Source organism: Rattus norvegicus, chromosome 7 (assembly GCF_021556685.1).
Source record: "Rattus norvegicus strain SHRSP/BbbUtx chromosome 7, alternate assembly SHRSP_T2T, whole genome shotgun sequence".
Taxonomy (NCBI): domain Eukaryota; kingdom Metazoa; phylum Chordata; class Mammalia; order Rodentia; family Muridae; genus Rattus; species Rattus norvegicus.
This window is the reverse complement of record NC_141540.1, coordinates 139684853-139952500: the sequence shown is the minus strand read 5'-3', so window position 1 is coordinate 139952500 and position 267648 is coordinate 139684853. Positions and strand designations below refer to the sequence as shown.

General features: G+C 47.8%; 9 protein-coding genes, 3 long non-coding RNA genes and 2 pseudogenes across 41 annotated transcripts in view; 7 read left to right on the top strand and 7 right to left on the bottom strand.

The window, feature by feature from the left end:
• Spats2 (spermatogenesis associated, serine-rich 2) overlaps positions 1–41406 on the bottom strand; it is a 73500-nt gene extending 32094 nt beyond the window's left edge. The window contains exons 1-7 of one of the 4 annotated variants that reach the window (XM_087556828.1): positions 41075–41406; positions 27694–27794; positions 26838–27032; positions 18438–18734; positions 7941–8020; positions 3911–4019; positions 2924–2973 (exon numbers count right to left, since the gene is read on the bottom strand). In XM_087556828.1, the coding sequence (XP_087412954.1) occupies positions 2924–2973; positions 3911–4019; positions 7941–8020; positions 18438–18462 (264 nt within the window). In that variant the 5' untranslated portion in view covers positions 18463–18734; positions 26838–27032; positions 27694–27794; positions 41075–41406. 4 annotated transcript variants of the gene reach the window in all.
• Positions 41407–58338: 16932 nt separating this feature from the next.
• On the bottom strand, positions 58339–63310 carry Dnajc22 (DnaJ heat shock protein family (Hsp40) member C22). 2 transcript variants are annotated; one of them, XM_087558327.1, is made up of 3 exons: positions 63132–63310; positions 60974–61914; positions 58339–58680 (listed from the first exon to the last, which is right to left on the bottom strand). In XM_087558327.1, exons 2-3 carry the CDS (start codon positions 61811–61813, stop codon positions 58495–58497), a joined length of 1026 nt encoding a protein of 341 aa, XP_087414453.1. In that variant the 5' UTR covers positions 61814–61914; positions 63132–63310; the 3' UTR covers positions 58339–58494. The 2 variants fall into 2 exon arrangements, with proteins under 2 accessions (XP_087414453.1, NP_001014226.1); NM_001014204.1 differs by having other exon boundaries at positions 63151–63215.
• Positions 63311–74421: 11111 nt separating this feature from the next.
• C1ql4 (complement C1q like 4) lies at positions 74422–77495 on the top strand. Its single transcript, NM_001271242.2, is given in 2 exon segments — positions 74422–75047; positions 77243–77495. Coding segments are annotated over 2 exon segments (717 nt in total). The 5' UTR covers positions 74422–74510; the 3' UTR covers positions 77423–77495.
• Positions 77496–78735: 1240 nt separating this feature from the next.
• On the bottom strand, positions 78736–86549 carry Troap (trophinin associated protein). 10 transcript variants are annotated; one of them, XM_087556825.1, is made up of 15 exons: positions 86432–86549; positions 86038–86186; positions 85744–85930; positions 84434–84594; positions 84212–84349; positions 83952–84034; positions 83539–83615; positions 83184–83248; positions 82984–83099; positions 80991–81074; positions 80777–80836; positions 80183–80317; positions 79451–80039; positions 79055–79248; positions 78736–78919 (listed from the first exon to the last, which is right to left on the bottom strand). In XM_087556825.1, exons 8-15 carry the CDS (start codon positions 83233–83235, stop codon positions 78872–78874), a joined length of 1278 nt encoding a protein of 425 aa, XP_087412951.1. In that variant the 5' UTR covers positions 83236–83248; positions 83539–83615; positions 83952–84034; positions 84212–84349; positions 84434–84594; positions 85744–85930; positions 86038–86186; positions 86432–86549; the 3' UTR covers positions 78736–78871.
• A 12405-nt stretch (positions 86550–98954) lies between these two features.
• On the bottom strand, positions 98955–102732 carry Prph (peripherin). 4 transcript variants are annotated; one of them, NM_012633.3, is made up of 9 exons: positions 102146–102728; positions 101740–101800; positions 101462–101557; positions 100998–101165; positions 100776–100901; positions 100472–100692; positions 100334–100383; positions 100076–100155; positions 98955–99323 (listed from the first exon to the last, which is right to left on the bottom strand). In NM_012633.3, exons 1-9 carry the CDS (start codon positions 102697–102699, stop codon positions 99255–99257), a joined length of 1425 nt encoding a protein of 474 aa, NP_036765.3. In that variant the 5' UTR covers positions 102700–102728; the 3' UTR covers positions 98955–99254. The 4 variants fall into 4 exon arrangements, with proteins under 4 accessions (NP_036765.3, XP_087411874.1, XP_087411871.1 ...); XM_087555748.1 differs by having other exon boundaries at positions 98958–99320; positions 102146–102732; XM_087555745.1 differs by having other exon boundaries at positions 98958–99323; positions 100776–101165; positions 102146–102732.
• Positions 102733–104411: 1679 nt separating this feature from the next.
• LOC102546594 (uncharacterized) lies at positions 104412–119102 on the top strand. The gene is made up of 3 exons (XR_015626008.1): positions 104412–105034; positions 112166–112284; positions 118702–119102. It is a non-coding gene; the product is annotated as an uncharacterized LOC102546594 (long non-coding RNA).
• A 2761-nt stretch (positions 119103–121863) lies between these two features.
• Tuba1c (tubulin, alpha 1C) lies at positions 121864–241969 on the bottom strand. Of its 2 annotated transcripts, none has more exons than XM_087556820.1 (4): positions 241179–241969; positions 125538–125806; positions 125258–125406; positions 121864–122942 (listed from the first exon to the last, which is right to left on the bottom strand). In XM_087556820.1, the coding sequence occupies exons 2-4, from the start codon at positions 125656–125658 to the stop codon at positions 121968–121970; spliced, it is 1245 nt and encodes a 414-aa protein (XP_087412946.1). In that variant the 5' UTR covers positions 125659–125806; positions 241179–241969; the 3' UTR covers positions 121864–121967. The 2 variants fall into 2 exon arrangements, with proteins under 2 accessions (XP_087412946.1, NP_001011995.1); NM_001011995.1 differs by lacking the exon at positions 241179–241969 and adding an exon at positions 129383–129467 and having other exon boundaries at positions 125538–125760.
• On the top strand, positions 171562–179098 carry LOC120093830 (uncharacterized). Of its 4 annotated transcripts, XR_015626015.1 has the most exons (4): positions 172407–172495; positions 172691–172834; positions 173626–173784; positions 177652–179098. It is a non-coding gene; the product is annotated as an uncharacterized LOC120093830 (long non-coding RNA). The 4 variants fall into 4 exon arrangements; XR_015626014.1 differs by lacking the exons at positions 172407–172495; positions 173626–173784 and adding an exon at positions 171562–171619; XR_015626016.1 differs by lacking the exons at positions 172407–172495; positions 177652–179098 and adding an exon at positions 171562–171619 and having other exon boundaries at positions 173626–175790.
• Positions 201927–202405, top strand: Rpl23a-ps8 (ribosomal protein L23a, pseudogene 8; annotated as a pseudogene).
• On the top strand, positions 209720–213386 carry Tuba1a (tubulin, alpha 1A). The gene is made up of 4 exons (NM_022298.1): positions 209720–209788; positions 211543–211765; positions 211897–212045; positions 212211–213386. The coding sequence occupies exons 1-4, from the start codon at positions 209786–209788 to the stop codon at positions 213189–213191; spliced, it is 1356 nt and encodes a 451-aa protein (NP_071634.1). The 5' UTR covers positions 209720–209785; the 3' UTR covers positions 213192–213386.
• Positions 232363–235344, top strand: Tuba1b (tubulin, alpha 1B). The gene is given in 4 exon segments (NM_001044270.3): positions 232363–232464; positions 233531–233753; positions 233885–234033; positions 234199–235344. Coding segments are annotated over 4 exon segments (1356 nt in total). The 5' UTR covers positions 232363–232461; the 3' UTR covers positions 235180–235344.
• Rpl13-ps3 (ribosomal protein L13, pseudogene 3) lies at positions 241321–241969 on the bottom strand (annotated as a pseudogene). Its single transcript, XR_015626006.1, has one exon. The product of XR_015626006.1 is annotated as a ribosomal protein L13, pseudogene 3 (transcript).
• A 2379-nt stretch (positions 241970–244348) lies between these two features.
• On the bottom strand, positions 244349–249936 carry LOC148004977 (uncharacterized). The gene is made up of 2 exons (XR_015626007.1): positions 249531–249936; positions 244349–245347 (listed from the first exon to the last, which is right to left on the bottom strand). It is a non-coding gene; the product is annotated as an uncharacterized LOC148004977 (long non-coding RNA).
• On the top strand, positions 249534–264774 carry Lmbr1l (limb development membrane protein 1-like). Of its 9 annotated transcripts, none has more exons than NM_001395729.1 (17): positions 249534–249740; positions 252623–252707; positions 253948–253981; positions 254953–255092; positions 255233–255336; positions 255883–256009; positions 258055–258123; positions 258254–258318; positions 258670–258742; positions 258826–258909; positions 258989–259065; positions 259633–259710; positions 259983–260056; positions 261491–261581; positions 261806–261872; positions 262960–263121; positions 264188–264774. In NM_001395729.1, the coding sequence occupies exons 1-17, from the start codon at positions 249669–249671 to the stop codon at positions 264253–264255; spliced, it is 1470 nt and encodes a 489-aa protein (NP_001382658.1). In that variant the 5' UTR covers positions 249534–249668; the 3' UTR covers positions 264256–264774. The 9 variants fall into 9 exon arrangements, with proteins under 9 accessions (NP_001382658.1, XP_087412938.1, XP_087412945.1 ...); XM_087556812.1 differs by having other exon boundaries at positions 262948–263121; XM_087556819.1 differs by lacking the exon at positions 252623–252707.
• Positions 264775–267648: the final 2874 nt, after the last annotated feature.

The window sequence follows — 267648 nt, the reverse complement described above, 5'->3', positions numbered from 1 at the left end:
CTGTTATGCGGAATGTGCAAAAAGAGAATATATGTTCCTAATCATTTAATGTGAATGAAGTATCTTAGAAGCCGCATAAGACGGTCCTGAGAGCTGGGGTGTAGGTCAGTGGCAGAGCACTCGCCTGCGTGCACCAGGCCCCACGTTTACTCTCCAATGCGGAAACAGGCAAGCAAGCAAGAGAATGAATTAGTAATGAATTAGTAAGACTCTGGGGGAGAAACGGGCACCAAGGGCAGGAGAAAGAGATGGGATAAAGTTGTTTCGTGGTGGGTTGGGGATTTAGCTCAGTGGTAGAGCGCAAGGCCCTGGGTTTGGTCCTCAGCTCCGGGGTGGGGGTGGGGGGGTGGGGGATGGTGGGAGTTGTTTCGTGGTATTCACACTTACACCTTAGACATCTGAAAGTCCTTGTTTTAACAACGGATAGCTACACTGGCAAACACTAACTCTAAAGCTGGGAGATAAGAGAGATCCATCCTCCTGGCCTCCAAGCCCTCCATGCCTGTCGAGCAGGGTGACTCCTCAACTTGGCATCGACTTTCCCCCATGTGCACAGACCAAGTCCCAACACTCTCAGGCCACAACCACTTCTCACTGAACCAATCCCAACAGTCAGCTACCACAGATTTTCATACTGCACAGTACCAAACCAAATCCATTTGTCTTTCTCCAGATCTTAAGAAATTTATATACTATCTCACACACATACTTGTTCAACCACAAACATATCATGAGTTGTTAACAGTTTATATTCTGAGGTCAATAAATTATGACACTGGTGTTCACTGGTGTTTTCTTGACTACGCAAAGCTATGCTTGCTGGGCGCAAGAAGGTGAAACATGGAAGGCAGGGAAACCTCGAGAGAGCTGGAAGTGTCATAGGCCTCTGGGAAATTCTCCAAGGTCAATAAAGCCAACTTGTGCCAAGACAGCCAGGCTACAGAGAAACCCTGGCTTGAAAATCCAAAAGATGGTTGGGTGGGGGAAAAGGGATAACATTTGAAATGTAAATTTAAAAAAATCCAATAAAAAATTTAAAATTAAAAAAATAAATAAAAATCCAAAGGATGATAATGATGGTGTTGTTGATGATGATGATGACGATGACAATGACGAAGAAGAGGAGGAGGAGGAGGAAGAGGAAGAAGAGGGGGGAGGGGGAGGAAGCAGCAGCCAAGCCTGGATTGGTCAAGAAATCATTTCAGGGCTGGCAGGACCTCTCATGGTTAAAAGTCCTTGGCACACAAGCCTGACAACCTGAATTCAATCCCTGGAATCCATGTGGAAGGAGAGAACCAACTCCCAAAAGCTGTCGTGCATCATGGCACGTACACCCCACACAAACACAACAGTGAAATTTAAAGGAAAGCATTTCAGAAAGCAACACTAACCTAGTGCAGGAAGGACACTCCTGACCCAAGCTGGTACTTAGTCAAAAAGCCGTACCCAAGCATTTCTTAAAGGAACCACATCTGGGGTGGAGACGTGGAAAGAATCTGAACCCAGCTAGTAACCTGTGAGGGAGGCATCTGGATCTAAATGGATATAGGTGAGGGATTAACAGCTAATATGCTAGGCGCTGTAATGAGAATGCATATGTAGTAATATTACTTTTCTTCTGTTGTCTTTCCCCTATGTAGCCAGCCCACAATGGCCTTGAACTCCTGACCCTCCGATGCCCCGGATCACAGGTGTGGAGCACTACATCTGTATCTTTCTACTTTCTAGAGGAGCAAACTAAACAATACCCACAGCTCACAAGACCAGGCAAAGTCGAACAGGACAGAAGACCAGCTCTGACCAACAGAAGCCCACTCGCCCTCCACTCTCTAACGCATACCAGCTGCCTCTGGAAGGCACACAGCCTGGGCTGTGGAAGATGGGCAGCACCCACAGCTGCCAGTCAAAGCTGGCACCCAGGAAGCACACTCAGGTGAAAAGAGAGGACAGAGCAGAGCTGTGCTCCAACCACTGGGAGCTCACCACATGCAAACCAACCATGAGTACACACAGAGAGACAGAGGCGGTTTAAGAAGGAAACGCTGCCATTTGTTTGGCTTTAAGTGAAGTGAGAGGTCACTAGTAGCGGGGACTCTGTAGCAAGGTGACCTGGCCTGCAATCTAAACTGTTTTAGCTAATCTAGGAAACAAGTCCTGCTGAGAACCAGCCCCTCCCTGGAGAAGCCGGGCTCTCTCCGACATGCTCACTTGTGTCAACTCTTGTCTAGAGCACCGCAGCGACGGCACCAGCAAACTGTGCTCTGCTCTCAAGCCCAGGGAGCTCACTGTGTGATACTCTGAGATCTCACTGTCCAGACTGGCACTGTTGAGATGGAAATCAGAAGACATGGAAACACTGTCTTTCAAGTACCACAGGATGCACAGGTGAGAAGGCCGTGGCATGTCAGCCCACTATCAACAGGGCGGATCTGGCTGACCTGGGGAGCTAGGCAGGCGTCCCACTCCGCCCTCACTGCTGTGAGTGTCCCTATGCTCCCCTGCTGGAGCTCCAACAAGCGCTTTAATATTATCAAATATTCTTTAAAGCCCTTTTTCTTTTCAAAATCTATGTGGAGTGCTCTGCCCTCATGTATGTATGTGCACTACACATGAACCTAATACCTGTCCTCATGATATATGTATGTGCATCACACATACATGCACCTAATGCATGTCCTCATGATGTATGTATGTGCATCACACATACATGCACCTAATGCCTGTGGAGGTCAAATAGGTCCAGACTACTTAGAACTGGATTTGCCGATGGCAAGGAAGCTGGCATGTGGGTGCTGGGGACTGCACCCAGGTCCTCTGCAAGAGCAGTATGCTAATCTTACCTGTTAAGACATCTTGCCTAAAGTCTAATTTTAAAAATAAAAATCAATATAAATATCACATTCTAACACGTAATTCATTTTACCTTTTTTTTGCCAGTTACTATCCATTCTTTGAGCACTTCACTGGCACTTCCTGAAAGAGAAATCAGATGAAGATTTTCTCCTCTGCCACTCAAGGTCAAGGAGTCAGTGCATTAAATCACTGCTACACATTGGACGGAGGCAGTCAGTCCTTCTGCTGTACTGGCCTGCTAAGATCTCCTGGTCACTCAAGATTCTTTATCCATACGTCCTAGTCTGACTATAAAGACGACTAGTCGGGGCTGGGGATTTAGCTCAGTGGTAGAGCGCTTACCTAGGAAGCGCAAGGCCCTGGGTTCGGTCCCCAGCTCCGAAAAAAAAGAACCAAAAAAAAAAAAAAAGACGACTAGTCTTTACCCAAGCACACCATCTTGACTGTGGTGTTTGGGAAAAGCTGCACCCTACACTAGACTCAAACCCTCAAATTATGAAGAAAACATGACTACAGAAAAAAAAAAAGTATAGTATTTGGACCTGTTCATCCTAGACTTGCAAATTCAGGAAAATTCATCAAGGAGCCCTGACCACTCTGTTCAAAGACAAAACAGTTTCAAGTAAAGTTTTTTCAAACAAGCTCTATGGAAAGAATTTTAAGAAACACTGATTAACGAATCTTAGGAGTTGGACAGGGCTGTCCTTTTTCTACCTAGCATATAGAAAACATAAGGAAACCCGTGCATCTGAGTCCCCTGCCCCTGGAGTCTGGAAATAAGTGCTGAGTCTGGAACTGGTCATGTGATCCTGGGCCGCTGGCTTAAATTACTTTATCTAATTCCATTCAAATCCACCCATAGTCCACCGGCGGCATGGTTTCTTTGTCTGGGGAGGGGAAAACATATCTAATAATAAAGGAACTTTCTTAGCTTGTCTCTTCCAGTTTCTCTATAGCTTGGGAATGTGTCCTATATTAACAAAAGGACGGTATGTGGATCTGTCATGGGACTGCACTGCGGCTCAGGTCCCAAAGTCTAAACTTGAGGTGACGTTACCTTCCATGAACGCTTGCACTGTTTTGTCCACACAGTTATCAAAGTGCTGCAGAACCAGGATGATCTCATTATTGCTCTTATTGGGAACTATTGCACGCACCGCATTTATCTGCAAAAGATGACATGAGCAGGTCACCAGGCAGCAGAAGTGCATGGGGCGAATAACAGTGTCAGTGCAGGTCAGCAGTGTGACCACTGCTTAATGTCAGGAAGAACACACGAAACCGTCACACCAGGAATAGTAAGTAGGAAAACAGTAACACCACATGAAAGCTCAATTTTGATTCAAAAACACAGAACATTTATAGAAATAGAAGGGACCAACCGAGAGGCGGGTCAGTGAATAAAAGCATTTACAATAGTGTGGAAAACCTGAAGTCTCCAAGCTGCCCTCTGACCTCCACACAAGCTACCAGGTGCACATCTGTAGTCTCTTGGTTTCTGTCTCTGTCTGTCTGTCTGTCTGTCTGTCTGTCTGTCTGTCTCTCTCTCTCTCTCTCTCTCACACACACACACACACACACACACACACACACACACAATTTTTATTTTTATATTTTTAAAGTGAGAAAGTGCTGGGTATGGCTGCACAATCTGTTAATCCCAGCATGGGAGGCAGAGGCAGGGAGATCTCTGTGAATTTGAGGCCAGCCTGGTCTACAGTGCAAATTCCAGGATAGCCAGGGCTACAGAGAAATCCAGTCTCCAAAAAAAAAAAAAAAAAAAAAGAAAAAAAAAAGAAAAAAAAGAAAGAAAGAAAGAATAAGGAAAGGGGGAGCTGGAGAGATGGCTCAGTGGTTAAGAGCACTGACTGCTCTTCCAGAGGTCCTGAGTTCAAATCCCAGCAACCACATGGTGGCTCACAACCATCTGTAATGGGATCTGATGCCCTCTTGGCGTGTCTGAAAACAGTTACAGTGTACTCATATAAATAAAATAAATTAAAAAAAAAGAATAAAGAAAGGAAGGAAGGAAAAGAAAAGAAAGAAAAGTTTAATTAGGTACCAGCTTTTAATCTTAGCATCAGTGGTTTGCCACTATGCTATAGGGAAAGTAGAAATTTAATGAACCATTAACCATAACAGCTCAGATTTTTGAAAATGGCTGTGGTATGAATGTGTGAATGTGGTATATATGAATACATGTGTGTAGGTAGCACCCATGCACACTGCAGAAGCCAGAGGACACAGACTCTTTTACTCTGTAAGTCTCCACTTTATTTCCTTGACACGGGGTCTCTCACTGAACCTAGCATGAGGCTGGCAGCCAAAAGGCTCCAGTGATCTCCTGCCCCTGCCTGTCACATTGCTGGGGACATAGGTATGTCAGGTCTGTCTGTCTGTCTGTCTGTCTGTCTGTCTGTCTGTCTGTGTGGGTTCTGTGGGTGTGAGGGCAAGTCTTCATGTGTGTACAGCAAATGCCCTTACCTACTGAGCTCTTTCTCCAGCCCAGCAGCTGAGATTCCCACACAGCACTGTTTAAGTCTGTCTGTCTGTTATTCAGCTGTGTGAAAACTCTACAGAGGTAACTTAGAGAATTGTTATAAGCTGTTTTAGGTGCATAAGACATAAGAGACAACTGGTGATAACCCAGCTTAATAAAACAAAACTCAAACGAAGCCCAAATTCATTTTTTTTTTTTTTTTTTTTTTTTTTTGGAGCTGAGGACCGAACCCAGGGCCTTCTGCTTGCTAGGTAAATGCTCTACCACTGCGCTAAATCCCCAACCCCCAAATTCATTTTTTTAAAAGAATTATTTATGTATATGAGTACACTGTCACTTTTTTCAGACACACCAGGAGAGGGCATCGGACCCCATTACAGATGGTTGTGAGCCACCATGTGGTTGCTGGAATTTGAACTCAGGGAACTAGCAGTCAGTGCTTTTAACCACTGAGCCATCTCTCCACAATGAACACTCATTATATCGCATTTCCCTCTCCAGAAATCTCTACTCAGAATTTGATTCAATTTCAATATATTTGCATTTTCATGATGTATATCTGCATAGGCAATCTATTTTATATTATATAAATATCATTATTCATCATGCAAGCTTATTTTCAATTTTGTCAGAGCATTTCTTCATATTGATTTGTACATGTTATTCACGTAGTTAACATGTATCTGTTCCTCATATAGTTAACATACACTGTACACAGCACTCCTACTGTACCATACACTAATTCACTCACTCTCCTGTTGGCAGACATTAGATGTTGGTTTGCTTGTTTTGTTTTTGCAGTGCTTGAGGTAAAACCCAGGGTGTCTCGTTCACGCAAAGCAAGCGCTCACTATGGAGCACCAATCCTAGACCACTAGTTTATGTTTGTGTGTGGCTGAGTCCTCAGTGCCTAGAACAACGTAACATCAGGTGCTCTGTGTAACTGTCAGAATTCTGAATAGCACAGAGCCTATAACCAGTGCTTACTGATCATTTCCAACTGCTCTAGGAAACGGACACATCCAACTGGCTTATGTTTGGTTTGGGTCTCACTATGTAGCTTTGGATGGCCTAGAACTTGCTTTTCAAACTCATAGATGTTGCCTGCCTCTGCCTCCTGAGTGCTGTGATTAAAGGCATATGCCACCATGCCTGGCAGATAGGCAATTTTGTCAAACATATTTTTTGAAATGAAAAATACAGTTTATAGGAGTTGGAGAGATGGCTTAGTGGTTAAGAGCACTGGTTGCTCTTCAAGAGGACCCAGTGCCCACATGGCGTCTAACATCAGCCTGCAACTCTAGTTCAAGGGATCTGACCTCTGCAGACACAGCAAGCACATGCTGCACAGACATACATGCATGCAAAACAACCATCCACATAGTTTACAACCACTGAATGTTCACATGTATGTGTGTATGCAGGTACATGTGAGCACACGTGTGGAGGCCAGAGGATTTAACCTCAGGTGTCCATCATTTTTGAGACAGGTTCTCTGACTGCCCTGGGCTGGCTGGGCTGGGCTGGGCTGGCCAGCAAACTTGTGTGCACCACAGTGCTAGGATTACCAACATGCACTGCTACACCCAGCTTTCTGTTTCCATGACGTTCTCTTCGGCCTTGACTATGTCAGGCACACACCTGTCCATGCAGGCAAACACTCATATACATAAAATAATAAAAAGTTAGGGGTTGGGGATTTAGCTCAGTGGTAGAGCGCTTGCCTAGGAAGCGCAAGGTCCTGGGTTCGGTCCCCAGCTCCGAAAAAAAAGAACCAAAAAAAATAATAATAATAATAATAATAAGTTAAAGAACTGAGATCTCTCCAACCCCAAATATCTTATTATTATGTATCTATTTTATAGCTAGCAATTTCAATGTGCACTTTTTTTTAAATAAACTCGTTTGTCCTAATCACTTGTTTTCATGGATTTTTCTGTGTAGATAACTGTATTTTCTTCCTTTTCAATTTTATCTGTCTTACTGTACAATGTATAATTAATTATTTCTTAAGGAAGTGCTAGGAGAGGTTTTGGTAGGAAATGGTAGATCTAAAGACCCAGAGCTGCAGAGGCTTATTGCCACTAGGATGTCACGGTGCAGTGACATTCTGTTTGTTCCTAGGAGTCCATTTTCTTCTTTCTCCCTAAACCCCTTTCTTTCGAGTCAGGTCTCACAATGAGGCCCTGGTTGGTCTAGAACTTGCTGTGTAGACCAGATTGCTGGTTTCAGAGATCCACCAGCCTCGGCCTCCAAGCACATGAGAGGCGCATGCCACTATGCCCACCAGATTTCATTTTCAGAATGCATTTGTGGGGCTGGAGAGATGGCTCAGCGGTTAAGAGCGCCCGACCGCTCTTCCAGAGGTCATGAGTTCAATTCCCAGCAACCACATGGTGGCTCACAACCATCTGTAAAGAGATCTGATGCCCTCTTCTGGTGTATCTGAAGACAGCTACAGTGTACTTATATATAATAAATAAATAAATCTAAAAAAAAAAAAAAAAAAGAATGCATTTGTGATAGTCACTGCTTATATTAATACATTTTCCTATAATGTTCAAATATCCTTAGTAATTAGTCTTACCTTCTCCTTCATGTTCTCAAAGGTTCCTCCCTGGGCCAGTACCGTATTGGACTGCAAATCAAAAATGAATCCTGATGAATCTGAAAGAATATAAAAGAAAAATATATTCAACCCTGATATAACCCATGTGTTCTATTCATCCCAGACTAACTACTTTTTCCCTCATAATTACTAACGATTTAGAAACTACTCGGATATTTCTACTACATAGATAATTCATATATATTTTGAGTTAGTCATAAAATAAAACATTCTTTAAATTTTTATTTATTTTTATCAGGTGTGGAGGTGCACGCCTTTAATCCCAGCACTTAGGAGGCAGAGACAGCTATGTCTCTGTTTGAGGCCAGCCTGGTCTATATGGGGAGCTCCAGGATAGTAGAGCTATACAGTGAGACTTGTCTCCAATAGAGAAGTATTTTTACTGTGTAAGTGTTTGCTGCATGTATGTGTGTGCACCCTGTGTGTCTGGTACCTGCAGAGGACATAAGGGCATTGAAGGCCCTAGAACTGTGGTGGTGGATGGTTGTCTCCACCATGTAGGGACTGGAACCAAACCTAGGTTCTTTGCAAGGGCAGCAAGTGCTCTCAACAGTTTATATTTTAAAGTGTGTTTTGAGGAAACTAGCAATATGCCAAGCATATTAAGAGGCCCTTGGTCGGGGCTGGGGATTTAGCTCAGTGGTAGAGCGCTTACCTAGGAAGCGCAAGGCCCTGGGTTCGGTCCCCAGCTCCGAAAAAAAGAACCAAAAAAAAAAAAAAAAAAAAAAAAAAAAAAGAGGCCCTTGGTCCTGTGAAGGCTCAGTGCCCCAGTGTAGGGGATGCTAGGGCAGTGAGGCAGGAGTGGTGGGTGGGTGGAGGAGCACGCTCAAAGAAGCAGGGGAGGGGGATGGGATAGGGGGTTTGCGAAGGGGAAACTGGGAAGGGGGTAGCATCTGAAATGTAAATAATAAAATATCCAATTTAAAAAAAGGAAAAAGAATAAATATATTTATACTATGCATGAAGCCAGATAAAATTTTAAAAAAGAATATTCTATAATCCTTCATCTCTTTCTTAGTTATCCGACCTTAATTTATAAGCCCCCTAAATGTCGTACGCAAGTAACTGATTGCGAGAGGTGTGGGGGCATCTCTCCTAACAGTTCACGAAAACAGAAGGAATCTGTCTCCTAGGCTACCATGTATGAACCTCATGAATGCACTCATCAACTGATGCTCCCGGGGTGGAGGTGATGAAGCAATGTATCCAAGTCTACTACCAACACCACACCCGAGTCTGCTACCAACACCACATCCAAGTCTACGACCAACACCACACCCAAGTCTACTACCAACACCACATCCAAGTCTACTACCAACACCACATCTAAGTCTACTACCAACACCACACCCAAGTCTATTACTAACACCACACCCAAGTCTGCTACCAACACCACATCCAAGTCTACTACCAACACCACACCCAAGTCTATTACTAACACCACACCCAAGTCTACTACCAACACCACACCCAAGTCTACTACCAACACCACATCTAAGTCTACTACCAACACCACATCTAAGTCTACTACCAACACCACACCCAAGTCTATTACTAACACCACACCCAAGTCTGCTACCAACACCACATCCAAGTCTGCTACCAACACCACATCTAAGTCTACTACCAACACCACATCTAAGTCTACTACCAACACCACACCCAAGTCTATTACTAACACCACACCCAAGTCTGCTACCAACACCACATCCAAGTCTACTACCAACACCACATCTAAGTCTACTACCAACACCACACCCAAGTCTACTACCAACACCACATCTAAGTCTACTACCAACACCACATCTAAGTCTACTACCAACACCACACCCAAGTCTATTACTAACACCACACCCAAGTCTGCTACCAACACCACATCCAAGTCTGCTACCAACACCACATCTAAGTCTACTACCAACACCACATCTAAGTCTACTACCAACACCACACCCAAGTCTATTACTAACACCACACCCAAGTCTGCTACCAACACCACATCCAAGTCTACTACCAACACCACATCTAAGTCTACTACCAACATTACACCCAAGTCTACTACCAACACCACACCCAAGTCTGCTACCAACACCACACCCAAGTCTGCTACCAACACCACACCCAAGTCTGCTACCAACACCACACCCAAGTCTACTACCAACATTACACCCAAGTCTACTACCAACACCACACCCAAGTCTGCTACCAACATCACACCCAAGTCTGCTACCAACATCACACCCAAGTCTGCTACCAACATCACACCCAAGTCTGCTACAACACCACACCCAAGTCTACTACCAACACCACACCCAAGTCTGCTACCAACACCACACCCAAGTCTACTACCAACATTACACCCAAGTCTACTACCAACACCACACCCAAGTCTGCTACCAACATCACACCCAAGTCTACTACCAACACCACACCCAAGTCTACTACCAACATTACACCCAAGTCTACTACCAACACCACACCCAAGTCTACCACCAACACAGTATCCAAGTTTGTACTCAGCAAATGAAACTCAATCAGTAAGGTAAACAAAACCAAACCTCCAACGAGTTATTCTTTTTTCAAGTTTGTTCCTAGACTGTGACTGTACAATCAGTAATAACCACAGTACATGTGTGTGTCTGCACGAGACGCAGCCACTGACTTGCACCTGGCAGGCACGAGCTCTGCACTAAGTGACATCCACAGCTACCCCTCTACCTCAGCACTGAATGCTTCAAGTCTACGACAAGCCGTCCTGGGAAAAAGGCTAGTGTGCTTCTCGGATTCTGCTGTGCACGTGTACCTTCTGAGAAATCTTATGCCAAAATGTAGGCTGGGCCTCAACAGTCTAGACTAAGGCCTAAGATCCCTCTCAGACAGTTTCAGCATCACTGATTCCTGAAACCCACTTGGGAGTAGTTTGGGAATTAAAACACAGCAAAGCAAGTGATAGGGGAAATTCTGACAAAGGGAGTATAAAAAATATTGAATATGATAGTATATTCCAAATTCTTTTCTATGATTACAAACATAAGTATTTTAGTTAAAGTTTCATTTAGAGCTATAATTCTACCTTCATTCCAAATACCTCCTAGTTGCTAAGGAAGGTCCAAGGTCTATGTTCTGGTCAGATCTGAGTACAAGTGTGAAAGAGAACATGACTAGAGCCTGTCGTTCTTAAGAGAAATCATGTTTGCCAATAAACTGTGAGTCCATTTAGATAAAAAAAAAACCAAAAAAAACAAAAAAACCTGTTTGTACAAAAAAATTGGGCATTACACAAACCCAGTGTGTGTAAGCCTCAGTCTTCCAGATGACGACACAACATGGTTAATTCTCAATTACCCTTATCAAGTGAAAGAGAAGCAGCAGAAAGAGGAAGACCGCACATGGCCAAGGCACCGAGACACCTCCTCACTCGCTGCAGACCAGTCCAATGATGTGGTCTGACAGCTGTAGTGTGCTCCCCTGCACCGGAAGGCCTATCAGTGACCAAAGGGTGACACCCAAAACACCAATCAAGAGCTCATTATTAGAGACACAAACCACCAATCTCTTAGAACAGAGGGACACGCTTAGAGCAAATTATCCAAGTATGGCCTATTTTAGAAGAGGATTCTTACTAGCCTGTTAATTGTCCTCCTAACAACACACCAGCAAACAAAAAACTACAGAGGGGGTTGGGGATTTAGCTCAGTGGTAGAGCGCTTACCTAGGAAGCGCAAGGCCCTGGGTTCGGTCCCCAGCTCCGAAAAAAAGAACCAAAAAAAAAACCAAAAAAACAAAAAAACAAAAAAAAACAAAAACCATGAGGGTTCAAATGGCAGTTCTGCACTCAAATCCCACATCATTTGAGTTTATCCAGCAAGCCAGTTAACAAAAACCAAGTACATAAAGTGAAGTGGGTGGCGCACGTTTGTAATGGCAGAACGAGATGGGTAAGGAAAGGAAAGGGGCGGTGGGGGGGGGGGGGGAGCAGAAGGGACGATGATGGACAACAGCGAGGTGGTTTACATAAGGGTCTGTTTTTGAAGGTCCTGGTACACCACCAGGTCTCGGCTCATAATGAAATACCCGTCCATACCCACAAGGCCTAAAGAGTCAGGGGACTAGGGAGCTAGCTCAATGCTAGTGGAAGCCATAACAGTATGCTGGATCCCCTTCGACTACAGTTATGGATGGTTGTGAGCGGCCATGTGGGTGTGGCAACTGAACTGGGTACTCTGAAAAGCAGCCAATCCTTTTAACCACTGAGCCAGCGCTGCAATCCCAGAACCCATTTTCACAAAGCCAGCCGTGTTTGTGTTTGTATCCCAGCCTGGGGAAGCAGAGACAGTGAGGTCCCTGGGGCTTGCTGGTCAACCCGCTTAGACTAGTCTGTCAGTGAGGTCCAGGCCAATGAAGACCCTGTCTCAAAACCCAAAGTGGATGGCTCCTGAGGAATGATACCCAAGCCTGGACTCTGGGTCCACAAGGCATCTGTACCCCCACACAAAATCTAAGCTGGAATTCGTTTTCTGTTTAGCTGTGGTAAGAGCCTGCTTGTTGTTGTTGTTTAAGGCATGGTCCCTACCTCTACCTCTCCAGTGCTGGGCTTTACAGAGCATGCCTGGGCTCAAGATGGGTTCAAGTGCTCCTGTTTGCACTATAAGCACCTCCCACCTGAAGATCAAGAACCACCCCTGTTCTTAACCCTGAGCCGTCTCTCCGGCCACCACCCCTTTTGTAATGAACCAATAAATTTCATTAGAGTTGGTCACAGGAGCATGGAAAGCTAGCCATGACTTCACCACAAAAGAAATCATCTCCTGTCCTCACCAACTATTAACTGCATATATCCTCGGGGAGGGATGGGGGTCCCAGGAGTCCCTCCCTCTTCTACGACAGCACAGCAGGCTCAATCTTGGGTACAGTTTGTGGAAGTTATCACAGCTGTCATGAGGTCAAAAATGTAGCGGGCGGGCTGCACCCAGAAGTCCACACTGCTTCTGTCCTTCCCTCAAGACATGCCTTGGGCTTTGGAGGAAGTGATATAAATACCCCACTTACTCCTGAACATTCAACAGTCCCAGTCCTAAGTCTTCAGAGATACATTTTTAAAGAAAGAAACTGTGTTACATTTTTCTTAGGCAAGATTCAAACAAGATGCAGCCTCCTCTAAATTCAACCTTCTTTGGTAAAAGCCACCCATGCCTGCCTGAGCTTTCCTACTATCACCCACTCCCCACTGTCAGGAATTAGCTTGAAATTCTTACACTTATTTCAGTTAGCACACACTTAAGACCATCAGAAAACAGTGTCACAAATTATTACTGACATCTTTATAAACACCAAATGTGTTGGGTTTCGTTTTTGCTTTTTGATACAGTGCTTGTCCTAGAACTCTGTAGACCTGGCTGTTCTCTAACTCAGAGATCTGACTGCCTCTGCCTCCAAGTGCTGGAATTAAAGGTGTGTACCACCTCCCCATCAGCCAACCCCCCCCCCTGCTATAAACACTAAGTTTTAATTATTGCTTTGTGGGCTTCAACAACCAGAGGGTCAGGAAATGGTGTCTGGCTTATCACCTCAGCACCTGGAGGGCTGAGGCAGGAAGAGAGAAGAGGGAGGGAGAGGGGAGGAGAGGAGAGGGGAAGAAGAGAAAGAAGGAGGGGAAAGAGAAAGAGAAAAGGAGGAGAAAAGAGAAGGGGAGGAGAGAGGAAGAGAGGAAAGAAATCAGGCAAAGTTGTTTTAGGCCTAATGATGGCACAAGGCAAAAGAAACCCCAGAAAACAAGCCCTGGCGAAGAGCTGGGGCAACCGGAGCCTGGGAGCTTGGCTGCTGTAATATGAGGGACAATTCTACTGTAACCAAATGGTGGTCCCATTAAAGATTAATCAGAATTACCCTACAATTCAGGATATACGACAGAAGAATTGAAAACAGATCAATACAAATACACTATCTTAATACGTAAGCAGCTAAGTGCTAGCCGATTACACTGCACAACTGAAAACATGCACAGCCCAGGTGGGGGGCACAGCTTTACCCCAGCACTCAGGAGGCAGAGGTGGGTGGATCTGGGAGTTCGAGGCCAGTTTTGGTCCACACAGTAAGTCCTACCCAGCCCAGCCAGGGTTACAAAGTGAGGCCCTGTCTCAAAATATATAACAAAAAAAGTAAATATCACCATCATCATCATCATCATCATCATCATCAGCAGCAGCAGCAGCAGCAGCAGCAGCAGCATCACCATCACCATCAGCACCACCATCACCATCAGCACCACCACCACCACCACCACCACCAACACCACCATCATCATTATAATCAACCATGCAATAGACTTCTGGAATAGAGACTATGAAAACCGCCACAGCTTGGGCCCTGCTGTGAGAAGTCCAAAGGTGACCTGAATGCACAGAGGTTCTGTGAAGCGCTGAAGGGACTCGTATTAACAGATTTCTCTTCATCAGAAGCCATGCCCACTCTCCACTCTAGACTGCTTAGCAAGCTTAAGTGTGCAGAAGATTTGACGCAGCTGTGGAGTTCGTCTAGAGTTTCTCAGGGAGCTACTAAATTTGTATCTTTTATTTAGACTTATTACACCATTTCCCACCATATAAATGATGACAAAGTATTTCCTTTGATGAAGTAAGTTGAAAACTGGCATTATAACCTGAGACTCCCTCCTCATACGCCTCTGTGCTGGGTATCAAACCCAAGGCTTCCTGCATGCTAGGCAGAAGTTCTGCCTGAGTAAAGCTCCTAGTCTGGGGCTTAATTATTCACTGACGAAAAAACTGAGAAAATCAGTTATAGTACCATCCCTGTCCTAAGTGACACGCTGAGCCCAGTGCAGCCCAGGGAGTCGGCGTGTCGTGCTGTACCGCTCACCTAACGCCATCTACTTCAGAGTCCCACTACTCCAACAGTGCGCGGCATGTCAGCTCTCTTAGGTTCTCGTCATAACTCATTGGCATGCCTTACGCAGACGGAAACGAGATGAGGAACAATACGACTTACATTTACCATGGCCAAAGAGAGGCAAGAAAAGGTAAAGACCCAATTAGATGGAGGGAGAGTTAGAGGGAAGAAGTCTGGAGGCCCAGAAAACCTGGAAGGGTGATTATCAGACTATCAGTAGCCATCTTTCTTCCTTTATTCAACTCTCTTTTGAAAATGAAAAAGCAAGCCAGGCGTGGTGGTGCACTCCTTTAATCCCTGCACTCGGGAGGCAGAGGCAGGGGATCTCTGTGAGTTGGAGACCAGCCTGGTCTACAGAGCGAGTTCCAAGGCTGCATAGAGAATTGAAAGGTAAACTCAGGAGCCCACACAATGAATCAGCAGGCGACGGTCTCACTGCCAGACCTGGCGATCTGAGTTGGAGCCCTGGGGTTCACATGGCAGAAGGAGAGAATGGACTCCTCCAAGTTTTCCTCTGAGCTCCACACGGAAGCCACATCACTCACACACAAAACTGTGTCATGCGTGATCTACAGATAAATGCACACAGAAAATAAATAAGAAAACAAAGATAAAATTTCTTTTAAAAGTAAAGTGAAAAGAAGTGTCTGAACAAATGTAAACTCTTAGAGAAGAGGTTCTGGATGAATTGGACACACCTAGCATTTCAGACAGTGTCCCTCTCTGGTCTGAGCTTGCAACTAGACTAGGCTGGCTGGCAGGTGAATACCAGAAATCAGCCTCTGTTTCCAGCACTGGATTACAAGATAGAAAGGAAGAAAAGAAAAGGGGACAAAAGAAGGGAGGTGAGGAGAGAGAGGAGGATAGGAAGGAGGGAAGAAAGGAGGTTCAGGTAGAAGGGAAAAAGGGAGGGAAGGGGAGGGATGGAGGGAGGGAACATGCATGGATGAGGGGCAAAGCAGAGAGGTGACCTACATGGTAGGTCATAAAAGATGGGTCAGCAAGTTGCCAGAAAGAAATACAGCTACTAAGTAAGGTTATATCTTATCTCTTTCCTTATCAATGAGCCTCAGACCTGCCATTTTCATACCAATTATAAAATTATACATGGAGCCATCTCTTCACATGAACTATTGGAATCTGTAGGAGCTCAGATTCTGCTGCAAATGTAAGCGCACAGTACAAGCACCAAGTGGTGCAGTGCCCAGCTTTAGTCCCACTAACTCATGGGGCAAAGGCAGGCAGAGCTACAATGTAGAAAGAGCTTGTCTCAAGAAAGCAAGAAAGTAAGAAAGCAAGAAGAAAGAAGGAAGGAAGGAAGGGAGGCAGCCAACTAGCTACTGTCACAGAACTGATAACTAATGCTTAGGCATTCTCAAGCTTTAGAACTGAAGATATCACCAATTTTAGTATCAAAGTGATAATCTTCTATTCTACTAATAGTACTTAATAATGAAGAAAAGGGGGTTGGGGATTTAGCTCAGTGGTAGAGCACTTGCCGAGGAAGCGCAAGGCCCTGGGTTCGGTCCCCAGCTCCGAAAAAAAGAACCAAAAAATAAATAAATAAATGAAGAAAAGGACTATTGTATTAAGAAAAAAATGGCATTTAGAAAAACAAAGACAATCAGTTGAGGAGATAGCACACTCCATACATAATGCTCCTGCTACACAAGGATGAGACCCTGGTTAATGTCTAAAACCAAAGCCGGGCTTGGCGGCATGTGCCTATAATTCTAGCACTGGTGGTAAGAGGCAGGCTGACTACTGGAAGCTTGCTGGCCAGCCAGCCTAGCCTAATTGGCAAGGCCCAGGCTACAGAGAGGCCTTGTTTCAAAAATCACGTGGACAGGACTTAAGGAGGAACAAACCTGAGGTTGTCCTCAGTCTTGTGTGCTTGTACGCATGCATGTGTGCACACCAAACAAAACCACAAACCCTCAAATGTTCAAATAATGGAGAATCATGTTTGGAAGGGAACAAATCAGAGTCGGGAAGTTTGGATGACAAACACCACGTGGTAGGATTTCTAGCTCGCTCTGAACACCACCACTGCAGTATGCTCCAGCAGCCTTCCTAAAGCAAACACACTGAAAAGACACCATCAGTGTGAAAGAGAGAGCAAGGAGGGGTAGATAAAAGGGCCTGGGAGGGGGAAGTAATGTAATTATATTATATTTTTTAAGTCTCCACTGGCTGCTCTTACAGAAGAGCAGGTTTGGTTCCTGACACCCACACGGAGCCTCACAACCACTGGCAACTCCAGTTCCTGGGGCTCTGACAGGTTCTTCTGGCCCCTGTGGACACCTGCGCATACACTCTGCAAGCATATGTATGCATTTGCGCACACACACACATACCCACACACCTACCTACACACACACACACACACACACACAAAGGCGCCTCCTGTCAGATCAATCACTGACTCCCGAGTGGTGCGTTCACTTTTCACTTTTGTTACTGTAGTTCTCAGTTGCAGGAGGAAGCACACGTTTGACTCTCCAAGCATAACTGGAGATCAATCGTGTTGTAGACTAAAAGCAAATGTTGTAAAATCTTCTCCAGTTTATGTCACTCCACTTGAACATTCTTAGTAATCTAACTATTCCTTACAGCTTAAGTTTTCTTTATGAAAATCTGTCATATGACGAAACATATGATGGCTTTGAAAACGTAAGTGGCTTTGCCATACTGTTTTCTTATGAGGTTTCTGAACTGTCAAATAGCAATTAGAAGCATATTTAATATTTGATGACCTCAGTCCATGGAGTTGTGTTTTGAACTATAGAATGCTATACTGAAAATTAAAATGAACAAGAGAAGAAAGTCAAGACACCTATGGCCACTCCTAAAATGAGCACAGAGCGGCCCTGTGTGGTGGCTCTCCTGGCCACTCCAGTGTACTGGAGAAGGGTCCTGTGCAGCCTGTTTTGTTCCCTCAGCATAACCTCTCTTCATACTTCCTGCCTGTGCCTTCCATTTTGCTGGGGTGGCAAGCCTGGAAGGCTGAAGGAGGAAATGAGCCTGGAAGCGCCTGCTTGCACCGTTTCCTTCCCCTGGGAACAGGAAACACCAGGCAGGAAGTGTCTCCCACCATACTTCCCTGGGGTATATACCCACTCTACAAAAGGTACCAGCAGCTCATGCCTCGCCCTCTGACAAATTTATTACAGCTGGACAGATCTGTCTCGAGTAGAAACTCCTAAGGAGATCAATCCCCAGACTTACACTCAGGACTAAACCTAATACAGTACTTGCAAAGTCTTCCAGGACGTTAATAAACGAACAGTTTCAAACCACAGACTTACTTACCTGAGGATCAGCACTCCACCGCTAGCTACACTTTGATCAAATCCACACCAGTGCCAGGAGGGCCCGAAGCCCTGAGCTTTATTTCCCATCCCCATGCTCTGGGCTCACTTACTTTCACAATGCACAAGACTAAAACCCAGGGCCCTGTGCATGCTGGGCAAGCATCCACCACTAAGCTACACACATCCCCAGACGGCAACAGTTATTCTTTTAACAATTTATGCACATATGTGATCTTACCTTTCTGGCTTTGTTTCCTAGACATTGCAGTTTCCTCACGATCAAATTTTAAAAAAGGAAAACAAAAAAGAGGAAGAAAAAAAAAAAACCCAAAACAGAAGAAATATCTTCGTCCAAGTTCTGGGAATCCTGCTGATTTAAAAGTGGCAATAGAAGTCTATAGTTGGGAGTAATAAATACAAAATCCTGGTTGTTTAAAATTCTGTTCACTAGCTGTCAGTTTCCTTTCCTTCTCTGGTATCAACTTGTTGTCAGGATGTATCATTGCAGTCAGTCATGTCTTTCCCCAGGGAGATTCTAAAAGCAAAAATACAAACACATTTACTATTATAGTAACAAGTATTATTCATGGGATCTGAAATTCTACGAAACTAGTTTCAGTTAATAAAAAGCACTATCAGGCTGGAGAGATGACTCAGCGGTTAAGAGCACTGACTGCTCTTCCAGAGGTCCTGAGTTCAATTCCCAGCAACCACATGGTGGCTCACAGCCATCTGTAATGGGATCTGATGCCCTCTTCTGGTGTGTCTGAGGACAGCTACAGTGCACTCACATACATAAAATAAAAATCTCTTAGAATCTGATGTTAGTTGAACATGACCCTTTTCTTCTCTTTGGGACTGACATCTCTGGCACTAGCTCACCGGCATGGCACGGTGCTGTAAGCATAGAGCCAATCCCTCGCCGAAGCATCTTTTTGCAGCAAATGGAGATTATTACAGGAAACCACAGTGACCAAAATGCAGAGAACTGCTCACCTGTGGCGCCCGACCCAAGCTGAGAACACTGAGAAAGATGGGGGAGGACTGCAGGAGACAGAGGACCAGAAGACTGTGTCTAGATATGACAAGGGAGCTACACCCATGGCACTCAACTATAAATACAGCTGTCCAAATAAGACCTGACAGTGACAACACCAGCTGGCAGGCCGTGGATGAGGGGATTCCCTCCAGGCCTCATCCTTAGATGGGGAGACACAGGCAGTAAGTGCTGAGAGGGAGAATTAGTCTCCCCAGGGATGAGTCTCCAAGTGGCTACCCAATGCCAAGGCTCAGCCCAGAAACCCACACAGAGAAACAACACCCAAGGGACTAAGCAGATGGCACGTATATATTTACTGCATACATACATACATACATACATACATACATACATACATACATACATACATATATGTAAAAATAATTAAGGGAAAAGAGGCCATGACTTTGAGACAGGAGGAAGCCGGCAGAACATGGAAGAGGTAAGACAGAGGGAAAAAATGATATATTTTAATATATTTTAAAAGTACATTTTCATTTTTATTTTGAGATATATTTATGCTGGGTAGTAGTGGTGCACACCTTTAATCCCAGCATTCGGGAGACAGAGGCAGATGGATCTGAGTTCAAGGCCAGCCTAGTCTACAAATCAAGTTCCAGGACAGCCAGGGTTACACAGAGAAACCCTGTCTCCAAAGGGAGGTGGGGGGATTGATTTTTACTTCTTCAAATTTCTTCAAATTTACCAGAAATAACTATGAAGAAATACAATCAAGGGAATGAAGAGGTGGCTCAGCGGTTGAGAGCACTGGCTGCTCCTCTAGAGGACCCAAGTTCAATCCCCAGCACCTACATGACGGCTCACAACCATCTGTACAGCTAGTTCCAGGGATATGTATGTGCATGCAGGCAAAACACCCAAACATAAAACTGAAATGAAAAATACAGTTGGGGCTGGAGAGATGGCTCAGCGGTTAAGAGCACTGACTGTTCTTCCAGAGGTCCTGAGTTCAATCCCCAGCAACCACATGGTGGCTCACAACCTTCTGTGATGAGATATGGTGCCCTCTTCTGGTGTGTCTGAAGACAGCTACAGTGTACTCATATACATAAAATAAATCTTAAAAAAAAAAAAGAAAAATACAGTTATAGCCCAGTGTCTGTCAAGAGTGCTCAAAATATACTGTTTTGACATGCCTGTTAACAAGAGAAAACCTTGGAAGTAACTCCTGTGAACTTCATTCATTCATTCATTCATTCATTCATTCATTCAATATGCATGGGTGATTAGCTGCATGTATGACTGTTCACCACTCGCATACAGTACCCTGAAAAGGGTGTCAGACCTCCTGGGTCTAGGGTTACAGAGGACTGTGAGCCTTCTTTGGGGTGGTGGGAACTGAACTTTGATCCTCTGGAAGATTAGTCGGTGCTGTTAACCGAGCCACTGGCCCAGCATCACCTGAGAACTTCTTTGTTGCATCATATAAAACAAGCACATGCGACCCACTATCTGTGGGAACCCTGGACTATATATATTCTTTAAAAAAGCTTTGCGCCCTTCGTACACAAATGACAATCATGCTGCAGTGTCAAAGGTCAGAGGCCCGTGAGTCCTCTCTCACCTTAGTGTCTGTAATGACTGGTATCCTTGGTAACAGCAGGACTCAGTCTAAAGTTACTGTCATTGTTGACACAAATAACAAGACAAGGAGATCAGACAGAAATTAAAGGTGAAACCTGAAAATAGAACCAGCGAACCTTGGAGTGTTCCACAGATTCAAGATAGAGTCACAGTGGGTCCAAACTTCCCACACATCCCTGGCTGATCCCTAACCTGCACACAGGTGCAAAAAGTCATGAGACTCTGTCATGAAAGACACACACACACACACACACACACACACACACACACACACACACCCCTACAGGCAGGGGGTGGAAGCACAATCCTTACCCAATCATTAATTGGTCACTAAGCTAGGAGACACATATTGGTGTCTTTCTAGTAAACCAAACTTAAGGTTTTTTTAATTTTTTTTTTAAAGATTTATTTGTTTATTATATATAAGTACACTGTAGCTGTCTTCAGATACACCAGAAGAGGGCATCAGATCTCTTTACAGATGGTTGTGAGCCACCATGTGGTTGCTGGGAATTGAACTCAGGACCTCTGGAAGAGCAGTCGGGTGCTCTTAACCGCTGAGCCATCTCTCCAGCCCAGGTTTTTTTAATTTAAAAATAACAAACTAAGTGTGGTGGCTCATGCCTTTAATCCTCGTAGGCAGATCTTTGTGAGCTTGAGGCCAGCCTGGCCTACATAGCAAGTTCCAGAACAGCCAGAACTATGAAGAACAGCAGCAGTGGAGTGGATCAACCAGAGCCTAATGTACTACAGAGAACAGAGCTGGAGAAGTGATCCAAGCCCATTGAAGGTGCCCAGAAGATCATGTGTGGATCCCAGACATAGAACAAGAAGCTGTAACACTGAAGTTGCCTTGAAGGCCCCAGGATGTTAGCGATACCAGAGCTGTGGGCTGTCTGCTGAGGAAAGCTGCTAACAGGGAGTGAAAGTAGCCCAAGAGAATAAATTTTTTTTTTCCTGGTGAATGCCAGATTTGCCAATAGCAGTCAAAAAGAATGAAAGGAGTTGGGGATCTGAAGAGCGCTTTGCCATCAGACATGGAGTTTGTAGCTTGCCCAGCTGGCCTTTGGTCTTGCTCTGGCCCAGTATTTCCTCAGCATGACATTTTGGAATGGTAGTGTACACCCTGTGATGGTGGAGGTGTGTGATCTGTTTTTGACAGTAACTGACTGGATGAGTCTCAGAAGAGACTTTTAACACTGTTGAGACTGTAACAGACTATGGGGCATTTGAAGTTGTAATAAACATATTTTGCTATGACTAGGTATTACTGCCATAGACTCATGTGTTTAAAACAGGTCTATGGGAGTCAGGGAGTGGAATGTGGTGGTTTGAATATGCTTGGTCCAGGGAGTGGACTATTAGGAGGGGTGGCCTTGTTGGAGGAAGAGTGTCACTGAGGAGGTGGGCTTTGAGACCTTCTTCCTAGCTGTCCTCGGACACTAGCTGCCTATAGGACAGTCTTCTGCTTCCCCTCAGGACAAGATGTACAACTCTCAGCTCCTCTTCCAGTACCACACTGGCCTGGACCTTGTCATGCTTCCCACCTTGATAATAATGGACTGAACCTCTGTACCTGGAGGCCCCAATCCAGTGCTGGCTTTTACCTCTGCCACGGCATCGCTGCACAGCAACAGACACCCTAACTAAGTCTTGCAGAAGACTCAGGTTCAATTCCCAGCACCCATATGGTTGCTCACTATGGGTCTGCACCTCAAGTTCCAAGGGATCAATGCCTTCTTCTAGCCTCCACAGGCACCTGGCCTGCAAGTGGTTACCAGACATACATGCAGGTAAAACACCCATAAACAAGAAATTTTTTAAATTCTTAATGTACGGATTGCAATTACATGAAGCATAACTTCTGCAAGAAAATTAAAACTACTTCCGACAAAAACTAACTGGCTCCAACAGAATGGAAAAGGCATAGAAGAAGAGAAAGCAGGAGGGCAAGGCAACACAGACCTACGGAAAAGTAATTGCTTTCCCCATCATGTGAGAACTTCCAAACAGACATTTGAAAGTGCTAGCTTTCATCTGCTAAGTCACTCAAACACCCTGAATTATTTAGCAGCAGTTTAATTAACCTTTCTTCACTTCTTCCTAGACAGTTAAATGTTTGTTTTAGCAAATACCAATATATCTATATGATCATAATCTAGTAAGGCATCTTAGGGAATAAGATATATATTCTGTTGATGATTCTTTACATAGCAAATAATATAGGTATTTGAAAATATTTTTAAGATTTATTTTTATTATCTGTATAAATATTTTGAAAGCATTTCTTTAATTTATTTTATTTATATGAGTAGACTGTGGTTGTCAGACACACCAGAAGAGGGCATCAGATCCCATTACAGATGGTTGTGAGCCACCATGTGGTTGCTGGGAATTGAACTCAGGTCCTCTGGAAGGGCAGTCAGTGCTCCTAACCACTGAGCCATCTCTCCAGCCCCACGGAAGGCATGTTAAATGCACCACATGCAGAGTCCAGAAGAGAGTAACCAGACCCCCTGGAACTGGTGTTCTAGAAGAGTGAGAAATGCCCAGGTCCTTACAGGAGCATAGCAGCAAATGCTCTCAGCCCCTAAGCCATCTCTCCAGCTCCTACCCAAGACTATTCCACGCACAGAACTATTTGAAGAGATTTTGCATCACTCATCAAAAGGAAGGAAAGGTTGGGGGATGCCTACAGTCTCAGCACTTGGAGGCTGAGGCAAGAAGACTGCTGGGAGTGCAAGGCTAGCCTGAGAGTCATAGCAAAGGCTCATTTCAAAAAAACCAAAACCATCTACTTAACCCACAGTGTGCTTGGGGGTTTGTCTGTTTTTCTTTTGTTATTATTTTTGAGGCAGGTTGCCACTATGCCACTGGATGACCTGGATCTCAGAGGCTGGCCTGCTTCTGTCTCCTCAGGGCTGAGATTAAAGGCGTGCACCACTGCAACCACACAATGTGGCTGATGTAAATATTTGTCTGGGCTTTGGGACTGATAGCAAAGAAAAGTCCTCTAATCCAAAGGGAGAAGGGATCTCTCCTGCTCACAGGGCAAATATTTAGATCCTACTTTTTAAAAAAAATGTGTTTGCTTTGGTTCTGTCTTGTCCACGACGGCCTGGAACTTCCTGCCTGCTGTGTGCAGTGCTTCGTCACGGGAGCACAGCTATGCTAGCTGTCCGCGCACTTTCCACTTGGCGAGCACTGCTTCCACAGTGACACCCACCACCTAGCAAACCCACCTTTGCTTTGTTCTATTTTAATAAAACTACTTCAGACCTGTCAGCAACTGCTGAGCATGGCAGTACGCACCTGTACTGAGTACCTAGACGCCAACCTGAGCTTCACAGTGAGTCCTTATCTCTGTCTGTCTTACACACACACACACACACACACACACACACACACACACACACACACGCACGCACACACACGGGGGTCAGGGGAGGCCTGGGGCTGCAGAGACAGGTGGCTCAGCAGTAAGAGCATTTGTTGCTCTCGCAGAGCACCCAGGTCTGGATCTCAGCACCCACCCACATGGTGACTCACAACCAATTTCAATGCCAGTTCCAGGGATCCAACACCTTTTTCTGATCTCCCTGGGAACCAGGCACACACAAGGTATACACATATACATGCAGGCAAAACACTTGTCCGTATAAGATAAATTTAAATAAAAATTAAAAGGCTGGAATGTAGCTCAGTGGTAGAGTCCTTCCCAGAGAACACATGAGCCTAAGTTTGATCTCCATCACTGAAGAAAAAAAAAAAAAATCAAAAACAGCCAGGGGCCCATGGTGGTACAGGCCAATAATCTTCACACCTAGGAGACAGAGGCAGAGGCCTGGAGGGTCAGCACTAGCCACAGCTATATTACTCTTAAAAAAAACTGAAGACTGGTATGAGTCAGGATGGTGGAGCATGCCTACAACACCAGCACTCAGGTGACAGAACGATTATGAATTCAACTGACCCTGCCTCAGGAAAACCACTCCTGGGGCTGCGGAGATGGCCAACAGTTGAGAGCAGGTCGCTCCAGGTTCAGTTCCCAGCACCCAGAGGTTCACAACCATCCCTAACTCCAATCCAAAGGACCTGAACCTCGTGTGGCCTCTTCAGGTACTAGGCACAGACTTACATGTAGGCAAAATATTCATACACATTAAAGAAAATTATTTCAAAAATTTAAAAACTGCCCCAAATTACATTCAACCTAAGTCGTCAAGAGAGACACATCCAGATGGTAATACGTACCTAAAAGGCAGCTCTCAGGAGGCTCAAGGAGAGAGAACTCCAGCTTGAAACCAGCTTAGGAGCAGGTCTTCTGTAAGAGCCGCCAGTGCTCTTAGTCACTGAGCCCTATCTCCAGCCCTAGTTATGGATGTGTGTGTGTGTGGTGTGCATGGCCACAGAGGCCAGAAAAAGGAACTGAATCCCTGGGGCTGGAGTCCCAGGCGGCTGTGAGCTACCTGACTTGAGCGCTGGGAACCAAACTCATGTCCTCTGGAAGAAAGTAGTTAAGTGCTCTTAGCTTGTAAGCCATCTTTCCAGCACCCTTTTTAATAACTAAACATATCTGAAAATCAGACACAGCTGACAGTTTTTTATTGTTATGTATATATTCCAAGTTCCTGGGCCTCTACTAATCTGGAAAAAGAGAAAGTAAACAGGAAAGGCAATACACAAAATTTACTACATGCTTCAGAAGGAGGGCATTAGACCCTCAGGCCTCTGCCTGACTCTGGGTGGCAGTCTAAGAGCTGGGGTTAAAGGCGTATGCTGCCACCTCCCCCAGGCTGGCACTAGACTCCTGAGACAGCCTTGTGTTTACAGACAGCTCCCGTGCATCTTAGAGTACACAGCAAAGACCTCAGCACCAGTCTCTATCCCGGAAAGGCTAGATAGGGGGTGCCATGACTCCAGACTTATGCATTGTTGTGGGTCATACCAGAGCCTCTAGAAAGCTCTGTAAGCACCCTACCAACTGAGCCACTCCCAACCTTGAAACAGCTTGCAGTGTTTTTTAACTTGTTTTTTATTTTGTGTGTAAGGGTGATTTGCTGGTTTGTGTGTCTGCAGTGTTCCTAGTGCCCACAAAAGGCAGAGGAGCTTTGAATCTGCAGTGGTTTGAATGAGAATGGCCCAGGCTGAAGATCTGAACACTTCCTCCCTACTTGGTATTGGACTGGGAGGTGTGGCTCTGTCGGAGGAGGTGTGGCTCTGTTGGAGGAGGTGTGGCTTTGTTGGAGGAGGTGTGGCTCTGTTGGAGGAGGTGTGGCTCTGTCGGAGGAGGTGTGGCTCTGTTGGAGGAGGTGTGGCTTTGTTGGAGGAGGTGTGGCTCTGTTGGAGGAGGTGTGGCTCTGTTGGAGGAGGTGTGGCTCTGTTGGAGGAGGTGTGGCTTTGTTGGAGGAGGTGTGGCTCTGTCAGAGGAGGTGTGGCTCTGTTGGAGGAGGTGTGTTGCCTGTGGTGGACTTTGAGGTTTCAAAACCCCACACCAGGCCCAGTCTCTCTCTCCTGTGCCTGTGGATCAGATGTAAGCTCTCAGCTACTGCTCCACACCAATCCTGCCTGCCTGCTGCCATGCTTCCTGCCATGACAGACATGGACTGACCCTCCGGAACTGTCAACTGCATTCTTTTACAAGTTGCCTTGGCCATGGAGTCTCTACACATAATACAACAGTAACTACGACAGGATCCCCTGAAATTGGAGTTATGGCTGGTTATGAGCTGCTAAGTGGTTGCTGGGCTCTGAACCACTGTTCTCTGGAAGAGCGGCCTGTGCTGTTAACTGTTGAGTCACCTCTCCAGCCCCACTGAAACAACTTGTAAACTCTCCAGTTGAGATTTTGGTAGCCTGCAGGCTATGTGAATTCAAACTGGAAACCAGTTCATATTCCCCAAAAAAGGCTTTCCTTTCTGTGGCTTCACCAGGCCTTGGCTGAGACACTAGTCGCCCTGTACAGCTCTGAATGGTGGATTCACTCTGGTTTACCTTGTTTCCTTCCTTTTTCTGGACTCAGGATCTTGCTAGGAGCCTACAGTGGCCTGGAATTCACAATGGTTTAGCCTGAGCCTGCTGCGTGCTCGGATTACAGGCTTGTACCGGCATGCCTGGCTTCATGTACAGTCGTATGCTTCCTCAGCTGTCTCAGTGGTCCTTCGACAGACAGACAGAGTCTGTGCCTTTCTAGTAGTACACAGACAGAAGGGCATCTTATTACAGATGATGAAAGAAATAACAAGTCGAAGTTGCTCATCAGAGAAGTGGGGCTACAAGAGTGTGGCACCGCCCGGGACCCCAGCTGGGAGGATGAGGCGGCAGCACTGCCTCACGTTTGAGTCCAGCCTGAGCCTCAGAGCAAGAACCAGGGCAGCCAGGGCTGTACAGCAAGACTCTGCCTCAAAAGAACAAAACAAGTCAGGGGTTGGGTGTAAGAAGGCTCAAGGGTAGCACTTGCTACCAAGCCCTGAAAACTTAGGTTTCATCCCTGGACTCCACATGGCAGAAAGTGGGACAAGTCTTGAAAGTTACCCTCTGATTTCTGCACGCAATGTGTGTGTGTGTGTGTGTATAAAATAATATGGTATATAATATATACTATATTATGTATGAATACACAACCTGTAATAAAATAAAGATAAATAAAAATACCTACATACATAAAATAAAATTCATTCAATCCAATGATATTCCAGACACAAGTCACAGAAATGGTAGAGACCTGGTGAAGGACAAAAGAGCTCAGGAGAAACCCGGGTAACAGAGAAAGAGACAGAGAGACAGACAGACAGACAGACAGACAAGAGCATCAAACAGCATCTGAATACACACAGTCCAAACAACTTACCCCAAGAAAATACTCGGGTTTGGATTTGTGCTCAGCTCTCTGTATATTCTGCTTAAAACAACCAACCCTCTCTAAATCACAGCAGGACGAAATGAGCAGCCCTGTCAGGAAACAGTCATCAGGTCAAGGTGGCAGTGATGCACTCCCCTGCTCGACCACTCAGCTGGCTGAGGCAGGAGTGAGGCCACACTGGACTACACAGTAAGACCGTGTTGAACAAACAAAGGAAAGCCCTCCGCGCAGAGTAAAAGTCTAAGTTAACACTAACTGTGACCTCCTATCCTCTGTCTTCTCTGAGCAGCTAATAAGCCACATTACAGTAGATGGTGGCCATCCAGCGCTGGCTGACTGCACGGCTCAGCTAGGAGACTCCCTGCCTCCCACCTCCCCCAGCATCAAATAGGGATGGGAAAAGCAATACACCTCTAGTGCCATTAAATGGAAAGAGTGGGCTTCCCCAACGAGCTCCCAAAGACACTCTGTGGCATTTACAAGCAACTGTCTCATACCGGGACAGATGCAGGAAAAACTGTCTAAGCCTCAGCTATAACCAGATGATGACTAGATGATCTCCCCGAGATACTCGGGGAGAGCTAAACACTTCGAGCACTGTACTGTAAGTTCACTGTGAATGTCGAATGTATGCAAAGCATCTTTAATGTTTATTCTTCCTTTGCAAATGGTCCTGTGACTGACAGCTGCTAGACCCATCCCTTGTCCCCACCAGACCTCACTGAAGAACCAACCAAACAGCTAGACAGGCCGCTCTCCTAACACCTCAGCTCTGAATGGCCTGTGGCTGCCTTTGAGGAATCTGCGTAGCAGCCACAGCTGCCTGCTTCTTCTACAGGCCCCTCTCAGCCGCAGGGGCTTCTAACAGCCAGTGCTGGACATCTGCTAGCCTCACAGGTCTCAGGGGACCTAAATGACCCTGCGGCTACTTTCACCCAGGCTACAAAAGAAGCAACTCCCTTGGTAGCCAGCAGGAGACCTGGGACTGGTGCAAATTCAGCTTTTCTTTTGTGAGCTGTGCCATGACTGGTGGAAATAAGCCCTTTCGGAATGAGGGACTGCAGTGTGATTGGTACAGAGTTCTTCACGTACATGAAGGTCTTCCGCAGTAGATGCAAACACCCTTGCCCCCTTCCCCCCATCCACGCCCTTCCTGGTTCTACACTTTTCCAGCCTGTTCTGGTGTTGCTCCCAACATCACCTTTGGCCCAGTAACAGGCTGGTCTCAGCTGCTGGTGGTGCTATAATCACAGCACTCTAGAGGCTGAGGCAAGAGGATTGACCCAAAACCTGGAAAATAGAGGCAGCACCAACGGGAGGAAATGCTGATGAGGCTGGGACCCACTGGATTGAAAGGTGGAACACAGGGTCCTGCCTGGAGTGATCACCCGAGTAAAGTCGGTCAGCTCGGACATGTGCTTCAAGCTGGGACAGAACCGGCAGAGCAAGAAACACCAAGCACTCAAGAAAAAACAGCGCTTGAGTAACTGACTCTCCCAGACAGCTTACCTCTCACACCCTACCTGTGGCTGGTGAAATCTAAGAAAAGGGAGGCGATCACAGGAGAGATGGAGACAGAGAGAGGAAGAGGAACTCCTAACTGATAATGTTTCTCAAGATTACTGTTTCAAACTGATAAATAACAATTTTTATTAATTAATTAATTATCTTTTATGTTTATGTTTATGTGTTGTGGCTTCATGAACCCAACACGCATGCAAGATCCTGCAGAGCAGACCTGGAGTTACAGATGGGGTCGCCACGTGGGTGCTGGGACCAAACTGCTGTAACCGCTGAGCATCTCTGCTCCCCATCTCAAGCAGGTCAGGCCGGCCTTAAATTCAGTGCTGGCCTAGAAGTTCTCTACCAGTACCCTGAGTTCCGGAACCACAGGCACCACGGTGCCCAGTCCTCCCTAGCCTATTTTTGTCCTTTATCACCAGTTGAGCAGACTGCTTTCCTCCCCAACTTGCTTCTTGGTCATGATGTTTGTGCAGGAAGAGAAACCCTGACTAAGACACTAGGTATGAAGACTGTAAAACTGGCCACTGCCAGGAGCTGAGGATCCTGATATCCTGGACCCAAGAGCCCTAAGACTGTCACTTAGGGCCAAGAGAGGCTTATTCAAAGCCATCTGCTGTTTCCTGCTGAGGTGGGCTTCCCCATACTGTTGCTGGAAGCCGAGGTTTGTGACTAGCTGCCACCGAATGGTGGTTGAAGCCCAGAACGACACACAACACACCGCAACAAGCCGGCCTATGACTGTATGGTAATGTCTTCTAAAGCTTAGAGCAACAGGCCCCAGTTTCAGGACTTAGAGCTACAGGCCTCTGGATCCACCAGATCAGCCTCTAAACTGGTACTCAAGTAAGCGCTGGTCTTTCCTACCCACAATTCTTAGCTGGGGAGAACTTTAGGACCCCAGACAGCTGACTGGTCAGAATGGCCCCAAGGATGACTGAGACACTGAGGATTCTGGCATTAACTAAAGGCAAATATCAATGCTGACAGTTAACCTCTAACTGACAGTAAACGTAGATCCTTGTAGCCTCACCTCCTTCGGGAAGAGTAAGCAGTATTTTCTGCAATGCAAGTCGCAGATGGCAAATGTGATGTTAACTGTGGTATCGGCTAACGTTCACTGAGTGCGAGCCACGCACACTCACAGGGCTAAGTGTTTGTAGCCACTGAGGTTCAACAGTCACAGGGAACCTAAAACAGGGGATCATATGTCTAAGGCTAGACCAGGCCAGCCTTGGTTAGATAAAGACCCTGTCTCAAAACTAACTGATGGATTTAATTAATTCTAAAAATGCCCAAAAGACTTCAAATTCATTCCTCTAGAGAAAATATAAAAAGGTACAACATAAAGTACTCAACTATGGGCTGAAAAATTCGACGTCTGGGTGCTGAGTGCTGAAGAGAACTTACTGCTCTTCCAGAGGACCCTGGTTCAATTCCCAGCACCCACATGGGGACCCAAAACTGTGGGTAACTCCAGCTCTAGGGGATACGGTGCCCTCTTCTGTTCTCCACAGACTGCTGCACACACAGGAGACACAAACTCATGCAAGTGCACATGCACACACATAGACACATACATGTGTGCATGTATACATACACATATATACATTTTTTTCTTTTTTTTTTTAAAGATTTATTTATTTTATGTATATGAGTAAACTGTAGCTGACTTCAGACACACCAGAAGAAGACATCAGATCCCATTACAGATGGTTGTGAGCCACCATGTGGTTGCTGGGAATTGAACTCAGGACCACTGGAAGAGCAGTCAGTGCTCTTAACCGCTGAGCCATCTCTCCAGCCCATACATTTTTTTTCTTAAGATACTCAACACCATTAGTCACTGAAGTATAAATCAGGACCACAACAAGAAGGGCTGGGGAGGGGCTGGGGATTTAGCTCAGTGGTAGAGCGCTTACCTAGGAAGCGCAAGGCCCTGGGTTCGGACCCCAGCTCCGAAAAAAAGAACCAAAAAAAAAAAAAAGCAAAGAAGGGCTGGGGAGGCAGCTCAGTGGTTAAAAGCACTGGTTGCTCTTGCAAAAGACCCAGATTTGGGTCCCTGAACCTACATGGCAGCTCACGATTGTTCATAATTTGAGTTCTGGGGGATGCAATGCCCTCTTTTGTCCTCTGTGGGCACCAGGCACACACATGACACACACAGGCCAAACACCCATATACATAACTTAACTGGAGCTGGAGGCAGAGTTTGGTAGAGTCCTTGGCTAATATACATGAAGCTGTGAGTTCGATCCCAAATGTGACATAAACTGGATGTGGTGCACATCTATAGTCCCAGCACTTGGGTGAAGTCAGGAGGATCAGAAATCCTGTCATCTCCAACTGGAGCCCAGACTAAATAACTGAGCCCAGCTAGAGCTACATGAGGCCCTGTCTCAAAATCAAAACAAAACAAAAATACCCAACAAAACCCACATAACAACCTCACACCTAAGATGTCTACAATAACAAACAAGTCCTGGGAGAGATGGAGAGTTAGGAAGGACATGGAGAAACTCAGACCAGCATGTATGCTAGCGCCAGGTAAAGTGCTGCCTCTCTGGGAACCCCCATGGTAGCGCCCCAAACCTTACTATAGAATCCCTCCTCAACCCATCGGTTCCACTCAAGTGCAGATCCAAAAGGACCAAGAACAGGCCCTCAGATAACACAAGTCACCAGTGTTCCCGGCGACACCCTCTGCTTAAAACAATCTCTCACTATGGAGCCGGGGCAGGCCAGCTAGAGCTTACTAGGTAGACCAGGCTGGTCTCGAGAACTCAGAGATCAGTCTGCCTCCCCCTCTGCATGCTGGGATTAAATGAATCCAGGCCCATGCACAGCGGCACTTGTCATGATAGCCAGAGATAGAAAGGACCAACGACCAAAAGAGAAACAGAACGTGCCATCCATACTTCAAAAAATAGGATTTGCCCACAAAAACGAGTACGATTCTGCCAGAAATACTGTGACTGTAATCAGTTCTGGCTCAGTTGCACCATCATCCGGTGGATCTTCATTTCGGGTTTCAGACTGGTGGTTACCTTCCACAAAGGCAGGAGGACCAGAAGTATGAATGCCCTTGGTTACATACGGACGTTCTGCCTCAGGAGAAGAAAAAAAGGAAAATCTGATGATACTGTGTATGAAAATGCCATGGTGAAACCCATTACACTGTGTACTCAGTAGAAGTCAGGTAGGATGTAACACCGAGGCTGAACAGACAGCTCACAAGTTAGATTACTGTTGCTCTTGCAGAGGCCCCGGTTCAGCTCCCAGCACTCACACGGCAGCTCACGACCTGAAGCCGGGTTAGGTTCCCAGCACCCACGTGGAGGCCCACAACCATCTGCAACTGGGTTCCAGGGATGGCACCCTCTTCTGTCCCTCAAGAGTACCAAGCATTCAGATGGTACGCGTATATGAATGAGGGCAAAACCCTACACACATGAAATAAAAATGAAATTTTAAGGGGCTGGAGAGCTGGCTCAGCAGTTACGAGCTCTTGTTGCTCTTGTAAAGAACCTGGGTTCAGTTCCTGCAGAAGCAGGTGGAGCTCTGTGAGTTCAAAGCCTCAGAGCAAGTTCCCAGCCAACCAGGACTAATAGTGAGATCCTGTCAAAAAAATTAAACTTAGTCAATTAACTAAAATGTAAATATAATAGAGCCCCCCATGACCAGATCCTTACATTGAGGGGTTTGTTCAGAACATGCAGGTGGGCTTACAAAGCAACTTACTGTCACCACACAGAATCAGCAGAAAAGCCACTTGTGTGACACACTAATGCATACTTAAATCTAACAGTAGGCCTGCAAGAACCAGCTGTGTGCTAACCACATCGACAAGCTATAATCACAGACCAAGTGGGTAATTCAAGGAGAAACAGTGCTCTGGGGTTAAGAGTAGGCTTAAAACAGCAGCAAGCCAATTACTACTCAACAGAACTATGCAGTCAACATAGAAGACACTGCAGGCTTTACAAACTGATGTTTTCACTACTAACCACACCAAAGGAACTGATATCAGCAGTGTTTTCATATTCTTACACACACACACACACACACACACACACACACACACACACGCGCGCGCGTGCACACACACACACACACACACGCGCACACACACACACACACACGCGCACACACACACGCGCACACACACACACATTATTTAACTAGATTATATAATGGTTTTATCCTGATTCTCCTCCTCAGTCCCAACACTCTTTAGCCTGACTAAAGGATGCACGCACATATATACACTCCACTGCCAACAATCATGTTATCCTTCTAGTTGAATGTTTTAAAAAACTCCATATTACCAGAATTCCAATGTTAATTTAGGGTCTGGGCCAGTAAAAAAAAGCCCTCCCACAACTGGTGACAATCCCCCAAAACTCCTATCTACTTGTACCTAGCCACAGACTCATCACAGGACACTGGCTAAGCTAGGCTAAGCTTCATCTTCACTCTGAGAATGTCTTAAAGGTTTGGGGCTTCCACAGAACGTGAACAGCAACGAAGTGCACTTCAAAACCCACTTCTACTAGCCGCCCGCCATGCTGCGCGTGAACACTTGGCAGTAAATCCTGGCCTCTGGTGAAGCCTCACCGCTGTTCAGCAAACTAAGAACCTCAAATGTGTAAGGGCTCAGGGTCAATTCAACTATCCAACAGTTGACCTGAGCTTCACAGAGAGACCCCTCCACAGTTGAGTGTGGCCTCACTAAGTTTCCACAAAGCTCCAGGCAAACAGCATATGAACCCAGAGTCACTGTGAGACCCAACAACCATAGGCAAGACGTAGGCATAAGTAACCTCCTTGGGACATTTAGAAAGAATAAAACGGGAGCAGAGACCGTCCTAAGGGACGGTTCGGTAGAGCTATTGCAGCCTCTAGGTTTGGTATTATGTGACAAGTCAGACCCATGAAGAGAGAGAACTGGAATCAAATGACTTCAGTTTAACAAACTTCTGTTCTATTCAAGCATTCCAGCGAGCTATCACAAATATTTGAAGTAGCTAGGTGTGGTGGCATACATCTGTAATCCCAAGACACCGAGGCATAAGGATTGTCTGGACTGGCTCAAGTTTCCAGGCCAGTCTTGATTACATAGGGAATTTGAGACCAGCCCAGCCTAAACAACAAGACCCTGTCTAAAATCAAAAGCTAAACAAACAACAACAAAAATCAAGCACATGTCTGGCAGTTAGATCATTTTCAATGAATGAACTAAATATAAAAGATCAACAGTGACCGGCAACTGATACAGGTAAAACCTCTATAAATGAAGAAAGGTGCACCCAGGCAAGTGTACTGAAAACTTTCTATACTACTGACACTTTTTTATAGCTACAACACTCTGAAGACAGCATTCACATTTGCATAAGTGGATGAAAAGATCTGTACATGATAAATAGTTCCTTCTCCGTTAGAAAAACTGACCAAGGGCTGGAGAGGTGGCTCAGCAGTTAAGAACACTGACTGCTCTTCCAGAGGACCGGAGTTCAAATCCCAGCAACCACATGGTGGCTCACAACCATCTGTAATGGGGTCCAATGCCCTCTTCTGGTGTATCTAAAGACAGCTACAATGTACTTATACATAATAAATAAATAAATAAATCTTTAAAAGAAAAACTGACCAAAACATTTCCTTTGAAATTATTTCTACTGCAAGGTTAGTGAGCAAGCACCACCCCTTATACGTGAGTTGAGTGCTGTCTTCAGCCAAGCAGGTAACAAAATTAACATTTTGAAGTAACTAAACCTTCTCAAAACATTGTATGTTGAGATCCAGGCATGTGGCACATATCTGGAAGGGAAAGCTAAGAGGGCTCTCTTGAGTTCAAGGCCAACCTGAAAGGCTGACATGGGGACGCACCCCTTTATCCCAGGCAGGCAGATCTCTGTGAGTTCCAGGCCAGCCTGGTCTACATACTGAGCTCCAGGTCAGCCTGGTCTACATACTGAGTTCCAGGCCAGCCAGGGCTTCACAGAGAGACCCTGTTACACCTGTTACAGAACAAACCAAGCAAACACAAAGTCAACCTGGACTACATTTTAAATTCCATTCCACTTTGGGATAGAGAGAGAAAGAGAGGGAGAGAGGGAGAGAGGGAGAGAGGGAGAGAGGGAGAGAGGGAGAGAGAGAGAGAGAGGGAGAGAGAGAGAGAGAGAGAGAGAGAGATCATCTAAGGTGTACCTTAAGCCTGAGGCCTATCTGGCTACAACCACCTGATCTCAAAGGAAAAACACCTTGCTGGGTCATACAGTGACTCTTCACTGTTATAGCTGGATTTTGTGAAGCAGCCCACTGCTGTAGACCAGGCTGCCCTGGAACGAAGTCCCTGGAGTTTTCAGCTGCCTGCACAAGCCACAGCACCTTGCTTGAGCCAGTAATAGCACTAAAAACTGAAAGGACTCTAGATATTATTCATAATAGCCCAAAGGCATCAAGCAACCTAGATGCCCTCTGAGGATGCAGAAACAAATTAACAGTGTTACAGGATGCTCTAGTGAACACCTGGGCTCAGCTACTCAGAGGGTGAGACGGGAGGCTTATTGGAACCCAGGAATTCAATGGCTTAGTGCGTATGGCCGTAAATTCAACCCCCAGTGCACTCAAGCATGAACATACACAGACACACACAGAAAGACAGACAGACACCGAGAAAAATACAGGATCCCATTATCTACAGAATACAGAGAATACTTCCACTCACAGGGGCAGGAGGGAAACAGTAGAATCAGGGTTGACAGGCTCCCAGAGACGGAGAATGAGTTGATGATGTTTAGTACACAGTGACCATTTTCCTTTTGGAAGAAAAAAGTTCAGGTAGATGACAGTGTCCAGCCATGAGAGTATCTAATGCATTTACATTTAAAATGATCAAGATGTCCTCTAACTTGATTCTGGTTCAATAAATTAGTAAAAGTTCTCGATTTGTTTATTTGTTTGAGAGACAGTTTCCTTGTGTAGACCTGACTGAACTGGATTTATATTTTACAACAGTAATAAATAAATAAATACATACACACACACAGACATACATATAGACAGACAACCAAGAAAAAATGCTTAACCTTTTGTGGCAAAAATATATCCAAAAAACCAAAAAAGGTAAGGTGACAGGCCAGGCATGCCTTGCTGACTGGAGCACAGACAAGTTACCCAGGAAGTCAGGCCCTCAGTACACAGGGAAGGGAAGGGCGTCCTCCCCAGGCTGAACACAGGCTCTTAGCAGCTAAGATAGCTGAGCCCTACCCTACAGGGTTGGTCGGGTGATGAAGGGGCTCCTCCTTCCCTGAGACAAAACAAAACTACCCTCGGGCCTTTCCTACCAGCTTCCAGTGAAAGCAGCAAGACCGATCTAAGCATTTGTATATTCTAAGCAAAGTGCTCCAAAAGAATGTTATTTTGTCATTCCCAGCTTTAATACCGTGGGTCTACAATGGGAAACCACAGGTAGCAATTTTAAAAAACAGTACATATCCAGGGACTAAGCCACTACCTAAAGACTATACATGGACTGACCCTGGACTCTGACCCCATAGGTAGCAATGAATATCCTAGTAAGAGCACCAGTGGAAGGGGAAGCCCTGGGTCCTGCTAAGACTGAACCCCCAGTGAACTAGTCTATGGGGGGAGGGCGGCAATGGGGGGAGGGTTGGGAGGGGAACACCCATAAGGAAGGGGAGGGGGGAGGGGGATGTTTGCCCGGAAACCGGGAAAGGGAATAACACTCGAAATGTATATAAGAAATACTCAAGTTAATAAAAAAAAAAAAAAAATAGTACATAGAAATTTCTTCCGATACCAATATTGGGTGACTGTTCGGCACCTGGAACAAATAAAACCTCAACAAAAGAAAATGCCCTCCCTCCGATCCCTCCCCTCCCCTCCCCTCCCCTCCCCTCCCCTCCCCTCCCCTCCCCTCCCCTCCCCTCCCCTCCTGTTATTCACTAGCATCTGTAGCCTGATGGGCCTCTAAGGATCATGCCGGTGTTTTTGGCCAGTAACCTACAGCTCCTCCCTCAGGCCCCAGCTGTTTCTCTGTTCTACCCATTCTGGGTTTCTTGTCTATATTTAGATATAATGCCAGTATCAACCATGGGATCAACAGGTGCTTGGAGAGTGCCCTTGAGCACTGAGCAGTTTTCGATTGTTTTCCCAAGTTAATTGGTTCTGGGCCTGCAACTGGCTGCCTTGACTCCTCTAGGTATGAATACTTCTTCAACTTGACTAAACAGAAAATCGCGATCGCGAGACGAATCTCAGTGAGATGTTTTAGCACTACTACCAGAACCCTGGAAGTCTTTAAAAACCACAGGAGCAGCAAACTTTTTAAGAGTCTACAGATGGGGTTACTCTACAAACCAACCGGAGCAAAAGCACCATTTGCTGTCAAGACAGATGTGCGCATCCTACAATCACAACACCTGGAAGGCTAAGGCAAAAAGACTAAGGAAAGCCCGGGCCGTATTACAATTACAAGACCATCTCTCTCCAGCAGGACAGAGGACGGGAGGGGAGGCGAGTCGAGGAAGGAAAGAATTACTGTTATCGTAACAGACTCAGGTTTCAACCAGTTCATAATGCTTTACAGCAGTATGACTTAGCAGTTAGGAGCTCTTCCAGGGGAGTTTGGTTCCCACATCAGGGAGCTCATGGTCGCCTGTAACTCCAGCATACACACCGCATACACACAGACACACAGACAGACAGACAGACACACACACACACACACACACACACACACACACACACGATCTGTTCTGAGAAGGGTGGATATGGCACTTCACTCCTCCAATGCCCACAGTCGGGAGGCTGAGGTAGGATGAGAGCCTGTGCTACGGGGTGAAACCTATAAAACCTGTGTCAGAAGAGTAAGAGAGGACCAGAGGACCTGGTCTGCAGGCACTCGTTCATCCAAATCTCAGGAGCCAGAGGTGGATGGCTCTCTGTGAGTCTAAGACCGGTCTCGTCTAACAGAGATCCCAGTCAGCAGGGGCTATGGTGAGACTGCCTCAAAAGAAAAGGAGAAAACACAAGAGAAGAGGGACACGTGTCTCAGTCAGTTGGCCGGGTACACGGAGCCCCAGGTTCCATGCTGCATGAACGGGGCATGGCTACCATGTCTATAATCCCCTATAATCCTGGCCTGCAGGAGGTAGGAGCAGGAGGACTGAAAAAACTAAAGAAGCCAGGCAAACAGAGATAGGTCTGGATCCCCTCCCCTCACTCACTCTGTGACCGTAGCAAATTATTTAATCTCTAAACGTATTGTTCTTTTTTTTTAAAGTTTTTCTAAACAAGATTTCTCTGTGTAGTCCTGGCTGTACTGAAACTCACTCTGTAGACCAGGCTGGCCTCAAACTCAGAGATCTGCCTCTGCCTCCTGAGTGCTGAGATTAAAGACCTGTGCCACTGCTGCCTGGCTTTTTTTTTTTTTTTTTGTTTAATCTCTAAACTTATAAAGTGACATATTAAATGTGATGACTAATGAAATGAGATTATGCATGAAAAAGCAATCTTAGCTCTTTGCCCACTAAAAGGTCTCTCTCCTGGCTTTGAGCTGGAGGTAAGGGGTGAGATGGGCCTCCAGCAGTGCCAAGTCCAGAATGATCTCAAACTGTGTATGCAAAGATGGACGCCCTGGAGCTACTTCACAGTCAGGCCTCCACTTCCCAAGGGCCGAAACCCCTCTCTGGCACCAGTGTAATCTGGAGGCTCACTTGACTCTTGTACAGGAAAAGCCCCATTCATCCAGGCATGGCTGCCTCATTTGCCTGTAACCCAGGACGCAGGAGGCTGAGACAGAATTAATTATGAATTATGGGCCGGCTTGGGCTACAGAGTGATAAGTGTCTCTAAAATATTTTCTTAAATTTAAATACAATCTAATGACTTGGCAAATGGCTCTAGTGGTTAAGAGTGTGTACTGATCGTGCAGAGGATCAGAGTTCTATTCCCAGTACCGCCCCCTCCCCCATGAGGGTCAAAACTGACCGATCTCCAGTTGCAGAGAATCCCGCCCCCTCTTCTGGGGGCACTGCACTGGAATGCACAAACACACTGACACACCCATCACTTAAAATAATAAGAATTTTTTCAATTTTTAAATTTTTTCATTGATCTTTACTTTTTTATTTATTTATTTTTGTTTGTTATTCGAGATAGGATTTCTCTACATAGCCCTGGCTGTCCCAAAACTCACTCTGTAAACCAGGATGGCCTCGAACGCCCAGAGACCTGCCTGCTTCTGCCTCCTGGGTGCCGAGATTAAGGCATGCACCCCCACCAACGGTATATTTTAGATCATGATTTTTGGATATGTATAAGGTAGCCCAATGCTGCCTGCTACCAGAAACACAGCTGAAAAATATAAACCGATGACTGCCCAGAAATTTTAGTTTAGATGAGTCAGCAAAACTTCATGTCTCACAGATGAAAAGCGCAAGCACACATCTATGGATGTATAATGATAATTATAGCTTCAAAATCAGTGATCTCCTAGTGAGTGCTGGATCAAATCTGCTCTGGAAATCAAAGCTGCAAGAAAATACAAGTCCAGCAAAGTGGCTCACACCTGTAATCCCAGCAGCTGGGAGTCTGAGGCAAACTGGCCACTCCAAGGCAACTGGAGTTACACAATAGGTCACAAGCCAGCCTAGGTTACAGATAAAGACTGAGGACCCCCTCCCAATGGGGGAGGTCTGGAGGGGGATACAAAGTCCATAACCCAGAAATACTTTTTCACAGTATTCCCAAGCCATCTTAACTCAAAATGCAAGAATACTGAGGCAGCTTGCCCATCAGGAATCAGCATCACTGAACAATTTCCAAAAACAAACAAAAAACCCCCAAATCTCTTCCCCAAGCACAAAACCAGAATTAGATGGTCTATGAACATTTTTCAGCGGGAACATTTCTCAGTGGGAAACGAAAATTCTTACAAAGGACAGACAACTTAAATTTTTTTTTAAATCACAGTTATTCATAACTTTTCAGCCCAAACACCTTGAACTCCGCAGTATCGCTGACCTCACTCATGGTAAAGTACTTGCTGGTAATGTGTTCTCTCTCGCTTCAATAAATACGGAGAAATTATGTACAGTAGTCTGCTGAAATATTACAGTTTTGCCTTACAATAAAATGAACTATAAATAATAATAATAATAATAATAAAATTATTGGGAGACTGGCTTGCATGCCTTAGCAAGGGGCCAAGACTAACCCACTTTAAAAAAAAAAAATCCACTCATCTTGGATGAATTAGGAGACGAAGACCCCTCTTGTTCATCTATCCTAGGCTCTGTTTTAATTCAAGAACAAACTCGTATTTCTTTACCTCTCTTTGCCTTTCTTAGTCTCGTTTTCCTCTCAAATTCCGAAATTGTCCTTCTACCCTTTAAGTCCGATGATGGCACTTGCGTCCTAAGCACAGCTGACACCATGCAGAAGACTTTACACATGCCCATCTCGCCGTACCTCACATTTCAAATGACCCATTATTTCATTCTTTTCGATCCCGCACGTAGTTTCTTAAATCTAGGACCGCACACACGCTCACACCAGAGTCCCCCTCACTCCATTGTTTCTCCGGCCTATCCTCTGGAAACTCCCCAACTCGGACCCGTGTGCCTCGCTCGCCCCATTAACCCCAGAAACCCGCGGCCCTCTCCACACTGCAGGTCCCAAAGGGCTCCCGGTCCCCCTCCTCTCGGTACCCCAACCCCCAACAACTGCCCCTTCCCTCTTTTCCCTTCCTCGAGCCCTCCCTCCACCTCCGGCCCCTCTCGCCCCCGCCACCCACCTCACCCAACACCCCCATCCTCACCTAGCCCGGGCTCCCTGCAGCCGCCGCGTCCCCCAGTTCCGGGCTCTGCGTTCCGGACGCTCCCCGGTCTGGGATGAGGAAAGAAGAGCCTCCGCCTCCTCCTCGCCCTCGTCCTCGGGAGCCGCCGCCGTCGCTACCGCGCTCCTCCCCCAGCTCGCCCAAGGCCCGACGCCGCCCCGCCCCCACCGCCGCCTTCCCCGCTTCCCTCGTCCGCCCGGCGGCGGACAGAGACTCGCAGGCGCGGCTGGGGCCGGAGTGCCCGCGGATCCACAGCGACCCTCGCCCGCCCGCACTCGCGCCGCTCGCCCCCCTCGCCCCGCCTCGGAGCCCGCGCGTGCGCGCGCGCGCGTGCGCCCCCGCCAGCCGGAGCGCAGGGCGCGTACTCGCGCCGGCGCGACCCCGACGCGACGCGCGCGGGAGACCCGAGCCGAGGGGGCGCGCGGCCCGGTTACCGCTCCTCTCCGGCGCCGTCCCTTCGCGCCCGATTCGCGCGCCTGAGGTGCGGGAGACGGGAAATTACTGAGGGGTTGAAGGAGCGGGTCAGGGGCCAAACGGGAAGGAACGGCGAGATGAGCGGGGCGCGTACTCGCGTCCGCGTGCGGGAAAGGCGACCTGAAGCGGCCCGGCTGGGAGTGGGCGCCAGCGTGCCCCTAAGTGAAGAGCCGAGCGGGAACTGACGGAAAGAGCCGAAACTCTCCGGAGGTGGCCGAAGATCCCCAATGAGAACCTAGAGCTTTTTGCTCCAGGTCTGCAGTCACTTACGTCCTCTCTAGCCAGGAACAATTCAGCCACTAACTCCCTTTAACTTTGCCCACTTCCGGACCACCTTCTGCTCCTAAAGGTCATTTCAGAGCCAGCGAGCCACACAGCCTGGTGAGAGGTCAGGAGAGAGATTGTGGGGCGAATGACCTCACACTTTCTGCATCCCTCTACGTGGCTGTGACCAGTAACTCCTGTTGTCGAATCTTTCTGTTAAATACCTATCTTCGTAATCAGTACTCTAATCTTTTTATTAAATACCTATCTTAGTAATCATTACTCGAAATCTCCAGTCTCTCCAGGGGCCAGAATCATCTCTAGTATTGATGTATCTTTTGAGTTAGTGTCTTACGGGTTGGCTGGTCAGGAGAGAGGTTAGAAAGGGCATGTCCAACCCACATTCAAGCTGAGGAACTTCCTTTAAACATGAGACCTGTTTGGGCGATTATTTTCAAAATCTGAATAGTGAACTTTGTGGAAGACAATCATGTCACGATATCAAAAGGTTGGATACTCCTGGTAGAGGCTGAGATTTAAACTAAATCACCACTGAACAGTTTAGCCGTCTCATTCCCTTTCTTTGAGGCCAAACAAAGGAGCTTTGGACTGAACTACCTCTAGTGTGTGCTTTTAGATGGGCGCTACAGGCAGGGGCACAGTTCATCCATACGTTATCACTCCAGTCCTAGATCTCATAATTGACCGTGGTACAGTATGTGTCTGCCAAGTCATGTATCTTCATCGGATCCTTGTTCTTTTTGCTTTGCACTGTTTTTATTTCTGTTTGTTGTGAGAAGATCTGGCCATGAATGATATAGCTCTCTGCTGGCCTCCCACTCTGGATCCTCTTGTCTCAGCCTCTTGATCACTTAGGAGGGGCGGGGGAGGGTTGCTGAAGGGGATGGGGCGGAGGAGGAAAAATAGTTTATAGAACACATCTTACCCAATTTGTGAGCATTATTCAGATGTCACTGACAAGGGGAGTGCGGTTGTCCCCACCTGTAATCGTAGCAGTTGGCATGTGGAAGCAGGAGTCCCAGGTAATATTGGGCTACACAGAGCTCCAGGCCAGAATCATTGGAAGGCTATAGTTGCAGCTAGTGGCAAAGCACTTTGCCTAAAGATGTGCAAGTTCCCAGGTTAAGTCCCCACCACACATCTGAGGGTTTCCTCTAGTCTCTACATGTGTGGAACTCCCACACCCCTGCGCGTGTACACACACACTCACAAATCACTATAATACTGTATTTAGTATATCTTCATAGAAAAATTCTGAGAAGTTGAGAAGAATGCTCAGTCCCTTGGGTGACAGCAGAAAAAGTCTCCTCACAAGATTTACTTTTTAAAACTCTGCCCTCTAGGATCTGGAGAGATGGCTCAGTAGTTAGGAGCACTGGCTGCTCTTCCAGAGGACCCTGGTCCAATTCCCAACACCCACATGGCAATCACACCTATCTGTGACTCTAGTTTTAGAGCTTCTGACTCCTTCACACAGACACACATGCAGACAAAACACCAATGCACATAAAAAAAAAAATAAATCATTAAAAAAAAAACAACCATCTAGCAGGGTGTGGTTGTGCACACCTTCAGCCCTAGCATTGGGAGGCAGAGGCAGGAGGATCTCTATGAGTTTAAAGTCACTTTGGTCTATATAGTGAGTTCCAGTCCAGCCAAGGTTACCCTGTCTCAAAAAAACAAAAACAAAAATAAAGCTAGCATCAAGGTCTCGGGCTATATAGCTCAGTGGCGGAACACTTGCCAAGTAGAAAGCTAGAGGATCAGGAGTTCCTGGGCGGCCTGAGCAACATCAGAAGACTCTGACTGGAATACACAGGGCTGGGGACATAGTCCAGTGAGAGCACTTGCCTAGCCCTGAGTTTGATCCCCGGCACTGAAAAGAGAAAACTTTTAACTTTCCAGTGGTGCTGACTGAAGCTGGAAACCATAACAGGCGCAAAAGGGGGCAGAGAAGAGCCAAAACCCTGTGGTTCTCCTTTGCCTGTGCTTCTTATCTCTGTGTGTGCGTATGTGTGTGCCCACGCATTTGTGTGTGACTCAACGTCTATGCATGTGCATATGGAGGCCAGAGGAAAGTGATTCACTCTTCCTCCTCCTCTTCCTTTTCTTCCTTCTCGCCTTCCTCTTTCTCCTTTTCTCCCTCCTCCCTCCTCCTCTTCCTTCTCTTCTTCCTCTTTCTCCTTTTCTCTGTCCTCCTCCCCTGCCCCTCCTCCTCCTTCAGTGTGTATGGGTGTTCTGCCTGTGTGTATGTCTGTGCACCCACCTCTCTGGTATATGATGTCCATGGAGGCTAAGAGATGGTGTCAGACAGATTCCCTGTAACTGGAGTTACAGACAATTGTGAGCTGCCGTGTGGGTGCTGGGAATTGAACCTGGGTCCTCTAGAAGAGCAGCCAGTGTTCTTAACTACTGAGCCATTTCTCGACCTAAGTTTTTTTTTTTTAAAGTCAGTCTTTCAGTGGCTTGGAACGCACTAAGTAAGCTAGACTGAATGGCCAGTGAGCAGGAGAGACCCAGTGGTCTCCACCTCCCCAGCACTGGAAGTATAAGGCGGACCACAACGCCCAGCCTTTTATTATGGTCTAGGGATCAAACTCGTCTTCTTGCTTGCATGGCAAGAGCTTTACCAAGTGAGACATTTCTACAGTCCGCCACTTCTACTCAAAACATTACAGCAGCAGTCCAAACCAAGTCTCAAAAAATTAGCTCCGTGGAATATTCAGGGGATACTATCTAAGAAAACTATTTCACAAGCAGATGATCTTAGAAAACATGGAGCTTTCATCAGAGTATTTAATAATTCAGTAATATGCCTTGTTCACATTGAGGGAAACAGACTATTTTTTAAAGGTTTATTTATTATATATGAGCATACTATAGCTGTTTTCAGACACACCAGAAGAGGGCATCGGACCCCATTACAAATGGTTGTGAGCCACCATGTGGTTGCTGGGATTTGAACTCAGGACCTCTGGAAGAGCAGCTGGTGCTCTCAACAGCTGAGCCATCCCCCCAGCCCAGAAACAGACTATTATAGACTCTGCAGCTTTCTCCAAAGAAGAAACCCCTTCCTAAGAGGTTTCTGAGGGTTTCAGCTTTTTCACAACATTTTTGGGAGGGGAGGTGGTCTTTTTTTTGTTTTGGGTTTTTTTTTTTTTTTTTCAGAGCTGGGGACGGAACCCAGGGCCTTACCCTTGCTAGGCAAGCGCTCTACCACTGAGCTAAACTGGTCTGGAACTCATAGACGGCCACCTCCCTCTCCCAAGTGCTGAGATGAAAGCATTTATCACGACAGCCAGCTCCAACATTTTAAAAATATTTTTTAATGTGTGTATGTGTTCTTGCATGCATGCACATGTATGCAGTACCCACACAGACCAGAAAAGGGTGTTGGAGCCCTTGGAACTGGAATTATAGCGTTTGTGGGCCACCATGTGGGTACTGGGAATTGAACCCAGGTCCTCTGGATTAACTCATGATATCCTATTTAAGGGGCTCAATCAGCTCAGTGTTCACCACATTACAGAACAAAACTGAGATCCAAGCCAGGCACGCTGGAGCACAGCTGTAATTCCAACACTTGGGAGGCTGAGGCAGGATGATTTCAAGTTCAAGGGTAACATGGCCAATGTAGCAAAGAGCCTATATCAAAAACTAAAAAGTAGGGCTGGACAGATGGCTCAGTGGTTAAGAGAACTGACTGGTCTTCCAGAGGTCCTGAGTTCAAATCCCAGCAACCACATGGTGGCTCACAACCATCTGTAATGAGATCTGATGCCCTCTTCTGGTGTGTCTGAAGACAGCAACAGTGTACTCATATAAACAAATAAATAAATCTTTAAAAAAATAAAAATAAAAAGCAGGTCTGCATAGAGACCTTAACTGCCTAGCATGCTGGAGGCCCTGGGATTAATCTCCAGCACTGCAAACAAACAAACACCTTCAACGTAACCTTTAGTGAATTTGTCCCTGTGTAAGGGATGAAATTAACACTGCTTTACTGTAACCTGAGTTTCGACTCTGACATCACCAAGACTGTAATGTGACACTTCAATGTTAAAAGCTAACCTAAAACTTTAGCACACGCTTTCATTTCTGCATTCTGTCCTAATTCTTTTCTTAAGAATTACCCAGCCACAGCCAGGAGCATGGCTGAGTGTGTGAAAGTGATCGTCTCAAAAGCCTGGTGATTTGAGTTAGATTCCTGGAAGACGCAGTGAAAAGGAAGAACCCTCTCCTGTTCTATAACCTCTCTATGTGCACTGTAACATGCATTCATCCGTACACATGCACATACACAGATCCGTGCACATACACCCCGTCATCAGCATCACACACACACACACACACACACACACACACACACGTGCACACACACAACAGTAATAACAAGATTCAAAATAAAAAGCCAACCTCAGTGAAATATACATAAACTTCAGCACCCAGGAGGCTAAGGTTGGAGATGGTAAATCTGAGGCTCACTGGGCTACATACCAAAAAGTCCTGCCTAGTTGCTCTAACAATATTTTATAATTTATAAAGAACTCTCAGTAAATCATCTCTGTTTCATCATCCCCGTGATACAGGGAACATTATCCCCATGTACGAAACAAGAAAACCGAACCTCAAACTGGTTAAATAATTTATCCAAGATTACAGATTTATTAAACGGTCTGTTATTTGCTTCAGAAGAAGGCAACTCCTGCCCTTAAGGAGTTGGGGGAAGCTAAGGAAAGACTTGTAAACATGAGACAGAACAATTGCGTAGTAACTCGTGAGGAGATGTTCCAGAGACCTGAACAACTTAGACAAGTGGGCTAACGGAACTTGGGGAGAGATTACCGAACCTTGAACCAATCAGTGAAAGGATAACCCTTAAGCTAGGTCGTAAAAGACATTCAAGGAGTCAGACTAGCAGCAGATGGAAAAAGAATTGTCAGAAGGGACAGTGACATCAGCAAAGATAGGACCAGCAGAGCAACAAATGCCCTGATGGAGAAGGGTAGCCTGAAGGTCTTAAGAAGCAGGATGCTCCCCCTGTAATGTTAGGAAGACAAGTGTGTTCCTTGTCCATGTGTCTGGACTAAGCAGTTGCTGATGAGGGGTCCCAGGAAGGGAAGAGAGAGAAAAACAAAACAAAAGACAAATCAAGTCCAGAGAAGTAACTGGCACCATGATGGCTCCTAGATCTGTGCGAGGAGGACAAAGTAGACCGTGCTGACAGTCACCAAGTCCTTCCTTGTTTGCTCCAAGCCCTTGTTTGCTTTCTTTTTAGTTCTGTCATTCCTTTTTGCTTTTCAAAACAGAATTTCCCTGTTTAGCCCTGGCTGTCCTGGAACTCACTCTGTAGACCAGAGAACTCAGGCCTAGAACTCAGAGATCTCCCCACCTCTGCCTCCTGAGTGCTGGGATTAAAGGCCTGAACCACTCCTTCCTTTCTTTACTTACTTATTTTAAACATGGGTGGCGCTTCCCCTAAGCGTATGTCTGTACCATGTGCCGCAAAGGCTACAAGAGCCCTGCCCCACACACATACACAATTTTTAAAAAAGATTTATGTGTATGCCTGTGTGTACATTTGCACACCAGAAGAGGGCATTGGATCCCATGGGACTACAGTTATAGATGGTCATGAGTCACCATGTGGGTACTGGGAACTGAACTCAGGACCTCTAGAAGAGCAGCCAGTGCTCTTAACCACTGAGCCATCTCTCCAGCCCCATACACATTATTTTAAGAGACTACAGGTGAAGGGTTTGGGGATTTAGCTCAGTGGTAGAGCACTTGCCTAGCAAGCAGAAGGCCCTGGGTTCGGTCCCCAGGTCCGGAAAAAAAAAAACAAAACAAAACAAACAAACAAAAAAAAGAGACTACAGGTGACCACAGGTGACTACAGGTGACTACAGTGATCATGAATAGCTCCAGCTCCAGGGACTCTAACACCCTCTTTGAGCACCGCACCCACGCGGTCATGTTCCCAACACACACACACACACACACACACACACACACACACACACACTAAATTTAAACATAGATAGATAGATAGATAGATAGATAGATAGATAGATAGATAGACAGACAGACAGACAGACAAAGTGTAGATAGATAAAAGCCATGTTTTCCAAGCTAACCGATTCACCGCCCTGGACACAGAAGAGGAACTGAGAAGGTCTGGAACAGAATGGGTTAAAATTGTCCCTTTTCAACCTTCCCACCCAAGACACTGTTTTTATCCTGTTGAAGCTGGTCAGCACAGCTTAAACCGCCCAAAGTCCGAAGTCCTTGCACAGAGTTATCATCTTTTACCAATAAACGGAGGAACAGATAAAGTTTGTATGCTCGATGAGACAAAGGAAGAGAGTGGGGTGGGGAAGGGTGGAGGAGGCAGATAAAGAGAAAGAAGGAAATGACATCTCATCCAGCCAGAACACCACATGAACTTTCAGAGACTCGCTTTAGCAAAAGCAAAACCAAATTAAACCCAACCAACAAAATGTGGTTTGTTCCCCGTGGTGGCCTAAGAATCTCGGAAGTAAACGGGTGCCTGAAGTGAGGTGAAAACCAGGTCAGAGTGCACCTGAGCACCTCAGAGGACAGCTCTCGGGTTTGTTCTCTGCCTGCCACCGTGGGGGATCTTGGGATTCAGCTCAGGCCCACAAGCTGCATAGGTGGGCCTTTATCCACCGAACCCAAGCAAAATGAACCGACAGATCCCCCAGGGAATTACAGGGTGACTGAAGAAGACAGCCCTGTATCTGGAGCCTGCCTTTAACAACACTAATTTGGGGGCTGGGGATTTAGCTCAGTGGTAGAGCGCTTACCTAGGAAGCGCAAGGCCCTGGGTTCGGTCCCCAGCTCCGAAAAAAAGAACCCCCCCCCCCAAAAAAAAACACTAATTCGGCTTCACAGTTCCTCCATCCTTTTCACCAACAAACAAACAAACAAAACGGGTGGGGGGGATAATTAAACTCTGGAAATTATCCTCCTAACGGGCGACTTCCAGACTTTTTAAAAGCACAGGCGGAAGTCTGCACGGAGAAATAGCTCAGCAGTTCAGAGCACTGACTGTTTTCCAGAGGACCTGGGTTCAATTTCCGGTCTCGCTCTCAAACTGTTGGGAGTTCACAACCTGTAATGGGATCTGATGCCCTCTTCTGGTGTGTCTAAAGACAGCTACAGTGTACTAGTATAAATAAAATAAATAAATAAGAGTAAGAAACTATACCTTCAACTAGTTAAAAAAGTAACTTAATGTATGAATGTTCTATCTGCATATACACCTGCATGCCAGAAGAGGGCATCAGGTCCCATTACAGATGGTTGTGAGCCACCATGTGGTTGCTGGGAATTGAACTCGGGACCTCTGGAAGAGCAAATAGTGCTCTTAACCACTGAGCCATCTCTCCAGCCTCAGCTAGTTTATTGGGACCACCCAACATAAAAGAAGAAAAAAAAATGGGCTGGAAAGGTGGCTCAGTGGTTAAGAGTACTGGCTGCTCTTCCAAAGGATCAGTGTTCGTTCCTGTCATCCACAGGGTAGCTCACAACCATTTTGCAACTCCATCCTCAAGGGCTTCCCTACCTTCTTGCCTCTTCCGGTACTGCCAGCATGTGCTATGCAGACACGGCAGCAAAATACACATACACATAAAACAAAAATAAAGGTTAAAAAAATATTAAGAAAACCACGACAGAATAAATTCAAGTTCAGGATCCTCAAAAAGCCTGTAGGTCTGTCTGAGAATAGCTGCAAACACAGCTTTAACAAGCGGTGCGTGGAGAGGGGGGTTGGCGGCTTAATTAGACAGCTCTGTTAGCACACCTGGGTTTGAGTCTCAGTACCACGTGACCCAAACTGGGCGGTGCTTGTCCGTAATCTCCGCCTTTGGGAGGTGGGGGTAGCAATTCAAAGCTATTCTCAGCTTCATACTTGAGATCCTGGCTCAAAACAAACAAGCTAGAAACTCAAAGAATAACAGGCATACAAACCAGAAACAAAGAAAGAAAGGGGAGAGAGGGAAAGAGAGAGGGGGAGAAAGAAAAGGGAAAAAAAAAGAGGGAACACTAATAAATTCTGGGACTGCCTGATTTAAAGGATGATATATTGTCCAGACCTTGAGAACTTAATAGCCCCCACGGTGCCCTGTTCTGTCTGAACACGGTGCGAATTGCATTAGTTCTGGGCACCACAATTTAAGAGCAATATTGACAAGAGCTGTAAAAATGTTCGTGCCCTTTGACCTAATAATCTCACCCACGGGAATTTATTCTAAGGGGATAACTCAAGAGAATAGATGAATTCTAGGCATGAAGGCATCATCGACGCAGCATTCTTTACTATGTATACATACCTACGTGTATAAAATAAAGATTTCTTCAAACCTTTAGTAGCTTTAAGATGTGAACTATTTATAAAAGAAATACGATGATGCATACGATAACATGGATGAACCCCAAAAAATCACGCTACACGAAAGAAGTCCGGCACGCACACAAAGGGTGACATATTGTCTGGTTCCATTTATATAAAAATATCCACGAGAGAGCTAGGAGTGGCAGCCTGTGACGAAGATCCAGGCACTCGGGAAACTGAGGCAGAATGATTGGCAGGCATTTGAGGCCGGCATGAGCTACAGTGTAAGAGTCTGTCTCAAAACACAAAACGGATAAATCAGCCATGGTAGAACATGTCTGTCATACCAACACTTGGGAAGCTCAGAAGTTTAAGGTCGTAGTCAGCCTGGGATGCATGAGACCCTGACTGAAAAAAATAAAATAAAGCCCGGAAGGTGGACAAGAATGAGAGCTGGTGGGCTGGAGAGATGGCTCAGTTGTTAAGAGCACTGATTGCTCTCCCAGAGGTCCTGAGTTCAATTCCCAGCAACCACATGGTGGCTCACAACCATCTGTAATGGGATCCGATGCCCTCTTCTGGTGTGTCTGAAGACAACGACAGTAGTATGCTCATATAAATTAAATAAATAAATCTTAAAAAAAAAAAGTCCTGACACCCTAACGTTGTAAACTTAATGTAGCCCAGGCTGTCCTAGAACTCTTTATGTAGACCAGGCTGGCCTCCTTAAACTCACACAGAGATTAATCTACCACTACCTCCCAAGCACTGGGGTTAAGACTGTATACTTCTTTTTAATGTATTTAATGCATGAGTATCTGCTGTATATACACACACAAGCCAGAAGAGGGCATCAGATTTCCCTTATAGATGGTTGTGAGCCACATGTAGTTGTCGGGAATTGAACTCAGGACCTCTGAAAGAGCAGCCAGTGCTCCTAGTCACTGAGCTATCTCTCGGCCCAACACTGTATACCGAACCCAGGGCCTTGCGCTTACTAGGCAAGCGCTCTATCACTGAGCTAAATCCCCAACCCCTCCAACACTGTATACTTTAAAAGGACGATTAGCTAGGCAGTTCTGTGTGCCTGTAGTCAGGATTCCGAAAGTGGAGCCAGGAAGATTGGTATCTCAGGATCAGTCTCAGCCACAGAGAACTCAAGTCCGGCCTGGGTCACATGACCCCTTGCCATAAAATAACACGGAACAAAAATGGATGAATTTGCTAGGCATGGTGATATATGCCTGGAGTTCTTGGGCAGAAGTAACAGAAAGATTGTGAGTTTGAGTCCAGACTGGGTTGTAAGAATAAGGCCCTGTTTTTGTGTGTCAACTTGACACAAGCTGTAGTTATCACAGAGAAAGGAGTCTCCCTTGAGGAAATGCCTGCATGAGACCCAGCTGTAAGGCATTTTCTCAATTAGTGATCAAGGGGGGGAGGGCCCCGCCCATTGTGGGTGATGCCGACCAGGTGCTTGTAGCCCTGGGTTCTATAAGAGAGCAGGCTGAGCAAACCAGGGGAAGCAAGGCAGTAAAAAACATCCCTCCGTGGCCTCTGCATCAGCTCCTGCTTCCTGACCTGCGAGTTCCTGTCCTGACTTCCTTTGGTGATGAACAGCAATGTGGAAGTGTAAGCTGAATAAACCCTTTCCTCCCCAATTTGCTTGTTGGTCATGATGTTTGTGCAGGAAGAGAAACCCTGACTAAGACACTGTCTCAACAAAGAAAATGAAACTCGCAAGGTTATATTTGACAAAGCCTCGGTTTTCCTTTTAGGGCAGTGCTTCTCAGCCCTCCTAACCCTGTGACCTTTAATAGAGTTCCTCAGGCTTTGATGACCCTCAACCATAAAATTGTTTTTTGTTGCTACTTCATAACTGTAATTTTGCTCTATTCTGAATCATAATGTAAATATCTGTGTTTTCTGATGATCTTAGGGGACTCATGTGAAAGGGTAATTTGACCCCCAAAAGGGATGTTAACCACAGTTTGAGAGGCACTGTTTTAGGGTACTATGCTGTGCCCTAAAACAAGGTCCTGGGGATACTTAACTTTATCACTAAACTACATTCCCCAACACCCCCAACTCACCCTCTAGTGTTTTTTTGTAAGACTAGCACAATGACTTAGTGAACAAAAACATTGTTTGCAAAAGCCTGATGGCCTGAGTTCAGTTCCCAGATCCAGTGTGGAAGAAAACTGAATCAGATTCCAGATATGCCCCAAGGCACACTCACAGATAGGTGCACACACTATGAGAATAATAATAAGTTTAATTCATTTTTTTTTTTTGGTTCTTTTTTTCGGAGCTGGGGACCAAACCCAGGGCCTTGCGCTTCCTAGGCAAGCGCTCTACCACTGAGCTAAATCCCCAACCCTTAATTCAAATTTTTAACTTAAAAAAAAAAACTTTTTGGGTTGGGGATTTAGCTCAGTGGTAGAGCGCTTGCCTAGGAAGCACAAGGCCCTGGGTTCGGTCCCCAGCTCCGGAAAAAAAAACAAAATACAAAAAACAAAAAACAACTTTTTCTCTTAGCCAGATATTGTGAGTCCTGCCTATAATCCCAGCACCGGGGAGCAAAGTCAGGAAGAGTTGAGTGTCTAGGCAACTTACAAGACCCCCACTCAAAAAATAAATGATTTGTTTATTTAGAGACAGGGTCTCACTACATAGCCTTGGCCCTGCACTCTCTAAGTAGACCAGGCTGGCTTGGAACTCACAGACATCTTCCTGCCTCATCCTCTCGAGTGCTGGAATTAGAGGCTTGCGCCACTAGCCCTGTTAATTTATTTTCTTCCAAAATAATGTCCAGGAGAGGGCAGGCAGAAGGTGACAAGCCAGATTGTTTAACAGAAGCCTCAAGTGAAAAGAACCACAGGCCCCAATGTTCACTGTTATCTTAAAGGTCACCAAAGTCTCACTTCCTCACATTACAAGGAAGAAAACAAGGCAGTGACGGTCAAGACCCATCGGGTCACCCTCGAAGTCAGCAGGAAAGGCAGAAGGAGCTGGGCCTGGAGGCTGGACACCTGGGATCTCCCACAGTAAGAGAACTATGCCCTGTGTAGCAAGTTTGAGGTCAGCCAGGGCAAAGTGAGACCCTGACTGAAGAGGCAGGAGGAGAGCCCAGCTCCTCCCACATCTTTTTCCCCCTTGTGTCCACAAAACTATAGTGTGTTTTCAAAAGTATCTTATTTAATAAGGAAAAGGAAAAATGGAGGGAAGCGAAGGACAGGTTCTCCTCAAGAAAGAGGTGGTGTTTTTGGTCTTTGTGGCAAGAGGTGGTGAATTTAAAAAGGAATTATATCTAAGAAAATTTTAACCCCCCCCCCCATGAAATAAAGTAATGACTGGTTTTCCTCCTTTTCAGGGCTGGGAATCAAATTGGGGCTTCAAAAGCACTCTTAAAACGGAGGCAAGGGGGCTGGAGAGATGGCTCAGTGGTTAAGAACTCTGACTACTCTTCCAGAGGTCCTGAGTTTGAATCCCAGCAACCACATGGTGGCTCACAACCATCTGTAATGGGATCTGGCACCTTCTTCTGTTGTGTCTGAGGATAGGCTGGTGCCTGTGACTCCAGCCTTGGGAGGATTGCTGTAAGGGAAAGGCTAGACTAGTCTATATAGTGAGTTCTAGGCCAGGGAAGCTTCTCAGCCAGATCATTAAAATCATTAAATAACTTCCACTGAGCTTGCTGGTCGAAACTGATGCAGGAGGACAGGGGAATCACAAGTTCAAGTAGTGCCTGGGCTAGAGAGTGAGTTCTAGGACAACCAGGCAACTTAGCAAGACTTTGAAATAAAAGGTAAGGAAAGGCTGACCAACAAGAGACTGGATCTAATGCTTTGATTCATTTGGGAGTCTTCAGTGTTTTTGATCCAATAAAGAGGCCAATGGCGAATGGCTGGGCACGGGGCGGGACACTTAGTTGTGTGCGTAGGATTCGGAGAGGAAGAGAGAAATCACCAAGACTGGGGATGGGATGCAGGTAGGAGATAAAGCCAACCAGCTACTTCCGATTGGGCCTGGGGCAGCAGGGGAAGGTTTAGGAGTGCCCAGCCTTTGAGGAAGTCAAGGCATTCAAAAACAAGCTTGTGTGTGTGTGTGTGTGTGTGTGTGTGTGTGTGTGTGTGTGTGTGTGTTTCGTTTGCAGATACAAAGATAGTGCCTAGCTGGGTGCGCACGTGCAGTCCACTGGGAGCCAAAGTGGTATAGAAAACTCACCTTGACGATATCCAGCTCTGAGATACAGCTCTGGCCTACCACCCGAGGGGCCCCGGGTTCAACTCACAGTTCAGTTTCTAAACCACATACACACATGTCCCAAAGTGGGAAAGAGAAGGGATCTGTGAAAATGGTTGTACGTGAGGCAAGCAAGTCCCAAGATCCTATGGTATGTGGTACTGAGGCTGGGGCTTTCTCAATTCCCTTCCAATACGGAGCCTAGGAACCTTGGAATTTTAGATTCAGGCTGTGGTGGTGCACACCTTTAATCCCTGATGCAAAAGCCAGCCTAGTCTGTGCAGTGAGTTCCAGGACATCCAGGGCTTTATAGAGAGACCCTGCCTCAAAAGCAAGCAAGCAAACAAACAAACAAACAAATGTTGCCCAAGGAGACTAGAGGTGGGTGCTGGATCCCCGGGAGTCAGAGTCAAGGACAGTTACTAACTGCCGTGTGAATACACAGAAAACAGAGCCAGATCCTATGCAAGAGCAGCCAGTGCTCTTAACCACCATCCCTCCAGTCCCAGAAAAAAAAAAAAGACCAAATTCTTTATAAGGCTGGGGGGACAGCTGCTGCCAAGCCTGAAGCCCCAGGAGCCCCATGGTGGAAGGTGAACCCTGACTCCTTCAAGCTGTTTGTTGCCTGCACACAAAATAAAAATTTCAAGATAAAAAGTGGAGAGAGGGGTACTTGGTTGGTTAGTTTGGCTTTTGTGGTTTTGGTGTTCGTTTGTTTGGTTTGGTCTGGGGTGTTTGTTTGCTTGTTTGTTTTTGTTTTCTCTGTAGCCCTGACTGTCCTGGAACTTCCTTTGTAGACCAGGCTGTCCTTGAACTCAGGGATCTGCCTGCCTCTGCTTCAAAATCATGAGTCACCACTACCCAGTGGAGGTGGGGGGAGGGTTGTTTGTTTTGTTGTTGTTGTTGTTTAAAAATGTGTGAATACTAAAGGAAATTGTCTACAGTTTGTTGCTGCTGCCTTGCTCTTTGACAGGATCTCCCATCTGGCCCACGGTGATGCCCGTACCTCAGCGTGTCAGCTGCTGTGAAGTGGCTCACTCCGCCAGCCCCGATGGCCTTGTGAAGACGATGACGTTTGGCTAGAATAAACTGACGATCAATACATTTACCAGAGAAATACACACAGTCATACGCACACCTACAAGGAGAACCACCACAGGCAAATGATTACCCACAGTCGGGTCCAGATGCTCATCTGCCCTTCTCCATGGAAGGAGGGTACAAAATGGAGAAGGTGACAGTTCAGAAAGCAAGCAGGACACAGTTCTAGGTGAACCAGTGGGTCCAGTGCTCAAACAAAAAGCAGACTGTTCTTTGGGGGAACTGAAGGGGGCTTAGGAAACTGATAGTAGACTAATAAAAATCTATTCAGAGTCAATGCGTGCTTTTATCATCTCCTCGCAGGCGGGACTTATTTAATGAAAACACAAGAAAAGGGCACAGTCGCACTGTGGCTGGTTTCAATATTAACCTGTCACAAATTAGAGCTCACCACCTGAGTACGGTGTCTCACCTGAAGCGTCCTGATTGCTCTTGATTGGCATAGGAAAGCCCTGGTGAGGGCCTGCTCCTTCTTCCGGTAGACTTGGCCTCCCTCTCCATGCTGGGTTAATGGTTTGCACTTCCCGTTGCAGATGGGGATCACTTCGCTGATAGCAGACCTGTGTTCTGAAACTTTCGCTGTGGAATAAAGACCAGCATCTCTCCAGACACCTTGCTCCTCGGGCCAGACTGGGAGGACCGAAGCATCCTGCCTTGTGCACTAAGCAATTATGGGTTGTTGTCCACCGGTAAAGGACAGCTGTTCTGGGGCTACAACTATTGAGGTGCCCACCCTCAAGGACCAAGTAAGTACTGGTTCTCAGTGTCTCAGGGGTATTTTGGCCATCACTATTTTAAAACTACACACACACACACACACAGAGAGAGAGAGAGAGAGAGAGAGAGAGAGAGAGAGAGAGAGAGAGAGAGAGAGAGAGAATGTGTTTGATGCTAGTCAAGCAAAGCAAAACAAACAAACAAAACAAAAAAAATACCTTTCAGTCTGAGGAAGTTGATATCACTGAGCTCAGCTTACATGGTCCTGGGGTCTCACGCATGCTAGACACATGCTGTCAGGACAAACCTCTAGCTTAAAACACAGTGTTTTAACTACTCAGAGTTAACATCCAGGAAAAAAGACCAAGGAAATCAGCAAATAAAGGTATGTAATTTTAACACGTTTCTTGTTTTCGGCCTTCCTCTGCAAAGTGAGACATCCTGGTCTCCTTTTCCATGTCTGGCTAGAATTGAATAAGGCTTTCTCGAATTACACAAACTGCTATTCCCCCCGGGCTTCCCCCAGCTTGCCTCAAAGACACATGGGATATAAAATCATGAATCTTCCCATGAGGCCTGTCTCAGTGTCATTTCCTGTTGCCGTGATAAAAGACCCTGACAAAAACAGCTTAAGAGAAAAGGATTCATTCTGACTTACAGGTCAAGTACAGTCCATCATGTGTGGGCAGTCAAGGCAGGACCCCGAGGGCGCTGGTCACGTGATCAGGAGCAGAGCACTCTGAATGAACAAGTGTGTACCAGTATGACAATGTTTCCTCCTTTCATTCAGTCCTGGGTTCAGTCCATGAGGACAGTGCTGCCTGCAGTCAAGGTGGATTTCCTACCCCAATCAGCCTAGTTAAGAAAAATCCCTGGGCCAGAGAGGTGGCTCAGTGGTTAAGAGCATGGACTGTTCTTCCAGAGTTCTGAGTTCAATACCCAGCAACCACATGGTGACCCACAACCATCTGTAATGGGATCCAATTCTGGTCTGTCTTCTGGTGTGTCTGAAGACAGCAACAGTGTACTCATATACATAAAATAAATAAAATCTTAAAAAAAAAGAAAAAGAAAAAGAAAAAGGAAAGAAAAGAAAATTTCTCACAAGGTCTGGAGAGATGGCTCAGCAGTTAAGAACACTGACTGCTTCTCCAGAGGTCCTGAGTTCAAATCCCAGCAACCACATGGTGGCTCACAACCATCTGTAATGGGATCCAATGTCCTCTTCTGGTGTGTCTGAAGAAAGCAACAGTGCACTTATATATAATAAATGCATAAAATTAAAAAAAAAACCCTCACAGACCTATCATAGGCCAACCTGATCTAAACAGTGGCTCACTCTTTGCTTCTTTCTTTCTTTCTCTCTTTCCTCTCTACCTCTCTCTCTCTCTCCTGCTCTTCTTCTCTCTTCCCCCTTTTCTTTCTTTCTATCTTAAGTATAGGACCAGAAAGTACAAAAGGAATAAAAACATGTTTCTGGCACTTTGACATTTAACCATCCGTCTCACCTGTTGAAATCTCTCTTGTCATAGGACAGCATGTGAAATGTCAGAACCTTCCCAGCTTCCTTTAGAACCCTAACTCAGTGCTGTAGATAATTTTAGGAGCTAAACAATCTCTTCATCGTGCATCAGTATCCTGGGGTAGGGTTCCATGGTGGTGTTTTTTTGAAAGGTATTTTATTAATTTTATAATATTCCTTTTACTCTGTTGTCCTTTTTTTTATTTTTTATTAAATTCATGTATGTAAGTACCCCATTGCTGTCTTCAGACACAGCAGAAGAGGGCATCAGCTCTCATTACAGATGGTTGTGAGCCACCATGTGGTTGCTGGGAATTGAACTCAGGACCTCTAGAAGAGCAGCCAGTGCCCTTAACCGCTGAGCCATCTCTCCAGTCCTATTCTGAGGTCTTAAGAAAGTATAATCAAGGGGCTGGGGATTTAGCTCAGTGGTAGAGCGCTTACCTAGGAAGCGCAAGGCCCTGGGTTCGGTCCCCAGCTCCGAAAAAAAAAAAAAGAACCAAAAAAAAAAAAAAAAAGTATAATCAAGGAGACAGTAGTCGAGAATTTAGAAATTTAACACATAAATATATTTTCTACCACATGCTTCCTCATTCCTTTAAAGTTCCCCTCGCCTCTATCGAGCAGCTTCTTTAAGACTGTTAGGTCCTGGGTTTTGAAGACTGTGCTGACAAGACTGAGCCCATCCTTGAGGGGTTGCTTTCACCTCCAGGATGCTCTGGGCTTCTTGGGCTGACTCAAGACTTCATAGGCAGCCTGGATCTCTAGGAAGTGCCTCTGGGCCTCCTCCGTCTGGTGCCGGTTGTGGTCTGGGTGCCAGACCTTCACCAGGTCTCGGTAACTCCGATGTATTTCTTCATTGGTGGCTCCTTCTGGAATGCCCAGAACCTCGGAGGAACAGAGCTCACAAATTAGCATCTCATAAGTGCTCAGGGTCCCAGGGCTTCTCCCTGCTTCCTGCTAAATCATACTAGTTAGCAGTAGAATGGCCCAGAGCCTCAGACAGAACTTTAGTCCTTGGCCAAGAGTATATTCCAGTAGTAGAGCACGTCCCTGACTGGAGTAAGCTCCAGGCTTTGATCCGCAGCAGTGAGAGAAGTAGAAAAGAACCCAGGGCTGGAGAAGTGGCTCAGTGGTTAGGAGCACTGACTGCTCTTCATGAGGACCTGAGTTCAAATCCCAGCAACCACATGGTGGCTCACAACCATCTGTGATGAGATCTGATGCTCTCTTCTGGTGTGTCTGAAGACAACTACAGTGTACTCATATACATAAAAATAAATAAATCTTTTTTTTTAAAAAAAGAAAAGAACCCAAACAAACAAAAACAACCCCTCCCCCCCCCCCAAAAAAAACCTCAGGGTATCATGTCAGTCCCAGGATTCCTTTAATGGCACTGCCGTTTCCAGCCTAGAACTCCATCTCCTCGACAAGATCTCCTCTCCACAAGAGAAATAAGTGTATGCTCGCCCACCGAAAACCCAAGAAGATGCTTACAGGAACATCATCGAAAAAAGTCCTAAGCTAGAAATGACCTAAATATTAACAATAGAGTGACTAAATAAGAAGCGGCAGGATCCGACACAGCAAGGGGCCCAGGCTGTCTCAAGTCCATGTTAAAGGGGAGTACATCTAATAAACAGAGCATTGAATGGGAAAAGCCACATCAGTACCAAGTGACCACGTTTATTTGATGGTCAAGAACAGACAAAACGTGGACATAGAAAAATAAGGAGGGAGGGAAGGAAAGGAAGAAATAAAGGAGGGAAGGAAGGAAGGAAGGAAAGAAGAAAGGAAGGAAGGGGGGTTGGGGATTTGGCTCAGTGGTAGAGCGCTTGCCTAGGTAGTGCAAGGCCCTGGGTTTGGTCCCCAGCTCCGAAAAAAAAACCAAAAAAAAAAAAAAAAAAGAAAAAAGAAAAAGAAAGGAAGGAAGGAAGGAAGGAAAAACTAAAAACCTCATCTAGCTGACATGGTGGTATGTGCTGTTAATATCCAGCACTTGAGAGGCAGAAGCAAGAGGATCACATAGTCTAGGCCTCCATATTAGCCTGGTTTAGGCCAGCTAAAGGCTACATAGTGCAAACATGTCTCCAAAAAAAGAAAAAGAAAAAAAAAAAAAGAAAAGAAAAGCAAAACAGGGGTGGGGTGGTAACTGGCAAGGTAGGCAGGGCAGTAGACAACTTACTGCAAGCCTGGTGGCTTCCATCCCTGGAATACACATGCTGGAAGGAGAGATTCCAGTCTTGCCAGTTGCCCTCTGACCTCTCCACTGACGCTATGACACAGGACCGGGACTCACACACATTGACACATTCTTTTCTTTCTTTTTTCTCTTTTCTTTTTTCTTTTTCTTTCTCTTTTCTTTTTTCTTTTTCTTTTTTCTTTTTTTTTTTTTTTTTTTGGAGCTGGGGACCGAACCCAGGGCCTTGCGCTCGCTAGGCAAGCGCTCTACCACTGAGCTAAATCCCCAGCCCCACATTGACACATTCTTGAACCTAATATATCCTGATAGGACTTGGGGTGTGGCTCAGTGTTATTGTGTCCATGTAGTGTACCTACGGGTTCTGAGTGTAAACTCCCACACTGTGAAACAAACAGAACCCCTAATCCACTGTGGAAGACGTCAGAAAGGAGGTAACCTCCAAGATAGGAGTATAGATTGGGGAGAGACAGGAAGGAGTCTTCTTGGAGCTGGTATTGTTCCACACCTCAACCCAAGAGCCCGATACACAACCTTAGAAAAACTATGGGGCTGGAGAGATGGCTCAGTGGTTAAGAGCACTGACTGCTCCTCCAGAGGTCCTGAGTTCAAATCCCAGCAACCACATGGTGGCTCACAACCATCTGTAATGGAATCTGATGCCCTCTTCTGGTGTGTCTGAAGATAGTGACAGTGTGCTCACATACATAAAATAAATAAATCTTAAAAAGAAAAGAAAAACTATGTTAGAATTTGACTAAAAAGTATTATTCTTGTGTCTTTCTCATGTACCTTCATGCAGTACATGCAAAAGCCCAAAGAAGCCAGGATCTCCTTTTAGGGCATAGCAAGCAGACCTCAATGTAGAGCTCCCTCAAGCAAATTACCAGCTCCTGCAAGACTTCCAGCTCTTAGAGTCCAGACAGGCCTGAGGAGACTTACCTGAAGAGACTTACCCAAAGACAGGGAAGAGAAGCTTACCTGGTGAGCCAGCTGACGTTTCTCATCCTGAAAACTGTCAACAAATTCATAGAGCTTTTCCCATTCCTGGAACTGGCTGCTATTGAAGCCAGGAGCCCCAACCAGTAGCCACCAGATCCGGCAAGGCAGAAGCAAGACAGACTCCACGAGACGACCGAGAAGTGGGAAAAAGTTGAACCAACTCAAGAAAGAACCAAGGGTTTCTGCTGCGTAGTTAATGGTGGCAGCTGTATTGTACAGGGTACTGTAGGCCAGTGGGCCTGTGAAGGCGAGGTAAGCTAAGCCCACACGGTAGAGGCGCACACTAAGTGTCTCTGACACTGCTGAAACTTTGTATCGGCGATGCTTCTGGGCTGTAATGCTGGCAGCCAAACTGATGGGCAGGATGGCTATGGGGCGGCCATAGAACACAGGGGAAGTGAGGAAGGCTGCTCCTAAGGTGTTCTTAAAGTCTGAGGTCTGGTTACCAACAGCAGCTACCAGCAAGACCCCTAAGCCAACGGCCAGTGGGAGGCCCACTATATAGAAGTTGGCTGTGGAAGAAAGGCTGATCAGAGCCACGAGACCAAAATAGACACCTACTACCATCTGGGAAGCAAAGCGAAGGAGACTCAGAGGGGGTCTCTCCTCTTCTGGCCTCTGTTTCCAGCTCTGGACTCCGTTGGCTTGAGCCACAAAGCTTGGAAGCTTCCAGAATTCCCAGAGCCAGCCCAACCCACCACCTCCCAGGGTGAGCATCCAGAGCAGGGCATGGCTGTCCCTTCCCAGATACAGGTGGTGTAGTCCAACAGGGCCCCCAAAAGCCCAAAGGGCATAGGTCATCAGGAGCCCTTTGGCCATCCTCTAGGGCAAGAGTCTCAGAGCGAATCCAGTGGCATTTGACACTGATCAGATTGCAGAAATCTCAGGGTCCTCCATGAGAATCACCACAGTCCTTGGACCTGAGAGGTGGAGCAAGGAGAAAGACTCAGCAGTAATAAAAGTCAAGTTAGTCCTACCTCAGGGTCTCTCAGGTACTAAATGTCTCCTATCTTTGGTTAGTACCCCAGTCCCATTATTTACAGTCACAATGATATGGAAATATTTAGGGGAGAAAAATGCTTCAATTACTTTTTTCATTTACTTATATTAATTAATATTTGAGGCACAGTCTCTTTTTTATTTAAAGATTTATTTATTTATTATATATGATTACATTATAGCTGTCTTCAGACACAACAGACGAGGGCATCAGATCTCATTACAGATGGTTGTGAGCCACCATGTGGTTGCTGGGAATTGAACTCAGGACCTCTGGAAAAGCGGTCAGTGCTCTTAACCACTGAGCCATCTCTCCAGCCCCCATGCAGTCTTATTATATGCCCCAAACTGGTCTTATGTGGCCATCACTGAGGATGACCTGATCTTCCTGCCCCCACCTTCCCAAGTGCTAGGGTTATAGGCATGTGCCACCATATCCAGGGAAGAGAATGTTTTAAGTGACTTCAGTTGGGACACCAAGAACTAGGTGCCTGAACAACAATAAATCAGAAGCTTGGAACTAAAAGGGTGACCCACGGGTCACTTACTGCTCTTCCAGAGGACCGGGATTCAATTCCCAGCACTCAAATAGCAGCTCATAGGTGCCCTCTTCTGGTCTCCCAGGGCATTAGGTGTGCATTCAGTACACACACAAAGATTCAAGGAAAACACCCAAGCACATAAAGTAAAATTTAAAAAGAATAAGAAGGAGAAAAAAAAGAAGCTAACATTTCTATCCTCCCCTCGGACTCTGGAATAGAAATGACTTACCAGGGAAGGCTTTGAAAGCCAGTGTCTTATCCAAGTTCATCCCTTTAACACCGAGTGTGTGTGTGTGTGTGTGTGTGTGTGTGTGTGTGTGTGTGTGTGCGCGCGCGCGCGCGCGCTCTATTACCTGGTCAAAGGTTTTAGCCTTTCTCCAGCTTTCCCACCTCCCCAGACCATGTTCTTCTCCCACAAGTCAAATTTGAAAGGGATCCTGAACTCCTTCCACTTAAACATTCTAGAAAACATTTTGATCTAGACCTTAGCACCCCACAGTCCGGCCAACCTACCCCTATCAACAAGATTGAAGCGCCTCTACAAAGAGGCTACAAAAATCCTCAGAATATCAAATCGATCTGCCAATATGTCTTACCTACTTCAAGCGAACTCACCCTCAGGCAGTGCCAGTAGAGCCGCAGTACCTGACTGCTCAGGCTGCCAAGCCGCTTCAGACCAGTCATTTCCTTTGACCACAGATTCAAAATGGCCCCTCTGTTACTGATCCCACTTCCACATAAGTGGACTTTGTCCCTCAGTGCTGACTGTGCGTCTGAAGTCAGGCCACCTCCTCCAGGCCCCGCCCCGAAAGCCCTGGTCAGCCCCTTCGGAGCCACCTTCCGGTCCTGCACTTCTCTGCTCGCCAACTCCCCTGAACTCTTCGGGAAGCTTTCCCCAGGCTCGCCCAGTTTGTTACTGTAGGACCTGGAACCGCGCCCCACTCCCGGCGGAGCGCACCTCTTGCAGCACGTCACTACAACCGCCAGGTGGCGCTGCCGCTTACGGAAGGGAGAGTCCTAAAAAGTCCCACATCTCCTTTTTGTAACATTGGGACATGGGTCAAAGCTGCCCGGACTGTGCGGCTACCTGGCGGGAGAAAAAAGGCGACCTTATCAACAAAATTAAAAATCTCAATTTCGTCTTCTCTCCGCTACAAATGGGAGGTGATCCCTGTCTCACTTCAGGCTGCAGGCTTCTCTCTCCATACTCCAAGACGGCCATTTATAGGATCCCTTCTAATTTCTTAAGGGAGAGACATCCACCCATAAGCAAAGGGAGAGCCTATCAAGGACCCCAGTTTTGCCTCACTATTTTGCTTCTAGGCCTTCCAGTCAGGGGACTCCGCATCCAGATCCGAGAGTCTGAGCCTGCATAGCCCAGAATCCAGAAAGCCCGAAGCTGTTCTAATCCTGGGGACACCAGCCAGGGATACAGTATGGGGGAGGCATACCATCAGAAGAGTAAGGCCAAACCTAGGACTCAGGGGGAGACGAACCTGCCTTCTCGCTTGGGAGCTGGCATACAAGATGCCTTCAACATTCCAGGCTCCAATCCCGGTGCAGCTCCATGACCTTGGCCAAGTCACACCCTTTCCTGGGCTTCAGTTTCTTTTTAAAGAAGCTTGGCTCCACGAGATTTCCCAGGCTTGGCTAGAGGTAGGGATGAATCCGGTGGCCTCACTTAGGGTCACCTGTCAACAGTAGGCAGAATGTTTTAGCTTCATCCAATGTCTAACCCTAGCTGGGGTGGGAATGCGGCTCGGGATATAGCCTCTTTAGGGCTAAGGAGGGGCGACAAAACGACAACCCAGCCACGGCTGGGGACGGGGGCGGACAGGGGCGCTGAATAATGAATGAGACTTAATTGGGCCCGCTCTGCGCGGCGGCGCGCTAAGCTTGGCAAACAGCGCGAGCAGCCGCCGCCGCCGCCGCTGGACAAACAAACTGGATAGGGTGCCTGGAGGCCAGTGGGAAACGCCGGGAGGGGGAAGGGACCCCGGGGAGCCAGGCCTCGGGCCCTCAGGAGGGACCCAGAAGTGGCCAGAAACCCGGGAGGGATGAAGGTTCCGGGCCCAGCCTGGGAAGGAAGGACTAGGGAGGGAGCGAAGCAGATTTTGCCATAGAACCTTGAGACCCAAGGGCAATGTAAGCGCGTGGAAAAGATGGAGAAAAGAGTGGAGGATGGAGAAAAGAGTGAGAAATGAGCAAGGAAAAGGCACATCTGGAGGAGGGTGGCGGAAGGTGAGGGGCGAGAGAAGAACCATTACGGTGAGGAAAGGGCAGAGCGATGGAGAAACGAGAAGGGAGGCACCGGGGACCTAGAGGAGAAGATTGAAGAAGAGTCAAGGAGAGGGATGAGCGGTGACCGGAATGAGAAGAGGGGTGACGGGGTGGGCGAGAGGCGCCCCTGCCTGCGCCTCGCCCTGCCTCGCTCCCGCCCTAGCGCTCTCTCCAGCCGTCCGCACTCACTTTGTCACAATTACGGGGCCGTCACTCGGTCGGGATTGTTTTCCCCAAATTGTTGTTCTATAAACTGGCGCGGGGTGGGGGGTGGGGGGTGGGGGGATCTGACAAGCTGAAACCGGAGGGGAGCGTGTGAGCAGCTGTGGAGGACTTGGTAACATATTTACCCGCCACTGGCACGAGGTTGTCCTTGGCTGATACAGAAACCCAAGAGGAAATTGATGGCCACCCCAACCTTCACCAGTAATTCCGATTTTCACCTTCCAGGCCTCTCTCGGTCTCAGCTGCCTCAGTTTCCCCAACCGAGCGCGGCAGGTATTGGAGGCAGAGGCGATGACCAGGTATGAGCGAGCAGAAGTTCCTTAGCCTTTCCCTAGTCTCTCTGGCCCGCGCCCTCGTGAGCGCCTGCTCACGTCGCAGGTTTGCCAAGGTTTGCCACTCTCACTCCCAAGTGTGCTCACATGCCCTCGCCTCCCCCCGCGACGCTCGCTACCCTAGACCACCTTGCCGCTCCTCAATTCTGCAGACATCTGTTGCGCCCACTGAGCGAGAACTGCCCTAGCTTCCAGCTGCCCCCCCTCTCTACCCCCATCACCACCAACCCCCCGGCGCGCCTCCTCCCCGCCAGCCCAGCCTGTCGGCTCCGTGACAGCCGCCGCCGAAGCCCGGGCCCCGCGGGAGCGGCCGGAGAGGAGACGCTGCATGGCTGGCTCCGACACCGGCCTCCCTCGCGGCTCCAGGGGCAACGGAGGATGGAGGCCGCTGAAGCGAGACCAGAGTCGGCCGGCCGCGGGAGTTGGCAGGGCTAGACGCGGGAGGGGGGGAGGCCCTGGGTGGGCTCCTCTCGGCTTCTTTTAAATCCTGTCTTTCTCAGTTGGTCGCCCTTGGTCCAGCCTGAGCCGGGACCCTTCCCGCTGAGCGCGCGTGGGATTCAGTAGGCTACCCGGTCCCCGCCCCCCACGCCCCCCAGTCCGGGTGATTTACACCCGGGCTCCGCTCAGCGGCCGCTTCCCAATCAGGAATATCGACCCCGGGCGGGGCCCTCGGGCCGCATCGATCCCTCTAAGGCTCGGGATTTAAAAATGTCAAATTTGCCTTTTCCAAGCCGGTGGAGGGGGCGGGGGCAGGAGGAGGGCCGTTTGCAAGGGAGGGTGGACAGCAGGGCATCGACCAGGCGCCTGTGCCCAGAATGAAAAGCGAAGGCGGGCGTGCCCTGGCATGGCCTGGTCATTCTTGTGTTCTCATTTGTGGCAACAGGGAAGCTCTACCCCTACTGCCTTGATTCCACAGCACTTCACTACCACACTGGGTCATTCCCAGAGACAGGAGCCCAAAGAGGAGCAAAGGCCACGCCAAATTTGACAAGACAAAAAAATGAAAGGGACCCCTAAAGGTTAAAACATAGGGGAAAGAGACAAAACTATAGTGACCCCAAGAACAACGTAGGCCTGGGAAGAGCAAAGCAAATGGAAACTGCCTTAAAGATACCCCGCATAAACCAATGTCCCAGAGATCCAGAATCCCCTGATGTCTCTATAAGTCCGGGAGGTTCAGCCCTGGCTAGGGTAGGCGCCACTTCTTAGTGGTTTTAGAATGAAATGGAAGAGTGGAGACAGAGCTTGATGGAAAAGAGATGGTTGTAGTATAATAAGTATTGTCTTCCCAAGGTGTGAATTAGTAATTAGCTAGGCCCACGAGTCCAAAGAGTTGGGCCTCCAGCAACTACTGTTTCTCCAGGCCCTAAGAGATAGAATCACGGGGTTGGGGATTTAGCTCAGTGGTAGAGCGCTTGCCTAGGAAGAGCAAGGCCCTGGGTTTGGTCCCCAGCTCCGGAGAAAAAAGAACAAAGAGAGAGAGAGAGAGAGAGAGAGAGAGAGAGATGGATTCACTTAGAGATCAAAAGATCTGTTCTTTCTGCTAGGTGGTGTCTGTATCCCAGGTCACGCCTTTAACCCCAACATTGGGAGGGAAGAGGCAGGTGGATCTCTGAGGCCAGCCTGGTTGAAGAGTGAATTTGGCCAAGGCTACACAGAGAAACCCCGTTTTGAACAACGAAAATAAAAAGAGAAAAGAGAGAAAAGGAGAAGGAAGAAAGAAATGAAGGAAGGAAGGAAGGAAGGAAGGAAGAGAATCTGGTTTTTCTCACCCTGAGCCTCACACAGGTGTCTGCTCAGTAGTCACTCCTTTCTCTGAGGTCACTACCAACCAGGGGAAACCAGATGGGTTAGAGATCACATACTGCAGACTGCATATGTTGTCCAGCTGTCCATGGAGGGCTGTAGGTCGTGAAGAACTCTTGCAGAAATCACTTTCCCAAGACTAAGCAATTAGATATCTAGACTTGGGAGAGAGGAGAGTGTCCTCCGCTCTCAGTGCTTGGGTTAGGGACTGGGAGGGATGGATCGGTTGTCACAGCACTCTCACAGTTAACACACTACACACCCTCAGGAGCACACCTCAGCTGTCACCCTGTGCTGCTGCCACGCTGCCATTTCCCCAAGAACTGCAGACAGAGCTGACAGCAAGTGAGGGTATATACTGGGAGGGGTGTGGTGGCTGGTCCTACACTGATAAAATCAGTGGGACACATCACCGTCACTGATGCCGTTACACCATCCGCTCTATCCGTTGCTGCCAGGCACGCCATTGTCTGAGTAAGCAACCAAGCACAATTCTTCTGAGGTCAGGCACCAAAGCACCTAGTTTTAAAACCTAACTACGTCCCTTTTCAGTATCTGACCTTAAATCACCTAATCCAAGGACAGAGTTTGTCTCCAACTCTGACTCTCTCATTCCTTAATTAAGGAGATGGCCAACAGCCGGGAGTCCAAGTTCAAGGTGGTCAGGGCCGGGGGTCGAAGTGAAAAACCAGAAATAGAGGGAGCGGTGGGACTGTTAAACGCTCCCTTGCTCCCGCTTCTGCCACTGGCCTCTTTCCCAGCACGTCCACTCGCCGCCCACCCGGCCCCCGTCCGCCTGTCAGTGGAGTAATGAATGCGCGCTCCGGGCCCTGGGCCCCCCCTGAGTCGTTCATCACTGCCAGCACCGCCCACCTCTGCCTCCCGCCGGGAGGGCTTCACCGCAGCAAGGGCCCTGCTCCCCCCAACCCCCCCAGCCCAACCCCGGACCACTAATTGTCAGATTGAGATGTTGATTTGTCAGCTGGGGAGCCAGAGCCAAAGAATCCGCAGTAAAACCTGGACTCCTTGAACTTCCTCTTGGCTCCACTTGGGCTCGCCCGGATTTGGAGCATTTCTTGATTTGATGTGGATGGTTTGGATTTTACTCAGGAGAGCGGAGATAAGAAACGCAGTGTCGTTCTAGTTCGATAGGAGGCGCCATAGGCTTGAGGCCTGGCATTTTCCTGAAAGGAGGTGGCCTAGGGTTTAGTTCCATTGGCGGGGAATGGAGACCCCAAAGACTTAGTCCTCCAATCTCCCAGCAGGGGACACCCAGGACTTGGATCTGGCTCTCTCTGGCAACTACTTAGTCTCCACTTCTCCCCACCCCCAAGGCTTTAGGGCGCGGGTACCAAGTTCCCCTTGGGGATGCCCAAATTCCTTCCTCTTCCTCCGAGGGCCTCGGAGGGATGCTCTGCGCTCTCCAGCAGGAGCCGCACCTGCAGGAGTCTGCTCCGCCCCGGCCCGGGGCGCCTAGGTTGCTGTTCCAGCCCCGCCCTCTCCCGGGCCCGGGAGCTCCCCGGCGGCGGTCTGAGTGACGGGCAGCGGGTGATTATGCGGGAGGGGGAGCGGGGTGCGCCGCGGGCGGCAGCGCTGACCCTTCACATTTCCGATCCGCCGGGACCCTCATCCATCCGAAGCTGCTCTTTGTCTGGCCGCCTAATTGCTGGCGGACAGGATGGATGGCGGGACCGACAGCCGCGGAATCCCTAATAAAGGCCGCGGCCGCGGGGGAGGGAGCTCGGGAAGGAGGGGGAGCGAGTGGGAAGGGATAGAAGGAGATGGCAGGAAGCACTGGGCTCCTGCCGCCGCGGGCTCTGAGCCGATGCTTGCTGAGCTCACCGAAGCCAGGCTTGGCCCAGGGTGTAGGGCAGTAAGTGTGAGGTCCACTATTGTCTGAGGGTGGTGGGTATGGGGCTGCTTGTCCAAGAACTAGCCCCCCCCCCCGAACAGAAAAAGCATCTTAGAGCCTACCTCACTTAGCTGAGCTCTGGAGACTTGGAGCTTGGCCCTTCTTCCTGGGCTCTCAACTCTCAACGGTCCACACCCCTCCTCCTGCACCTCATCCGCCTCCTTTCACCTGTCGGCCTCCAGACGGGGAGGGATTCAGTATCCCGGTGGAGAAATGAGGGTTATGACAACTGTCTGTATAGTCAAGTAACACATTTCATTACCCAGAGGCTGGAGAGGGCCAGAGGTGGTGATGAGGGCAAGGGGTGGGGTTGCCGTCTCCAAAGGAGGTGGAGAGGGTGAGGAAGACAGACGAGGGGAGAAGCCACTTCTGGATAAGTGTAGGGCTGCGAAGGGAAGACAGCACTCCTCGGGCCTAGTAAAGATTTTGGAAGTACTCAATCAGCTAGGGAGTGAGGAGCCGCTCCCAGGCCAGAGGGACCTTGAACCAAAGGCTGTTTAGAGCTCTAGGGCAAGGGGACTAGCTGATGAATGGAAACGCTGGCTTGGTGTCTGCAAGTGCCCTCCGAGCCTTTGATGAGCCAAAAGGAAGAAAGTCTAGCTTAGGTCTAGCCACCAGCTTTTAGACCTCGGAGGGAGTGACTTTCCGGTTTTCCCTTTGAGGGCATTTGGCAACACTTTCCCCTGACTTCATCCCTCTTTTTCCTGCACCTCCTCCCCCTCCTCCCCTAGATAGCAGAACCATTCTTTGTAACCAATTTTGACCTTTTGTTGGCCAATAGTTTAACTTTGGTGGGTGTCAAAGTTGACAGCCAGAGCACAGGTTGGGAACAGAAGTTAAAGCCCAGTGGTGTGTAAGTTAAGACTATTATTATGGGGTTGGGGATTTAGCTCAGTGGTAGAGCGCTTGCCTAGCAAGTGCAAGGCCCTGGGTTCGGTCTTCAGCTATTGGGGTGGGGGGTAGGGATGGGGAGACTACTGTTGCCTTCAGCACTGTGCGTTGTTGGGTCCCTATAAACATCCAGCTGTCCAGCTTCTCTCACCCTTGCATTGACTCTGGTACCATTGTCTCTTTCCCAAGCCCACTTAAGAATATCTCCTTACACGGTGGTAACTGGACAAATGACCTCCCAGTTCTGGACCCAAGTTTGTGCATCTTTTACAGGCAGGGATAAAAGCCATCTCTCAGGGCTGCAGAAAGGATTCGATGAGGACTTGCATGTCCAAAGCCTTGCAGTAAAATAAACCCTTAACAATGTTATCTCCACTCCTATGCAATCTTATGCAATGGCCTGTGCTCAAAGATGGACAAAGTTCTCTCCTTTTTGTACAGGGGTCTAATGTCAGGCAACCCAAGCTGCTTCTAGCATGTGATTCCTCTAAAATGGAATTGAGAGCCAGACCACAGAAGCACAGAAGGGGAAGGGGAGGGAGAATGTAATTCTCTACTGGTCCTGAAGAGCTGAAGAGGAGGAAAGGAAGGGGGTTGTTAGAGTTTGAAGTTTGATGGAATATCAGCCAGCTGCTCGCTTCTCTCTCTCTCTCTCTCTCTCTCTCTCTCTCTCTCTCTCTCTCTCTCTCTCTCTCTCTCTCTCTCCCCCCCCACCCCAGATGAGGAAACTGAGAATCACCGACCTCTTCACCCCTTTTCTTCCCTAGAGGGCATCTGGGTCAGTGACAATAAGTATGAGAGAAAGAACTAAAAGAAAGAACCTTCAAGGAGCCAGGACCTTTCTGCGAGACTTCATAAAAATTTAACATGGAAACTTCTGCAGAGTAGAAGGCACATAACACATGCAAATCATATGCTAATCACATGCTAATTTAAAGTCTGGCCCTTGGAGCTCTGACACACACCTTGGCTATATAGCCTTGAGGGGAAATTCTGGGGAAACCCCAGGGTTCCAGGAAGGTAAGGATTCCCCTTAGGGTCTTGGTACAGGATTTATGTTCGTTTTAGGATTGGAGAAGAGTTGAGTGTGTAATCTGAGATTAGGATCAGCATAAATGCAGAGTCATTGGTAGAGGTTGGTGCAGGATTCTGACTGGGCCTGTTTGATTAGGATATTGTGAAAGCCATCCCTCCTCACCTCCTTCCCACCAACCCCAAACCATGCTTCTGTCACCTGACTGCACCCCCAGGCTGCCCATCTTCCTTTCAGGTTCAGTGCTCCACTGGGACCTCCTAGTTTGATCCCCAGAGAGTCTTTAGTTGAACTGTTCCTGACCCCTCCCCAGTTGCCAGCGTTCTCCCATAGATCTTGGCCCCGGGAAGACCTCCTGGATTAGCCCTAACTGGATACCTCCTTGGACAGCTGCAGGGGAAGCTATGAGGACTTGGTGAGCTGGCAGCTTCATTCCAGAGCGTGGGGAAAGAGCAACAGAACATGAATAAATTCATAGAGCTGGCCCCTTGGCTCCCTGTGAGCCAAGCCTGCTCCCCCCTACACACACACACACACACACACACACACGCACACACACACACACACACACACACACACGCACCAAACACAACCGCTGCCTCCTGCAGCCCGGCTGGTCACTGCTGCTCACAACCTGGGCTGGAGATAGCAGAGGGAGCGCTCTAGAGAAGCAACCTGCATCAGAAAGGGGTTAAGGTGAGGGGGTAAAAAAGGGGGTGTTGGGAACTAGGTTTAGTTGGGTGGATGAACAGCTGGACAGAGGGGCCCTCTGATGAATGGAGAGAGAAGAATATGGAAAGAAGAGGGGTGTCAGGACTTGGGGTGGATGAGGCCTGAGGCTATGCAGGGGAGACCGGTGTGAACCGGGACTTGCTTTCTCGGATCCATCCATCAGGCAGCCTGGGGGAGCAGATATAGCATTAGACATGCACAGGGCAGACATGGCCCTCAGCCCCCACCCCCCGAAGACAAATGGTGACAAAGACCTTGAATAAAATTTGTATTTATGGAGGAGGAGAAGCCCTTCCCCCACTGCCTGCCAATCCTTTCTCTACCAATCCTTTCAGGCAGGTTGAGACCTCACCCCACTCCCAGCAAACCCCCAGCCCCAATCCCAGCCACTTCTTTCTCCAGGTTGACAATGACAAGATAGGAGTGCAGGAAATGAGAGATGAAGAAATTGAAGAAATTGCCTTCTACCGACACCTATGCCCTGGTGGGTGCCTTGTGCCCTCCACACTCCACACTCTTGGCTTGCCCTACTCTCTAAGAGGTCTCTGCTGCTGTCTCCTGCTAGGCCTCCAAATGTCCCTAGATCCTTCAGTCCTAATCCCCACTCTCCCAGCCTCTGACCTTCCATCCCCTGAGAGGGTGCAGGTACTGGCTGTCCCTTGCACTCTGATGAAAGTCAGTATTCCTTCTTGGTCACTCTGAGAGCAGACCTAGTCACCTTTACAGGCTATCTGTCACCTAATACTCAATCCATATTTGAATTGTGTTACTATGCACAGTCAACCAAACATCCTTTACCTGAGGCCTGATTTTTCTAGATTTTCTCTAGTTAATAAACGGTTGAGGAGATCAAAAGGAGCCAAGACTGGGGCTGATGAAGACTGGGCTAGGGCAAGACAGAGGCTGTGCCAGTCTGGGCAGAGCAAGTGAGACAAGCTTTCTGACTTTCTCACCAGGAGATTCCACGGGCTTCAGTCCTCAGGCAGGATAACTGGCTTCTGTGGGTCTCAGACTTTAGTACTAAGACAGAGACACACAAATATCCTCTTCAAGCAGCCTCACACACGTGTACACAAAGACAGCCCACAATTCACAGTCCTACTCACCCAGGGACAGCAAGGCCAGGCTCTTAGGGCCATCCCACCATACACACAGCATCCAGCGCTGTCACAAAACACAGACCCATAGCCTACCACTCGGCTTGCAGAACTGCCCCGCCCCCGCGTCTTCTTCACAGTTGATATGTCACATTGGAGTCCGAACACGGACCTGGGTGTCTCTCTGCAGCGCGCCATTTACATTTCTCTCTCGATCTGTCAACCTGTCTGGGCTCCCTTCTCTCTCTCTCTGTCTCTGTCTCTCCCTCTCCCGCTCTGGGGCTGTCAGTCTCTTTTCGAAGCTTTGTCTCTCTGTCTCTGTTTCTGTCTCTGATTTCTCGGCTGGCTGTCCATTTCCTGCTCTAGTCTCTCTCTCTCTCTCTCTCTCTCTCTCTCTCTCTCTCTCTCTCTCTCTCTCTCTCTCTCTCTCTCTCCTCTCTCTCCTCTCTCTGCTGCTATGTGCTGTGTGAGACCCCCAAATCATAGAGACCAGGGTAGGGGCGGCAGATTTGCCTTTTCCCAGTCTGGTCAACAAGTACCGGTTGAACCCTTTGCCATATTCGATATTTAGTTGGGGTCACCGAGGAGCGTGTGATGGCGAATTGCTATTTATTTCTGTTTCCTATTTGTTATATATGAGTCCCCTCGCCCCTGGTTTGGCTCTGCAGTTCCCCTCTGAGGTTTTATATGTATATTGTAGCCTGACCCCTGTTTACCCCATCACCATGTCCATCTTCCTTTAAGCTCTAAGAATGCCAAACTCCAGGTACAGGGTGAAAGTGAAGATACATACGGTGAGGGCTGAGGATCGCTGCAGAGCCCTGGGAGCAGGCAGGGAACCTGGAGGCTAGGGGCTCGGCGGGGAGGTGGGGGGAGGTGGCGCGGCCTGCCCCGCCCCCGTGCTTCCCGCTCTGGGCGCCAGGGGTCGCTCCGCCTGCGGCCGCTTATAGTGGTTCCTGCCGCGCAGCGGCTCACACCACCCGCACTGCTGCCAGGGAGGAAGGTTAGGGACGCAGAGAGGGAGAGCGCTGGCGGGAGAGGGACGCCTGGCTAGGGCTCTGAGGAGGGCTGCGGCCACCGCTGCCGAAGGAGGCAGGTAGTGCTTTCCACGAGCTAGAGTGCAAAATCTCCGACGAGGTCTCATCCAGTGAGAGTCCCCCAACCCCCGCCAGCTCAGAGCCTGGGACGTCGGGAGAGCGGGGAGAGGTCCCTGGTCTAGCCGGGAGAAATCAACGAGGGGTGTCCGGGACCCAGACACTGCCATCCGCAAGAAAGCAACTGTCTGGAGAAGTGGCATCTTAGACCTGTGAGAAACCAGCCGTCCAAGAAGCTGCAGGTCTCAGGCGCCCTGGATCATTAGAGCTGCACCCGAGGGTAATATCAGACTATAAGTTCTGAACCCTCAAGGGCTGTCCTTGGCCCAACTCACGGGGGAGATCGCCACCCTGACAGGCGGTTTGGGGAACAGCACTGCTGTCACAGGAGGAATTCACCGCGGCAAGGTGGTCGGGCACAGCCGTCGGGAGATCCAGACCGGGGCCCGAGCCCGCGGAGAGCCCCGGGCCTCCGCCGCCATTGCGCCCAAAAGTGAGGAGGATTTGCTGGCCCTGGCCGCGTCACGGCTGAGCCGCCGCAAACGGGTGGCGGGCGCAGCCGTCGGGGTGGCCATGGTGCTGCTGCTGCTGGTAGCCATCCCGCTACTGGTGCACAGCTCTCGCGGACCAACACACTATGAGATGCTAGGTCGCTGTCGCATGGTGTGTGACCCCCACGCATCCCGAGGCCAAGGCTCCGACGGCGCGCCCTCCTCGGTGCCTCCCTTCCCTCCAGGTGCCAAGGGAGAGGTAGGGCGGCGAGGGAAGGCGGGCCTGCGGGGACCCCCAGGACCCCCGGGTCCCAGAGGGCCCCCTGGAGAGCCAGGCAGGCCAGGTCCTCCAGGTCCTCCTGGCCCAGGCCCTGGAGGGGCAGCGCCCCCTGCCGGCTATGTACCCCGAATTGCCTTCTATGCGGGCCTAAGGCGGCCTCATGAGGGTTATGAAGTGTTGCGCTTTGACGACGTGGTGACCAACGTGGGCAACGCTTACGAGGCAGCCAGTGGCAAGTTCACCTGTCCCATGCCAGGCGTCTACTTCTTCGCTTACCATGTGCTCATGCGCGGTGGTGACGGTACCAGCATGTGGGCCGATCTGATGAAGAACGGACAGGTGAGGTTGCCCCTCTACTTAGCCCCAGATCTTGCTAATGACTTCCTAAAACTTCCTGTGCTCAGTTTACATCCCAGCTCCTCCCTGAAACACTATCAGGATATCCAAAACTGCCAGGCTACCAAAATTCTAATGTCACTTAATTTAGTCAAAGAGGAGGAATTGGGGGCCTGGAAAGGAAAATCACCTGTGGAGAGTCTCACAGGGCATTAGACTGAGGTCAGAACTAGAACTCAGGACTCGAAGTATTATTTCGCAGCAGCCTCAACCTCAGGCTCCAACCTCCAACCGTAGCCTGCCAGATCAAATGTTCTTGGTGTCTTACCCACCCCTTAGCTTCTTCTCTCTCTCTCTCTGCCCTCTCTCCTGGGGCAGTCTTCTCAGTTAGTGGGCTTCCTAGCCCTGATGAGGAACAAGCTATTATAGAACCTGGCTTCAGGGAATAGAATAGAATTTCTTGTTTTGTGTCCTCTTCCCCCAGGTGAAGTCATTCAGCTTGGATTTTCAAAGAAAAGCAGAAGGGGATTGGAGTGGGGCAGAAAACACTAGCTTGCCTCTTTGCTAGGACCTATTTGTTTATCCCCAGGGCCTGGGGCCAAATCTAGACCAAGCCTTGGCCTCAGCTAACATTGAGTCTGTAGGCAGATGTGGACAGTGGTCTGCTGGCTCAGGGGCTACAGAAATAGTGGGATGAACCAATTTGGATACGCTGGGAGACAATGGACAGGAAGAAGGGAGGCCTGGTCTATAGGGCCTACACCCTCCCCAGCACCCTCTCAGATTCCGCTAGGTGTTGCCTCAGTGCATAGTCAAAAAGCATTGCCACCTCAGGTTTGAGGGGATAGCCCCCCAAAAGACTCACGTGTTTGAACAAGCAAGATGCCATGGGCTGGGTGGAGACAGCTACCTCTACCCTGCAGGATGAGGAGGGTTTGGACTGAACAGTGACCTCTGGATGTTCCAGGGGAGGGGCGGGACCCTGATGCACTAATCAGGGTCCCTTAAGCCTTGAACCCTGCTGTATGGCTGAAAAGCTCTCAGATTCCAAGAGGACACCACCCCAGCCCACCTTCTGCTTCAGCTTTGGGGTCTGTTCCTAGCAAGCCCTCCCACTGGAGCATGAGGAAAGGGAGCTGCCAGGCCGTGCAAGCCTTTATGGGGTTGATAGTGTTTGTAAGGGAGTGAGTGTCCACATGATCCAAGTGTACCCGTGACCGTGGAAGGCCAGAGTGTGGATAGAGCTTGGTGTCTTTCTTCTTGTGCCACCGAGTAGGTAGACTTGGTCTGTGCCAGGAACCCAGTTGGAGCGGGGTGGTTTTAGGGGAGGGGCGGGGTGGTGCAGCTCCCACTCTGTATTCTATGGAGCCGACAGACACTGCAGCCCTGGGAATGGTAAATAGTGATTAGAATAATAATGAATAATTAATGATTTAATAACCAGTCCCGATGGGATGGGAACCGGGGGAAGGGGCTGGCAGTATGACTGCTGCAGACCAGAGATCACAGACCAAAGGCAGTCCCCCACATGAAGCCCAGGAGGCCAAGAGGCAAACAGTTCACTTTCCTACTGGTACAACACAGGTATGGCATAAGTGTAGATGCGTTTGCCCCACACCTTTGGGAAGCTAATTTAGGAATTCCAGGCCAACGTAAAATCCTAGAAGTATCCTGAAAGCTTTTTTTTTTTTTAGCATGAGAACAGCAATTCTATGTAACATTTTCTATATACAGAACATGGTTCTAAACTCCAGGAGTAATTACTCATTTAATCTTAACCACCTCATGAGGCATATTCCACTACTATTACCCCTTATTGCTCTAGTAGAGGCCCAAAGAAGACATGACGTGTGTGCCCGGGTCATGCCTGAGAAGATCTGAGGTCTCCTAGTTCAGTGGTTATGCTGCAACTCTTTCAATACAGTTCTTCATTTTGTGGTGGTCCCCAATCATAAAATTATTTCATTGCTATAATTTTGCTAGTTGTGATCATAATATAAATATCTGATATGCAGGATATTTGATATACAATTTCCAAACGGGTCAATTGAGAACCACAGGTTGAGAACCGCTCCCCCAGGACCTAAGCCACCCTTGTTCCAGCCACCAACCAACTTAACCCCCTTGGTCAATCAATTCAGCTCTGCACAGGGTGAGAACCAATGGGTCTGGTTTTTTTTTTCCTCCTTCCTCACTAGGTCCGTGCCAGCGCCATTGCTCAGGATGCAGATCAGAACTATGACTATGCCAGCAACAGCGTCATTCTGCACCTAGATGTGGGAGATGAGGTCTTTATCAAGCTGGACGGTGGGAAGGTGCATGGCGGCAACACCAACAAGTACAGCACCTTCTCGGGATTCATCATCTATCCCGACTGAGCCCAGCACCTTCTCTGACTCTCATGTTCGTTCGCCCGCCCCCTCAACCCCTCGCTCTCACCCACACCCACCTCCAGCTAGCCCTACCCAAGCTCCATCCTCAGGGCCTGCGGACTCCCGCTCCCCAGGCCACCTAAACGGGGGCAATCAGATTCTTGGGGCTCAAGGGTTTTAAGTGGTTGGGGGAGTCTAGAGATGGGAAGGCCAGGATGAAGAGAGCCACTTAGGAAGGGGACTGACTACCTTGTGCTCCAATGAAACTGGGCCAGAGAGAGAAATTTGTGCATGGGCCTCCCTTCTGCCTGGAGCTTGGGGGAAGCTTTACTAATGGAGATCAAAGTCTCGTGTGAAAAGGGGGACATCTTGACAGCTAGGGAGAAAAGGGCAGAAACAGAAGGAACCTGTCCAGGTGACAGGAGACTCTGGCACAGTTTAGATGTGGACCTCAGTAGCCACTTTCTTCCCCTTCCCCATCTCCATTTTTCAGGCTCCAACCAAGGCAGCCTCCCTGTGAACTGGAGGAACCAAGGACTTCCTAGCATTAAGAACCCATTTTGTACAGTGCCCATTTCGCCCCTCTCCAGGGTAGGTCCTGGAGCTACAGATGCTGTCACTCCTCCCAATAAAGTGAGGTTGGGGATTGTGTGTGCCTGCCTGCCTTGGTACAGAGTTGGAGGGACAACAGGAGAGTGGCTGGCCCTTTGCCTGACACCCTGAAAGGCTTGTCTATCTCAGCAGGGTGATCTGTCTCTGATCTATGCAGTTAAGCCTGGCCAGGCTTGCCTCTCCAGAAAGGAGAAGGCAAGGGAAGACGGAGTGGAGGGAGGAGTGCTGCCCTCACAGGCAGGGATGAGGAAGATTCTAAGGGTGAGGGTCTGCTCTGCCTGCATAGGAAAAGAATTCTAGCATTTCTTTTCTTCCTTGGTGTTGGTTTATTTGTAGTTTTTCTCCTTTTGAGATGGGTCATGGCTTTTTGCCCAGGGTTGCCTCCAACTCTTGGGTTCAAGTGATTCTCCTGCCTTAGCCTCCAGGCAGCTTAGGGTCACAGGTGCCCAACTGAGAGTTCTAACAGAGGTGTTCTAGATGTGGGAATACCTGGTGGCCCCCCTAGAGTGGGACTGATCTCAGAGAGAACAAGTTCTGTAATTTCCCCCTAATCCACTCAAGAAGCCTGAGAAGGCAGACTGGGCGGCCGCTTTCTGGAGGACAGCTGCTGAAGAGGAAGCCTATGGTCCCAAGTGCTTAATCTCCTCTAAATTGGAGCACACTGCCACCATGTGGGCCACTGGAGAGCAACAGCTCTGGCTGCCCCATTCAAACACAATTTATAGAAACTTTATTATAAAGGATAAAAGGGCGTTGGCTCCCAGTCCAATGGGCAGGTCGACAATAAATAAGGCTAAAGGAAGGGGTGAGTACAGCAGGGCAGAAGCCCAGAAAAGGCCAGAGTCACGACGGAGAGTCCTGTGGGGCCACAGGGCCAACTGGAATGAAACGCTGCAGAAAAAAAAAAAAAAAAAAAAAAAAAAGAAGAGGGCTGTCATATTCCATAACTTCTCCATAGAGAGGGCAAGGTCAGCCTGCCACTGTCCTACAGGCTTGCGGCGTGCTGGCTATACACCAAAGGCTCACCAGGGCATCTTGCCATTCAAGCATTGTAGCAACAGGATTGGTGCAGACCCTGGTAGGCCCTGGGGGCAGGGCTCGACTGGTGTAGAAGGCACATTCGTCATCCAGGCGAGCCTCGTGGAAACAGTGGATGGTGGTGAGACAAGCTCTGAGGCGCTGCCTCAGGGCCAGGGTTCGAGGGGCCACACTGCTGGGGCCTGAAGGCCATGGAGAATTCAGAGGGGCCTCTGGAGTTATATTTCTTCCAGGTCCACCCCCCCCATCCCCACCCCGCACCTCCCTATGAGCACAGCCACTTAGAAGTACAGGGGAAATAAAGCATGGCATGGGGAGGTGCAAGGCAGGACCCGCTCCCAGACAGGGCCCTTTCCTCATGGTCTTTCTCAGCCAGTTCCTTACCTGAGCGGCCTGTCGGGGATCTCGAAGAGTGCAGTGAGTGGATAGGGAAGCTGGCACACACTGGGCTTTGTGTCGAGGTCAGGCTGGTGGCTGCTGGAGGCCCCTGACTGCAACAGGGCTCTGGGCTAGACTCTGGGTTTCCAGCTTGCAGAGCGCTGGCTGCCGATGCTCCCAGCTGTATCCCAGGGCGAGCCTCAGGGGGCTCAGCCTGTCCCCGACAACTAGGCAGAGGGGGTCCTGCCAGTGCTGGAAGGCAAGGTGCTGGCGGCTCTGGCTCAGCTCTATGTGGCACTGGGGGCTTTAGTTCTGTGGTAGAGCAGGGCTGTGACTCCTTAGTGTCTTCCCCAGGGCAAGCCTGTGGCTCCTCACGCTCTTCCGCAGGGAGGGCCTCTGTCACACCAGAGTGTTCTGGCAGTGCAAGGGGAGTTTCAGACTTGTGTGCTGGAGCACTCAGAGTGCTGGAGTCTTCAGCCACTGGGGGCTGACGTTCGGTCGTATCTAAAGTGGAGCCTCCATTCAGAGCTGCACAATTGCCCGTTGCCAGCCCCTCTACTTCCTGCCGCAAGAGCTGCTGCAAAATATGGATGCGCTGTGGTGGGAGAGAGTATCCCAGCGTGTCACCACTGTGTGTTCAAGGCCCCTGTCACACACCCCCAGCCTTTCTCCCCGCTCCCCCTCCCCAGCCTTCTTGTGGAGGAGAAGCCATCAGAGCTGCGGCCCCTACAGGCCCACCTGCATCTTTAGCTCCTGGTGGCTGGGGGTTCTCGTGGACTGAGATCCAGAAGTGCTTGCCACAGATGGTTTCCCAGGTCCCTTCTGCAAGGCGATGAGACTCTCCTGGTCAAACAACTTCACAGCAATCTGCTCCTGAAACAGAAGGAAAGGGGGCGGGTGAAGAAGCCACATTGAGGTGGGAAAGAATACTGTCCCCACCCTCCTGGAATGGATCAAAGTTCCCTGGTCGTTCTTCTAAAAACCAGGTATGGTGTGGCAGGCCTACGATAGAGCAGATATTAGCCCTGAGAAGCAAAAGCGGGAGAATCAAAAGTTTGCAGCTCAGGCTGTTGAGATGCGCACGCGCGCACACACACACACACACACACACACACACACACACACACAGAGAGAGAGAGAGGAGAGAGAGAATAATTTTTTTCAAAGTGTGGGACTAGCAGAAGATAGATAGAGATAGACTGACATTCTAAATATTGAATAGGAAGGAGAGGCGAACAGCAAATACACCTACCTCAAATCACAAGGCTGCCAGCCCTCCAGGCCGTGGGGGAGTGCCACAGACCTCAGTACAGGAAGGTTTTTGACACTTACCCAGGGCAGGGCAGGCTCTTCAGGGGAGGAATGAGGAGAGAGGCCACTCAGCCATTGGGCCTGTGTCAGACAGGACAGACCACCCATGAGTGACACCCACTCCTCCGGCCTGTCATACCTCACCCCCATCCCTATCTAGTGCCTGCCTGCCCTCTCCCTTCCTCCCTAGTCCCAGCCCACACTGGTTACGGTTACCTCCTCTGCTTTCTCTTACCTGCTGGACTCTAGGTAGTGACCGGAGGGGTGTGAATTGGGTTTTCCGTCGAGTGGTAAAGCGTTTCATGGATGAATATGTGGTCTGAGGAGAGATGTGGTTGGCTGAGTGAACATGGCTTTCCAGCCAAACACTTCTTATCCTGCCCAGCCCAAGGGCTGTTGACACAAATCACAGCTGAGAGGCCTGGGGAGCAAACGCCTCAGCCTGTCTAAAAAGGTGACTGCTTGGTGAGAAAGGTGGTAGGTACTGTATGGCTGGCTATGGGCTGGGCTGTAGGGACAGGAGAGGGTGCAGAGAGCCATCACTGTCACTGGAGGAAAAAGGTAGGAAGAGTGGCCTCCCGAATTCTCCCTCCTGTGTCTTATTCTTCCTGTTCTCACCACTGCAGCAGCTGCTCCTTAGGGGCCCATGCAACTTAGAGCCTGGCTTGGAACGTCTGAGCCTCCTGCCTCTGCCTCCCACTATGTGCATGCTTGCACGTTTATTTCAAGAGAGAAACCAATTATCTCTTCCTATTCACACTTTCCCCTGGCTTCCTGTTCAGACTACGAGCCGAGAACTTATACTGGTTTGTACATCCTTACCAAGAACTTACACTGCTCTGTCTGTCTGTCCTTACCAAGGACTTACACTGCTCTGTCTGTCTGTCCTTACCAAGGACTTACACTGCTCTGTCTGTCTGTCCTTACCAAGGACTTACACTGCTCTGTCTGTCTGTCCTTACCAAGAACTTACACTGCTCTATCTGTCTGTCCTTACCAAGAACTTACACTGCTCTGTCTGTCTGTCTTTACCAAGAACTTACACTGGTTTGTCTGTCTGTGCTTACCAAGAACTTACACTGGTTTGTCTGTCTGTCCTTACAAGAACACACACTGGTCTGTCCGCCCTTACCTGATCTCACCTGTCATCACTGTCAATTCGTCTTGGACCCTCTTCTCACCTAGGCTTCAATCCCACTTGTGTGTTTTGCTGGCTCTCAAATACTAGATACCTCCTTTCCTCAGGGCTTCTGCATCTGCAGCCCAGGGTTAAATATCCCCCTATCCCCACCCCCACCCCCAGCTGTCTGAGCCTGCCTCACCTCTTGGTCTCATAAGCAAGCCTCATCTTCCCAATGACAGTGCCCTAGCCAAACTACATTTGGTAAAAAGACTGCTTAAGCAACCCCTTCCAAACATTAAAATTTTTTTCCTAATTTACATGTAAGTGTATTGGGTGCCAGAAGAGGGCATTGGATGCCCTAAGTGGGAATTACAGGCGATTGTAAGTTTAGAGCCAGTGGGAGCTAAGTTACCAGCCCTACAAGCATGCACACACGCGCCTTCTATTTTTTTTTTTTTTTTTTTTTTTGGTTCTTTTTTTCGGAGCTGGGGATCGAACCCAGGCGCCTTCTATTTTTAAACACAAGGTCTTGCTACATAGCCGAGGCTGTCCTGACATTCACCATGGTGCAGCCCAGGTGCTCCTGCCTCCAGATGCTGGTCTGCAGTCGTGTACCACCAAGCATGGCTCTAAACTACCAATATATGATACCAACTACCCTTCCAAATCCTTTCAGTACCTTATGCATTTTGCTTTAGAAAGAACGTGCTGCCATGTGACATCCTATACATTTTACATTTGTGGCTTTTTCTCTTTTGTTTTTTTTCCCCCTACCCTTTCTAGAATATACATATTCTGGAACTAGAACCATGGCTGCATTCAAAAGCCAATCAGCAAATACCTGTGGAATAAAGGAATTAATATGTTGGTTGAAAAGTGTTGGTCGTGTCTTGGCCACGGCACTGATTTGAAGGTGACATATATAACAGTCTGTCACCTCTGACCCCAGGCCCCAGAGACCCAGTAAAGGAAGTCAGATCTACCCTGAAGAGGGCGTGGTCCCAGTTCCATCAAATACTTCGAGTCCCAGGTCTAATGATTCTACCCACAATCCTCAGTGGGCCACCATTCCACCCCGCCCCATCCCAGAAGGGTCTCCTCTCACCCTGGTGTGTGTTAGGCTTTCTTTTAATGGAACTCGTTGAGCCAGACCCAGTTTGGGTCCTCCTTCTCCACCTGAGTGAGGAACAGCCTCGTGGTCTCCTCTGAGGGTTAAGGAAGCTGGGAGGAGACAGGACGTTCGTTTACCGTAGTGTCTAGAACCAAAGTCTACCCGTTCAGCAACCCCTCAGAGCACAATAATACCTTGGCAAACACTTATCAATCCCAATGCCCTGGCTGGGCTGGAGGTGGCCATGGCTCACAAGGGACTGGGATAGAGAACACAGTAGAAATTGTCTTGCAGGAAGTGGCAGGGAGAGGTCAGAAACAGAGACACATGTACAACCAGGCCAACCTCTGGCCTTCCCAGGAGGTCTTGTCTGCTTTGTGTGTTATGGGTGTGTGTTCTGGGATGTGGATGCTTGGTGAGTACTCACCACTGAGCTAGACTTCCAACATCTCCCTTCCCCCACTCCCCAAGGCCCGTTGATCACGCCCCTGCCTCGTTCCTGGTGCAGGCCTTCACCCTTGCTTTGCTCCTGTACCCACACACACTCACCAGGCTGCACCGGGGTCTTCAGGAGCAGTCTCGAGGCCTGGCTTGCTGAGGTCCTGCTGTCAGTACAGGATCCATCCCTGAGTGTCAAGCAAGGGCTGGGAATTAGCGAAGGGCTCTGCCAGCACCATCTCAGTAGCTTCTCCCAGTACTGGTGCTATCCTCATTTGGCCAATGGATACGGAAGCCAAGCTACAGACAGGTTAAGGTAAGCCTGCACGGCTAGCAGTGGTAAGCGTCGGGAATTAAACTCAAAAGCCATTTACTGTAGCCAATCAAAGAGCCCTTCGTGTACCTCCAAGTTCCTCCACGTCTGAGATAAGGCCCAGCCATCAGAGTCTGAACCCCATTGCCCCACCCAGGGACATGTTTGCCCATCCCCTCTGGGGTCCAAAGGGAATCTACTCTCTCTGTACCTGCTACCGCCACAGGTCTCTCTTCTGAGCTCCTGTAAACTGGGGCGAGCGGAGGAATGAAAGGAGGAACCTGCACGTGGGTTCTGATCCAGGACAAGACAGGAGGACAGAGTCAGAAGCAGACCCCGAGCTTGACACAAACCTCACCCCATCTCTCCCAACAGCCCAGGGCTTCATCTTGAGATGTTGTCCCAAGGCCTACTCTGTTCCAGGAAGAAGCTTCTAGAAGGACTGAGAGTCAGCCCCTCAAGAGTACTCACCAGAGCCTCTGACCTCTGTGAGGAAAAAGTGCGGTCTCGGAGCCCTGGGCCCTCCAGCCTTGAGAAGCAGGAAGCCCTGGCGGGATCCGCTTGGTGGGCGCGGATTCTGGGAGCCAGATATGCGGAAGACCGTGCACTCTGGACCGCCGACAGAGGCTATCAGCAAGACTCAGAATTTACCCCTTAGCCCACCCTAGCCTGGTCTCATATCCGTCTCATTACCTGGCCCCTCTGGATGTGGGTGCCTCCCTTTCTCTCACGCACTAGCACTCTCTGAGCCAGACTGGACCGGGACTCCAGGGGACAGCTCTTCACTCCCTCACCTGACAGGATGGTGGCCAGGGCTGCAGGGTCAGCAACAAACTCTATAGCCCCTGAGGCCTCTGAAAGGGAAGAGACAGGATTAGAGGAGACAGGAATAGAGGACACTGAGGGCTAGCAACAGTGAGCAAAAGAAACATCAGAGCCAGGATATGTGGTGCACACAGCTACAATCCCAGAATTTAGGACACTGAGGCAAGAGAACCAGGTGTTCAAGGCCAGCCGCCAGCTCATAGAGAGCCCAGAGCCATCTTGAGAGACAGAAAGAGATCATTGGGTTGAACCTAAGCTCACCAATGTTTAAAGAATTTCATGTAAGGCTTTGCTCTGGACAGTGGGGTATAAAATAAAACAAAGGTTTTGCCATACAGAGCATATCACCGGGGGCTGGAGGGAGGCCGTGAGGACTAGGAACACACCGTTACTCTTCTTGCATAGGGCTGACTGGTCTTAAGCTCTCAGCATCTATGTCAGGTGGCTGGCCTGGAACTCCAGCTCTAAGACAATCCAATGCCTGTCCTCTACGAGCATCACATACACCCACACATATACACACCATTAAAAATAACCTCTTCTTAGGGGCTAGAGGGATGGCTTATTGGTTAAGAGCCATTGTTCTTCTGAGAGACCTGGGTTATATTTCCGGCACCCACAGCCAATTATAGCTCACAGCCGGCTATAACTTTAGCTCCAGGGATTCTGATGTCCTCTTCTGAACTCCATGGGCACTGCATGGACTCACACAGAATAAAAATAAATCTTTAAATATAAAACTATTATTGAAAGGAAGAAGTTAAAGCTGAAGTTTGGGCAGATTATAAAGACTCAGTTTAGCTGAGCGATTGATGGTGACTGTCCTGATTGGGGTTGCTGAAAAGGCCCAGAAGATGTGACTGATGGTTGATTTTTTTTTTTTTTCTTTTGAGACAGGATATCACTGTGTAGGCCTGGAACTCACTATATAGACAAGGCCTCCGATTCACAGAGACCACCTGCCTCTGCCCCCTAAAGTGCTGGGATTAGAGGCATGAGTCACCATGCCAGGCAAAAGGTGGCACTTAGCTGTAATGGCTTCATAGAGCACAGAGCTTCCGGGACAAGGCCCAGGACTCTTACAGTATGCAAGAGACCAGAAGGCATACAAAACCCCCACTTTGTGTCTCTCATCCTTGTTCCACCAAGTAGGCTGTCCCCCGGCCTCCAACAGGTACCTGTCTGGGGATGGGTGAGCCCCACATTTGATCCCCCAGAGCTAGGCTTGAGTTCCTCCAAAGGGTTCCGCGGCTGAGTGATCCTCAGTCTTTGTGATTTTTCTGTCTGGTGCAGGGCTTTCGATCTGAGGCCTGCCGTGTCAGTGAGGGGACGTTGAGTACGGTGCAGTGGTTTCTTCGCTGATCTCTGAGGGGAGAGGAAAAAAGTTGGGGTTCAGCGCGGAGGTGGGGGTTCAGTGCAGACGGGAGCTGCCTCCTTGTGGTTACTCTTTTCACCCATCATGCCCCTCTTACCCTTGGATCTTGGTTCTCCTGGTCCAGAGAGCCCGACTTGGCTGAGGAAAAATCCGAGCATCTTTGAGAGAGTACTGGAATTTTGCTAGGGTTGGGAGATACACCTCGGAGGTGCGGGTCCTTACTGGTTTGGAGGGTAGTCATGGCGGCTATAATTGAGACGAGAGAAAAAGGCAGACAGGACTGAGGAACGAAGCAAATCATTCTCAGGCTATGGGTGCTGATATCCCTGATTTTTCTCCCTTGGTCCTAATCCATGTGCCTAGAAGCCCACACCGGCAGCAAGGCCTCTCTCCTGGCGACTCCTCCAGAAACCCAAGACTGCTATCTCGCCCCAAACTGCTCTCCTCCCCAGGAACCTCGGCAGGACTCCCCTAAGATCCCCGTGCCGCACCATTCCAGGAGCTCCTCGGGGTCACCTCTACTTTCTCAGGTTTTTTTCGCCGATTTTCTGGATTTCTACTGCTGCTGCTGCTGCTGCTGCTGCTGCTGCTGAGGCTTCCCCGGTTTGTAAAATACGCCAAGCTTGTGATTGGCTAGTTCCCGCTGACGCGAAGGCGCGTGACGTCACACGCAGCCAACCAATCCGCAGGCTTCGAGGGCGGGGCCAGAGAGGGACAAGTCGCCGAAACGTTTTCTGGATGGGAAAACAACTGACCAGCTCTTCAGCCAATCCGAAAACGGAGCGCGAGTGGCCGGATTGGGGGACAGCCAGGGAGGATGCTGTTCTGAAGCCCGGGAAGGCGACTCTGGGCTGCAACGGGCATTACAGTACTCTCGCGAGATCAGGAGCCAGCCGAGCGAGGTCTGTCCTCTCTTGAAGGCCGCGGAATTGTGGGAAAGAATGGCCATCGAGCACACTATTGACCAGACTCTGAACGCAGTGCAAGGCCGGGTTTTGGGAAACACTTCAGGAAGCATGGGCACTTCTTAAGGGGGATGAGGAACCTGATGGGCGAGAGGGCTGGAGGTAACCGAACTGAACCCATCAAGAACGAGGAGCCAAGAAATCATTTGTCCACTCGGACCCCACAACCTGGTGGGGTGTGGTCAGACCCAGGGTGGCTGGAGTTTTGTTATTCAGAATTGAAGGGGCTCCTCGAGTGTGGGGAGATCTCTGCATCTTCAGGTTGCCTTCCACTTGTCTGGAGGGCTCACCCGCTACTCATTGGCAGATGATGGATATGAGAATAGACAAATGTCTCATTCCACCCGCGCACACACAAAAGCTCTTTCTATCCCAGACTGGCCTCAAACTCGCAGCTTCCTGCTTCAGCTTCCATTGTGCAAGGATTGCACACCCGCTGCATAGACATCCGTTTGGAGTTTAAAGGACACTGATAAGCAAGCCAGGAACAAGTGCTTCCGGATCTCCCCTTCCATACACCATCTCTTTTCACACCTACGGACTTCATATCTTAGAGCATCTACTCAGCTGTTTAGCCAGACAAAGCGTAGCACGCAAAGACAGCCAGCTTGGTCTAGAAAGCCATTGTCTTCCAAATAGTCTCCTTGCCCAACCCCTCCAGTCTTTTTATTTTAAATACATATGATTTTAGTTGAAAAATATTTAAAATTATATATATAATATATAATATTATATATATTTTTTTAATGTAGGGATGCTCTATTTGCATGTACAGCTACATGCCAGAAGAGGGCACCAGATCCCATTGCAGATGGTCTTGAGCCACCATGTGGTTGCTGGGAATTGAACTCAGGACCTCTAGAAGAGCAGCCAGTGTTCGTAACCTCTGAACCTCTGAACCGTCTCACCAGAAATAATTTTTATGCAATATATTCTGATAAACAGTTTCCTCTTCCCTCTCCACCCACACTTTCCTTAGAAAACAAACACCAGAACAGAAAAAGAAAAAAAAAGCACAAGAAACACACAAAACACAAAGCCTATAAAAACACAAAGTCGGAAACCATAATATACAAGCAAAATACCAGTTAGACAAATAATGCCAACCAAAGCCATATGAGACAAGGAGGCTACAAAAACATTGGCTACCAGTCTGGCGTGAACCTGTGGGTGCTGCCACAGCCTCTGTGAGCTCATAGGTGCATCAGTCCTGCTGTGTCTGAGAGACGATGTACTTTGGAGTCATCCAACCTCTCTGTCTCTTAACATCTTTCTGCCTTCTCTTCTGAATAGCTCCTTGAGCCCTCAGGGGAGCCCCAGTCTTTCTGTCCACAGAAATCCATTTCTTATAGTAGAGAAATTTTCTGAAATGTTGTGCCTCAGTTTTCTGCACACTAAACCTAGCATTCTGTGCCATGCCACTCTGCCCACTTGCTCTCTGTCTTCTGGGAAGGAGAATTCTCAAAAGGAAGGTGTGTCCGCAAAGGCTGGTTAAAACCTCAGTGACTGGGGTCTAAAGAGATGCCTCAGAGGTTAAGTGCACTAGCTGCTTGTGGCAACTCACAACTGTAACTCCTGTTCCACAGGATCTGACTCCCTCATACATGCAGGCAAAACAGCCAATGTACATAAAACATAAATAAAACTTCAGTGACTGAAGTAGCTGCAATGTTACAGTTAAGAAACCCATTAAGGGCTAGAGAGATGGCTCAGCGGTTAAGAGCACTGTCTGCCCTTCCAGAGGCCCTGAGTTCAATTCCCAGCATCCACATGGTGGCTCACAACCATCTATCCTAGGGTCTGCTGCCCTCTTCTGGCATGCAGGTGTACATACAGACAGAGCACTCATTTACATAAAATAAACCTTAAAACTACAATTTACCTTGGGGCATCTTTAGTTCCCTGTCCGCTCTTTGCCTACCTCTGTACAGTTGGCAACTTGGTGGATCATATTAACAAGACCCAGTTTTCTGCCCATCAAGGGGCTAAAAATACTCTCATTCCATGTGGGCCTGTAGTTGAGATTCCCTCACAAGTTGTTCTTTGCCACCAATTTTTTATTTTATTTTGATGTATTTTATTTGTGTGTTTTGCCTGCACACACACACACACACACATGCGTATGGTATGCATGTCTGATATGTCTGATGCCTGCAGAGGTCAGAAGATGACATCAGATACCCTGGAGCTGGAGTTGAATGATTATGAGCCTCCATGTGGGAATCAAACCTAGGTCCTTTGCAACCACAAGTGTTCTTAACCACTGAGCCACCTCTCCAGTCCCCACCAATGTATTTTTTTTAAAGATATATTTATTTATTTTATGTATGTGAGTACACTGTAGCTGTCTTCAGACACACCAGAAGAGGGCATCAGATCCAATTACAGATGGTTGTGAGCCACCATGTGGTTGCTGGGATTTGAACTCAGGACCTCAAGGAAGAGCAGTCAGTGCTCTTAACCACTGAGCCATCTCTCCAGCTCCCCAATGTGTTTTTAAAATGCTCTGAAGGGCAAGAAATGGGGATGCACACCTCTAATCTTAGCACACTGGATGCCGAGACCTGCAAGTCCCTGTGAATTTGAGACCAGCCTTGTCTACATAATAAATTCCAGACCAGCCAAGGCTGAATAATAAACCCTGTCCTGCCTCAATAAAATAAAATAAAATGCCTTGATTTATTCTTTGTTCTGTTGCCATCCAAACACCATGCTTCCACCTCGGAACAGTGGAACTTGGGATGACCTAAATCCAGGTCCCGGGTCCTAGCCACTAGGATTTGGAATCAGAATAAGCTTCTCTCTGAGTTGAGACCTGTTTGCACTGACACTTCTGACTTCATGACCTCACCTAAGTCCTCATATCTGTCCTGCTTCCTCTATGCCTCTGGCTGGAATGCCTCCTTACTTCTGTCCATGTTACCATCTGTCCATCCATTATTTCTTCCTCAGACAGGCTCTCCTGGAGCCCTTCTGGACACACCCACTCAGTCTAGGAACGACGTCTTGGTCAGTTCTCTCTACCCTCAAAGCTGTCTGGCTAACTCTGGTTATATGTGGTGTTGATTTACTCAGGGTATGGAGCTCAGCTGGGAATTATATATTCATCAGTAAGAATACAATAATTAGGGCTGGAGAGATGGCTCAGTGGTTAAGAGCACTGACTGTTCTTCCAGAGGTCCTGAGTTCAAATCCCAGCAACCACATGGTGGCTCACAACCATCTTTAATGGAGTCAGATGTCTTCTTCTGGTGTGTACTTATATATAATAAATAAATAAATCTTTAAAAAAATACACTGAGGGGTTGGGGATTTAGCTCAGTGGTAGAGCAAGTCCCTGGGTTTGGTCCCCAGCTCCAAAAAAAAGAAAAAAAGAATACAATGATTATCAACCTCTGCCTTTCCTGACAGACGATGCTGAGATGACCCTCTATCTCAGTGTTCTCAGCCTTCCTATGCTGTGGCCCTTTAATCCACTTCCTCATGTTGTGGTGCCCCCCAACCATAACATTGTTTCATTGCTACTTAATAACTATTTTTGCTACGGTTATTAATCATATTGTAAATAGGTGACACCCAGGAAATTTGATATGCTACCCCAAATGGGTCATGGCCCACAGGTTGAGAACTGCAACTCTGTTTCCTTTGCCTTCAGACTTTCAGTGACTTGTAGGGAACATTTTTATAGAGACCTAAATCTTTGCTGAATGAGTCTGTGAATGAATTCAAGAGGAAACATTGAAAGTGATACCCAAGCTCTTGAAGGCAAAAGCAGAAAGATCATATGTTGAAGGTCAGTCAGGGCCACAGAGTAAGACCTCGTCTCTAAAATGAGGGGGGAGGGGTTGAGTAGAGGGCTCAGTCGGTAAAGTGCTTGCCATTCAAGCATGAGGACCAGAGTTCTATCCCTAGGACCCACACAAAAAGCAGGGTGTGGTGGCTCACGCTTAGAACCCCGGTGCTGAGCAGGCATGGAAAGGGAGACCTCTGGGCCTAGACGGTCTGTTGCAGTAAATCCCCAACCCCAGTAAACTCGTGCAAAAACCACACAACTCAGTTACAATAGTTATAAGCTGCAGGCCTAGCGAGAGTGACGGCGGTAGATTAAAACTACATGATACACTGGTCGGACCTAAGTTCTAGTGAGACTGTTTCAAAACATCAAACTGCCTAGAGCCATGGCTCAACAGTTCCCAGCCCACGCTGTCCTTCCAGAGAACCTGAGTTTGGTTCTCAGCACTGCAGCTCCTTCTCACATCTATCGGTAACTCCAGCTACAAGGATCTGACACTCTCTTCTGGCCTCTATGGGTACCTAAACACGTGACGTGCACTCAGACATACACACATATACTCATACAGATTTAAAGAAAAACAAGCTGAAAGACCAGCTGGAGGTTGACATCTGGCCTCTACAGGTGTATGCACATGTGTGTACCTGCACACAGATACACACTGAAGGGACTCTAGCCAGCACCAGCATGGCAAACACCACTCTGGTAGCCATTTTGTCTCCTGAGGCTAATTACCAAGGTCCAGCTATCAAAGTACTGAAGTCCAGTAATCCAAAGCCCCCATTGGCTCACCTAATTAACCTGCCCAATCAAAATTCGTCCTAACATGGAGGTTTTCCCCCTTTACTAACCTGTATAAACTGACATTTTTCTATGGGTCACCTCTGTCTATTCAGAGGCCGTTCTTTGTTCCTGCCTCCAACCCTGGAAAATTCCCTTCCCCCTTCTCCTTTGTGGTCTTGGGGTGTCCTGAGCATACACACACACACACACACACACACACACACACACACAGAGAGAGAGAGAGAGAGACAGAGACAGAGACAGAGAGAGAGAGACAGAGAGACAGACAGAGAGAGAGACAGAGACAGAGAGACTTGAAGAAATACCAGTGCTCAGGTAGAGAGACCAGACCTATCAACATCTGGTCAGTTTCCTTTTTAGTTTTTCCTTCTTCCTTCCTTCCTTCCTTCCTTCCTTCCTTCCTTCCTTCCTTCCTTCCTTCCTTCCTTTTCCTGCTATGGATTAAAGTCAGTGCTCTATCTGCATGCACACCTGCAGGCCAGAAGAGGGCACCAGATCCCATTACAGGTGGTCATGAGACCCCCCCATGTGGTTGCTGGGAATTGAACTCAGGACCTCTGGAAGAACAGCCAGTGCTCTTAACTGCTGAGCCATCTCTCTCCAGCCCCTCAATATGCACTTTGACTAAGATTGAATGTAAAGTGAGTAAGTAAAATAAATACATGAAAAAAGATAAACATTGTAACTCTCTCCTTTGTGGAGGTAGGAAATTGATTTCTATCCAATCAATTCTGTTTTGTTTTGTTTAAGACAAGGTCTCTCTCTATGTAGCTCTGACTGTCCTGGAACTTGTTCTGTAGACCAGACTGGCCTCAAAATTCATATGACTCCACCAGTCTCTGCCTCCAGAACGCCAGGATTAGAGATGTGAGTCACCACATTCAGCTCTATCCAGAGATATGAGTGAACTCTTAGCTTATCTATTAATTCTACTGAATTTTCTGTTTTGTGCAAACATAACAATTTTGTGTTTTTGTTTGTTGTGCTGGAAAGAATGTAGGGCCTCCAGTATGTTCTATCTCTGAGCTATGTCCATAGTAGCCCTTTTTGCTTTTCTTTTTGAGAATGGACTTTCTTTCTTTCTTTCTTTCTTCCTTAACTTTTTGTTATATTCATTTATTTTTATTTCATGTGAATGAGTATTTTGCCTGCATGTATGTTTGTGCACTTCCAGTTCCTCTGGAAGAGCAATCTGTGTGTTTTCACCACTGAGCCATCTCTCCAACAGCCCACACACACATAACTTTTTTTAGTAAAGTGTCACATAGCCCACATAAGAACTGAGTATTGTGTATTGATCTCTAAAAACCTTGAAGTTCTGATCCTCCTGGTCCCCCCACTCCCCAAGCCTTCCTAAATGGGCTGCTGCTATGTCCCTTCTACTTGGTGCTAAGGATCAGAGCCCAGGCTGCATGCCTGCTAACCACTGAGTTGTACCCCCAGCCTTGTTGAGCTTGCTATGTAGCCAAGGGTAATGTTTGAATGGATCTTCCTCCTCTCAAGTGCTAGGATTATAGCACACACCACTACACTCGGCAAAAATCTCCTTTTTCAATTTATAGAAGGCAAAGTCCTGTGCTGTCATTTTAAAAACCACAGTTGCTCCTTTCCTGGTGCCGGCAACGGTGGTCTCATCCAGCTCCCACATTTAGCTTCTTCGGTGGTCTCTGTTCCTTGCCTGGTGGCAACGGCTGTCTCACCCAGCTCCCACGGCTAGCTTCGCCAAACCTCTAAGGTCGACCCCGCACCTGTGCCCTTCCTCCTGCCCACCTGAGTCGCCGCAGATGGAAAATACCAGACAGCTTTAATATTTTAAAACCAGCCATGGGGTTGGGGATTTAGCTCAGTGGTAGAGCGCTTGCCTAGGAAGCGCAAGGCCCTGGGTTCGGTCCCCAGCTCCAAAAAAAAAGAACCAAAAAAACAAAAAAACAGCCAGATAACTCAATGGCTGAGTGAAAAATATCTTGCCCCATCCCCTTTAGCCTCTGCAAGGGCCTGGGGAGGCTACAAACTATCGCTTCCCAAGAGTTACATGTCTGCTACTTCCTATCTGCGCCACAGCCTGGTCCCAATCCCTCTCCTTCTCTTTCTCCTCCTCCTGGGACCCGGAAATCCCATCTCATCCTTTTCTCAACGATTAGCTTCTGCTGTCTTTATTACCCAGTTAAAAACGGGGAGACGGTTCACATGGAATCACCCGAGTACGTGATCCACTCCTCAAAGGGGCACCCCCCTCCCCGCCCCCTTGAGGAAGCAAAATTGGCACAAAACACAAAAGACAAACAGCACCAGGACAATCCACAACAGTCCTGCTTATTATTTATTTGACAAGGTTTAATTTTAAAGCTAGGGCTGCCTTAGCACTGAGGATCATCATGGGGCCTGTGGCATGGTAGTTTGAATGAGAAATGTCTTCCACAAGCTCATGGGTGTAAGTGCTTGGCCCTCATTTGGAGGGACTATTTGGGGAGGTTATGGAACTTGTATGACAGGGGCTCTCCCGGAGGAAGTGTGTCACTGGGGATAGGCTTTGAGATCGATAACCTTGCCCTACTTACAGATGGCTGTCTCGTTGCTTCTGTGTGCAGTTGAGAAGTGGTCTTTCAGCTTTCTTCTGTGGTCATCATGCCTTCTCTGCCGCTGTGGACAGATAGCCCTCCGGAACCATAAGCCAAAATAAACTGCCCCTTAAGTCGCTTTTGATCATCATAGTTTATCACACCAACACGAAGTAACTACTACAGTGGGTAAGGACACCTGCCACCAAGCCTGGTGACTCGGCTTTGATCACCAGGACCCACATTGGATAAGGAGAGAACAGATTCCTACTAGTTACCCTCTGAGTTCTACACATGTGCCTTGGCACATGCATGGTGAGACACATACATACTAAAATAGTTAAAAACATAAAAACATAGATAAATCAAAAAGTAAGGCTCCTTTTGTGCCAGCCTCCTGAGTAGACGTGTAGACATACACTGTTGCAACGCTGTGCCTGGTTCCCTTCAGTGCTTTTGAGCATTGTTTATTGTTGTAGGTGAAGACGAGTGTGTATAGGTCTCTTCTTTGATTTTTAAACTATTTTTTCAAGTTTATTTTATGTGTGTGTGTGTGTGTGTGCACGCGCATGCACGCCCGTGCCCGTGTGCAAATGTCACAGGTTTGGAGGTGAGGGGACAGTTTTTCACAGTCAGTTCTCTGCTTCCATTGTGTGGGTCCAGGGGATGGAACTCAGCCAGTCACGCTCAACGTCAGTCACCTTGACCCCCAAGCCATTTCACTGTTCTGATTTTATGTTCAACCGACACATAATAATTACACATATTTATGGGATGTATTTGTGCCTTTTATATGTATATATTCTGTGGTGATTTAATTAGCATACCAAGCACCTTAAATACTATTTATTTCCGATAAGAACATTCAAAATCTTCTAACCATCTTGAAATATACGATTTTTTTTTAAAAAAAAAATTTGAAGCAGGGTCTCACTTTGTACTTTCAGCTCGGAACTCACAGAGATCTGCCTGCCTATTCCTCTATAGTACTAGGGTTTAGGGTACCCGCCAGCATGCCTGGCCTAAAATTACAATTCTTTATGGTGCTGGAGAAACGGTTCAGTGGTAAAGGTTACTTCTTGCTCTTGCAGGAGGGCCCAGGTTCAGTTCCCAGCATTCATAGTGGATTTCAAGCATCTGTAAGTTTGGTTCCGGAAGATCTGATATCGCCTTCTCACCTGGGGCATCAGGTGTACGCATGATGGGTAAACACAGACAAACAAAGAAAGAGGTTATTAGGGCTGGAGAGATGGCTCAGAGGTTAAGAGCGCTGTCTGCTCTTCCAGAGGTCCTGAGTTCAATTCCCAGCAACCACATGGTGGCACACAACCACTTATAATCAGGTCTGGTGCCCTCTTCTGGCCTGCAGGAATACACGCAGGCAGAAGGCTGTATGATGTATACATAATAAATAAATAAATTTATTTTTAAAAAAAAGTTAAAAAAAGAAGTCATTAAAATGTTTTTTTTTTCTTTTTTCTTTTTTTCGGAGCTGGGGACCGAACCCAGGGCCTTGCGCTTGCTAGGCAAGCGCTCTACCACTGAGCTAAATCCCCAACCCCCATTAAAATGTTTTTAAAGACCAGACATGGTTATACACACCTCGAACCTGAGCACTCTGAGGCAGAGGCAGATATGTCACTGCACTTTCCTGGTCACCCATATGTAGTAAGCTGGGCATGGTGGCACACACCTTCAGTCCTAGCACTTGGGAAGCAGAGGCAGGGGACTCTCTGTGAGATCAAGGCCAGCCTGGTCTACAGAGTGAGTTCCAGGATAGCTGGGACTACACAGAGAAACCCAGTCTCAAAAGAAACAAACAAACAAACACAAAAAAATAAACTCGGGGTTGGGGATTTAGCTCAGTGGTAGAGCGCTTGCCTAGGAAGCGCAAGGCCCTGGGTTTGGTCCCCAGCTCCGAAAAAAAAAGAAAGAAAGAAACAAACAAACAAAAAACTCAGAGCAAAGACATTTTAAAAGTGATTTTTCTCACCTGTGACCGTCAGAAGAGGGCTTGGATGGTCACGACCCGACATGTAGGTGCTGGGAATTGAACTCTGATTCTCTGCGAGAACAGATGCTGTTAATCACTGAGCCATCTTACTGGCCACTCCCATGGTTCTTATGAAACAACCTAAAACATACAGGGAATTTGCACAAGTGTTCCTTACCTTCCGGTCATATTATTTTGGCAATAAGTTCTATCACATCAGCTTGTCTCTGTCAAGTACCACAGCATATATTTGTCCCCTGCAAAGAAGAAAGTTTGCTGGGTCCCATCCATCTCTTGCTGCATCCCTCTCCCCACTTGCCTGATCCCATCCCCCACTTGCTGCAGCCCATCCACCCTTGGCCTTATTCACTCAGGTTTCACCAGGCTTTCCCAACAGTGGCCTTCTGCAAAAAGGATCCAATTGCCATTGTTATTACTCTCCTGTCTTCTCAATCCAAAACATATTCTTCTGCATATTAGAAAAAAATACACATTTATCCATTATTTATGTGTGTGCAAACTCCGTGGTGTGCATGGCGGTTCCACCATGTGGAGGCAAAATTTTCTTTCCCAAACATAGGTCTTTCTTTGCTCCAAGTGTTTATTTTTTATTTGGTGTACTTGTGTTTACGGATAGGAGCATGCATGTGTCCCAGCACTCACATTAAGTAGATCACGCTAGCCAATAACTCCAGCTCCTGGGAGATCTGACACCCTCTTCTGGCCTCTTCAGGTACCCACACTCATGTTCATAGGCATACAAGCTCTGAGAGCTCTGAAACTTCCCAGATTCACAAGGCCCCTCCGTTCCTGAGGTTACACAAGTGATAAGGACTCTGACCCATCAAGCTGTCTGCAAATTGTGCAACCAGGGCTCTGGCAGTCATGAACTGTCATTCATGTGGGGTGGACTTTTGGTAACACAGCTGCCTTTGAGCTGTCCATACTTCTGTAACTGACCTGTCACCCACACTCCTGTAAGTATCTCCAGTAAGCTCATTGGCTCACCCCACTGAACTTTGGTGGTATTATTTATTTCTCGGTTATCCCATGGCTGGGACAAGTAGACGTTTATCAGATCTCCCAAGGAACAGTGTCACACAACAACTATGTAGGGAGTTCAAAGGCAATCTGGCTTCTCAAGACCCTGCCTAGAAAATAATAGCAAAACAAAAACAAAACACAACAAACAAACAGCAACAACAACAACAGCAAACAGGTAAGATGGACTCTTCCTGAGAGAGATTCCAATATTTTCTTTGGGGTGGAGATCCAGAGAGAAGAACATGGCTACAGCTCCACGGGGAGCTCTATTTGGACATGTTAACTTTTACCATCCTCATGAGAGATCAAATCTTCTCCACCTTGAGACTGGACTCTATCTTAAAAGAAAATAGCCTGAGAAATTGACCTGCAACTGAACCCAAGCTGCACCCCAGTACCAGGAAGGACCCCATGGCTTGTCCTTGCTCAGAGTCACTCTCAAGCTACTTTCCCTACCAACTGTCAAGGATCCTAGCAACAGTCGATCAAAGAATAAGCCCAAACTTGATTTTGTAATAAAGAAACCCTAACGTGATTACATCAGTGTCTCCTCCTAGTTGGTCTTTTTGGGCTCTCGAATGAGGTACAACACTAAGGGAAGATGAACAGACATTCAGCACATCCAGGGGGGGAAAGAGAAGTTGAGAGGGAGTGGTTATAGTGCTATATGCCTGCAATTCTAGTACTGAGGAGAGTGAGGCAGGAAAATCATCAGAAGCCTGAGTCTCTTCTAGGCTACAGAGTAAATTTCACATTAGCTCAAAAGTATAGAAAAGACCTTATCTGGAAAAAAAAATGCCAGTAAGGTAATCCCAGCACTCAGGAGGCAGAGGCAGGCAGATCTACAGAGTGAGTTCCAGAACACCCAGGGCTACACAGAGGAATGCTGGGTCTTGGTTGGGGTTTCTATTGTTGTAATGAAAACACCATGATCAAATAAGTTGGGGAAGAAAGGGTTTATTCAGCTTACACTCTGCATTGTTGTTGTTCATCAAAGGAAGTCAGGACGGGAACTCAAACAGTGCAGGAACCTGGAGGCAGGAGCTGATGCAGAGGCCATGGAGGGGGGCTGCTTACTGGCTTGTTCTACATGGATTGCTCAGCCTGCTTTCTTATAGAACTCAGGACCACCAGCCCAGGGATGACCTCGTCCACAATGGGCTGGCTCCTCCCACATCAATCACTGGTTGAGAAAATGCCCTACAGCTGGATCTCATGGATCCAGAACCTCACAGCCTCCCAAGTGCTGGAATTGAAGGTGTGTGCTGCCACCACCCAGCAACTATGCATATCCTACTGGGCTTTGTAATTTAGTGTGTGTGTGTGTGTGTGTGTGTGTGTGTGTGTGTGTGTGTGTGCACGTGTGACATGAGTGTCTGTGTGTGTCTCTCTGTGGTGTATGTGTGTGGTGTGGGTGGTATGTGTATGGTGTGTGTGTGTGTGTGTGACATGAGTGTCTGTGTGTGTGTCTCTGTGTGTGTCTGTGTATGTCTCTGTGTGTCTTTCCTTGTGTCTGTGTGTGTCTCTGTGTGTATATGTGTATCTCTCTCTGTGTGTGTGTGTGTGTGTGTGTGTGTGTGTGTGTGCGCGCACGTGTGTAGACAGCCCTGTGCCATGGTGCTCACATGGAGAAGGTTATAGACATGGATGCACTCTTCTGTAATCTCAACCTTTGTGACACTGAGGCAAGATTGAAAGTTAGTCCAAGGCTAGCCTGGGGTACACATGAAGATCCTGTTTTTTAAAAAGTTGAAAAGGAACAGAGAAGTTTGAGAAAACCCAACTGGGTCCACTGGAGTCACGAGTGCCAAGAAAATGAGAGTCAGAAAAGAAATTACCCCAGACACACGCAGTACAGAGTTTCTCTCGGTAGCGATTTTATTTGACTCAGAGTGAATCTCACACTCTGGCCCACCCCACAGTCCATGGGGTCATTCTTGAGCAGATCTGCTGTCCTGGGTTTCTTCATCGCCTCTTCCAAGGACAGGAAAGCTATGGGTCACATCAATGCATCAGGGAGAGGTCCAGCCTCAGGATCGGGCTGGAGCTCGGCTAGGAGGGTGCCACATGCTGAGCAGGACTGGTTGCAGACTGGTGCAAGGGAGGGTTCGAGCTTAGGAACGGGCTTCAGTCAGCCTCAGAGATCCAGCTGAGGCCTCAGTAGCTGTGAATAGAAGACTTGTCCAGTTCACTGTGCTGCTCCTTCTGAGACTCTGTCACCACCTTCTGGGGATAAGGAATACAGAGGACAATCAGCACCGCCCTCCCCAAAATCATCCTGTGCCCTGCCTGTTGAGCTTACCAAAACTACAGCTTAAAGTAAACACTCTGTTCTTGTTGTTGTTGTTGTTTGTAATGATTTATTTATTTTTGTTGTATGTACATTGGTGATTTGGCTGATGTTATGTCTGTGTGAAGGTGTCTGATCCCCTGCAACAGGAGTTAGACACAATTGTGAGCTGTCGTGTGGGTGCTGGGAATTGAACCCAGGTCCTCTGGAAGAGCAGCCAGTGCTCTTAGTTCCTGAACCATCTCTCTAGCCCCTTTGTTTTGTTTTTCTGAGACGGAGTTTCTCTGTGTAGCCTTGGCTGTCCTGGAACTCACCCTGTAGACCAGGCTAGCCTCAAACTCAGAGATCTGCCTGCCTCTGCTCCCCAAGTGCTGGGACTAAAGGTGTGCACCACCACCGCCTGGCTATCCACACACCTATCTCCCTCTATGTCCCGCTCAGGCTCAGAGGAACTTGTCACACAAACCTTACTGAGTTTGACTCCTAAAACTCACAGCAAAGGGAGAGAAGTGACTCTTGACAATGGCACAGGTGTGCCTACACACACACACACACACACACACACACACACACATACACCTTCTACTTGAAAAAATGTACCCTCAACACCCTAATATCTGAGCTAGGCCAGATTGAGGCTCAGAAACATTAAAAAGGGTGGATTTCTGGATCAAGCGGTTCATCTCACCTCCCCATCCCGAGTCTCGATAGTCCTGATCAGAACCATCTTCCGGCTGTGGCTGTCCTGGGGAGGCTCCACCTCAGGCACTGGAGAAGGCAGGAGAGAGGACAAGGCTAGGTTTGAGAGTCTCTCTTTTCAGGCTCCCACGCCAAACCTCTGAAGGCCAGGAACCTCAGTACATGAAGAGGGGTCAATCTAGGATGAGCACAGCCAGAACAATCAGGGCAGGAGATGCAGGCTGGAAGCCAGGCATGGAGGACTCACCAGTCGTCTTTAAACTTAGGGAAGCAAAGGAATGAACGGGCACTGAGATCCTGCGGGCAAAGCCACAGTATGGTCATTCCCTTGGCCAGGCCCCAGTGCCTGCCATCCCCATCCTGTCCCAGTAGCCTCTCCACTCACCGGCTCTCTTCCCCTTCCAGTAGCTTCCTGTAGGTGGCTATCTCGATGTCCAGGGCCATCTTGACGTTGAGGAGCTCCTGGTACTCTCGCAGGTGCCTCGCCATCTCTTCCTTCAGCTGTCGAAGCTCTTCCTCCAGCCGTGCTGCGCCTGCTTGGTACCCTCCAGCCTCCAGGGCGAACTGCTCCTCCAGCTCCCGCAACTGTCTGAGCAGTGCCTCGTTCTGGTGTAGGGGAAGAAGATGGAGGCAGTCCGAAGGGTTTTCAGAATCCACCCACTGCCCCCCGATAGCCTCTTAGTGCTCACCGTGCCACGAAGCCCGTCCACTTCGCACGTCAGACTCTGGATCTGACGTCGGGACTCGTTCATCTCCTGCTTGGCCTGACGTAGGGCCTCATGGTTGCGGTTGGCAGCATCGGACAGGTCAGCGTACTGCTCAGTGGCAGACAAGCCCGGCTGGGATGCGCGCCGCCATTCCCAGTGCCCTCCCCCCCGCACCCCCCCCAGAATCCTCCCCTGCTCTCGCACTTTTGACTTATACCACTCCTCTGCCTCCTGCAGATTCTTCGCCGCGATGTTCTCATACTGTGCACGGATGTCCCTCAGCGCCGCGGTCAGCTCTGGCTTCACTGTTGCCTCTACCTCCACCTGCTGCACCTGCTGGCTCTCCACGCTCACCTGCAGGTCTCGAAGCTCCTGCAGGACAGGAAAAGTGGAGATTGTGAATAGAAAAAAAAGGGGGGGGCACATGCATGAACAGAAGGGGGCGCTAGGGAGTGCACCCCGCCCTGCATTCTGAGACCTGAGCCCAGGCTGCCCTTAAGCCAGTTGTCAGGTTCAGGGTGTAGCTACCCCTCTTGCCAACAGGTGGCGCATGGGTGGGAATCAAAAACACCTGTAAAGGGTGGGGCTGTCCTCACGACGCATCCCTGTTGTCTCCGCAGCTTCTGCGAGGTCTCTCCCAAGCCTTCCCAGACACCCCAACCACCCACCTCTTCGTGTAGCTTCTTGAGGAACTCAATTTCGTCCATCAGAGATTCGATCTTGCGCTCTAGTTCTAGGCGGGACAGCGTGGCGTCGTCCACGTCCTTCGTGAGTGGGAATGGGGAGTTCAAGAGAAAGGAGGGCTCTTCAGGCAAAGGAAGGGCCAGGTCTTCCCTGTCTGCCTCAGAAGCACAGAAGTGACCCCCCAACCCACCGATGCCACCCTGGAGATGCAGCTGGGGTGCAGCTAGGGTGCTGGGACTCGACGACGTGACCCCTCACTCACCTTACGGAAGAGCACCAGGTTGTGCTCCGCATCCTCCCGCTTGCGAGTTTCTTCTTCTAACCTGATAGGCAGAGTGGGAAGACACTGAGCTGCCGGGTGACCTCCCAGACCTCGTGCTACATCCAGCACCCCGCCCCCATCTACTTCTGCAGCTGTCGTGGATCTAAAGCGAGGGATTCGGCCTTCCCGTCTAACGGATTGGGACAGAGAAGGGTGTCAGTCCCCTTAATGTCTGGTCACTTCCCCTAGGCTCTCGGAGCAAAGTGCTGGCAGAGGGCCCGCTAGGATGCTGCAGGCTCCGGGCTGGGGTTGGCCAGCCCGACCACGCCCTATGGTTGTTAGATCCCGAGGGGAAAGACAGGGGGAGCAGAGGGAGTGTCTGGCAGGCCCGGTCCTGCCCTCTGACCTCTGCTTGAGCGCCCCCAGGTCCTCCGCCAGCCCGTCGCGCTCCACCTGCACCCGGTCGCGCTCCCGGCCCAGCAGCTCCAGTTCGCGCCGCAGCTCGCGCAGCTCCTGCTGGCACAGCTGGTCGGCGCGCGCCGGCTCCTGGCCCCGCGCCTGGCTCAGCTCCCCGCGCAGGGCTGCGTTCTGCTGCTCCAGGAAGCGCACCTTCTCGATGAAGTTGGCGAAGCGGTCGTTGAGCTCCTGTAGCTCTTGCTTCTCGTTGCTCCGAGTGGCCAGGAACTCCTGGTTGAGGGCCTCGGCCATGGAGAAGTCGAGGCGCTCCGAGGGCAAGCGCAGGGCCCCCGCTCGAGGGGCACGGAAGCTGCCCAGCCGCGCCGAGGAGCTCGGGGACCCCGAGCCCAGCAGGCGGCTGCTGGAGAAGCGAGAGCTGGATGAGTAGGAGAAAGCCCCGGGGGACAGTGAGGGCGGTGGCCCGAAGGTCCGGCGGTATGAGGTGGAGCTGATGCTGGACCGGAGGCCCGACGAGTGATGGCTCATGCTGGCGGAAGATGGCATTCAGCGCTTGGCAGAACTAGGCCGGGCGGGAAGGAGCTGCAGACCGATGCGGGGCGGCTTTATAGCCCTGCGGTATGGGGGGGGGCTTACTGGGGGGGCACGACAGCTCCTCCCACTGGCCTGACTTCAGCCTTGGGCTGTGTGGGGAGGGGGATGCCCCACCCTGCAGAGCGGCGACACCACCCCTTCCCTCTCCTGGTTGCTGGCGCCCTGCCTGCTTGATTCCCCCTTGTTGGCTGAGATCCGGGATGTAAATGGCAGGATGGAGATGGGCTAAGGATCCTAGCCTTTGAGCATGAACCCAACGCGGGAGCCTAGGGCGGGAGGACATGGCTTGACCTGGGGTGCCCCCTCAGAAAAGGAGGTAAAAATTAGGGAATAGAAGAACCTTTGGGCAATGAGAAATGGGGTAGGTGGAGGGAGAGCTAACCTGGCCTAAGCCAGGGTATTTGCGCCCCCTCCTGTCTCCTGAAACTGGGGTTCTTCATTCACCTGTTGTCAGCTGCCCCCCCCCATCACTGGCCATAACCGAGGGCTGAAGCAGAGGGGGCTGGGAAAGGGCTTATCTCTGGCTACTCCCCAGGGCACAGTAAAGGGCTGGTGATTGGCGCCGGCTCTGCGGCTAATGGACTGACTGACCAGCTCCCCTCCCCCTGCCCTTGGCCTAGCAGAAGTTGCATGCAGATGTTTCCACCTTAAAGGCACAGCCCCCACCCTCAAACTTGGATTTAACAAATGCTCCAACAAGAGTGGGCACCTCTTGGTGGGGGGGAGTGAGGGTGTCCGGGGCTCTGAGGGTCTGTGCCATGCCAGAGGCTAAACAGAGTGGGCCTGTGGTACACTTTTGGCTTTTATTGGATCCGCTCCCCCACCTCAGCATCTGCCGATCAGTCACAGGTCTTACGGGAACCAGAGAAATTCCTGAAGTAGGAAGGGGAGGGGTTTGAGGGGTGGCAGGGCTGAAAAGACATGTAGACTAGTAGGCACCAGTCTCCAGTACCAAGGAGGTGCAGGTACGGAGGCATGGTGCAGATAAAGGGAGAGGAGATGGGAAAGAAGATGCCCGCCCACTACTGCCTGTTAGAGAGAGAGAAGTCCTCACACAGGTCCACGGAAAGATTGCCCACTACTCACTGAGCCAGCTTGTAGGTCTACAAATATGGATGTGTCTGCCCCACAGCCTGTGTGCACACACATCCCAGGGATATACAACTACACCCCTTAACAGCGCCCTCATCCCTGGTTAGCAGAAAGGCTGATGTCTGGCCTTTGTGTGTCACACAACTTCCAGAATGCAGACATAGGCAGTCCAGGAGTGGACAGAGACTGTTTGGATGCTCTGTGGGAGAAAGGATGCTGAGGCCCTTTGGGTTTGCTGGGAGCCATGTGCCTGCTGCCACTGGGGACTCTGGGACTCTCAAATGAAATGGGTCTACCTCAGGTGGGTCCTGAGAACAAGATGGTGTAAGAGAAGCAGGTTTGGGGTTCTAGGCTAGATGCCTGACTGGTATACGGATGGCTCCCTGCTGCCCAGGTCCTTCATACTGCAGAGCAGAGAACTGCATCTTCTGTGTGTCCTCAGAGATGGGCCAGAGCCAACGCCCAGTGCTGGCTTACAGCCCTAGCCTTCCTCTCCTCTCCAGGCCCCTCCTTCCTTCCGGGCTATTAGTCTCTCCCAGATCAGCTGCCAGGTCCTGCTCCTTGACGGATCTAGTCTGGTTGCTAGGGGGATGAGAAAAGGGGGGTCAGGGAAGGGGGAGCAAGGCAAATAAATCAGAGCCTGCCACACCCCAATTCCTGGAGTGGAGAGGGGTACCGTACCATCCCGTCTGGGCTGGGGTAAGGGGCTGGTAGGTCAGAGATGAGCTTGTAGAAGCCTGAGTGCCTTGGCGCTTTCTGCAGCAGACCAGGGCTCTGAGCAACTGCTGCCTTTGGTCTGGGGCTCCACCCAGTCCAGCTCTAAGAGCAAATGATGGGCCCAGGAGACAAGGCAAGCAGAGGACCAGCACGAACCTTGCACAGGGAGCTGGCGGCAGAGCTGTGCCTTTGAGACAGCTGTGGTAGGGGCTGGGCAGAGCAGGGGAGGTTCTGAGCCCAGAGAGACAGAAATGAAGTTTCTGTCTCCATCTGCCCCTTTTGCTTAAGCCCCCAGATCACTACCAGAAGGCCTTAGAAGAGAGGGGGCCAGAAAGCTAGGAGGGCTCTGTTAGTGTGGACTGAGGGAGGCCAGCCTGTGAGAGGGATACAGCAAGGCAAAGGCAGAGAAGGTTTCATTCCTAGTGGGGAGGAGCCAGGCTGGGAGCTCTTGGAGGAGAAAGAGGAGAAGACGTCACAGGTAAGATTTCTGTAGCTGCCGCCCTTCCCCAACAACGTCCTAGAGAACGGCCCTCATCGCTGGCCTTCTTTTCCTGTCAGCAAAGCAATGGAGAAGGAAACCAGTGGTTCTTAACCTTCCTAACGCTATAATCCTTTAACACAGTTCCTCCTGCTGTGCTGACCCCCAGTCATAAACGTACCTCATTGCTACTTCATAGATGTGATTTTGCTACTGTGAGGGATCGAAATGTAAATATCTGATATGCAACCACTGAACTAAAGGAATAAATCTATGCACATGCTTAACACATACATGGTAAAGGAGGAAGAAGCAATCTGGTCTTGTTGGGGTTTCGTTTTGTTTTGTTTGTTGGTTTTGCTATGATCACGTTGTCGACCTCCAGTGGCTGAGCATAGCGCTGGACCCCAGGTAGAAGGACCCACGTACCACTTAGCTGATGGCTGGAGGGGAAGGTGGGCTTGTCCTTCCTTAGTGTGCTGGGACTCGGGACGTGGCTGTTCAATGTAATGAGGAGTATGCTTTGGGCTTTCTCGATGGGTGTCTTAGTCAGGGTTTCTCTTCCTGCACAAACGTCATGACCAAGAAGCAGGTTGGGGAGGAAAGGGTTTACTCAGCTTACACTTCCACATTGCTGTTCATCACCCAAGGAAGTCAGGACTGAACTCAAGCAGGTCAGGAAGCAGGAGCTGATGCAGAGGCCATGAAGGGATGTTTCTTACTGGCTTGCTTCCCCTGGCTTGCTCAGCTTGCTCTCTTATAGAACTCAAGACCACCAGCCCAGGGATGGCTCCACCCACAATGGGCTGGGCCCTCCCACCCTTGATCACTAATTGAGAAAATGCCTTACAGCTGGGCATACAGCCTCAAGGGAGGCTCCTTTCTCTGTGGTAACTGCAGCTTGTGTCAGGTTGACACACAACACCAGCCAGTACAAAGGGTCTGTCCAGTTTTCTTTAACCAGGAATGCTAACAGCCGTACCTATGTCATATCATTAGGAGAAGCTGATGAGTTATAAGATATTAGGCACTTGGTGCTTGGCCAGTGCTCTTCTCCCTCCTGCTCCCAGTTGCCCTGCAAGTTTACAGAGAAATAGCTGTGTGTGTGTGTGTGGGGGGGGGGACGGCAAGAACTGCAAAAAAGGTGAGTGTTGACCTGTGGGTCACCAGCAAGGGAACCAGTCAGTTATGTACTGGGGACCCAACACTGGGTTCGGAGAGGTAGTGTGCAGGCTTGTGGGGATGGGAAGAAGGGAGTGAAAGGTTCTACAGCTGGACTGTGGAGAGGCAGAGGAGGAGGTGGCCTTCGAGGAGAGAGTGTAATGCACAGGGCTGAGGATTGGGAGCTCAGTCTTTATGGATGGCAAGATTCCCAAGATATTTCGGAGGATGTGGGTAGCTGAGGCTAAGGTGGTGTAGAGGGAGTTGTCCTGGCAGACAAGGTCAGCCAGCCAGCCTGAATTCTCAACCACTGCATGACCCAAAGTGAACCATTGTCTTCTGAGATTTCCGGAACAGAGCTGGTGACAGTCTCCTGTGAGGCTCACAGTGGGTGCTCAACAAATGCTACTCACAGTGGGTGCTCAACAAATGCTACTCACAGTGGGTGCTCAACAAATGCTACTCACAGTGGGTGCTCAACAAATGCTACTCACAGTGGGTGCTCAACCAAGCTACTCACAGTGGGTGCTCAACAAATGCTACTCACAGTGGGTGCTCAACAAATGCTACTCACAGTGGGTGCTCAACAAATGCTACTCACAGTGGGTGCTCAACAAATGCTACTCACAGTGGGTGCTCAACCAAGCTACTCACAGTGGGTGCTCAACAAATGCTACTCACAGTGGGTGCTCAACAAATGCTACTCACAGTGGGTGCTCAACAAATGCTACTCACAGTGGGTGCTCAACAAATGCTACTCACAGTGGGTGCTCAACCAAGCTACTCACAGTGGGTGCTCAACAAATGCTACTCACAGTGGGTGCTCAACAAATGCTACTCACAGTGGGTGCTCAACAAATGCTACTCACAGTGGGTGCTCAACAAATGCTACTCACAGTGGGTGCTCAACCAAGCTACTCACAGTGGGTGCTCAACAAATGCTACTCACAGTGGGTGCTCAACAAATGCTACTCACAGTGGGTGCTCAACAAATGCTACTCACAGTGGGTGCTCAACCAAGCTACTCACAGTGGGTGCTCAACAAATGCTACTCACAGTGGGTGCTCAACAAATGCTACTCACAGTGGGTGCTCAACCAAGCTACTCACAGTGGGTGCTCAACAAATGCTACTCACAGTAGGTGCTTGACAAATGCTACTCACAGTAGGTGCTCAACAAATGTTACTCACAGTGGGTGCTCAACAAATGCTACTCACAGTGGGTGCTCAACAACAAGGTCATTTACCTCTGCCACAGGACAGAGGGACAGGAACAGGAGAGCATGCCGCATGGCACATGGATTCCTTGTAACCAAGTATTAGCTGGAGGCCCTTCGGGTCCAGGTTCAGGATTGGGGCACACCTTCATTCCATGTCCCCAAGGTAGGCCAGTGTCCTTAATATTTCTTTTCTAGTCAGGCCCTGTGGCTCACATCTAAGGTCCCAGCTTCGGCTGCTGAGGGAGGAGAGCTCAGGAGTTCAACTTAGTCCACTTAGAAATGTGGTTACTTGGGGTTGGGGATTTAGCTCAGTGGTAGAGCGCTTGCCTAGGAAGCGCAAGGCCCTGGGTTCGGTCCCCAGCTCCGAAAAAAAAGAACCAAAAAAAATTTAAAAAAAAATTAAAAAAAAAAAAGAAATGTGGTTACCCTCCCCCGTGCTTCCTGTCTCCAAGACCCTAAGTGCCTGCTTCCCTTTACCCTTGGATCACTGTGCCATCGACTGTCATGAAGTCCCTTGGCTCCATGGGCTCCTCCTTCCCCCATCACTTAGGTAGAACCTAAGCTCAGACGGGCACAGAATCTGCAGTTGCAGAAGGAGCCTTCTCTGAACTGGTGGCCACAGGAGGGCCTTACAGGGTTCTCAGGGTGTTCTAGGCTCTGGTATCTGGGACCAAGGACACCTCTAGTAGAAGTGGGGTCTGGAGAGATGGCTCAGTGGTTAAGAGCACTGACTGCTCTTCAAAGTTCAAATCCCAGCAACCACACGGTGGCTCACAGCCATCTGTAAATGGGATCTGATGCCCTCTTCTGGTGTGTCTGAAGACAGCTACAGTGCACTTAAATATATATTAAAAAAAAATCTTATAAAAAGAAAAAAAGAAGTGGGGTCTGGGATCCACTTTTCAAGGGAGAGTCAGAGAACAGGGATCCCAGCTACAGAGTTGCTCCAGGAGCAGAATTCTTCCTTCAGTATCTGTTGTGGAGCTCCGCCTCTCCAGTTAGGGGATACCCTGACTCATCTTTACCACCTACTGTGTCTCAGTGTGCTTTATTAGTACTAACATTCGGTATTTTTCAAGCACTGCGACAAGCATTTGACACTTTGAGTCACTTCCTAGTATCACGGTATTACTGCTGCTGTTGCTTAATTTACAAAATAAAATGTACGTGGGTTGGGGTTGGGGTTGGGGGCAGGGTGATGCTGAAGAGATGGCTTAGCAGTTAAGAGCACTGGCTATTCTTCTGGAGGAAGTGGGTTCTAGTCCCAGCCCCCACACGAGTGGCTCACAACCCTTTGTAACTCTAGTTCCAGGGGATCTGACGCCCTCTTCTGGTTTTCGTGAGTACTGCATGCGTGTCGTCCGCAGATAATACATGCTGGCAAAAAGCGCTAACACACACAAAGTAAAAATAAATGTAAAAATCTTTTTAAAAAAGGGAGGGGGGCTGGAGAGATGGCTCAGCAATTAAGAGCACTGACTGCTCTTCCAGAGGTCCTGAGTTCAAATCCCAGCAACCACATGGTGACTCACAATCTTGAACTCAGCAAACACATGGTGGCTCACAACCATCTGTAATGGGATTCGATGCCCTCTTCTGATATGTCTGACAACAGTGACAGTGTACCCACGTACGTGAAATAAATAAATAAATGTCTTTAAAAACAACCTGCAAAAAAAAAAAACCCATTAAATAAAATGAAGATAAACAGTTGAAGCCACTTGCTCCAAGTCTCACAGTGGATTAGAGCTGACACCTCCTCCCCAAGACCCTCTCTTCTCTTACGGAGAGCAGATGTCAGCTTTTGCCCTGGTGTCTGGGTTATCTAGCTTCAAACCTAGGCCAACAAAATGCCTATGAGGTAGTTGAACTTCTGTTCCCATCTTTCCTTTCCTCTCCGACCTATTTTTTCTGTTGTTCTGAAAGATAAAGGTGTTGCTGCCACCTACTGGTCAGGAGCCCGAATGGCACATCTACAATCTGTTGTGTGCTGGTTTGAGGGGCTTACTAGAGTCGAGCCTTTGGGATCCTGGGATGTAGGATGCTTCAAAAATATTCGGCGTGCTCCTTTGCTGGTGGGGAGATAGTCTTTTTTTTTTCTTTTTTTCGGAGCTGGGGACCGAACCCAGGGCCTTGCGCTTGCTAGGCAAGCGCTCTACCACTGAGCTAAATCCCCAACCCCCGGGGAGATAGTTTTGTGCACTGTGTATTCAGACACTGGCTACTGAGCGCAGAGATCTGCTTGCAGCCTGGACGCTGACATTGCCGAGCTCTCCTGCCTCAGTGTAAAAATTGTTTTCCATCATCTCTGATTGGCCCGTAAAGATCTGAGGCAGGACTTCTGATCCCAGAAGAGGGGGCTCTGGTGGGGAGAGGAGAAGAGTTGCCCTGAGGGAGTCGAGGAGGAGCAGCCAGAGCAAGACTAAGATGGCAGGTAATGCCCTGTGGTGGGACGTGGGCCGGGTCAGCATAGTTGGGTTAGAACAGCTCAGTTTCTATCCAGTTACAGTGCAAGAAACTGATTAATAAAATACCAGGTCTCGGGGTCATATTCCAGAGCAAGGGTAGGCGTAGAAAAGTCCTTTACTTTTACACTGGTTTGAGTCCTGGCTCCATTCACCACCACAACTACCACCACCACCACCCCGCCCCCAGGCTCTGGCAGCTTCTTATTGTCCCAGAACCCAGGGCAGGGCAGTTGTGGTGAAGCATGACCCCAGCAGCTGGGCAATGAGTTCCAGGCAAGTCTGCTCTACATAGCAAATTCCAGAATTCTGGGCCAGTCAAGTCTACATAGTTACATAGTCAAACCTTTTCTTTTCTTTTTTTCTTTTTAATATAGTTTTATTTTTTACTTGTTCACTTTACATCCTGCTCACTGCCCCCTCCCATTCACCCCCTCTCACAATCCTTCCCCCATCCCCCTTCTCTTTCTCCTCTGAGCTGGATATCCCCCATCCCTGGCACTTCAAGTCTCTACAAGGCTAGGTACTTCCTTTCCCACTGAGGCCAGGCAAGGGTAAAACCTTTTCTTAAGAGAAGAAAGATACCTAGGAAGCGCAAGGCCCTGGGTTCGGTCCCCAGCTCCGAAAAAAAGAACCCAAAAAAAAAAAAAAAGAAAAAGAAAAAAGAGAGAAGAAAGAAACCAAAAAAAAGAAAAAAAGAAAAAAGAAAAAGAAAAAAAGAGAAGAAAGAAAGAAAGAAAACAAACAAACGGTCTTGCTATATAGCTTTCAGGATTCAGTGATTCCAAATTGAACCAGACATGTTGGTGCTTAGCTATAATCTCGGTTTTCAAGAGACTAAAACAGGAGGACCATGAGTTCCAGGCCAGCCTAGACTACAGAGTAAGTTCCAGGATTATAGAAAGACTTAGAGTCAAAAAGTTAGCAAAACAAACAAACAAAAAAATGTCTTATCTCGGAGGAAGAACCTGAAGGTCAAGGATGGGATGTGGCAGACACGGTGAGAAATTGGAGAAATCCAGGTAAGATCTAAAACAGTGTGAGGTTACATGGATAGGAAGGATCTAGAGGCCTTGGGGCCTTAGTAAATCATAGTTAAGAGTGTGTGTGTGCACACGTGCACGCTATGCTTCTAGTCCAAGACTTTTTTTCCTTTTCTTTCATTTTTTAAAGGTTTATTTATAAGAATTCACTGTCACTGTCTTCAGAAACACCAGAAGGAGGCATCAGAACCCATTACAGATGGTTGTGAGCCACCATGTGCTTGCTGGGAATTGAACTCAGGACCTCTGGAAGATCAGCCAGGGCTCTTAACCACTGAGCCATTTCTCCAGCCCAACTTCTTTTCTTTTGTGATACCATCTCATGTAGCCCAGGCTGGCCTCAACCTTCCTATATAGCTGAGGCTGGCCTTGAACTCATGATCCTCCATCTCTAGAGTGCCAGGATTATAGGCATGCACCACCACCTTTGGCCTCTGATGTATTCCCTCCCTTCCTCCCTTCTTTCCTCCCTCCCTCCCTCCTTCCCTCCCTCCACTATCCACCATCTCTTTTTCTCTCAGTCTCTGTGTCTTGTGTGGTGCTGGGGGTTGAACCAAGGACCTTGTACCTACTAAGCATTTATTCTTCTATTACCCTCGTCCCTGCTTTTTTTTTTTTTAAACATTTTATTTATTTATTATATATTATGATTACACTGTCGCTATCTTCAGACACACCAGAAGAGGGCATCAGACTCATTTCAGATGGTTGTGAGCCACCATGTGGTTGCTGGGATTTGAACTCAGGACCTTGGGAAGAGCAGTCGGTGCTCTTAACCACTGAGCCATCTCTCCAGCCCCTCGTCCCTGCTTTTAAACAGATCACAGTCAAGTGGTCCAAGGAGGGGGCACTTCCCCACACTGTTAAGGATTGTCTGGAGAAGTACAGGTGGTGCTAGGTCCACCCATCCTTCCTTCCCAAGGCTCCTCTTCGGCCTAGACCCCCAGGCTAAAGTGGGATGGAACATGGAGCTCATCCAGCCCTGTTTCCTGATGAGGGGACTGAAAGGTAAGCTGTAGACAGGCCTCACCTGAGGTGAGACAGGACAGCAGCTATGCCTACCAGGACAGTTTTCAGAGGCTCTTCTGCGTTTGTAGCACTCACATACCCACACACATGTACACACAGTTTAAAAACCTTCAAGTGAGGGAGGAGGAAGCAGGGGGTCTACAGGAAATTGGCCACAGCAGTTTTATCCTGAGGGAGAGATCTTATCCCTTGACCTCTCTCATTTTGCTTCCAGCTGTCTTGCAGTGAGGAGCTACCTAAGTATTCTCCTGCTACCATGCCTCCACAAGAAAATCAACTTTGTCACAAGCCTGAAAGCATTGGAACCAGCTGGCCAAAACTCGATTTTCTCAGGTAGGTCTCAGCAGTGGACAGCTGGCTCAGTGCGTTAGAATGTTCTCTCATGGGGTGAATTCCCTCTGTCCTGCACTTTTGTACTGGCACTTGGTCTTAGGTGTTTAAAAGGAAATTCAGCCCCTGGAGCAGCAGAGGTGGGTGGGGGTAAGGAGTAGGCAGAACAAAGTGGGTCGGGGAGGGAGTGGGGGAGTGCAGGAGACACAGGACAGAGTGGTACATGTCTGAAGCACCAGCTACTGGAGAGGCTGAGTGAGCCCATCACCTCAGCCTGGAACATAGACACAGCCACACTGTCTCAAAAAAAATAAAAAATCAAACTGCTAGCATCTTATCCTCTCTGTCTTTTGAGACACATTGTAGCTCAGACCCGGCTCAAATTTAGCCTCCCGAGTGAGTGCTAGGATTATGAGAATGAGCCACCATGCCCTGCTAGGGCCTTACTATTGTTACTATGTAACTAAAAGTTTCTATGAGCCACTGTGGTGGTTCGTGCTGTAAACTCAGCGCTTGAGGGGTAGAAGCAGGAGATTGGGGAGACCTCTCCCAGCCACTCCTTCTTAAAAGGGGAAAAATATCCATAGGAGGGGATATGGAAGCAAAGTTTAGAGCAGTGTCTCAAGGAATGGCCATTCAGAGCCTGCCCCACATGTGGCCCATATATATACAGCCACCAAAACTAGATAAGATTGATGAAGCTAAAAAATGCATGTGAAGGGGACCGGATATAGATCTCTCCTGAGAGACACATCCAGAGCAAGTTCAATACAGAGGTCAATGCTAGCAGCAAACCACCGAACTGAGAAAAGGACCCCCTTAGGGGGAATTAGAGGAAGGATTGAAAGAGTTGAAGGAGCTTGCAACCCCATAAGAACAACAATGCCAGCCAACCAGAGCTTCCAGGGACTAAACCACTACCGAAAGACTATACATAGACTGACCCAGGGCTCCAACTGCATATGTAGCAGAGAATAGCCTTGTTGGGGCACCAGGGGAAGGGGAAGCCCTTGGTCCTGCCAAGGTTGGACCCCCAGTGCAGGGGAATATGGGGGGCAGTAAGGGGGATGTATGGGGGGGGGAAATACCTGTATGGGGGAGGGGCAGGGGGAGGGGCAGGGGGAGGGGCAGGGGGAGGGGATGGGGGAGCTTATGGACAGGAAACTGGGAATGGGAATAACATTTGAAATGTAAGCAAAGAAATATATCTAATAAAAAATTACAAAAAAAAAAGACATCTCTCAGCTACATGAGTTCCAGGTCGGCACACACGCACACATGTGCACACACACACACACACACACACACACACACAGAGGAGGAGGGAAATGGGGAGGGGAAGGGGGAGGGGAAAGGGAAGGGGAAGGAAGAGAGCACACACGTACATTGACCAGAAAACTTGGTCTGAGTTCAACCTCTGAGACCCATTTGGTGGAAGGAGACCCAACTTCCACCAGGTTGACCTCTGAACTTCACCACCCTACACATCAAGACAAAAATAAATAAATGGAAAAAAGTCAGTAAAAATCTTTATGAATGCTTGTGTAGGGTTTTATGTTGCAATGTCTTTGGCTGGAAAAATCTCAAATGTCTGAATCTCCCTTGGCAAGAAATGAGAGGCAGAGTTACAGAACCAAGTAAATCAGGGGCTCAAAATATCAACAGGAACCACTACCTTTTTATTTCTCTGCTGTCTCATGTTTAAGGGTTAGCATCTGGTCTTACGTTTGTTCCTTGTCTCGAGGTAGCTGCAACAGCAGTAAGCAGTTTGCACAACTATCACACACTCACAAGCTGTCCAAAGGTTGCAAGAAAGAGAACCCTTTTCCCAGACTCCTTTTCCAGAGCAAGAATCTTTTCCTTGGCCCCTCCCCCGCACCAGCAGACATTACCTCATCTCCCATTTCCATAATGACATCACTTGCTGGTTCCTCAACCAATCCCTGGCAAGGGGACTGAAATTACCTTGATGTGTTTCAGCAAGGGTTTACCCTGGTGGTGGGAAGGCCTGGCTCTGACAGACTGAATGCCTGGGACTGGAATAGAACCAGTTGTGTCAGCCAGGTCAGCAAGGAGCTAGAACCAGGCCAGCTCAGGCACTCAGAGGCTGAGGCAGGAGGGGATTGCTGTGAAATCGAGGGCAGCGTAGGCTAATGTGATACTCTATTTAAGCATAAAACCAAACTACAGGCGTGCACAGGCTCTCACACACATTTCTACAGTGGATTCCACAGCACAGTGCATAATGGTTTTTGTTGCTGGTTGGTTGGTTTTCTAGACAAGGTTTCACTACATAGCCCGGGCTGTCCTGGAACTTACTCTGTGGACCAGACTGGGTTTGGAGATCTGCCTGCCTCTGCCTCTGAAGCACAGAAAGCAAAGGTGTGAGCCACCACCTTGTGCACCACCACTGCGAGCTTCCTGATGTTTGATTTTGTCAATTTGATGGGATTGGGGCTACTCCTCTGGGTGTGCCTTCGATGTCTACTGAGTGAATGGAAAGGAAAGATCAGAAAGGGGAAGAATGGACAACCTTTGCCAAGAGCACTCTAGGTTTTGCTTACTCTAGTGTTCGACGGCATCTGTGAGCACAATGAGAGAGTGCCTACTGCTCGTGCAGAGGACCACAGTTCCATTCCCAGCCCAGTACACATCGCTCTGCTCAGAGCCACCTGTACCTCCAGCTCCAGGGGAATTTGCTGCTTTCTGGCTTCTACAGTCATGTGCACACACTCATGCACACTCATATACACGATTAAACACTAGTAGAGGGGGCTGGAGAGATGGCTCAGCGGTTAAGAGCACTGACTGCTCTTCAGAGGATCCAGTTCAATTCCCAGCAACCACATGCAGCTCAAAACTGTAACTCCTGTTCCAGGGGATCTGATGCCCTCATATAGTCAAACACACAGGTTGGACTGGAGAGATGGCTCAGTGGTTAAGAGCACTGACTGCTCTTCCAGAGGTCCTGAGTTCAAATCCTAGCAACCACATGGTGGCTCACACCCATCTGTAAGGCCCTCTTCTGGTGTGTCTGAAGACAGCGACAGTGTACTCATATACATAAAATAGATAAATCTTGGGGCTGGGGATTTAGCTCAGTGGTAGAGCGCTTACCTAGGAAGCGCAAGGCCCTGGGTTCGGTCCCCAGCTCCGAAAAAAAGAACCAAAAAAAAAAAAAAATAGATAAATCTTAAAAACAAAACAAAACAAAAAAAACTACCCAGGCAAAACACCAATGCACGTAAAATAAAAATAAATGAATTATTTAAAATTTTAATTAATGAAAAGAGAGTGTTAGATTCAAAAATGAATATGCAAATAAAACTAAAACTGGGAGGAGGGTCTGGAGGGATAGCTCAGTGGTTAGGAGTATTGGCTGCTCTTCCAGAGGTTCAGGGTTTGATTTCCAGCACCAACATGGTGGTTTACAACTGTCTTCAACTCTAGTCTCAGGGAGATTAAAGGTGTGCGTCACCACAGCTGGCCTGGACTGTGCCATGTAGAACAATAGCCCTGAAACCCATGCCCGTTATCCTGCCTGCTTCCAGAGTGTTAGTAGTGGGGGTGGGCATGTGGCACCACACCTGCCCTCAGGTTTACTTAGTTTCTTTTTTCTTTTTTTTTTTTTTTTGGTTCTTTTTTTTCCGGAGCTGGGGACGGAACCCAGGGCCTTGCGCTTCCTAGGTAAGCGCTCTACCACTGAGCTAAATCCCCAGCCCCACTTAGTTTCTTTTTAAATAGGATTTTATTCCAGTCCAGGCTTACCCTGAAACTTACGGCCACCCTCCCACTCCAGTCTCCCAAGTGTGTGAGTCTCCTTGCTTGTTGTCTGTAGCAGTTCTAAGAAGAAACCTTCTGGACTCCTGTGAGGTGGCTCTCTGGAACCCACATAAAGGTGGAAGGAGAGACCTCCACACACGTGCGCGGCACACAGGACCCACACTCACAGCGCATACACGCACACCCCAGCCTTTGACCCCAGCACTCGGGGGACAGAGGCAGGTGGGTCTCTGTGAGTCTGAGGCCAGCCTGGTCTACAGAGTGAATTCCAGGACCGTACAGAGAGACGCTGACTCAGAAAACCAAAAAACAAAAACCACGAGCAACAAAGAAGCAAAAAGAAAGGAAAGAAAGAAAGAAAGAAGGACAGAAAGAAAGGAAGGAAGGATGGAAGGGAGAAAGGGAAAAAGGAAGGGAGAAAGAAAGAAAGAAAGAAAGAGAGGAAGGGAGAAAGGGAGAAAGAAAGGGAAAGCAAGCTTCCAGGAGAGAAAATGATTATCCATTGCATGTGAGAAGCCTTGAGTTTTACACTGTAAGAAAGAAAAAGAGAGGGCTGGAGAGATGGCTCAGTGGTTAAGAGCACCGACTGCTCTTCCAGAAGTCCTGAGTTCAATTCCCAGCAACCACATGGTGGCTCACAACCATCTGTAAAGAGATCCGATGCCCTCTTCTGGTGTATCTGAAGACAGCTACAGTGTACTTATATATAATAAATGAATAAATCTTTAAAAAAAAAAGAAAGAAAGAAAAAGAGAGGAAGGTGGTGAGGGAGAAGGAGAAAGGAGAAGGAAATCTGGTGGTGAGGAAGCCTTTCAAAGCACTTCCTGTCTTACTTAAAGAGATGTACCCAAGGGCCAAAGAGACAGCTCTGTGGTCAAGACTTTTGCAAGGCCTTCTAAAAAACATGAGGTCAGTTCCCAGCACCCACACAGGGTGGCTTACACCATTGGTAACTCCAGCCCCAGGAGGTCCTACACCCCTTTCTGGCCTCTATGAGCACATGCACAGACCCAACCCCCACCACATGCACACATACACATAAATACTTTAAAGAGATGGATCCTGTTATGTAAGGGGGTAGATTTCCTGCCTCACCTCAGGCAGATGTGTCGAGTTCTGCCGAATGCTGACTTGAGCAGGAGAGGAGGAATGAACCACTTTACCCAAACATGCACAGCGTTGACTAACTCTAACACAAGGTTTCTGGAATGAACGGGGTGCTGACAGGCTGAGATGTCAGCAAAAGGGACTAAGGCTCTCCATGAGGCTGAAGGTGAGTTTCCACACCCTGCCCATGTGCACACAGGGCTCTGCTCTTAGCTTCTGCTGCTATGTCTCCTGGACAGCCACCCAAACACCATCTGCCAATGTCATCTCTGGATGCCCCACCTTTTGGCCTTGGCTGACAGGCACTGGCCAGCCTGACCCGATGATGAAGGGGGCAATATTCCAGACCTGAGCTGTCCCATCAGATATCAGACACTATCACATCAGCAGGGGTCCAGGTGAATATTGGCAGTCCTCTCTCAAGGACACTGTATCTCCCCATGATTGGAGACTTTACTCACAGAGAGTCTCTGACTTCTTCTAGAAGAAAAAGCAGTCCTGCACTCTAGGGAAGCCTAATCCTGGGTGCTAGATCACCGGCTTTGCCTCTCTGGATCTGTTTAATGCTAGCTGGGGCTCTTGGGATGTATGGTGATGACCGGTGACTCAAGGTCTCCTCTGGTTATAGTTCTATCCACCCAGAACTCAAGGTTGTGGCACAGTCCCCATGACTGGAAAGGCTGACAGGTACTTTCAGTCAGAGTTTGGGGGTCAGATTTCAGTTGGTCTCTGTGCAGCTTCAGGCTAGATATTTGATCTATCTCTCCACGCGTGGTCTGTCAATGCCTGCAAGTTCGGGTGAACACTAAAATAAGATGTGAATGTAGCCTTTCCTCCCACAACCCCTTCAGGGTCCCACAGAACATTCCAGAGGTCAGAGGTCTGAAGACAAGGCTCCCTAAAGACTCCCTAAGTGTTTGAGTGCCTATATGTGTGTGTCTGGTGCCCATGGAGGCCAGGAGAGGCCCCTGGAACTGAACTTACAGATGACTCTGAGTGGCCATGTGGGCGCTGGGACCCAAACCCTGGTCCTCTGCAGGAATAGCAAGTGCTCTTAGCGGCCGAGCCACCCTCTCTCCAACCTGGATTCTTAGGTTTTCTAACTTATAAAGCATGCACAGCCTGACAGCTTTTCTGCGGGTGCATGAACATTCACTACCAGCTGCCTGCACACTTGAGCAAGCATTTGCTCCCTCTGTTTCTTCTTGCTCGCACTGGAGGAGCTTTGCTACTGCCTGCCCGCCCCTCGGGACCACCACGAGGAGGGCGGCAGGAGAGAGGAGGCATAGGTCAGGTGAGGGCAGAGAAAGCCCTCGCTCGCATCCGGACAATGAGGCTGGACCCTCAGAAGCACGTATACCTCCCAGTCCGTTTATCCCGTCAGACTTCCAAAGCGATTCTGAGCCCAGACTTTCCATCTGCGCTCAAGGGCAGATCTTATGATTGTCAGCCACAAAGCGGTGACCCGGACCTTGGGGTATATTTGCTCTTGCTGGAGGCTAACTTCTATGCACTTTCCCACCCACACAGGAGAGGGAAAAATCATCATTACAAGGACACATTCCTCCCCGACCGACCGCTGGCACTTTGCTCTTCAATTCTCCAGGCTCCGCGCTGAGACATTTTTCCTTGGCTAAGCCAGCCTGCGTTCACCTTTCCTCACCCGGCTGAAAGCGTCCCAGCTCCTCACATCTTGGCTCATGTATAAAAGAACTCATCCGAAAGGCTTCCCGAAGGAGTTGGCAAGGGCTGCTCCTGGCTAGGGGTGGCTGCCGGGCATTGGGGGAAGGGGCTTCAGGCTCTACCAGGTCATTCCGAAAGCTGAAGGGACCACGTATGGGCATTTGAAAATGTGTTTTCTTTGGGGCAGTTTTAATGGGAAATGCAGGCTTGGAAAATAAACCCCTCAGGTGTTCTGGGGTATCACGCTAGCTGGAAATGTATTTATCTGGTTCCCATAACTGGCTGTCCCATTTTCCCCAGTCATGCACTGTGGTCAATACAGAATGCAGACATTTGGTGGTCATCCTACCTAGTCCCCCAGCCCCATTGCCACCCCTCAGCTTCAGGAAGAATTGGGTCACGTTCAGCTTAGAGCTGAGGCTCTGTAGCAGGCTTACCCCCGAGGAGGGAAAATTACCCCCGCAACGCTGCTCGTAGGACTGCTGCAGAAAGTTCTAGAACAGAGATTCTATCTGAAACACACACACACAAAAAAATACTAGCTAAGCTGTGCTCACAGACATGCCTTGCGCAATGCATTGGGGTCTTTTTTTAAAAAAAATATTTCATTTATTTAGTATATATGAGTACATTGTCGCTGTCTTCAGATGGTTGTGAGCCACCATGTGGTTGCTGGGAATTGAACTCAGGACCTCTGGAAGAGCAGTCGGTGCTCTTAACCACTGAGCCATCTCTCCAGCCCGACAGTTTCAAGGTGTGCTCCTCACAGAGTAACGGAAGCTGTGACCTGACATAAAGTACAGAGCCATCGTGGGAAAGTGGGTAACCAGGTCCCACTGGAGTGGGTCACGGGATAAAGGTGGCCACATCAGCAGCTCTGCTAGCTTGTCCATGGCAGTGACTAGGCACGAACTCAAGCAGCACTCAGAACCTGTCCCTTCTGCACAAGAGACTGTGACAGCTGCTTAGTTCCAAACTTACCGACACCACCATAATTCTCACCAGGCTACGATGGCCCACCAGCCACAGCAACCACGCCCTCTTCCCACTGACAACGCAGACCTTTGTGCCTTTTCCTCCCTTTGGCTATCAGACGAAACAATGAACCCCAAATAACTCAAATTTGCTATTTCATACCAGGGGGAAAGGCTAGTCTGACACTCTGGTGCCAGAGGACATCAGTTACACAGTTCTGACAACTTACGGGCAACCCTGAAGGCAGATGAGAACTGAGACTGCGCAGGGCAGTCAGTAATGGGCGGAACCCTGCTTACTCAGCGTCCATTTAAACTTAACCTCCTGTCTGTACCGGAAGGGCTCAGGCAGTGCTGGGTCTGTTTATTTGTTCTTCTGCTCCACATGAGCACCTTAATGTTTTGACTATTACTCATCCTCTGAGGTAAGGTCTCCTGTATCTAAGCTGGCTTTGAATGGTCTTCAGTTTCTCACGGCCCCGCCTCTACCTCCCCAGTGCTGGGTTACAGGAAAGTGGTACACGTTAGGGTAGCATTGTGTCTCTTATGCGGCACAGGGATCAAACTATGAGCACACGGGAAAGCACTCTACCGTTTGAGCTATGCCACGACCCTACTAACGGAGGGTGTAGGATGACCTGCATTTGTGACCTGTCTGGGTCGCAAATGGCCTTTAGCAGCCTCACCTACTCTAGTAATGTTTTTCAAGACATGGATTCTCTGTGTGGCCCTGGCTGTCCTGAACTCACTCTGTAGACCAGACTGGCCTCAAAGTCAGAGACCCACCTTCCTTTGCCCTCCAAGTGCAGGGATTAAAGGAAGGCACCAACACCACTGCCTGGGCTCTAGGAACATTTTTGTCATTTTTTTTTTCGGAGTTGGGGACTGAACCCAGGGCCTTGCGCTTGCTAGGCAAGCGCTCTACCACTGAGCTAAATCCCCAACCCCAGTTGTCAGCATCCTAAGTACATGTACACTTACCATCATAGGCTGTGCACACGGAACCTAAACTCAAACCATGTGGTAACTACTAAATTACAGTCCCACATCAGAGCCAGCCAGTCATTCTGCACGCTAATGTTAATATCTGACAGAACAGCTGCTCTTCAGTACGAGTGGCACAAAGTTTTTTCTATCAGTCACCATTGCTTCCCTGTGGTTAACTATAGGATTGCAGTGAGAACCCCTTCCAGTCTGGGACATGTCTTTTGTTGGGGATTTGGCAGGGCCAAGTCCTATTGCTTGGGAGACTGGAAAATTTTCCTCCTGAAATACCTGAAGTACACTTCCATTTGGAAGTTTTGTTTTGTTTTTAAAGATTTATTATATAAGTACACTGTGGTTGTCTTCAGACACCAGAAGAGGGCATCGGATCCCATTACAGATGGTTGTGAGCCACCATGTGGTTGCTGGGAATTGAACTCAGGGCTTCTGGAAGAGCAGTCAGTGCTCTTAACCACTGAGCCATCTCTCCAGTCCAAACTTACACATTGTTTTTAATCAGTGAGCACAGAACATAGCAGCTAATAGAAACTAGAAAATGGTCAACTGCTCAAAAGAACCACAATACCAACCAACCAGAGCTCCCAAGGACTAAACCACCAACCAAAGAGTCCACATGGATTGACCCATAGCTGCATATGTAGCAGAGGATGGCCTTGTTGAACACCAATGGAAGGAGAAGCCCTTGGTCCTGCCAAGGTTGGACTCCCCAGTGTAGGGGGAATGTTGCAGGGAAAGGGGAAGGGAACACCCTTATAGAAGGGGAAGGGGACGGGATAGGGAGCTTATGTCTGGGAAACTGGGAAAGGGAATAACATTTGAAATGTAAATAAAAATATCTAATAAAAGAAAAAAATAAAGAAAATGGTCAACTCATCACTAGTCCCACCTGGACCCACTCAATGGGTGATGAATCCGTGATCCAAATCAGGGACAGTGACAGCTATGTGACAGGGGCAGGAAGCCAGCCTGGATTATCTAGAGAGATGCAATCTTAAAGGGGAAGGGGAGAGAGCTGTGAACCAGAAGCCAGTTTCCCACTTAAAACGGAAACACCTTTATTGACAGTATAGGACAGTTAAAACGCACGCAAGGACAAAGATGAGACCACAGAGGTGTAAAGTTGCAGCACAGGAGTTAATATTCTTCACCCTCATCGTCTCCTTCAGCACTATCTGCCCCAACCTCCTCATAATCCTTCTCTAGGGCAGCCATATCCTCACGGGCCTCAGAGAACTCCCCCTCCTCCATGCCCTCACCCACATACCAGTGCACAAAGGCACGCTTGGCATACATCAGATCAAACTTGTGATCCAGGCGAGCCCAGGCCTCAGCAATGGCTGTGGTGTTGCTCAGCATACACACAGCTCTCTGCACCCTGGCCAGGTCGCCACCAGGTACCACAGTGGGAGGCTGGTAATTAATGCCAACCTTGAAGCCAGTGGGGCACCAGTCCACAAACTGGATGGTACGCTTGGTCTTGATGGTGGCAATGGCAGCATTGACATCCTTGGGGACCACATCACCACGGTACAGCAGGCAGCAAGCCATGTATTTACCATGGCGAGGGTCACATTTCACCATCTGGTTGGCTGGCTCAAAGCAGGCATTGGTGATCTCTGCTACTGTAAGTTGCTCATGGTAGGCTTTCTCAGCAGAGATGACAGGGGCATAAGTGGCCAGAGGGAAGTGGATTCGAGGGTAGGGCACCAGGTTGGTCTGGAATTCTGTCAGATCAACATTCAGGGCCCCATCAAATCTGAGGGAAGCAGTGATGGAAGACACAATCTGGCTAATAAGGCGGTTAAGGTTAGTGTAGGTTGGGCGCTCAATGTCGAGGTTTCTACGACAGATGTCATAGATGGCCTCATTGTCTACCATGAAGGCACAATCAGAGTGCTCCAGGGTGGTGTGGGTGGTGAGGATGGAATTGTAGGGCTCAACCACAGCAGTGGAAACCTGGGGGGCTGGGTAAATGGAGAACTCCAGCTTGGACTTCTTTCCGTAGTCGACAGAGAGCCTCTCCATCAGCAGGGAGGTGAACCCAGAGCCAGTTCCCCCACCAAAGCTGTGGAAAACCAAGAAGCCCTGGAGACCCGTGCACTGGTCAGCCTGTGGGAGAAAAGTTCATTTCAATGTTGATATTTTGTGAGAGCTGCAGTGGGTGTTTCTGAGTTTGCAATTAACAATTTATAACCTTGGGAGTCTTCAGAACATCTAGAAGAGTTGCAAAAGGATTCGAAGTGCTCAGTGACTGAGAACCTCTGAGGAATAGGGGCATTTCCCAAAACCGATTTTTTTTTCATACACACCAGATGAGAGCATTAGACCTCATCACAGATGGTTGTGAGCCACCCATGTAGTTGCTGGGATTTGAACTCAGGACCTCTGGAAGAGCAGACAGTGCTCTAAACCTCTGAACCATCTCTCCAGTCCCCCTAAGTGGTTGCTGGGAGGTTGTCTCTGGTGACCTTGCTGTGGGTCCGATCACAGGCACATGCACCTCTCTTATCAGTTGGAGTTATCAAAAGGGCAGGATTCAGACTTGCAGATATGTTGCCAAGTCGGTGTGAAATGTCAGGACAGCCAAGTTTCACTGCCCAAGTTAGTGTCAGGCTGGAGGTGGGTGGCCCTACCTCCTCATGTGTGACCTGACAAATTAAATTCCTCTGCCTCACTTATTAGTTCGGGTTGGGAATTAAGAGTACTGGGAATGATGCTTGGCACAGTACACACTCGGTATGTGGGGCTGATTCATTCTGGGCAAGGAGAGCTCCTTATACATTAACATTCCACTAGGCCTAGAATGGTTTCCGCTCCATCCAAGTGGTCTACTCTGACTGCAGGCCAAATCTGACCTGATACCCAGGGAGAGAACCTGGTACGTACTAAGTATTTCTACTGCCCGGCTATCTCCCTACCCCTAATTATTTCAAATAGTCTTCTGTTGAGACTCTTAACTCCGCAGACATTTAATAACTGACCCTTCAGGTCACTCATGCGTCGTCCATATTCTGATGACATACGAGGACTATCAGGAAGATCCTCGTCGAGTCACATCCATCATGCCACTGGGGTACACAGTGACACCAAGGTCAATTCTTCTGGTTGTGGTCATCCCAGAACTGTAAATGCCTTTTACTTGCTTTCTGTGCCTTGGAAGGCAGGTCCCTAACATCCCAAGTCTGTGTTGTTGCTGAAATGTCCTTAGCTACAGCCATTTGCTACAATCTTTCCATGTGTGAGGCTGAGGTAAAACTGGTGCTTTTTAGAACAGACCATGTGTGGTTGGACTTAGCACAAAGTGATTGACTTTCCCGACAAGCCACTCCACCCCACCTGCCTGCCTGCCTGCTTCCTTTCTGGTTAATCACTTACAAGCCTCACAGAGTGGGTAGAGTGGTCATCTGATTGCCAGACTGCTCATTAAAACACACTTCCCAGAAGAGGTAAGGGCGTCTAGGACTAGAGTTGCTTAGGACTGGCCCGCCAGAGCCAGTTCGCATCCCTGAGTGCTAGGAAATTGTTTTTCTGGGATTTCTAACCTTAGAACTTCAGAGTGCCATCAACATAGGTTGTGTTTTGCAATATGGAATCTCCTGACTCCATCTCAAGCTTTGCTGGAGGAAGACTACTTTTGTTTGTTTGCTTTACTTTTCTTTCTTTTTTTTTTTTTAATCTTTTTCTGAGACAGGGTCTCTCTATGCAGCCCTGGATGTCCAGGAACTCACTCTGTAGACCAGGCTGTCCTTGAACTCAGAGATCCACCTGCCTCTGCCTTCCAAGTATTGGGATTAAAGGCCTCTGCCACTACCACCTGGCTAGCTTAAGGGTTCTTCTGTAGGCCGCCTCATTTCCTGGTTTAATTTTACTTTATGTATATGATGTTGCCTGGATGTAGATCTCCATGCCTTATGTGTGGTGCCCACAGAGGCCAGAAGAGAGCAACAGATTCCCTAGGATTTGAGTTACAGGTATTTTGTGAGCCACCACATGGATGCTGCGAATCAAACTTAGGTCCTCTGGACAAGCAGCCAGTGCTCTTAAGTGCTAAGCTACCTCTTGCAGCCCCTATAAATGGTGTCAAACCAGCTTCTTGGGCTCTGAAACTTTGTTTCTTCTGTTCTGAAGACTGAACCCTGGGGCCTGTGTATGCCAAGTTGGCTGCTCTATGAACGAGTTTTATTCACATGAAACTCCAGTCCAGATTTCCAAACGAGCTTTACTTATTAGTCACATGTAGGCCTTAGCCACCTACTCAGTGTGACAGAGAGGACCTAAAAAGGGATGTGAATGTCTGAGCTTGAAACGAAGAGACTTAACATGGCCTTCAGGATTAGGGGACTGGGAAGCTTGCTGGTCTCACTCAATATACATAAGACCCCCAAGTCTTGGTTAGAACACAGAACACAACCCACTATTCTTACCAGCTTGCGAATTCTGTCCAAGACAAGGTCAATGATCTCCTTGCCAATGGTGTAGTGGCCACGGGCATAGTTATTGGCAGCATCTTCCTTGCCTGTGATGAGCTGCTCTGGGTGGAAGAGCTGGCGGTAGGTGCCAGTTCGAACTTCATCTGAAAAAGGAGAAGACGTCAGCCATCACCACCAAGGACCCCACAAGCTCACTCACCCTTCCGGGTCTGGAGAGACATTCTGAGTATGTGACCAAGAAGGACTGCCCCAGGGAAGCCCCCAGTCCGCTTACCAATAACTGTGGGTTCCAGGTCTACGAACACCGCCCGGGGCACGTGCTTGCCAGCTCCTGTCTCACTGAAGAAGGTGTTGAAGGAGTCATCTCCTCCCCCAATGGTCTTGTCACTTGGCATCTGGCCATCAGGCTGGATGCCATGTTCCAGGCAGTAGAGCTCCCAGCAGGCATTGCCGATCTGGACACCAGCCTGGCCAACGTGGATGGAGATGCACTCACGCTGTGGAAGGGACGGAAGAAAGTGTCAGAGCATGACGCACCAGGACCTGGGGCTTGACTCAAGATAGGATCACTTTTCAGAGGCCACTCCTGGCTGGGACATTTCACAACCAAGAATTTTTACTGAAGAGCTAACTCAAGGGAAAAAGTACTCTGGAAGGCATTAACGCTAATAATGACCTACTAGGCAGGGCCAGGCCCCTCCACAGATTGTGTTCACAGTAGTTCAGGATCAGTTTTCTAATACTATAGAGCGGCAGTCAAGTTCATGCCAGAATTCCCCAGCTGAACCCTTGGACTGAAAGCGGAACCTTTCCATCCTAGGGCTGAGTCAAGGGTGACTGTCACCCCTGAGCTCACTACAGTTCTTCTTTATTCCCTCTTTAGGAGACAAAACTTCCTCTTCCCTTTAAAACCAGCTTAAACTAGCCCCGTGACTCACAGAAAATGCCAGATAAGCAGACAGTTGTATGCTAAGTGTGGCCAGAAGCAGCCTTGCCCCCAGTGAGCACACTAATCTGCCTGAACAGTTTTCCTTCCCGGTCTCTCTCCTAAAACTTTACCGTAATAGTAAGAAATGGGGCAGGAGAGGTGGGAGAAGAAAGGGGAAATTAGCGGTTCCCTAGTAGATCAGATTGCATATTTCTGGCACTTGTGGAAAAGTAATTACAAGAATTTAACCATGGAGGTCAGGGGACGCAATGGTTTTCCTTTCCTTGCTCAACAGTCACTCTGAAGTTACCAAAGTTACCATTCCTGATTGGTCCAATGAGTGCAGATGCTGAACCCACAGGATTCACCATACCCCCCAGTGAAACCCCAGCATTCATAATTCAGTGTGAGGTGAGCACTTTGAATTTGGCAGCAAAACCTTCCTTCAAATTTGACATAAAAAGTCTCCAACTGTTGCTATTCTCCTTAAGTAGTAAAGTCTCTCAGGCTTTTAAAAGTCCTTGGTAGGAAACTCATTCAACACCCAGGTTTTCTAAGGAGAAGCTTCTCAGGCCAGAGTAATCAAACAAGAAGCCATTCCTCACAACCTTTGACCCGTCCCATCTGTGTTTCCCATAAAACAATCAAGGGTTCTGACCACATCGGTGAGCTCAGGGTCTCCTGCCCTGAGGACTGTGGGGGAGGGGCAGCTCTGGTTCAAGTGACCTTTACCTGGACTTTAGAACCTCCAGTCCCCAGAAGCTAGACAGAGGCACAAGGCCCAGGGAAGCAGTGTCTGAGGCCCATTGATTCTAACGAGGCACTTCAACTGTAGCCTTTTGGTCCCCCAATTTCTGGTTCTAAACGGCTTTGTTGTGCTGGCAAGATGGCTTGAAAGAAGAGTTAAGGTCGATTTCTGCCAAGCCTGATGACCTGAGTTCAATCTAAGGGACCTTAGTGTAAAGAAAGAGGGAACCAACTTCCCAAGTTGTCTCATTCCCACAGGCATGCCGTGGCACACATGCATCCACTTGATAAATGTGAAATCTTTAAGATTTCACAAACCCACTCCTGGCAGCTAAGAAGGAAAAGTCAAGAGGCACACATGAATCATTTAGTCTAGCCTCAACTGGATAAGAGGCTTGCTTGTGTAGCGAAACCATACACTTAAGCCCACGCTTGCCTAATAGGTGAGCCTGGGGCTTTTCTGAACTGTATCTTTGTGGGTTTGCTTGATCAAAAGCAAGCCGGTTGTTACACTTTTGTAACCTCAGAGTCGGTTGTTACACTTTTGTAACTACAGAGTCGTTGTTACACTTTTGTAATTAAGGTCCGGTTACTCATACTCACCGAATCCCTCTTTCAGAATACAATTTTGAAAGTCTCCCGGAGTGTGGGAGGCCAGTAGGCTCACCTGGAAAAAGCTTACCACTGAGCCTGAACTCGGAGTTCAACTCTGAGGAAAACTGTCCTCTCCTGCCCCCGAAAGCACACCAACCACCTCAAAGTACACTCACAAAAGCGAGTGAAACAGAAGGCAACAACAGCCTTTGGGCTGTGGATTTAGCTCAGTGGGGAGAGGTCTTGTGTAGCATGTGTGAAGTTCTGTGCTCCATCCCGACACCACACAAAATGGTGGCTCAGGCTCCCGGTCCTAGTGTAGGAGGTAGGAGATCAGCAGTTCAAGGTCATCCACAACTCAGATCCTTAGAGGCAGCTTGGGCTACGTGAGGACTGTATACCCCACCTCCCCAAAGCTTCCATAGATCTTAAATGATTGCTCCTTATTTTCACTATCCCTGGGCTGCTCTGGAACAGCTGAACCCTCTGGTGTGGGGAGACGACCTTGACTGTTTCATGAGAAACAAGTGGGAAGGAGCTGCTAAGTCAAAAGGTGATCAATGGAGTTAGCTTGGATTGTGAAACTACGCCCTATGCCGGGATGGGGTTTTCTTTTACATTTCTATTGGCAGCTGACCATGTGTCTGATTTTGTTTCCTTCTCTTCTGATGAAAACCCAGTAGCTTCTACACTAAGTACATGGTCTTCCAAATAATTAAACTTATTTAGCAAGGAGGGGCCTTTTACCAAAATTAGTCACTCTGTAGCCCACACTAGCCTGGGACTCACCGGGGAGCCTGAGAAGCCCCAAACTCATGAACAATCCCCCTGTCTCAGCCTCCAAAGATTAGAGAACTAGCTGCTCCCTCCAAGCTGTGCTGAGTCTCACTATGTACCCCTGGCTTACCTGAACTCAGAGGATTCGCCTGCCTCTGCCTCCAGAGCCCAGCCACTGTCCCGAGAAAACTGAACTAATGCATTGTTAGCCAGGGTGAGTAATCCTAGGCCTTGGTGGTGGAGACAGAAGGATCCTAATTTTAATGAAAGGTCATGCTTGGCCACATAGTGATTTCAAGGCCGGCATGAGCTTCATAAGACACTCAAAAACCAAAATTAGGCTTGCGTTTAACCCCAGCTCGGGAGGCAGAGGCAGGCGGATCTCCGAGTTGGAGGCCATCCTAGTCTACACAGTGAGTTCCATGACAGCCAGGGCTACACAGAGAAACCCTTTATGGGGGGGGGGGGGGACGGAATGCTGTTGGTAGTTTAACTTTATAGAAAAAAATCTTTATAGACATTTTTCATGCCACTGAACTAACACACTAGAAACTAGACTGGCCTAGGGGATCTGACGTCCATTATTCCCCTCCTACGGAGGAGCTCGCCTTCCCAGGTACACAGCTGGAAGGTCCCGGGACTGGCCACAGGTGACTCAGCAGCGAGTCACAGGGCGTGGAGACGGTGCCCGGAAGTATTTGCTCAGCCCTGTCCGCAGCGCACGAGGTCCTCTGGTTATCCCAGCTGAGAGAGCGACAGCATTTGAGAAAATGAAGAGCTTTTAGTTTCTGCAAACTCTTGCGGTCATTGTGAAAGTTCTCTGTCTTTCCGAGAGCGACTGGCGGCCTAGACGGGATGCTCTCCCAGTACGATCGAGACAGAGGTACCGGGACGAGTCTTCTAGCCTAAAGCGACACTAGTTTGATGGACTTGGGCTCTCAAACCCTGGTCGCCAGAAGCCAGTTTAACTGGAGGCGGCCGTCGGGGGATAGGGCAGGTACGGTCTCCCGGGCAGTCCTCAGCTCCCGCGGTCCCTTCAGACGACCTCGCCGCTGCCCCAAAGCCACACTTACCATATTTAGTCCTTGAAGTGGTCCGCGAAAACTGAGGAAGTGAAGAGGGGGGTGACGAAGGTCTCCCACTAGCAGACTACCAAGGAGTCCGGGGGAGAAGCTGTGTGAGGTCCGCCTCCCGGAGAGTGCTTATATACCCTGGCCGGGCCACGCGTCGGGAGGACGGACACCGGACCCCGCCCCGGGCCGCACGGAGGCCGATGATTGGCGAGTTCGAAAGTTCAAATCAAACTCCGTAGAAGGAGCTGGAAGTGGGAAGGGGAGGAGACACCCAGGATCCACGCCAGGGCCAGGTGGGGCGGGGAAGGAGGTGGAGAAGGCGATTGGAAGTTGGAGGACAGCGAGATCTTTGTGGAGCTCTGACCGGAAGAAAGTCCCAGGTAGAGGGGGGCGGCCTGGATCGGCCCCCGGGGACTCACAGCTGGTCGCCACGGCACTTGTGGCTCGGTCGCCCCACCCAGGTCTTGGAGCCGGGAAGAGTGAGCCTGAGAGGTGACCGGGTGACCTGCGGCTGCCGGCTGGGTGGTGACTGCGACCGCTTCAGGGGGCTAGGATGGAAACGCCCAGTTAACTTGACGGCACAGTGGGAAGGGTGGAGCTGAAGTTAGCCGAGGCCAAAGCCGGTTACAGCATCATCAGGCTGCAGCTCCTGAAGGCAATCTTTCCTAACCTAGGTCTCAATACCCGCCAGCGGGTCCTAAGCACTTTTTACTCCTACCCTCTAGAAGGCTAGCCCTTCCCTCCTTCCTCTCTTCTCCCACCCCAAGTCCTGAGGATATCAATCTACCCGCGTATCCCCAGCGCCCTTTTATTTTTGAAGGCAGAGTCTGCCTCAGCTCCCCTTTAAGTGAACATTCGGGTTTTAAGAGCCTTACCCTGGTAGATACGATCCATTATGAAAGGAACTTGTAACTTCATTCCCCCCCCACCTCAAAGATGGGTTCCCGTTGCAGTGCTCAAACTGGCCTCAAACGATCCACACTAATCCCTTTCTCTGATTCTGTGGGATGCAGAATTGAATGTCCACACTGTGGTACCACATTCTATCTGGTCCAAGAGCCCGGTGGTTGTTGTCCCCATCTTAAAAATCATGAGGAGATGAGAGTTCAGGGAAACAAATTAGGTAAGCGTCTCCATTGTGGGAGAAGTTGGACTTCTGCAGCACTGACCTACGCTAAACAGACTTGTCTGAACAACTCCGCAAAGCAGATTTCTCAGAAGTGCCATCCAGCCCTGCTAAGGAGATAGATGGCTCCCTGAGAACGTGTAAGGAGCTGTAGTGGCGCTTGCCTGTAGTCCTCATGCTGAGGAGAGAGACAGGAAGAGTCTGGAGCTCACGGGCCAGCTGCTCTTACAGTATCAGAGTTCAGTGAAGAATCTTGTTTTTAAAAATTGAGGTGGAGAGCTGGAGAGGTGGCTCAGCGGTTAGGAGCATTGGCTGCTCTTCCAGAGGTCCTGAGTTCAAGTCCCAGTAACTACATGATGGCTCACAACCATCTGTGATGTTATCTTGGCGCCCTCTTCTGGTGTATAGGCATATATTCAGTCAAAATACTGTATACATAATAAGTTAATCTTATTTATTTATTTGCCAAGAACCAAGTTTGACTCCCAGAAGAAAACCAATTTTAACCACTTAAATGATCTAATCTTTGTACCAATAAAGACACTGGAGGCATAAACTAAAGGTAAAGGCCTGCCAGCCCTGCAAGGTAACTTTTTTTCTTATCTATCTACAAAATATCTATTCACAAGCCTAATTCTACAACTAAACTGCTAGCTCTTTAGCAGTTTTTCTGAGTCATTCTACAGAGCTAGTCTACCTTTTTCTTGAGCTCCTCTAAACTCGAGAACTCCTTAGCTCTCTTCCCTAGAATATTGTTTTACCTGTGTCCAGTCAAATGCTTCTCTGTCGTTCCTGCAACCCAAAGAGAAAACCCTATCTCTTACATGCAGCTCCTTCCATAGAGAAGGCTCTTACAAGCTGAGAAAGAAAGAGAGAGAGACAGACAGAGAGAGAGAGAGAGAGAGAGAGAGAGAGAGAGAGAGACTGTCCCAAGCAAGTTGCCTTAAAATTAACAAGAACTTTCCATTCTTTCGAATTCTTATCTAATGAGGCTCTTAGAGGCACACCCAAACTGTGCCTCCATAGGCACACACTTAACTGCACCTGACAAATGCAATTATCTGGTTAAGCTTTTATATGTTGCTAACAATTAGGTTTTCTATGTACAATAATCAAATATCCTGTAATACCTGAAAGTTGTCCTCTGACCTCCACACATAGCAAACACACACACACACTAAATAAATAAAAAAGTAAAAAAATTAAAAGTAGCAGTATTATTTGTGTTGTGTAAGATTTGAATTAAAACTTAAACCGTGAATATGGGGACAATCAGACAGAAGAATAGGCCAGGGAAACTCAGTGTGGTGGTATGCAGCTTTAATCCCAGCACTCTGGAGGCAGAGGCAGGCAAACCCCAGAGTCCAAGGCCAGCCTGGTCTACAGAATGAGTTCTAGGACAGTCAGGACTACACTGAGACCCTGCCTCAAAACAAACAAAAAGGAATAGACATGGCAGTCATTGGAGCAAAAGCTTCCAGTTATGTGAAGCCTGTGGTGTTCTTGGGAGGACCAGAGGGGTAGAAATGATGCAGTGAGGAGCTACAGTGTGCTGAGGAGGCTGAAGCAGAAGGTCACACATTTGAAGTCAGCCTCAATAATTTGGGAGACTTCATCTGCATACAGGTGTGCAGCTCCGGGGTAGAGGGCTTTCCTAGCATTTGTGATAGATTGAGTTTAGTTCCCAGTGAAGGGGTGGAAAGGAAGTTTGTACACGTTTCAGTTTTAGTACATATGTAAGGGGCTAGAGAAACGGCTCAGCAGTTAACACCACCACCTCTTCCGGAGGACGCAAGTTTGAGGCACAGAACCCACGAGCTACAGTCTGTAACTCAAGTTCCAGGGAACTCAACTCCCTCTGCTGGCCTCCGGTCACTGCATGCACACAGTACATAAACGTGCAGGCAGAACACCCGCACACAAAATAAAATCTTTATATAAACTGAAACACAGGCAATATTAGGGAAGAGAAAAGTTTAAAAAGAAACCAAAATGGCTGGAGAAATGGCTCAGCGGTTAAGAGCACTGACTGCTCTTCCAGAGGTCCTGAGTTCAATTCCCAGCAACCACATGGTGGCTCACAACCATCTGTAATGGGATCTGATGCCCTCTTCTGGTGTGTCTGAGGACAGCACCAATGTACTCATATAAAATAAAACACTTTTTTTAAGAGATGTAACTAAAAAGGCAAAAATCACAGTCCTAGAGCAGGATCAGGCTGCTCAAGAGGGCTACAGCTACGATTCTCAGCAGTACTGTCTGTGATATTCCTGAAGTTGCCGCTTTGCTGCTGCCTTCTGTGCGGAGCTGTTCCACTCTCAACAGAGCAGCTGCGACCCCACCAAGATCAGGCTGAGTTGCATTCGCTCATCCACAGACCTAAGCGTAGGCTGCAGTCACACACCCTCCTGGCCACCATCCCGAGGTGCAGGGGATACTGTGTCAGCTGCTCGGCTCCTGAGGCATTAGCAAGTACAGGAAGTAAAAGGCTCATCATTAAAGCCATGCAGCTTTCAGGAGGCCGGCTCCCATGCAGGGCGGGGCTTCCGAGACTCCGCTGTTTTGAAGTCGCCCATGACCCACAAAGTAAATTACCTTTTCCTCAGTGGTTGGGAGCACTGGCTGCTCTTCCAAAGGATTCTGATTCAGTTTCCAGCACCCACGGGGCAGCTCACAATTGTCTGTAACTTCGGTTCCATGTCCTCACACAGACGTGCATGCAGGCAAAACAATACACATAAAATAAAAATATTATTTAAAAAAAAGGGGGGGTTGGGGATTTGTCTCAGTGGTAGAGCGCTTGCCTAGCAAGCGCAAGGTCCTGGGTTCGGTCCCCAGCTCCGGAAAAAAAAAAGTTCTCTTAGGCCAGGGTGACGACGATGTTCACTGCTAAACCCGATGATCTACATTCAAACCCAGGGCCCACGTGGTAGAAGGACAGACCATCTTTTGCAAGCCTTCCTTTCAGCTCCACACTAACAGTGTGATTTGGGATTGTGATCAATGGAATGCTTTTATTGTTGTTAATGTACTCTTGCTTGTATTCTGGTGTCCAGGATGTGGAGACAGGAGGAGGATATCTGAGAGTTCAAGGCCATACTGGTCTACATAGGGAGTTCCAGGTCAGCCAGGGGTTGTAGGAGACCTTTTTGCTCCTCTCCAACACACATACAAAAAGTACTCTTGTTAAATAATTGTAAGCGTTGAGATCCATGTTAAGGTTTGCTGCCCCCTGCTGGAGGTTTTTGGAAATTGAGCTGGTAGAGCTCTTGGCTTCGCATTCTCAAGGCTCTGCGATTCCTTCCTAAGTCTTTACCAAAATAAAAATAACCCTTCAGAGAGAAGCCCTACTGAGTCCTACTCAGTGAAAAGCCCTATAGACCTACTCTGCTTGAGAAAACAGAGACTGTAAGTCACTGTCATTTGGCAAAGCCACAAGGCAGGGGAAAGACTTCAGACCCACAGGTTGAAAGTTCTCAACCTGAAGGTGACAATCCCCAACAACCTTTTCACAGGGGTTGCCTAGGACCATGAGAAAACACAGATATTTACATTGTGATTCACAACAGCAAAATTACAGTTATGACGTAGCAACAAAAATATTTTTTTATGGTTGGGATCTGCACAACCTTAGGAACTGTATTAAAGGGAGGGTCGACAAACATCAGGAAGGTTGAGAAGGTTGAGCTTAGAGGCCTCTCCTGTAACCTGAGTACTCAGACTGAGGCAGGAGAGCTCATCAAGTTCTGGGCTAGCCTGGGCTACATAGAGTTTAAAGCCAGCTTGGGTGCACAAAACAGGCTTAGTCCAGTTCTGGCCCACTGTTTATCTCAGGTCCAGCCCCTGCCAAGTGGCCTACTAGAGAAGCCATGTGGCTTACTAGAGCCTTGGAAGACAAGGCTCAGGGCACTGACCCCATCAAACAGAAGGGGATCATGGCCAAGATGCAGAAGTCTTTTTCAGAGACACTCATCAGAGTAAAAGACCCAGAAGAGGGTATCAGATCCCATGACAGATGGTTGTGAGCCACCATGCGGTTGCTAGGAATTGAACTCAGGACCTCTGGAAGAGTAGTCAGTGCTCTTAACTGCTGAGCCACCTCTCTAGCCCCTTCCTTTTGTTTCTTGATTCAGTCTCTCCAACCCTACACTGGCCTTTTATATGACCTTCTGCTGAGGGGTATCACACCTGATCTGTGCTGTGCCAAGGACAAAACTCTGGGCTTGGTATGCTAGAGGCATACTTCAAGTGAGCTACAAGCCCAGGTGTTTAAACAAACCTCTTAGTAACGTTATCTATTGGTTTGACAAAAGCAAATGAGGAGAGAAGGTTTGATGTTGGCACAAGTTGTCAAGGCAGCAGAAGCTTGGGTAGCGGATCACATGAATCATCGGTCAAGAGACAGAGCAATGAGGGTACCCTGCTGCTCTGCTCCCTTTCTCAACTCGTCCACTCCAGGATCCAGCTAGGGAATGGTGCCGCCCACAGTGGACAGATCTTCCCTCCTCAAGGCTGTCAAGATAATTGCCCATAAGAATCCTAGAGGCCTGCCTCCTGAGAGACACAGAATATCTATCAAGTTGACAATAATCATCATGATGAGGCTTGTTTATTTATCTACTTATTATTTATTGCGATGCTGGAAACATGTTTTACCAAACACTCAGAAGTGGAGTTTGGAAACTAGACTCAATGGTTGGAAGTACTCTATGCTCTTGTAGAGAACCCAAGTTTAGTCCCCAGCACTCACATCAGGAGGCTCCTAACTACCTGTAATTCTAACTCTGTGTATATATACCCTCTTCTGGTCTCCTTGGGTACCCACATACATGTAGCAATCACTCACACAGACACATTAATAAAGATAAATTTAAAAAAAGAGCGTTTTCATCTTACTTCTGCTCTTTACTGAGACCTGTAGACTAGATGGCCTTGAATTCCCTATTTAGCCCGGGACGGCTTTGAACTCCTTAATCTTCCTGTCTTCACCTTCTGAATGAATGCTAGGATTATACCTATGTGCCATCATACCTGGCTTGGGTGACGCTGGGGCTCAAACCCAGGCCTTCCTGCACGTTAGGCAAAGACTCTATCAACTGAGCCACGCCCCAGCCCACCCACTGGAGTTCTTACAAGTTGTGTTCTCTGACCTGAGCAGCATTTTGGACCCCGCCCCCTTTCGTTAGTAATTTGCATATACCGTACTAGCTATGGTTTCTGTAGATAGGCGAGCCTTAAATTTCCTGCCTCAGCCTCCCCAGCAGCTGTCTCACCAGGCCTGGCTTTGCTAGCTCCATTCTGGAAGGTAACTGCAGAAAACCAGCTTTCATCTCTGATGAAACCCTGCTCTCTTTCCACGTTCTAACACAACGGACCAGCTTTCTTACAGGCCTTCTGCCTAGCATGTAAGGAGACCCTAGGTTTAATCCTTAGCTCCACAAACCAACACCACTAACAAAAGTCCCTCTGACCCCTCATCCCTTTAGGGTACAAGCTTAAAATTCTGTTGCAGGAGATTGAAAATACCTACTCACATTTTTCAGTTAAGTGCATTATTATTCTAGTAAGTATACCGTACCCTGGGGTTTGGAAACTTCCCTATTTATAGCAATGTTTATTCAATAATTATATTTATTCCCGAGCATAGAAAGCACCCAGGCAGCCAGAAGGGGAATGCCTCTGACGGTTTTTGTTCCTTTTATAGCTTCTCACCACCAGCTGAGACAGCGCTGGTTTTCCGAGGGTCCCCTAACTCTCAGGATAGTTCCCCAAGTCCCCAAACCCGCCGCCCTTCTGCAGAAATGAGAGTAGCTCAAAGAACTGTGCTTTGACCAAAGAAGTTTATCCCTGAGAACATTAGTACCCAGCCTTGTAGGCGTCGGCTTTTCTCAGGTCCAAGGAGCCTTGCTTCTTTATGGAAAGTGGGTGTCTGACCCTTGGCGGGGACAGAGCGGACAGGGCAGAGAGAGCGGACCACCGCAGGGATTTCCGGGAGGCTCCCTTTTCATAGTCAACCTTGGCGCTCTGTGCACCTCTTTCTCGCAGCCAATAGCCTCTGCTGCTCTGCCTTAACCCTCTCCCCTTGGCCTTTTTTAGTTCTATGTAAGGCTCGTCCATCTTGCTTCTGACTCGTTTGCGCATGGCCTCCGTGCATACTGACGTGACTAAAGTTGTATGACTCCTCCCCGACCCCCGTAAATCTCTGTATTGTCTGTGCATTTCATAGGTAAAATTCTAGAAGCTTCTGAGGATAAAAGGAAATAAAAAACCTCCCTACAGCCCGCGTATCACTTGCCTCCACTTCTATCCTAGACCATATTAGGTTATTTTTCTTAGTTGTTTTGTTTTTAGCATCAAATGGTCGTTTTAGTTTCAAAACCTGGTTCATTCACTGGCACCGGGTTGAATCCCGTTCTCGCAGCCAACTGAACCCCAAAGGCCAGCCCGCTTTCTCCCGAAGCAGCTTCATTCCCGGTCCCCTCTCCTAACTGGCTCACTGATGGGCTTCTTTGGTTTGGTTCTGGTCCTGGGAGCTGAACACAGGGTCCCCATCCGAGCGCGTGGCGCTTCGCTATACCCTCAGCCCCCGTTTTCTTTTTCCTGATGCTTTATCTAAAAGACACCAGCCTCTTACTCGGCCCACCTCACCCAGCACTCCACAGTAACTGCAGCCTCACCACCCTGGGCTTCGTCCCTATGTCAAGGAATCCCCACATTCCAGCCATTTATTCTTGTTTTGTTTTGGTTGGTTGCTTGTTTGCTGTGACAGGGTCTCGTGTAGCCCAGAGAGAGTGGAGGTTTCAGATAATAACTTTAACTCCTGACTGTGCTGCCTCTACCTCCCAAATGCTGGGATTACGGGCCTGTAATTGTTTTCCTATTATTTGTTTGTTTGTTTGTTTGTTTGTTTGTTTTGGAGATGGGGTTTCTCTGTGTAGCCCTGGCCGTCCTGGACCTCACTCTGTAGAACAGGCTGGCCTGGAACTCACAGAGATCCACCTGCCTCTGTCTCCCAAGGGTTGGAACTAAAGGGGTGTGCCAACACAGAGGGGCTGCTTTATTTATTTTTATTTTATGTGCATTCGTGTTTTGCCTGCATTTACGTCTCTGTGAGAGTGTCAGATCCCCTGGAACAGGAGTTACTGACTGTTTTGAGCTGCCATGTGGGTGCTGGGAAATGAACTCAGGATCTCTGGAAGAGCAGCCAGCGCTCTTAACCACTGAGCCATCCTTCCAGTTTCATTTTTTTTTCCCTTCTTTCTCTTTTTCTCCCTCCATTCTTTTTTCTTCTTGTGACAGGTCTCATGTAACACAGGTTAGCTTTGAGATTGCCAAAGCTGTTGGAGGATGACCTTGTGCTCTCCAATGCTCCTGCCTCTGGCTCTCCAGTGCTGTGATTAGTTGGGGGTTCGGGTAGGGGTGGGAGAGAGGGTGACAGAGTCTTCTAAAAAATGATTTATGTATTTATTTTGTCTTTTGAGATAGGGTCTCAGTATGTAGTCTGGCACTGGTCTCGAACTCTATAGAGAGTAGACCAGGCTGGCCTTGAATTTGTGGTGATCCTCCTGCCTCTGCTTCTCAAATGCTAGAGTAACAGGTATGTACCATGCACATGGCTGAAATCAGGTCTTGCTATGCAACCCTGGCTGACCTCTGGGTCCTGCCTGCCATACTGGGGTTCAAGGAGTAAGGGAATGCCTAGTGTGGCTAATGCCTTCCTTCCCGAACCACCATCTTCTGTCCAAAAACAACAGTGAATCACGAGTAGGAAGCATACTGTCCCGGCATTTATGAGGTTCAGGCTGAAGGATTAAGAACGCAGAGCCAACTTTAGCTATGTTGTGAATTCATGGCCAGCCTGGGCTACACAAGTCCGTCTTCTCATAAAACCTAAAGGGGGTCAGGAAGGTGGCTCAGTGTCTCCAGGCACCTGCCACAAAACCCAGTGTTCTGAGTTTGATCCCCCAGGAAACTCATGATAAGAGGAGAGAACCATTTCCTTTGGTTTGTTCTGACTTCCGAAGGGGTGTGCTGTGGCATATGCACATGCACACACACACACACACACACAGGCACACACACACGTTACATAAATATATCAAAACAATCATAACATGTCAGTATAGAACCAATTTCATTTGTACAACTGTAACCATATCCATTTCCTCTCATTCAAATCTAGAATGGTCCAGCACTTGAGGAACTTTGGCAAGGGAAGAGGACCCATGCTGGAAGGCCTTTATTTTTAAAGCTCTTTGCTATTTTACCCTGCACGGCAGTTCATGCTTTTTCCTCCCCTCCAGCATATTTTGTTCCAGCCGAGTCTGGAATATAAGCTATTTAGAAACCCTGAAAGGTCTCATGTTTCTGGTAGATCAAGATTTCCTCATTTTAAATTACATAGTTCTCTGTTTTGGTAAGCCGTGGTCCCTGCTGACCTTGTAAATACTTGATGTGGAACAGCTTGTAGCTACAAAAATCAACTTACTCTCTTCCCTCCACAGCTCTGTATTTGTATGGAGCCCAAGGGACAGAGCCTGGCTCACATACTGAGGGGGGGGGAGAAAATTCCTCTGTGTTCAAAACAAAGAAACAAACTTAAAATTCAGCTTGCTTGGCTGTCTCCCTCCTTCTTCGTTGAAATGAACTGTAGTAAGGGAATTGTTGTACAGTGAGGGGAAAAAATGAACCTGGTCTGTGGGCCGCCCGACAAGCTGTGAAACCACACTTTCCTGATGTTTGTTTGCTCCTTTGTGCTGGGTCTCGATGGCTTCTCTACCCACAAGACTCAACTCTAGGTACATTGTTAGGGAATTAGAAGAGGTTAGTGGGGAAGGCAGTCTCTTAGCCAGAAGTGGCAAAATCTGAAGACAAGGCAGGGTGGAGCTCTATGTGGAAGGTACTGTGTGAAAGGGAAGCAGGTCAGGTAGCAGGAAGCAGGCTCTGCTCTTTTGACAAAATCTGAGCTATTGCAATTGCCAGGAGTGCTGAAAAGGCCCCCAGCTATATTTGAGCCAAGTTTTCCGTGTGTGAGGAGAGATGACCCTTACTCTGGAACGGCCTGGGTCGCTGGCCTGAGATTGGAGAAGGCCGGATGACCTGGCTTTAGCATAAGGAACTGAGCCAGCTGTGAAACCACACTTTCTTGGTGCTCCTTTGCTCCTTATCATTTGTCAGACGCAATTCAGCCATTTTTATCCCGCACCCTGAAAACTGTAAAGATTTTCTGGAAATGCTAAATTATATGATTCCTGGGGCTGGAGAGATGGCTCAGTTCTCAAGAATACTTGTTGTAGCCAGGGGGTGGGGACACACTTTTAGTCCCAGCACTTGAAAGCAGAGGCAGGTGGCTCTCTGAATTCAAGGCCAGCCTGGTCTACAGAACAAGTTCCAGGACAGCCAGGACTACACAGAGAAACCTTGTCTCAAAAAGCAAATAAAAAAATAAATAGGGGTTGGGGATTTAGCTCAGTGGTAGAGTGCTTGCCTAGCAAGCCCAAGGCTCTGGGTTCGGTCCCCAGCTCCGAAAAAAAGAAAAAATAAATAAATAAATTTAAATTTTCATACAATAAATTTTTATCATTCTTTTCTTGTCCCCAGCTCTCCCTAGGTCCTTCCCATTCCCTGTCCTTCCAACTTCATGTTCTTTCAATCTCTTTAAAAAAAAAAAAAAAAGGCTGTTAGAAATTGATGTGTCTGATTTGTGTTGGCCATCCACTCTTTTTTTTTAATATTTATTTATTCATTTTATGTATGTGAGTACACTGTTGCTGTCTTCAGACCACACCAGAAGAGGGCATCAGATCTCATTACAGATGGTTGTGAGCCACCATGTGGTTGCTGGGATTTGAACTCAGGACCTCTGGAGGAGCAGTCAGTGCTCTTAACCACTGAGCATCTCTCCAGCCCCTGGCCACCCACTCTTGAGCATGGGTGCCGAAGACTACCCAGGGGAGTGTGTCAGCAGAGGGACCAAGGCTTGGATTTCAGGTAGAGAACGGATTCGGCGTGACAGACAGACACAAACTTGAGGTGTGTGTTGTTGTAAAAAGTTTTACTTCTTGGTATAGATTTAAGCAGTTAGAACAGGTACCTCATAATTGGCAATCATCCAGCTCTTATTCATCACCCCACCAAATGTCCCTTGCAAGGAGGAAAGCAGAACGTACAGTCCAGGAAACAGTTCTCAGCCACAAACAATAGTTTAGAAAACTGCAGTTATACTGCCAGACTTGTAGGCACCAGATATGCATTCAACATTTACCTTTGTTTTAATAAAGTTTAAACTCTTCCCACCCACCACCCAGCCCCCCCCCCCCCCGGAGCTGGGGACTGAACCCAGGGCCTTGCGCTTGCTAGGCAAGTGCTCTACCACTGAGCTAAATCCCCAACCCCCATAGTTAACTCTTGATAAGTTTGTTCAACTTGTTGGAACTTGTCTATAATCTTTCTAAAAGAATCATTACTGTTTCGAATCATGCTAAACAAAACTTTTCCAAAAGGAGGAAAAGACTTTTCTGGAACAGTCATGTTCTTAGTAGCTGTAATTAATTTCTCTCCTATTTATTGGAAACTAATGGGTGCAGCAGTTGAGTTCATCGCAGCCGTTGAGTTTATCAGGATCATGATGATGTGAGACATTTCCGTCTCTGAACTTTCAGTTCCTGAGACATTTAAAGGTACATGGCCATCTTCCCACACTGCCATATTCTTAAAATCAGATACTGTTAACAGGCTTAAAGTTGCTAAGATCACCAAGGCTAGAACACAGAAGGCACCTCCACTGCAAGCATAGACCCCAGTCATCATCTTTTTGTAGGGAGACTGCCAGGGACCTCCAGGAGGCCAAGCCATTGCAGGCACATGCCTCTGTTCTGGATAGAAATGAGGCATAAGAGCTTCATGTAACACAGACTCCACTGGAGTGGGTGTGGCACATGGGGCCTGTCCTGAAGTGTGGTTGACATACACACTTTCTGGAACTCGTGTGTTGCAGGATATTTGATCACACTGTGAACCCCGAGGTTGTGTTACTAACTGGGAAAACCTGCTTTCTAGTTGTGGTGTGACTCAACTTTAGCACACACACGTTTTTAATCCAAGAGCTGTTTATAGTAAACAGGATTAAATAAAGTCAACCAACCATAGGTCAAGAGGCTGTGCAAGCAATCAGTTGACAGGAAGTGAACATAGGGGGGAGGGGGTTAAAAAGCCCCATAGACAGTGAGAGGAAGTCAGGAGGATGGATAGAGAGACACACAGGAAGACACACATTCGATATTGAGGAGGTTTCGAAGAACTTTCTTTTGGGACGTTGGCAGAGAAGGAAGGTCAGTTAGCAGGGTGCTTTCTCTGCCTTTCTGAGCTAGCGGAATTTCACCCTGGCATCTGGCTCCGGAGTCTTCATTGGTAAAATCTAACGATTGGGATTTTGTTTAAAAAAAAATACATATGGCTGTCCTGGGTACTGCACAGTTTTTGGGCTACAATGTGGCTAGCTGCCGTCCTAGTAACATTAACAGTGGCTGGTGGAATGCCCAGCTTACTGATGATCAAGAAGACAGCCCCCCGAAAGCACCTGCTTCAAAGGCAGCTGGCACGAAAGCAGGAGGCCATGCAAGGAATAAAAGTTCTTTTTGATATAAAAAAAAAAAAGAAGAACATAAATAACTTCAAAGTCCCACACACAGCCTTTACAAATTCAAACACATTAAAATTTCAGTCCTTTTCATATCCAAAGGGGTTTAAAATTCCAAAGTCACTCAACTGTGGGCTCCAGTAAGATAAAAAATAAGCCAAATACTTCCTTAACTCAAGAAGGGAAAGAAAAATCAGGGCACAGTCACAATCAAGTCAAAGCAAAATTAAACTTCAACTGTATAAAGCACAATGTCTGATATCTGGGATCCACACATTATCTTCTGGGCTCTTCCAAAGGGCTTGGATCAGTTCTGCAGCTCTACCCTCTGCAGAACACACAGCTCAGGCAGGCTCCACTCCACTGCTCGGCTGTCCCTGGCGGTCATCCCGTGGTACTGGCATCTCCAAAATGCCGGGGTCTTCTGCAACTGGGCTGTGCTTTCACCAATAGTCTGTCATAGGCTTTCCTTGTGGTGCCAAGCCTCAACTTCTCTGCCTGATCCCTCCTGTGCTGGGCCTTCAAAACCAGTAACAGTGGGCGACTCTTTTTTTTTTTTTTTTTTTTTCCGGAGCTGGGGACCGAACCCAGGGCCTTGCACTTGCTAGGCAAGTGCTCTACCACTGAGCTAAATCCCCAACCCCTAGTGGGCGACTCTTAGACATCACCAAGTTCAGCTGGGAACACCAGGTACAACCGTGGCCATCTCTGGAACACAGCTTCTCTGTGTTCTCGAGAAACCTCAGTGGTGCTGACATCTTCTTGATCCTCAACTCTAGCCAGCCAGCATTAAAGATCCCAGCAAAGCAAAGATTTTGCTTTAGTAATTCCAATATCTTGTTAATCACAGCTGATTCTTTAGCCCCAGATCACCAAAACCTCGGAATCTTACATCAAAGAAGCAAACAGCCCTGGAAAAGTCTTAAACTTCCCTCTGAAACTTCACGAGCCAGGCCTCCATCTTCCGCACGCACTGCTCTCACCAGTCTGATCTTCCAAGCTCCCACAGAACAGCTCACTGGACTCTCAACACTCAATGGCTCTTCTAGCCCAAAGTTCCAATTGGAGTCCTTCTACAATACCCCCTAAAAGATCAGTCAGAGCATTATCTCCCCCCACCCCACCCCCATACCAACTTGTCTTAGCTAGGGGTTTCTATTGCTACAACAAAATAACATGACCAAAAGCAGGTTGGGGAGGAAAGGGTTTATTCAGGTTTCGCTTCCATATCCCTTTAAAACATCAAAAGACATCAAGACAGGAACTCCAACAGGACAGGAGCTGATGCAGAGGCTGTGGAGGGGAGCTGCTTACCGGCATGCGCTCAGGCTCACTCCTACTTTCTTATAGAACACAAGACCAGCAGCCCAAGGATGGCTCCACCCACAATGGGCGGGGCCCTCCCCCATCAATCACTAAGAAACTGCCTTACAGCCTGATCTTATGAAGGTATCTTCCCAATTAATATTCCCTCCTCTCAGATATCCCTAGTTTGCCTGTGAAGCTCACATAGGACTAGCCAGCACAAGGGGTGAGGACAAATGTTCTGGCCTCTCTTAATCTCCTACCCTGGTTCTAACCAGCTATCCATCAATCGTTAGCATACAAAGGCACATGGATTTGGAGAGTCCGGAGATTTTATGAGTGATATTTCAGGAAAACAAAGATATGTTTTACAGCATCCTGTGACTTCTGTTTTCTGGCAAATATGTTTCTAAGTCCTTCCAGGGGCTTCCCATAACCTTTGTTAGTTTCGGTGGCGGATAGTTTCTGCTTCTCCTACATTTTGATACATTGTATTTTCATTTTCATTCAGTTCAAAACATTTTAAAAGTTCCTGATGATTCCGTAGGCTCTTGGACTATTTTTTTTTTTTTTTGGTTCTTTTTTTTCAGAGCTGGGGACCGAACCCAGGGCCTTGCGCTTCCTAGGCAAGCGCTCTACCACTGAGCTAAATCCCCTACCCCTCTTGGACTATTTTAAGCCCTGTTTAAATTCAAAATTCTTGGGGATTTCCCAAATACTGTTTTTGCTTTTCTTATTTGAACTTTGGTTTTTGCTGCTGCTGTTGTTGTTGTTGTTGTTTTGCTTGTTTGGTTGGTTATTTTGTTTGTTTTGTTTTGTTTGGAGACAGTGTTTCATCATAGTCCTGACAGACCTGGAACTCTCTATGTAGATGAAACTGGTCTTCAACTCACAAAGGTCAACCTGTCTTTTCCCCCTGAGTATTGAGAGGCAAGGCGTGTGCTACCACACTTGTCTTATTTTGTTATTTTTATTTTGATGCAGTATCTCATGTAGCTCAGGCTAGCCTCAAAAACCTGATCTTCGGGGGCTGGAGAGATGGCTCAGTGGTTTAGAGCACTGACTGCTCTTCCAGAGGTCCTGAGTTCAATTCCCAGCATCCACATGGTGACTCACAACCATCTGTAACAGGATCTAATGCCCTCTCCTGGTGTGCCTGAAGACAGCGACAATGTACTCACATAAAATAAATAAATCTTAAAAACAAAACAAAGCAAACCCCTGATCTTCCTGCCTCCATTCCCCAAGCGCTAAGATGAGCTGTAGCTATGTAGGTACCACACAACTATCAGAGCTGCCCTGGAACTCACTCTCTAGACTAGGCTGGCCTTGAACTCAGAACTCAGAGATCCACCTGCCTCTGCCCGCTGGGTACTGGGACTTATTTACAGTCTTGCATAATATGGCCTTTTTCATTTTAGCTTATTAAATAGGGTCTTCCTCTGTAGACTAAGCTGTTCTAGAATTTATTATGTAGCCCAGGCTGGCCTCAAACTTTTTTTTTATTTCACTTCAGTCTCTTAAATGCTGGATTCAGTCCTCAGACACCACAGTCATCTTAAACTTTCATTATTTACTAATTTATTATAAGTATGTACGTGAGCCTGTAAGAGTTTCTGTGCGGGCTGGAGAGATGGCTCAGTGGTTAAGAGCACTGGCTGCTCTTCCACAGGTCCTGAGTTCAGTTCCCAGCAAACACAAGGCCAGTGGCTCACAGCCATCTGTAACGGGATCTGATGCCCTCTTCTGGTGTGTCTGAAGACAACAGTGTACTCATATGAAAAATCAAGGGAAAAAAAGATTCTATGTAGTACATGTGTGTAAGTGCCCTCTGAGGTTAGAGGGTGGCAGATCCCCTAGGACCTGGGGTTCCTGGCTGCCCTGAAGTGCCTGGTCCTCGCCACCGCAATCTCCACAGCGCCACCTCGATGGTGCCATCCCCGAGGTGCCATCCCGAAGCACCGTCTGTGCTGCCATCTCTCCAGCCCCAGCTTTTGCTTGTTTCCATCTTGTACATTTTAAATGTTCCTTCTTAAGAACTGAAGTTGCTGGTTTTCCCAAGTCAGAAACTAAGCATCAATTTGGTGGTTAGAAATGGAGAAGGGGGTGGGCGTGGGGAACTGTAGCCAAACAAAATATGTGGAATGTGGGATGGAAATACTGTGGCCGGCCACTTGGAACTGGGGAGAACTCAGCCCTTTGTGCAGCAACTGCAGTTTTTAAAAAGTGCTTTTTTTGTTTGTTTTTGCTTTGCTTGCTCTCAAGCTTTTTCTATGACCCTTCCCTCGGTTATCCTGGGACTGTGCCTGTCACCACCATTTGTTTTTCTGTGTGTCGGTTACTTTTGTTTTTTTTTCACAGTTATTTTTTTTAAGATTTATTTATTATATATAAGTACACTGTGGCTGTCTTCAGACACCAGAAGAGGACATTGGATCCCATTACAGATGGTTGTGAGCCACCATGTGGTTGCTGGGATTTGAACTCAGGTCCTCTGGAAGAACAGTCAGTGCTCTTAACCACTGAGCCATCTCTCCAGCCCTAGTTACTTTTTTTTTATGTGCATTGGTGTTTTGCCTGCATGAGGGTCTGTGTGAGGGTGTCTGATTCCCTGGAGCTGGAGTTACAGACATTTGTCAGCTGCCAAGTGGGTGTTGGGAATTGAACCTAGGTCTTCTGGAAGAACAGCCAGTGACTCTTAACCACTGAGCCATCTTTCAAGCCAAACAGCAATCAGTTCTTTAGCATTTCCCACCCCCAACTATTGGGGATCATACCCATGGCCTTGGCCATGCTTGGACAAAGGGCTCCAGCTAATCCTGAGTTTGCCTTCCTTCTCTTCCTTCTTGCTCTGCCCACTGAGCAGCTGGGTTGATGGTCTCTTCTAGCTCTCTGAAGGTGGTCGTGCTAATTCCTCGGATGCTCCTTGATACCTGACACTGTTCTTCAATGTCGCAATGACCTCTATTCCACTCCTTATTTAGAAGCCTTCAGTGTTTCTCTATTGTTCCTAAGAGGTAAGTGTTCCTGGATCTGCTTGACCACTGGTGCTTATCCACACTGGTTTTCTCTAAGGCTTCTGTATGTATATGTGCATGTAATGTCTGTGTATGTATGTATGTATAACATGTACATATTCTACTCTGTCTATATGCACAATGTGTACAATGTACTTGAAAATTGTATGCTTTAAAATTATTATGCTTGTGCATTTGAGTGTGTGTGTGTGTGTGTGTGTGTGTGTGTGTGTGTGTGTGATTTCTGGTGTTCAAACTCCAGTTGTCAGAATGGTGAGATGACTTTTAGGTAAAGGTGCTTGCTGCCAAGAGAAAAACCCCAGTCATAACCCTAGGACCCACATGGTGATGAGAGTCAGTTCCCTCAAGCTATCCTCTGACCTTCATGTGTGCGCACACACACACACACACACATCACAAACAGGACTGGAGAGATGATTCACATAAGAGCCAATACTGCTCTTCCAGAGAGCCTGAGTTTGGTTTCCAGCACCCATGTCAGGAAGCTCACAATCACTCACAGCCCCAGCTCTGGAGGACCTGACACCCTCTCCTGGCTTCCACTATACCACGTCCACATGCACACACCCATACACAGACATCACACTTGTACCATATTTTAACATTTAAAAACAAATAAATAAAATTCAATTCATTTCCAAGAAGAATATGACCAAAAAGGTAAAGAGAGGAATGTAGAGATGGTCCGTGGGCAAGCATGAGGGCCTACATGCACATCCCTGGAGCCCACGGAAAAACGACCCAGTGCGCAAGCCTTGAAACCCTAGTTTCTATAGCAAGAAGGGGCCGGGGACAGGAGAGTTCCTGGCAGCTCAGTGACCACCTAGCCTGGAATACACAGGGCGTACAACAAAGAGATCTTGTCTTGAACAAGGTGAGGATCAATACCCAGGGTTGGCCTATACACGTATACAGGAAAAAGATATGTACACACACACACACACACACACACACACATTTGCAGATGAGCTAAACAGACCCCACACAGAAGCTGTCAGAATATGGAAAACATCTATAGTCCCAGTGCACTTACTACCAGGAGATGGGTGGGAGGGACGTGAGAATTGCTAGAAGTCATGGTTCAGCTAGTGGGGTGTGTGCAGTAGGGAACAAAAGGACCCTGTCTCCAATATGGCGGAAGGTGAGGACCCATATCCAAGCTTGTTCTCTGACTCACACACATGGTCACATACACACACACACACACATGCTTCCACGCACACAGATAAGGTTATGTGCATGGACAATCCCAGCTCTCTGCCTGTAGGTGATGTCACTATGCAGGTGAGGGCTGGCACAAGTGGTCAAGGCCGTGATTGGACAGTGAAACACTAAGGCAGGGACAAAGCTTTTGTAAGGCAGGAGAGAAGGGGAAGGAGAGGAGAATCAAGATGCAGACTGAGAAGGACAACCCAGATCCGGGTGGTCTTGACTTGCCAAGGGAGTTATGAATGTTTCTTTTTCTTTTTCTTTTTTTTTTTCTTTTTTTTCGGAGCTGGGGACCGAACCCAGGGCCTTGCGCTTGCTAGGCAAGCGCTCTACCACTGAGCTAAATCCCCAACCCATGAATGTTTCTTAAGGGATAGATTTCTATACGTCTTGGTGGGCGGTTTATATCCTTATCAATTGGTTGTGAGTTTATCGTGTGGATGTACTGTGGGTTGAGAATTTAACATATAAACCTGACGGTTGGGTTGCAGTTTACTGAGTCTTGATTTTACCAGGTCGCTGGAACCAGAGAATGTGCAGCTAGCAGAGAGCCGCCGTGAGAGATATTAACCAGAGATAAATCACGGTTAGTTGCATATGGCTCCACGGATGCCAGAACTGACCCCAGAGACCAGAGTGACAAGGTGCCACGCTGGAATGGCCCACAGACTGTCTGGTCAGAGAGTACTTGGGGACAGTGTGGAGTGGCTGAGATAAAAGTACCCTGCATGGGGCTGGAGAGATGGCTCAGCGGTTAAGAGCACCCGACTGCTCTTCCAGAGGTCATGAGTTCAATTCCCAGCAACCACATGGTGGCTCACAACCATCTGTAATGAGATATGATGCCCTCTTCTGGTGTATCTGAAGACAGCTACAGTGTACTTATATATAATAAATGAATAAAAAAAAATATATATCAAAAAGTACCCTGCAGTGCCATGTGGCCCCATGGGTGCTGGAGCTAGTGCGGGATAAAAGGTTACCAGTTTTATAATATTTACCACAACACCTGCCTTCACATCAGAAGAGTATGTATCCCTCCACACCCTGGGCTTCAGACATTTGTCGTGTCTAATGGATCTCTCTCACCCTGCCCAGGTCTCATGTTCTGGGCTGGTCTCCAACTCTCTATGTAGCTAAGGATAACCTTGAACTCACGATCTTCCTGCCAGGCCTTGGAGTGCTGGGATTGTAGGTATGTGCCACCATGCGCCGATGGGGGAAGATTTCTTGTGGTAAAAAGTAAGAAACACTGACAGTATCTCGTTTTATGACTTGACAAACTCACTAGCAGCCTTTGTGCAGGGACAGCTGACTCTTGGAGCCAGAAGCCTCAGGGAGAGGCTGGATGCCCTCCCAAAAGTATAATTGTTTTCAGTCGACGAGAGGGGCTGGTGCTGGACATAGCGGCTCAGGCCTATTAACCAGACCTTGGGAGATAGAGACCTTGGTCAGCTATGCATGGAGCGTGAGACAAACCCAGCTATGGGAGGCCTTGCCTTAAAAGAAGACACACACCACAGAGAGAGAAAGAGAGACAGAGACAGAGAGACAGAGACAGAAAGAAGGGGAGAGAGACAGACAGGAGAAAGTGGGGAGAGAGAGACAGACAGAAGAAAAAGAGAGAGAGGGCTGGAGAGGTGGCTCAGCAGTTAAGGGCACCGACTGCTCTTCCAGAGGTCCTGAGTTCAATTCCCAGCAACCACATGGTGGCTCACGACCATCTGTGATGGGATCCGATGCCCTCTGCTGGTGTGTCTGAAGACAGCTACAGTGTATTCATGTACATAAAATAAACAAATCTTAAACAAAAATGAAACATGAATCTAGTTTATACTTTTCAGAATAGCCACAAACTCTCAAAACCCTATTATAGAACAAGCTGAAGGTCGAGGGAAAGGTCATCTCTAAAAAATTTTCCCTTGCTTGTTGCCAAGCACAAATATCTGAACTCCAAGTCCACTTGCTGAGCCTTTTATAGGAAGCTCTGTAGACATGTTGCAGGGATGGGTCCTGGGGCAGTGAGACTCCTCTGCCCCAGTGATGGGCAGCTCCTGTGGGTGTGGCTTGTTTCCTGGGGCAGTGGGAAGAGAGTGATGGGCCACTCCTGTGGGTGTAGTTTGTTCTAGCATTAAGGCTTTCAAGTCAGCAAATCAGAGAAGTCCAGAAAAGCAGAGAGGAGAAAATATCCTAGTTAATGCTTCTCTGGAGCCACAGCTGGGACTGAGAGGCTGTGAGGTTTCAAGAGGCCTGAAGAGCCCTGCTTCGCTTCTCCCTCTGTGCTCCCACAGAGGCCCTGGATGCACATCAGGAGAGATGCTCAGTTCTACCCAAGGACAACACATACACGGCTGTCGAGCTGCTTGCTTCAACTCAAGACATCTATGCGGAGTTAATAGGAGGGAAACATGAAAGACATAAGCTGACCCTTTTACAGGTCACAATTTGAAATGCAAAAACAGGGGCTGGGGATTTAGCTCAGCGGTAGAGCGCTTGCCTAGGAAGCGCAAGGCCCTGGGTTCGGTCCCCAGCTCCGAAAAAAAGAACCAAAAAAAAAAAAAAAAAAAAAAAAAAAAAAGAAATGCAAAAACAGTTTCCACAGAATAGAATACACACACACACACACACACACACACACTGATTTGTTTGTTTCCAGACAGGGTTTCATGAAGCCCATGCCGGTCTTCAAGTTACTGTGTAGCCTAAAATGACTTTAAACTTTTGATTTTCCTGTGCCTCTGATCCACAAGTTCTAGGATTACCAGCGTGCCACACAGGCAGCTGCTATCGGTGTTTTTTGTTTTGGGGATCCTTTTTTTGTTTTTTTGGTTTTTAAAAAAAAAATTTTTTTTTTTTGGTTCTTTTTTTCGGAGCTGGGGACCGAACCCAGGGCCTTGCGCTTCCTAGGTAAGCGCTCTACCACTGAGCTAAATCCCCAGCCCCTAAAATTTTTTTAAAGATTTATTTATTATTTAATGTATATGTGTGCACTGTAGCTATCTTCAGACACACCAGAAGAGGGCATCAGTCCCACTATAGATAGTTGTGAGCCACCATGTGGTTGCTGGGAATTGAACTCAAGTCCTATGGAAGAGCATTCAGTGCTCTTAACCTCTGAGCCATCTCTCCAGCCCCCTGTTTTTGTTTTTTGAGATAAAGTCTCTCTGTAGTCCAGATTGACCTGGAATATACTATGTAATCTAGTATGACCTCAAAGTCATGGTAATCCTCCTGCCTCAGCTTCCTAAGTGATAGAATTATAGTCATGAGTCACTGTGCCTGGCTTCTTTTTAAAAATTTGTTTTATTTTATGTTATTATAACAGAGTCTCACTATGTATCCCTGGCTGATCTAGAACTTGATATGTAGACCAGGCTGGCCTATAATTCATAATTATCTGTCTGCTTCTGCCTCCCAGAACGCCTGTGCTGCTATCCCACCCACTTTTTTAAAAAAAGATTTTTAAATTTTATGTTTTATTTATGTGAGTACACTGTAGCTGTCTTCAGACACACCAGAAGAGGGCATCAGATCCCATCACAGATGGTTGAGAGCCACCATGTGGTTGCTGGGATTTGAACTCAGGACCTCCGGAAGAGCAGTCAGTGCTCCTAACCGCTGAGCCATCTTTCTAGCTCCCCAATTTTATTTTATTTTATTTTATTTTTTCAGACCTGGGGACTGAACCCAGGGCCTTGCGCTTGCTAGACAAGCGCTCTACCACTGAACTAAATCCCCAACCCCCCCCAATTTTATTTTTAAAGTCTTATTTTTAGGGGTTGAGGAGATGGCTCAACATTTGTGAGCACCGACTGCTCTTTCAGAGGACCTGAGTGCAGTTCCTGGCAGCCCTGTTGGGAAACAGAAGACCTCTTGTTATCCCAGTTTCAGAGGCATCTGCCTCTGGCCTTTGAGAACACCTGTACCCACAAGAGCACACACACACCCACACACACACACACACACACACACACACACACACACACATAATTAAAAATAATAATAAGGGGTTGGGGATTTAGCTCAGTGGTAGAGCGCTTGCCTAGGAAGCGCAAGGCCCTGGGTTCGGTCCCCAGCTCCGAAAAAAAGAACCAAAAAAAAAAATAATAATAATAATAAAAACAATAAAAAATCTCAGGTGATGGTGTCACGTGCCCTTTATCCCAGCACTTGGGAGGCAGAGGCAGGTGGATCTCTGTGAGTTTGAGGCCAGCCTGGTCTACAGAGTGAGTTCCAGGACAGCCAGGGCTACACAGAGAAACCCTGCTTGAAAAATATAGAAAGAAAAAGAAAACAGTAAACCCACAGCAAGGAGGCTGTAAATAGCAGCTTTCCTAAGGGGAAGAATGGAATACAGCCAGGCATGGGGGTGGCCATCTTTAATCCCAGAACTGAGGAGGCAGAGGCAGGGGCATCTCTGTGAGGTCATGGCCAGTCTGGTCTACACGGTGAGACCACGTATCAAGAACAGCAAGAGCAAACTAAACAAATAGGAGGAAAGAACAGAACAACGGAGGACAAACCATGCTCTTTAAGCCAGCAAGGAGGTCAGCAGACATGGTGGGCAAGTGGCCATGCGGTGGGAAGGGAGGGAAGGAAGGAAGGAAAACAGGAAGGAAGGAAAGAAGGAGGGAAGGAAGGAGGGAGGGAAGGAAGGAAGGGAAAAAGCCCAAAGTATCAGAAAAGTATACTTTGGTTCAGGCCAGCTTCCAGAAAAAAAGAGACAGAAAAAGAAAAGGAAAATTTGCATTTCTGCCTCAGGCCTCAAAGGTGGGGACCCCCGTCAAATCTCCTGGTGGCTCATGCATTCTGCTTCCCTCATTATTTAATCACACAGTATTTCATTATGTAATATTCACTTATTTTCTGGTTTTTCGAGACACAGTTTCTCTGTGTAGCCCTGGCTGTCCTAATTCACTCTGTAGACCAGGCTGGCCATGAACTCAGAGCTCCACCTGCCCCTGCTTCCCGAGTGCTGGTTTTAAAGGCGTGCACCACCACCATCGGGCTCTAAGTATTGTTTAATTAAGTGTGTCTGTGAGTATGTGGGTTTCAAAAGTGGATGCCTGAAACTCTCTAAGAACTGTGAGACCCTTCACCGCAACCACACAACCACTGAGCCATCTCTTCTGCCCTGTGTTTAATTTTCTACTGCCTTGTGTGGTGGCTCCAGATTCTGGGGCCTCACTGGGAGTAGTGCTCTGAGCTTGAAGCCAGCCTGAGCTATCAAGTGAGTTCTAGACCTGTCTAAGTTGAGAATGAGTCTGTCTCAAAACACAAACCAACCAAGAGATCTAAAAACAAAAACAAAAACGCCACGCTCACATTCTAGTTTTCTGATGGTTCATCCATTACTACATTCATTGCTACATTCCCACACCGTTTTTGGGGGTGTGAGCATCCTCTACAAGCTCCCCTGGAGAGAGCTAATGTTACTAACAATAGAGCTGGACAGTTTCACCCCCACCCCCCCCCCCACCCCGGGCTTGCGGGAATTACTTGCTAAAGAAACCCTTGGGAAGCATTGACGGAATACAGAAATCACCTGACACAGACCACGAGGCCTTCAGGATCAGCCATGTTCCAGGAGGCAGCACCTTCGATAAAGCGAGGGAGAGGCTTTATGCACATTCAGCACAGGGGCCAGGGCACTGGACCTCCTAACCCTGCACCGCGTGCAGAGGGTGCTGATTGGCTCAAAAGTTCAAATAACTGCACAGAGGGAGCTGAAAACGGAAAGGGACAGCAACAGCAGGAGAACACTGGGCCAGCTCGGTTGAGGGAGTAGGGAAGGCGTTTGGAAGCTTAAGGACCCGGTGTCCTGAGACAGTATAATCGGCGTGGAATCACAGGCAGAGGAGGCAGTGCTGCCCGTGGCCAACATGGTCAGGACTTGGCCTCCATCTTCCACGAGGAGAAAGACAAAGTTTTAACTGTTCGTTTCATTTAAACATCGGAGCGTGTCGTCATGGAGACGGATATTGTCGGCTGCACAACCAACCAATGTTCAGAGAGTTCTTGGAGGACCGAATTGAAGGGAGGGAAAGGACCCACGGATTGAGATGAATGCCTGGGATAACATGGGAGGTCACCCCGCGGAAACCAGTCCGTCAGGCAAGGAGTGGAGCTGTCCTGGCGACCAGTGACCAACTTGCAAGGGAAGACCAGGAGGCATGCAGCTCACGTGGACCGATCTCGGAGCTGTGGCGGAGTCCCAGATCCGAATCCAGCTCTCTCCATTCGGAAGCTGGTCACCTGGTCGCTGAGGAGGTGCTGGAGGACACTGACAAGGTGGAATGCAGTGATCGGTCAGGAGAGGTGTGGGTGATTCTGAGCTATAGAACATTTTGGTTTTTTGTCTTGAGGCAGAGTCCCTTTATGTAGTTCTGACTGTCTTATAGCTATGCTAGACCAGGGTGGCCTCTAACTCACAGAGATCCTCCTGCCTCTGACTCCTAAGTGCTGAGATTAAAGGCATGCACCATTACAACCGCACTATTTTGGCCACATAGCTGAAAAGAGTTGGAGCTGATTGACCAAACCATTTTATGGTGATTGAAAAGCAACAAGAAGCCAACCGTGATAGCTCACACCTTTAGTCCCAGTGCTTGGGAGGCAGATGCAAGTGGATCTCTGTGAGCTTGAAGCCAGTGAGGGTTACATAGTGAGACAAACAGGGTTGGAGAGATGGCTCAGTGGTTGAAAGGGCTTTCTGCTCTTCCAGAAAACCTTGGTTTGGTTCCTAGCACCCGCTGGTGGCTCACAGCTTCTGTAACTCCATTTTCATGGGTTCTTCTGCCCTCTTCTGGCCTTCATAGGCACTGCACACATATGGTACACACACACACACACACACACACACACACACACACACACACACACCACGTGCAGGCAAAACACTTAAACACATAAGTAAAATGCATATCTTTTTTAAAAAAGCAAGCAAACAAAAAACAAAAATAAAGATGGGTTTCTTGATTAAAAACCGTAGGCTTGGGGGCTTGGGGTTGGGGATTTAGCTCAGTGGTAGAGCGCAAGGCCCTGGGTTCAGTCCCCAGCTCCCAAAAAAAGAAAAGGAAAAAAAATGTAACCTTAAAAAAACCTGTGTTTGTATGTGTGTGTGCACGTTACTTTTCTATTGCTGTAGCAAGACTCCAAGATGAAGGCAACTTATTAAAGAAGGTGTTCAGTTTGGGACTCACAGTTCCAGAGAATTAGAATCTATGGCCATCATAGTGGGAAGTACGGCAGCAGACAGGCAGGCACAGTCTGGCATAGCTCAGTAGTTGAGAGCTTACATCTTGATTCATAAACACTATTAGACAGAGCCACCTGGAGTCTCACAACTCCTCAGAAGCCTCAAAGCTCCCTTTTCCCTCTGAGGCACACCTTTGCCAATAAGGCCACGCCCCCTATTCCTTCCCAAACAGTTCCACCAACTGGAGACCAAGCATTCAAACCTCTGAGCCTATGGGGGCCATTCTCTTTTAAACAACAGTGTGAATGAGTGTGTAATTTGGTGTGGGTGTTTGTGGCAACCAGAAAGGGGACCAGGCTCCCCTGGAGTTGGAGTCACAAGCTCTAAGTTGACAAATGTGAGTGCTGAGAACTGAGATCAGACTCAAAAAAAAATTTTTTTTTTAATAAATGAGGTAAGAAGAAGGGGTCACAGGCTGGAGAAATGGCTCAGCGGTTAGGAGCACCGACTGTTCTTCCCAAGGTTCTGAGTTCAATTCCCAGCAACCACATGGTGGCTCACAACCATCTGTAATGAGATCTGATGCCCTCTTCTGGTGTGCCTGAAGACAGCAATAGTGTACTCATAACATAAATGAATAAATAATTTAAAAGAAGAAGAAGAAGAAGAGGTCACATTAGGCAGTGACAATGCACATCTTTTGATTCCCAGAACTCAGGAGGCAGAGGCAGAATCTCTGAGTTCAAGGCCAGCTTGGTCAATGGAGGAAGTTTTAGGATAGCTGGCCAGGGTCACACAGCAAAACCCTGTCTCCAAAAAACTAAAAATAAATAAATAGAATAGGAGAGGAACACACCCCACATGGGCCTCTGGACTATACATGTGTGTATACACACAAGCACGTCATTACTCACACATACACCACACACAGATTTTTAGCAGCACAGCTCATCTCTCTGGCCTGGTACTGCAACCCAAGCAAGCACTCAGGAGACAAGAACCATGACTGCCAGTCCAATCCGGGTTTGGCTACTCTGTTATAAGAAGAAAAGTAGAGCGGAGTTGAGAAGCTTGTGGGTGAGAATTGCAACATAGCATAACATAATGAGTTGCAACCTGTGAGGTTTAAATAAAAACTTGAAGGTCATGACTGGTGGAGGGGCAACCGCGTAGAATAGACCCAGAAGTCCCCATTCATCAGGGAGCCTTTAGTTATACTTGAGTGCAAAAGCAAGCTACCTGGGCCAGAGGTGGGGGCATGTGCCTGTCCCTGCACTTGAGAGGCAGAGGAGTTGGATTTCTGAGTTCGAGGCCAACCTGGTCTACAAACTGAGTTTCAGGACAGCCAGGGCTATTCAGAGAAACCCTGTCTCAAAGAAAGAAGGTGGGGGAGAAATGCTACCTGGGAAAGATGAACGGGTAGAAGCTAGGGCATGGTGGACATGCGTAACACAGCTGCTTAGGGGGCTGAGGCAGAAGGGGTCACAAGTTTGTTTTTGTTTTTTTAAGATTTATTCTATGTGAGTAAGCTGTGAGTACATTGTTGCTCTTTAGGACACACCAGAAGAGGGCATCGGATTCCATTACAGATGGTTGTGAGCCACCATGTGGTTGCTGGAATTTGAACACAGGACCTCTGGAAGAGCAGTCAGTGCTCTTAACCACTGAGCCACCTCTCCAGCCCTAGGAGCACAAGCTTAATTTAATTTCATTTAAGCATGTGAAGTCCTGGGTAAATGTGTGGTGTTGTCACGAGCATGACCTCGGCGAGGATGCCAATAGTTGAGACTGAAGCTGCCTCCTCCAGGTGTCTACATGCTTGGCTTCCATGCTGCTCATGGTCGGGGGCTCCAGCAGAGAGCATGGCTCACCCAGACCCCACTTTTCCATACTTTTGCCTGTCTGTCTTTCTTCATCCCCTTGTCCCCCAAGTCAGGTTCCCCAGACCCTTCTGTGTAGGTCCAAACATTTAAAGAGATCCATCGTGTGTGTGTGTGTGTGTGTGCGCGTGCGTGTGTGTGTGTGTGTGTGTGTGTGTGTGTGTGAGGGTGTGTATGTGTGTGTGTGAATGACTGTGTGTGTTTGTGAGTGTGTGTGTGTGAGAGTTTGTGTGTTTGTGTTACATGTCTTAGTTATTTCTGTTGCTGTGAAGAAACACTATGACCAAGGCTTATAAAGGAAGACATTTTTTTTGTTGTTGTTGTTCTTTTTTTTCAGAGCTGGGGACCATACCCAGGGCCTTGCGCTTCCTAGGGAAGCGCTCTACCACTGAGCTAAATCCCCAACCCCATAAAGGAAGACATTTAACTGGGGGTTTTCTTTGGTTCAGAAGGTTAGTCCACCAGCATGGCAGCAGGCACGAAGACATGGTGTTGGAGCGGAAGCTCAGAGCTTACATCTGATCTGCAATATAGAAACAGAGAGAGAGAGAGAGAAAGAGAGAGAGAGAGAGAGGGAGAGAGAGAGAGAGAGAAGATTGAAACCTCAAAGCCACACCAGTGACACACCTCTTCCACCAAAGCCACACCTCCTAATCTTCCTGAAGAGTCCAACTAGGGACCAAGTACTCAAATATTTGAGCCTGAGGGAGCCGTTCTCACTCAAACTACCATCTACCACTCCTGCGCCCTGGTATTTTCTAGCCATATCATAACGCAAAATGCATTCATTCCAAATCCAAAAGTCCCGTAGTCCTTTACAGTCTCAAGACTATTTCAAAGTCCAAAGTCTCTCCTGAGACTCATTGCTATCTCTTAACTGTAACCCTCCCCCCAGTACAATTGAAAAGTAAATTGCATTCTGCCAACATAGAGCGGCTGAGAATACACATTACAATTCCAAAGGAGGAAGTGGGGGGCACAGTGAGGAAATCCTGGACCAAAGCAAGGCTGAAACCCGGCAGGGCAAACCCCAAATCCTGTGGTCCATGTCTGATGTCAAAGCGCTCTTCAGAGCTCCTTCTAGCTTTATTGACTGTAACACACTTCTCACCCTGGGCTGTTTCCACTCCTGCCTACAGCTCTCCTGGGCAGGTACCCTATGGCTCTGCCATCTCCAACATTTTAGAGTCTCCATTGCAGGGGCAGGAAAGTGGAGCTTTGTGAGTTCCATGCCAGCATAGTCTGAGAGTTGGTTTCAAAAAGTAAGGGGGGGGGAGGGAGTGCATAGGGAAGGAGAGGGAAAGGGAGGGGAGGAGAGTCAGAGGGGGAGGAAGAGGAGGAGGACAAAAGGTCAAGAGATCGCGCCAGAGCAGTCTCAGGCTTCTCACGAAATGCTGCATCTGCATTTCTCAACAGCCACATGTGTGCCTTGGGCAGTTCTCAGCAGTACTGTATGTGAAATTCCTGAAGTTATTGCCCTCTGTGCAGAACAGAGCTGTTCCACCTCAGCAGAGCAGCTGCGACCCCACCAAGATCAGGCTGATTTGCATTCGCTCATCCACAGACCTAAGCGTAGGCTGCAGTCACACACCCTCCTGGCCACCATCCCCAGGTGCAGGGGATACTGTGTCAGCTGCTCGGCTCCTGAGGCATTAGCAAGTACAGGAAGTAAAAGGCTCATCATTAAAGCCATGCAGCTTTCAGGAGGCCGGCTCCCATGCAGGGGCTTCGGTGTTTCCACTGTTTGGGGGATCACCCATGCTCAGATAAACTCACTGACTCTGAAGTTAAACTTGGGTGGAATTGATCCTTGCTGTGCTGGCGCCCTCTGTGGAAAGAACAGGCCTTTGTGTCTCCCAGGGAAAAAACCAACATAGTATCCATTGCTCAGAGGGGTTTCAAGGAATGCTTTTATTTTCAGACAGGGTTTTACTATGTAGCCAGGGCTGGCCTAAACTGTCTGTGGAGAGAATTGGCCGACAACTCAGGCAGTCTGTCCTCTGCCTTCCAGGTGCTGGGACCACCGGAGTGGGCCACAGTGCCTTCGTGGTTTTTCTTTTTCCTCTCCTTTTGAGACAGGGTCTCCTGTAGCTAAGGCTGGCCTTTGCCTACCTTCACTCATCCCAAGTGTCCCTGTCCCTTCCCTTCCCCTCCCTCTGTTCCCTTCTCTTTTCATACAGGAGATCATAAGGCAACTTTTCAGGTGCAGTGGATACCTTTATAAGTTGACAAGATAAAAAAAGAAAAAAAAAAAAGAAACATGGGTCTAGCTATGTGGAAATTCTTTCTTTTAAGATTTATTTGGGGGCAGGAGAGATAGCTCAGTGGCTAAGAGCACGAACTGCTCTGGCAGAGGACACAGAGAACAAATCCCAGCTCCTATACGGTGGCTCACAACCGTCCTCAACTCCAGTTCCAGGGGATGCAAACCCCTCATCTGACAAGTGTGGCAACCAGGCACACACATGGTATACATACACTCAAACACTTAATAAAAATTTTTAATAAACCGTTTTAAAGTGTTCTCATACTGTAGAAATACTGCAAGGCTTGAGATCCGTGCTAAGGTTTGCTGCCCCCTACTGGAAATTTTTGAAATAAAACCTGAGTTCAGTCCCTGGTCATACATTCAAATAAAAATAACCCTGCACGGACACTTAGCTGATTTTACTTTCTAGTTGAAAAGTTCCAGAACTCACTGTACTTCATCTCTTATTTTAGAGACTGGAGACATGCTTGTGTTCTACGTGACCTTGGTAGCTACTCCAGGAGCTCCTCTCAGGCCCTGGTTTCCACGGAGCAGCCTGAGGGCACCAGGGAGCATCCTCCCAGAGGTGTTTTCAGCCCTGACATTCTGGGACACATCATAGCTGCTGAGCCATCTCTCAGCACAAATATAATCAAATATTTTGTATTCTAAAAGTATATCCTTGGTGGGTTTAAGGGTTTTTTTTTTTTAAGATTTATTCATTTATTATATATAAGTACACTGTAGCTGTCTTCAGATACACCAGAAGAGGGCATCGGATCTCTTTACAGATGGTTGTGAGCCACCATGTGGTTGCTGGGAATTGGACTCAGGACCTCTGGAAGAGCAGTCAGTGCTCTTAACCGCTGAGCCATCTCTCCAGCCCTTGAGGGGTTTTTTTAATTGCTTTTTTATACAGTCTTCTATAGCCTACGCTGGCCTCAAAGGATAGATGGATAGACAGACAGAAAGACAGACAGACAAGATAGGCAGGCAGGCAGCAGGCAGACAGACAGACAGACAGACAGAGGATGCTGACCTTGAACTATGGATCCTCCTGCCTCTGTAAGTGCTAGAATTACAGGCAGATGCTCCCACATCTGATTCCTGTTGTGCTAGGGATTGACCCCTGGACTTGTGGCTTGCTTGGCAAGCACTGTCTGCTGAACTCATAATTCCCAGATTGCCTGTGAGCGGTTTTGTTTGTTTGCTTGTTTGCTTTTTGAGAAGACTCTTTTGAAAAACGTGTACCAGTGTTTTTCTTGCACGTGAGTTCGCACAATTAGATTAGCACTTGGTGTCAGGAGAGACTGAAAGAGTGTGTCAGATCCTTTGAAACTATAGTTAAGGACAGTCACGAGCTGGGGACAGAACTTAAGTCCTCCTTAAGTAAGGGCAGCAGGTCCTCTTAAGCACTAGCCTTCTTACCAAGCTCCCTAGACAAGTCGTTTTTGTTTTGTTTTGTTTTCAAAACAGTGTCTCACTATGCAGGTCTGGCTACATACAGGTCTAACTCTGCAGACCAGCCTGGCCTAGAACTCATGGATCTGCCTGCCTCTGCCTTCTGAGTGTTGGTACTAAAGGCACACATCACTCTGCCTAGGTTTTCTTGTGAGAGTTTTTTTTAAAAATATGTGTCTTAGTTCCTTTTCCCGTTGCTGTGATAAGGCACCGACAAAGGCAACTTAGTGGAGAAAGGGTTTATTTGATTGTGGTTCACGGTTCTGTAGAGGACACAAGGTCCTTGTGCTCACTGAAAAGCACTAGATCAGACGTTGTCTAACTTCCTGAGGCTGCAGCCTCAGTTCCTCAGGCTGTGATGACCCCAACCATAGAACTGTTTCACTGCTACTTCATAATGGCAACTTGGCTGCTCCGAACGGTAACTCTCTGATGTGCACATTATCTGACATTCGACCCCTACAGCCACCCACACTTGAGAACTGCTGTACTAGAGAAACCAGGGAAGGTAAACAGTGAAGACATGAGATGTATAATCTGTTTTCTACCCAGAAAGCTGGGGATGTACGTGGTTAGTAGTCAGAGTGACCTCTGCTCCACCTGTGTGACTGAGACCACACCAGATCCTCCCAGACCCTTCAGATGACTCTGTAGTCCATCTATAGAACCCATCTTCCCAGAAGAGGCGACATGTACTTTTAAATGAGTTTTGATGTAATTGTTCCTTAGCTTTTATTGTACACACAGGACTGTGTTACACTGGGAAACTTTTCCCCAAGTTGTACTCTACTTAAATGTGCCTGAAATAAATTGCCCGGTGGGTGTCATACTCTTTGAAGTTTGAACCAAGCAGACTTTCTTCTCGGCTCATGGAGACACTCTGTTGGGCTTGTGTGCACAGAGATCCCCCCACTGCTGTCCATCTTATGGGGCAATCCAGACAACAGAAGCTTGAAACGGAGGGCTACTTTGCATCCACAGCCAGAAAAAGCAAAGGATACAAACTGCTAAACTCCTGACTAAGCCAACTCAGTCAGTCAACAGGTTCTCCAGGGCAGGAGTGAGGATTAAAAAGAAGAAAGGCAATTAGACAACACTGTAGCATGATCCCAGCCAGTTCAGAGGCTGAGGTGGGTTTAATTTTCTCCAGTCTGCTTTTATATCATTCTGGGCACATATGAAGAATATGGTCAGTCCTTAAGACATAAACAAAGGGCTGGGGAGATGGATCAGCGGTTAAGAGCACTGACTGCTCTTCCAGAGGTCCTGAGTTCAATTCCCAGCAACCACATGGTGGCTTACAACCATCTGTAATGGGATCCGATCCCCTCTTCTGGTGTGTCTGAAGATAGCGACAGTGTACTTATATAATAAATAAATCTAAAAAAAAAAAAAAAAAGAATGTGTTTTGTCAAACCCTCAGAAAGTAAGTTTGGGCTTTTGTTCATTTCTCTTAGTTTTCTGTCTAAGACAGGGTCACACTCTCTGGACAAGGCTGGCCTTGAATTCACTATGTAGCTAAGGATGGCCTTGAACTCTTTTACCTTCTCAGTGGCAGGATTACACCTATGTGCCATCATACCTGGCTTGGGTGATGCTGGGGCTCAAACCCAGGCCTTCCCACACGTTAGGCAAGGACTCTATCAACTGAGCCATGCCCCAGCCCACCCACTAGAGTCCTTACAAGTCGCCTTCTCTGACCTGAGCAGCATTTTGAACCCTCCTCCCTTTCATTAGGGATTTGCATATGCCATACTAGCTATGGTTTCTGTAAACAGGCAGGCCTTGAACTTGAGAACTTGCTATTTCCAACTGTAACAGGGCGGCAGATCTTAGCCGAGTTGACTCCATGCCTTTCAGGCTGTAGAACTCAGTGTGTAGACAGCCCCACCTGCCAAAACTAAAACAATGATGTAATCCATCCAAGTCCATAGCTCCGGGAAACTCTCTAAATGTACTAACCTTGCTTTTGGCTTCTTGTAGCTCTGCTTCTGGCTAACTGTTCTTTACTGAAGTATGTCAATCCAGAACACGGATTTTGTGCTTAAAAGCTCACCTGAGAGAGGTTTGGTGCTACAGTGGGATCTGAACACCCAAGGTTGCTAGCTAATAAAGACTTTCTATTGGGGGGTTGGGGATTTAGCTTAGTGGTAGAGCGCTTGCCTAGGAAGCACAAGGCCCTGGGTTCGGTCCCCAGCTCCAAAAAAAAAAAGAAAAGAAAAAAAAAAAAAAAGACTTTCTATTGGCTTAAATCCCCAAGCGGTCTTCTCTGGTGGATACCCCATAATACTGCCTTAAGATCCCTAGCCTCCCTAGTAGTTGTGATTAGAAGCTTATCCCACCAGGCCTGGCTTTTGCCAGCTCCATTCTGGAAGACAACCACAGAAAATCGGTTTTCGACTCTAAACTCTCACGGTTTATTTCCAATGGGATGGCTTTTGGCTTTGTTCTGCTTAGGCCTGTATTTCCCCAAAACTTGATGCTTTTGAATCCTCCCTCTCCTCACAGAGGCTGAAATGGTGCCTCTGTTTTTACTCCACAACACAGCAAAGCCTTCTTCCTCAAACCTTTCCTGTAATCAAGAAACCACGCCTGGGGCTGAGGAGTTGGCTCAGCAGTTAAGAGCACTGAAGGCTCTTCTAGGAGACCTGGGTTTGATTCCCAGCATCTACATGGCGGCTCACAACTGTCTGTAACTCCAGTTCTAGGGAACCTGACACATGAGTAAATAAAATATTTTTAAGGGGCCATTCCAGCTGGAGCTAAAGCTCAGGGATATGGTGCTTGCTGAACATGTAAGGCACCTCTAGGTCTGAGGCCCCACTCCACAAAGCAAAAACAAAGGGCACAAGGGTAAAGAAAGGAAAAGCACCTTACATTTTTTCAGTTATCTGCACGGAGCCATATTGGATTTGGGCCTAGCCGCTTTTTGACTGCATGGTTCAAAGTGACTCTGGGCTGTTTGGCCACAGAGACTCACCCCGAAGATGACTGCCATAAATCTTAAGATTGTTGGATAAAGCCTCTCCCATGAATTTACGGCACAGGAGTATAACATTCAAGGGATGCCTCAGCTCGAGCAGATACCAGTTATCTCCTCAGTCAACACCCAGTGTCTCCACCACCTGACCTCATCGCCTGACTTCTTTGCCTCCAGCTATCACTGCCTATACCCTCATCTCCCCCTCCTTCATATTTCACAAAGGTCACTCCCCCTACCTGAAAGCCTTAAAAACTGCAATGTTCATCCCAATAAACGAGACCTTGACAACAGAACTTTTGCTTGGTCTCCTTCTTCTCTTCACCCCCATTTTGGCCCACAGGTAGAAAGCCTCTTCGGGACCCTGAATAACTGGGACAAGTGGCGCCCGAACACAGGGACCCCGAAGCAAGGCCGACTACAGGACGATGGAGATAAGAGAGCTGCAGCGGGAATCAAGGACTCTTCAGGCCGCATCGCTCGTGCGTCGCTGGAGAGGGAGGTAAGGACCGGTCGAATAATTGTCGTCTAATTGCCATGGGGAAGGTATGGATTTAGGAGGCTTGTTTCATAGGAGAGATCAAGCGCTCACTCAGGGAGAGAGGATTAAGAGTTAAGAAAAAGGATTTAATCAAGTTTTTTTGTTTTATTGATGAAAGGTGTCCCTGGTTAATTTTAAGCAGTGTGGGGCTAGCTTAAGTAAAACTTGTAATAAAAAAGGGACAAGGTAATGGTAAAGTGTTTTTGCATATGCGTTCTTTTAGAGTTATATTTTAGTCTTTGGATCCTGACTAGAGATAGTTTACACCCTAGACATGAGAGAGAATGGGTTTGGGAAAAACAGTCCTCCCGGACTCTCCACAGATGCTTTGGAGAAAGAGAAAAACTTTTCAGGGCTCTCCTGGGAACAGAAGAAAGGCAGGAGACGTCCTGCCTCTCTGCTGGCTCCTATTGGAGAAATGCTTATTTCTAGTTCTGGGTTCCATAAGTAGGATATGTGGGTCCCTATCGTGGGACACCATTTAGTTTTTTCCCTCTATGTCTATTGTGTGTCCTTGGTGCACCAAGCTATCCATGTCTGTCAGTTTATGTCTGTGGTCTTTGTTTCTCGTTGTTTAAATGTTTTATGTTTCGTGTTCAAAAGAAAAAATGATAAAAACTTTATCTGCCAGTCGTTCACACCTTGACTTGGTTTTAACTCGTTTCAAGAAGGGAACAATGCATAAAGAACAGTTTCAATTGGCTTTTGGAGCCTACATCTGTAGCTAGAAGCCTAAGTCTGCTGGACAAGCTCCCCAGGGGCTGGCTAAATGTTTATACTAGCTGATCCTAAAGACACCAGGAGCTTCACAGCTTAAAAGGTGTAACATTGGTAACAGAAAGTTGGCTTAAAACTGTAATTTGGATATGAGCCAACCTAGGGAAACAGGTCCAAATTGAGGTAATATTTTTATGGAATTCTTATTCTAAAAACCAGGCTTCTAAAAGATTTCAGGGCAATGTCTCTTTGTTGAGGTATTGGAGACCGCACCATCGTGCGTTCACATGTAGGAATTGGCAGTCATAGCCAAAGGTGTGGTTTGCCCTAAAGTTACTGTATTTTGATGCTAATTCCACTGCCCCAAGAACAGCTGCCTAGTCACATACTCAGAATTCAGGTGACTTTCCAAAGTTGTGGCTGTGCTCTGGTGTTACAAAGAGATCTTAAAGATTGTGATTAAAGATTGTCAGTGTTACATTGACTAACTCAAACTTATTTATAATTAAGAAAAAAAATCAAACAGGTAGAGATTGTTACAGGATTTAAAAAGGATTGATGAGGTTTTAGAACTTGTGAGAGCATTACAGCTTGTTTGCTTATCCAACTGCCATTTCAAGATAGATTTAGAGGATTATTTTTATGCAATTTGTTTACGTCCTGGCGATTGTGAGTTTTCATTTCGTGAGCTTGCTTATAATTTTAGAGAGCCCATAAAGTTGATATCATTAAAATTTTTACTAAAGAATGGCTAATAGCCTTATATTATGTAATTTTGTCGCTTCTTCAATGTAAGAAGTTAGAACTTTGAATCTTTAAGTGTATATGGACATTTTTACTACAAACCTTTGCTCTCAAAATGAGCTTTAACATTTGGGGAGTAGCTGTTAGACTACTCCAGAAAAGAGTATTTAAAACTAATTTTAAGCTACTAAGGATATGTTAGTTGGCTAAGTACCTCACCTTACCAGAGGACTTAGGTCTTTGTTTGTTATCCTCATTGGAGATAAAGCTTCAGTTGTGTTAATACAGAATTGTAGGCTAGAGTCATGGAAGTATTTTAAAAAGCCAAACAACAGTTAATTGGTTATTACAAAATACTGATATTTGGCCTATTACATATACAAATTTTTCAGGCAAAATTGATAATTTTACTCTTTACATGTTTTTGTATTTCCTGTATATTTGTGCATACAACCCATAGGAAATGCGCTTACTGTATTTATAGGTGGTTCATCTAATGAAAAGGCTACATGTATGATTGGATCACTTGTTTATTCTCTTGAGTTTCTGCTGCTTCAGCACAGATTATTAAATTCCTGGCTTTAGCCACTGTTTTTATAATGTTAAAAAAATCAAGCTTTCAATTCACATACTGATAGCCAATGTGTGGCTTGTGGTTTACGATTGATTTCAATTACTTAATGCTTTATTAGAGACAAGTTTTCTACATGAAATCAGTGAGTGATTTCAGTGTAAATTGTCTGACAACTCACTGTCCTTTCAGTGCTCTGGCTCAGACAACTAAACAAAACCATAGACCCAGCTCTTTGAAAATGGTAATGGAGTTGATAACACACCCTCTTGAAAAGAGGAAGACTCCATTTGCTTACTTTCAACTCCCAGCCTCACCCTACCGGCTCAGGGATTTCTAGTGCGACTAAATCTGGACAATATTTATAGGATTTGGCATCTCTAATTAATGCTTATGTTTAGGTAAATAAAGCTGGTGAGGGGCTGGAGAGATGGCTCAGTGGTTAAGAGCACTAAGTACTGTTCCTTTATAGGCCATTTAAGAACTCAAACTGGATTGCCTAGACCCCTTAACAAGGGAGGACAATGATACCAGACAGATTATAGGCCTTACATAGGAACAATTAGTCAAAAAATCTCATTCTTTATATATCCAAAACAGTAATGCTGGAGACAATAATTTGGTATAAAAGTCAATTTATAAATACAAGTGCTCAGTGTCCTCAATTTAATCCTTAAGGACTAATCTTAATAAATAATATTTTAACAATATTTTAATAAATAAAAAGGGGAGTTATCCCTGTATGCTAAAATATGCTCCTTTTATTTCAATTTTAAAATTTGGATGCCAAGGAACACTCTGAGTTTATGGCACCCTACAGCTAGGCATACTTCTGCCTAGGTGAAATAGAAAGATCCACATATTGGCATGATCCTGTTCAGATATTTTATATGGGGAAGAGGGAATCTTTGTGTTTTTTCTACAGGATGCTACAGGAGTGTGCCAGCTGCCCGAGTGGCTGGTGAGACTTGCTGATCCTGGGAGCATGAAGATTCAGCTCTCCTGGTTCGGGTCCCTGGAGTCATTCCTGTGTCCTTGGAGGAATATGGAGGATTCCCACTCATCTTTTGTCATCACAGAAATTCTGGCGTTGCTGCAGTCATTGTGTCCCGTCCCACCACGGCCTGCGCTCCGACCCTCTGTGCACTGTTGCTTGGTGGAAGCTGCTGTGGACTGGGGAACTCTGCCCTGTTTTGCAGATCTCAGACATGGTCCCATTGCCTGCTGGTTGTTCCAGAGAAGAATGACCGATCCTGAACTGTCCTGGGAAAGACCTTGGCATTTTCGCTGCTATTGTAGCAGCCATTACTGCTGCAGCCATTGTGTCTGCAGTGTCTGGAGCTACCCTCCCCCAATCTATTGTTAAGCAAGCACAGTGGGTGAACTTTCTGGAGTAGTTGCTAACAATTGGGAATTCTAAATTTTATTACAGGAGAGGCTTGACTAGGCCCTTGGTGGTATGGCCATAACAGCTGAGGAGAACCAGATGAGGTGCCTACAACTTATCGGGAGAGGCTCAATTTCCACAATCTCTTATATTAATGCCATCTGGCCCTTGCTCTTTCGCCCCTGGGCTCAAGTGAGAGGAATGAGAAGATGACCTGATGTAGCTATCCTCAGGGACGGGCAACTTCCTCTGACCCTTGACCAATCTAGACATGGAGCCTTGAGGGCGACAAGGTGGTCCTATGACAGAGAGGCTGGGGTTTGAGAGGTCGATCCTAAGACAGAGGTGGCTACACCCCGTTTAAACGTGCGGGCCGGTCAAATGCTCCTCTGCCCAGTTTCTCCCCCAATAACACACACGTATAGCCCAGAACGGTGTGTTACAGCATAAGTTCATTCCTAGCCATTGGGGTGCAGTCCTAACTGCAAGAGTGGCTTGCCATGGCCGAGCTGGGCACTCTGTGAGGCATGTCTGATCTCTCTCAGACCACTACTTCCACCTAATGGTTTTTTTTTTTTTTAAAGAAAAATGGGGGAGATGCACGGAGCCATATTGGATTTGGGCCTAGCCGCTTTTTGACTGCATGGTTCAAAGTGACTCTGGGCTGTTTGGCCACAGAGACTCACCCCGAAGATGACTGCCATAAATCTTAAGATTGTTGGATAAAGCCTCTCCCATGAATTTACGGCACAGGAGTATAACATTCAAGGGATGCCTCAGCTCGAGCAGATACCAGTTATCTCCTCAGTCAACACCCAGTGTCTCCACCACCTGACCTCATCGCCTGACTTCTTTGCCTCCAGCTATCACTGCCTATACCCTCATCTCCCCCTCCTTCATATTTCACAAAGGTCACTCCCCCTACCTGAAAGCCTTAAAAACTGCAATGTTCATCCCAATAAACGAGACCTTGACAACAGAACTTTTGCTTGGTCTCCTTCTTCTCTTCACCCCCATTTTGGCCCACAGGTAGAAAGCCTCTTCGGGACCCTGAATAACTGGGTCCCCGCTGGCGGGGACAGTTATCTATATTATCATTCCAGGAAGTATACCATGCCCTCGAGTCCGGAACATTCTCTATTTATAGCCATATTTATTTAATAATTGTTTTCTTTCCATATGTAGAAACCTTCCCGTGAGTTAGAATATATATATATATATATATATATATATATATATATATATATACACACACACACACACACACACACACACACACACACACACACACACATACATACACATATACACACACAGTACACTGTGGCTGTCTTCAGACACACCAGAAGAGGGCATCAGATCCCTTTACAGATGGTTGTGAGCCACCATGTGGTTCCTGGGATTTGAACTCAGGTCCTCTGGAAGAGCAGCCAGTGCTCCAGAGCCGGTTTTCTGAGGCTCCCTGACTCTCAGGATAATCTTTCCCCATTTCAGTTTTCCTAGCTGCCTCTCTACCTGCTCCCTCCTTTTTCTCTGAAGACACAAACCCAGACATCTTCACAGCCACTACGCATTTACTGTTCCCTACATGATTAGCAAACTAGAAACTCGATATAGGGGAGCATCCGTGTGTAATTTATGGTTAGACAAGTTGCTCCAGTGCTCAGCAAGCTGAGGCTATGCTACCCCAAGTTTGAGGCTAGCCTGAGCTAGACAGAAAGATTGCTTTAAAAGTCCAGCAAACCAACAAAGCCCCTCTCTCATTCTCCGACAGCCATCCATCCAGACCTCGCTAGAGGAGGCTCATTTCCCACTGTCTTCTCGGTGGCTGCCATATCTTCTCCAGGCGCCCCTGCAGAGTGTTAGTGCTGCTAGCAGACGATCGGACAGCTTCACCCTCCATAGCCTAGTTACTGAAGAAGCAGAGGAAGCCTTCAGAACACATTGACTGAGTATGGAAGTCACCTGACATGGACCTGAGGACTTTGTAACCAGTGGGGCCCCTGCAGGCTGCACTGTTATTTCATGTCAGGATAAGCACTAAAAGCTCATTCCAGAATATAAAAACTTAGTCTTGTTCAAGGTGACTCTGGCGCTCCTGTGGTCAGAGCTATGTTTTGTTAATGTGCTCCCATTACCAGGGCTTCTGCAGTGGAACCCCAATTTCCCAGGCGGGTGGGCCAGTTTTAATCTGATCTACATTTCCGCTTTTAGCCGGTTTCCCCAGGTGGCTTCTGAATGTGTTGCAACAAAATTGCAAGGATGTTGAATGAAGTATTTCAAATCAACAATGTTTACGGGAAAGCCTCAGAATAAATGGGTTTGCAAATGGGTTTAGACTCTTGTGTGGCAAGGGCCTGCCTCTCCGAAATAGAAAAATCGTCAAGTAAATCAGATCCTACTGGAGTTTGAGAAACGGAGGCAGGGCTTAATGATTGTGTTCCAAACCCCACATCCGGCCTACATCTGACCACCTTCCAGCTGCCAGCTTTCCTTCAACAAAATCAGTCCATTCAGGAGGACAAGAGAACGGTGACTTCTGTCCCTGGTCCCTGTGTGCAGCGCTGGAAAACAAGCTTTTAGTTTTCAGCCAGTGCTCAACATGAAGGCACATAATTAAGTGAATTCTGCCTCTGGCCATACTGTATGTGGCCCGGATTTCCTGTGAGCGTCAATCCCAATCCATTTTTCTAGCAAAGGGCCGGTTTCATAGGGGTTGTTTTTGTTTTGTATTTTGAAGACAGCGTTTATCTGTGTAGCCTTAGCTGTCCTAGAACTCACTTTTAGACCAGGCTAGCCTCAAACTCCGAAGTACTAGAATTAAAAGCATGCGCTACAACTTCCCGGATAAATTTATTATTGTTGTTGTTGTTGTTGTTATTGTTATTATTATTAATTTGTTCTTGGATGAGCAGACAGCGTGTAAATGTTACCTTGGAGCTATTTCCTGGGCAAAAAAGCAAGGTTTTCGGGATTGGGGATTTAGCTCAGTGGTAGAGTGCTTGCCTAGGAAGCGCAAGGCCCTGGGTTCGGTCCCCAGCTCCGAAAAAAAAGAACCAAAAAAAAAAAAAAAAAAAAGCAAGGTTTTCACTGATAACCGCGACGCCTTACAAGTTCGACCTGCAAGTTCTTTCGGCATATCAGTGTCCAGCAGATGGCGCCACAGCTGAATTTTCTCCAGTTCTTGTGTACGCCATGCTTGCAGAAGACTGGGGAAAAAAAAAAACCCAAGAGTTAAAAGAGATATCTTCCTTTTCATCATATAAAGCCTCCTTTGTCGTGTCAGAGGCCCTTTTTATAAGAATTGGTGGAATTAAAGTTGAGGTCTTTAAAAAAGTCGACTAAAACAAAAAAAATGCAGGTTTTTTTTTTAAGGAATATTAAAAAAAATTTAAGGAATATTTGTTCATTAGGCTTCCCACTTTTGTAAAAAGAAAAGAGGATTTATTTATTATCTTCATGTACACGTACCACATGTAGCTGTGTGAGTTTATGTGCACCACCTGCATAGAGGTTTGAAGTCACCCGATCTCTTAGAACTGGAGTAACAGGCAGTTGTGAGCAGCGAGAATGTGGGGGCTATGGAGCCGGACCTCGTCCTCTCCGAGATCAGTACGCGCTCTTTACTACCGAGCCGTCGCTCCAGTCCTAAGTATTTGAGTGGGAACACGTGTGCAGGGCAAAGCACCACTGATTGCGGTGTCGTGGTTTCCAAGTGTGTTCCAGGATTACTCTCAGTGAGCAGGACCTGAACTGCAAGCGCTTTTCTCCACTGAGCCCTTTGGCCTGCCCACGTTTTCAAACAGTAGAAATTGCCACGGGAGCTCGATGGCGTTGAGGATACAGCGCAGCGATCGAATTCTGGGCTATGATCAATGCACGGCGTGTAAATGTATGAAACGTTAAAAGCAAGAAAAAAAATGTTACTTAAAAATGAGCCATGGAGGTCCAAAAACCTAAGCAATCGCCCAGGGTGACTTCCAAGGCGTGGCGGCGGTGAGCTCATCCGCTGCGACGGAAATGGCCACGGAGGAAGCCGGGCGGTGGCCGCAGCGCCGGGACAGCGCCGCCTGCTGGTCAAAGGCGACAGAGAGCTGGGCCCGCAGGGCGTGGACCCTGCACATTCCAGAGAGCTCACAAGGACTTTAGGAGCCAGGGACATAGCTTGAGCCGTCCCTCTGCCGGGACGAGAAGGTTCGATGCCTGCTATAGTCAGGGAAGACAATCTCCCTGAGGGTTTTTTAGCGGTTTTAATGGTTCCTAAAGCTAAAAGGGGTGAATTTGATTTGTATAACGTTGTCACTTTAGACCACTCTAGTGGAGAATGGAAAACAGAACCTAATAGGGGTGCACTTTTATTTTATCCTGTCTCAAAGGGACTTGCCAATTATTAAAGAGGCTATAAGGCAGGCTTTAAATATGAGCAGGGGGTTGCGTTTTAAAGGTAGATGCGCTAGTCATTTCTGCCTGATAATTTTATTCTAGGAAGATTGCAATGAGGTTTCTGGAGTCCCGCCTCCTCTCCCCACTTCCGTTTTCTCTCCCCTCATTTGGCAAGAGCCTCTGCACCCATCTCCTTAGAACACGTCGTCGTCATCCACTGGAAGAGAGGATTGTGGTACCACCTTTTCCTCCTATGGCTGAAGCCGGCAGAAAGATGACGGATCGCTATCTGCTCTTCAGCCTGCCTGGTTGCCGGGAAGCCAGCAGGATGATGCTAAGGCAGCTCTTACTGTGCTGCCTCTCATTAGGCAGCAGGTGCTGTCTCATGGACAACCCTGCGTTCTCATTATTCAGTGATTAGGTCTTCCTTAGTCCCTTCCACTCACAGCGATTGCTTAAGAATCTTTCGTAACTTTGTCTGACTTCTTGTTAAGAGAATGAAGACCCACAGATGGGCGATTTCATAGCACACTTGCCCCTGAAATTATGCAGATGGCTGTCAGAGATCTATCAGAGATCCCGGAAGGCCCTCGTGGCCACACTTCCGACCTAAACTCCGAACCCCTCTGATGGGACTCTGGGAGGGACAGGCATTGTCTTCATCCTGTATCCATGCGGTAGCAAACGGTCTGTGGTCACAAAGGAGCCCTGGCTAGCTCAGCGGGGAACAAAACAGAACCAGTAGGAGGTTCTAGAGGTGGGAGGGAAACAGAGAAACTGGGCAATAACAATAATCAGAATGCACCATGTATATATTTAGATGATTTTTGTTTATTTGAGAGAGGTCTTATCAAGTAACATTGGATGGCATTTAATCCATAGAGCTTTATCCTCCTGCCTCTGGAGATGAAAGGCATGTATCTCCACGCCCAGTGTATGAAAGTTCACTGCAGGAGATGTAAAAGGAATGCTATTTCCTGGGTCCCTGTTTGACCTGAAGACTGAGATTCTCGGCGCAGCCCATCGGTAAGCATTAACTATAGGCTCTTGTTCACAACAGCAGTGCCAGAAAAACCTGAATTAGGAGCTCAATAGCAAGAGAAAGAAAGCTGGGTTAGTAGGTCCCATAGGTGCCTGGGCTCCAAGCCCTCACAATCCGGATCCAACCAGATGAGCACTAGGGGTTCTTTGTTTTGAGCACAAAGGGGGGTATTTAGTAAGTTTTAGTGAATCAGGCAGATCCTGGAAGATGTTTGAGATTTGTTTATCTGCAGAGAGGGAGGAGGAGAATGCCTCCCAGTACTGTACGTAAGTGTCCTTCAGCCAGAAGATATGCAAGCAGAGAAGCAGAAAAAGTTAATACAATGCAGGCTTACATCTCCCTCGGTCAAGGACTATAGAGCCAAAGGCACGGCTGGAGCCTCCCGTGGAGACACTCCGCAGAGAAAGGCAGGTCTCACAAAGCCAAGCACTTCTGAGGAGGAAAGGGGAATGGGCTTTTTGTTATAGAGAATGCTCTCTCTCTCTCTTCCTCCCCCTCCCGGCTTCTCACCTGTTCCTCCCCCTCTTCCACCAGCTGCTTCCCTCTCTTAGGAGGAGGTGGCAAAATAAATTCCTCGCCCCTACTATCTGAGCCTTGAATCTTCCGGAGCCCAGAACTGTGAAAAGCAAGGTCCAGCTATATTTAGAATTCTAACCTGCTGAGTTTTGCTTTTCTCCTTCAGTTATTGCACTCTAAGTCAGCAACACTCCCATCTTTTAAAATTTTTGATCTGAGCTTCCAAGCAAAATCTCATAAGTGAGTCCTTTCTCCTCAGAATGAAATAAAACACAAAGACCACCCTCAGGAAGAGGCAACTCGGTCCAGATCCTAAACTGAAGCTGAATCGGGAAAGAGTCGCCAGAGCCCTCCCTCTCTTCGGCCATCCCACCCTTTGCCGTTTTTTCATTTGCAAACTCAGTGTGCAGAGCCTGAGGTAACCTCGGAGGAAAAAACTGTTACACTGGGAAGAAGTCTGCAGTGCGGACTGGGTGTGGCACTGAAACACCGGTCATTTTCTCTTTCAAAACAAACGATCTTTGCCTCCCCCCCCCCCCCCGGAGCTAAGGACTGAACCCAGGGCCTTCTCTACCACTGAGCTAAATCCCCAACCCCTCTTTGCATTTTTTTAAATTGTATTTACTGCTATTGTTTGTGTAAGAGGTGGGTGTTAGAGCAAAGAGCTGGTGAAATATCTGACCTAGGCCCACATTCGGACAAAGCACCCCAAACCAACATGATTCCATGTGGAAAGGCTTAAAGAGAGAAGAAGAGTAGAAAAGGGGAGAAGCAAGGAGGCCGGCCATGGGCACGTGGAGGGAAGAGGGGAGGGGAGGATGGAGAGAGAAGGGATGAAGGGGAAGAGGGCAAGAGGAGTGGCCAAGTAGCCCCTTATATAGAGTCAGGCATACCTGGCTGTTGCCAGGCAACTGGGGCGGAGCATACCTGGCTGTTGCCAGGTAGCTGTGGGGATGGAGCTTAGACAGAATGCTAACACAGAGGCTCAATCTTTCAGTTAGGTGGAGTCTGTCTTTTAGCCAAGGGGCCATCACTAGGCCTCCTTAGACCATGATAAAGAGACTCACATCGTAATTTAACAGTTCTTTAATGAGACACTATATTTTCTTCCCAGAATCCACCCCTAGTGCAGCAGCTTGCAGGGCTGTGGAACCACAGCCAGGTACTATTCTGAATTATTCAGAAAAACGTAACTTCTCCTGCTCTTCTCTTTTCTAAGCACGTTTTGCTTCACACTGCCCCCCACACCCCCCCTGCGTTTCCCTCCTTTCTCTAAAGTCTCCAGAGCACCACGTGGCTCCTCGTTCCCCATGTCCGACCTGACACAAACGACATGGGCTTTTTATTGTTATTAGTTTCCTTTCGGCCCACCCTGGAGCTGCTGAAACTTATAACTGGTCCGCCTTGGTTTGTTGTTGATGTTGTTTTTTAACTCTAAAAAGAATCCATTCTCAGATCGTAAGTTCTTGTATCACTGCAGGGCTGTGGTGATGTGTTGATAAAAAGATAAAGAGAGGGGGATATGTTCTATGGAGGTGTGGTGAGGTGTTGGGGAAGGGTTTCTGCTAACCTGCGGGCTCATGCTGAGTCATCCCTTGCCCTGAGAGACCAGCCACACGACCCGTATAGTATAGAAGAGAATTCATTCAGGGCACGGGGAGGGGGGTTGAAAGGGTAGTAGGGGCAGAGAAAGAGAGAGAGAGAGAAAAGTAGTAGAAGCCGGCTATGAGCATGTAGGAGTTCGGGGGTGGGGAAGGGAATGGGGAGAGAAGGGACAAAGGGGAGAAAGAGGGTAAGAGAGCAAGAGGGGGCAAGCGGCCCCTTTTATAGTGACAGGCATAACTGCTGTAACCAGATAACTGGGGCAGAGCCTAGACAGAAAGCTAACATGTGTAGGGCATGTAGATGTGAGGCCCGTTTTTTTTTTCTGCTAACCTGTAACATGGGGAGGAGAGAAGTCTCTCTGTTTTGGCCAAACTATTATTAAATGTACTTTCTTTTACCAGTTTCTTTGGAATATAGAGGGACTGAGGCAATGGTTTATCAACCTATGCACCTTATAACAGTGGTGTTGCTAGTGTCCAACTGCTTAACTCAACAACTATACACTGTTCGGTTTCAGACCCCAAGACAAGGCACTGAGCTGCATATTTTACATACCAAAGTAGACCAGCCCTCCAGGTTCTCCCAGCATTCCTCAGTCCCTACCTGGCATACCCTGCCCCCAACCCTAAACTTTCCAGCCCAGGGGTTGGGCTGCCCTTCCCCAAGGACTCTTCCCTATATAGTCCAAACATTTTGTGCTCTCTCTCTTTCTCTCTTTCCTTCTCCCTCTCCCCCTTCTCTCCCCTTGGCAACTCCCCTGGCTTTAGTGCTTGGGGCCAGCGAGTTCCCCCTAATAAACCTGCCTTCAGTATAACCTAATCTGGCTTGAACTGGCTCAGTTCACAAGCAGCAGAGAATTAACTTATCACACACCATCAGAGAAATTTGTCTGCTAAGAAATCTCTTCAGTGTCAGGAGGCAGAGACAATGACTCTCTGTGGGTTTAGGAACAGCCAGGGCTACACAAAGAAATCCTTTCTGGGGGGCCCAGGCTAGAAAGGAGAAGGAAGAAGAGAAATCTCTTTCAGTGTAAAAAGGGGGCTTTTTTTAGCACACTGTTTTCACATAATTAGTTGGTTTTCTTATAAAAGTAATCTAACCTGGGCATGGTGGGGCACACTTAGCACTCTGGTCGCCAAAGCAGTAGGGTGTCATGTTCAAGGCCACCCTGGTTACAAGGTAAAAACCCTGTCAAAGAAACAATAGAAAAAAAAAAAGGTAGAGCTTTTGCAGTGCATGCTACAGACTTCAACCCCTAATACCCCAAGTCAATAAATAACACACAAAACCAAAAGAATATTTTAACATTGTCCCTTTAAAAGAAAGCCATTCCGAATTGTTTCTCTCTGAGCTAAGCCTGGAATTAAGGCAAAGGGGCTTGGCTCAGGCCTCGGGCTCTGTCACATTCCCCGGAACACTTGGCCCATCTGCTGCCTGACTCAGACCAAAATTCACATGTGGCTCCAGCTCTTGACAGCTGAAGTCATCTTTTTTTGTTGAATTGGAATTTCAGTTTGGGGCTGGCTGGGATGAGTTCACACACACACACACACACACACACACACACACACCCTAAAAACAGGTTCTGTGGGTTAGAGAAATCTCTCTGAGCTGAGAGGGATAGGCAGACTTTTTTTTTTTTTTTTCCGGAGCTGGGGACCGAACCCAGGGCCTTGCGCTTGCTAGGCAAGCACTCTACCACTGAGCTAAATCCCCAACCCCAGGCAGACATTTTTAAAACGACTCAGGTTTATTACTTGGACTTCCCCCACACCCCCCAAATCAGGCTCCTTTCCTACGTATGCCGGCTCATTGCTCCTGTGAGTTTTAGTTCCTACCAAGTTTCATCTGCCTGCTAGATATCCGCTTGCGCTGTGCCCACAACAATGGAATATTTGCGTGCTCCAGTGCTTCTGAGAGAGCTAAGCAGCAGGAGACAAGCTGCCTGCAGCTGCTCCAGCCCTCCTCTCAGCCCTCCTCCCAGAGACTCTCCGGAGGCTCCCCTTTCGGATTCGAGCCCCAGCTAGAACAATAAGCCGATGTCACAGGCTTATCTTTACCTTCTCAGTTAAAGAAAAAGGTTGATAAAAAATTTTCATAATCTGAAAAAAATTATTAAAAGTCACAGGTGGTGACATGCAGAGGGTATCCGGGGAATTCATCCAGGGAATTAATCAGGTGTGCTGCACTAGTCCGGTGTGATGGCGTAAGCTTGTAACCCCAGCACTCAGGAGGCAGAAGTAGGAAATTCAAGAGTTCAAAGACAGGATACCCTCCCCCGCGCGGCACCCCACCCCAACTCCTTGAGGTCATCTCAAAAAGAAATAAAACAACTAAGAAAAGCATTAGACAGTGAATGTCGGCTAATCCCACGTTTATACCACACTGTCAGCATAGTACAATACCCCATACATCATTTATGCCCAAAATATACTAAGTGCTTTCCATTCACAGATTATCTCATTTAGAAACGCAGGCCGCGACACGAGTGCTGCTGTGAGGATTTTAGGACGGGGCACTTGGAACAAATCAGACATTACGATTACCCTATTTTATATGTAACAGACGTCACACAAGAAACACCACAAGCTCCTCAACAGTGGTCCCAGCTGCCATTCTCCAGGGCCTCTAATTTAGTTTTGTGGTTGCTGTTGTTTCTGTTTGGTTTGGTTTTGGACAGGGTCTCCCGGTATCGGACAGGCTGGCTTCTTCACTCTACCAAGGATTTGGATCACAGGTGGGCATCATCATTTCTGTCCTCCAGGAGCTTCAAGGCTGCCGACCACACCCATAGCGCCATTCATGAGCCCTTCTTTGAGCCTCAGTTAAGTGCTTCCTCTGAAAGACCAGCCCCGCCCCCCTGAGAAGTGAAAGCACTCAGTACACCAGGTTTGCCATCGATCCCTATGCTACCTCACTTCGTCTTTACAACATTGTCATCATGAGTCGGTCACTACTACCTCAAGTGAAACGAATAAAAGACCAGAGAGTGTGGGTTAACTACCCGGAGGCAGGGGGCTGACGATAATGGCGAGAACAAAGCGCGCCTGCGCTGGGACTCTCTTTGAGCTCACAGTGCAGATACCGGCCGCCTGCTACTTCCCTTTCCTCTGTGTTGTTAGTAACACTCCAGTCAGCCATAACGCGGATGCCTGTTTTCAACACGCCCCGTGAATACAAACCCAGTTAGATGTTGTTGACTTGTGCCATGAAGTCATTTCAAGAGTGAAAACAAGCGAAAGCGGTTCTGAAGCTGGCCGCACAACAGCTGGGAGGAAGAGGCGGAAACATTTAAAAGGAGCTCGGTAGGGCACGGGTAGGAAAAGGGCTCTTCAAACAGAAAATACAGCATGGCGCCGTTTCTGTTTTTAAAAGTCACACAGAACAATGACACACTTATACACATACATCCATGATGACCGAAGGAGAAATGTGGGGAACCTTGGTTCTCTGGGCGGGGGCCGGGCTCGAGGTGAGAGAGTAGTGATATTTTGCAAGGTTTATTAACGTAATGGGTGTGTGAGAGGAAGGGGACAAAGGACTGGGTGGGGCGGGCAAAGACGCTGTCAGAAAATAGATCAGAATAAAAAAAATCTAATAAACATTTTTTGAAAAGAAAATAGAAGATTAACCACGAGCTGTAATGGGAGTGGCGTGAACACACCAGGCTAAAGCCACCGTCTGTGTCCATAGAGACAGATAGATGTTGGCTCGGCTTAACGTCTCATCGTGAATTCAATGGTTTTTAATATTTAATGTTTCTTAAGTCAATCGGAAAGGTTCTCAAGTGTGGCTCTTGGAACGGGACCAGCCCGGACTGGGGGAGGCCTGACTCTGTTCCTTTGTGTTGTTGAACTAATTTCCTTATCTACTGAGTTGAGAGAATAGAAAGAAACAGGTTCCTGAAAGTGCTGTGAGGATTAAATGGACAATCGCTCAGGCCACTGGAACTTGTGGGTCCCCGCCTGGCTGCTCTCTCTTGCCCCACCCCAGTCCTTCACCCTCACCTGATTTTTAATTTTATCTTTGTAAGATACCCAAATGTCCACCCTGAGAACATTTGTTCATGACTAAATGCCCACACGATGCCAAGTTAAATGAATAAAGCATTGGAATCTGATATAATAGCTTGACAGACAGTCTTCACTGATTTGAAACTTTACATTGTACAAATGTATCTTTTTAAGCAACAATAATCTGGTTCATCTATTAATTTTTAAGAAATATATTTAACCGAATGAAAAAAAATACATCTCTCTTCCCTGTGAAATCCGTTTTTCGATATGTTAGATCAATCACCCAGATCGGAGAGGCCGTTTAAAATACAAATCAAAAACGTAAATAGGGGGTTGGGGATTTAGCTCAGTGGAAGAGCGCTTGCCTAGCAAGCACAAGGCCCTGAGTTCGGTCCCCAGCTCCGGAAAAAAAAAAAAAAATGAAGAAGAAGAAGAAAAAAAAAAAAACGTAAATAGTTTGGCAGCTTACAGTGTGTAAGGGTTACATCTGCACCTTAATCTTACAGGGTTATTTATGACCCTAATAAAACTTCAGACGCTTGTGAAATTTCAGCAATGAAATCATAAGCCTTGTATTAAGAGGATTTCAAAGATAGAGAAATGCTAATGTCTTTGCCCCCCCCACCCCAGCTGGGGACCGAACCCAGGGCCTTGTGCTTACTAGGCAATCGCTCTTCCACTGAGCTAAATCCCCAACCCCGAGAAATGCTAATGTCATTGGTATAACTTAACACACACAAAAAAAGAAATAAGAGGGGTTGGGGATTTGGCTCTGTGGTAGAGCGCTTACCTAGGAAGCGCAAGGTCCTGGGTTCAGTCCCCAGCCACGAAAAAAAAAAAAAAAAAAAAAGAAAAAAAAATAAGAAATAAGAACCTGGGGTTGGGGATTTAGCTCAGTGGTAGAGCGCTTGTCTAGCAAGCACAAGGCCCTGGGTTCGGTCCCCAGCTCCAAAAAAAAAAAAGAAAAGAAAAGAAAAGAAAAGAAATAAGAACCCACTCATGACATTAACAGCATGCACACAGCCCCATTAGCAACAGCATACACGCAGCCCCATGGTCAACAGCATGCACACAGTGTCACAATTTTAAAAAGCAAAGCGACCTGAAGATTTATGGTGAGGTAGATAAGAATCCAGTTAGAGACGCTTTACACTCTGAAGAAAAGGATTGATCTGAAGGACCCGTTTCCAAGCACAGGAAATACACCCTCCCTTGTCCTTCTGAGGTCCTCCCGTCATTAACCACGGCTATCAGTTCAGAACTGGGCATCCATTGTTCACTTTCTTCTACTCTAATTAGATTTGACAGATTGTTCTTTCTGGTTTGACTGGCTGTTGCCAAGAACACAGAGAAGAGATGGGGGCCGACCTTGTCATTGTGCCCGTGGGACTGGAGCCCCTCGTCCTAGTCAACAGATGATAGAAATACATACCAGCAGCTTTCAGTCTGTCGGGTTTTTTTTCTTTCTTTTTTTCTTTCTCTCTTTCTCAGTCTTTCTTTGCCTGTCGGTTAAAGCTCTGCTCTTTCAGTAAAAGCTCCTGGCAGTCTGAGTTTTCTTACCCTCAATACTGAAAGGGGATCACCTGTGTAGGTTATGGGAGTATTGTTAAGTGATACCCTATATTGTTCATATTAACACTGTAACCTTTGTAACACTGTTACCTTTGTCTGTAACACTGTAATCTTTGTCTGTAACACTGTGACCTTTGTTTTTTCTGCAAGCCTCAGAAAGGGGGATTAGGTATACACACTCTCTCTCCTTCCCCTCTCCTCCCCTCCCCTCCCCCCCTTCTTCCCTTCCTTCCTTTCTTTGTTTCTTCAGGGCCTCCTATATCTCTGGTTCAGCAATGGAAGTCTAACCTAGGGATTGTACACGCTAGCCAAGCACTCTTCCTACTGTTCTGCCCAGGGTACCCAGTCTAACCATATAGCCTTGGCTGTCTTGGAACTTGCTATATAGACCAGATTGGATCTAAATTTGTGGAAATCATCCTGCCTCTGCCTCCACCAGTCTATTTTTCTTTATTTTAAAATTACATTCATGGGCTGGAGAGATGGCTCAGCGGTTAAGAGCACTGACTGCTCTTCCAGAGGTCCTGAGTTCAAATCCTAGCAACCACATGGTGGCTCACAGCCATCTGTAATGAGATCCCATGCCCTCTTCTGGTGTGTCTGAAGACATCTTAAGTGTATTTATAATAAGTAAGCAAACAAATAAATAAATAAATTCTAAAAATATACCAGGGTATGAGCATTAAAAAGAAAAAAAGAGTTATGCCTTGAAATGGTTACTGAAAGTGACCTTAGAGGTCATCTAGTCTAAGAACAGTCGAAGGGCTCAGTGGGTAAGGCTGCTTCTCTCTAAGATCTAAGTTCCATGCCCAGAGCCTACCTGATGGGGGGAAAGACCTAGTGTCCCACATGTTGTCTCTGAGCTACACACACACACACACACACACACACACACACACACACACACACGTTACATATTAGTTTAGATGACTGTATTCGGATATATGAGCTCATTCAAATCTATCTATATGAGGTCATCTAACCTCATAGCTTTGTTTGGGAGGTTAGAAAGCAGACAGAAAACAGTGGATCTGACAACTGACAAGCACAGAGGTATTCACTAACAGCCAATAACCCCTGACCCTGAACAGGAACCTGCTGATTCTTTGGTCCTGGCATAGCCCCCTCATTGACACCCCTCTCCCCATCCTTGATAATAAACCACACTGGTCAGGAAAACCACTCTTCCCTCGCAGAAGGAATTCTCAGTGCAGGAGAGGATCGCCAGAACTAGACTCTTCCTGAGAGCGCTCTTACAGCAGATGCTGACTCATCAAATAGCAATGGACACTTAGGGACCACAGGCTTGGGAGTGGCCCTGGCTGTGACCTTGGCCTGAAGAACTGTAAGCCAGACTTTTAGAAAGTTCTTGAGACAGGCCGCTTACCAGGCAAGGATGTAGCCCAATCACCGAGTCCATTCACCTACTCAAAGGTCTTTTAAAGCACATAACCACTGAGCTCTCAGCCCCCCAAACACTGACTCCAGAGAAGATGTGAATCACTGAGTGGAGTGGAGCTTGTGAAGGAGCCGGGGGAGGAGACGCTTCTTCTGTGCAGAGGAACCCCCACTACGGGACCAGGATGGAAGGGAGGAGTGGTGAATTTCCCTTGCTGGAGGTTCAAGTGATTATATAAAAATCACAGGAGAGGGGTTGGGGATTTAGCTCAGTGGTAGAGCGCTTGCCTAGGAAGCACAAGGCCCTGGGTTCGGTCCCCAGCTCCGAAAAAAAGAACCAAAAAAAAAAAAAAAAAAAATCACAGGAGAGGTGATACTGTAGCCAAGCTGTGAGAAATAAATGTTACTCCCTCCCAAGCCTCCAGGGAGTGGTTGGGTGCAAACTCAGGGCTTGTAGCTGAGGATCGGCCATGTAGCCTAGCTTGGGAATCCATGCCTGCAATCTAGAAGCTGTCCTTTTAAGATGATCCTTAACTATATAGAAAGTTTGAAGCTAGCCTGGGCTACATGAGACCCTGTCACCAAAGAACAGCCACAAACAAACAAACAGACAAACAAAAAACCAGGAAGTATGTGTTGGGGGAAATTGCTAGGGAATGGCACCATATGTAATCCCTGCACTTTTGAGACAGAGGTAGTGGATCTCTGTGAGTTCTAGACCAGGCTGGTCTAGAGTGAGTTCCAGGCTAGCCAGAGTTACATAGTGAGACCCTATATCAAAAGAGCAAAAAGAGGGGCTGGAGAGATGCTCAGCGATTACGAGCAGTGACTGTTCTTCCAGAGGTCCTGAGTTCAAATCCCAACAACCACATGGTGATTCACAACCATCTATAATGAGATCTGATGCCCTCTTCTGGTGTGTCTGAGGATAGCAACAGCATACTCACAGACATAAAGTAAAATAAAAAAAGAGACTTTATTTTTTAAAAAAAGAAAGAAAAGAAAAAGAAAAAGCTAACATTACCTACCATAGTAAGGCCAGCCTAAGCTGTATGCTAGAGAGGGACAGACAGACAGAGAAGAGACAGAGACAGACAAGGAGACAGACTATGAACCTGTAAGAGGAAAGTTTTTTTTTTTAAAGATTTCTTTATTTTATGTATGCGATCAGTAATCTGTAATCTGATCTCATTACAGACGGCTGTGAGCCACCATGTGGTTGCTGGGAATTGAACTCAGGACCTCTGGAAGAGCAGTCAGTGCTCTCAACCACTACTGAGTCATCTCTCCAGCCCCAGGGGCAAGTTTTAATGCATAGTTTAAAGAAGCAGCCTCAAGAAGAGGGGAGCTCCGGGTTGGGGATTTAGCTCAGTGGTAGAGCGCTTGCCTAGCAAGCTCAAGGCCCTGGGTTTGGTCCTCAGCTGCTGGGGGGGGGGGGGGGGGAAGCTCAGTGAAATACAAAAGAGACAAAGGAGTCTGGGTTGGTAAGGTCTATAATTCAGCAAGGAAGTGACATGATCCAAACTGTGGTTGTTTGTTGATTTAGGGATTGGGGTGGGTGTTTTGTTCTTTTCTCCAAACAGGTTTTCACTACAGAGCTCTATAAACCAGACAAAGTTGACCTCGAACTCACAGAGATCCCCCTGCCTCTGTCTCCCAAGTACTGGGATTAAAGGCCTGCGCCACTACACCTGGACATAGGTTCTTTTAAATTTTAATTCATGCAGATGAGTGTTTGCCTTCATGTACATATGCGAACTATTTGTACATCCAAATCCTGAGGAAGCCAGAAGGGAGGGTCAGATCCCTGGGTCGGGAGTTAAGAACTGATATGAACCATTATGTGGGGGCTGGGCACTAAACCCACAAGGCAACTCCAGTTCTGAGAGGTCTGACATCCCCTGGGCACAATATGTACATGGTGGATAGACATGCATGCAGGCAAAACACCCATACACGTAAAAATAAATACATATCTTTTTAAGGAAAGAAGGAAGAGGCTTTGAGTTAGAGAGTTGAGAGCTGCAGTTTGGGTGCTGGGAACCAAACCCAGGTCTTCTGGAAGAGCCCCCTCTTGAGGCCCTAGTTATCATACTTGTTTATTTGTACGTGGCTTGCCACAGCACATGGAGGGCACGGAACAACCCGAGGAAGTCAGTTCTCTCCTGCAGTCTGGGGGTCCTAGAGAATGAACTTGGGTCATCAGGCAAGAGCCTTTATCTGATGAGCCGTCTTGCTGGCCCCTCCAAAGTACATTTTAGAACATTCCGATGGTAAGGTGGACCGTCGATTCCGATGGTAGGGGCCCCGACAGGAAGAAACAAGCCTGAAGGCAAAGACTGACAGAGACCACTGCCCATATAAATACATTTCTTCTTTCTTTTTCTTCTTTAGATGAGGGTCTTACTGCGTTGTTTACGATGTCTGTGAACATCTAAGCTCAAATGACTCTTCCCCTCTCTCTGTCTACCAAGCAGCTTGGAAGTTAACAAATGCCACGGTGCCAGACGCCACGAGCCCAGACGCCACGTGCCCAGACGTCACGTGCCCAGACGTCACGTCACGTGCTCAGCTATGCTGCCAACATTTTTGTTTTGTCTTTTTTTTTTTTTTTTTTTGGTTCTTTTTTTTTTTTTTCGGAGCTGGGGACCGAACCCAGGGCCTTGCGCTTCCTAGGTAAGCGCTCTACCACTGAGCTAAATCCCCAGCCCTTGTTTTGTCTTTTGAAACAAGAGTCAGTCTTGTGCATACCTGGCCTGGAACTTAATAGTAGACCAGGCTGGCCACACATTCGCTATGTTCCTCTTGCCACTACCTCCAAAATGAGGGGAGGATAGAACTGTACCATCGTGCCTGGCTTTAACTAAAAAGTGAGAGACTTGTACTTCCGGAGGTAAACGCTACTCTAGCACGCACAGGTCGGCAGCACCACAAATATTGGCAGGTGCAGTGTGGTGCGCTGACAAACTTGAACCCAGAATGGATGGTTACAACATACAGTTATCCTCTAACCTCTACACACACACACACACACACACACACACACACACACACACACACACACACACTGCAATAAATAAATAAATAAATAAATAAATAAATAAATAAATAAATAAATAAATAAATACTTCTCTTTTCCATTTACTTCGTTCCTCAATGTGTCTCTGACATCAGCCCTGTCAGGCTGGGCCCGCTCCCTGAACCCTATATTCTGTAGCTTTTCTCCTCTTCCCAAGCCTCATCAACACATTGCTCTTCCTGGGCTCAGCCTGGAATGAGTATCCTCTCTCACACCCGACTCCGAGCCTTTGCCAGGATGACGGCTTTTGCTAAGAAGGCCAATTGTATCAGAGCCCAGCTTGTGTGTCACCTCTTCGGGGGCCTTTCCTTTACCTCATCCTGCGGCTCTGGCTGGCCTTAAATTCGAAGCAATCCTCTTGGGTCAGCCTCTTGAGTGCTAGGATTACAGATCTGAGCCACCAAAACTAGCAACCAAACACATCCTCTTTAAACACCCTTTTGTTGTGCTGCTCGACTGATCTAGGGCCTTTAATGACTGTATTCTTGTTAAGCTGTAAGCTTAAACTCTGCCTTACTTTAAAGGCCTTCAAAGCTGGTCCGGCCAGTCCCATCAGCTGCACTCAGCTGTGGGCAAGATGGCTGTTTCACCTTCTAGGACAAGGTCCTCCTCGTTCCTTTCCTCATGCACATCTGAGAGATCATCCAATGCTCAGCTCCAAGATCATTCTTCATAAGATCTCGCTTGCTAGTCCCTGCCCTCTCAACCTCCAGACTCCTGAAGCGCTTGGCACTTAATTATAATGTGTGTGTTGTGTAATTCACCAGGCTGCTAAAAGTACACACTAATCATGTTCCCTTCAACTGGATTTATCCAGTGTATGGACCATAATTTATATTTCTTTCAGTCAGAAGTTCTAGAATTTGACTATATTCTCCAATCCGGGCTGTTTCACAGAGCTATCTTATGCCATCAAGAAAGTGGCTCACCTTCTCACGTCTATGTCCTAATACCCAAAATTAACCCAGAAATAAAAATTTCGGGCCAGCCTGGGTTATGTGGTAAGACTCTGTTTTAAAACAAAACAAACAAAAAATGGAAACGTAGAAAAAAACCGTGAAGTGCCTACTTCACGTGGATGGCGTGCGGCGCCTTACAGACACGGAGCACACTTAAAGAATCCTTCGGCTGCTATTTTTTTTCCTTTTTTTTTTTTTTTTTTTTTTTTTTGGAACTGGGGACCAAACCCAGGGCCTTGCGCTTGCTAGGCAAGCGCTCTACCACTGAGGTAAATCTCCAACCCCGTACTGGCTGGTTTTATGTGACAACTTGACACAAGTAAGAGTCATCGGAGAGTAAGGAGCCTCTGTTGAGGAAATGCCACCATGAGATCTAACTGTAGGACATTTTCTCAATTAGTGATCAAGGTGAGAGGGCTCAACCCATTATGGGTAGGACATTTTCTCAATTAGTGATCAAGGTGAAAGGGCTCAACCTATTGTGGGTGGAGCCGTCCCTGGGCTGGTGGTCTTGGGTTCTATAAGAGAGCAGGCTGAGCAAGCCAGGGGAAGCAAGCCAGTAAGCAGCATCCCTCCATGGCCTCTGCATCAGCTCCTGCTTCCTGGCCTGCTTGAGCTTCAGTCCTGACTTCCTTTGGTGATGAACAGCAATGTGGAAGTGTAAGCTGAATAAACCCTTTCCTCCTCAACTTGCTTCTTGGTCACGGTGGTTCACTGCAGCAACAGAAACCCTAAAATACCAAACAAACACATAACAAACAAACAAACATTTGTATAAAAAGTTCCCATTTGGGGGTTGGGGATTTAGCTCAGTGGTTGAGCGCTTGCCTAGCAAGCACAAGGCCCTGGATTCGGTCCCCAGCTCCGAGAAAAAAATAAAATAAAATAAAGAAAAAGTTCCCATTTGACTGGTTGTCTCCTTTTGATCGGTTGTTCTCAAAGAACGAACAAGTCCCCCCCAGCGACTGCCTGGCGGCTGAGGGGACTGTGTATCTAGGAGAGCAGAAGACAGTAATAAAGGTGACGAGAAGGTAATTAAAGGCCCACAGCCAAGCTCTAGACACATCCTGTTATTACATTTTTATATCATACCAATTACCACAGCCCTCTCCTTATTACTTATTCAGGCATCAACCAGCTTGAGGAGCTGACGCTTTGCTTCGTGTCTCCTGTGGTCCCTGGATTGCATCCTAGTAAAGAGCCTTGGGATTCGGTTGCTATGGAGAAGAGAAACCAGTGCTGTGCGGCAGGAATAGGTTACTGCGGTAGCTGACACTGCCTAGAAGGTCATCAAGCCTGTGCAGACAGATTGCAGCCTATCGTGAAAGGAGGCGGAAAGTTAACTGTTCAAAGAATGTCTGTAGGATGCTCCCCCCATTGTCCCCCCCAGTGCCTACATCCACTGTCTAGTACACTACAATACCACATTTGAGAAGGACAGATTAAAAACTAAGAGGTGAGTGAAAAACAGAATTGCTGTGTTGCTTTGGGACGGGCGAGACATCGGTCTGAGTCACTGCACCACCTGCTCTGTGGTTTCCTTTGCCCAAACCTCTTCAAACGCTGGAGTGGGTGTGTGCTGCCAGCTGAAGAGCCAAAAGGCCTGGCTCTGTCCACACTGGGTTCTGCCTCTCTGGATTTTGCTTTTCTGGCTTAAGAGTCCCCACTAGTCAGACGACCGCTGATGGTTAGGAAACATCCCAAACTCACCCTCTTTCTCCCCACCAACCCCCTCTCTCTCTTAATTAATCATCCCATTTGTTTACGTCTCAAATGATAACACCCCCTTCCCAGTTACCCCCCTTCCCTGTCCTGCCTGCCCACCCGCCTTAGCCTCTAGCCTCTGACTTTCAGTTCTGCCTGTACAGAAGCACAGTTAACCCTATGCTGGCTGGCTAAAATGGTGTGTTCTTTATACGTTCCCCTCCTCCCCCAAGAAGTGTCTGGGAAGCATTTAGGAGACACTTAGATTGAAAGTGGCCATTTCAAAGGCACAGACAAGGCGGCGACACTGAATGTCTGGCCGTGTGGAGCCGAAGAGCCATTCCACTGAGAGCTGATGGATTCGCCATCTCCCTACTTGCTTCTTAGACTCCCAGACTTCGGGCTGCTCCAGAGTCTCCATGATTATTTTAAAGCCTACGGAGCTTTCCGATGCAGTGCTCTGATAGAACCTCTCGGAGCCAGCGGTCAGCGTTTAGAAGAAGGCTCCGTCAGCTCTCTGTGTGCCCGTTGCTTGGCAGTACCCTCTCCTGGGATGTCTCCTGGCACCCATCCAGCCTCCCTCCCAACATTAAGCTGCTCTTTGTGCTTCCAGTAACGGCTTCTCCTCTGCACCTGTTTTCTGGGAGAGCTTCGCCCCTGTCCCTCACCCCAGGATGGAAAAAGAACCACTCCTGCTGCTTTAGAAAACGCCTTTTAAAAGCCCACCAAAAAACTGTTCCTTTCCGTCCTTCCCAACCAACACCGTTTGGAGTGTAGTTCCAGCCCCTTCAGGTTTTGAGGCCACCAGCCTTCTATACAGTATGCTAATTGCTGTCCAGCCTAAATGATCGCCCCGTGTGTGTGGAGAGGGAGTTCAGTAGAGGAAAGAAGGGCTCGTTCCCTGAGCAGAAGGGAAGGCCCTTGACTGGTACAATGACACATAAAGGTCACTGGCAGTGACTTGTCTGGCTGTAGCTGGCCTCAGAGACTCTAACAATGTCCCCAAAAGGACTAGACTGTCAGGGAGTGCCAGCTCAGCACTAAAAGAAGTGTAAAACAGTTCCTATTTGAGCAATCAAGAAAACAGTTGGGGGGGGGGGTTGGGGATTTAGCTCAGTGGTAGAGCACTTGCCTACCAAGCACAAAGCCCTGGGTTCGGTCCCCAGCTCCAAAAAATAGAAAAGAAAGAAAGAGAGAGAAAGAAAGAAAGAAAGAAAGAGAGAAAGAAAACAGTCGGGCTGGAGAAATGGCTCAGCGGTTAAGAGCACCAACTGCGGGGTTGGGGATTTAGCTCAGTGGTAGAGCGCTTGCCTAGGAAGCACAAGGCCCTGGGTTCGGTCCCCAGCTCCGAAAAAAAAAAAGAGCACCGACTGCTCTTCCAGAGGTCCTGAGTTCAATTCCCAGCAACCACATGGTGGCTCACAACCATCTGTAATGGGATCTGATGTCCTCTTCATGAAATAAATAAAATCTTAAGAAAGAAGGAAAAAAAGAAAGAGGGAGAGAAAGAAAGAAAGAAAGAAAGAAAGAAAGAAAGAAAGAAAGAAAGAAAGAAAGAAAGAAAACAGTCAGCTAGAATTGTAGTCCAAGTAGTACCAGCATTGCTGACAGGAAACCCCCTGGAACTCCAGGCCTCTAGTTACGGTCTGAGAGGAACATAATCCTACTTCCCAGCGATCTGCAGAATGAGGTCAAGCAGGACGTTTTCTACAGCAGCCAACGTTCCAGGCAAAGGTGTCTGTTGAATTCTGCAAAAGTGAGTCATTTCAGCTGGTTGGTCACAGAGTTCACACAAGCAGCATGTGTCCTGGGGCCTTAAAAAACAAAACAAAACACAAGTAGGGGTTTTCCCCTCTCACATTCCGCTGGTAGGGAAAGAGGCCATGAGAGGGTTAGAGTGAGTATCAGCAAAGAGAGTTGGCTTGGCCCCTGTAAAGAGAGGTTGCTAGCCGGGCACACGGACAACTGTCTATAATGTCAGCAAATGGGAGGAGGAAATTGGAAGATCAGACATCTGGAGCATGTGAAGCCAGCCTGACCAAAAGCAAAACCAAGCCAAGGGCAGGTGAGGTGGCTCATGGGGTAAAGGCATTTGTTCTGCACGAACCCCAATGATCTGGGTTCCACGCCCAGAGCCCACATGGTGGAGAGAGAGAACTAGATCCCTGAAAATAAACAGATGAATTCTTACTGAATTGTCAAAGACCAGTCTCGAACTGCCGGCCTTTCCTCCTCAGCCTAGGTGACTTGGATTATAGGTACACAGGGCCTTGGTCCTGTTACTGTCCTTACACGCACACATACATGCACACGGTGTGTGTGTGTGTGTGTGTGTGTGTGTGTGTGTGTGTGCGCGCGCGCGCGCAGTGCCTCATGCACACCAGGCAAGCATTCTACCAAAGGAGCTCTGTCCTTAGCCCTAAGTGCAAATCTCTTTATGAGTTTATTTCTTTATTTACTATATTTAGAGTTTTCGCTATTGTCGCCCCTGGTGTTTTTGTTTGTTTTGGTTTGTTTTGTTCTGGAGACAGGATCTCTCACTGAATCTGGTGAGTTTTGGTGGATTTGGCTAAGCTAGCTGACCAAGGAGCATTAGTCTCTAACCCTCCAGTGCTGGGCTTACAGACTGGATCTGCCACACCAGCTCTTCTGTACGCATCGGGCATCCAAACCCAGGTCTTCGGGCTTTTTGCGGCTGCCCCTTTGCCAGCTGGAAGTCTCTCCAGCTCACACTTAGGTAAGGTCTCAAGTAGCTCAGGCTGGCCTTAAACTCAGGATGTGGTTTAGGATGAGTGTTGGCCAATCTACCTCCATTGCCCGAGGGCTGGGATTACAGGCTGTGTCAAGTGCCAGATTCTACAGTGAATTTAGGATGAAAAACTATTAGTCACTGAGATGACTCAGGAAAAGTCACCTCTAGACAAGCCTGACAGACTTGAATTCAATCCCTGGGAGAAAACTGACTCCCTACAGGGGTCCCTCTGTGCCTGTAACATGGGGAACCTCTCCCCCAGTAAACAAGTGTAAATCTTAAAGGTGGTATCTAGGGGGGGTGGGGGCGCTATTACTAGACAGACAGGTCTTGCAGTGGACCTGGATTTTATACCCGGCACTGGGATGGAGGCCTACAATCGTCCTAGCTCCTATTTTAGGGGATGCAGTGTTTCTTCTGTCTTCCGTGGGCACAGGGCGAACACACAGACACCCAGGCAAACACTGAAATATTTTTTTTAAAATCCCTTTAAGCTGGTGGTTCCAGCCTTTAATCACATCCCTCTGGAGGCAGAGCCAGATGCATCTTCGAGTTCAAAGCCAGCCTACTCTACAGAACGAGTTCCAGGCCAACCTGGATATACAGAAAGACTATTTTAAATAAAACACACACCAAACAGAAATTACAAAGCATGTCCAGACAACTGAGATAAAAAGATCACACATCTAAGGCCTCCTGGGCTACAGGGAAAGATGCCTGGCACAGAGACTGGTAGATAGTAATTACTTAAGAAATGTTTGCTGACTGGCGCTGGAAAAATGGCTCAGGGGTTAAGATCGTGGGCCGCTCTTCCAGAGGACCTGGGTTCAGGTGCCCGCATGGTGTTCACAACAATATGTAACTCTAGTTCTAAAGTATTTCAGATCATCTCCTGGACATCCTGGACACCGGTACCATGTGGTCTATAAATATACGGCAGGCAAAACACCCATACACACAAACTAAAATAAAACAAAATAGAAAATAATGTCCATAACTGGGCTGGCATATGTCGATTGTTGTACCTTTTATTTATTTATTTATTTTGTGTGTGGAGGTCAAAAAAGCAGGGGTCAGTTCTTTCCATCTACCCCTTGGGTTCTAGGGACAAACCTTACTTAGACTTGGCAGCAATTATTGAACTCACTCCCCGGACTAGATGTCACAATTTAATTAATAAATAAATCAATTAATTCTATAAATATTTTATTTTACCTATATTTTTAGTTTTTCTCTTCTGTACATTGGTGTTTTGCCTGCATGTATGTCTGTGTGAGGGTGTCAGATCCTTGAGTTACAGACAGTTGTAAGCTGCCATGTAAGTGCTGGGAATTGAACCCGGGTCCTCTCAGTCCTTTCAACTGTTGAGGTCTCTCTCTCTCTCTCTCTCTCTCTCTCTCTCTCTCTCTCTTTTTCTCTCCCCCCTTCTTTTTTCTTTTCTCTTTTCCTTTCTTTCTTTCTTTCTTTCTTTTTTCCTTTCTTCCTTTCTTTTTTTCTTTCTTTTTTTTGACAGGGTTTCACCTGACTGTCCTGGAAGTCACTCTGGAGACCAGACTGGCCTCAAACTCACAGAGATCGGCCTGCCTCTGCCTCCTGAGTGCCAGGATTAATTGCACCACACCATCACCCCTCAGCTTAAATCCTTGTCTCCATTTCTTGTCTAAGTTTCTTGTTTGTTTGTTTGTTTGTTTGTTTGTTTCATGATATGGTCCGGTTAAGTCATAACAGTCCTGGCTAGCCTAGTACTCTCTATGTAGCTCAGGCTGCCCTTGAATTTGCAACAATCCTTCCATCTCCCTCTTTCAAGTTTTTTTTTTTTTTCTTTTTTTTCGGAGCTGGGGACCGAACCCAGGGCCTTGCGCTTGCTAGACAAGCGCTCTACCACTGAGCTAAATCCCCAACACACACCGGTTCCCTCTTTTTTCCTCCATTAAAATGTTTTATTTATAGTATTAGCGATGTTGTCATTAGTGTGTGTATGTGTGCACGGTCGCACACCGGTTGCTCGAGGAGGTTAGAGAACTCCTTCCTGTGGTTACTTCCAGGGATTGAACTGAGGCCATCCGATTTGGCGCCAAGGACCTTTACCTGCCGAGTCACTTCCCTGCCTCTGTGTTCAGATTCTTTACATGCGTTTAAAGCTGGCGACACCAGAACATGCACTTTATCGTAACGGATCTATTCCAGAACATCTTTCTAGAGCTCAGCAGTGAAAACTTGCATTCCCGCTCAGCAGTGAAAACTTGCATTCCCGGAGCCACCATTTCAGACTGATTTTCTCTGAACACAAAACAGACGGTTTGCCCTGAAATCACTGGGGGATAATGGAAGCTGCAGGTTTTGCGATGATCTTTATCTGCGGTGCCCCTGGCACTGGCTTGGGGTTTAGGCAAACAGAGGCTCCAGAGTGCCTTGCAATAAAACCTGGGAGCTTCCTGGTTGCTGGTAACAGTAACTACTACCATCAGCAAGAGCTACCACAGAGCCCCAAAGACTCAGTCTTTCACAGGACCCTGGGAAGCCTGGCGCTGGGTTTCTAATTTCAGACACAACGGAGATAAAGCACAAAGGCTTTCTGCAAGGAAACTGTCTTCCAGACACAGCGGGACTGACACACAGAGAATTCACAGAGGAGGAGGCAGCATGCACAGGCCTGCCCAGGTTCCTGCTACACAGGGTCCTCTCACAGAGCAGGGGAAGTGGACACCGGATCTCATCCGTGACCGAGAAGCTATTTACAGTTAATACCCCCTGGCAAAGGGAAAATCAATTTTCCCCAATAGAGTATCACCGGGTTTATCAACCACACTCCAGGGCATGTCTTTTTGCCCAGAAATGGCCAATACGAAATGGACTCCATATTTGTTTGTATCTGGGAGCAGGGAGGCATTTTCTTCTCTCTTTTTTTTTTTTTTTTTTTTTTTGGTTCTCTTTTTCGGAGCTGGGGACCGAACCCAGGGCCTTGCGTTTCCTAGGTAAGCGCTCTACCACTGAGCTAAATCCCCAGCCCCGGGAGGCATTTTCTTACACTATTTAGTTTTGTTTGGCTTTTTTTGTTGTTGTTTGGTTTTTCCAGGCAGGGTTTCTCCAAGTAGCTCGGGCTGTCCTGGAATTTGCTCTTGAGAAGGCTGATTCCACGACAGGCTCCAAATTGGCAGTTAAAGACACTAGGCCTAAAAATCCAGGCTTCAGGCAGCTAGTCAGAAACTGCCCCACCGCCTGGCCAGAAACAGGACAATGGGTCAGCAGTTTCCAGCCAGCCCTCATGCCCCAGTAATAGAATGTCCTTAGAGATAGAGCAAGACAGAGTCCAAGCACAAAGTCCACTACCCCGGGATTCTAAGGTGCTTTACATTGGGTCTGCAAGCACACTTCCAGGGTCTCTCTTGGTAATAGGGAGACCCCAGCAAGCTGGACTTCTGCAGAATAAAACACTCCACGTTTACGTTCTCCAATGGATCAGGGACCCTTACACTCTGTAGAGCCGGCTGCCTCTGCCTTTGAGTGCTGAGGTTAAAGCATCCAGCTTTACTTCACGTTTCAAGCATTTATTTTTACCTGGATTTATGCGTATGCGTGTGTGAGTATATACCACGTATTTTTGCGCATCCGTGGGGGTTGGTAGAAGACATGAGACCATGGAGTTGTAAGTCATCAGGTGTGGATACTAGAAACCGAACTTGGGGTCCTCTGGAAAGCAGCGAGCGAGTGCTCTAACCACTGAACATCTCTGCAGCCCCCAGAGTAGATTTTGAACTTATTTGTTTACTTGTTTGTTTGTTTGTTTGTTTATGTGTAGCAGCAAAGATGCACACTAGTCTGTGTGACCATTTTCCTTCTAAATCTGGTCAAGAACACATTCTAATTTCTTCTCAATTCTGCCTCATTTTATTAGTGTCAGGGAGAAGCAGAAGGACACGGGGTTGTGTATCTGACTCGGGCATTTTATTAATTTTTAATATTTTTTACATACGCACACATGTCACAGCTCATGTAGAAGGTAGACTACTCCTGTATATGGGGCTCAGGGATGGAACGTGGGTCCTCAGGCTTCCCCACAAATCAATCTCTCTCTCTCTCTCTCTCTCTCTCTCTCTCTCTCTCTCTCTCTCTCTCTCTCTCTCTCAGCCTTGTGTTTCCTAGGCAAGCTTCAAGCTCCCTCTGCCCAGCACCAGGTCTGTTTTACCTGTGCTTACCTGGTGCTGTGGACTGAGCTGGGCCTGCACCCACAGCCTCCAGACTTGGGGATTTTTAAATAATCCTAAACTTTTTTGTAACTGCCAGTCTTCTGTGAACATCACTACCGATTTCCACTCTCCTGTATGCATTTAGGAAGGCCAACCGGAAGATTCCGTCTTGGGGTTTGTTCTCTAATTTGTCTTTCAGATAAAGGCAGATGCATGCAGAAGATCAAATTCAGCAGGGCAGTTGAAGGTTTTTCCATGACTAATGCGAGCAAATTGCGTAAGTGCCTCTCCCACCCATGCTTCCCCTCAAATCCTTACTGGCTGCGGTATTTCATCCCGACTACCCGACCACCCGGCTCTCGCTTTATCTGACACATTTTCTATTTTGCCTGAAGCTCTAAAGTCAGGTGAAGTGAAAGGTGGTGGCTGGATTAAGAATTATCCCCTCCCTCCGCCCCTGCAACCTTGCTAGTCCGTCTCCTAGCAACTGTACGGTTTGTTGCTTAGCAACAAGAGAGGCAAGAGTGCTGCCCCTCCTGCGAGTCTAAAAATACAGAAAACATTAAAAAAAAAAAAAAGACTCATCAGCGGGGTCTTTTATTAAATATACTAAATACAGAGACAATCTTACAAGCGGGGGGGGGGCTTAGCGCAGGTGAACCTCTACATCTCTTACAGCGTACAATAATAATTTGTTGTACATAGAAACAGAAGAAAGGTTTAAAAAAAAAAGAAAAGGACCTGCAGCCTTTTCTGATCTTATTGCTGCTGTGCATCCATAATCAGTTCTTAAGTTCGAGGGAGGGGCAAGCTACCGGACAATCAGCTGGTAAAGGTGCTGGCCGCTAAGCCTGACCATAGCTGGACCACATGGTTAGAGGAGAAAACCAACGCCCACAAGCTGTTCTCTGAGCTTAATATCTGTGGCACACACATGATACTCTATATTAATTAAATGTGGTTTAATTAGGTGTGTTTCGTTTTTAATTCAAGTTCAGGCTCACTGGTTAAGGTCACTATCTGCTCTTCCAGAGTTCCAGGGTTCAACTCTTAATCAGTTTTTAAATCTAAAAGAAGATGAAGAAAAAATGTTTTTCTAAATATCCTTGTAAGCCTGAAGCAAGGGCTCATGTCTCTAATCCAAGCATGTGGGATGTAGAGGCAGGAGGAAAACTAGTTCAAGCTAGCCTGGACTACATGAAATCCTGCCCCAAAGAAAGACACGGAACCTGGGATGGTGCTCAGTAGGTAATGGAACTCTTCATCCAGACCCGAAAACTGAGTTTGCGCCCTGGGACCCAGATGGCAGAGAGGAACTGACTCCCTGAAATTGTCCTCTGACTTCTGCTGTGTCCTCTCCCCCACCACACACACACTAAATAAACAAATATAAAACAAACAAACCCTTATGCCAGACACTACTGAGAGATTATTATTATTTCAGTCCGTTTACGTAGGAATTATCAGACCTTAGAGATAACATATCCATACCACTTACACCAAAACTGCAAGGTTTCCAAGAGGGCAAACTGCTATTTCTAAAAGAACCCTATTGGCTGAGTAAGAGAAGAGCTGTTGAATTAGCTCTGGTTAAGGAAACAGAAACCTTTGAGCAGCACAGCAGTTTCAGCACACCACGGAGAGCCAGCACTCGGGAATTTGGGAGCTTGGCTAGTGTTGGAGTTTACATATTTGTGGTGGCTGGAATGATAAATGTCTCTGACCTGCTCAGGTATTTGAACCCTGGTCCCCTGCAAGTGAAGCCTTTTGGCTTTGGCACTGTTCAGGGAAGTTATAAAAACTCTAAGGGTATGGCCTTGTTGGAGGAAGTCCCTGGGCTTCCAGCCTTGACCCAGTTTCTTTGCTCTGCTTCCTGTTTGTCGAGGATGTGACGTTTGCTGCAGTGCCCCCTGGCCATTAGGGGACTCTCCCTCTGCAACTAAACCCTTTCTTCCATGTGATACTTTTTAGTGTTTTTTCACGGCAACAGAAAAGTAACTACTGGAAAACTAATACAATGTTTAAAGTCAAGGATGGAGCTTCAAACATTCAGTCACATCCTGTCTTCCATCAGGCTCTCCGATTCACAAAAGAAGTGGAGTTTCGGAAGGTCATTTGCTCGCTCCTCCAGGCGTTCCTAGGATGATCTTTAAATGTAATTGTCAGAAGTTCATGATTGGATAGGATTGATTTAAGTAAATATAATAATAATATATATATAATATATTTACCACAGTGCATGGAAAGGTTGGGGTGATGGCTCAGACAGAAGAAATATGCTTGCCACACAAGCCGTGAGGACTTGAGTTCAATCCCCCTATAAAACCAGGCCGAGTGGCACATGCCGGTAACCTCAACACTGGGAAAGCAGAGAGAAGAGCTTCTGTGGGAATCATGGAGCAGGCAGTTTAGCCACAAAGGACAAGAAATGTGAGAAACCGGTGCTGAATCGTGGGGGAGGGGACTCCGGAGCTTCTTTTGATTACTGTTAAATCCCTGTAGCCACAGCACCATGGCAACCTTCCCAGTCTGCCACCTCATTTCCATCTGCTTCGAAGAACAAAGGGAGCCGGACAAAGGTGGTTCAACATACACTCGGGCGAGTGTGCATAATTTAAGTCAATGAAAAGGAACTAAATTAAAAACTGTGTTCTACAAAAACTGGGATTCCTGCCGGCTGGGGAGGTGGCTCGGCTGGTACAGTCCTTGCTTATCATGGGCTTTGATTCTCCACTCTGTGATAGCACAAGCCTGTCAGATGTCCACAGCGCTCCAGAGTGCAGGCCGGGATCAGTTGTCCAAGGTCATCCTCTGCAGTATAGAAAGTTTGAGGCTGTCTTGGGGTATGTGAGACTGTTTCAAGAGAAGGAGGAGGATGGAGAGAATGAAAAGGGAGAGGAGAAGGAGGAAGAGAGGTTAAGTTTGTAAAAAACAGTGAACAGCTTAGAAGGTAAGTTCAGTACTTGCACATCAATGAGCGACTTCAAAAGATTTTTTTTTCCCTGAGACAGGGTTTCTTTGTGCAGCCCTGGCGAGCCTGGAACTCACTCTGTAGACCAGGCTGGTCTCAAACTCAAGAGATCTACCTGCCTCTGCCTCCCAAGTGCTGGGAGTAAAGGGGTGCATGTAATTGTAACTTTTATTTGCCTGGTGTAATTATGGTCTCCAAGGCTTACTGCCTTTTAGTCTGCCTAGTCCTGGAAGCTTCTAAACTCCATACTATTTAATCTAGGCCTAGAATGTTTTCACCCTCTGAGACTTTACGGCTTGTAGAGAGCTGCGACGTGCCCCGCCTCAAAGATGGCGCTGGTTTCCGCCTTCCACCCTCCCAACGGTGAGCGCTCCTTGCAGTAAACAAGTCCTTATTTGGCTATGTCTGCCTGGCCCGCTAGCTTCTGCATAGTGACAGCCTATCTACATGACACACATGGCTTGCTAGTACTGGCCAGTGCTAGCTATTTAAGTATGGTGCAGGGCGTTCCCCAGGGAGAGAGAGCCAGAAGAGAGAGAGGTCAGAAGATTGAATCAAGGTTCCTGAATAAAACTGCTTGGAGAAGATCTCCTGTGGTCGTGTCTTCCTTGCTGGTCGAGGTTGGGTGCGGCAACGGCTGAATAAACTTACCCCTTCCTAGTTCTTTCTGGACTCTGGCTGGTTCAACTCAGTTGTTCTAGCTCAAACTTCTCTCCAAAATGGCTGACTCAATCTGGCTTCTTTTCTCTCTGCCTCTCCCTGAATTGCTCTGCTTGGCCTCATACTATTCTGGAGATCTGTTCTAATCTTCTGGCTCCTTCTCAGTCTCTGGCTCCCTCTGTTCTCATCTGTATCCACCTTGTTCTCTCTGCAACCTGTCTCTGTACAGCTGTCCTGGTAAAACTCTTTCCCACTTCCTCTCTGCATTGCTCCCTCACATAGTTTCCCTTTCCTCTCCTGAGAGTTGGGCATACCCTAGTCTCTCGAATCTGTCTCTGATTTGTCACTTTGTCTGCCTCTCAACTAGACATCACTTTCAAACATTGGTGCTTCCTGCTACAAACTAACTTTACCTCCATTGTTTGGGATTAAAGGTGAATCCGAAGGTCTTGTCTGCATTTCAGCCGGAGGGATTGAAGGTGTGTGCTACGACTGAGCCGCACCACAACTAGAAACAGGATTTTTCAGTAAATAACACAATCTCGGTGGTCGCGGTGTCAAATATCCTGCAACGTGTGTGCCACCACTGCCTCTGACTTCAAGATTCTCTCCCAGTGCCAGATATGGAAGTGTGATACGGAGGTGACAGTTTCATTTTGTACTGGGGAAGGAGCTCAGGGTGCTGTGCAGGGTAAGCAAGCACTGAGTCACATTCTCAACTGCTGTGGTATTCTATTCCTGCTGCTTCTGCTTCTGCTGCTGCTGCTGCTGCTGCTGCTTCTGCTGCTGCTGCTGCTTCTGCTGCTGCTGCTGCTTCTGCTGTTGCTGCTGCTTCTTCTTCTGCTTCTTCTTCTTTTCTTCTTCTTCTTCTTCTTCTTCTTCTTCTTCTTCTTCTTCTTCTTCTTCTTCTCCTCCTCCTCCTCCTCCTCCTCCTGCTCCTCCTCCTGTTTCTCCTCCTCCTGTTCCTCCTCCTCCTGTTCCTCTTCCTCCTCTTCTTCCTCCTCCTCCTCTTCTTCCTCCTCCTCCTCTTCCTCTTCCTCCTCTTCTTCCTCCTCCTCCTCTTCTTCCTCCTCCTTTTCTTCCTCTTCCTCCTCCTCCTCTTCCTCATCCTCATCCTCTTCCTCCTCCTCCTCCCTCTTCTTCACTGATTATTTGAGAATCTCACATCATACACCCCAATCGATTGCACTCACCTCCCAGTTTTCCGACATTTGCTCCCTATACTGGCTGGTTTTGTGTGTCAACTTGACACAAGCTAAAGTTACCACAGAGAAAGGAACCTCATGAGACCCAGCTGTAAGGCATTTTCTCAACTAGTGATCAAGGGGGGAGGGTCCCGTCCATTGTGGGTGGTGCCATCCCTGGGCTGGTGGTCTTGGGTTCTATAAGAGAGCAAGCTGAGCAAGCTGAGCAAGCCAGGGGGAGCAAGCCAGTAAATAACATCTCTCCATGGCCTCTGCATCAGCTCCTGCTTCCTGACCTGCTTGAGTTCCAGTCCTGACTTCCTTTGGTGATGAACAGCAATGTGGAAGTGTGAGCTGAATAAACCCTTTCCTCCCCGACTTGCTTCTTGGTCATGATGTTTGTGCAGGAATAGAACACTAAGTCACTCCCCATCCCCTGTGACCAACACACCCCCCACCAAGAAAAAAGAAAAGAAAAACTCTATATGCTCATTGGAGCAGAGCCTAATTCATAGTGGCCAGTCCCCCAAATTTTACTTCTAAAATAGAACCTCATTGACGTTATTGGGGAGATGCACTCATGGACTTCCAGCACTATGGAGTAGGAGTTGAAGGTCATCCTTAGCTAAATCCCAAGTTCAAAGTCAGCCTAGACTATTAGAAACACTCTCTCAAAACTAAACACAGGGCTGGAGAGATGGCTCGGAAGTTAGGATCACTTGTTCCTGCAGAAGACGAGGCTTCAATTCCCAGCACCCACACAGCACATAGTGACTCACAACTATCGGTGTAACTCCAGTTCCAGGGGATCTGATGCCCTTTTCTGACAACAAGGCGCAATGCACACACATGGTGTGTGTGTGTGTGTGTCTGTGTGTGTGTGTCTCTGTGTGTGTGTGTGTCTGTGTGTGTGTGTGTGAGTCACAGTCTTATCTAAAATTTTAACAGAACTTTAGCAGTCTTTTAAAGCCATACAAGTGCAAGCCATCTCTTCAATACATTGCTACTAAACCCTAAAATTAAGATCAAAGTAAATTCACTATGGCACCATACTCATGTCATTCCATTGTTTAAATGAGAGGGTAGGACCACTCTGACCAAGGAAACAAGTAGGTTAACTGTAGATCTTCACTCTCCCTCCCTTCCCCCAAATCCAATCCCCCAATCTCTTTCCTAGCTGGCCAGCAGACCACCTGCTGAGCCCCTCCCCCGAAGCACATCACCAGAGGGTCTCATACATCTATCCCTCCTAATAACCCCCACACTAATTGATTTGTCCAGCCCCCAAAGAAACAGGCCCCTAGACCTTGCACAAGTGACTCCATGATGGAATTGCCTTTCAGGCTGAAAAAGTCAGCATGCAGACCCCACTGCCCACCAAAACTAAGACAGAGACCTAATCCACCCACGCCCACAGTTCTTGGAAAGTCTCTAAACATACTAAGTTTGCTTTTTGCCTTCTGTAGTTCCGCTTCCGGCTGACTGTTCTTGTCAACCCAGAACATGGTTCTTGTTCTTAAAAGTTCATTCATCTGGGCTGGAGAGATGGCTCAGTGGTTAAGAGCTCTGACTGCTCTTCCAGAGGTCCTGAGTTCAAATCCCAGCAACCACATGGTGGCTCCCAACCATCTGTAATGAAATCTGCTGCCCTCTTCTGGTGTTTCTGAAGACAGCTCCGGTGTACTCATATACATTAAATAAATAAATCTTTAAAAAAAAAAAAAAAAAAAAAAAAAAAGTTCATTCATCTGAGAAAGGCTCAGGACCCCACAAGAGCCAGCAGACTCCAGCACATGCTTCCTGGGGACCCATAGGTCACGCCTGGGAGGGAAGCAGGCAGGTTAACTACATCCTCACCTCTCCCTCCAAGTCCATCCCCTGGTCTCATCCCCAGCTCTGTAGCCGCCCTTCTGCTGTGGCCTCTCCTCACTCTCTGCCCCCAATCACCAGGCACTAAACATCCTAGTGGACCACTCTGCTTTTTCTCCTTTTGTGGACCTCCTCAGTAATCCTAGCCCATCCCCATTCCTGTTAGCTCCCAATACTTAAAAACATATTTTACCTGGAACCCCCGGTGGCCACATCTATCAGGATCCCAGAAAATTTTCCTACCAGGCAACATACAATCACCACACTCTCCTAAGAACCAGAAAGGTCAAGAGAAACCAAGGACCGGAGCAGTTGCGGTAAGCCCATAGCCAACGTCAGTGGAGAATTCCACCAGGAAACTCTTCCAGCTGATAAACACTTTCAGCAAAGTAGCTGGATACAAAATTACCTCACAGAATCAGTAGCCTTTATATGTTCAAACAATGAGGAAGAAATCAGGAAACAACACCCCTCACAACAGCCTCAAATAATAAAATCTCTTGAGGTAACTCTAACCAAGCAAGTGAAAAATGTGTATGATAAAAATCTGGGGCTGGAGAGATGGCTCAGTGGTTGGAGCACTGACTGGGGAATGAGGCTGGGCAACCCTTTTCACCAAGATGGCGCCGAAAGCGAAGAAGGAAACTCCTGCCCCTCCTAAAGCAGAAGCCAAAGCAAAGGCCTTGAAAGCTAACAAGGCAGTGTTGAAAGGTGTCCACAGCCACAAAAAGAAGATCCGAACGTCACCCACTTTCCAGCAGCCCAAGACCCTGCGGCTCCGGAGGCAGCCAAAATATCCATGAAAGAGTGCGCCCAAGAGAAACAAACTTGACCACTATGCTATCAAATTCCCACTGACCACCGAGTCAACCATGAAGAAAATAAGAGGACAACAACATGCTTGTGTTCATTGTGGAAGTCAAGGCCAACAAGCACCGGATCAAACAAGTCGTGAAGAAACTATGACATTGATGTGGCCAAAGTCAATACCCGATACGGCCTGATGGAGAGAAGGTGGCGTTTGTTCGCTTTGCTCCTGACTGTGAGACTTTAGATGTTGCCAACAAGATTGGGATCATCTAAAGTGAGTCCAGATGGCTAACTCTAAATATACACTTCTTTTCACCATTAAAAAAAAAAGAGCACTGACTGCTCTTCCAGAGGTCAATTTTCAGCTTCATATGGAGGCACAAAAGCCCAAGACAGCTAAAACAATGCTGGATGCTAAAAGAACTTCAGGACGCACCACTACCCCTGATTTCAAGATGTATGTACAAAGCTATAGTAAAAAACCTGACATGGTATTGACACAAATCAGACATATCGAGCAATGGATTCCAATTGAAGACCCATTAACCCACAAACCTATGAATACTTGGTTTTTGATAAAGAAGCCAGAAATACACACTGGAAAAAAGGTATCTTCAACAAGTGCTGCTGGTCATGCTGGATGGCCCTCCCCATGTAGAAGAATCCAAATAGATCCATACTTAGCACCCAGCACGAAACTCAACTCCACATGGGTCAAAGACCTCAACCTAAACCCGGATACACAGAACCTGACAGAAGAGAAAGAAGGGAATAGCCTTGAATACATTGGCACAGGGAAAGACTTTCGGAACAGGGCACCATTAGCCCAGATTCTAGGATCAACAAATAAACAAATGGGACCTCATGAAACTGAAAAGCTTCTGCACGACTAAAACTACTAACACTCTACAGATGGGGAAACACTTTTTCCAACTACACGTCCTATACAAGCCAATCATCTTAGATAAATAAAGACCTAAAACATCCTGCTGTACTCATAGATCGGCTCCTGCCTCAGCTGCCATCAGAGAAGCTTCCTCCTGCAGCCGATGGAAACACAAACACAGCCAGACATTATGCGGAGAGGGATCTTGGAACACTCAGCCCTGAACTGGTTGTCTATCAGACTCCTCCCTCTCGGGCTCAGGGAACCCTGTGGAAGAGGAAGCAGAACTAGTGTGAGAGCTGGAGGGGATGGAGGTCACCAAGAAAACAAGGTCATCTAAACAAATGAATCAGTCGGCACCAGGTCTTTTGCATATGTCTTAGAAATAATAATAATGATGATGATGATGATGATAATAGTGTTTTCTAATAAGAGACAGAAAGGGAGAGCTGTTGTTTCTGCTTCCCAAGTAACTCTAGGTCTGTACTAGGCTGACAGCTAAAGATAACTATGACATTGTACCCCCACCTCCACCCCAGTCAACCCTGACGCACAAACATGTCATTTCTTTTTTTTTTAAAGATTTATTTATTTTATTTATATGAGTGCACTGTAGCTGTCTTCAGACACACCAGAAGAGGGTATCAGTTCTCATTACAGATGGTTGTGAGCCACCATGTGGTTGCTGGGATTTGAACTCAGGTCCTCTGGAAGAGTAGTCAGTGCTCTTAACCACTGAGCCATCTCTCCAGCCCAAACATTTCATTTCAAACTAGAACCTTTCAATGTTTTAAAAGTTCAAGAGCTCAAATAACATACATACATACATACATACATACATACATACATACATACATACATACAAACACAAACAGACTTCTAAGATTTTTTTTTTAGAAATCTGTCTTGCAACATTGGGCTCCTGTAAAGTAAAAAAGAAGTTTGTCTCCACAACAACATAAGGTTGGGCCTCCTGGATCACACCTTTAAATACCAGGACTTGGGAGGCAGAGGCAGGCAGATCTTTGTGAACTTAAGGCCAGCTGTGAATTCAGTGAGTTCCGGAAGATCCAGTGGGATTCTACCTCAAACATACTTCCTCATTCCAGCAGTGTGGAAAAAAAGAGCGAGTTATCAGATCAATGTGAAACCAAAACGCACCCATATAAAAGCCTCAGGGTTCAGCATTTGTAGCTCACTCATGAACTTCTGGGCTCCACAGGGCTTGGGCACTCTCTCCTCTCCTGACATCCACGGAGAGCTTGTCTTACAGGCTCAGCCGGATCCATTCCACAACTCCCACTGTCCTTGGTAAATGCCCTGTGTTTCCTGCATTTCCAATGTCCTAGGGGTCTGGGGGGGGGGGCGGTCTCCACTGCATCTGAGGCTGCACCTTCTCCAATGCCTCTTCTGGCCTTTCAAGCCTCAGTACCGTTTTCCATACCAACTTCTAGAACAATCGTTTTCATTGTAATGTCAATTTAAAATCAGTGCGCACAGAGGCTGCAGCCCGGCGCTCTTCTAATCCACGGTGCCATCTCCCCAGCCCAGAGCTGTCAGATATTTTTAAGTATAAAATGTGCTTCTTCTGGTATGAAATTCAAACAGGTGAGTGGTGAAGATTTGGAATTGTCACCTTACATAGTCATTGAGCTACTTTAAATAGTAGAACGACGTGATTTGTGATATATAAGCACTATTACTCTAAAAGCAGTGCGGCTATTCTGTAAGAGATTCAGCTGGATGGCCTTAGGAGAGAAGAGGAAGAAGAGGAAGTCATGAACTTGTGAGAAGGAAGGGGTCGTCTGGGACACACACACACACACACACACACACACACACACACACACACACACTCTGGTGGTTTGAATAAGGACAACCCCTCATAAGGCTTGAATTTGAACATTTGGTCCAGAAGGATTAGGAGGTGTGTCCTTATTTGAGGAGGTGTGTCACCAGGGGTGGGATTTGAGGTTTCAAAAGACTAGTGAAGCCCTGTGGTGGTGGCTTTGCTTTGGCACATGACTTTAATCCTAGCACTCCGAAGGCAGGAGACAGGTAGATCTCTGTGAGTTTGAGGTCAGCCTGATCTACAGAGTGAGTTCCAGGATGGTCATGACAGAGAAACCCTGACAAGGAGGAGGAGGAGCCGGCAGCCATTTTACTCTCCCCAATTGAAAACTTGCTGCAAGTTGCCTTGGTTATGGTGTTTTATCACAGCAATAGAAAAGTCACTAAGACACACTCCAAAAACAAAAAGAGTGGGCTGAAAGTCTACTCAGCTAGTAAAAGCCCTTGTACTCTGACAACCTGAATTCCGATCCTGAGTTTTCCGTGGAAAAGACAGACTCAGCCTGTTTTCTTCTTTTTTTTTTTTTTTTAAAGATGTATTCATTTATTATATATAAGTACACTGTAGCTGTCTTCAGATACACCAGAAGAGGGCATCGGATCTCTTTACAGATGGTTGTGAGCCACCATGTGGTTGCTGGGAATTGAACTCAGGACCTCTGGAAGAGCAGTCAGTGCTCTTAACCGCTGAGCCATCTCTCCAGCCCTCTTTTTTTTTTTTAAGATTTATTTATTTACTTATTTATTTATTTATTTATTTATTTATTTATTTATTTATTTATTATAAGTACACCATAGCTGTCTTCAGACACATCAGAAGAGCACATAAGATCCCATTACAGATGGTTGTGAGCCACCATGTGGTTGCTGGGAACTCAGGACCTTTGGAAGAGCAGTCAGTGCTCTTAACCGCTGAGCCATCTCTCCAGCCCTCAGCCTTCTAACTGACCTCTTTTATGTTTCTAACAGCGTCTTCTATGCTGTCACGCATGAACATGTACAATCAACCCATAAATACATTTAAATAATTTTTAATTACTAAAAATGAGATTTGAGGCTGGGTAGTGGTGGTGCATACCTTTAATCTCAGCAGTCTGGAGGCAGAGGCAGAGAGATCACTGAGTTAAGAGGCCAACCTCGTCTACAGAGTGAGTTCCAGGACAGCCAGGGCCACACAGAGAAACCCTGTCTCAAAACAACAATAACAAGTTTTTTAAAAAGGAGATTTGAGAGCTTTTGTGACGGCATATGCCCATAATCTCAGCCCTTGGGACATGGAGGTCGGAAGATCGGGAGTTCAAGGCCAGCCTTAGCTGGAATCAAGTTTGAAGCTAGCCCAGGCTGCATGAGCCATTTCTCAAAATGACAAAGGAAAAAGATCTGTGAGGTAGACTGGACATGTTTCCATGGGGCCCAAAACAGGTGAGAGAGAAGTCTATAACGGTTGTCTCTGACTTCGGAAGCCAGGTATACAGAGCCGTTAGTGACCACAGAACCCTTCATAGCTGCATGTTTGAGACTGCTAAGATGATCTGGAGCTAAGAGGAGACATCATGCAGGGCTCAGATGTAGCTCGGGGGTAAAGCACTTGCCTGGCATGCACAAGGGTTGAAAGGGAAGGAATAAGAAGATAAAGTATAGGGCTGGAGAGATGGCTCAGCGGTTAAGAGCACCCGACTGCTCTTCCAGAGGTCATGAGTTCAATTCCCAGCAACCACATGGTGGCTCACAACCATCTGTAAAGAGATCCGATGCCCTCTTCTGGTGTATCTGAAGACAGCTATAGTGTACTTATATATAATAAATAAATAAATCTTTAAAAAAAAAAAAAAAAAAAAAAAAAGAAGATAAAGTATAGGGCAAGGTCTGAACCTGCAAATAGATAATTAGACTGCACAAGCATTAATTAAGATTTTCTACTAATATCTATGTGTACAGAACAGACCTGTTAGCGGCATGCCCTAATATATACCTGTCTGTTGATGTAAGTAAAGAGGTTAACAGTAAAATAAGAACTAGCAACGTGTGTGTGTGTGTGTGTGTGTGTGTGTGTGTGTGTGTGTGTGTGTGTGTTCCATAGTTTTTGTTCTATTAAATCAGGAAAGGAACAAAAAGAACAGATTAACCTCTCCTCACTGATCTCCCTCATATATTTAAGATTTCAGTCTTCAAGACAATAGTCTGTTTCTGACCTAGATCTTAAGTTATTTATGCTCAAGGGGTGAGAAAAAAAGCCTCTCATTTGCATAAGGAACTGAAAGGCTCTGAGGGGATGTGACAAAGAATCTTCATTTTAATCCTCCTATAAAACACATAAAGAACAGAAGGCATCTCTCTCTTTCTCTCTTTCTCTCTCTCTCTCTCTTTTTGTATTGTCAAGAAATAGAAATGAATCACTGTATTTAAAAAATGTATTATACTTCATCATGGCGCTGTAGTGCATGATGATGATGATGATGATGATGATGATGGTGATGGTGATGGTGATGGTGATGGTGATGGTGATGGTGATGATCTGGGGGAAGGAGGGGAGGCTGAAGACACTTGCCACCATGGCCGAGGAGGTGAGTTTTGTCCCTGGGACTCCAACGGTGAAAGAAGAAAATCTGCCCCTGTAGCTGTCCTCTGGCCTCTAAAGACACAAACATACCCACCCACACACAGCCCCTCAAACACACATGCACACCCGCACACACACATACGTATACAAAGGCAATAGTTTTTAATCGTGACAATATTTTCAACAAGCTATTTATCAATCCTTACGTTCTCTGCGCCATTCAATTATTTTTAATGAAGCAGAGTTGGGGTTTATTCATTACCATCGACTTTAAACCTAAAAGTTAAAAGAGAATTTCTCAGGAAAATATCCTGAGCGCACGGGTGTGGGCTTCTCTGAGGGAACGCTGACAGCACTTAGGTCTTACTGTTAATGTACTTACATGTTAGAAGCAGTGAAGTCATCTCTATTCTTCTGTTATGAAATAATGAGGATATGGGGGTTGTTTCCCTATGAAATATACAAGAAGTAAATTATTTGCCTGTATGTGGGATATGTTGATTTGTTTTTCCCTAGAAAAGACTTTCAGGATAAATTTAAACAAAAAAGGCAGAGCCGTGGGCGGCAGGCTAGAAGAACTCATGGCCACCATTGTTAGCACAACCTGCAGCTGCTACATTCCCAAGGCCCTCCCTCCCACACCAGCCGGAATGAATGGACTCCACAGGGCTCAGCAACAGTGTCGCAGATGACCAAGTCCCTGCTACTGAAGGGGAAGCCATCTGTCAAAATCCACATTTTCAGCTTGGTGCCCAAACAAATAATCTCTTTTCCTCTAAAATTTCATCCTGCAAATTACCAGTGGTCTGCAGCTCGGAGACTCTCTATATAGATCTTCCTTGCCGACAACGGAGCCTTTCTACATAGCAAAAGAGTGCCACTGTAATCTATCTCCTAGGGGTGAAAGCAAGGCATTTTTGTCCCAAGGGGCAATTGAGCAACGACCACAGTAGCAGTGGGGCGAGCCTCTACAGTTCCCACAGTCAGAAAGAAGCCCAGCTGCGGAAAGGGGCTATTTACGGAATTCAGGGAACTACACAAAACTGCACAGGGCTGGCACTGCACAGTTGTCTGGGGATGAAAACAACATCGCAAAAATGGTTTCCTTTTTATATTATAATACTCTCCTCTTTTTAATTTGGCATCTCAGCTATTTTTTACTTGGTATCACCCCCTCCCCCTCAAAAAAAAGGAGCGCTGGAGAAATACAAGCCCACACAAAGAGCTCGTTTTTAAACTCACTCCTTTCTCCTTACAGTTTCTGAATTCCGTATTAGAAGGGATGGCTCATTTCTAGGGACAAAATAACACAGGCTCTGGGGTGAGGTAGGGTCGGGTAAGGGGGCGAGCGGGGAGGGGTGATGGGAGAGCACTACCGCTAAAGAAAGCAAGCTCTCTAGTAAAGCGTTAAGTACTACTTTGTATATTGTTTCTCTTTTTTCCTTTCTCTCTCTCTCTCTCTTTGTTTGTTTTTGGTTTTTGAGACAGGATATCACACTATATATCCAGGCCGGGTACAAAATAACCGCAGTCCTCCGCTTCCCAATGCTGGGATTTACAGGCATAAACCACTAAGGGCGGTTATGATGACCTTGAGCTGCAAGTCTTCCTGCCTCTGCCTCCCAGGTGCTGTTGAGGGTCATAGGCGTGGTCTATTCATACTGAGCTTCTGAATTTTGCTCAAATATTAATAATAATAGTAATAATAATAATAACCACAATAATACAACTGTAAAACTAAACATTTACCCACGCCTTTTTGACCATCATTCCCATAGCTCTTGCTACTTTATTTAAAGCGAACAGAGATGTTGAATCCTGACGGAACGTATTTAAATTTAGTGTAGTATAAATGAAAAGCTGGAATTTACCATAAAGAATCTCAACACAAATTCTGTGATTAAGTGTTGGGGAAAACCTTAAATTATCCTAACTACAGTTTAAGGTTTAAGCTCCGTATAATCACCCAACCCCCGTTTTCTTTCTTCCCTCTCTACCCCTCCCCAGCTCCACCCCATAATGGATGCTCGGCTAGTTGCTTTTGCGAGGCCTTTGTCTGAAGGATGCAAAATCTACGGATGCTAGCGAGGGGGGGAAGGGGGGAGAGATTACCTCATACCATGTCGCTTGCACCAATCACCACTCTCCTGTCGCGGCTTCTCTGGGCAGACGGAGGGGTCTGGACCAACAGGAAAAGGCCTTGGCCCATCCCCATGGTGACCGAGCTGTATATAAGGAGGCGCATCCGCCCAAGTGCCGCAGGTTCTCTTACATCGACCGCTTAAGAGTCGCGCTGTAAGAAGCAACACCTCCTCCTCGCCTCCGCCATCCACCCGGCAGCCGCGAAGCAGCAACCATGGTGAGCAAACCTTCCCGGGCTCTCAGGAGCGGGTGGGTGTCAGCCGGCTCAGTCTGCAAGGAGACGCCTAAGCCTTTTGTCATCTCTGCGGGGAAGGGTGGTCTGGATGCTTTAAGTTTAGCTTAGTCCGTGAGTCCCGCCGCCGCAGTGCGGGACACGGAAACGCCCAGACCGGGAAGAACAAAGGCTGCGCCGGCGAGCGATTGCTGGCAGAGCCCGGGACCACAGGGGACCGGCGGGGGAGAGGGAGGGTGCCGCAGGGTCTGCTGCAGCAGGAGGGCAGGGCGGCGGCCGAGCCCGCACTCCAGAAACGCCGCCCTAACTCGCTGGGAAAATAGTTTGCCTGGGATCCATGGCAGCCGCTGTCAGGGAGGCGCAGGGGCGGGGTTGTTTGTCTCTTGCTTCCGTGGCGTTTTGGGAGGGGTTCGCTCTCACTAAGCCTCACTCCCGAGCTGGGTTTTTTATTATTATTATTATTAATTTTTATTTTTAAAAAGAATCGTTGGGGAATTGTAGTCTTACGAGATGCTCCACGGGGCCATCTCGCTGGGTGGGGGGAGGGGAGCTGGATGGTTGGGAATGACAAAGCCCACTTTGTGAAGCCCGAGTAGCTGACGGTCAGAACCCAGGGAAACGCCCTTCCCCGCCCCCAACCCCCGCAGACAATGAAAGTTGTCCCTCCAAGGCAGAAGTGTCTCTCTCTATAGAATAGTGGTTTATTATGTTGTATGTAGAGATTCATCGGATAAAAATACTATTTTCTACTTTTAAATATTAGTTATCTTTTCACTTGTTTTTTTTTTAATTGTTGGCACTAATTGTGTGCACTGTGTTTCTAACTTAGCCTGCTTTAAGAATGTTTCCGTCCCATCCAATAGAAAACCTTCAAAAACCATAATGATTCTGCTGCAAAGAAAAAAAAAATGATACTCTGCACCCGACTGCCTTTTGTTCTAATATATGACACTCATTCATTAATTCAGGCAGATGGCCCCAGGCAGGGTTGGGAGGCACGCAGAAAGCTGCACAAAGAGATCACGTAGACAGCTTCTGGAAATAGAGCTTTCTCTGTTAAATAATGTAACAGACCACAGGCTAGAGCCAGGCACAGAGAACGCGGCAATGCAGAAGTCAGACTCAATAGCAGGTAACCTAGCCTAGTACTGACCGGGCCCACAGAAGGGTGTGGCTGCTGGCCTCAGCCGCACTGCAGATGTCCACATTGAAATACCAGGTCCTATAGGATGAAACCTTAAACTTTGTGAGACTCGGTCTAGCTTGCAGCTTAGCCAGAGTACTAATGGGGTCCACAGAAGGGTGTGGCTGCTGGCCTCAGCCGCACTGCAGATGTCCACGTTGAAATACCAGGTCCTGTAGGATGAAACCTTCATCCTTACTTAACAAGAAAAGAAGCAATTAATGTAATTTCGGGTAATTATTTCATTTTACAGAATCTATGTTTTGAATATTTTTCAAATATGAAGACTTCTATTCAAACACTGCTATGGGAACAATGGGTTGGCACCATGTCTTAAGCAGTACTAAGGTGACATTGAGGCCACACCCACTTTCAGTATTGGTAGTGGGTACTCCTTCCTCATTGTGTCTGTCATATTAGGGATATGACACTAAATAAATTTAAACAATGTTTGTATTTTTAGAAACACTTTAGAAATCTATTAAAATCTAAAATAGAAGTACAGCTTAATATTACAACAACTTAATTTTATGATATTTTTTCCCCCTTTCCACAGCGTGAGTGTATCTCCATCCACGTCGGCCAGGCTGGTGTCCAGATCGGCAATGCCTGCTGGGAGCTCTACTGCCTGGAACATGGCATCCAGCCTGATGGCCAGATGCCAAGCGACAAGACCATTGGGGGAGGAGATGACTCCTTCAACACCTTCTTCAGTGAGACAGGAGCTGGCAAGCACGTGCCCCGGGCGGTGTTCGTAGACCTGGAACCCACAGTTATTGGTAAGTGGACTGGGGGCTTCCCTGGGGCAGTCCTTCTTGGTCACATACTCAGAATGTCTCTCCAGACCCGGAAGGGTGAGTGAGCTTATGGGGTCCTTGGTGGTGATGGCTGATGTCTTCTCCTTTTTCAGATGAAGTTCGCACTGGCACCTACCGCCAGCTCTTCCACCCAGAGCAGCTCATCACAGGCAAGGAAGATGCTGCCAATAACTATGCCCGTGGCCACTACACCATTGGCAAGGAGATCATTGACCTTGTCTTGGACAGAATTCGCAAGCTGGTAAATGCCCTATGTGGATGGGTTTAAAATGCAGTGGGAGGGTGTCTTGGTATCTGTCAAAATGTGTCAGGTCTTTCCTATCAGGTAGAGATGGCTCACAGTCTAAAGGAATTGAAATAGTGTATGCCCTGGTAATAAGACATTATATGTCCTTTTCTCCCACAGGCTGACCAGTGCACGGGTCTCCAGGGCTTCTTGGTTTTCCACAGCTTTGGTGGGGGAACTGGCTCTGGGTTCACCTCCCTGCTGATGGAGAGGCTCTCTGTCGACTACGGAAAGAAGTCCAAGCTGGAGTTCTCCATTTACCCAGCCCCCCAGGTTTCCACTGCTGTGGTTGAGCCCTACAATTCCATCCTCACCACCCACACCACCCTGGAGCACTCTGATTGTGCCTTCATGGTAGACAATGAGGCCATCTATGACATCTGTCGTAGAAACCTCGACATTGAGCGCCCAACCTACACTAACTTAAACAGGTTGATAGGTCAAATTGTGTCTTCCATCACTGCTTCCCTCAGATTTGATGGGGCCCTGAATGTTGATCTGACAGAATTCCAGACCAACCTGGTGCCCTACCCTCGCATCCACTTCCCTCTGGCCACTTATGCCCCTGTCATCTCTGCTGAGAAAGCCTACCATGAACAGCTTTCTGTAGCAGAGATCACCAATGCCTGCTTTGAGCCAGCCAACCAGATGGTGAAATGTGACCCTCGCCATGGTAAATACATGGCTTGCTGCCTGCTGTACCGTGGTGATGTGGTCCCCAAAGATGTCAATGCTGCCATTGCCACCATCAAGACCAAGCGTACCATCCAGTTTGTGGACTGGTGCCCCACTGGCTTCAAGGTTGGCATTAATTACCAGCCTCCCACTGTGGTCCCTGGTGGCGACCTGGCCAAGGTCCAGAGAGCTGTGTGTATGCTGAGCAACACCACAGCCATTGCTGAGGCCTGGGCTCGCCTGGATCACAAGTTTGATCTGATGTATGCCAAGCGTGCCTTTGTGCACTGGTACGTGGGTGAGGGCATGGAGGAGGGAGAGTTCTCTGAGGCCCGTGAGGACATGGCTGCCCTAGAGAAGGATTATGAGGAGGTTGGTGTGGATTCTGTGGAGGGTGAGGGTGAGGAAGAAGGAGAGGAATACTAAATTAAATGTCACAAGGTGCTGCTTTCACAGGGATGTTTATTCTGGTCCAACATAGAAAGTTGTGGGCTGATCAGTTAATTTGTATGTGGCAATGTGTGCTTTCATACAGTTACTGACTTTAAGTGTGAATGATTTGTCAGAGACCCGAGCCGTCCACTTCACTGATGGGTTTTAAATAAAATACTCCCTGTCTTAAACGTTGTCTTGCGTTCTGTATTTGGGTGCGTCCCAGCTTTCATGCTTTGGCTATCAAGACCACGACCAAAAGAGACCCAGGGAGGAAAGGGTTTATTGTATCTCACTGTGCATCATGGGGAGCTGAGGCAGGAACTGAAAGGCTGTGAAGGAGCTGCCTCCTGGCTTGTACCATGCTGGGCTCTGTTTGCACTTTATCTACCCAGGGCCTACTGGCACCACCCACTGTGGACCCAGCCTTCCCACACCAATCATTAATCAAGAAAATGCTACCAAAGACTTAATTGCAGGCCAACATCGTGGAGGTGCCTCCTCTTCCCGTGGGATGCTGACAGATGACCACCACAGAGTATGAAAATTTAGTACCTTAAGGAAGAACAACGTACTATATAAAAAAGATTTTGTGGTTCAGACCTGGGAAGCAGAGGCAGGGGGATTAAATGGTCACATAATGTAGAGCAAACTGAAGACCAGCTTGGACTTCGTGAGACCTTTGCAAAATGGAAAAAAATGGTTGGAGTATATACATATCCACGTACATATGCATAAATGCCAGGCGTGTTGGTGTATGCCTTTAATCCCAGTACTCAAGAGGCAGAGGGAGATCTCTGAGTTTGAGGCCAGCCCACAGTACATAGCAAGTTGCAGGCCATCTAGGGTTGCAGATGAGGTCTTTAAATGCAAACAATAGAACTGTTGCTGCTAGCTTCCGAAATGCTACAGTTGCTTTTAAGTTATCTTAGTGTATTAAACTGATACAAAGTATGTATGTAGGTATTACCGCAGGAGGGAAAGAGAAGGAAATAGCCAATGGGGGCACAGGACAGTGAGGGAGTGACTGAGATATGGCACACAAAATGAAAATGTGTCACAGGGGCAGCTCTCTGTGAAGCCAAGGCTAGCCTGGTCTACAAAGCAAGTTCCAGGACAGCCAGAGTTGTCATAAAGAGAAACCTTGTCTCAAACAGCAAACAAACAAAAGCAGAAAGAAAATGCCATCACACAGATTAAAATAAAAAAAATAATTGTTTTTAGAATTACATTTTCACTTCATTAATATTCCTGCAAATATTGGTTGGTTTTCGGTTTTTGTTTCTAACAGGCTGCTCTAGATAGCGCAGGCTGTCCTTGAACTTTAGGTGTTGAAAGTTTGCTAATTAATGGTCAGAATCATTTGGTTAACTGCTGATGCCTATGACACTAACAGAGAAAATGGTGACTTTTGTAAATGTGTCCTGGGGTCCTATCAGCTGCTTTTCATGCTCCCTGGACAGCTGCTACCTTGGCATGTGTGTCTGTCCCACACGCTTCCACTTCCGCTGTCCAAATTTCCCAAAAGATGCCTGTTCTCCAAGCAAGTGTCTCTTTAGCTGAATATCAAGTTGAAAACCTAATGAATTTAGTCAATCTAATGTGTTAATTAAATCTGGATAACTCTCTAAGGATATCCTTACCGTAACACAGGCCAATACATCCAAAGAACAGGAATGTGGAAACGCAGGCGGCGGCTCAACTCCCGAACAGTTAGGTTTACAAATCACTTTTGTGCATGCTGTGTGCTCAGGGCTGTGAGGCACAGGTTGGAGCAGCATTGTGGAAGGCAGAGTTCCCTCCTTTCACTCTGTGGCTCCAGGGATGGGTCAGCTTGCTGACGTCTTCATTCCCTGAGCTGTCACTCAGATTAGCAATACTGTTAGACTGAGCTTTTCTTTAGAAACTGAGCCCTGAGGGAAATCTAACTGGGCAGAGGAGCCTACTGTCTGTAACATTATTACATTTCTTTCTGCTCTGAGTTATTACTTAGTGGAAACAAATTATATTTTTTGTATCAGTTGTTTTTTTTTTTTGTTTTTTTGTTTTTTTGGTTCTTTTTTTCAGAGCTGGGGACCAAACCCAGGGCCTTGCGCTTCCTAGGCAAGCGCTCTACCACTGAGCTAAATCCCCAACCCCGTATCAGTTGTTCTTTTTAGTGAACTTTACTTGCTCTTTTTTTGTTTTAAAGATTTATTCATTTATTATATATAAGTACACTGTAGCTGTCTTCAGATATACCAGAAGAGGGCATCGGATCTCTTTACAAATGGTTGTGAGCCACCATGTGGTTGCTGGGAATTGAACTCAGGACCTCTGGAAGAGCAGTCGGGTGCTCTTAACCGCTGAGCCACCTCTCCAGCCCCCTACTTGCTCTTTTTATTTGACACGGCCAGGTAAGGTGATATAAATGGTAAATGTAGTTACTCAAATACTCAGCTATGTGTCCACCAGTGAGGCCTGGAGCTCCGCACGTAGCTGGGCTTTTTTTTTTTTTTTTTTTTTTTTTTTTTTTTTTTTTTTATGAGTACACTGTAGCTGTCTTCAGACACACCAGAAGGCATCAGATCCCATCACAGATGGTTGTGAGCCACCACGTGGTTGCTGGGAATTGAACTCAGGACCTCTGGAAGAGCAGTCAGTGCTCTTAACCGCTGAGCCATCTCTCCAGCCCTTGATTTTGTTTTCTTAAGACAGGCTCTCGCTATGTAGCCCTGGCTATCTGGAGTCTCACTGTGCAGACCAGGCTGCCCACAAAGATCTCTGCCTCTTGAGTCACTAGGATTAAAGTCTTGTGCCACTCAGGCTGGCTCTGAGGCTAGTACTGAACCCACAGTTATAAAAATGGCCTTGGTTAAAGGCAGTTGTCACAGAACAGAAGAGAGTCATGAATTTGAGGGCCAAAGAGCAGGTAGCAGTGTTTGTCACCATGTCTGACCACCTAAGTTCTAGCCTCAGGATCCACAGGGTGGAAGGAAAGAACTGAGTCCTGAAAGTTGTCCTCTGACCTCCACCCACCCCCATACACACACACACACACACACACACACACACACACACACACACACACACACACACACACACAGGAACAACTTAAAGCCAAGTGCAATGAGACTGGACATAGTGGCTCAAGCCGTCAGTCTCTGCATTCGGGAAGCAGAGGCAGGTGGATCTCTGTGAGTTCAAGGCAAGCCTGGTCTACAGAGTAAAATCAGGACAGACGGGGCTATGTAGTGCAATCCTGCCTCAGTAAAAGAAAGCAAAAAGAAACCATGAAGTGTAATAAAAACAGGCTTACCAAATGAACGTAGGAAAGGGAATTGGAGAGAGGAGCAGTGATCTGATCGGCCTGCCTGGGAGGGAGATGTGAGAAGAAGAGAATTAAGGCAATTAGAAGGTATTATACACAAGGGTGACATTGTTAAAGGACAGTTAAGTGACAATCCTCTGAGTAGCCCACACAGGCGCACTCTTGGGTGTGCCTTACTTTTTCTCTCTGAGACCCTGTGCATAAGTATCTCCTTTTACTAAATTCCAGCTAAAAACAAAACAACTTTAGCCGGATGTGGTGGCACATGCCTTTAGTTCCAGCACTCAGAGGCAGAGGCAGGCAGAACTCTGTAGATTTCAGGATAGCAGGGGCTGTTGCACAGAAACAATGTCTCAACCAAAAGCCAAAACCCAAGACAAACAAGCAAACATAAAAAAAAAATTATTTTTTTTCCAACTTTCTCTTTGTGATTGCTGCTTATTTGAGAAAGGGTCCTACTACGCAGCCTGGTGCTAGCTAGCCTGGAGTTTGCTGTGTAGACAACACTGGTTTTGAACTCACAGAGATCTACCTGTCTCTGCCTCCTGAATGCTGGGTTTAAAGGCATGTGTTATCTCGCCTGGTAAGAACCATTTTAATTAGCAACAAACTAACACGTTTTGTTTCTTTGTCTGTTTTAAAGATAATTATTACACATCTTTTATCAAAGCGAGTAGTGTAGAGGCAGGTGGATCTCTGTGAGTTCAAGATCAGTGTGGTCTACACAACACTTACAGGCCAGGCAGAGTTACACGGTGAGAAACAAAACAAATCACTACCAACAAAAAAAACTCAAAAAACAAAAAACAATAGCACTCTTGCTTTCTTGTGCACGCTCTCCTCTCTCTCTCTCTCTTTCTCTCTCTCTCTCTCTCTCTCTCTCTGTTCTCTTGTCCCACCCCCCTGCCGATTCCCCTCCCCCCCTCTCCATGTGCTCATGGCCCCGGTTTCTATTCCTCTGCTTCTCTACTCTCTCTGCCTTTCTCTGTCTCTGCTACCCTTGGGGCTCCCCTCCCCATGCCTTGAATAAGCTCTATTTTATACAAAGAAAAACCAACCAACCAACCAACAAACAAACAAAAAACCAACAATAGCAACAAAGAAAATTAATAGTAACTGAAGTTTGAGTTTATTGTGTCAACAAACCTAATGAAATACAAGAAGCAGGCTGAAGTGGAGTGTGGTAGACTAGACACGCCTACAACCTCAGCCCGTGGGTGTGGCAGCAGAGGGCACAGGAGTTCCAGGTCACCTTCATCCGTGTAGCAATCCGGTTTAAGTGAGATTCTGACTCAAAAGAACAAAACTCCGGGGGTTGGGGATTTAGCTCAGCGGTAGAGCGCTTGCCTAGGAAGCGCAAGGCCCTGGGTTCGGTCCCCAGCTCTGAAAAAAAAAGAAAAAAAAAAAAAAAAGAAAAAGAAAAGAAAGAAAACATTAGGGCAGGAGAGGTCCTGAGTTCAATTCCCAGCAACCACATGTGGCTCACAACCATCTGTAATGAGACCTGATGCCCTCTTCTGGTGTCTGAAGACAGCTACAAGTGTACTTATATATAATGAATAAAATCTTAAAAAAACAAAAAACAAAAAACAAACCATTAGAATCATGCTTTCAGTACTTGGTCCCTGGCTTTGTCACCCTGTCCCATGTATGGCAAGCCTTGGGAGTGTGGTAGGACAGCGTAACTCATCTCATGGAGAACAGGAGTCAGAGAGAAGGGACCAGAGGATAAAGTTTACCCTTCAATGACACATCCCTGGCAACCTACCTCCTTCAACGAGGTCTCACCTCCTAACTTGTACCATCTCCCTACAGCATCATCAGACTATGAATCCAACAGTAGATTAATCCATCGATCAGGCAGGACACCTTTCAGGGACTCTTCAGACTAAAACCTCAACAAATAGTAAAGAGAAATGGGAACAAGTGTTTATGGTTGTATATATGTTCATAGTACCTGAATTCACAAAGGGCACAAGGTGGAGGGAACCCATTAATGTGGATGAACAAAACGTCCTAACAAGCAAATCCAGAGAAAGAAAATAACAGGACAGCGATCACAAGGAATTGGGTGAAGGTATTGTTTTAAATTATCGTGTTTTCAAATTAAAAAATTTTATGTGTTATGTCTATGATGTGTATGTGTGTGTGTGTGTGCATGTGTTTGTGTGCCTGTGTTTGTGTGTGTGTGTGTGTGTGTGTGTGTGTGTGTGTGTGTGTGTGTGTATGTGGCAGGGTGGGGTGAGGTGAGGTGAGGGTGGGGTTGCTTAACAACTGTCTCACTCTGTAGCTCTGGCTGTCCTGGAACTCACTATATAGATCAAGCTGGCCTTGAAGTCACAGAGACCCATTTACCTCTACCTTCCCATGTACTGGGATTAAAGGCATTTGCCACTATGCCAGGCTGTGTATGACTGTTGTACCTTTATGTACATACATACACCTTGTGTGTCCCTGCTACCAAGGAGATCAGAAAATATATTAGATCCCCTGGACCTGGAGTTACAGATGGTTGTGAGCCACCATGTAAATTCTGGGAATTGAACCCTGGTCTTCTGTAAGGGCAACGAGTGCATCATTCCAGCTTATTAAAAAATTTTTATTCATGTGGGTGTGCTTGAGTCAATGTACCACGTGCATGCAGGGGCCTGGAGAGGTTGGGAGAATGTACTGGCTCCCGGAACTGGAATTACAGATGGCCGTGAGCCACCGTATATGTACTAGGATCAAAAAACAGCTCTTAAAGCAGTAAATTTTAATCTGCTGAACCATCTCTCCAGCCCCCCCCTTTTTTTTTTTTTTTGGTTCTTTTTTTCGGAGCTGGGGACCGAACCCAGGGCCTTGCGCTTCCAAGGTAAGGGCTCTACCACTGAGCTAAATCCCCAGCCCCTCTCCAGCCCCCTTTTAAAATTCAACTTTGATTTGTTCTGAGATTGCTCTCATTCCATAGGTCATCTTGACCTGGAACTCACTTTGTAGCCCAGGCTAGCCTTGAACTTGTGGCAATCCTCCTATACCCAATATCCTGCAGTTAGCAGGCTGAATTTCTAGTGGATATATGGTAATTGTATCTATTTATTTGGTACAGTGTGATATTAAAAGTCAGAAGTGGGGCTGAGAGGACATGGATACAGTGCTTGCTGTGCAAATGTGAGGACTTGAAATCAGATCCCCAGCACCAAAGCCAAATCAAACCAACAACAAACAAAAAACAACGAAAACTGGGTATAGTGGCACAGGCAGTTTGAATAGGAACAGACCTCAGAGTCCCCTGGGGAGTGGCACTCTTAGGAGGTGTGACCTTGTTGGAAGAAGTGAGTCACTATGAGGGAGGCTTTAAGGTCTCCTACACTCAAGCTACACCCAGAGATACTCAAGTCTCTTTCGTTGCCTGAGGATTGAGGTATAGAACTCTCAGCTCCTCAGCCCCATGCCTGCCTGCACGCTGCCATGTTTCTTGCCATGATGATAATGGGCTAAGCCTCTGAACCTGTATGTAAGTCAGCCCCAGCTCGGTATTTTCCCTTGTTAGACTGGCTGTGATCATCGTGTCTCTACACAGCAATAGAGACCCAAAGACATGGCACACACTGTAATCCCCTCACAAAGGCTAAGGAATGCAAAGTGCCATGGTGCAGGCCTTTAAACCAGCCCTCTGCGCTCAGGGACAGGTGGGCCAGCCTGGGCTACTGGGTGAGATCCTGTTTCTCATTTTCGTGTGCGTCTGTACATATGTGTATGTGTATGCCCATGCATGCATGTGTGTGTGTGTGTCTGTCTGTCTGTATATGTGTATATGTGTATGCCCATGCGTGCATGTGTGTGTGCGTGTGTGTGTGTACACGCACGTGTGCACACATGTGAGTAGGGGGAGGGAGAGGAAGGAAGAGAACCTGAGTATATATATATGTACACCATGTGCAGACAGAAGCCTACAGAGGTCAGATCCCTTGGAAGAATTGTTACAGGTGGTTTCGAGCAGCCTTGTGGGTGCTGGGAACCAAACTCTGGTCCTTCACAGAGCAATACTTTCTCTTAATCATTAAACCACCATTCTGGTCCCATGAGACGCTGTCTTAAACACACTCGTGTGGGCACGAGAGTGGACTTGCAAGTGCGTGCACACACACACACATGCACACACACACACGTGCACACACATGCACCCTCGAACACACTGGAATGCACATGGGTAACATATAATTGGAAAACATAATTGGAAAAAATGGAGAAAGACCATAGTGTATAAACTTCAGTATGTATTTTCCTCACTGGCCACTCCCACATCTTGACTGTGGTTCTGGGGTAAAGGGGTGCTGGTTGATACTGTAATTTTGATTTGGAATGTCCCTAAATGGTTTACTGCCCTCGGTCCATGGTATAAGGAAGTAGTACTCTAGTGCCAGGGAAATATTAATAGTCCCTCAAAAAAAAAAACAGACAGGAGATGATCTGATGCAACACACAGCAAGGTCTTTATTCTATTCAATCTAGCTCTGGCCTCCTCAACGGACTGCTGTCACGAAGAATGGTTTTGGCTGGGCCGGGTGGGGTTAGGGGTCCCAGAATATCTATCAGGGCAAGACGTTATAGTAAGCAGCAAGCCGGGGGTTGGGCGGTGAGTGTGCAAACAACTCATTGGAGAGCTACCGTGGCCTTTGACATAACTGGCTGCTGCTGGGGGTCCTATCATAAGCTTAATTTCTGCTCCCCTCTGCATTGGTGCTTGTAACATGGGGGTGCAGGTTTGATGGGGGAATAGCCTGGAGCCACTGGTCTTGTTGGGGATTAGCCTAGAGACTGGAGCTAGGCTCATGTTTTGTTGGGGACAACTTGGAAACTAATGCTAGGTACCAGCCTGTTAGTTTACCTGAGTTCAAACTTAGGTCAGGTTCTCTAAAATGGAGTCTGAACTTAAAAGATTCAGTCTATCAGTACAAACCTAACCAGTGGGGCTGAGTAAGGTGTTTTTAATTTTTCATTAGTGTGTGTGTGTGTGTGTGTGTGTGTGTGTGTGTGTGTTGCTCTTGCAGAGGAAGTTCTAGCTTAGGCAGCACCACCCAGTTAGGCTCCTCACCTGTCCCAATATGGCCAACCAGAGACAAATGACTGAGAGAGCAGAGGAGATGCATTTAACTGACAGGCTGGGAAGGAACAACTTTAACCGAGGTTCGACAAGAGGAAGAACAAGTAGGAGAATTAAGTGAAGGTGTAGCCCATCTCTTAGCTTAGCTCCAGTCCAGGAGGGCGGCTGGCGAACTGTTCACCTGCATCACTAGTTTCTGTGAGGTGATTGTTTCTGCTCCAGAGTGCAGCTTTGCCCTCCTTAAGTAACTGCTCCCTCTGTGTGAGGTGTGGGGGAGCTGGGCCGGGCGGGCCGGTGGGGGGAGGAGCTGGCTGATGGTTTACTCTTCTGGAATCCAAAGTGACTGCATGTTGAAGACAAGCACTTAGCTTCTTCGTGAAGAGACGACAGTTTGTAACAAAAGTAGCTTCTAAATGACTCCCAATTCCTCTCTTGTGTTTGAATACTCCTCAATCTCGAGGGAACTGGGGTGTCTGCTAACCTGGCTTTCCAGGTTTCTTTTTTTCTTTTTTTTTTTTTTTTTGGTTCTTTTTTTTCCGGAGCTGGGGATCGAACCCAGGGCCTTGCGCTTCCTAGGCAAGCGCTCTACCACTGAGCTAAATCCTCAACCCCCTTTCCAGGTTTCTTGATAGACTAATACACGAGGAAGGGCCAGGCTCTAATAGCTGAAGCACATACACAAATAAAAAGTACTAATGACAGGAGGTAGAAACATCAAAAGAACTTTACTGTCCAATTCTGTATGTTAAAAGTCTAGGTACAGCCAGGTGGTGGCGGTGCATGCCTTTAATCTCAGCACTTCAGAGACTGAGACAGATGGATCTCTGTGAGTTCGAGAATTCTAGCCTGTGTTACACACAGAACCCTATCTTGAGGGGAGAGAGTGGAGGCCAGGGATGGGGTGGGGTGGGGGGGAGACAGAGACAGAGACAGACAGAGACAGAGACAGTCCAAACTTCCCTGGCACCTTTAGCAGATGCCTAATAATTCAAATGAATTCAGATTTGCTCAAAAGAGCCCAAAGACAAGGCCTGTTAGACAGAGTGGATACTCAAATAGTTCAAAAGAACCCCGGGGGGTTGGGGACTTAGCTCAGTGGTAGAGCACTTGCCTAGCAAGCGCAAGGCCCTGGGTTCGGTCCCCAGCTCCGGGAAAAAAAAAAAAAAAAGAACCCCGGAGCAAAAGTGACAGTATTTCAGGGCAAATGGCAGATGTCCAAACAGCTCCAAAGGGCCTCCAAGCTGACCTGGAACAGCACAAGCAACCAGATTAGGGAATTTAAGTCAAGTCTCTAGAGCCCATGGACCACAAACAGTTGTGTCTCTCTGCCTTATCAAATGATAGAAAGCAGTAGTCTTTGCCCAAGTCAAAAGAAAAGTCGCTATAATAAAAGTGATCCCAGCGTCACTACGGGACCATTGGATCTTTCCCACTCTTTTATGGTTACCTGTTACTAATGGCTGAGGCCCCAAGGTCTGTGACTCGTGCAAGTTGTTTTAGAGCAGAAGCCTCAGCCGCCGGGCTTGATCACTCGCCCCAGTGTAACCTTTCAAGCCGTGAACAATGGTGTGAATCAGGGAGAGGAGATTTCATCTTTCTGCGGGGAACACAAAGAGAGCCCTGTGGACTCCAAGTTTATCGGGTATTGATTCAAGCTCAGCTTTAAGCAAAGGCCCGGGGCAGGAAGATACATTCAGAATTTAGAGTCCTGGGGTTGGGGATTTAGCTCAGCGGTAGGGCGCTTGCCTAGCAAGCGCAAGGCCCTGGGTTCGGTCCCCAGCTCCGAAAAAAAAAAAAGAAAAAAAAAAATTAGAGTCCTAGTCGGGGGCTCAGGCTGGAGAGATGGTTCGGTGGTTAAGAGCATTGGCTGCTCTCCCAGAGGACCCAGGTTCAAGTCCCAGCAACCACATGGCGGTTCACAACTGTCTGTAATCCCAGTTCAGGGGATCTGACACACCGCACAGACGCACAGGCAAAACACCAATGCACATCTCAAAAAAAGGGAGGGGGTTCTGGTCGGGGTGGTCCTGTCCATCTGTCTCTGCTCCAGTCCTGCAGGACAGCTGACCGGCTCCTAATCTCAGCTATTGTGGTTAATCTTTACTTCTGCGCCTGCGCCAAGGATGCTGCAGTGCCCTCATCTCCTCTGCTGTGTGTGGGGGATGTTCTGTCTTCCAAGGCTTGAGTGACTGCAGTTTTAGGACAATGACGCATCTCGGGCTTTCAGCCTGGTGCCTTCGGCCTTGTGAGTCACCCTTTTGTAGCCAAAGCTGTGTCTAAGTGCCTGCTGCACTTGATGGCTGGCCTGCAGCAGGAGGGATGTGCACCAGATCCAGGTCAAGCCCTTAAGAAGCCTGGAGCTTTGTTCTCATTCTTTTAAGGGCAAGTGGCCCTGCAAAGAAGCTCCAGCTAGATTAACAGTGGATAAAAGAACATGTGGGGGGAAGGAAGGTGATGTGGAAAAGAAACACTGTATCCCATCCAACAGAGAGGAGCCCAAGATACGTGTTGGTGATGGATGACACAAGGTATCAAGAGGAATAATAGTTTTCTGTTTATGAATGGTTGTTCTAAGTAGGTAAGTTTTGAAGTGATAACATACACAGAACAGGGCTTACACACAGGTGGAGAGAAGATAAGTACATTTACTGGTACCATAGAGTCCAAAAAATTAGACCCACTAATCTGGATGGAGATTATTTAGAAAACATCTCTCAAACAATGCTTTAATATTATGCTTGTGTTTTACTTTGAGTTTTTGCTTCATTTTTGTTTTGCATAGTCTCAGGCCGGGGTGCCAGGTCAGATAGATGCCTTTAATCTTTAATCCCAGCGTTTGGGAGGTAGGTGAGCCTCTGTGAGTTCAAAGCCAACCCAGTCTATATCGTGAGTTCCAAGATCACCAGGGCTATTTAAAATCTTTCTTATTTTCTTTTTTTTTTTTTTCCAGAGCTGGGGACCGAACCCAGGGCCTTACGCTTGCTAGGCAAGTGCTCTACCACTGAGCTAAATCCCCAACCCCACCAGGGCTATTTAAACAAAACACCCCAACTCACTAAATAGTCCTGGCTGGCCTAGAACTGTGTAACCAACCTGGCCTTGAACAAATGCCCATCCTCCTGCTTCTGCTTTCTCGGATGCTGGCATGACGGTGTGAGCCACAAGGACAATACACTGGTGAATTCCACTAGCTCCTAATCACAGAAACACACCCCACCACACCATCACACACACACCAAATTCCTAGTATTTTCTTCTACAGTGGAAAATCTGGAGGTAGGTAGCCTGCGGCCATGCAGTATGGTAGAAATAGTCTTACATTCTAAAGGACTGGAACTTTCGCTCGACCTCACAGCCAGCGTTCGTAATACCCCTTGAGGTGTGCTGTGCTGGGAACTCAGCCAGTTTAACCTGAGAACAATCAAACTTTTTGTGTTGGATTTCCAATGTAATCTTTTTTTTTTTTTTTTTCCGGAGCTGGGGATCGAACCCAGGGCCTTGCGCCTGCTAGGCAAGTGCTCTACCGATGAGCTAAAACCCCAACCCCCCCCCTTTTTTTTTTTTTACAACCTAAAACTTCTGTCTTCTGTTGCCCTGATGTGTGTGTGTGTGTGTGTGTGTGTGTGTGTGTGTGTGTTATGGTAATAAATTCTGAAAAGAGCAAATAGGCGAAAGGCAACTTTATGAAACAAATATCCACTGTAAACGCTGAGGCAGCATGAGGATGTGCTTGGCAGCATTTGCTATCTGGGTCGGTGACTTCATTCTTGTAAAACTCTTAAAAGACTTCTATGAAGTACCCTCCATTCCTTTCCTATTTGATGCTTTCTGTGCTGGCCAATGAAAGCAAGAGCAGAACACTTTATTAGGAGCACACAGGAGCAGACGCGGGACAGCACTCAGGACAGACAGAGGACACACAGGAAGAATCGAGCAGAGAATTTGAGTCTGGGCTCACTCTGGGTTAAATGTCACCAAGGGGAAAGGCTTTGATTTCTTTCCCAATCGTGTCCCCAATGCATTATTGGACTCGGGTTTATTACTGATGTGCTCAGCCAATGCAGCAGGCCAAGGCTTCCATAGCTCTGCAGCGTCACGGCTGACCTATGTTCTGTCCTCCTCCATCGTCAGCATGTGACTCAGGGTTGTCACTGATCCACATTCTAGGCAAGAAAAAACAAGAACAGTTAGGAAAGTCTTGTTTTTGTTGTTTGTTTGTTTCTTTTTTTTTTTTTTTTTCGGAGCTGGGGACCGAACCCAGGGCCTTGCGCTTACTAGGCAAGCGCTCTACCGCTGAGCTAAATCCCCAACCCTTGTTGTTTGTTTTTGAGACAAAGATCTACCTCCCTCCACCTCTCTTCGCTTCCCTCCTCCTCCCTCCCAAGTGCTGGTCACAACCCCCCCATGCCCCACCCCCGCCCTTCAGAACTGTCTGATGACCACCAGCAAAAGGCTCCACTAAGCATTCACACAGACATGGCCAATATATAGAACCCTACTCCTCACAAAATTAGGGCTCTGTTATTAAGGAAGAGAGACTGAGGAGCTGTGTGTGTGTGTGTGTGTGTGTGTGTGTGTGTGTTCGAGCGCACACACATCTGCGTATATGTATATGGGTGCCCATATGTATATGGGTGCATGTATATATGCATGTGTCCAAGAGGTCAGACGTCTACAGAGGGGATCTTCTTCAGTCAATACTTTTTTTGTTCTCTCTCTTTTGATGACAGGGAGGGGTTATCTCTCTGTATATCCCTGGCTATCCCCAAACTCACTCTGTAGCCCAGACTGGCCTCTGCGTCCTGAGTGCTGGGATCAGAGGCATGCACCACTAGGACAGGCCTCTACCTTTCTTATATTTAATTTTGTGTTTGTGTGTGCCTCCACATGGGTATATGCACATGAATGCGGTGCCCTTGGAGGTAGAGGCATCGGATCTCCTGGAGCTGAATTTAACGGGGTTGCGAGCCACCTGACAGAGTGTGCAGAACTGAACTCAGGCTTTCTCAACCACTGAGCCATCTCTCCAGCCCTACCACAGTATTTTTTTTTTAAAGATTTATTCATTTATTATATATAAGTACACTGTAGCTGTCTTCAGATACACCAGAAGAGGGCATCGGATCTCTTTACAGATGGTTGTGAGCCACCATGTGGTTGCTGGGAATTGAACTCAGGACCTCTGGAAGAGTAGTCGGGTGCTCTTAACCGCTGAGCCATCTCTCCAGCCCAAGATGAACTCTTTTTTTTTTTTTTTTTTTCTTTTTTTCGGAGCTGGGGACCAAACCGAGGGCCTTGTGCTTGCTAGGCAAACGCTCTACCACTGAGCTAAATCCCCAATCCTCCACAGTATTTTCTTAGGCCAGGCTTTCTCACTGAACCTAAGAGCTCATAGATTCAGTTAAGATGGCTACCCAGAGAGCACCAGGATACTTCTCCCCCAGTTCCTGCTTTCCACACTGGGGGTTTCAGGTGCGCACTACGAGGGCCAGCTTTGATGTACGTGACTAGTGGACAGAGGACTCAGGTCCTCGCAGTTGTGTAAGACATTTGCTGACTGAGCATCTCCCAAACCACTGTGTTTTACCTCACCGGGGCTGTATTTGATTTTTATATATTTTACATGCTTATTTAGAGAGTTTGTGGGCGTGTGAGGGGGGCGCACATGCAAACTGTGCAAGGGAACTCTAGGAGTGCAGCTTCTGTGAGACTTCCCCTATACTGGGGTGACCCTTTCAGAGATGCATCTGCTTCAGCACACCAATGTTTGGAGTGCCTAGCAGAAGTAGCCTGTGGCAGCCAGGAGGTGAAAGAAAGACAAGGGCCCACATCCTAGTATCCACTTCTTTTTTTTTTTTTGGTTCTTTTTTTCGGAGCTGGGGACCGAACCCAGGGCCTTGCGCTTCCTAGGTAAGCGCTCTACCACTGAGCTAAATCCTCAGCCCCTAGTATCCACTTCTAAGTCACTGACTGAGATTTCCTTCCTTCAGGTTCTACCTCCTAAAAGTTCTACTGCCTCCAGTGGTGCAAACAGATGGGAATCATGCCTTCAACTCATGGCCGTCTAAGAGACATTCAAGATTTTAGCTGTAGCAAGCATCTAATCCGCCTTCTTCCTGTGCTTTCCCGCTGAGAGGAAGGGGTCAGTGGTCACTCCTGGGGGATAAATTAGAGCAAACACTTTGCCTCCCTAGCCTCCTCCTTCACATTTGAACCTGATTTTGACCAACGGGATATAAAAGAGAAGTCATTTCGAGAGAGGTTTCTGTTTCCCTCCATGTAAGTGATTGCTTCTGAAAAGGACCCATTTCATCACCACCCCCATTTATTCTGAGAAAAGGGAACTCTCTACATTGCCTAGGCTGGTCTCAAACTTTGTTTTTCTTTTCTTTTCTTTTTTTTTTTTTCTTTTTTTCGGAGCTGGGGGACTGAACCCAGGGCCTTGCGCTTGCTAGGCAAGCGCTCTACCACTGAGCTAAATCCCCAACCCCGGCTGGTCTCAAACTTATAGTCTTCCTGCCTCAGTCTTCTAAGGGACCAAGATTAAAGGTATGTACCAAGCCAGGCAGTGGTGGCACAAGCCTTTAACCCCAGCACTTGGGAGGCAGAGGCAGGTGGATTTCCAAATTCAAAGCCAGTTTGGTCTATAGGGTAGATTCTGGGACAGCCAGAGTTACACAGTGAGACTCTGTCTTAAAAACCTAAAGAAGAGGGGCTGGAGAGATGGCTCAGCGGTTAAGAACACTGACTGCTCTTCCAGAGGTCCTGAATTCAAATTCCAGCAACCACATGGTGGCTCACAACCATCTGTAATGGGATCTGATGCCCTCTTCTGGTGTACATGAAGACTGCTACAGACAGCTAAATAAATCTTTAAAAAAAAAGGGGGGCGGTTGGGGATTTAGCTCAGTGGTAGAGCGCTTGCTTAGCAAGCTCAAGACCCTGGGTTCGGTCCCCAGCTCCGGAAAAAAAAAATAGAAAAAAAAAAGAATAAATAAAAAAAAATATCGAAAAAAAGTATGTGCCTGCCTTAGTTAGATTTTTACTACAGTGAACAGACACCATGACCAAGGCAAGTCTTATAAAAGGACAACATTTAATTGGGGCTCCCTTACAGGTTCAAGGGTTTAGTATATTATCATTTAGGTAGGAGTATGGCAGTGTCCAGGAAGTCATGAAGGGAAGGGGGGAGCTGAGAGTTCTGCATCTTCCAAAGGCAAACAGAAGACTGGCTCCCAAGTGGTTAGGAGCAGGGTCTCATTGCCTGCCACCACAGTGACACACCTCCTCCAAAGGCCACACCCACTGCTACCAGGCCACACCCCCTAATAGTGCCACTCCCTGGGCCAAGCATATTCAACCACCATTGTCACTTCTAAGTGACTTGGAAGTGGCTAAGATAGGCCTCTAAAGATGAGACCTCCGGATTGTCACAGGATGGTACCCACGTGACCAGGGGTGACTTGGCCTAAGGGGAGGTGGTAGTGATGCTCTCTGTTCAATTCTATGTTAGCTCTTCTACTTCACCGTGTCTCAGGGTACTGTGCCTGACTGATTTCGGTGGTGTGACAAGGAGGACATGCCCCTGCTCCTTTCTTTTTAATTTTTTTTCTTTTTTTTTCTTTTCTTTTTTTCGGAGCTGGGGACCGAACCCAGGGCCTTGCGCTTGCTAGGCAAGCGCTCTACTGCTGAGCTAAATCCCCAACCGCCCCTGCTCCTCTCAGAGAAGTGGGATAAAGCCTGCGGTCTGCCATGTAGTCAGTTGTGTGGGTTTGTGCACCACTCGTGTGCCTGACCTGCTTGGCTGCCTGGAACTGGAGTTACAGATAGTTATGAGCTGTCATGTGGGTGGTGGGAACTGAGCTGGGTCCTCTGCAAGAGCAGCAGTGCTCTTAACCACTGAGCCAACTCTCCAGCACCGGCAATTTTTTTTTTTTTTTTTTGGTTCTTTTTTTCCGGAGCTGGGGACCGAACCAAGGGCCTTGCGCTTCCTAGGCAAGCGCTCTACCATTGAGCTAAATCCCCAACCCCAAGTTGTAGAACTCTTAACCTCTTAACTCCTCCAGTGCCAGGCCTGCCCTGCTTCCCACCGTGATGGTAATGGACTGGACCTCTGAACCTGTAAGCCAGCCCCAATTAAATATTGTCCTTTGTAAGAGTTGCCTTGGTTATGGTGTCTCTTCACAGCCGTAATCCTAAGACACCCAGCATTAGGAAAGTGGAGGCAGGAGGATCAGCAGTTTAGTATCAGCTACAGACCAAGCTAGAGATTCTGTCTCCACGAATGAGAGGGAATGAGGCTGAGAATGCTAACTCTTACCTATAATCCCAGTGCATGAATGTTTGAGGCAGAGGATAGCATCAGCCTGGGCTATACAGTGAGTTCTGTGGTAGAGTACCTGCCTAGCACACATCTGTCATTGGGTTCAATTCATATATATCCTCCCCCACCCCTGCCACAGACCACTCCCATGAGAGCTGGATCTCTGGGTCTCACGAGGCAGAAGAGACAGTTGATCTCTGCAAATCGTCCTGTGACTTCCATGTGCTCTCTGGCATATACCCCCCTCCACACACACACGAAATGCACAAATTAAATTTTAAATAAAAAGTTGCCAGACATGGTGGCAAATGCCTTTAATTTCAGTGCTCAAGAGTCAGTGGCAGGCAGATCTCTGTGTGTTTGAGGCCAGCCTGGTCTACATGGTAAAGTCCAGGCCAGCAGGCACAACAACGACATAGTGAGACTCAGTTTCAAACAAAATCAAACAAGAAAGAAAGAAAGGAAGAAAGGAAGAAAGGAAGGAAGGAAGGAAGGAAGGAAGAAAGAAAGAAAGAAAGAAAGAAAGAAAGAAAGAAAGAGAAGAAACAAAGAAAATTAGTTCAACGTCATTCTTGGCTAAGTAAGTTTCAAAGCAAATTGGAACATTTGAGACAAAAGAAATATCAGTAACCACATCAAAAATTCCTTCAGCCAGGCAGAGTGGTGGGTCTCTGTAATCCTAGCATTTGGAGGGTAGAGACAGAGGATGAGGAAGAGTTCTAAGGCGACCTCTCCATGACTTGAGGTCACCTGGGTTATATGAAACACTGTCTCAAAACAAAACTGGAAACCTTTTTTTTTTTTTCTTTTCTTTTTTTCGGAGCTGGGGACCGAACCCAGGGCCTTGCGCTTGCTAGGTAAGAAACCTTCTTTTGACAAGGAAATTAGATCATGTTTTCCGCAAATCTTTTACTTATTTTGGTGTGTGTGTGTTATGTGTGTGTGTGTGTGTGTGTATACATAGCACATAGGTGAGCATCATATGATTGAGTGATCAACTTTAGTTTTGTTTTAAATTTATCACACCTACCAATTTATATATGGGTGTATTTCTGTTTTCCCCCTTGTTTGCTTGTTTTTGTTACATGGTTTCACTGACCTGGAACTAATCCAGAACGGCTATTCTGGCTAGCCTCTGAGCCTGTGTCTCTGCAGCACTGGCAATACAAGCACCAGCCACCATGACTGTCCCCCCACGCCCTCTGGGCTCTGGGGAATCAAGCTCCGGTCCTAACTGAACCATTTCCTAGACCCCCAAATTACCCACAAAACTGCTGCTGAAGCTTCTAGACCCTCCTCTTCTAACAGGGGGCATCCTGCTCTCAACTCCTGTCTGCTCCTTCTCCTAATTAACTGGCTACAGCATTCCTTTACTGTGACTCCTGGAATTGTGTTTAGCTGCACTATGACAAGAATCCCAGGGCACCTGACTAAGAGGCGCCTGAGGATCTGAAAGGGGGAGTTCTCAGGCTGCACAGCTGCAAAGGATCTGTGCTCTGTGCCGCCTCTGCCGGGAGGACATTTTGAATAGTTTAGTAATTGCAATGTGAGGGCAATTTTAAAGCCACACGTTAGCGCCGATCACCTTATGAATAGTAGTTTATGGTCCTGAAATAAATTCGGGGGTAGTTTATAATCCGATATGCAACACAGCGCCAAGCAATCCTTTTAGGAAACTTACATAGCACAAGAAATCCCTAATATTCTTCTGTGAGACATTTTCCTTCTAGTTTCGCCTCACTTGTTCCATTTAGCTACTGCCTCAAATGTTTAGAAATCTTTTCAAAGAGTCCTTACTTAGGTTATTCCATCCAGTTGATAGCTTAAGGCTAAAGATGGGGCCTACTCTGCCCTTACTTCAATAAGCTCAATATTTCATGCTTAGCTACTACCACCCTTTCCTTGGGTGATTGAAAGTGCTTCCAGTACTTGATACCCTTAGTATCGAGGACGAGCAATGTATCAAGTATGGCGACTCGCCTTCAAAGGGGGCTTTCACCGCAGGTAAGTTCAAAATGCACAGGCGTTAAAGGAAGCAAGGAGCAAGATAAAACTCACTCATCCAGTGTGACCACATGAATAGAATCAACCGAGCTATCTGGACCACAAGCATTTTAGGATGCTTCTTCACCTTTAAAACTGCGGGCCGGCCAGGTTCCAGGGTTCGCCCACATAGTGTGAATCTCCCCTAGTTACCTCTGCCGCAGCTCCCGCTGCCGCCCCGCATTGCAGCGGCGCGCCCCTGGCTGCAGCAAGGCGCGCGCCCCGGCGGCGGCGGCCCCGCCCCGCGGGCCCACGCAGGGAGGGGGCTCGGAGCCGAGCCCGCCTCTGCGGCGGTCAGGCCGGGCGCCCAATGGACGCGGCTGGTCCGGGGAGGGACCGTGACCAGCGGTCGCGCCCGCCCCTCCTCAGCTGCTACTTAAGAGGCTCCGGCGCGGGCGCCTCCGCCTCATTGCGTTACTTACCTCGACTCTTAGTTGTCGGGAACGGTAACCGGGACCCGGTGTCTGCTTCTATCACCCTCGCCTTCTAACCCGTAGCTATCATGGTGAGTGGTTTGGTCTGGAGAGGGGAGATGGAGGGGAGGGAGGAGCTCGCCCGGGGCTATGATCGAGGGGTGCGCGTGCGGAAGAGCTTGGGCCCCGTGATGCTGGGGACGTCCGTGGTTTGGGGCAGAAGGGAAGCACTCGGATCTCTCTGGAATCCGGTCTCCAATCATCACACCCTGCGCAAAACCTGCAGCGTGGCGCTTTCAGACTGCTGTCTTCCCGCGGGGGCCCTTCCCCCATCCCTGACTTGCTTGCTGCTTTTCGGGCGCGCGCGGCTTTTCCCCGCCCTCACTTCCTCTTTAGCGCGAAAAGGCGGGGGCGGGAAGGCGCCGGAGACAAAGGACGCATGCGCAACCGTTACATTCCCGCCTGAGAGCGGCGGGAAGAGCCTCCGCAGTGTGCGCGTGCGCGCTGAGGCACTGCGGGTTTAATTCGTTTGGGTGTGTCTCCAGTTGGATCCCTGTTTTAAGCTGAAGTTCAAACGTAGGATCTCTACCATCCTAAACCAGCTACTGCCGAGTTGCAATCTCAGCCACGACCTTTTTGCTTTTAATGAAAGCAATAAGGAATTTGGGCAATATTCCCTCAAATCTCCAGTCAGAAATTTGGGTGGGACCAGATGATGACATTGACGTGTTTTGAGGGAACAGAAATCGGATCGCAGCAGTTGATAATCCCCTGCTGAACCAAGACAGATGTGGAGGAGCTGAACTCTGTGCCTACAAATAGAGGAAGCTGAAAGCCAACAGCCTCCAGGCTGCTCAAGGCGCATGCTCTCAAAATTGCTCCTTTACCACCTGCGGCAGAGCCCAGCCCCTTGTCCCTGCAGCGAGGCACCTCCCTGCCCTGCTCCAGCTGAGTGCTTCCTGTGCCTAGAATTGTTCTGAAATCTGGACACCAGAGCAAAAGTAGAGCTGAGACGGTAGATGAACGGCCTTTGTATATTGGTATTCAGAAAGGGAAAGCCGTAACCACGCCTAAGTGGCCGAATTTGTCACATTGTGCCACTAAGAACTCAATTGCTTGCAACATTGCTAATATTCTTTTCTTCCTTCCCTTCCACAGCGTGAGTGCATCTCCATCCACGTCGGCCAGGCTGGTGTCCAGATCGGCAATGCCTGCTGGGAGCTCTACTGCCTGGAACATGGCATCCAGCCTGATGGCCAGATGCCAAGCGACAAGACCATTGGGGGAGGAGATGACTCCTTCAACACCTTCTTCAGTGAGACAGGAGCTGGCAAGCACGTGCCCCGGGCGGTGTTCGTAGACCTGGAACCCACAGTTATTGGTAAGTGGACTGGGGGCTTCCCTGGGGCAGTCCTTCTTGGTCACATACTCAGAATGTCTCTCCAGACCCGGAAGGGTGAGTGAGCTTGTGGGGTCCTTGGTGGTGATGGCTGATGTCTTCTCCTTTTTCAGATGAAGTTCGCACTGGCACCTACCGCCAGCTCTTCCACCCAGAGCAGCTCATCACAGGCAAGGAAGATGCTGCCAATAACTATGCCCGTGGCCACTACACCATTGGCAAGGAGATCATTGACCTTGTCTTGGACAGAATTCGCAAGCTGGTAAATGCCCTATGTGGATGGGTTTAAAATGCAGTGGGAGGGTGTCTTGGTATCTGTCAAAATGTGTCAGGTCTTTCCTATCAGGTAGAGATGGCTCACAGTCTAAAGGAATTGAAATAGTGTATGCCCTGGTAATAAGACATTATATGTCCTTTTCTCCCACAGGCTGACCAGTGCACCGGTCTCCAGGGCTTCTTGGTTTTCCACAGCTTTGGTGGGGGAACTGGCTCTGGGTTCACCTCCCTGCTGATGGAGAGGCTCTCTGTCGACTACGGAAAGAAGTCCAAGCTGGAGTTCTCCATTTACCCAGCCCCCCAGGTTTCCACTGCTGTGGTTGAGCCCTACAATTCCATCCTCACCACCCACACCACCCTGGAGCACTCTGATTGTGCCTTCATGGTAGACAATGAGGCCATCTATGACATCTGTCGTAGAAACCTCGACATTGAGCGCCCAACCTACACTAACCTTAACCGCCTTATTAGCCAGATTGTGTCTTCCATCACTGCTTCCCTCAGATTTGATGGGGCCCTGAATGTTGATCTGACAGAATTCCAGACCAACCTGGTGCCCTACCCTCGCATCCACTTCCCTCTGGCCACTTATGCCCCTGTCATCTCTGCTGAGAAAGCCTACCATGAACAGCTTTCTGTAGCAGAGATCACCAATGCCTGCTTTGAGCCAGCCAACCAGATGGTGAAATGTGACCCTCGCCATGGTAAATACATGGCTTGCTGCCTGCTGTACCGTGGTGATGTGGTCCCCAAAGATGTCAATGCTGCCATTGCCACCATCAAGACCAAGCGCAGCATCCAGTTTGTGGACTGGTGCCCCACTGGCTTCAAGGTTGGCATTAATTACCAGCCTCCCACTGTGGTACCTGGTGGCGACCTGGCCAAGGTCCAGAGAGCTGTGTGTATGCTGAGCAACACCACAGCCATTGCTGAGGCTTGGGCTCGCCTGGATCACAAGTTTGATCTGATGTATGCCAAGCGTGCCTTTGTGCACTGGTACGTGGGTGAGGGCATGGAGGAGGGAGAGTTCTCTGAGGCCCGTGAGGACATGGCTGCCCTAGAGAAGGATTATGAGGAGGTTGGTGTGGATTCTGTGGAGGGTGAGGGTGAGGAAGAAGGAGAGGAATACTAGTTCATTCCTGCAGTCCCTGTATCATGTCAAACTCAACTCCAGCTCCAGCACTAGCTGCAGGCATCGATGCTTCTATGCTGTTTCCCTTCTGTGATCATGTCTTCTCCATGTGTACCTCTTAAGTTTTCCATGACGTCTCAAAGTAAAAGCTTTAAGAAAAGAATTCGTCTTTGTGTACTTTTTACTTAGGATAAACCTCTTGTATCCTAGATCAGCCTAGGCCTGCCCCTCCTGTTTTAATCCCTATGATAGTAATTAGAGGTAACTACCTGGGTGATTCGTGGCTTCTTGTGTGCTAGGGGAGCACTAGACTGAGAAAGTCTGTATGACATGTTAGCTTCTCTGACTGCACACTACCTAAAACATTTGCCATGTCAGATGGTCCTTGAGGCTGGTCTGTGATTTCCTTTAATATCTATGCTAAGTTCAGGCTTACATAGAGCTTGGGGAGGGTGTGAGGGCTGTGAACTGCAAACACTTTGAAGGTGATATAAAGGCCCCGATTCCAGGTTGAAGATTAGGGCTTACCAAACCCAGGAGGGAAGTTGTGTTTGACCCTCAGTGCTAAAGGAAAGTCTACAGGGGTGACCTTTAACTGGTTGTTTCCTACTAGGAACAAGCCAAAGGAAGAACATGGTCCATGTCTACTGGTAGGGACTGCATTCCAGGATGTGGGGACATAGGTAAAGGTTGGAAGGAATCCATGTACACCACTAGGCTTGAGGATATTTGGTACAAATTTCAAACAAGGCCTCAGGCATGCTAGACAAATGTTGCACTGCTGATCCACTGTTTGATCTCTCAGTATGTATCCCAGGGCTGCTTCTGCCTCCCACGTGTGGGATTAAAGCCCTGAAATAAAAGCTGGAGGATCAGGAATACAAGGCTGGCCCACCTGAGTCTTAATGACCCTGTCCCAAGGGGAGCAAATCAAAGCTACAAACTAGGTGTGGTGGCATCTGTGAGCTGGGGCTGGATATGCAGAGGAAGATACCTTTGTGCTTGCTAAGGAAGTCGAACCCAGTCAAGCCCCATATCCCAGTGAGAGGTCAATCTAAAAAACCACAGTAGAGACTAGTAGATGGCCTATCCAGTATAGATTTTTTTGCATAGGACCCAAGTTCGCCCACACTCACATCTCTTGGTTTACTATCTCCAGTTCCAGGGAGATCTGACCCCACTGCGTTCTGGTGCCTGTACCTTAGCCACATGTGTACATATAAGTCTAGAAAGGACCCAAAACAAGGTGGACAGCTCCTGAGAAAACATTGAGGATGACCTCTGACCTTCACACATGCTCACATTCTTATGAGTGCACACACCCACGCACACCTACAGAAAGGAACATCGTCACAAGGGAGATCGTGTCAGGTATGGTGGCACACGCTTTTAATATCAGTGTGCAGGAGGCAGAGAGACAGGTGAGTCTCAAGTCAAGGAAGGCCTCTCGTACACTAGGTTCTGGGACCACTAGGATCACACAGACCCTGTCTCAAAGCAACAACTGTGGGGATGCAGAAGTGCATTTGTAGCTTAGTTTAGTAGAATGCTGGCCCCGCATTCATGAAGCCCTGGGTTTGAACCCTAGCCCTGCATTCATCCTGGCATGACGGCTGAGGCCTATAATCTCAGTACTTGAGAGGTGGAGGCAGGAGGATCAGAGGTTGCAGTGCCTGGTGAAGCCTGTGACCCAGTGAAGGCTGCAAAATTATTAAATCATGATCATTTCCCTCCTAAGCATGGTTGGTTATAGTTGCTGTTTTGGGGTTTTGTTTGTTTTGGGTTTTTGAGACAGGGTTTCTCTGTGTAGTCCTGGCTGTCCAGCTCTGTAGACCAGGCGAGCCTGGAACTCACAGAGAGAAAGAGAGATCCTCTGCCTCTGCTTCTGCCTCCTGCCTCTGCCTCTGGCTAAATGGTGGGCTAAAAAAGGCATCTGCCACTACACCCTGGCTTTGTTTTGTTTGCTTGTTTTTTAATTTATGGCACTCCTTCTGCCTCAGCTTCCCAAATACTAGGATCACAGGAAAGTACAAGGGTATGTGGCCATCCTAAAATCTTCATTGTTCATAGTCAATGTACATACATTTTTAAAAAATATTTATATATCATATACACTGTAGCTGCCTTCAGACACACCAGAAGAGGGCATCAGATCCCATTACAGATGGTTGTGAGCCACCATGTGGTTGCTAGGAATTGAACTCAGGACCTCTGGAAGAGCAGTCAGTGCTCTTAACTTCAGAGCCATCTCTCCAACCCATGTCTGTACATTTTAAAGGTTTATAAAACTCACACATTCGCCTCCCATTCTCTTTAAGCCCTTCTGGAGAAGAGGAGTCCCAAAGGGTTAAGGGTCAGAGAGAGAGTTGGCTCTTGTTCTGTTATGAGGCCCCCTTACCTCCCGGATCGGGTCGCTTCTTCTCTTGCACCGCAGATTTCCAGTAGCCTTGCTCATAGGCGTTAATAGGACCCTGTCAGGCCCTGTAAGCATGAAAGCAAGAGATGGGGCTGGAGAGATGGTTCAGTGGTTTCTTAACCACTGACTTAACCACACTGACTGCTCTTCCAGAGGTCCTGAGTTCAATTCCCAGTAACTACATGGTGGCTCACAACTATCTGTAATGAGATCTGATGCTGTCTTCTGGTGTGTCTGAAGACAGTGACAGTGTAGTCACATACATTAAATAAATAAATTAAAAGAAAAAAAGAAAGCAAGAGATGGTCCCCTTCTTCCACCATATCGATTCTGGGGTCAAACTTAGGTGGTCAAACTGGCATCTCATTAGCCTTAAGCATTTGCTAAAGACAAAAACAACAACAAACAACAAAAAGCTCACCATGCTAAAATGGGCTCAGGGCTTAGCGTTCATTCTTCACCTTCTGCCAGAAGTCATTGTTAAAATGGGAGGACTCCAGTTACTCATCTCACGGATGACAGATTTAATTGGCAAGCAGAGAAGCAGATGATCCATCAGCTTTGGGCCCTGCCTTATCTATTGCCTGTTAAAAGATTAGAGCGAATATGGATGGGTCTTTCAGACTTAAGGAGGATCCATGCTGTGGTCGAGGGTAGATAGTAAGAGTAAAAGATTGAATCAAGGAAGGCAGGAGGAACATTTTAGTCTGAGAAGGAAGAATGAGAAAAAATATACCTCCCATTCCCAGAAAATGCCTAGCAAATTCCTTTATGCCCTGCAGATGGCACCACCGACAAGGAGTTCTGTCCAGGAGAGTCAAGCCAAGCCTTGTAAACTTTGTCTGCCCTTGCCATCACCTTGGAGGTAAGGCTCAAAAAATGCAACAAACAGGAAGTGACCCACAGGACATGCCTAGCATTCACCTGCTCGTCAAATTTTACTCTGACAGTTACTGGAGGAAGCTGTGCCTGGTGTTCCATTACTGTGAATCAGGCAGTCACAGGCAACCTCATACCCAAGAAGTTTCTTGACCTGAGACCCAACCCCTCCACTCCTACTCCAGGACAATAGTTAAAAAAAAAAAAAAAAAAAAAAAAACAAACAAAAGAAATCATGGTTTTGGGTCAACATGAACTAAGGAAGCCAATGTCATAGCTACATTAAATTAAATTAAATTAAATACTGATACAAAGAAATAATCACTGATGGTCATCTCCAGACTGCTACTGTTGACATTATGTTGCTAAAACTAGCTTCTTCCCTTCTGCCACTCCCAACAGACAGCTTTCTGGATGCTACTGTGTTCAAATGTTCAGAGTGAGAGTTTAAATGAGGAAGGCAGAGTTGCTGGGCAATGGTGGTGCATGCCTTTTATCTCGGGATCTATGAGTCAGAGGCAGGTGGATGGATCTCTGTGAATTCGAGCCAGCTTGATCTATGTGTTCCAGAACACCCAGAACCACAGAGTGAAACCTTATCTTTTTAACTGAAAACAAAACAAAACCAAAAAACAAAAGGAAGAAAGTCATATTTATCATTTTGTGTCTGTGTCTGTGTGTGCGCGCCTGGGCGTGCATGTTCCCAGAGTCTTGTGCATGCAGGGCAATCATTCCGACAGACCTTCTTTGTCTTTTTATTGGCACTGAGGATGCAACTCAGGGCCTCGTGCCTACCAAACAGGCACTCTTGCACCGAACCAAAGGGGTGGGTGAGTGCTGTGCTCATGATCCTAAGTCTTTAGTCAGCTGAGGCAGGAGAAATGGTTTGAGAAGACTGGGGCAGTGCAAAGCATGAACGGACCTTTGTTCATTACTCACTGGTACTTTTTTCCCCCATTTTTCGAGACAAGGTTTCTCCTCATAGCTCTGGCTATCCTGGAACTCACTCTGTAGACCAGGCTGTCCTTGAACTCAGATCCGCCTGCCTCTGCCTCCCTAGTGCTATGATTAAAGGCATATACTGGGTCACCTGGCCTGCATTTTACTATTGATTGATTGATTTAGAGAAGTTTTCTCTGTGCAGCCCTGGCTGTCCTGGAAGTTGGTCTGTAGACCAAGTTGGCCTCGAACTCATAAAGATCTGCCTGCCTCTGCCTCCTGAGTATGAATGCTGGATTAAAGGTGTGTGCCACCACTGCCTAGCTCTGCATTCTTCTTCTTCTCCTCCTCCTCCTTCTTCTTCTTTCTTCTTCTTCTTCTTCTTCTTCTTCTTCTTCTTCTTCTTCTTCTTCTTCTTCTTCTTCTTCTTCTTCTTCTTCTTCTTCTTTTAAAGATTTATTCATTTATTATATATAAGTACACTGTAGCTGTCTTCAGATACACCAGAAGAGGGAATGGGATCTCTTTACAGATGGTTGTGAGTCACCATGTGGTTGCTGGGAATTGAACTCAGGACCTCTGGAAGAGTAGTCGGGTGCTCTTAACCGCTGAGCCATCTCTCCAGCCCCTCCTCCTCCTCCTCTTCCTCCTCCTCTTCCTCCTCTCCTTCCTCCTCCTCCTCCTCCACCACCACCACCACTATCATCATCATCATCATCATCATCAAATTTTACTTTTGACCCACAAGTTTGAAGTCAGACTAGTCAACATGTTTAGGCCAGCTAGAGTTACACAGTAAGATTCATTCTCAAAACAGACCAAAAGACAGACAAAGTGTGCAAGTCCTAAGGAAGGCCAGACCAGAAGAGGGTGATGAATTCTTGTAGGACTACAGTTACAGGGAGTTAGTCGTGAGCTGCCATGTAGGTGCTCAGAACTTAACCCAGGTTCTCTGTGCAGCCCTGGCTGTCCTGGAAGTTGGTCTGTAATTGGTCTTTATGGCCTCGAACTCATAAAGATCTGCCAGCCTCTGCCTCAGAGTAAGTGCTCTGAGCTGCTGAGCAGTCTCTGTAGTCCTAGATATTTTGCCTTTTAAAGTTCACTTCAGGCCAGATGTAGAGCTGTGTTTCCATAATCCCAGCACTGGGAGGCTAGCTGAGTTACACAGTGAGACCTTGTCTCAGAATAAATGAGATTCAAATCAGTTCTCCACATCTCTGTGTAGTAGATGTTAAGTTTATACTCAGATTCCTCTACGGAATCAGAGTGCCTGTACGGATCTGAGGCAGGAGGACCTCTGTGAGTTTGAAGATGACAGCCTAGATCACATAGTTCATTTCTAACCAGCCTGGGCTACGGAGTAGAGCCCTGACTTAATACAAAAAAGTGGCGTCTGTGCCTAGCAAGCTCAAGGCCCTGGGTTTGGTCCCCAGCTCCGAAAAAAAGAAAAAAGAAAAAAAAAAGTGGCGTCTGGAGAGCTGGACCATAGATCAATGGTAGAGTGTTTACCTAGCATGTACTAAGCCTGGATTTGATCTCCAGCACAGGCTAAAAAAAGGGGGGGTGGGGCTGGAGAGATGGCTCAGTGGTTAAGGGCACTGACTGCTCTTCCAGAGGTCCTGAGTTCAATTCCCAGCAACCACATGGTGGCTCACAACCATCTGTAATGAGATTTGATGCCCTCTTCTGGTGTCTGAAGACAGCTACGGTGTACTTATATAGAATAAAATCTTTATTAAAAACATCTGACTGTAAGATGAGATACAGTGAGTTATCTCGGGACAGCAGACTGGTAGACTCAGAGTCCAAGTGTTTTGATTATTAGTAATGCTAGCTTGTTTTCTTTTTTTTCTTTTCTTTTTTTTTTTTGCTTTATGGAAAATTTATTACAACTCTCCAGCCGCGCATTACTTCTTCTCAACATCTTGCTCTGCGGCTTCTTTCGCCCTCTTTGCTCGGATGCCGAAGAGCCGGGCATTGGCTCGGGCCATGCGAAGGCTGGCGAAAGCCTTAAAGTTCTTCTCCTCTTCCGTGATGGCTCTGGCCTTCTCCTTTTTGTACACATTCCGGATGGGCATCACAGGTCCTGTTAGCTGCGTGGCCAATTTAAGTTCTTCAGCAGAACTGTCTCCCTTCTTCGGAGCAGAAGGCTTCCTGGGGAGAAGTATGAGCTTGGAGCGGTACTCCTTCAGGCACTGCACGTTGGCCTGCAGTGACTCAGTGGATTTGTTTCGCCTCCTTGGGTCCACAGAGATGCCGATGGTGCGTGCCATTTTCTTGTGGATACCAGCCACCCTGAGTTCCTCCAGGCTGAAGCCCCTGCCAGCCCGGACCTTGGTGTGGTATCTAACTGTAGGGCACCTCACGATGGGCCTGATGGGACCAGACGCGGGGCGAGGGGCGATGCGGCGCGCTTTTCGCCTACCTGGCCTTGCATCTGCGGATCTTGCGTGCCGGCTGGTTGAACCACGTGTCCACTCGCTGCTGCCAGTCCTTGTGGAAGTGGGGCTTCAGGATCATGCCATTCCGGCTGGGCGCCATGGCTGCCTCCTGTACAGGAGAATGGCTGAGCGGAAGGGACCGGGCACCGCAAAGCACCCTGGGGTTGTAGGGAGCGCTAGCTTGTTTTTTTACTACGTTTGCAAATGTTTGTCCTCAGGTTAAAAGCTGAGAAAATCACTCTGTTCAAGACAAACATGATTCTTTCTCTAGAGAAGTCTACATGGGAAGGCAGCCAACAAATCAATGTAAACAAGTTAAATCTAATTACGGCAACCTCTGATAACACGAAGAAACAGGTTGCTTGGGCTGGTGAAATGGCTTTGGCCTGTAAAGGCGCCAAATCTGAAGACTTGAGTGTGAGCCCCAAGACCCCCGTGATAGGAGGAGGGAGCCCATTGCTGGAAGTTGTTCTCTGAGCTCCATACTTTACAGCACCGTGAATGTACCTGGATACACGTAGAGGAGCAATTTAAAAATAATAAAGTCGGTTGTTTTAGATAAGGTGGTGAGGGAGACTACTCTGAGCTGTAGTTTAAACCAGGAGATAAATGGGGGGGGGGGGAAAGATCACAAGTTTCAAGGCCATCCTGGGCTATGGGAGCCAGCCAGAAGTGAGTGGGAGTTATCTTAGATAAAGGAAATAAATCCAGAGTCCTGAGGTCAGAAAGGGTGGGGCAGGGCCCGCCAGGGACAGATAGAAGGCCGGAATGAGAACAGCACCAGGTTACAGTAGAGGGGGCCTAGATCTCAGATACAAAATACACAGAGAATTTGGCATGGTGGAAACCTAAGTGAGGTGGATTGTGCATCAGGGCACACATCCCAGCCCATCCAGAGGGCCGTGGATCTGCAGTCCCTGTTCTGGTGGGGTATTGTTTGTTTTTTGTTTTTCTTTTTAAAAACAGAGGGTTTTCTCTCTGTAGCACTGGCTATCCTGGAACTTGCTCTGTAGACCAGGGTAGCCTCCAACTCAGATCTCTGTGTAGGTCAGAAGTAGTGTTTGCCATACTACATACAAGGTCCTTTGTTCAATCCCCAGCCCCTCCCCCCCTCTCATGCACAAGCACGAGGGGGAGGGGAGGAAGTGGTGTGACATCAAACCCCATGGTTGAGATTTGTTTAAAAAAGATTGATACAAATCAAACCAAAGCCACTCTATTGTTCGACCTGTGAGGGCATGAATCTCCCTTACCCCAATCAACTTGCAATACTTTACTAATTTATTTTAAATTTTTTTTTTTTTTTTTTTTTGGTTCTTTTTTTCGGAGCTGGGGACTGAACCCAGGGCCTTGCGCTTCCTAGGTAAGCGCTCTACCACTGAGCTAAATCCCCAGCCCCTATTTTTAAAATTTTTTATTTTTTTAAATCGTGAGAGTATAAGTGTGTGTGTGTGTGTGTGTGTGTGTGTGTGTGTGTGTGTGCATGTGTATGGACACAGATTCTCCCTAGAGCTGAAGTTACAGGTAGCTATGAACCGTGCAGCATGGGTGATAAGAATCTAGCTCAGGTCCTTTGCAAAAGCAGTGCATGCTCTTAAGCTCTGAGCCGCCTCTCTTTAAAATTAATTAACTAATTAATCAATTAACTGAGACAGCGTCTATGGCCCTGGATGTCCTATGTAGACCAGGCTGGCCTCACACTCACAGAGATTTGATTGCCTTGTCTCAAGAGTGCTGGGATTAAAGGCATGTGCCATCACACCTGACCTACTTTTATTTTTAAAAATTACTTTATTTTTAATATTTTTTCGTTCTTTTTTTTTTTTTTTTTTTTTTCGGAGCTGGGGACTGAACCCAGGGCCTTGCGCTTCCTAGGCAAGCGCTCTACCACTGAGCTAAATCCCCAACCCCCTATTTTTAATATTTTAAATTATGTATACGAATGTCTCAGTTACTGTTCTATTGCTGTGACAAAAAAAAAAAAAAAAAAAAAAAAAAACTGTGACCAAGGCAACTTATAAAAGAAAGCTTTAGTTTGGGGCTCACAGCTCCAGAGGGCGAGAGTCCACGAGCACCATGGTGGGGGGCACAGCAGCAGGAGGGCGTGGCTCTGGAGCAGTAGCTGAGAGCTCACATCTGATCCACAAGCTGGAGCCAGAAACATAGCTGGCTTGGGCTTCTGAAACCTCCAAGCTTACCACAGTGACATGCTTCCCCCAACAAGGCCACACCTCCTAGTCCTTCCCAATCAGTTCCACTGTGTAACACAAAATATCAAAATAGCCCCCCCCAAAAAAAATCACAAGAATAATCCCTAGCCCAGTCCAACCTCACAAGTCTCCACAGTGGGTGACAGTTTCAACATAGTTTAAAAGACTAAAGTCTGGGGGTTGGGGATTTAGCTCAGTGGTAGGGCGCTTGCCTAGCAAGCGCAAGGCCCTGGGTTCAGTCCCCAGCTCCAAAAAAAGAAAAAAAAAAAAAAAAGACTAAAGTCTGAGACTCACAGCAATCCTTTAATTATAACCTCCTGTAAATAAAAAACAGAAGCAAAATGCATACTTCTAACATATGACAGGATAGAATATACATTATCATTCCAAAGGAGAGTAATGGGATAAAGTAAGGAAATACCGGACAGAAAGCAGCAGGGCAAACTCTAGCTCCTGTAATTCTGTGTCTTAAGTCCAAGGACTCACATGGCTTCGCTCTTCCAGCTTTGCTGATTACAACACATTTTTTTCCGCTTGGCCTGGTTCCACTGCCTGTCTGACGCATTCCTTGGCAGATATACCACAGCTCTGGCACCTCCAACATTTTGGGGTCTCCACTGCAATCGAGGCTTCACTTTCACAGCTTCCTAAGATGGCCTATTCTGACCTCTACACAGGGCTCCCTGTCACATACCTGGCCACAGTGGCTCTCTTTCCTTTATTGTGGGGGAAGATGCTACAACCCCTTCACTCCTGTGTCCTTCAAGACTCTAAACAAAGAACCATCTGGGTGGTGGTGGCAGTGGCAGCAGTGCAAGATGGGCAGTGCAGAAGTGAGCAGGTCTCGCTGAGCTTGAGGCCAGCATGGTCTACTGAGTGATTTTCAGGACAGCCAGGGCTACACAGAGAAACCCTGTCTTAAAAAAACAAGGAGGGGCGGGGGAGGAGAAAAGAAGAGGGAAGGGAAGAAAGAAGTAACTATGTGGCTGAGGTTGCCACTTTAGGCTGGCTGTTTGGAAGCTGGCCCCTTCCTTGAATTATTCTTTCAGGAGATTTGATTGGTTACTTTCCTTTGTTGGGTCAGCTTTTCTTTTCACAAGTTGCAGAATTAGCTGAGTGGAGGTCTTGGTCTGAGGACACTGCTCCCTTTGCTGTCTTCTGCTTCAGGTCTGTCTTGTCCTTCAGCACAAGCTTTGGCTCCAACCTTACATTTCCCGATGTTCTTTGTTGCCTCATCTGTACCTTTTGTTTCTTTCTGCCCCACATGCTCTCTCACAGTAGACCTGCAGAAGAGGGGTCACTAATAACTGATGACTAAACAAGGTCAACATGAGGCCGTCTGAAATCACCTCTGCCAGCCAAACTCTTCAGTTTAGTCCCAGGCAGAATCTTAGGACAAGAATGATCTCTAGTTCAGTTGTTAATATTGTTCCTTCTGAAACCTTTGGAGGTGGGTCTCCATAGTCGACACTGCTCTCAGTACTATGTTAAGCCCCAATTACAGCATTCATTAAATTTCCTATTGCAAATTCCAGAAGTCTTCCACAGTCCCCCAAAAACCAGCACCGTCAGGCCTGTCACAGTAGTAACCCACTTCCTGGTACCAATTTACATCTTAGTGAGTTTTAAGTTGTAGTGATGAGGTACTATGACCAAAGCAACTTATAGAACAAAGAGGTTATTGGGAGCCTAGAGTTCAGAGGTTGAGTCTGCAAGGAGTGTGGGTCAGGCAGGCAGCCATGGCTCTGGAGCAGTAGCTGAGAGCTTACATTTGATCCACAAGCAGGAAGCAGATAGTGAGGGAAAGGCATGGGCTTTGAAATCTCAAAGCCTGCTTCCAGTAATATGCCTCCTCCAGCAAGGCCACACCTCTTAATCCTTCCCAAACAGTTCCACCACTGGGATACTAAGTATTTAAATATAATGAGCCTATGCTCATTCTCATTCAAAACACCACAATGTGTTGGTTTGTATGGGTAAATGCCTCAAGGGGTCAGGACTATTGGATCTCTCTAGAACTGGAGTTACACCTGCTCTGGGTGCTGGAAACTTGACTTCTTTCCTCCTCAGGAGCCCTAAGTACTTTTAACCACTGAGCCATCTCGCCAGCCCCCTACTGAGTGGTCTTTTTTTTTTTAATTTATTTTATTTATATGAATACAACATTGCTGTCTTCAGATACACCAGAAGAGGGTATTGGATCCCATTACAGATGGTTGTGAGCCACCATGTGGTTGCTAGGAATTGAACTCAGGACCTCTGGAAGAGCAGTCAGTGCTCTTAACCGCTGAGCCATCCCTCCAAGCCCCTGAGTGGTCTTTTTTGTCTACAGACATGTTTATGAGTTTATATTTTGGATCTTCAAGACAGGGTTTTTCTGTGTGACCCCTTGTGCTGGAACTCACTCTATCGACCAGGCTGGACTCAAACTCAGCCATCTACCTGCCTCCCAAGTGCTGGGAATTAAAAGTGTCTTTCACCACACTGCACTTTTTAAGTTTTAAAGACAGTGTTTCATGTATCTCTGGCTGGCTTTGAACTTGCCATATAGGCAAGGGTGACCTTGACTCTGTACTCAAGTGCTGAGATTACAGATGGACACTGCCAGACTCGTTTATGCATTGTTGGGGAGCAAACCCTGGGTTTTGTGCATGCTTGGCAACACTCTGCCTACTGAACTACCACGCCCTCCTTCTCACTGTTTATCATTCCTACAAGTTCTGAGTTCTCTAAGGGAGGAGCTAGACCCTTCATGTCTGTCTACTCACCACGCCTAACACCTGGCATCTCATGGGCCTGAATCTTAAGCATGCCAGTTAAGTTAATAGGAATGAAATGCTCTGGTTTGACTCTTAAGTCTTTCAGTTATCTTTGCTCTTGTTTGTTGAGACCATGTCTATTTTTATTTTTGCAACAAGGTCTTGATAGGTAGTCCCAGTTGGACTGGAACTCACTAACTCGAGCTGGCCAACCTACACCCTTCTGCCACAGCTTTGGAATTACAGGCCTGAACCAACACTCCTTCTCCCAACCTGATTTGCATTTCAATACTGTCATTAGAGCACAGTGCTTCTCATAGTAGAAATAAGTATCTGAGGACTCTGGTGGCTTTAAAAGCACTTTGCTGGCCAAGCCTGATAACCTCAGTTCAGTTGCTGGGACCCACAGTATGTGTAAGGAGAAAATTAACTCCCCAAAATTGTCCTGTGACCTCTACACATGTACCTTGGCATGAACTTGCTCTCATGTGTGTGCACACACACAGAGAGAAACACATGTATAAGTGTAAAACTTAAAGATTTATTTATTTTCTTTTATGTACAGCATTCTGCCTGCATATGTGACTGCAGGCCAGAAGAAGGCACCAGATCTCATTACAGATGGTTGTGAGCCACCATGTGGTTGCTGGGAATTGAACTCATGACCTCTGGAAGAGCAGTCAGTGCTCTTAACCACTGAGCCATCTCTCCAGCCCAAGTGTAAAACTTAAAACAGTGGTGTAGAGTGGGGAGAAGAGGCAGAAGGATCTCTGAATTTGAGGCCAGCCTTCTCCAAATATTGAATTTTAAGAAAGCCAGGAAGGGCTATGTAGAGAGGGCCTTGTCTTAAAAACAAAAACACCGGGGCTGGGGATTTAGCTCAGTGGTAGAGCGCTTACCTAGGAAGCGCAAGGCCCTGGGTTCGGTCCCCAGCTCCGAAAAAAAAGAACCAAAAAAAAAAAAAAAAAAAAAAAAAAAACAAAAAACAAAAAACACCCAACAACATAGAATTTGCGTATAATGTATGCATGTCCCCCAGAACATTTAGAATCAACCCTAGAGCACCTATAACCCTTAATACAGTGTAAACGCTATATAAATGGCTTAGGAAATAACGGCAAGAACACGAAATCTGCGTATGTTCAGTACAGACATAATTTTGTTCCCCAGACTTTTTTTCAAGGTGTTAGGGATCAAATTCAAGGTCTTGTACATGCTAAGTTCTTTACCACTGAGTTACATTCCCAGCCCCAAAATGTATTTTCTGTCGTTTTTTAGAGACAGGGTCTCTCTTTGTATCCCAGATGGATTTTTAGACTTGGTCTCTCACTAGGATTTGGGGCTACATGCATGGGGTTCTCTGGCTAGTCAGTAAGCCCTAGGGATCCTCTTGTCAGAACCTCCCCAGTCCAGCCCCAGAGCTGGCTTCACCAATTGTGGGTATTAGGAATGGAACTTAGCTCCCTCCTCCCTGCAGGGTAGCCCTTTACCAACTGAGTCATCTCTATAGCTACCTTCACAAATGGTTTCTTGTTTTCGTTTTGGTTTTGAGATTAGTTGAACCCAACAATGCAGAGGGCCAACTATGTAAACATATATGTCTACACAAGGATGTATTTTTTGCTTTTTGAGACAAGTTCCCACCATGTTACCCTGCTTGGCATAAAACATATGTAAACCAGTCTGGCCTTGAATGTATGGATCCACCTGCTTCTGCCTTCCTAGTGCTAAAATAAATGACTTGTGCTACCGAGCCCAGCTGGTTTCTAAGTCTCAAGTAGCGACCCGGCCAACCTCTATTTTCTAGTCTCAAATTGTTATGATGTTAAAATTAGATAAAGGCTATTTTAAAAAAAAAGGCACATAGCAGGTAGTTAGTTAATGTTTGGGAGTTAATGTTTTATTCAGTCCACTCACCAATATTCCCTGTGACATTTCCTCACAGTTTCAGGATAGCCTGGGCCTGGTAGCACATGCCTGTCACTTAGCAATCAACTAGGAAGCTAAGGAAGATCGCTGAGAATTCAAGGCTAGCCTGGCTTGCATAGCAAGACCTGTCTCAACAAAACAAAAGTTTCATGACCTTTTTAAAAGTATCCTATTCGTTTTTTGGTTTTGTTGTTTGTTTTAACTATTTGTTCTCTAATACCCTAGGCCTTCCACAAAAATGATTGCGCGAAAGCTGTTTGGAGTGGAAGGGGAACAAATAGACTTCTAGAAAACCCTCTGGGCCCTTGGGTCACAGGCAGCCGTTCTTTCTGAAAGCCCCGTGGGGCTTACATCTCGAGGGGTTGGCCTGATCCCAACCTTATTCTTTTAAACCAAAATCCTGGCGGGTACTTATCCTGGAACCCTCACATCTCAAGCGCGGATTTCCAACAGCTTCTAAGGCAAGCCCAAAACATCCCGCCTCCTTCCACAGAATGTCCTATCAACACTCCCGTAGCGATGACCGACAGTCTCCCAGGAGCCAATAAGCTCCGTTCTTCTGAAGAAACCCGCCCAGGCGTTGTGTCGTCAGTGGGCACCAAGCCTGGCGCTTCCGCGAAGCCGGGCGGCGGGTACTTGCGTTGAAATCTGATTGTGAGTGGCCCCACCTTAAAGGGGAGGGAACCGAGGGGGACCCGAGCCCTTTAAGACTAGGCGGGCTGCGGCCTGCCCCTTTAAGGGCGGGGCGTCCGACGGCAGAATCTGAGCCCCAGATTACCTTGAGTTTCCGTCACGGGCAGCGAGGCGCAGCTCCTAGGCTGGGTCCGGGTGCTTGGCGGGGGGCGGCGGCGGCCTCATCCCCGCTCGTCCTCCCCGGGCCCGGAGACACCCCCGCCCCAGTCATGCTGAGCAGAGTATGGAAGCAGCTGACTACGAAGTGCTATCCGTGCGAGAGCAGCTGTTCCACGATAGGGTCCGCGAGTGCATCGTGAGTCCGGGACCTGGGCGGGAAGGGGCCGGGCCGATGTGGGAGGGGCGCGGGCGGCGGTAGAGACGGGAAGTCTTGCTGCCGGGCCTCCGGAGCACCTCGACCCCTGCGAGCGCCCGGGCCGGGATGGTGACCTCCTAGGTCGGATCGGCTGGGTCCCTGAGCTGTAAACAAAGCCGCCGGGTTTCCGTTCCTCGGCCGCTCGCCCCTCCCCCCGCCCCTTCTACTCCACCCCCGTGGGCGTTCCTGGCGGTGGGTCCTCTGGTGTGGGGCGTCTGATCTCTCGAAAAGGATGGATTTGCTTGGATTTGCTTCGGGACTAGTGGTGTGCTTGTTCCCCTTAAAAGTAGATGAAAGGCAACTATGGCTGATGTTGGAATGAAGGGAGACCCGGTCACATTGAGCAGTTAGCTAGGGAAGTGCGGTGGTGGCGCGAGGGGCGAGGGAAGAGTCGGGTCTTCCCACTAAGGAAGAAAGTAATCCTGTCCGAGATGGGTTGCAAGAAGTGGAGATGGAAAAAAGAAATTAAAAAAAAAAAAAGAAGTGGAGATGGAGGAACACCGAGGTTTCCCCGCCTGTTTTCTCACCCCTTTAGTAGTGGTTGTTTTCATTCCTTCTGTGATTGAATCCCGGGCCTCTGGCGTGCAGCATGCCAAACACAAGCCAATACAATGACACACGCCCCGCACCACTTCCGGATAATTTGTTTGACTCTCTGGAAGGCTGGGTTTCCAGCTTTCCAGCCATTCGAGGAGTTCTCGCACACACACACACACACACACACACACACACACGTGTGTGTGTGTGTGTGTGTGTGTGTGTGTGTTTTGATCCTGAGCGCTTCTAGCCTGTGTTTGTCACTCCCTCAGCATAACCTAGAATTGCAGCTGAACCTTCCACACAGCAGCATATTACTCTAGGGTGGGAGCACCCAGTGGGACTTAGGGAAATATATTTTCCTTGGTCCTGCTTTGAATAATCTGTCTGCTATTTCTTTCACAGCGCTCTGCACATACTAAATGAGAAGAGAAGGGTTTAGAGGAATGGCTCTTGCCCAGATGAAGTCATCCTTCATTTTTCTCAGGCTGAGTTTTAGGCTACCCCTTGGCATGCTTTGAGGAAAGGGTAGAGAGAAACAGGATATACCTAGGTCTGCCTTTATCAATGAGTGTGTGGCTCCAAGGTTAAGAATCCAGTGGTGTCCCTTATGTGTTCCTTGGGAGAGGTACACATTGGGGATTGGGCATATCATGGACACACATCCAGACCTTATAAGATATTGACAACCTGGGAGGAATGAGCCCTCAGAAACTGCTCCATGCATGTTTCTGCCTCCTAAGCCATTAGCTTAGGACATCAGCTCCAGCCAAGGGCAGGTGAAACTTTCTAGTGCCTCCTACATGTGGCTCCCATCTTGAAACTAGAGAACAGCCTAGGTAGGAGGTGGTGGTGCGTGCCTTCAGTTCCAGCACTCAGGAGGCACAGGCACGTGGATCTCTGAGTTCGAAGCCAGCCTGATATACAGAAGTTCCAAGACAGCCAGGGCTAACAAGGAAACCCTATCTTGAAAAACCAGAGAGAGAGACAGACAGACAGACAGACAGACAGATAGACAGACAGACACAGACAGACAGACTACCTTCTTGGCTATTACACAAGTTGAAGATGGAAAGGGGCAGAACAGTCTGCTGTAAAAATTCAGCTTAGTGGCTCCGTATACGGGGATTCCCTAAGGCAAAAGGTACCACTTTATACTACACGCAGGACTTTCTTGGTCTCCTCCTTGTCACTTTACAGATTTCCTCTGGGGTCACTTTATCTTGGAGACTAGAAGACACACGAGATGGACCTTGTCTGTGCTTATCTCTTTTGTGTTTTTCTTTTTTCCCCCTCCAACCATGGCGTAGTATAGAGATGTAGTGCTTAGTACTAATTATCTCTCCAAGTTCTGTCCTGTCCTTTGGAGGTCTGACCACTCAAGGCCCAGACTTTACTCAGAAATTACTTGCGGTAGGGCCTCAGAATTGACTAATTTTTAAAATTTCTTTATTTTACGTATATGCATATACTGGTGCTGTCTTCAGACACACCAGAAGGGAGCATCAGACCTCATTACTGGTTGTGAGCCACTGTGTGGTTGCTGGGATGGAATTTGAACTCAGGACCTCTGGGAGAGCAGTCGGTGGTCTTAACCATTGAGCCATCTCTCCAGCCTGAATTGTCTACTTTTTCTTTTTTTTGGAGCTGGGGACCGAACCCAGGGCCTTGCGCTTGCTAGGCAAGCGCTCTACCACTGAGCTAAATCCCCAACCCTGAATTGTCTACTTTTAAAGTGACAGATTACCAGCTCTGGAAACGATGGGCCTGACCAAAGCCGCCTCCTGAGCTGAATGGATGGGCTCTAGTTTGAAGTAGAAGTTCTGATTTACCCTACAGATGTGATTCTTACGTAGTAGTGCCTGGAGCCTACTTTCTCATGATAGCAACTGCAGTTGGGAAAGAGCACATGCCAAGACAGCATAGACATCTTTTCCTCAAGCCTGTTACTTTCCCAGAATGTTCTCAAAGTCAGTCAGTCTCTTTCCTTCTAAGGCTTGATTTAGGCTGTGGGGTATGTGTGTACGTGCATATGTGTTATTTCTACAATTTCTCTGTTACCCTCAAAGTGTGCTTGAAGCTCAGTACCAGGGCTGGTTTGGCATTGTTTTCCCAGGGATGACCTTTGTTTGGTCCTTAAGCCCTCCCTCCCCTCCTCCCCCTGTGGCTTAACTAGAGGGAAGGAAGGTACTGGTGATACCTGTAGAACCCCACGAAGGCCCTCAAGGCTGAGGAGTGTGCTATCGGATATAGAACTTCTCATTCCAGATTGCTTTTTGCCACAGATCTCAATACTTCTGTTTGCAACACTCTACATCCTCTGCCACATCTTCCTGACCCGCTTCAAGAAGCCTGCTGAGTTCACCACAGGTACTCTGACTTCCCTATTCTCAGCCAGAGTCCTGGTTGCCATGGGGCTGGCCTCAGAGGGGAGTGTGCAGTGCCTGCTGGGAAAGGACAGGTGACTGCTGGGCCACTATGCAACCTCCGCTTCTTCAGCCCCTGTTGTTGACTACAGAGCCAGGGGCTGGTAGGTAGGCGGCCTCGGTAGGACATCTCCAAGCTTCAGGCTAACGTGCCTACATGGCTCTTATTTCTTTCTCTTCTTATTCTTTGTTCCTTAGTTTTTTTGTCTGTGTTTTTAAATTAGAGAGCAAACTAATGTTTTATTGTGGATTTTTCAAAATCAGGTACTGCTCTCTTGGTTTTATTTTACTGACAACATTTCATGTACCCCTGGCTGGCCTCAAGCCCTTTATGTAGCTAAGGATGACCTTGAATTCCTGTCTCTGCCTCCCAAATCCTGGTCTCCTGGTGTGTGCTGCCTCCTTCCTGTCCGAGTAGGTTTTCCCTTTTTTCCCTCTGTGTAGTCGAGTCTTCCTGGAACTCAGTCTGTAGACCAGGCTGGCCTTGAGCTCACAGAGATTCATCTGCCTCCGCTCCCCAAATTCTGTGATTAAAGGCATGTACCACTACCACCGGGCACCCATTTAGCCTCTCCAATCCTGTTTCTTCCTCCAAAATGTTGGCTCATTTCTAGCACTCTCCTACTGGGACCCAACGCTTCCCAAGGTTTGGTAATGGTAGTCTTTCTCTGTGTAGAGCCTAAATATTCTCAGACTGTGGCTTTTCGTCCCGTACATCTGTGATGGAGACAGAAAACACAGTTTCAGAGTCAAACCTGCTCAGACTTCCAGCCAAGCTGTCTCCATTAGTACCCTTCCCTTGGGGACCTCTCTCTGGGAATCCCCCTTTTCCCCCAAGCATTTATTTCGCCTCACCCAGCCCTTCTTGGAACAACCTCACAGATTCAATCTGTTTATTCTGCCTGAGCCCATATAAGGAGGAACCTGTTTTGACAGTGACGGTGGGGAGGAGGGAGAGGAGCAGGAATTTGGGGTCTGTGTTCTGTGTGATGATCCAGGACCCCTGATCATTACACTGCTACCTTGTTCAGAGAACAGGTTGTGAGGTCTGCAGTGTAAGATCTGCCAGAGCCTCTCGTTGAGCACTGGCTTCGGAGGAGGGGCAGGGGACATGTTATAATACCTTTGGTCCCAGAGCTGCCCTCTGATGTCTTGCTGCTCCCCTTCCTGTTTGTCTCTTGCAGTGGATGATGAAGACGCCACAGTTAACAAGATTGCGTGAGTGTCGCTACCCTCAGGCCTGACATACTCCAGTGACTTAGGAGCTAGGATCTAGAGTCCCCTAGAGGCGTCCAATAGAGGGAGTCTCTACTTCCACCCTGTTTCTGCCATTTTCCGGCTTAACCTCATCCCAGGGATGCCCAGAAAAGCTGCTCTTCCTGTCTCCCTAGTTAGGCCAGGAGCTTCTAGGAGCTTCACCATCAGGATGTCACCTAGGGCCTGAGTCATCAGGAAATGGCTTCAGCTTGGCTTCACCTCCCAACTGTCAATGTGGGTGGGAATGGAAGGGGAGACAAGCGAATGGAAACAGGACAGGGTTTGGCGAAGATCAGTCCCACAACCCTGAGGACACCCTGAGGGCAAAACTGGTCTTAGAAGGGACTTTGTTATAGGCACTGCCTGGTCAGTAACAGCACCTGCAGAGGAGTGAGGAGGTGCCCTCCCTGCTAGACACCATTGGTCTCCTTTCGTGAATTCGTTTCCAGCTGGTGCAGCCCTTGGCACAGGCAGTATCTGTGAGGTTGGGTTTTAGCCGGCCTTTATCCTGTGCGCTAATGCCTTCTTAAAGGGCACACATACCATATGGAGTGGCTGAGCTCTTATCCAACGAGGTGAGCTCAGAACCTGGATCCCTCAGTGGAGAAGAGGGGCCACCCCTTGCTTTGTTAGCATTACCATGGAGCTCTGTAGGATGTATGGGGAGGATCACAGTCCTGGGATAGCCCAGACAAGTGACATGTGGCGGGTAACAAGGTACCCATGAATGCCTGAGCTGTGCCCATCTTGTGTGCCAAGGCTGCCCTGTAGGTGAGGACCAACCTGGAATGGCAGTAGGCAAAGCCCAGATGGATAACTCCTTCCCATGGCTACAGCTGGTTCTAAAAGCCTGGGTGCCCTCAGGAAAGAAATGACTTCTAGGTCAGCAGGGACAGTGAGTGCTGGGCTGACAGGCCCTCTTCCCCTTTCAGGCTGGAGCTGTGCACTTTTACCCTGGCAGTCGCCCTGGGCGCTGTCTTACTCTTGCCCTTCTCCATCATCAGCAATGAGGTGCTACTCTCACTGCCACGCAACTACTACATCCAGTGGCTCAATGGCTCCCTCATCCATGGTATGTGGCTGGACCAGAGCGTGGGCTAGGGAGTAGGGCAGGGAATTAGGAGACACGGCAGCCTCGGGCTCATGGATCATGTCCCCCACCTGTTGATCGGCCCCTCAGTGACCAGCTCTGCTTTTCCTTCTTGGCTCTAGGTCTTTGGAACCTCGTTTTCCTGTTCTCCAATCTGTCCCTCGTCTTCCTTATGCCCTTTGCATATTTCTTCACAGAGTCTGAAGGCTTTGCTGGCTCCAGAAAGGTGAGTGAGGGAAGTGTTGGTCAACCCGAGCTGGAGGCAGAACTCTGTTCCAGGCAACTGGCATCAGCAGATAGTTCGTAGCCTTCAGTCGGAGTTAAGGGCTGGAACAAGGAGTCCAGGCTGTAGTAACATGGAAGTCAGTGTGGGCCGTCCTTTGTAGAACCATTGAGAGTTAAAGTTGAGACAGAGATCTCTCAGCAGGAGAGTTAATATCTTACTGTTGTAGCTGCTCCTGGAAGCCATTGTGCCAAAGGTGAGAGGAAGCGTAGGAATTCGGGCTTGTTCCACTGCCTTCTGCTTCCCTGCTGATCCTTGCATTGGGCAGACTAACCCAGACTTGAGAGAGCAGAGAGCTCTCATGCTGCAGACATGGGATCATGTCCTCTGAACAGAGGGTGAACTGAAGGTGTCTGGGGATGGGTTTACAAGTGAAGAGAGAGAAGCACCCCTATCTGCTGAATCCTGGGTCCCCAAGCCCAGCATAGCTCTGGTGTCTCCTTCCTTCCTGATGTACCCCTCTGCTTTACCCATTTCTTCCTATTGTAGGGTGTCCTGGGCCGGGTCTACGAGACAGTGGTGATGTTGATACTCCTCACTCTGCTTGTGCTGGGCATGGTGTGGGTGGCATCAGCCATTGTAGACAATGACAAGGCCAGCAGGGAGTCACTCTATGGTGAGAATTAAACTGCCTGTCACTGATTTAAAGAAAGTCTTGGCTCACACGGCTTCAGAGGTTCCAGGCTGTGTTCATGCAGCTCTGGTCCGGGGCTGTGATGAAGCGGGAGGAACCTCGAGTGCCGCCAGGCTCACGAGGCCACGAGTGGCCAGTGCTCCAGCTCATGAGGCCACGAGTGGCCAGTGCTCCAGCTCTGGTCACCCCAAAGCACGGCTCTGCACGTTGCAGTGCTGACCAAACCTTTAACAGTCAAGCTGTGGGTTTTCGTTTGGTTGTTTGCTTTATGAGAGGCAGGATTTCTCTGTGTAGCCCTGGAAGTCCTGGAACTTACTTTGTAGGCCAGGCTGGCCTCAAACTCAGAGATCCCTCTGCTTTTGCCTCTTGACTATTGGGATTAAAAGTATGTGACACCACTTCCTGGTCAAACATTAAAGTTCTTTGTTTTTTTTTTGTTTTTTCCCTTTTTCTTTTTTTCGGAGCTGGGGACCGAACCCAGGGCCTTGCGTTTGCTAGACAAGCGTTCTACCACTGAGCTAAATCCCCCACCCCAAACATTCAAGTTTTGCAAGACCATTTTATATCTAAACCAAAACAGAGCTCTGGTTTTTTCCTCTTTTTTAAAGACTTACTTTTTTTTTTAAAGATTTATTTATTTATTCTATATAAGTACATTGTTGCTGTCTTCAGACACACCAGAAGAGGGCATCGGATCTCTTTACAGATGGTTGTGAGCCACCATGTGGTTGCTGGGAATTGAACTCAGGATCTCTGGAAGAGTAGTTGGGTGCTCTCAACTGCTGAGCCATCTCTCCAGCCCCTAACTTTTGTGTGTGTGTGTGTGTGTGTGTGTGTGTGTGTGTGTGTGTGTCCGTCCGTCCGTCCGTCCGTCCGTCTGTCTGTGAACCACATCTATGCAGTGCCAACAGAAAACAGAAGAGGTCATTGGATCCTCTGGGACTGCAGTTAGAGATGGTTGTGAGCTGGCTTGAGGGTGCTGCTGAACCTGGGTCCTCTGAAGAGCAGCCAGCCATCTTCACCACTGAGCCACCCTCTCCCCTCATCATACCTCCTCTTAAGACTGACTCTTTAGAACGTATCTTGTAATCCGAGCTCAGGAGACTAAGTCAGGGTAACTGCCATGAGTTCGTAGGTTCGTATAGTGAGTTTGAGGCCGTCCAGGGCTATAGAGAAAGATGCTGTCTCAAAAACAAAGGGAAGGGGGCTGAAGAGATGACTCAGCAGTTGAGAGTGGTGGCTGCTGCTTTAGGGGACCTGGGTTCAGTTTCCTGCACTCAGGTGGCACCTCACAGCTGTATGTAACTCCAGTTCCAGGGGCTTGATCCACTGCACCAGGCACGTATGTGGTTCGCGTATCTGTAAAGACAAAGACAAAAATACTGGCTCTTCAGTTAGCCATGTGCATTTAATCCTCTGTAGCCTCTTCAAGTGGAAAAGTCTGTCACCACTTGTGTAGGCTAAAGGTCCAAACTGACACTGTACACATCCAACATATAGAGATACCCCTTGGATCTAAAAGGTAGATAATCAGCTAGGTATGGTAGCATACAATTTTAATCCCAGCATTCAGGAAGCGGATCTCTGAGTTCCAGGCTAGCCAGGGAGCTACCAGTGAGGCCTGTTTTAAATAGTAGATAGATGGCAGTCCACTGTAAGGCCCAGGCTGCCCTTGAAATCTTTCCACCTCACCGTCCTGGTTCTCCTGGGATCACAGGTATATGCCAGCATACCTGGCCTCCCGTCTTAGAATTGAGAATTTCATCTTACTATCTGCCTTGCTTGATGAAGGAGAGGGTCTGGCTGCACTTAGCCCATCCCCTGGATCAGGTGGCAGCTGTCCTTTTCTATAAATGAGGATCCTTGGTTTACCCACTGCTCCGTCTCTAACCCTGGGCCAGTTGTCCCCACACGTGCTGCTTGACTATAGGTGTCTGACATGTGTCCTTGTCTAGACCCTGAGCCCTGTCACCTCAAGGTACTCAGATGTGAGCAAGACAAGCTGACATGCCTTTCGTTGTCCCTAGACTTCTGGGAGTACTACCTCCCCTATCTCTACTCCTGTATCTCCTTCCTCGGAGTCCTGCTGCTTCTGGGTGAGTGTTGGAATCTGGGAGAGAAAGAGGGCATCCTGGGCTGCAGTCAGGTGGAAGGAGAAGGGTTGGAGGAGGGTTGGGGAGGGAATGAAAGGTCTGACGTCTGACTGACCAGCTCTTGTGCGTCCAGTGTGCACTCCACTAGGTCTCGCCCGCATGTTCTCCGTCACTGGGAAGTTGCTGGTCAAGCCCCGGGTATGTAGTGCTCCTTGCCTCTTGTGTGCCTACATCTGAGGCCGAACCATGAAGTGGACCTGCAGTGGTGGTGTGCACAACTTGCAGAAGACCACACCCTTGCTTGGCTTCTATGCCCCCGCCCCCCAATCATCAGGAGCTGGTCAGAACACGAGGAATTGGAAGGGATAGGACAAAAATGCTGGACACACTTGGGTTCGGTCCCCAGCTGAAAAAAAAAAAAAAAAAAAAAAAGAACCAAAAATGCTGGACACAGGGTGGTGCAGAGGAGTTAGAGGGAGCACTGAGAGTGTGGGAGAACTGCTGGGATCAGGGAACCTCTGACAGCCCCTTCCTGTCCGCTGCCCTCAGCTACTGGAAGACCTGGAAGAACAGCTGAACTGCTCAGCCTTTGAGGAGGCAGCTCTGACTCGAAGAATCTGCAGTGAGTCTAAATCCCGCTTGCTTGGGTGGTGGCCTGGCCTTGGCAAGCCTGAGCACTGGAGGGAAGTTTGTCCTCTGCCCTAGATCCCACATCCTGCTGGCTGCCGCTGGACATGGAGCTGCTGCATAGACAGGTCCTGGCTCTGCAGGCGCAGAGGGTCCTCCTGGGTACGTGGCCTGGTAGTTTACCCAAGGGGAGTAGTTCCTTGTTCCAAGTACTTACTAACAACCTCCCACCCCTGCACAGAAAAGCGGCGGAAGGCGTCAGCCTGGCAGCGGAACCTGGGCTACCCTCTGGCCATGCTGTGCTTGCTGGTGCTGACGGTGGGTTTGCCAGCCCTGGTGGGGAGGGAGTAAGTGGATGTATCCATGGGGAGGACAGAGATGCATGTTGACATGATGGTCATCAGTCAGAGAAGTAGCCACTGAGAGGGCCAATTTTATATGCCGCCCTGTGCTAAGCCCACTTTGTGGGCAAGGAAATAAAACTGACTTGTTCCAAACTGCACAGTCACTGGGAAGGTATACAGATTTCCTTGGAGCGAGAGTAAATCAGGGCTTCAGGAATAATCTAAGAGGAAAAGGTACCTTTTCCTAGATCATCTCACATGTAGGGGAGGGGGTGTGCTGGAGAGTGACCCAGACTTTGCACTCTGAGCAAGTACTCAGCATAGTGACCCCTCCCCATCCCTATAGGTGCGTGTTCTTTGTAGTCAGGCTTCCACAGTGGACCATTGCAAGCAGCTCCTAGAGTAGCATCCTCAGAGGGGGCTGCAATGCTGGCAGCAGCCGGAGGGAGGCAAGCAAACTGAAAATGCCAAGTTAGAGAGCTCATGCTTGTGGGGCAGGCAGGGCAGGGGTGATGGGAGCTGGTGACCTTGCTGCACACAGGGCCTGTCTGTGCTCATTGTGGCTGTCCACATCCTGGAGCTGCTCATTGACGAGGCTGCCATGCCGCGGGGCATGCAGGTAAGGGCTCTCGGGCTCTCTAACTCTGACATAATTCTGAAAGGGTGGGGAGGCTGGATAGTGTCTCCTGCTATTATCCTACCTGAAGCTGGTAGGTTGCCCCGGGTTCCAGGCCAGAATGATCTACGTCGTTAAAGATCCTCCAGTTTGTACTACAGCTTAAAGGGGGAGGTTGGAGAGAGAAAGAGGCAGAATCAGGACAGAGGAGAGGCTGGGTGGCCCTGGTGTTCCCGGTTGTGGATGTCCCTTACTAATGCCACCCCACCCCACAGGATGCTGCCCTGGGCCAGGTCTCCTTCTCCAAACTGGGGTCCTTTGGTGCCATCATCCAGGTCGTGCTGATCTTGTATCCTTCTGGAAATTCCTGTGCCCTCTGCCTACTAAACCTGCCTCCTGGAACTCTTCGTAGACCCCTGGGGAGCACTGGGGGACGGGGGGAGTGCCAGGGAGGGCATAAGTCGTCATCTAACTTGGGTTCAGAGAGAAGGAAATACTTGGTCTTGAGGACTGGGGAGATAACTCAGTCGGTTACGTACAGACAGACAGATCCTAGTGGCTTTTTCAAGAGTCCTTCTAGCCAAACTTCAGGATTGAAATACTCTCTCTCTCAAAACATAGTAAGGCAGGGGCTGGTAGGATGGTCCAGCGAACCGAGGGAAGACTCAGCCATTCGAAGTGCCTGATGCTCTCTCCGGAGAGCTTGGGTTCATTTCACAGCACCCAGGTCAAGTGGCTCACTGCTATCTGTAACTCCAGCTCTAGGACCCGACTATCCTGACCTTTGCAGGCATTACATTCATGCCCACAACTAGATTTATACCTTTTTTTTTTAAAGATTTATTTATTTAATGTATATATGAGTACACTGTAGCTGTCTTCAGACACACCAGAAGAGGGCATCAGATTCCATTACAGATGGTTGTGAGCCACCATGTGGTTGCTGGGAATTGAACTCAGGACCTCTGGAAGAGCAGTCAGTGCTCTTAACCGCTGAGCCATCTCTCCAGCCCCGATTTATATCTTCTTAAATAACTCACTGTTATGTGCATTGGTGTCTTGCCTGTATGTGTGTTGGAACCCCTGAAGCTGAAGTTACAGTTTTGAGCTGGGATTTGAACTCAGGATCTCTGGGAGAGCAGCTAGTGCTCTAACTGCTGAGCCATCTCTCCAGCCCTAGGAAGTATTGTTTTTTTTTTTTTTGTTTTTTTTTTTTTTCCCGGAGCTGGGGATCAAACCCAGGGCCTTGCGCTTCCTAGGCAAGCACTCTACCACTGAGCTAAATCCCCAACCCCGGAAGTATTGTTTTAAAAAGACGGTTGGGGGTTGGGAATTTAGCTCAGTGGTAGAGCACTTGCCTAGCAAGCTCAAGGCCCTGGGTTCAGTCCCCAGCTCCGAAAAAAAAGAAAAAAAAAAAAAAAAAGACAGTTGGTTCAGTGGGTAAAAGTGTCTGCTATGGAAGAAGCCTGACAGCCTGAGTCCCATCCCTGGGAACTCAGAGTGGTGTGAGAGAACTGACCCCTGAAGCTGTGTGTGCACGCGCGTGTGTGTGTGTGTGTGTGTGTGTGTGTGTGTGTGTGTGTGTGTGCAGTAGCGTGCATGTACACAGGCACACGACATAATAGTAGGTAATATGGAGAATGATAGAAGACACCCAGCCTTGACCTGTGGCCTCTGCGTACACATGTGTACACCATACAGAAAGCCTTGATCTTGAAAAGGTCTGAGAGAGGCAGTCAGTACTTCTTAGAAGCTGGCAAGTTCTTCCCTAACCTGGTGGCAGTTATCTGATGGTGTCCTCGGTAGTGGGCTTCTACAGCTCTCCACTCTTCGGAAGCCTGAGACCTAGATGGCATGACACATCTATGACACAGGTAGCTAGCCAGGGGAGGCAGATGTACTGGGTGCTGGCAGCTTTTCTACATTTGGGTGGGTCCCCCACTCCAGACAGAGCTCCTCTCTAACAGCCCTGACTGTAAAGAACTCTTAGAGATCCTCCTGTCTCTGCCTTCCAAACACTGGGATTAAAGGCAGGACCACTGCACCCAGCAGTGCTGACCGACCTTGCTACCTTTTCCTCTTCTCTGCTCTCATCCAGATAATTGGGAACTGTGTCTGTCTCCTGGTCCTCAGCTCAGCACTTCCTGTCTTTTCTCGAACCCTTGGTGAGTAGTGAAGAGGAGGTGGCAATCTGTGCTTAGTAGGGGTTTCAGGCTCAGCTACATAGGGAAACCCTGTAACGAAAGAAAACGGCCCAGGTCTTACTTATCATCCTGTCTGAGCCTCCATAGTGCTGGGAACTCCCTCTTTAATAACCTTTTAGTTTTTAAGATTACATTATTTTATGTGTGGGTGGGAAGTGTATCAGAGGAAAACTTGCAGGAGTTGGTCTTGTCTTGTACCATGTGGGGAATTGAACTCAGGTCACCGCTGGGCAGCAGCCATCTACCGTGATCCGTCTCTTGGTCCAATTTTGTAACTTGGATTAGGAATGTTCAACACGTGATTTCTCGTGAATGCCATGGGGATTTGGAGGAGGTTGGGCTTACTGGCCCACTAAGTATCCCCAGTGGATGCATATTTAAATGGGGTTCAGGCCTATGACTTGAGAGTGTGATGGGGTTTAGAAGGAGCTAGGCACAGTGGCTTGCACTTACAGTCCTGGGAAGCTGGCAGCAAAAGAATGACAAGTTGTTGGTCACCCTCAGCTACATAGTCTAGGTAGGAGACTGTCTCAGAGGTGGGCAGTTAATAGCCCCTGTCACAGGCTTGCATGATGCATAGGCCTTCATTGTCATCGCCCATTGTTTTCTCGGTTTACATTGAGAGACAGGTCTAGAGCATGTCAGGAACTTGCCCGTGTCATTCAGCTGTCTAGAAGTGGAACTGGGATAGGAAGCAGTGCGATGCCTGTGCACTCTGCTGTGCACTAGTGGAAACCTAGTGGCCAACTCTAGCTTCCTAGTCAGGAACCACTTATACTCCTGGGAGCCTAGAGATGCCTGAGGCTAGAGGCAGCCCCGCTGAAGGAAAAGATACAAGTGTCTGGGAGGAGGAACAGCTGTGACCTGAGCTCCTGATGTGTTCAGGAGTCCTGATCTGGCCTTGGCGTGGGCTTGTAAGGCATGCATGGCAGGTGCTAGCTTGCAGGTGTGATGTTTGGTCGTGGCCACTAGGAGGCAGCAGAAAGTTGGGCTCCTTTGAGGAGAGGGCTTGGGGGATTCCCACTTCTGATTGCAGACTCTGCTTCAGGGCTGACACGCTTTGACCTGCTGGGTGACTTTGGACGCTTCAACTGGCTAGGCAATTTCTACATCGTGTTCCTCTACAATGCAGCCTTTGCTGGTCTCACCACACTCTGTCTGGTGAAGACCTTCACTGCAGCTGTGAGGGCAGAGCTGATCCGAGCCTTTGGTAAGGAGTGGAGCAGGGGTGGCCCAGCCTTTGGTAAGGAGTGGAGCAGGGGTGGCCCAGCCTTTGGTAAGGAGTGGAGCAGGGGTGGCCCAGCCTTTGTAAGGAGTGGAGCAGGGGTGGCCCAGCCTTTGTAAGGAGTGTGGAGCAGGGATGGCCCAGCCTTTGGTAAGGAGTGGAGCAGGGGTGGCCCAGCCTTTGTAAGGAGTGGAGCAGGGGTGGCCCAGCCTTTGTAAGGAGTGGAGCAGGGGTGGCCCAGCCTTTGGTAAGGAGTGGAGCACGGGTGGCCCAGCCTTTGTAAGGAGTGGAGCAGGGTTGGCCCAGCCTTTGTAAGGAGTGTGGAGCAGGGTTGGCCCAGCCTTTGGTAAGGAGTGTGGAGCAGGGGTGGCCCAGCCTTTGGTAAGGAGTGGAGCAGGGGTGGCCCAGCCTTTGGTAAGGAGTGGAGCAGGGGTGGCCCAGCCTTTGGTAAGGAGTGGAGCAGGGGTGGCCCAGCCTTTGGTAAGGAGTGGAGCAGGGGTGACCCAGTCTTTGGTAAGGAGTGGAGCACGGGTGGCCCTGGGTTCGGTCCCCAGCTCCGGGAAAAAAAAAAAAAAAAAAAAGGAGTGGAGCACGGGTGGCCCAGCCTTTGTAAGGAGTGGAGCAGGGGTGGCCCAGCCTTTGGTAAGGAGTGGAGCACGGGTGGCCCAGCCTTTGTAAGGAGTGGAGCACGGGTGGCCCAGCCTTTGGTAAGGAGTGGAGCAGGGGTGGCCCAGCCTTTGGTAAGGAGTGGAGCACGGGTGGCCCAGCCTTTGGTAAGGAGTGGAGCACGGGTGGCCCAGCCTTTGTAAGGAGTGGAGCACGGGTGGCCCAGCCTTTGTAAGGAGTGGAGCAGGGGTGGCCCAGCCTTTGTAAGGAGTGGAGCAGGGGTGGCCCAGCCTTTGGTAAGGAGTGGAGCAGGGGTGGCCCAGCAGGGAAGAGGATGTGCTACCTGTTTATGCCTTACCCATCTCACCCACCCATTGTTCTATCCTGTCACCTCCCCATAAGGAGCTGACCTGTGTCCTCTTCTTACTTCCTACGTCTCTTCCAGGGCTGGACAGACTGCCGCTGCCTGTCTCTGGTTTCCCCCGAGGTTCTAGGAAGAAGCAGCATCAATGACCTCCAGCTGGGGGTTGAGAAGGAGAAAACTAGGCACTGCCTAGGCCTGGAGGAGAGCCCTAAGTGGCTGGACCTCAGGACCTGGAATCTGAGAGGGTGGGTGACAGAGGGGACGGACCATCTGCACTGTTGCTTAATCTGAGCCAGAGTTTGGGACCTGGCCCGGCCTCCTGCCTTTCCAGATGTAGCTGTGGCCTGAGTGTTGGAGCTCGGGGCTTGCTTTAGTTCCTGGTCCCAGATACGTTTACACATCTATCTGCCTCAATCCTGCTCCAGGCCATGCCTGAAGCCATGTTTACATGATTTGACGTGCAATAGGGTGGGTGGGAGTCGGGGGGCTGGGCAGGGGTGGGTTCTGGACACAGGTTGTCTTCCTTGCCTCTGGCCCAGGAGAGCCGAAGCACTGTGCTGTCCTGTGGAGGGAGGGCGTGGACCACTGGAGAGACCAAGGGTGCGGGGAGGAGGCTGCACCCATGAGCAATAAAGTTGATCCCAGGGTTTTCTTCGTTCTTTTGTAAAGAGCCTGTCTTTCTCTCTCTTTATTCTGTCCCATCTGTTCCTTCCCCTCTGTGGGCCTACCTGTGTGGGATCTGCAGAGGGCTGCCCTTCTTCCCACAGCTTTACTTGAAGTGGGCTCTCTCCACTGGCAGTAGTGGCCCCCACAGTTACTGCAGTGCGCAGGAAGCAGAGGCAGACAGAAAGTGGATGATGTTTTTGAGACTAGCCTGGTCTACATTGCAAGTTTCAGGCCAGCCAAGGTTACATGGTGAGCCCTTAAGTTCAATAAAACACAGACACACACACACAACACACACACACACACCCCAAAAGAGTTGTCTAGTCTCCTAGACTCTCCCCTCTACTTGGGGCTCTGTTGCTGTACCTTGGGAGTTGGGGTAGAAGGGCGTGTGTACACATCTAAGATGGCTTCCCTGTCCACCTGCAGCCCTGATCTGCTCTCAGCAGTTGGCTGTAAGGGTGCCAGGCCAGCAGTGTTTTATTCCTACCTAACTTCCCTTCCATTGCATGGATCCTGGGGAATCAAACTCAGTGCTCTGTCTGCTGAGCCAGTCCCACTGGCTTTGCCCTCCTCGGGCTGGTGGTGACACACTCCGGACCTGTGCTTGTTAGGCAGTCTCCATGTCACAAAGCTGCCTTCCCGTCTCCAAGACCACTTCCTTGTAAATGGAAGACAGACATCAGAGGGGTTTCAAGTCCTCTGGGTTTTGTTCTGGTTCATACAAAACCACGGAGTGCTAGCCTTGGAACCGGGTGAGGGGAGGGCAAACAGGAACACAAAAAGTGTAGATTCCACAAATACTTGCCAAGTACAGTACTGTAAGCTAGACTAGACGACCTTGGAAATGCACGATAAGCCAGCTGGTGCAGAAGAGCTTCCTTGTCTGAGGGGCTGATCTAATACCGCAGTGCCCTACAGCAGGACAGCAACCGCAGTGCCCTACAGCAAGAGTTTGTTTTTTGTTTTTTGTTTTTTTTTAACTTTGTAGGGTTTATTTTGTGTGTGTACCCATGATTGCACTGGTGAGGGAACAAATTGTTTGGGTTCTTCCTCTCACTACGTGGGTTCAGATTGGAATCAGGCTGTCAGGCTTGGTAGCAAGCTTTTACATACTGAGCCATCTCCCCAGCCTTACTTCGTTTTGAGACAGTCCCATTATATGTAGCCTCGGCTGGCTTGGAACTCAATATGTAAACCAGACTAGGCTGGCTTCCAAATCACAGAGGGCTAGTTGCCTCTGTCTCTACCTCCTTGTCACTGGGATAAAGGTTTTGCAATACCATGCAAACAAAACCTTTGGCCAGTTGTGTGGTGCACACTTTTAATATCAGCACTCAGGAGGCAGAGGCAGATAGATCTCTGTGAAGTTGAGGCTAGCCTAATCTACATAGCCAGTTCCAGGACAGTCAGGGGTATGTAGACCCTGTCCAAAAAAAAAAATTTTTTTTTAAAGTTTTTTTAAGGGCTGGAAAGATGGCTCTGGTTAAGAGCACTGTCTGCTGCTCTCCCAGAGGTCCTGAGATCAATTCCCAGCAATCACAGGGTGGCTCACAACCATCTGTAATAATCCGATGCCCTCTTCTGGTAAGCAGGTGTACATGCAGACAGCACTCATAAATGTAAAAATAAATATTTGGTTTTTAGCTTACACGTATGAGTGTCTTTGCATGAGCTTTTTTTTTTTTTTCCCAGAGCTGGGGACCGAACCCAGGGCTACCATTGAGCTAAATCCCCAACCCCTGCATGTATGTACTATGGGCATTCCTCATGCCTCCTGGAGTTCAGAAGACGGACGGCATCTTACTCTTTGGAATTGGAATTACAGAAAGTTGTGAACCACCAAGTGCGTGCCAAGAGCCAAACACAGGTCTTACTGCGTTAACAGCCAGTGCTCCTAACCGAGTGGCCTCCTTTCCAGCCCTAAAGATCTTGTATTGTTTATTCATGTGTGTAGCGTGTGCACACTTGCCCACGATGCTGGAGAGTGGTGTTGTATCCCCTAGAGCCAAGTTACAGTTGTGAGCTGGGGGACACACCTGGGTCTTCTGAAGGAGCGAGCAGGATGCGCTCTTACATGCTGGGTGTCTCTAAAACCACTGCTGTTCAGGGTTGGGGATTTAGCTCAGTGGTAGAGCGCTTGCCTAGGAAGCGCAAGGCCCTGGGTTCGGTCCCCAGCTCCGGAAAAAAAAAAGAAAAGAACAACAACCAAAAAAAACCAAACAAAAAAAAAAAAAAAAAAAAAAAAAAAAAAAAAAAAAACCACTGCTGTTTACATTTGAATTAGCTTTAAAGCTTTTGATTTAGATTTTGTTTTTATTTTATGTGTGTGAGTGTTTTGCCTGAATGTATGCCTGTGTGCCACGTGAGTCGAGTGCCTGTGGAGGCCAGAAGAAGGTGTTGGATCCCCTGGTATTGGAAATATGGACTAATGGTCAGCTGCCAAGTGGCCTTTGGAAAAGCAGCTGAACCATCTCTCCACCTTTACCACAGCAAACGGGGTAGCTTTTGGCAACTTGTAACAAATCTAGACATATGTGGGAAAAAGAATCTTGAGAAAATACCTCCATAAGAGTGGCCTGTAGGCAGATCTGCAGAGCATTCTCTTTAATAACTGATGTGAAAGGGCCCAGCCCAGTGTGGGGCGGTGCTACCCTGAGGCAGGTGGTCCTGGGAGGGCTCAGCCCACTGCGGGGCGGTGCTACCCTGAGGCCGGTGGTCCTGGGTTGCGTAAGAAACAGACTGAGCAAGCCATGAGGAGCAAGCCAGCATTCCTCTGCGGCTTCTGTTTTAGGCCCTTCCTCCAGGTTCCTGGCTTAAGGTTTTTACTTTGGACTTTTGTGTTTATTTTATGTATGTGAGAGCTTTATGGGCAT

Coding starts and splice junctions, on each gene's coding strand:
- Lmbr1l (XM_087556812.1), top strand. CDS start 249,669: ATGGAAGCAGCTGACTACGAAGTGCTATCCGTGCGAGAGCAGCTGTTC. Junction 256,010..258,054: donor CAGCAGGGAGTCACTCTATG/GTGAGAATTAAA, acceptor CGTTGTCCCTAG/ACTTCTGGGAGTACTACCTC. Junction 258,124..258,253: donor CGGAGTCCTGCTGCTTCTGG/GTGAGTGTTGGA, acceptor TTGTGCGTCCAG/TGTGCACTCCACTAGGTCTC.
- Tuba1a (NM_022298.1), top strand. Junction 211,766..211,896: donor CCTGGAACCCACAGTTATTG/GTAAGTGGACTG, acceptor CTCCTTTTTCAG/ATGAAGTTCGCACTGGCACC. Junction 212,046..212,210: donor TGGACAGAATTCGCAAGCTG/GTAAATGCCCTA, acceptor TTTCTCCCACAG/GCTGACCAGTGCACGGGTCT.
- Tuba1c (NM_001011995.1), bottom strand. Junction 125,407..125,537: donor CCTGGAACCCACAGTTATTG/GTAAGCGGACTG, acceptor CTCCTTTTTCAG/ATGAAGTTCGAACTGGCACC. Junction 122,943..125,257: donor TGGACAGAATTCGCAAGCTG/GTAAGAATAGTG, acceptor TTTCTCCCACAG/GCTGACCAGTGCACGGGTCT.
- Troap (XM_087556821.1), bottom strand. CDS start 86,181: ATGACTACCCTCCAAACCAGTAAGGACCCGCACCTCCGAGGTGTATCT. Junction 84,035..84,433: donor CCCACATCCAGAGGGGCCAG/GTAATGAGACGG, acceptor GTCCTGGATCAG/AACCCACGTGCAGGTTCCTC. Junction 81,075..82,983: donor AAAGCCTAACACACACCAGG/GTGAGAGGAGAC, acceptor ATCTCTCCTCAG/ACCACATATTCATCCATGAA.
- Prph (XM_087555745.1), bottom strand. CDS start 102,699: ATGCCATCTTCCGCCAGCATGAGCCATCACTCGTCGGGCCTCCGGTCC. Junction 101,801..102,145: donor CTGGGGGCGCTCAAGCAGAG/GTCAGAGGGCAG, acceptor TCTGCCTATCAG/GTTAGAAGAAGAAACTCGCA. Junction 99,324..100,075: donor TCGAGACTCGGGATGGGGAG/GTGAGATGAACC, acceptor CCTTATCCCCAG/AAGGTGGTGACAGAGTCTCA.
- Dnajc22 (XM_087558327.1), bottom strand. CDS start 61,813: ATGGCCAAAGGGCTCCTGATGACCTATGCCCTTTGGGCTTTTGGGGGC. Junction 58,681..60,973: donor AACGTCAGCTGGCTCACCAG/GTAAGCTTCTCT, acceptor TGTTCCTCCGAG/GTTCTGGGCATTCCAGAAGG.